Source organism: Leptopilina boulardi, unplaced genomic scaffold, assembly GCF_019393585.1.
Source record: "Leptopilina boulardi isolate dan_hultmark-lab unplaced genomic scaffold, ZJU_Lbou_2.1 LbouV2_310, whole genome shotgun sequence".
NCBI classification, from domain to species: domain Eukaryota; kingdom Metazoa; phylum Arthropoda; class Insecta; order Hymenoptera; family Figitidae; genus Leptopilina; species Leptopilina boulardi.
In genome coordinates, this window is record NW_026137875.1 from 3,324,809 (window position 1) to 3,598,375 (window position 273,567).

Genomic DNA, 273,567 nt, shown 5'->3' on the forward strand with positions numbered 1-273,567 from the left:
GAACTTATTGTTTGATTTCAATACTTTTCAATACATATACTCATCAAAAATTTTAACTTTCTGGTTCATTTCTATATTTTTTAAAAAATTTAATTACTAGAATTATTGTGGCAAAAAAAATGTTATTCATTGAAAAACCTTTATTGAAAATTCCTAATATTTATTTATTTTTACAAACGAAACAGAATTATCGATTTTTCACCATAAATTATAATTTTTTCAAAACAGAAATTTTTTTTAAAAATTTCTTTTATTCTAATATAGGTACTTTTTATCTTCTTAAATCTTTTTATTGTTAAAAATTTTCGTTTTTAAAGCAATTTTCAAATTTTCAATTTTTTCGCAATTTCTCCTTTTATTTAGAAAATTTATAAAATTCTCGTTTTTCACTTCTTTCACACTATGTATATTGCTTTCATTTTTCTAAAATTCTCATTTTTTTTAAAAAAAATTTTCGATTTTTATTCTAATTTTTTGAAAAATCAAAAATTTATTTATTTAATATTAAAAACTGTTCCAAAATTCTAAATTTTCTTGAACAATAGACTTTTTATTTTGTGAATTTCTAAAATTCTCGTTTTTTGTTTCAAAGATTTTCTTAAATTTTCTATTTTTCTTTCTTAAATTGACCTATTTTTTTTCTTTCTCAATGTTTTCCTCAAACTATTCGTGTTTAAAATTTTTCCTTCAAATTCTCCTTTTATTTTAAGAATTTTAAAAATTTATTTATCATTTAATTTTTCTATTCTTAAACTGTTTAAGCATGTTTAAAAATATATAAAACTTTTAGTAATAATCAATTTTTTATTATTAATAATTAAAGTAAAGTTAGAAAAACGCTTAATATATAAATCAGGGAAAAGAAACAAAGTTTACTTTATCATCAGGCCTCGGAATATACAAATTTTTCGACTTTTTTTGACTTATTTTAATAAAATGCGACTTTTTCGACTTTTTTTTTACAAAATTTTTAAATAAAATACGTCTTTTTTTAGTATACAATGCAGATCTTCTTCAGATCTTCTTTATTTCACCTTTCTGAGACCATTTTTCACTTAAAAAATTTTTAAATTATTATATTTTTGTCTGCAATTATTTTTCTAATAAATTTTTTAGTAACAGGATTCAACAAAAAATTTTAAATTAAAAATCACTTGAAGTTCAATTAATTTCAAAAATCTAAATTGTAAATCTTGGAAAATTTAATTACTTTTAAAAAATGTTATCTAAAATTATTTGATAAATTATTTTTAGTTCTGTAAAATTTAATTACTGTCTGAAAATTAACAAAATCTTTTGAAATTCAATTATTTCTCAAAATTTCAACTTTAACTCTTCCAAAATTATTATTATTTAAAAAAAAAAATTTTATTTAAAAATCGTTAAAACTTGATTAAGTATTGCCTCAAATTTTTTTAACCATCAAAATTGAGAACTATGACAAAATTTTAAATTCAAATAAATTGCTTAAATCAGACTTGAAAAAATTATAAAAATGTAACTTTAAGAATTTTTTTTTAGAAATTTGTTCTACTTAAAAAAAATTTTGAAAATTTGTCTTAACAATTAGTTCGACTCTGAAATATATTCGAAATAAATTTTCTTGATAATATTTTTATTAGAATTATTCTCATTACAGAATTAATAAAATGAATTTAATATCTAATAACATTAGTTACATATTTAAAGTAAAATATTTATTAAACAATTAAATTTTGTTAAAATAAAAAAAATCGACTAAAACGACTTTTTTGTGCTTTAAAGTTGATCCGAGGCCTGTATTATAATTAAAAAATATTTTCAAAGTTTCTACGCCAAAAAGTGGAACTTAAAAAAAAATTATTTTGGATCTTGAAAAGTCCTTGAATTTTTTTTTTAATTTGCTGAACATCCTGTACTTGAAAATACTAAATATTGAAATTAGTGGAAAATAAAAAGAGTTAATTAGAAGAATAATATAAAACATGAAAGTGAAGAAAATTATTTTGAAATTCTTTTTTTTTAGTATTGTTTTTATTTGAAGATTTTTTTCCTCTTAATTTCCTCATAATTTCAAAGATATGTGACATTTATAAATGCAATAATGCATTTACAAGCTTGTGGTGTGTCTATTCGTTTTTCCCATTTGGTTTTGGTGGGTAATGAGCCGCGCACGCAGTTATCCCCTCATAGTCTATGTGTGCAAAAAGTTTAATCTCCTTTCACCCCGCATATCTAGCACCCTTATTTCCTGTAATTGGACAGAAATCCGCCAACAATAGGCTCTTATTATTTTTTTTTTTTCGTTCCTTGTAAAACTCGATATCTTTGTTCTCGTTATTCCCCTTTGCCGCGTTTATATACATAAAAATAACGATTTTCTTCTGTAGACAATGGGGTTTCATCGTTCAAGATATTGAGCACCCTATTTATCATCGTTTCACAAGTCGAAGGTGAAAGATTCATAGGAAAATTTCACGCTATTTTGGTTGGGAAATTCTTATTTTATTTTTTTTTTTTATAAAATACGAATGTTATTTTTATCAAATAATAAAAAAATAGTTTTACAAACCGAAAAATTATTAATTTTTTTATTTCAGAATTTCAAAAAAAAAAAAAAAAAAAAAAAAAAATGATTAATAAAATAACAATTTTCGAGTGGAGCAAAAAAATTTTATTTAATTTCCTCAAAATTGTTTACCAGAGTTAAAAATTAGAATTGATTTTTATTTTTCGGAGTATTTTTTCAATTGAATAAAAATAATATTAATCTGAAAATGCTTTTAAATTGATTGTAAATAGATTATATGGAATCTGGTATTGAACGGCAAAGTTGGCTAACAATAAATTATCGACTGCAAAATTGAACTTGGCAAACGGTCCATTGCAAGATGCCACGTAAGCAGTAGCAAAATCGTACGGATTTTCTTTACCCAAACCATTTTTCTGGTATCTCTATTTTTCACCGAACCCCCGAGGAGTCAAGGTGTGATTGCCCTCTGCAAATTTATCATCCTGTCAATGGATACGGAAAATAGCAAGCGGATCGTCCTTTTACACTTTTATGCCTCCAATATACTCTCGCTGATAAAGGTCACTTCCTGCAAAAAATTCTTTCCGCATTTCTCATACCTACGGAATGTTTTTTTTTTTTTTTTTTTTTTTTTAAATCAAGAGTTTCGGATATTTGAAAAAAAATGTTTACAATATATTCATTTAGTATTTTATTTTCTTTTATTACATTTTAGTATTTATTTATTATCTTATTTAAAAATTATTTTATTTTCATATTTCAAAAAAAATATTTTGTATTAATACAGAATATTTTTTTTTTGAATTTATTTCATTTTTTTAGTATTTATTTTTATATATATTTAAAATTGATTTATAATTTTATATTTTGATAATAATATTGAAAAAAATATTTTTACAATATTAATTAATTTTTTTTTTTTTATTTTATTTTAGTACTATCAATTGGGGAAATTATGGAACAAGAAATGAGATTTTTTTCAGTTTTTTCTTCGTCAAAATTGACAAAAAAATTTTTTTTTTTATTGAATTCGAAAAAATTCATGGATTTTCGCACTTCTTTAAAATAATCTTTTTACTTTTTTGAAGTTTGACAATTTTCTTTTTCACATTGATAATGAAAATAAAATTTTGAGTTACTTTGTAGGCAAAATATTAAACTATTATTTAAAACAAGTACCAAATTGGAACAAATTAAAAAGTTGAACCTAAAAAAGAATTAAGCGTTCCATATTTACCTCTGATGTTCTATAATTACTACCTGTCGACAGTATTTATTTATTTTCATATTTAAAATTTATTTATAATTTTATATTGAAAATTATTATTAAAAAAATAGTATTTTTACAATATTAATTTATTATTTTTTATCTATTTTGTAATTTTCATTTATTTAACAATATTTAAAATTTATTTATTATTTTGATAATAGCGATTTCATAAAATGGGAGTTTGTAATAATTTTAAATAATGTAAATTTTTAAAAATTCAAAATTACAAATATAAAGTTTAAAAAATGAAATTTAGGTAAATTGCATTGTTTATGAAGCGAAACATTAAAAGAAAAGAGTATTGGATGCATTTTCTTTCGGTTATAGTTTTTTTAGCTTTAAAACCACGATAATACTGGACCAATTGTACTCATTTACCGTACTTCTATATATATATATATATATATATATATAGTTAAACGATCCTTTGTTCAAAGTGCACCTGCTCACATAAGGAATAGCAGTAGGTATATCAGAGGAAGAATGAAACTCGTGGCAATGAAACAAACTGAGCGATAAAAGTAAATTGAACGGAGAAAAAGTGAGTAAACCCAGTCACTGATAAAAAAAAAAATTGTGAAAATATCAGCAAATAAATCGAAAGATGAAAAGTACTTTTCAAGATGGAAATTCAGATAAAAAAAAATTCGGTTATTGTTCAGAATTTTTTTTTATAAAAAAAAATTTTTTTGTAGGTTCTTGAAATTTTTTCTGTTACTCTTTGTCAATTAGTTTATGTTTTAATAAAGATTCCATGATTTTTAATGAAAAGAAAATTTTTTTATTTTTTTTTGTAAGTTATTAAAAGGCAAATTTTTGAAAAATTTTGTGCTTATTCTTTTATTTATTTAATTTATACTTTATAACTTTATCGGAATATAAGAATGATATTTTTTTACATTTTTGACTAATTTTCTAAAAAATTGATTGATTCACATAAATTTGTTTGGAAATATTTTCAAAATTTTCAAATGATACATTTTTTAATTTGAAATATCCTTCAACTTGAGGAGCGTTCAATTTAATAATCCTAGAATATTCCTCGAAAACTTTTTGTTTCTCAATATTTTCTGCTTTTTTATCATTAGAAATTAATTCATCTTGTCGTCGCTTTTCTTCAATTTTCATCAAATTCTTCCTCGCTATCTCAGCTTTCAAATATTCTCCATAACGAAGATCTAAATATAATCATATAATAGTAAATTATGATTTTTTTTTCAATTTTTATATTTTTATTTTTTTTTTTATTAAACAATTTTTATATTTTCAGAACTCGGATCGACTTTAAGGTGCAAAAAAAGTCGTTTTAGTCGATTTACATTCGCAAAAAAAGTCGAATTTTTATTTTAATTAAATTTAATTATATAGTTAATAAATATTTTAATTTAAATAACTAATGTTACTAGATATTAATTCCTTAATAAGAATATTACCAAGAAAATTTATTTCGAATATTTTAGAATCGAACAAAGAAAAATTTTCAAAATTTTAATTAAGTTTAATTTTAATTCATATTTATTTTAATTTTAAATTCCAAATAAAATATTCTTAAAGTTCAATTTTGTTAATTTTTTGAAGTCATATATTTAAGCAATTTATTCGAATTAAAAGTTTTGTCATAGTTTTTAGTTTTAATGATCAAACAAATTTCGAACAATAATTAAATTTTACAGAATTGAAACTTATGTAAAATATTTTTAAAATATTTTTCAATAAATTAGATGGAAATTATATTTAGAAATAATTAAATTTTAAAATGTTTTAAATTAAAATTTTTGAAAATAATTCAATTTCAAGTGATTTTGATTTGAAATTTTTGGTAATTTTAATTGATGTTTTTTTTAAATTTTAAACAATTATTGAATTTTCATAAAATTTTCAAATTGAAAAATATTTTATGTTAATTGAATTTGTGAGGAATTTAATTAAAATTATTAAAAATAATTATTTTACAGAAGAATTTTAGTTAAAAATTTGTTAAATAATTGAAATAAAAAATATCTGAAGAAGATCTGTATTCGAAAATCCGTGGCCTATATTTTAGTTTAGTTTTTTTTTTATTATTATAATATTTGAGAGAAAATTAATTTTATTGTTTTTTTTTAAATTAGTATTTTTTAAATTCGTTAAAAAAAATTAATTTTAATTTTTAAAAAATTATTTTTTTTATTTATTTTTATTTTACTTTATTTGCAAAAAATTAGCCCACGGTTTTAAAAAATGTATTTTTCAAATTAATTTAATTTTTTTTTGGAAATTAATTTCCTCTATAGAAAGACAAATTTTTTATATATTTTATATTGAAGAAAAAAGAATGTTAAAGATAAACCTTGTAGACGTCTGTCTTGGATTTTATCTTTTTCTTGTTTGACGCCTATTTGATTTTGTTCAACGATATATTGAGTAAAATCGTTGTCAACGGCAACATCGTGTGCTTTACGTTCATCCTTTATTTTCTTCTGTCTCAGCATGTCCTCCAATAACTCTTTAGCTAGCCGTTCCTTCTCCAGGGACTGTTTTCTCAATTTTGCTTGCATAGTGATTTTCTCTTCCTCATCGTGCAACGTATTGATAATATACTCACGCTCCATTCTCTTCTTTTCATCGTCCAATATTTTTGAGGCTATTCTTTCTCTCATTATCTCTTTTGCTGCCAATTTTTCTTTCTATATAAAAGTCTATTTATTATAATTAAATCGAAAATACACTTCTTTTTTTAATTAATAACTTTTCTGAAATAATAAAATTGCAGAAAAAAAATTTATAAAATAATTTTCAAAAAATTTTTACTATAACTTTTTTTTTTTACCTTTATTTCATTAGCTTTTTTCACTAGAATTTCGTTTTCTGCAATTATACGTTGGATCCGATTATGTTCATTGAGAAGAAATTTTTTTTCTTCACATTTTGCAATTTCTTTAGCTCGAAGAAATAATTCTTCCTCGGCTTTGAGTTTAATTATCATTTCTTTTTTTCGCCTTATTTTTTTTGCCTCGTCTTCTCTATGAAGTTGAATGATTTCATCATTCAATTTACAATCGTTTTGATTGTCGGTGAATTTTCGATTTTTCTTGAGTTGACAATTAATTATTAATTGTTTTTGCAAATCGTGACGATAACGTTCTCGCTTCTCATAAGCTTGAACACGATTATCTTGCTCCAAATGATCATTTTGATACCAGCCCTTAATCGCTTTATCCTGTTGCAATTCCCGGCATCTGGTGTTCGCTCGAATTGCCTCTCTCTCATTGAGTTGAATTTGCAAAGATTTAGCGTTGTAGGCGTTTCTCAGTTGCTTCTCCAATTGTCGAAGTTCGAGGGAAGTCGATCCTAATAGCTGACGTTGTTTCAACTGTAGCGTTTCTTCATCTAAAGGTACAGTTAATTATATATACGTCCAGCAAAATTCTAACAAAAAAAAAAAAAAAATGAAAACCTTTTCATGACTAGACAAGAAAATTTTCCGATGAAAAACATCAGTGCAAGAGAATTTTAACTTTCGTTCCATAAAAAAAATAAAAAAATTTGAATTATAGCAGGAAATAATTTAAAAAGTTTATGTAGATCTCTACGAAGTTTGGGGAAGACTAAAAAGAAAATGTAGAAAACCTCAACAGAATTTTTTTTAAAGCGTAAAATACTCCGAGACGTTAGAAAATGATTTAAAAAAAAAGAAATGTTCATTTTTTTTCCTCTACTGGTAATATAAAGTTTTTGCGAGGAGAAATTTAAACTTTCAAATTGAGTAAAGCTTTACTACTTCATTTGTATTATTAATTATTACGAGATAATTAACGGCCCGCGAAGTTGCTCGCTTTTCATAACAAGAAAGTCACTTTCAATATCGTGGAAATCAGCTGGCATAATATAATCAAGTTTACAAATTATATTATGTTTTTTTTATGTTTATATATATATATCTACTTTTAAGACGGGAAACTTCCTCGGCAAGTTTTCGAGTCCATTCACGATCCAAATGAGCTTGTTGAATGACTTTTTTTTTATGAGTCAAATTTTCTTCAAACGCAATTTCCTCTCGTGCAGTAGACAAAATCCTTTGATAGTCACACTCTTCACCTCTACATATTACATTCAATCGTTTTTCTTCCAGTAATTTTTCAGTGGCTCTTGCTTCACAAATTGTTTCATTTTTCGCACGAATTTTTTCTATTTCTTTTCTTTTTAGCCATTCTGCAGTCATTTTGTGTGTGTGTTTTTTTTTTTAAAATAAATTCTAATTTTTTCATTTAGTATAAAAATTTAAATTTGAAACAAAAATTGAAAATTATTTTCATTTATAAATTTTTATAACTTTAACCTCTCATGACTTTTTTCTATTTACAATTTTAAATTGCCTGTTTTTTGTTTATGCCTTTAAATGAGTCGTGTAACCCGGTAGGTAAGAAGGAGTGGATTAAAATGAATAAAATTGAATTCAAATTATTATGAAATTAAACACACTTTAATCCAAACGAATGTCGTTTTTGTCCAGTTACATTTGAATTTATTTTCTGGTAAAACGACTGTTTTCATTTCTATACAATTTAATTCTTTGAAAATTTAGTCTAGAAAATGTTTACACTTGAATTGTTATCCCAACAACGTAAACTGAAATCAGTTTAAAACCATTGAATTCTGAAAAATTACTACAAAAGTTGAAATCATTTTAATTCTTGTGGTCAGAATACGAATTGTAGCAAATAAATCCAATTTAATATTGAAATCAATTTTATGACATCCCTGCAATAGAAAATGTAATAAAATTAATCGCATTAAAATTGAATTTGTTTTAATTCCTTTAAGAGAAATAAGATTGAAAAAAAAACAAATCCTGTTAAATCCCGTTGGCAGGTTAATGCAATTCAAAAAATAGAAAATCAGCTTCACTGTAAAAAAATCTTTTTGGTTATGTTACTACATTAAAAAAAGCACTTTTACCATTTTCTGTAAATTTACTATACTTTCAAAGTGGGTAATAGGTGACGGATGCAACAACTAAGTATGTTTCACCTATTACCCACTTTGAAAGTAGTAAATTTACAGAAAATGGTAAACGTGTTTTTTTTAATGTAGTAACATAACCTTATTGAATATAGTAATTTTACAAATTTTAACACAAATACAAATTGTGAATGTACAATCTCCAAAAAGATTTTTTACAGTGAAGTTTTTTTTCGGTATATATGATGAAGATACCAATAATATTATAAATACATAGGGATAAAATATGATAAATAATAAATATAAATAATATGTAACAAATAAAAAGTAATAAATATAATAATAATTAATGCATATACATAATTATATTTTTTTAAGAAGTAATGGTAACTTTTAAGAAATTTTGATATGCAAATTTACATATGGGTGATTCTCCGTAAAGTGGGTAATTTCATGTCTTTGAATTATATATATATCTTCTAAACATCTTAACATTTAATTATCAACATTGAACGAAAATATTGTTTAAACATCTCTTAACTATTATACCTTATAAAATACTATATTTTTGTACATAAATTTTGAGTAAAACAATATTTAATAGGTGGAAAACAGTAATTCAGTATGTCCTAACCTCTGAGTACCAAACTTTAAAATGCTATAACTCATAAAAACCGTACTATCTTTAATTATTCAATTAATATTCTTAAAGTTTAACTCAAAAGGTTTAATTTTTATAAATACAATTTTTCATTACATCAATTTAATTATACTGATAATTATTGGAATAAAAGTGTCTTTGAAAATCTTCATTCCAGCACGACAAAGGATAAACGTGTAAAAATATACTACAAGACTTGCACTTTTTGCCTCAAAATTATATGGAAATCGAAAAAAAACATGTCACTTCTCAAATCCTTAAGAGAAATTAGAAAATGAACTATATTTATATATAGTATTATATACACTCAGAGAAATGGTATATTTGTCTCCGAGCCTATTAACTCATTTATTTGTTGCAAATATATTTTATTTCATTGAAATAAAAAATTTATTTGAGCCAAAGAAAAATTTATTTCTGACAAATAAAATTTTTATTTACGCCAAATAAATAAGTTAGTAGGCTCTGAGACAAATATACGTTTATTTAATTCAAATATATTTTATTTGGTTCAAATAAATCATTTCTCTGGGTGTATAAAAGGAATTCTTTTTAATAATTTCTTTGTCATGCCATGTCAGAACTTCCGTATTTATATATATATATATATTAATAAAAAACCGATGAAAACTTAAAGCTTAATACGATAAAACTTTATGCCAAGCCATTTTTTATTTGCAATTGTTTAAAAAGTGTACAAATGGATTTTGTAAAAATTTCCTTTGTCGTGCGAAGACATTTTCATGCAGTAGGTGTGAAGCAAGCAAAAAATGTACCCGTGCCTGAAAATGTACTTAAAACAAGTAATAAACTTTAAATTTTCCCACACGGAGAGAAAAATCTGCCTTTTATAGTATGAAATAGATTGCTGCTATTTTTCTTTAAACTTTTCATACTAATAGAGCAAAGATTTGAGAATTTTTAGGATAGTATTTGTCCGTACTAAAAAAGCATAGTATATATGCTTCTATAGTACAAAACATGTAGTTTAATAGCATCAACGCCATGCGAAGATCGCACATAACATCATCCTACTATTTTTGCATAAGTTCTATGCTTTTTCGGGGATAGACTCTTGCAACTGGCGATTAGGGCAGTTCCAATTAAGTAAAGGTGGGCGTGGCCTAATCGCCAGTTGCAAGAGTCTATCCCCGAAAAAGCATAGAACTTATGCAAACATAGTAGGATGATGTTATGTGCGATCTTCGCATGGCGCCGTTGGATTAAAAGTATAATAAGTATGTAATAAGAGGCTATATGACAAACTTTATTAGCATAGACAAGTTTCATGCTAAAAAGACATACGATTGTACTATAATTACTCAAATTTCATGCCTATATAGCATAGAAAATTTCTGTGCATTAAATGTAAACCTTTCTATACTATAAAAGGCAGATTTTTCTCTCCGTGCACGGTTTATACATTTAATTAAATACAATAAAAATAAACCAGTTAACTTATAATTTATAGTAAAAGATATAAATTTCAGTGCCCCTCGTTGATACGCCCTTGAATTGTGTTTGAGGTTAGTTTTCTCGTTTATTTTTTACATGTCATTTCTGTTCTTTATTTTATTCCATTTTATAGAATAAGTTGTTACTGGTCTTAGAACTGATTTGATAATTAAAAATTTTTATAATATATTAGAAATATATTATACAGAATATAATGAAAAATACTTTCAGAGAATGAATAAAATAGTGTAAAAATGTGTTAGAATTTTCAAAGTTATTTACGTTTTCCTGAAGTTTTTGATTTTTTTATTGTTTAAGTTTTTCAAATTTATTTATTAAAAATGTACAAACTGTGGTTAATTGTAAACAATCTTATTATCCTTAATCTGAGCCATTTTTAAAAAAAATTTCCATTTTTTTTCCTTTATTCATGAAGAACTCCAAAATAACACTAATATAAAAAATGCGTTTTATTAAAAGTCTCCCCAATGCCTTTAAAATAATTTTGTAGCTTAATCACTTGACATATAACTTGTTTTGATCCCAATAAATAGAAATTAATAAAAAAAAATCGAACTTCTAATCACTTTTTAAAAAAATGTTTAAGTCCTCGAAAGTGACCGGTTTTTGGAGAATCACCCATATGTAAATACTATCTTTATTTAAAATTTATTCTTATTTATATTTTATTATAATTTAAAAATGTGTAAACTAGTTAATTCTAATTAATTAATCCTGCTATCTCTTCATTCGGAATTCATCTGTTTGTGGACAAAAACGACATTAAATTAGATAAAAGAGTTTCTATCCTTTTCAATCCACCTTCTTACCGGAAACATAACCTCAAACTAAAAAATGGTTTTTAAAACGAAAACAAAAATATTAGAAAAGTTAATAATTAATTTTGGAAGATATAGTTATACACTTTTCAGAAAAATTATCTAAAACAGGAGTTTTTATTATCGTCAAAAAAAAAATTAAATTATTAAATACTCCTCACCACACGTGCGGTCGGGTTCAAAAGGCTATGTGAATTCATGTATTATAAAATTTATTAAAAAGTTTGTCAGGCGCCAGTAAATTTATTATAATTGAAATATTAATTTATCATAGAAATTTAATTTTTAATCTTAATCTCAAGGAGGGTGAAATTGGACGAACCCAAGAACAATGAGCGTCTAATTATTAATAATTTTATTACAGAATCTACTTACATTTTTTGTCGACATCTTTAATTTTTCGTTAATTTACTCTTTTATTTCCAATATAATTCTCAATATTTGTGCGACTCATTGTTTGAAATAAATATGACGATTATTATTAATAATAATAATAAATCAAGTAGAAGTTGTTTTCTACTATTTACTCTCTCTAAAAGAAATTTTTTCTAAAATAATTTAGGGGAAAATTGAAAAAAAATCTGTTTAGAAAATATATATTGTTAAATTTGAATTCGATATTCGCATTGTTATATATACATATATGGGCGTTATGCTGCTATATAGTATATGCAAAGTGTGTTGGAAGAAAATTTCCATAAAGCGTAGCGGGATTCTGCGAATGGGAGGATTTATAGTGAGCTCTTAGCTGTCGGAAGGAAAGTAAACAGGTTGATGTCGGTGTTATTTACTACGTTGTTGCATAACCGCATTTCGTCTACGCGTCCTCCAGTTGAATCCTCCCTGGATCTGGGGATGCTGTATCACAAGAACCTATCGTCTAAAAGTCCGTGCGTTTTGCAGGATTTCAAGATGAGTGAGTACGGGAAAACACGTTCCAAGGGATTTATATTATATGAGATAAACACTCAGACAATGTCACGTACAATATAGAAAATTTACACGTATGAAAATGTACACATTATCTGCAAAAATAAGGATTCCACGTTCGAAAATCGTTAGATAAGACCCCAGTAAAAAAAAAAGTAATTGGGAGTAAAAGAAAAGAATAGGTGGTAATAACTTGCTGAATTCGGTTTGGCGAAAAAACCGAATTACGCTTACTCTCAATTACTTTTTTTTTTACTTTTTTTTTTTTTTTCTAGTTAAATAAATTGAACATTGGAATGTAATATAATACAGTTTATTTACAAATGTATAATAATTATACTCCAGTGTGCAATTTAATCCAGCTACGATAAAACAATGTTTCGATATAGAGACCTGGTGAAAATCTTTCAGCGCATCCTCTACCCCAAGACGTTATTCCAATGAGTATTTTGTCATCGTTTACTAATGGACCACCTGAGTCGCCCTGAGACATCACAATTTTTTTTATTTAAGGTTATGTGATTATTGTGATTTCACATGTAAATATTCTCCGCAGGTTTTCTCGCAAAATATTTATAGCTAAAATTTTGCGAAGAATTCTAAAATAATATTATGACGAATCGCTATGTTATGTGCCAGAGTATTAATATTTAATAGTAAGGTCAGTTGGGGTAAATGGGGACAAAATCGCTATTTTTCACAAATTACGTAACTTTCTTCCTTTAAAACGTAATATTCGCGGGTTTATTTTTTTTTAAAGTTGTTATTTACGTTCCCAGGATTAATTTTATGCAGCAGAAAAAAATTTAGATAAGCTTTAAACGCACGAAACTGACTGTCTCTATTTACCCCAAAATTTAGAAAATTTCATAAAATTTGGGGTAAATGGGGACAGCATAGTTTATAAGAAAGTTTTAAGAAAAAAGTTTCCTTAAGTATATTACTATATTAAGGGATGAAAAAACTTGAAAAAAAATTTGTAGTAGATATATAATAGTTGAACTAATTGAAATTTTTTTATTTTTTTTTTATTTCAGTATTTTGTCTCGCATTTGAAAAAAACAGACTTAAAAATTTTTAAGTCAAATTTTTTTCTTATTCCTTATGACTCCCATAACAGAAATTCACTTGAATTTTTGATTTTTGTTAATTTGGTTAATAATGACAAACTGTCCCTATTTACCCAAAAAATTTGAAAACTCAGGGTAAATGGGGACAGCTTGTCATTATTGACCAAATTGACAAAAATGAAAAATTCAAGTGAATTTCTGTTATAGGAGTCATAAGGAATAAGAAAAAAATTTGGTATGATTTTTAAGTCTGTTTTCTTTGAAATGCGAGACAAAATACTGAAACAGTTTGACTTTGATTTTCAAGTTTTTATGCATTGAGCGATAACTTTTTTTATCTTGCTGCCAATTGTCAAGATAAAAGCTTGGCAATACTCAAAACCTCTTGCAGGTGATCTGAGGTTAAAATATTGACGTTGAACTTCATTTTAAAACTATAAATTAAGCTCCAAAACCTCTTGTCCCCATTTACCCCAATTATTGTCTTCTTACAGATTGTTTCTGATAATGATGCAGAATACTGTATCGAAACGCGTCAAATTTTGATGTAATTGAATAAATATAAGCCAAGAGGTCACAAAATTTAAAAGACATCTCTCTATTAATATTTAATGAAAAAATTTATTTTTAAATACCTACTTGAGGAAAATTCTATATGGAGACAATAGATTTTAGTCATTTTAAATAAATATGCAATTTTTTAAGAATAAATTTTTTGTCAAAATATTAATATACTCTGGCACATGACAATGATTTCTTACACTGTTTTTTAGTTGTGCACAAAATTTTAGCTCAATCTATAAAATAATTTGCGAGAAAACTTGCGGAAATCACAACAATCACATGACCTTAAGAAGAAGAACAAGATAAAAATATAAATATTATTTAACAATAAAAAAAATACGAATCATCTCATATAAGAAGGTTTTAGAAAACTTAAAAAATATATTTCGACCAAAGTTACTCTGTAAAAATATATATGTAATATATATAAAAAATTTGTATATAAAACTATAAAAATTATTTGTAAAAAATTAAGAAATTTTTGTAAATTATCTAATTTAGCGTGTTTATAACTTTCTCTGATGTACTATTGATTTATTGTTCAATATATTTTTTTTGGTTATTTAAAAAATAATATAATTACTTACCCGGCAACTGTCTTTTCCACCTTGCCTGAAACCATAACAGACATCACCTGGATGAACTTTGAAGAGTCCTTTGTAATCTTCAAGGCATTCCTCCATACTCACTTTTGGTATCCTTAAATATTGTAATTGTCTAGCCACCACAGGATTATCCGCCTGAATGTATTGTTATTTTCAATTAAAATCTTGTTCCTTTTTCTTAATACATATTTTTTTGTCTTTTGATAAAATTGTTCTATTATACCATAAAATAACCCCATCCTGTAACAACTCCCCATTCTTGTTGAAAAGAAACTCCTTTTACGGGTAAATTCACAGGTTGAGTCACTGCACTAAATGTAAAAAGTGGTCTCACTTTAAATACCGCTATATCATCATGATTATCAATAGTTTCATATTTTTCATGCCATATAATTTTTGTAATCTTATGAATCACTCCACCCTCATCAACTAATGAGCTTCCACTTCGAATTGTCACTTCTTTCAAGGGATCCCGTCGATATCTATTTAAAAATTAATATATGATAAAATAATATATATATTAATTGAAAAATCATGTATGATGTTAAGGGTTGTCCATAAATCACGTGATTCAAAGAAGGGGGGGGGTCATAGAAAATATCACGGTTGATCACTTGGGAGGTAGGGGGTTTTCCAACTGACCACGTGATATTATAAACGACAAATGTTTAATGAAAGCTTAATTTAAGGTATTGTCAGTTCTTTATTTTCAGGATCTTAAAGGGCTATACCAGTGTGACACTTTCAAAAAATCGATTTTTTTCCTTATTCGATAGTTTATACTTTCAAAAATATCCTGTGAAAACGGCAACGTCGTATCTTGAATAGTTTTTAAATGGCAGCATTCTAAGGAGCCGTCCATGAACTACGTTACCAATTTTTCAATCTTTTTAGACCCCCTCCCCCCTCGTTATCATTGTGTTATATGCATTTTTTAAGACTTTTTGACCCCCTTCCCCCCCTAAAATAAGTAACGTAGTTTATGGACAAAGTGCGACCGCTCGCAGGTATAAACCGCTCCACCTGACTATAGACGAACTTTAAACGCGTTTTTCTCGAAACAACATTTTTCAAAATTGCTGACATCATATCTCAACGAGAAATTGACCGATCGACTTCAAATTGAAACTGAGTATTCCTGAATATATTTACTATACAATGACCTACGATCTTTTTGATTGGTTGAAAATTGTCAATTTGGCATTAAACAAACGACCATTGTTTTACCCCTAAAAACAACAGTTTTTTCAGAACTACGCCATTTTGTTAATTTTTGATATTTTTCAAAAATCGTAGGTCATTGTATAGGAAATACCTTCAACTTTAAGAACCTTTTTAATTTTCTTTTTGTTTCAGCTACTCATTCGGCCGGAATCATGTCAGCAGTTAGGGAACATTTTTTTTTTGGCACCTCCGAAGACAGCATATAACTCCGTTATTTTTCATTATTTTTGTAAAAAAAATCTTAAAATATATAAAAATATACCTTATTATGTCCAAAAGACTTCAAATCATGCTATCGAGTACTTTCTTTTAAAAAAAATTCCCCAAAAATCGCCTAATTTTTCATGGATTACACTGGTATAGCCCCTTAATTACTCATATATTTGCTGAAATCGATCACTATATCGATTTTTTTTTCAAATGATATTACAGTGTGACATCGCACTCTGCTCGTTTTCCGAAAATCTCCCTTCCACCTTACCTCGCTAACTCTCACATCTCCCACCACTCTCTATCCCTTGCACCTCAGCAACATACAAATCGAAGGGATCAGAATAGGGCGACTTTTATCATGTTTTAATTTCACGTCAAAAATTTAATTTTTAAATTAAGAAAATTTAATAAATATTTTTGGTTTTTTTAAATGAATATTTTATATTGAATATTTGAAAAATAAAAAATCGATCACTTCGGTTTTAAGAAAAGTCACTTTTTAGGTTTATTTTCAATTTTTTTTTACGTATTTACTAATAAATTAAAATGAAATGAAATTGAAATATTCAGATATTAAAAATACTTTTATTATGAATTTTAAGAAAGAGAGAAGCGAAAACTTATAAATTGCGAGCAATTAAATAAGAAAAAATTTATATCGAAATAAAATGAAATACACTAACCTTTATTTATGTTTATCACATAAGATTTAAGTTAAGTTCACAATCACAACACTTGAAAATTTTTAATTTTTTTTTGTGGTTCAAATAATTATCAATAATTTATTTATTATAAATGAACAAAATTTAAGTAATGCACGCTTGATAAATATTTCTAATGCGTTGTCAATTAATGCAATTAATAATTTCCTATTACACAATATCATAATCGACATATATGACATTTGGAAACAAACAGGGTTGAGAAACAGGAGCCCAAAATATGTTCGTCCAAAGCAGAGTTGGGTAGGATTGAAATTCGCTGTGGACGAACATATTTTGGGCTCTTGTTTCTCAACCCTGTTTGTTTACAAATGTCATATACGTCGATTATGATATTGTGTAATAGGAAATTATTAATTGCATTAATTGACAACGCATTAGAAATATTTATCAAGCGTGCATTACTTAAATTTTGTTCATTTATAATAAATAAATTATTGATAATTATTTGTACCACAAAAATAATTAAAAATTTTCAAGTGTTTTTAGTACCCAAATGATACAATAAGAAATACATATAACATCGTGAGAACGTTGAAATTTAAAGGGGTCAAAATAAAGGTAATGCTTCCCCTTAAAGTAAAATAGAACTATTTGAAATGAAATTGAAATATTTTCAATGTCCCGAAGTTATGAAGATGTATTTTAAAATATATTTTATTGAGTTTTGAACGTTTTGGCGGTAAATTAAAAAATTACTTACGCTGTTGCACAATGTGCTGCTGTAATTCCCCATTCTTTACTAATCACAGAAGCTCCGCAAACGTGTCTGCCGTTCAACATGTAAGAGAGCTGTAAAATAAGTACTTGATAAAAAAAAAGTTTTTTTTCACATTAACTGCATGCATTATTGAGAAGAAATTTCCGAAACAAAAATATTACCATATATGGTACCAAAGATATATCAATATCCTCTCCACCAATTATTCTCCTTTGACAAACAACATTATGCAATTGTACTGAAATAAATATTTTTTTTTATAATAATAAAAAAATAAACAATTATAACTAGACAAAAATTTTTTAAAAGAAACTTCAACGTAATAGAAAGAATTGTTTTCATTTGTATCCTTAAAAATTTTCTTCGTGGTTGTTCCATTGTTGGTAAATTTTTATTATTTCATGAAAAATCTTTATTTTCATTAAATGTACACAAACCCGTGACTAAATTATTCATAAGTTCAAATTTCATATAGATTTGCACCTATACAATTTTAATTAAATTAAATATCGATTTTTGTAAAATTTTTGCACATTTTGTTTACATTATATATATAGGAAAAGTTTAAAGTTATGCATTAGTCTGATAATAATCACTCTTATCAAACTATAAATAAATAAATAGTATAAAAAGTGCAACTTTCAATTAGTTATAATAAAAGGTATTTAAAATTTTTTTTTTTTTTTTAATTTTTGAAACAATTTTTAATTTTAATATTAAACATCGCACAGGTTACGTATTGTAATTATTTTAAAATGTTAAATTTAAAGAAAAAATCAATTAAATATGTTTTAATATAACAGGAAAATAATGCTAAAACTCAAGAACAATAATTTAAATATATAGTAGTGACGATCACTAATTTTATACTCACGTGTTAATATTGCAATAAAAACTAAAATATTTGGCATTTTTTTTGTGGGTTTTTTTTTTTTAAATGACTTATTATATATACATATATGTACATACGTTGCTTACACTAGATTCGTTAAAACTGTAATAAAAAAAGAATTCAATATTTTTCAAGCTTTCAACATTATATACAACGTATATTGTTGTTCCGGTTTCTTTTCTAAACGATAACGAAGTAAAATTACAAGTTTTTAATTCTTCCCACTTTATATCCTTATCAGTAAACATGTTATCAACAAAATTTGATAAGAAGACTTTTTTCAAAAAAAAAAAAAAAATTGAAATTTGCTGATGAAGGAGCATTGATAATAATTGCCAAAATTGTTTAAGGAAAGATCAATACCGAAGAAGGAAGTATTTTCTCCCAACGTGCAGTGAACATAAGATTGTTTATTTTTTATTATTATTTTTATTATTGTATTTATTATTATTATAATAATTATTATTATATATTATAATATATATATTATATTACATATTATTAATTTTTAATCACATTTAATTTGTACATTTTAAGCTGATTTATTTTTTATTTAAATAGAAAATAATATAAATTCTGTTCATTAATTTTAAAACTATTTCAAGTAAAATAATTCTCATTTCGTGTTATTTTAATTATTAACTGCGGATATTGATATTTCAAAGTATTTCGTTTTATGCTATAAATATTAAATTATAAAAATTTTATTTTCCGCCAGTAATTAAAAAAAAAATAACTTGCATTGATAAAATTTCTGGTAAATTAAATATATAATGTTAAATAAAAAAAAAAATTGTAAATAAATGAAATTGCTTATGTAAATTAAATCAGAATCTTCTCAACTATTATACATATATGTACAATATATATACATGTAGAATGTAGCTATATATAATCTTCCAGAAAATAAAGAGACTCTGACCTGTAATAAAGCTTCTAGCCCGAGGGTCGACTGGGAGACATAAACTTTAACACACATACCAAAATGTAAATGTATGAATTGTGAATTTATAGAGTTAAGTACGAAAAAGGTCCTGGGGTTATATATATATATATATTAAACTCACTTATTTCTTCTTAAGAAAATAAGAAAGAAAAAAAATAAGTAATTTTCATATCTAACGAAATATTCCTAAGTGTATTATATTTTTTAACGAGATATAATTATTACAGTCTTAGTTTAAAAAAAAAATAATAGTATCCATTTTATTACATTATTTCTTATTGAATTAATTAGATAAAATGGATATGAAGCGTTCTCTAAGGAAAAAACCATCGAAAATTTAAAATGATTGGATTGGCTTGTACTTATAATACTTTAGTACACTGAAAAAAAATTTATTTATTTCAAATAATTGGTTACTTGACTATTATCAAATAAATATTTACTTGAATCAAATAATTTTTTATTTCAATTAAATAAATTCTATTTGAAACAATAATAATATCAATAATAATCGATTTGTAAGAAAATGTAAAAAAACACTCGAAATCTGAATCAGTGAAAATTTCACTGAATTCAAATCAGTGGCTCTCAGTTTAATTTAATTCACCAGTTGAATTTCACTGGGAATCAGTAAAAATCACTGATACTCAGTGAAATTTAACTGGCGAATTAAAGAAAACTGAGCCACTGATTTGAATTCAGTGAAATTTTCACTGATTCTGATTGTGAACACTCATTTTTTCCCCTGTTTTTCAACAATAATGCGCATTATTATTTTTATATTTCATGGTTGGAAAAAACTCAGATTTTCAATAAAAATAACAAAAAATATATTAAAGAGGGGCAATGGGGTAAAATATTAAAAATAAAAGATAATTTTTAAAAAATAGGGTTAAATTTTTTTTTTTTTTTGCTTTTTTTATGAATAAAAACAAATTTTGCACCATAAATAGCCTAGCAATTGGGGTTATTATTAATTTGAGTTTATATAATTCATTAAAAAAAAAAAAAAAAATTTCTAATAAAATGTACAAAAAAACTGCAAATGTCAACAACATCAATAGTTTAAAACATTTTTCTATAAAGTTTATAAAATTTTAGTTAAGCATGGAACAAAAAAATTGCGATTTTCGTACCGCATAATAGCCTCGATTGACGGCATGTAAATATATAAAAATTGAACAACAATGGACTTGCGAGAAAATGTAAAAATAAAACCAATTTTTTTGCCCTATTTTTTCACATTTTCTTGCAAACGCATTGTTGTCCTATTTTTATATTTACATAGTTTGTTGGAAAAAAGATCACATAGCTTTTCAATAAAAATATAACAAAAAAAAATTTCAACGGAGAGAAATGGGATTAAAAATGAAAAAGGATTAATTTTGAAAAAAAAGTAAAAGAATTTTTTTTTGAAATTGAAAATCATTCAAAATTCCCTAATTACAAATTAAAATCCATAAAAATTTGTCATATTAATTATAGTACACGTATTTAAAAATAAATTACCATTTTTCAAACATACGAAATAATTATTTAATAATCGGACAAATATCTCTTTTTTTTCTTAGAAAGATGTCTTTAAATAAATTTTGTTTCTATAATAAAAATTGACAAATTTTCGAAAATAAATTCCAAAATTAAAAAATAAATTAATTGCGAATAGCAAATTTTATATTTATTTTTTGGGATAAAAATGCTGAACAAAACATATTAGATTAAAATTTTTTTTCAGCTTTTAAGCTTATTATTATTATGTAGTAATTTTAATGCGTGTATATAAATCAACGCCGTATGATATTTTAAGTGGAGATTTATGTCATATTATATTGATATAAATTATTATTTTCGCGTCTCATACATATTCAATGTAGGATTAACAATAATATTTTATGAAATGTTGTACATCTCCCCCCATAAATGAGAAATTTGTCTCAAGTAAAGGAGCAAATATTATGTATGTGTATGTGTGTGTGTGTGTTTGTCATTAACAGTATAGGGCAAGTAGAATAGGAGAAGCTTAAGAAGAGACGGAAAAGGGACGAAGGGTGGGTCAGTATGCATTATTCATGCCTTTAGCTGTAGCTATATAGCTGGTCGATAACACGATAGAATTTGCATTTCAAGACGTATCGAAAGCAGCATCCAAATCAGCAATGGTCGTCCTCTTCCGGTTTTCAAGTCGACTTACAAATTTCACAGCTTTAAAAAATAATTTCAATTCCATTTAAAGCCATGAAATTTGTAATAAAAATAATTTATATGGACACCTAATTTCAATGACATCTAACTCTAAAAGTATTAAATTTAGGAATTATCACCAAGATACAAAAAAGTTTTAGTTTTTCATCGACTTTCTAAATATGTTAACGAAAAAAACAATTTTTAATTTTTTTTTTAGAAAAAACAGCGATTTTTTATAAACAAATTAAATTTTGTTTACATTTGGCAGGAATTAAAATTTTTTTTTTTATTTTTACACACATAAAAATAATATGAAAATTTTGTAATAAGTTTTGGAGTGGGCCTGATGATACTTATGTTTATATAATTTGTATAAAAAAAAATGTTTAGGTTGTACTTTTTTTCTTTTTTTTTTTTTTTTTGAAATGAAAAGAGTTTTGGGCACCAGGATGTTTTAGTAAACTCAGAAAAGCAAATTAAAATACATTTTATTTTGAAAAATAAAAACAATAACGAAAAAAGAGTAAACCTTTTTTTTAAACAAATTATATAAACAAAAGTATCATAAGGCCCACTCCAAAACTTATTACAAAATTTTCATATTATTTTTATGTGTGTAACAAATTTTTTAAATCGCGCCCAAATTTAAAAAAATTTAATTTGTTTATAAAAAATCACTGTTTTTTATAAACAAATTAAAAATTGTTTTTTTCGTTAACATATTTTGAAAGTCGATGAAATACCGAAACTTTTTTGTATCTTGGTGATGAATCCTAAATTTAATATACTTTTAGAGTTATAGATGTCATATTGAAATTTAGGTGTATTTTTAAAAAACTCGAAAAAACCAGATTTTTAAAAATTTATAACTCGAAAATTTGTGCCCATATATAATTTAAATAATATGTTATTTGATTTTTATATTAAAAAAATATATCGGTAATGATCACAAAGTTTATGATCAATGATTTGAAAAGAAAAATTTTTTTTTCTAATACAAATTTTAATTTTTTGTCCAAAAAAAAATTTGTATAGACCGAATGTATTTCAAATCAGGCAGACTAAACATCGTCGGAGCTGAAAATAAATTTTTTTCTCCAAAATGTTTTTTTTCAAAGCTTTTTAAACAATACGTATTTTTTTGTTAAGTTGGAAAAATATTTTTACGAAGCTATAACGAATTTAATTGAACCTTCTAATTCGATATCTCGTTCGATGCTTGGCTGCTCGCCGTAATACCAGTAAATCTTGCAAAAAAAGTAAAAAAAAAAATATTGAAATTCGAATTTTTGATTTTTCAAAACCACTATACCTTATATAAAAATTTAACTAGCAAAAATATACTGTTACCATTCAAATTGAATTTTGCGAAATGTCAAAAATAAAGCGAGATAGAGAAAAAAAAAATTGGGAAAATGAAAAAAATTAAAAATCTGTAATTTAAAACAATTTTTTGTAAGAATTAATTATTTAAGGTATTTAATATAATTTTCACGAGGAAGAATATATAATATTATAAGATCCATATAAGTGGTAAAGTTTCGGAAAATTAAGAAGTTCAACACAAAAAAAAAGGAAGGGACAAAGGACTTTTTTTTTGAAATATTTACTCGCGCAGTAAAGGAAGATAAAACTCGACAAGAGGATACAAATTTTTTTTACAATAAAAAAGAATTATATCAAAGAGAAAAGTCTTTGAACGAAAAACTGAACGGTAAAAAAATTATGAGCGGAATGAATTTTAATAAGATGGAATATCAATTAATTATTATTTTTTTTTTTCATAAGTTATGGACTTACTATTTTTATATTAATATAAAACTTGCGCCGACTGAAAACTGGGCCACGTAATAATTGAGTTGAATATATATAGTATGTTTAATAGGCAAATATTGTGCTTTCAAGTTCATAATTGCAATATATTAAACTCTGAGAGAAATTGAATTACACATTTTCTACAATTTCTTGTCATTTTCATTAAATGATATAAATATGAATATTACGGCAAGATTTTGTAGTAATAATAATTATTCAACAAAAAAATTTTTTTTTAGAAAATAATGAATTTTAATTTTACAAACTAATGTATTTATGTTAATTAAAAATGTAAAATGCAATTTTCATCTAATTTGAATTACAAATTCCTTTCATGGAAAAATTTCCAAAATAAACGTTTTTCCAAAATGCAATTCAAATATAAAGTTGATTAATTTTGATAACGATTCTTGGTACATACTCTTAATGTTTGTTTTTTCCTTTCGATATATGTAGCTGTTTTCTGAAAAAAAAATTGTTTTTCTTTTAAATTATGAGGAAATAAAAGTAATTTTAAGACAAACTTTTCGAGATTATTCTAAAGTTTATTAGTACATATATTTACAGTACACGAATTATACAGCCATTATTATTATTTACACAAAGTTCGTGTAAAAATACATGAATTTTTATTATCTAATAGTTCGACGTACGCGATAAATGTTTCAGGCGTTTAAAAAAAAAAAAAAAAAAGTAAAATACTCTTTTTCTTCTGTTTTTAATTAAAAATGAGACTCGCTTTTCCCTTTAATTTCTTCGATTATGAAAAAAGAATTTTTTAATATTTATTGATCTGTTCAAACCTATACAAAAATCGTGGATTTATATTTGTGTCTTAATTTATTTACGTTTTTTTTTTTTCGTAAATCTCAACTACCATCGTTGCTTTTTCAGGCACAACGAGAAATATGTACTACTTTTTCTGATTTACTGTAACGAGTAGATGACCAAACTCTATTTCATCCTCGCATTATTGTACCCTTGCAACCGTTCTGTTCACTAAATCACAGGTTTAGACCTTCAAAGATACTTTTTTATATTTTCCACAAAAACTTTATCTCTTGGATCAAATTTTCCCTTCTTTTTTTGGCTTTTCCCTTTTTTCGACCCTTTTTTTATTGAATGAAACCGTGAATTTAATAGAATACAGAAGATTCAGATAATAATCAACAATTTACTCAAAAATGAAAAATAGATAAATTATTCATTAAGATATTTAGCAATTTTTTTTTTTTTTGCAAAAGATTTAAATTTCTTTTTTTAATTTAAATTATTGTTCATCATTATTTATATTCAATTGATAAAATCAGTTAATAAATATTTAATGAGACATGTTTTTTAATTTTTTTTTTTACCAACGACAAACTACGTTAGCGAAAAAAGCAAATAAGCAGTTGAGATTTAAAAACAAAACGTCAAGAAATTTCGTTGAAGACTTTCTTTTCTTATCAACAGCAAAAGTACGGTGTTATAATTCTAATAATAAAATTTGTTTACAAATGAATGAAAATACGATTCTGAATAAGAAATTAAGTGTTAAAAATAAAAAAATTCAATAATTAAATAAAATATTGTTCTATATAGTAAAATAAAAACTTATAGAACAGTTTCGGTGACATTAATGGCTTCGAATATATAATTAACGAAGTGGAAGACGTTTAATATTATTCATAGTTATGCATCAATTAATTATTTACTATAGGTTTATTCAATAATAACTATGCATTCAGTTATGAATCGATTATATGTACATAAAATTAAATGAATCAATAATTTTCTAACAAGTGGATGATAATTTAATTGATGAATTTTCGATTATTTCCAATCGCTCTCAAATTTAAAGAATACAACACATTAATAAAGTACTTTTTATAAAAAATTGTTTTTGTCATATTTTCTCTCTATATATTATATGTGTGTGGTAAATTCGAACTAGCTATATAATCAACAAATTTATTCGCAATTATATCGGAGAAAAGCGAATAATAAATTTATTACAATTCAGTTGTATATATAACAACTTTATAAAATATAATCACATTGTTTCGGGAAAAACGAGAAAATTTATATATCTACAATTATTGTATTTATCGACTCATTGAAATATGAAAACGCAAATTTATAAAGTAATGGCATTAAATAAAAATATAAATACATTAAATGTAACAAAAATTCAGATAAGAATTGAAATTTTTTTTTAAATAATAATCATTTATTTAAAAATTTAATATCTTACAAAATTATTTTTATTTTACTACCATCAACCGGGGGGTTATTATGAATATTGAAATTTTAAAAAAATTTATATCTGACAATGAGTCATTTCTTTTTGCTCATAAAATAAAAAAAAATTTTCTTCGAATTAAATTGTATAAAAACTTTTAACTACATATTCTGGAAATAATTTTTGAAAATTAATTAAATTAAATAATTATAATTAAACTTAAAAGCTCAAAAGAAAATTTTATTATTATTTTTTTTATCAATTTCAAAAGTTGTATACCATAATTGCCGCAGTTGACGGTATTTATTTTTAAAAATTATTTCATTTTATTTTTTTTTAAATTTAGATTAAAATTAAACTAAAATTTTTAATTTAGTTTATTTTGTAAAAAAAAAATTACAACATACAAATAAATGATCATTTTGACGAACATTGTATGCAAGCTTAAAATTTTTAAACAATCATTTAATAATCATAACTTATATAATTAAAGAACCATTACTGAAAATATATATATACATATTCTGTTCTTCAATCAAATAAATATAATTATAATATAAATATGGAAGTGGAATGCTTAAGTTTTCATTTCGGTTTTCGGTAAGTTTCTTTAAAATAAAAATAAAACAATATATTTACAAGATCACAAAAATATAATTATTATTAATTAACATGATGACAGTATCATCATGTAATTTTTACATTATTACTATAGTCTTATGATTTTCTAATTGCACGTTTAAATTATTTTATAATTATAAGCATTTCTAATTAGCATCATGGAACAAAATTCAATGAATAATTTTCAAAGGAAAATCGAGTCCAATTTTAGAGAATAATAATTGTTAATTAAAAATTGGACGGACAGACTGTTTGAATGATGGTCATCACTTTAATATAGGTTCTTTTTTTTTGTTTTCTTTACTCTCTAAATCTAAATTAGTGAAAAATTTACAATACATTGCCTAATATCTCCCGATTTGAATCAGAGAATTAAATTAAATGATAATTTTCAAATTTTATTGTACTATTAAAAATCTCTAATTTATGTTTTAAATCAATTTTTCATTGATTTGGATTTAGAGAATGAAATTCATAAAAATATTTTCATAAATATTGTAAAAATGTGAAATAGCTTTGCATTATTTTTTGGATTATAAAATCTGTTTTTGATAAAAATTATTATGTTCAATTCTTTTCTTTTGGTTTTTGTTTTCGAAAAATGAAATTTTCATTTTGAAGGGGCAGTGCGCGGTGGTTTATGGTTTATTATGTATTGGCACATATCACATTACGGTGAAATAGCTGACGTATATTATGGCAATGTTCTGTTAGCTCTAACATTATCAGCGACACATGAAATAATTATAATTTTAACAATGCCTAATAATCGTTATAGGCAAACCAGAGAATCAATAATCGTGCAACATTTACATTTGGTCCAAAGTTCATCGACTCTAATAATATTGACTAATTATTATTATTATTATTAATATTACACACGTTCGAAATATATTTTATTCCGTCAAGTAAAATATTTGTTTCCCCATAGTTATGTTTACATGACTAGGTTCAGGTAGTTAAATTTAACGACTATGCCAAAAAAAAATTAAAACATGGAAATTGAAAAAAATTTTCATATATCCAAATTTAAATTACTTTTCTTTTGTAGAATTAATAAATTTGAATCATTATTTTAAAAAAACGATTGATTTAATTTTATTTTTCACGATTTTTTGATTGAAATAAAAAATGTAAAATTCCAAGTGGAATTTTTGGCAACGTTTGTCATTGAAAGAACTACCTTAAATATATATTTTAACGGCTTCATGATGGAATATAAATAAATTTCAAAATCGCATTCGTTCATTTTTTTTAAATTAATCGCAATTTTAGTTTGCAATTAAAATTAAATTGTGACAATTTCCGTAAATTGTAAACAATTTTTTTATATATATATATATAGTTCGTTCCATTCAAAAGCACACGTAGAAAATTCATATACATTTCAAAGTGTGCATACGTTTCGCTTTTTAAAATCGAACTACATTTATGTTTTAAGCACACTGGTTAAGTCATTTTTTATTTACTTATTTATTTATTTACACGACCCATCGCACTTAAATGAATCATTGCGAGAATCGTGACTAGCAGTTTAAGTACAAGAATTTTTACCATCGTATCAATAAAGAAAACTTTCTGTCAACGATGAGAAAAGTAAATCACAGTGAAAAAGTTTTTATTTACATAGGTACCTCTCATTTATCAGCGATTTTTTTTTTTTTTTTTTTTTTTATTAAGAACCAGTTTAATCAACTCTGCTTCTCAATTTTGTATTTTTTTTTTTCTTAAAAGCTTTGCGAGAGGTTGTTAGCTCCTCTTCTTCGGTAAATTAGATTACAATTATTTCCCTTCTAGGCGAGGAAATTATATTTTCCCCGTGGATGTCGTTGAAAATATTGCCTGAAATTAATGTAACCCAGTTAATGCTGTCAAAGAAAAATGATTTTAGAATATTTTATCTATTTTATTTTATAATATAAGTTATTACTTTGGTGTCAGCAAATTTTTTTAATTATAATTAATTAGAATTCGGGTATTCTATCTGAAATTAATTTTATTTAAAAGAATTTTTTTATTTTAGTCAAATTTTTAAAATAATTCACGAGTTAGAAAAATTCATAAAAATTTGAACTTATGAATTTTAAAACAAAAAAGGTTAATTTAAAAATAAATAAATGAAAAAAAATTATTTAAAATTAAATTTTTTTCTTTTATATAAAAGTAGAACAAAAATCTGCTTTTTCATTTAAAAAAAAAAAAAAAAAAAAAAACTATAATTGTACAAACATCAATCAATTTTTGTTCAACAATCACTCAAATGATTTAGCAAAAAAATCAAATTCTCTTGGGTTCTTTGCAATGAGACTTTTATGGGAAACGATTTTTGGTACTCTATATTTAAATTTAAAATAAAATAATACTATTATAGAACTTCAAAAAAAAAAGTCGATTAGTTTTATTTTACACCATATAAAATTCGAAATAAAAATTTATTAATAAAATTCAATGTTCTTCTCTCAATTTTGTTGAAAAAAATTAAAAAATTTTATATATCAAAATATAAATTTTCAATTTTAAAGAAATTTTAAAATTAAATTTTCAATTAAATCTTTCAAATTGAAAATATAATCCTATTATTATTATTATTTTAAATTGACCAAATTTATTTTTCAAAAATCTTTTAATGTCAAAATAAATTAAAAGTTTAGGATGATTTAAAAAATCGGAATGTTATTCTCGGAAAATGAATGATTTTTAAAAATCCGAGATTTTAGAGAAAAATCAAGGTAAATTCATGTTTTTTTTTTCAAGGCATAACTAAATTCACGTCGTTTTTCCAGCTTTCAAGGTTGGATGGCCACTCTGGTGAAATAAAAATTGATATTTTAAAATTTGCCTAAATAAAAATGCTGTTAAATAAAATTTCTGATAAATGAAAACTCTTTTAAATAAAAATTCCGTTCAATGTAAAATCGGTTAATATAAAAAATTATGTTAAGTAAAAATTCGAATTAACAAAAATTCTGATAATTAAATGTTCCATTTTATGAAGTATTTAAAAAATTTTGTTAAATAAAAATTGAGAAAAATTAGAGAAGTTACCATAAAAAAATTTATTTATAAATAGAAATTCTAATAAATAAAATTTCGTTTGAATAAAAATTCTATATAATTCTATTTAATATTAATTCTATTTTACTAAATTTGTCTCTATATAAAATTATATCAACGAGAAATTTGAATTAAGGAAAGTCACACTTATTTTAACCCTTTTTTTTTAGAATCTTTCATATGGATTTTCAAACATTCTAATTTAAAAAAACAGAATGAAAAAAATAAGTTGAAATTTCAGTAATCTTTCCTTTTAAATATTTAACTACTTTTACAATTTTTACTATTTTCCATCGCCAATTTTTATACACGCTTTTTTTTTAATAATTCATCAGAATCTCACGTATGGATTTTTAAAAAACACAAATTCTTAAAGGATCAAAAATTAAGATTTTCTTTTTTTTTTATCCTTTATGTTTTTAGGACCAAAATGATGCAATAGATGCAAAATTTCTAAAGTGATTCAATTAAAAGAATTTTCTTATATTGGACTGCAATTTGCATAAAATTTAATATTATTGGTAAGTATACTTTACCAAGGGAATGATTATCCTATAAAAATCATAAATTAGAATTTTCATTTTAAAGAATATTTTTTAAAAATAATTATTTTGTTGATGAATTTTCATTTTTCAAATTTAGCATTTGACAGAATTTCTTTTTATACAAATTTTTACTTAATAAAAATTTTTAACTACCGAAGTTTTATTTGGCAGAATTTTTATTTTACAGTCATTTTCTTTACATAACTTTTTATTTTAAATAATTATAATTTAATGGAATTTTAATTTAACACAATTCTCATTCAATCAAATTTTATTTGATTCGAATTTTTAAATGACAAAAATTCCAATTCACTGAATTTTTAAGACACCGAATTTTCATTTGTCCGAAATTACAAATGCCCGAATAATCGACAGAAAGATCTTTCTGTCGATTGTTTATTCGGTCATTTGTAATTTCGGACAAATCGTAATTTCTGTTATATAAAAATTCGAATCAAATAAAATTCGATTGAATGAGAATTGTATTAAATTAAAATTCTGTAGAGGGGGAAAAAGATTAAAATTTTGGTCAAATGCGAACATATTGGATTTTTAAAAATCATAAACTTGAGAAAAAAAGTAATCTTTTTGCGAAAAAAAAATGGTAAAATTTTAATTTTTGATAAAGAAAAAATATATTTGAAAGTACAAAAATTTTCTCTCACCTGACAATGTTTATCGTCATCTCGACAAAGAATCGTATATCGTAAATTGTGGTCGTGAACGAATCCCCTGGGATCACGCATCCGAGAAAAGAAATTCGCTCTCAGAAAGAAGAACCTCAAGGTCAGAGGGCACAGTATGAAGATCCGATGTCGGTGGTTCAGGAATGCATGCATTAATAGTTTTATTTGGAGCATGAATTTGTTTTGTTTGTGCAATTCGTGTTTTATCTCGTTTCGTTCTAACAAGCACTCCCGTTCTTGGTCCCGCATTTCTTGTTGGTCCATGTACGCCAGGTGTTTGTCCAACTTTATCGGCTTTACGAAGTTTCACACTGAATTTAAATGGTGGCTTATAAACAACTTGTAGCCTCACACGATCCGTTTTATTATTATTATCATTATTATTTTTCGCGAGTGATCCTAAACTTCGTGATTTTGGATCAGTCAGTCTTCTTAATGTCACGTGTTTCACTCGTCCTGGATTGGGCCTTGAATTAACATTCGCAGGCGTTGTAAGACCAACTGGAGTCGATTTACTTTTTGATAAAGCAGAAGTTGGTGGATCAACACGACATTGTGACGCCAAGAGCCATGATCGCACTTTACTCTTTGGATCAGCATTGTCAGTTACACCTCCACTTCCGGCACCAACTGCACCACCAACGCCAACTGTTCCATTATTTTCATTCTCAGTTTGCGTTGCCGAATAATCGATCACCTCTTTTTTCTTGCGTTTTTTCTTGTTTCCATTGCCACCACCACCACCAACGCCGCCACCGCCACTTTCCGTCGGTTGCTTGTCTTTTGTGACCTTCTTTTGCTTTACTTCCGGCGCGGTAACTGCCTCGGCCAATCTTTTACGAGCTGGCTCCTCTGTAGTGGCGGGCGCCACCCTCTTCTTCTTGGCCTTTTCGTGACAAGAGTGAAGAAACGCCGTGGAAAGGAAGCCATCAAGGAGGTATAATGGAAAATAAAAAGTATCCGTTTAGTTGACAGAATTATGAGAGGGAAAGAAAAAAAAAAAATTCTAACATCTCTACAAAAAGTAGTTTAAATGATAAAATTATATCTCCAGGGTTGCTACAGAAGTCTGTTTTTAAATTTCCATGATAATTATACAGGCTTGATACTTTGATAAATTATTGTCCTATATAAAAGTAACAAAAAATCTCAAAATATAAATTTATTTTTTAAAAAATTATAAATAATAATTAAAAAAATAATAAATTATAAATAATATTTTCTAATCCGTATAATTTCCTACAAAACTTTATATGGATTATAATTTATCATCAAGATTTTTTGTTCAGTTTTTCATATAATTTTCAAATAAAAAGTTTTTTTTCAAAAAAAATTTTTAACCATATTTTTTTAAAATTATTCCTTATTTTTCATTTTTAATCATTTGCGGCACAGTGGTAACCCAGATTACCATCTATTTTATTTACAACTTTTCTTACTGTATTTAAAGTTTTTTAAGCAATATTCATTAATTTTTTTTTGAAAGTGAATGAGAACATATTATTGAATGAAACGAAAATAAAAGTAACAATATTTACGCAAAATTATAAAAAATTATAAATAAATAATTGTCAAAAAACTCATTATTTTTGGAAAAAAAATTCATTACCGAAAATTTAGGCAAAAAGGGAACCAATATTTTGTACTCGGAGGTTTTTGGGGTCGCTGATTAGGAATCTGAAGTCTGTTTTTAAAAATTCAAAATGGCGGACAATTTTTTAAAACTTGCTTGGATTCGCTTGAAACTCGTTACTCGGGAGTTTTTGGTGTCGCTGATTACGATTCTGAAGTTAGTTTTTAAAAATTCAAAATGGCGGATACAATATGGCGGCCGACTTTTTCAAATCTTAATGCAATTCGCTTCAAAATTGTTACTCGGGGGTTTTTGGGGTCGCTGATTACGAATCTGAAATCAGTTTTTAAAAATTCAAAATGGCGGATCCAATATGGCGGATGACTTTTTGAAAATCTAATGCAATTCGTTTGAAACTTGTTACTCGGGGGTTTTTAGGGTCTTTGATTACGAATTTGAAGTCAGTTTTTGAAAATTCAAAATGTCGGATCCAATATGGCGACCGAAAAATTTTAAAAATCCACGAAATTTGCTTAAAACTTGTTACTCGGGGGATTTCGGGTCGCTGATTACGAATCCAATGTTAGTTTTTCAAAATTTAAAATGTGGATCCAATATGTGCTCATTGTAGTACAAAAGCTGACCAAAAGCGACAACAGTAACAAGTTTCAAGCAAATTGCATTAGATTTTAAAAATCGATCGCCATATTGGATCAGACATTTTGAATTTTCAAAAATTGATTTCAGATTCGCAATCACCGACCCCAAAAACCCCCGAGAACAAGTTTCAAGCGAATTGCATTAAGTTTTCAAAAAGTCATCCGCCATTTTGGATCCGCCATTTTGAATTTTTAAAAACTGACTTTAGATTCGTAATCAGCGACCACAAAAATCCTTATAGGTGTGATCATCTGTATTTTTGAATGGAATGAAAAATGTGTGCCGCAAAGGGTTAACTTCTTTTCTTCCCTTAAAAAATTTTTTTATTATTTTTATTTGAAAGTCGAAATTTTTCCCAATAAAACAGTATAAATAGGACAACATTGTTTTGGCGAGAAAATTTAAAAAAAATAGTTTTTTTTTTACATTTTCTCTTAAACCCAATGTTGTTCCATTTTTATATTTATACAGTTTTGTTGAAAAAAAATCTTATCTTTCAAATAAAAATAACAATAAAATTTTTTAAGATGAGAAAAGGGGTTAAAAAATTAAGGTTAGTTTTAAAAAAAACTTTTTAGTCATTTAAAAGTACATGAAAAACTGAACAAAAAACCCTCATGATAAAGTAAAATCCATAAAGTTTTGTAGAAATTTATACGGATTAGAAAATAACTGTGTTACCTGAAAATTCAAAATTTTAATCACCTCTACTTTTTATAATTTAAAAAAAAATAAGTTTATATTTTGAGATTTTGTTACATTCATATAGAAAAAAAAATTTACCAAAATATCAAGCCATTTTTTAAAGAAAAAATTTTTTCTAAATACTATTAAGTGGAATATAATTCCAGGGATTTTTTCAAATTTCCATGACTTTTCCAGGTTTTCCAAACTTTTTTTTTAAAATCCCTGACTATTCAAGGTTTTCCAGCTCCTGTATAGCAACCCTGGATTGAATCCCATTAATATTTTATCAAGTAAATTATAATTATATTTTTTGCAATTTCTAAAAGAGCTTATAAAAAAAAGCAATGTAATTTTCAAGAGCAAGGCATTTTAGATCCTGAATTATGTCAGAAAATGAATTGGCACCCTTGAGAAGCGTAAATTTTGTTGGCTTGAAATTTCACTCGTTCTCTGCCCCTTAAATTTATTGCTTTTCATTAAAGATTCTGTTTGATAGAAGAAACTTTATTCCCCTTTTAAAAAAAAATAAATTTGAAGACAAACATTATGTAAAAAATAATTTCGTCTAATCTTTACGAACTAGTTCAAAAAATTAATAATTTTTTAAACACAAATTTGTCCCAAATGATTAATACTTATTGGGAACGCATGAATATTCCCCCATACTAAATTTGTTCGAATTTCTATGATTTCAAAATTAATAAGCTCAATTTTCTATGTTACGGAATTTTTATTTAATATAATTTCTATTTAACCGAATTTTTATTTTGCAAAATTTGCATAATACAAAGTTTTAATTTAACAGAATAAGTTTTAAAAATCAATTTTTAGAATTTTCATTTAATAGAATTTCATCTGATATAATATTTACATTTAGCCGAATTTTATTTGTTCGAATTATTATTTTGCAGAATTTTTCATTAAAATGATTTTCTTTATTACAGAATTTTATATATAACCGAGAATTCACTTCACAGAATTTTTATTTATTCGAATTTTCACTCGTCAGAATTTTTATTTCATTTGTACCAATTATCATTTGTGAGAATTATTAAAACACCAAATTTACATTTGACCGAAATTATAAATGTCCGAACAAATATTCAACAGAAAATTTTTGGCGCGAACTTTAAAATGAATCAATAAAAAATAATCAAGAAAATTGTGATTAATTAATTTTAAAATTTCTAGACAAAATTTTTCTGTCGGATATTTTGTTTGGCTTTTTACAATTTCGTTGAAATAAAAATTCGGCGTTTTCAAAATTTTTATCAAATGCCAATTGGTACAAATAAAAATTCTGTTAAATGGAAATTTGATTGAATTGAAATTCTTTTAAATGAAAATTCAGTTAAATAAAAATTATATTAAATAAAAATTCTTTTATATTTTAATTCAGTTAAATAAAAATTCCGTTAAGTGAAATGAAAATTAGATTAAAGAACAATTATGTTAATTAAAAATTCTATATTATGAAAATTTTGCAGAATAAAAATTCGGTTGACTATAGAAAAATAAAAGTTCGACTAAATAAAAATTCCTTTTATTATGAATTCAGTTAAATAAAAATTCTTAAATATGAAATTTCAATTTAATACATATTCTATATTAGAAAATTCGGCAACAAAGAAATTCGAGCTTATTAATTTCGATATAAATTACAACAAATTCATTGTGCGGAATATTCATGCGTCCCACTTATTGCTTAGAGAATTTTTTTTTTTACATCCAAAGAAAAATCTGATATTTCTTTTTTTTTTCATTTAAACTTCTTCAATCAAATATATTCAAAAGTCAAGATGAAATATATGCAAAATATTTAAACTTTTTTAGTTAAAACGCAAATATTAAACGAGTGACTTTCTTTTTTTTTTGTCATCAGGGTTCCAGTTTGAATGATTGAAGTATTAAATAGTTTGAAAGAGAAATTGGAGAACTTTTGACAGGAATGGTTATTATAGTCTAAAGGGATTTACAGGTATCATTCGTTTTGAAGCGTGCAAAAAGTTTACCTTTGAAGACTTTTCGTTTGCAGTATTTGCGGATGGGTTGGCATCCTTATGCTTTCGACGATGTCTCTTCTCCCTCACCTTCCTGCTTAGAGGTAGTTTCGCACGAACCGCTGGCGGATGTACAGTTACTCCCTCCGTTCCTTCCGGTGGAAGTCGTACAGTCTCCGTCGTTGAGCTGTGGATTATTGTAATCGATTTCAGTTTTTGGTCCGGACGTTTTCCCAATAATCTCGTGCTCGCCACCTGCACATAAACAAATTATTCCTTATATGTAAAGATTATTATTTCATATATATATATATATAAATAATAAATAAATTTATACATAATTAATAATTTATTAGCAAATAATCAAATTTTAAAATGGGTATTTCGTGAAAATTTTCATTCAATTTTTTTTTTTAATGTTTATAAAAAATAAGAAAATGGGTATTTTTTGATTTGAAAAAAATTATGGAAGTAATGATTTTTTAAAATTTAACGTTGTCAGAAGTAGATTATTTTTGAAATACAATTTTCTCTGTCCTACTAACAGATAAAAGATAATCTTATATAGGAAATTTTTTATTCTTCTTTAATATTCTAAATATGTAATAAACAATAACATAATTAGAAGAAAAGCATCTAAAAAATTGAAATTAATTCTAAAAAATGAATTGAAAAAAAAAATTTCAAAATCGACTACTTCGGTTTTGAGAAAAGTCACTTTTTATAATTAATTTCTTTTTTTTTGGATGCTCCCATTATAGTCCAGTTATTTTTTTTTATTAGATATTTAAAATATTAAAGAAAAATCGAAAAAATTTCAAATTTAATATTTTTTTTCTGTTAGTAGGGCAGAGAAAATCGTATTTAAAAAAAAAATCGGCTTCTGACGACGTTAAATTTAAAAAAATAACTTCCATTATTTTTATCAAATAAAGAAATAAAACAATACGTAAATAATAAAATAATAAATAAATAAAAAACATTTCGATAAATATATCCCAGTAAAAAAAAATTTTGAATAAAAATCTCACATAAAATGCCTCAAAAATAAAGATTCAAATTAAAAATAATTAATTATTATATATGATGTAGTGTATCCTAAAGCATAAAGCATGGAAAAGTTTTTAAAAAATTAATAAAGAATAAAATTTGACACATTTATTAAAAAAAAAAAAAAAAATTAGTAACCTTTTGTATCATTAAATAAAATATTTTTGCTAAATTACTTAATTACTTTTTTTTTCTTTTCTAAATTAAATAGTACAAATTATACGAAAGGGCAGTTTAATTTTGTGTAAGCCTTTTTATTACTGTAAATAAATAAAATAAATAAATTTAAATATTGCATTATTATTATTGTTATTATAAATGTTGATTGTAATGCGAATGACATAATGAGACTAGCTACTACTAACTAAACAAATGTTTATTGAAATTTATACCAAAATTTCATGAATTTTTTTTTCTTTAAATGAACCTAGCAAAAACACCTCTTTATATTGAACTTACAATTTTCACAATCAATTTTCTTCTTCTTCTTCCTCATTCGAGTCTTTATAAAAATAGTGTGACGAAAAAAATATAAAAAGATTAAAATTAATATGAAGAAAAGTATCAAAATAAACTTTTGAAATAATCGCCAAAATAGAACAAAATATATATATATATAAGTAGATTTATTTTTATGAGGTGGAAAAGTTAAAAAGTTGTAAAATACGTACCAGTAGAGAAATGACTCCCAGGACTATTAGAGCCACAGCATACCAGTGTTCGGCCATCCATCGTTTGAAAGTGGCCAGACTTTCGTCTGATAGTAAAAGTTTTCTTAATGTTGCTAAAGGTCCACTGGGATCCACCTACGCAGAAAATTTTCAACAACATTAAAAAATATACACAATCTTTTTTTTTAACTCTGTTTGTTTTTATTTTTCAATAATTAAATTTATTTTTTGTTCCATTTAATAATTTTTATAATAAAATTCTAATAAATGGCAAATTTTTTTTAATATACAAATTTTTCATTTAAACTTCAAATTATTTCATAAATAATTCGATTTTTTTTTTATTGGAAAACTATTATCGTTATAAAAAATATTTTTAATTTTAATTCAATTTTACTATAATATATTTTTCATTCTAAATAATTGTTCATTGGGTTTTTTTTTCAATGGAAATAATAAAGACCATTTTTTTTATATATATACGAAATACATTTGTTTTCTAGAGCAAGTGAAATAAAGAGGAATAAAACAATCGATTTAAATGTTTGTTTTAGCGGGAGGTGAAAAAAATAAATGGTAAAAAGTGAAAGGTGAAAATACACAAACTCCAAAAAGCTTTTCTTGTAAAGCTTAAAATTGTTTTTCAAACAAAAACAAAGAAAAAAAAGATAAAAAGGATAATATTTGTGTTGCACTACCTTCCTTCGATCGTGCAATTTTCCAGCTAGCGAGAAACGAGTTTTTTCTTTCATTATTTTCGAACAACGAATCTTCGAGCTGTGATTACAATTTTTTTTTATATTTTAAATTTTTCCTCGACAATTTAAATATTATATTAAAAAAAATATATATTTACAAAATTACAATTTGAAAAGAAGTTTTTATATTACATATTGATAGATTTTTTTCTGCTTTAAAATATAAATTAAATATACTCGTATACATGGAGATTATAATAAATGAAAATAAAATAAAATTTACCTCTCTACATTTTTGAAAAACATCACAGTATCCATTGTATTCATTGCATGGAGTGCCGGGTTTCGAAAACATATCAGGAATATCGTAGGGTGGCGAATTCCAGTCGAAAGAAGATCTGAAAGAAGAATTTGAAAAATTTATGAATATTTTTATTCAAGGTGTGTAAAAGATCAAAATTCGATTCTATTAATAATAATTACAGGCCTCGGATCGACTTAAAGGTACAAAAAAAGTCATTTTAATCGATTTATATTCCAAAAAAAGTCGATTTTTTTTATTTTCACAAAATTTAATTGGTTAATTAATATATATTATTTTAAATAACTCATGTTATTAGATATTAATTTCATTTTATTAATTCTGAAATGAGAATAATTTTATAAAAATATTATCAAGAAAATTTATTTCAAATATTTCAGACTCGAACTAAGAAGACAAGACTTGTAAGACAAATTTTCAAAATTTTATTTAAGTAGAACAAATTTCTAAAAAAAATTTTAAACCTCCATTTTTATAATTTTTTCAAGTCTAATTTAAGCAATTTATTCGAATTTAAAATTTTGTCATGGTTTAAAAGTAATTGAATTTTCAAAGTTTTACAATTTAGATTTTTGAAATTAATTGAACTTCAAGTGATTTTTAATTTTTAATTTTTAATGATTTTTGTTACTAAAAAATTTTTTAGAAATTGCAGACAAAAATACAATAATTTGAAAACTTTTTAAGTGAAAAATGGTTTCAAATAGTTGAATTTTCGAAGAATATTATAAAAATAATTAAAAATAAATGAATTACAGGAGAGTTATAATATTGAAACTATGAAATGGAAAATTTTAGAAACTTTTAAATTGAAATTTTTGAAAATAATTGAATTTCAAAAGATTTTGTTAAATTACAGACAATAATTATAATAAGAGAAATTTTTAGTGATTTTCAAAGAATGTTATAAAAATCAATAAAAATAATTGAAATTTTTGCAAAATTTTTTTTTTTAAATTATAAACAATTATTAGATTTCATAAAAATTTTAATTGAAAAATAGTTTAAGATCATTGAATTTGTGAAGAATTTCATTAAAATTACTAAAAAAAATTAAAATTGAATTATTTAATTATCTCTAATTTTTATAGAAATTATTAATTTAGAATAATTCTTTTTTTTTTATTTGAAACAAAATATTGAGCCCACAGAATAAAATTTAAATAAAAAAATTTACATTAAAACCAGTCAAAATTCGAAGAAAATATTTAAAAATTCTAAATTTTACTGTATATTTCTATTTACCTTTAATTTTCCCCAAAAAATTGATTATTTAAATTTTTCAATTGAAAAAAAAAAATATAATATTTTATAAATATACACAACAGGTTTATCATAAACATATTTCCTAGCATTTTTTTTTATATATAGTAAGAAATACACTCGAGAGAAGAACATCAGCAACAAGTTCATTTCAAACATATTGGAAAAAGTTTTGTCTTCTTTAGCAACTTTGTTTTATTTACATTTCATGGGAAATTTGATCTACAACAATAAGAAATTCAATTTCCTATACTATACTTTCTTTTTTATCCCCTTCTATATTGAACATAAACTTATTGCAGTTATCATTGTCAAAGACTTGAAAAGAAAATTTAATAAATATAAAGTTTAGAGATGAAAAAAAAAATAATAATAATAATTTTCTTTTCAAACTTACAAACAAGGTTGATTTTCTCCAGGTAAACGGCAGCACAATTCGCAAGCCTTCGTTGCAGGATCGTTTGGTCCTGGTATGCACTGACAGGATTCCAAGCCATAAGCTAGACAAATACTGCCCGTGCACTCCTGAAAATATAAAAGATGCCCATTCTTTACAGTCAACTCACGAGAAACGAGAAGATCGTTTCAATATAAAAAAAAAAAGTTATGATCAATTTTCCCAATGCTTTTTCACACAATAGAAATATTATATATACCAATATTTTTATATTTTATATTCTTTGCTTCTTATTACATATTGAATATTTATTCTATTTTATTCAATCGAGGAAAATGTTTTAAAAGGTTTCATTTTTTCTTTATAAAAAAAAATTTAATTTTCACAAAACCGGTAACAATGGAGAGATTTAATTAAAAATTTTTTACTTCCATTTTTTTTTTTTTTTTAAATGACTTTTAATATCTTAAATATTTTAATAAAATTCTTTGCTTTTTATTCTTTGACATTTTTTCCCTAAATCGTAAAATTTAATAATTAATTTCCATTGCTGCTTTTAACTAATAATAACGTTTATGATCAACGATTTAGAAGAAAAATTATTTTTCTATGCAAATTATTATAATTTTTTGTTTAAAAAATTTTTTTTATAGCTTTTATCATTCACGAATTTTTTAAAAGAAAATAATTTTTAGGCGAATAATTTTATTATTTTCCAGATGAAAAATATTCCTCTTTTGTCGATCAATAATCATAAATGTTATGAACTTCAACAATATTGATAATAAATATGAAAATGGTGAAAATGTTTCTTAAACAACAATTTTTTAACAATAATCGTTTTAACAGTATAAATTTTATTAAGCCGAATTTTCATATAGAAAAAATTTTTATTTAACCTAAATCTTATTTAACTGAGTTTTTATTAAACTAAACTTTTATTTATCAAATTCTTTAGTTTGGTGAATTTTTATTTAACATAAAGTTTCTTTTTTACATAATTTTATGTATGACATAATTTCCACAGAATAGAATTTTCATTTAACAGAATTTTTAATAAGCCAAATTTTGTTTAAACATAATTTTAATATCACTAAATTTTTATTTAGTACAATTATCATTTAAAATAATTTCTGATTAAAGAAATTTTTTCGCTGAATCAAAATTTAGTTAAATTACAAAAGAAAGTTCGTTTACATAATCCTGTTAAGTAAAAAAGATTATTAATTTAACTTAATAAAAAGTAATTTTTCTCTATGAAAAATTGTGTTAAAAATCTAAATTCCATCAAATGAAAATTCAACAAGTTTATTTCTCTCATTTATTTACAAATATATATATTAAAGAATTCAGAAAGCAATGAAAGTTTTTTTATTCTCTCAACAAAAAGGGAAATTAAATTCAATGAATTGAAATTGAAGTAATTTTAGATAATCTAATTCAAGTGATATACATTTTATGGATTATTCAAGACACTTTAGCGGTCCCAGATTTTACGTGTATTTCAAACTCACCCCCATAAAGCAAACGAGCTCTTGATTGCAGATGGTTTTGTTCGGCTTGTTAATGGATGGGGGACAATAGGGTGCTCTTCCGTCGCAAAAACTGGCATCTCTACATCCGTTGTCATCTCTACATTTATCAGAAAATCTCAGCATGCAATTCGTCGTACAGCATGGACCCTGTGAAAATAAAATAAAGTTCTCTTTCTCTAAATTGCTTCATTTATCACTTTCCATTTATATAAACAAGAAAAAGAGGTGTTTCAACTTTATTACGCCGAAGAGTTATTATACTTCACTTTTACCTTTTATTTTTCAATAACTGAACATTTTTATATATGGGAATATAAAAAAGGAAATGAAATATATTTTACTCTCGATATATTTTTACTACCGTCAACTGGGGCTATTATGGTTTCACGCTAGTTTTCAATTTAGAAAACATTTATTTCGAAGTTTTTTAATTTTACATCTAGTAGTGTGATATTTCAATAAAGTAAATATAATGTTATATATTAGTAAATTTGTTATTAGAAATGAAAAAAAAAAATTATGACGAAAAAATTTGGAAGATTTATGAGAAAATATACATTAATTATAAAATTCACGAAATCCAGTGTCAAAAATATTAAAGGTACAAAATTGAAAATAACGATTTATACGAAAATTAATTGATAAGTAAAAAAAACTTCTGTGCTTTGATTTTATACATTCTTCTCATTTTTTGTCTCAAAAAATTGAAAATAAGTCAATTCTAATTTTACAAGATACAAATTATTTACATTTTCGTTGTTACTAGACTAAAAATTTTTTTCCTGACCTTATTTAGGATCTAAAAATTTTTTACGTTATCAAAATTAACAAAAAAAATATTTTTGACAATTTTAAAAATTTTATTTTTTGAAAAAATTAAAAAAAATATTAAAATCCATACAATTGATTGTGCAAAATATCACAAGAAAAGTGTAAAAAAAAGTGTCGATAAAAATATTAAAAATTATATGGAACAAAGTTCAATTTTAAAAGAATTGCCAGTTAATTTTCAATTAATCAAAATTTACATTATATAGGTTTGTCAATTTTTTTTTTTTACTTCTTTTCGAACCTAGAATCATAAATTCTATTATGGAGAATTGGAAAAAAATAATTTAAAGCACAAAAGAACAATATTCTCGAAAAATTAAAATTTTCCCAAAATAATTCAATTTTTGAATTAAAAAAAAAAAATAATTTTTCTCAGATTTATTGAAAAATGATTATTTGTCAAAAAATAAATTTTGTGCTGAATTCTACGAGTTCAATAAAAAAGAATACAATTAAAACATTTACGAAAAATTAAAAATTTTCAAAATAATTCAATTTTTAAATTCAAATAAGCATTTTTTTACTCATAAATATTTAAAAACTATTATTTTTCAAAAACAAATTTTATGCTGAATTTTGTAAGTTCATCAGAATAATAAATAATTATAACATTTACGAAAAATTAAAAAGTTTTCAAAACAATTTACTTTTTAAATTCAAAAAAAAAAAAATTTATCCAGAAAATTTAAAAATCAAATTATTTTGAAAATTTTTAATTTTCCTTAAATGTTATTTCTTTTTGTGATCGACTAGCACAATTTTTTTTTTATATAAATTTCAATTATTTTAAATAATTTATTATTAAAGATTTTTAAAATTATTATAAGAATTTTTGAGTTTCATAATGGTTTTTAAAATTTTGTGTCCTAATTATTTTTTCAAAAAAAATTTTCCAGCTCAAATTAATACAAAATTTGCATAAATATTACAGTTTTGAAAAAAATAGTGTTGTTAACTTGTACGTTCTATATGATTAGTACGATTAGTTTTTTATTTAAAAAATTAGTTCGAATAAAACAATATTCTCCAATAAAAATTTTGTTAAGTAAGAATTTTCTTAAATAAAAATTATGTTAAATGTGAATTCAGTTACTGAAAATATAGTCAAGTGAATATTTAAATAAATAGGAATTCAATAAAAGAACAATTCAATAAAATAAAAATTATTTTTTTTATCAAAATTTTGCCAGGTTTAAATTTTGTCTATAAATAAAAATACGATAATTTTTAATTCAACACGACAAAAAATTTCGACAGGTCTAATATTCATGTGTTCCGATAGTGCGATTTATTTTTGAAAATAAATATGTCAAAATGACGTGGACTGAAGCACTGTTGCATTTATCGTTCGTATTTTAATCTAATTGAAAATAATTGGGAAAAAAAATTTAACAAAAAAAAGAAATAATTTAAAAAAAAATTGTCAAAATTTTAAAGATTTTTTCTAAATTTTTAATTCTTATAGATAAGCTTATTAATAATATTTTAAATATTTTAATAGATGAGAATTACCTGACTAGGACTGCAAATTGAACCAGGAGTTAATGTACATGGTGTTTCATCAGTCGGTGGATATCGACGTTGAGGAAAGCAACACGAGTCCTTGCAATCTTCTTCCCATCCACAATCGCACTCCTCTCCATCCTCGACAACTCCATTTCCACATAACGATGCCTGGGGCTCTAAAATTCACAAAAGAAAGCCGATTTTCAATTAAATTCTTTTTCACGTCCATCAACTCTTTTCCCCATTATAACAGAGGACTCATATCCTCTTGTGTCAAAAACAAGTGTTTCATTCAATTCAATATTTATTATACAATTCTAAAGAAAATCTCTGAAAAAGTATAACTATTGTTTAAATGCATTTTTAAATAAATGTTCATTTAATAATTAACTCTTAATTTTTTTTTGTTTTTAATAAAACAATTTAATTATAATTATAATAATTTATAATGAATTATAAAAAATTTGCAAAAAACTTTAAAGAAAAATTCTTGACCAAGTGACGTCACGAGGACGACAAATTAAACATTTTAATATAATAGGAGATTGTAATTCTGAATTTTCAACTATTTGAAACACATGATTATATCATAAAAATCATTAGTTACAATTTTTATTTTGAATAATTCTATTATATATAATTTTTTTTTGACGAATTTTCACTTTTCGAATAATTAGCATTTGACAAAATATTACAACAAATTTTGTTTTCAAAAATTCACCCCAAATTTTTACTTTACAGAATTTGTTGGTAACAAATTTTTATTTGGTAGAATTTTACAAAATTTCTCTTTTCACAACTTTTTATTTAAAAGAATTAGGTATAATTTAATCGAATTTGAATTTTTGTAGTATTTTAAATGCTTCGAATTTTTAAATGCTTGAATTTCCAATTCAACTAATTTTTATTTGTCCAAATTTTTATTTGTACGAAGTATTATTTGATAAAATTCTTAAAACGCCGAATTTTCATTTATCCGAAATAAATAATAATCCACAGAAAGATTTCGATGCTGTTTTTAAAATTTATCAATCACAATTTTCTTGATAATTTCTAATTGGTCTATATTTTAAAAAACGCGCCGAAATCTTTCTGTTCATTCTATATTCAGATATTTTCAATTTCGGACAAAAATGAAGATTCGTCGTTTTAAGAATTACATCAAATATAAGAATTCATGTAAATAAAAATTCGAACAAATGAATATACGGAGAATTAGAAAACTTAAAATTCTATTGAATGATAATTATGTTAAATTAAAATTCGATTAAATTATAATTTTTTTAAATAAAAAGTTGAGTAAAAAAATTATGTGAAATAAAAATTCTGACGAATAAAAGTTCGTTACCTGAAAAATTTTGTTAACTAAAAATTAGTTTGAAAATAAATTCTGTTAAAGGCGAATGTGAAAAATGAAAATTCGTTTAAAAAATAATTATATATCTAATAAAATAGTTTAAATTAAAAATTTTATGTAATTATTTTTATGGAATAATCATGCGGCAAAAATATTTCTAATTTTAGTCTAAGTATAGTAAAAGTCAGTTTAAGTCAGACAGAAAACTAAAAATTGTAGTATAATATTAATTTTAGAGTGAAACAGAAATTCTCAACATTTTTAGTACAGTCAATGTCAGTCTACGTCATATATAACTTTTCAAATATTTTTAATTATAATTCAAGTACGTAGTATTTAATATTAGTTCGAAATCACAAAGATGTGTTAGATTTAGATAACAGTTTGAGATTTAATGTTTGAAGAAAGTGTCTCAGAGGACGAATCTTTGACAAGTATATCATATTAAATGTCAAATGGATTTTGGTTAAGCTGGCGGACGAGCGTTAAAGCCAAGTTAACAAGCCAATGGACAACTATTATCCTCGGCTTTGCATAGAGGCGACATTCTCTGTTCTCCAATTCCCTTACAACCTTTGCATATACATATATAAATATATATATATATGTGTACTGCCAGTACATGGGGTGCACAGGTTGTAAATATATGTCATACACCTAGACCATCACTCAACTAAAGCAGAATCGATCTGTTGCTGGGCTCTTGTAGCTTTCGCAAAATAGATGACATTATCGAACACAGCACATTAATCGTTCGACTCAACCACCGTATATAATATATATACAAAATTTCATACAATTGTAAATTACACGATAACTTTATATCAAACAAATTTATGTTTAAAAAGATAATTTTACATGATGATAAAATCCGTAACATTTATGATCAACTATTAAAAAGCAAAATTTTTTAACATGGAAAATTAGAAAAAATTTTACCTAAGAAAAATGTTTTTTTTTTATAATTTGTTGATAACTAAACATTACAAGAAATATCCTTGTAAGGCAACACCATCTATATCGAAACTAAAATTTCCAAACATTTTTTACACTATTTACTTGAAAAAAAGAAAATAAAATGCATTGTCCTTTATGATAATTGATTATTGTTAAGAAATACACCAGCTAAAACTTTTTTTAAGTTAAAATTATGCTAAAGGCCAAAGCATTTTATTTTCTTGTTTTCAAGTAAATATACTGTAAAAAATTTTCCGAAATTTTAATTGCCTTATAGACGGTGCTGTCTTACTACACAGAAAAAAACTGAATTCAGAATGAGCCGTGTAGGCGGCTCATTTTGATTTGCAACAAAAATGAGACTAGGTTTTTTCTGTGATAGAACCTACCCTTAACCTTCAAACTGATAAGAATCAAAAAATTACCCTTAGTGCTTTTCACGGTCTGTCAGACTTCTTTTCCTTTTTTTGTTTATTTTTTTAGTAATTTTAACTTATGTAATGATAACTTTCGTATATATTTAAAAAAATTTTTTTTACATGAAAAAGTCTATTTTATTATCTTATTTATAAATAACTGAAGTATTTAAATGTTTAAAGAATTACGAAAACGTCAAAACAATGATTGCAGCTTATGATAACTGACAGAACTAGTTACGCAAGAAGATGCGCAGAAGTTTCCTATGTAAAAAAAAAGATTAAAAATTGTTGACCATAAACGTTGTTTAAAATTAAAGTACGTGCTAATATCTTTTTTTTTTTTTAGTGAAATTCCCCAATTCAAAATGAAAATGTCCAAGAAGATAACACAATTCTCTTAGATAATTCTCGATTTTTTTTTTCTTTTTTTGCAAAGTGAAAAAACCTTAAAGAAACAAAAGAAAACGTGTAGCATTGTAAACTTGGGAAAGCCGCAAAGGTTCATTATTTTGTTGAGTGGTCAAACTTGAATAGAGTTTCAGTATAGTGAACAAGGGTTGCCACTCAAGATGGGTTTTGTTGAAATGGACAACTGTGATTTACTTGATGCAGGATAAACTAACTACGAGAATTTAAAGAAAAGTCACCTCTATTTTGTTAAATGAAACTATTTTCCCATATATCGCGCGAAAGAAAGCAGAGAAATAAAATTAAATTAAATAGTAATTAAAACTGTAATTATAAAGTAGAAAATGTTCAAAATTTATGTTCAACTAATCTCTAAAACAAAAGAGAAAAAAACTAGTTTTAATAATAATTTAATATATTGAAATTATCTCTAAAGATAAAGAAATATTGAAAATAATTTTTTTTGAATATAAGTTTTGTTAGACAATCGCAAATAATTAATTTTTTAGAATTAAAAATGCAATTTGACGATTTTATATACAAATTCAATTATTTAACTGTTTTTTTAAATATAAAGAAACGCCTTGTTTACATTACTGGAAAATCCATCAATCACAGCAAACTCAATCTCACCAAAATAATGGACAAGTTGAAAAAAATGTGATTTAATGTAAAAAAAAAGTTTAAATCAAATTAAACTGAAAAGAAACTTTTTTATACAATATATTAAGGACCAACTTCTGTATAAACATTATTGAATAATTTAAAGTTATCGAATTTAGTCCAAATTTTGCCAAAAGGTTTTTATAGTCATTGAAAGTCTAAATATCAAATTTTATAAAATTTTATAAAATATTTTTTAAATTTTTTACTAAAAGAAAAAAAAAGTTTTCAAAAAATCGAAGATGTAAATGCAAAGTGGTGTCTGATTTGGCGTGGAATACCTCATATAGAATGGGCGCATGATTATCCCATAAAAATCATTATTTAAAATTTTCATTTTAAAGAATTTTATTAGATATAATTATTTTTTAGATGAATTTTCATTTTTCGCATTAACATTTGTCAGAATTTCTGTTTTAAATAATTTTTAACTGTACAGAATTCTTGAAACGCCGAATTTTTATTTATCCGAAATTGTAAATGTCTGAACAAACAATCGACAGAAAGATTTCGGCGCGATGTTTAAAATTCACCAATCAAATGTTGTCAAGAAAATCGTGATTAATGAATTTTAAAAATCGCGCCAAAATCTTTCTGTCGATAGTTTGTTCGGCCATTTGCAATTTCGGACAAATAAAAATTTGGTGTCTAAAAATCCTGTTAATTAAAAATTTTTTAAAAAAGAAATTCAAACAAATGTTAATTCGAAAAATGAAAATTCGTCCAAACAAATAGTTACATCTAATGCAATTGTTGAAAATTCTAACTAATTACTTTTGTGGGATAATCATGCGTCCCATATAGGAAATAAAAAATAATACAGAAACTACTTAATAAAGTATCTTTCTCGTATAGTAGAATGTTGTAAAAGTGTCACAATTTAATATAAATATAAACTTACCAGTAAAGCATCCTTTATGAGAACGAGCTTTCGTGTTCAGAACAGGATTGATGGCATTAAGACTACAAGGACTGAAACGATTATTGTTTCGCTTGTCACCGCTGGTAGCGCGAGCGAACATTATAAAATTGCCATCCTCTCCACCAGGTGTGCATTGCTCGGGATCGTGCTGAAATGATAAAAAAAAAATATAATTATATAGATTTTTTTTATATTTACTTATTTTTATAATTTTCTTACTTGATTGAAAAAATGTTACATAGGTTAAGGTCAGGTGAGATGCACATCATTTTAAAAATACCATAATTATTAATATTTTCAAGTCGCTAGATGATTTTTATTTTATTTTTTAAAACTATTTTCTATTTTTAATTTCTGAATTAAAAACAAAATGATTAAAAATGCTTATTCAATTTAATTATTTATTTATTTATTATTATTATCATTCAACAAATAAAAAAAGTAAATAAAAAAAAATATTTATAATAAAATAAATAAAAAATTATAAAACTATAATATTAGTTTGAGCTTTGAGTTAGCGACAGTGATATAATCAAAAATATCAAAGAAGCAAAGAAAAAACTTTATTTAGTCGAATTACATTATAGAATACATTTTTGTAAGTAGTAAAAATCTATTCAGTCAGACCGAGAGAAGCAGTAAGATAAGTGAGTAGTAAAAGCTTTTTGAGTCAGACGGGAAAGTAAATACATACATACTGCAGACGCTTTTAAGTAGTAATAAAATTCCATATAGTCAGACAATCCGAATGGCCTACAAATTTATATGTCTAAATAAAAACTAAGGCCTAAACAGTTATATACATCAATAAAAAAGTATATAAAAATTTATTTTTAATATTATAACATAATTAAAATAAATACTTAGATTTTAAATTTACACTGAAAAAAACATTTATTTGATTCAAATACATTGACTATTATCAAACATGAACAAAAAATCAGAAAAATTTTTCGAACAATTTTAATGATTCAAATTTTTTTATGATATTTTTTCCTTAAAAAAAGAATATATTTAATTTATAAATAAAAAAAATTATTTTTTAAAATAAGAAATTATTATAGGTATGCTATGTTTGCAATTGAATTTCAAGATGAAAAAAATATCCACTATTCTTTGAGAAGTTCTGAGTAATATTCCTTTGAGAAAAAAAATGACACAGATTTAACAACCGCAATAAGAGTGATAACAGATTTATAAAAATAGAATATTTAAAAAAAATACCATTAAAAACTTTGAATCAAAACAAAGAGAATGGCGTTTAAATCATTAAAATATGTCAATAAATTTTAATAAAATTAATTTTTTTTTTTAAAGAATAATCTAAAAATTTTAATGGTTAATAACAAAACAATTGTTTTTAAATCCTTTTGGTACAGGGATTATTTATATAAAATACTACCAGAAAAGCCACATTTTAAAGATAAATAAAATAATTTAATTTTGGGTGGCACGTTTCAGAAATTATAACGCTATACACTGCAAAAACGGGTGTCATATTTTTTTTTTTTTTTTTTGAGACACTTTTGTAGTCACTTTTAAGACGTTTTGTAGGTGTCTTCAAATGAGACATTATAAATGCCTTATTTGAGACCAGTGATGGGTTGTGACGCATAACTCGGAGTTTTTGACGTAATATACGTAAAAAATGTATGCAACTATACAAAAATTTGAACAAAAGCTGTATCCAAATGTTCAATTTGTTTGAAAATTTTACAAAATACTATAGCTATAATCGTCTTCTGTTACAGCAGTGTAAACATTGTTATTAATATTTTTATTATTATTTCATTTATGTACATAATTCTATTGCTTTTATGTATAAGGGTCATTCCACTGGCTTTCGTCTAATAGTGGTTGCGACCAAATTTTAAAAAAAATCTAGTTTTAATATATGTGAAACTCGATGATTCCCTGAGTTCATTAACCATAATATTATGCTAAAAATTTTATTCTTTTTAAAAATATTAAATATCAAAAGTAGGAGGTTCACAATGTGATTTTGTAACCTTAAATTTTTCAATTTTTTTAAAAACGCTATTATTAAAAAACTATTAAAAATTAGATTTTGGAACTCACCAAAAACATAAATCACTTTATTCTGCACAGAGGAACGAAAGAATTATTGCAAAAATTTATTATTTTTGGATGATATACGATTTTAAAAAAAATTTTATTTAAATATTCTCAAGATTTTTATTTACTTATAACTTTTTTGTCGGTGCTCCGAAAAAATTGAGGTTTTGCACAAAGATTTTTTATAATATTCTTTACCTTCTATTAAAATCTTACGAAGGTGTTTTGCTTCGTATTGGAGATATTAATTATCAAAATTTTTTATTTAAAAAGGTTAATTAAAATACTTGAAGTTAACTGACCAAATTCAAACTGCTCCATTTTTTATAAAAATATATTAAAATGTAGCGATTTGAAATTGGTCAGTTAACTTCAAGTCTTTTAATTAACATTTTTAAATAAAAAATTTTGATAATTAATATCTCCAAAACGAAGCAAAACACCTTCGTAAGATTTTAATAGAAGGTAAAGAATATTATAAAAATTCTTTGTGCAAAACCTCAATTTTTTCGGAGCACCGACAAAAAAGTTATAAGTAAATAAAAATCTTGAGAATATTTAAATAAAATTTTTTTTAAAATCGTATATCATCCAAAAATAATAAATTTTTGCAATAATTCCTTCGTTCCTCTGTGCAGAATAAAGTGATTTATGTTTTTGGTGAGTTCCAATATCTAATTTTTAATAGTTTTTTAATAATAGCGTTTTTAAAAAAATTGAAAAATTTAAGGTTACAAAATCACATTGTGAACCTCCTACTTTTGATATTTAATATTTTTAAAGGGAATAAAATTTTTACCATAATATTATGGTTAATGAACTCAGGGAATCATCGAGTTTCACATATATTAAAACTAGATTTTTTAAAAATTTGGTCGCAACCACTATTAGACGAAAGTTAGTGGACTGACCCTTATACATAAAATAATGATATTTATTTTTTGTTTACAATATTTGACTAAAATTTTTTTTTAGAAATTAATGTTTGTAAAATGACTTTAAGCAGTAATAATGTGGACATTGTTGACATTACAGTCAGTGAAAACGAGAGTAATAATTCTGGAAGATTATTCAAAAAACGTAAAGTAAAGGCGCTCTCACACATTTTTGGCTGCCTGCAGGTTACCATGGCAACGCATGAGAGTGAGTGCGACAGAAAATTTAAAAAGTTGAATATTCAAATTTTCTGTCTCACTCACACTCGTGCGTTGCCATGGTAACCTGCAGGCAGGCAGGCAGCCAAAAAAGGTGTGAGTGCGCCATAAGTTTAATTGTCAGAATTGTATTTTTCAATTTTTTAAAAAAGATTATTATATTCAGTACTTTAGTAATTAGAAATTAATAAATTATTTTCTATGTAAACATGTTATTTATCATAGTTACCTTATATATTTTAAATGAATTATTAAATAGTATTATTTATAATCGCTTTTATTTTATATCATCACATCAGGAAACACTAAAAGAGGTTATGTTTACATTCACGATGACCGCTTTAAATCGTTGCCATATTGAAAAGGTATATTACGTTTTGTAGAAAACTAGAGACGTATATTACGTACGTAAAATACGTACAAAATGTAATGTAATTTACTTGAGGTATATTACGTGCGCAACCCTAATATTCTATGTGACTTGTCACTAAAACGTCTCAAACGAACTAAAACATCTTAAATGAAGACACTATTCGCGTCTTCTTTTTATGTCTCACATAAAACGCAGAAAGTGGGCTCGAAATTTAGGCTCGATAGACACAAACAATGTCTTAAATTTCTATAATGTCTTTAAATAAGACGTTTTAAAAACATCCTTTTTTGCAGTGTATCTATAAACAATAATGTTTAAAGGAAAATTTAAAAAATTAGTTTTTTTTCTCAATTTTTTTTAATACTCCAGTCTTGAAATTTTTATTGTTTCTTACAAGCAAGAGAAAATTAACCACGAAGGCTGTGTCTAAAGAAAGTAAAAACTTTAAACTACACTTACCGGTGAGCCAAAGTTGTGACCAATCTCGTGGGCCAAAGTCACGTGAGAAACTGCGGGAGGGACGTGCTTCCCATAATTCAACAAGGTCACTATACCCGTATTTAAGGATTTCATGCTTCCACGATAATGCTGCAAACCATAAATTGTTAATAAATTTTATTTATTTCTTTTTTTTTTTTAAAGAAAATATAATCAGAAATAAAAGATCTTTTAGATATTATTGTTATATTGTTAATTTTATTTTATTATATGTAACGTGCTCTAAATAAAGAAACCTAAGAATTAAACACATATTATAGGTTATGTTTACGACAGTTTTATCTTGATCAAAAGTTTCTTTTTAATTATGTAAAATCAATGTTAGTTTTTAATGAATATTTTGTATGTTGTGAAGATTCAATTATTTATATTGAAAGTTGATCGCTTTTGTGTACTTCAATTCCAATATCCATTTTTTCCTTCTTGGTGGTTTCTTTCTTCAGAGCGCATCACATATTTAGTTGTACTTTTATTTAACATTTCTAGAAAAGGATTTAATATAAAAATTCCACAACTCTATATTTTATGTAATACAAAACCGTACAACAATCCGTGGTATTTCGTAACAAAACTTAATACACTTTAGACTATTTTAAATCGATATTCCAATAGATAGCATTTACTTGACAAAGATACAACTACATAGTATTGCTCTAGTCTTGAATTCAACTACACACATATTTTTCATTTTTTATTTATTAACACCTCAAAACTTGAAGGATAAGTATGTTATTTTTTCATATACTATTTTATGAAGTCAGTCAATTTTGCCAAAATACTGGGCCAGGTTGACATTTAATAAAAAATTAACGAGCGATATTATAGTAAAAATCAATTTTTAAATCCTTTTTAACTGTATCAGTTGAATTGTAACTAACTAAAAGTAAATTATTGAAATTACTACCGTTTTAAAACTAAAATTCACAGAACCTAAGGCTGCTTCCACAACAGCTAAATCGCATCGTCTTAAGGCGCTCTCACACCTTTTTGGCTGCCTGCAGGTTACCATGGCAATGCATGAGAGTGAGTGCGACAGAAAATTGAAAAATTTGAATATTCAGATTTTCTGTCTCACTTACACTCGTGCGTTGCCATGGTAACCTGCAGGCAGGCAGCCAAAAAGGTGTGAGTGCGCCATTATGAACGATTTTTTGGACAATAGGATGCGCGCGCATCCATTGCCAACTGTTGACAATTTTATTTTACATGTTTCATTATTCCTATAATTTCAGCTTTTATTAATATTATTGATTAAAAAAATTGTTTTATATTAAAGAAAATAAAAATCTTATATCCTCCCAGATAAAATATTTTTAAAGATTTTTAGTTCACATGAAATAATTTTCATCTTCAAGACGATTCGGTTAATCTATTGTAGAACTAGTCTTAAGCCTTAAGCAGACGCGAAAGCTCTAATATAACCTCAAAACTGAAAAATGGTTTTTAATAGGCCTAAGCAGAATGAAATCTCTAATCGTAAATCTTAAGCTTTTACATGAGAGAGAAAAGAATAGAAATATCTTTTGTCCTTTTCTCTCTCATATAAAAATTTAAGATTTACGATTAGAGATTTCATTCTGCTTAGGCCTAACGCAAAAAAACATGTAATAAAAATTAATTTCAATTAATTTTTGAAGATTTGGTTATACCATTTTTGGAAAAAATTATGTTAAATATAGTTTTACTTTTTTTAAGCTTAGACAAAAATCGAAGATCATAAATTAAATGTGTAGCTTTTTTATATTAATTATATTTCTGCAATATCGCTTGTTTTTGTCTATAAATTTTTTTTTCCATGTGGGAATGTGTTCATAAAATAAAAAAAAATGTTATATAAATTTAACAGTATCTTCAATGTTTCAATCAGCGACTTGACATACGAAGCACGTGTGTATTTATAAGTCTTTCTTATACATTCCTGGTACTATTGAAAAGGTTCTTTGCGTTTATCTATGCGTTTGAACTTTAAATAAAAGAGAGAATGGTATACGTGAAAACAATTTTTATAGTAACCAAGAAGTGTTTATCGACACGCGATATTCTAAATTGTTACTTTTTAATAAATATTTACACACTGTTTATACCATATAATTTTTATTTTATAAAAATTTATATTTTATAAAAATACTATTGAAAACAATGTTTATATGCAAATAATCGATTATTTATGATTATTATCAAATAATTATATTTACCTAAACTAAAAAAATTTTATTTTAATTAATTTGAACCAATCGTTAAAAAAAAATAAAATAAAAAATTCAAGAGTTTCAGTTTAATAAAAAAAAAAGATAAACACACAAAGATAGAAAAATTAGATTTAAGTGTAATTTTTTTTTATTATATACTGGATACTTTATGTCTCTTCCACTAAAAGAGAATTTTATGACAAATTTATATTTATTTTATGTTTCAAACTTTATCGATGGACATAGTTCATGAAAATATTATATTCTCTTTAAAAGCTAAATTTTCTATTCAAAAAGTTATAAAAGTTTTCATTTCTTTTTTTTTTCATTAAATTTTAACTATTTTTTATTGTTAAAAAATATAGAGTTCTTAATTTTTTTTTTTATTATTTTTCAATTTCATTTTAAATTTGCTGCAATAAACAATTTTTTAAAAATACATTTCAAATTGCAGTACAGGTAATTAAGTTAAACTTTTTTTTTTAAATTAAAAAAATTTATATACCAATTTTTTAATTGAAAATAATAGAAAAAACACACTTTTTTTACCGAAAGTTGATTAAAATCGATTTTAACTTACCCCATTTTTCTCACACACTCCGCCTGCATTTTTTAGGTCGCCTGTCCAAGCCAAACCCAAAGTACCCATTTCAAAATCGCGATAGGTGAACATATAAGCCAGACAGAATGCGTCATAATCTTCCTCTGAAAATAAACAATAAATTAAAATTAGTAAACTGATATAGAAGTTCTATATATAAATATTTTTATATGTACATATTGTTTGAACGTGATACTTTTCATCAAAAACAGTATCTTCAAATATTGAATAATTATTATTAACGCATCAGTTGATTCATCAATTAAATGATTAATATTTTAATTGTAATGAATGTGTTATTTAGTAATAATATATTTGTAATTACAGGTGCTAAATTTAATAAAATTATGTTCTTTATTATGTAATAATAATTAAATTGAAAACATATCATGTACAGATAGCGTATTTAATGATATAATAATAATACTAAAAATAATAATATATATATATATATATTTTGTATATAGTCCAAAAAATAATAAAACACAAACTGCGTCAAGGAATAACGTTTTATTATAAAAATAATTTTAACTATAAATAATACTTGACAGGCTTTTGTGAGAAAAAGAGTCAAAAAGGCAAAAGCTAAGTTTAGCAGAAAATGGCTTTCAACTTTTTTGAAATAAACCATCGATTTAAGTCAAGAGTACATTTAAGCTCGAAACAAGAAACAAACCTTAATGCGACATGTGAAGACGAAGCTTTCCTTTCTACAAACTTAGTGACTTTAAATATATACGTATTCTTAAAAGCGATTTTTCTTCCCTTCAACTAGGACCTCAAAATTCACATATTATCATAAGAAGTTATAAAGTGTATATACTTTTCATTTAAAAGGTGAATTTTTTTTTTTTTTTAAAGAAAACTCAAGAAATCAAATAATATATATATTCTTTCTGTCGCTTATAGATTTCTTAGTCGTCAAAAAAAAAAATTGCACTGAAGAAACTACAGATATCACTGTAAACTTGATGGTATCATTTTGGAATGCAACGTTTTGATTCGATATAAGGTATAAAATTGATCCAAATATTTGGATCATTTTCAAGAAATGATCCAGAATATGGGATCATTTTTTGATACCTGAATTGGTATCAAAGTATAACTGTCATGGCTGGCATGCTCTTATTGACAAGTTTATTAATTAATTTATTCACTGCACTGAATATTCAGATATTAAAAATACTTTTATTATGAATTTTAAGAAAGAGAGAAGCGAAAACTTATAAATTGCGAACAATTAAATAAAAAAAAATTTATTTCGAAATAAAATGAAATACACTAACCTTTATTTATGTTTATCACATAAGATTTAAGTTAAGTTCACAATCACAACACTTGAAAATTTTTAATTATTTTTGTGGTTCAAATAATTATCAATAATTTATTTATTATAAATGAACAAAATTTAAGTAATGCACGCTTGATAAATATTTCTAATGCGTTGTCAATTAATGCAATTAATAATTTCCTATTACACAATATCATAATCGACATATATGACATTTGCAAAACAAACAGGGTTGGTATACAAGAGCCCAAAATATGTTCGTCCAAAGCAGAGTTGGGTAGAATTGAAATTATGTCCAACAATAATTTTCAGAAAGTGTATGCATTTTCCAAATTCTCGCTATGAGCGCTCAGTTATCACAAAAAGGTTCTCAACCTGTTTATAAAAGTATAGTTAAGTTTCATTGATTGAAACATTAAATTTAAATTAACATTTAACATTTAATTTTAACATTAAACATTAAATTTCATTAGTTAAAACATTGCAATTAAGAGGTAAACGTGAAACAGATTATAGTTTTTCATGTTTTCGATCAAGACAACGTTCCACACTCTTATCAGAATTTCTAATTAATAGAATTTTCATTTGTCTGAACAAAGATAGCAACATTTGAATTTTTTTCATTATTTTTACAGTTAAAATTATTTTTAACAAAACTATTAAAAAATAATTATTCAGTTTTTCCCTATTTCAAAATTACATGTGCGTCAACCTTAAACGTGAAACAGAATCCTACCCAACTCTGCTTTGGACGAACATATTTTGGGCTCTTGTTTCCCAACCCTGTTTGTTTACAAATGTCATATATGTCGATTATGATATTGTGTAATAGGAAATTATTAATTGCATTAATTGACAACGCATTAGAAATATTTATCAAGCGTGCATTACTTAAATTTTGTTCATTTATAATAAATAAATTATTGATAATTATTTGAACCACAAAAATAATTAAAAATTTTCAAGTGTTGTGATTGTGAACTTAACTTAAATCTTATGTGATAAACATAAATAAAGGTTAGTGTATTTCATTTTATTTCGAAATAAATTTTTTCTTATTTAATTGCTCGCAATTTATAAGTTTTCGCTTCTCTCTTTCTTAAAATTCATAATAAAAGTATTTTTAATATCTGAATATTCAGTGCAGTGAATAAATTAATTAATAAACTTGTCAATAAGAGCATGCCAGCCATGACAGTTATACTTTGATACCAATTCAGGTATCAAAAAATGATCCCATATTCTGGATCATTTCTTAAAAATGATCCAAATATTTGGATCAATTTGATACCTTATATCGAATCAAAACGTTGCATAAGTTGATCTTAATTCTTGTATCAATTTGATACACACAAGAAAACTGTGATATGATAAATTTGGTAATATTTAAAAGTTGTTTTTATGATAATTTATATGAAAAAAATTCGTCGAAATTTTCAACAAGAATTTTCAGTGTGTTTCCCGAGAACTTTTTTACGTACTGGGATAATTCAATTACAATATTTTTAACTATTAATATATAATGCAGCAATTACAAGAAAAGATGATTTATTTAAGCCAGGAAGTAAATTAAATTTTGTATCCACAAACATTAATAATGTATAATCATGAAATGTGTACAGTATAAATGGCATACGTTGAATGTTTCATGCATTAATATATTTACTATACAAAGAGGACTCATTACTGTACTCCGCTATTACTGGTACCGTCACTATGAAAGCCATCTCTAATTGGTTTCAGTCTCAGAGTATCGAAATAATTAAATTCCTAAGTTAAAATGTCTTTACACAATTGCGCTGAATACCATTGGAACGTAAACAAATATATATGACGTAATAGTTTATATATACATACAGTTCGTCGCAATAATACAACTTCAATGATAAAGATATATTTATATATACTAAAAAAGGTGTGGCCATTCGTTGAGAAATTTTATGCACCGATTTAATTATTTTAATGCACCGGAACTAATTAAACACCACCTGAATGTGGAATCCTTCTAATAAAACGCGAAACTTGCTCTCTCTCTGTAATGGACTACATAATCTTTTTTTTGGGGAATTTCGTTAAATTAAATTGTATAAATTTTTATTAATTATTCCATTATCATCAATAAGAATTTTATTGCATATTCTACAATACACAAAATATTAATATAATTATTAATTTTATACAGATTGAAAAACATATTCTTTCAAAATTGAAGAAATCTAAAAAAAAATCTAATCTATCTCTATCTATCTAATCTAATCTAAAAATTGGATTAAATAATTTTTTTTCAGTTTATACAATTTTAATCCAATTTTAATAGAGGAATTTGAGAGTAATACTTTAATGACTCTTATATTATGTATTTGTGGAAAAATTATCCTCAAAATATTTGAAGAATAAAATAATGTTTCTAAATATAAAAAAATAGTTTTGAACTCTTTTGAATTTTTTTTTCATTATTACATTAGGCTGAAAAAAAAGTTTTCCTTGGTGAATGCGATTACTTCAATTCCAAGGGATTACTCGTTACGAGAGTAACCCGTTGAGATTGTAATAACAGAACTTTACGACCGAACATAAAGGAAACAGTCTGACTCTTGAAGGAGAATGGAAAAATAAGTCACAGTTTTCATCAACTTGCTGGAAAAATATAAAAATGAAAAATAAAAGAATATCGCGCAAGATTCAAAAATTTTCGATGCGAATACAAGTACAATCAAACGGAATAATATATTACACATTGAAATTTTAATGTAAAAATGAAAGTAAAAGTTATTATTTAAGCCGCATTATTAAATGATATTTGTTTCAAATACAGAAATTATTGGTTGACACTAAAATTTAGAGTTACGTCTGATTAAAATATTAATAATGCAGAATTATCTGAAAACGATATTAGAAATCCCAAAATCCATTATATGAAACATACAGATTTGAGTATGACCTATTTATAGGTTAGGTTCTAAAGATGCTGTCAAATATCTGAAGTCAAAAGACTTGAAATTCCCCAAAATCCCCTAGGTATCACACTGGGTATGTAGGAGATAGATGTATATAGAGGAAAATGTTATCCTTCAAGAATTTAGATGTATTTCTATTTTTTCCACATTGAGAATTTTATTTCAAGTTCAGTCATTAATTTTTTTCCGTGCATAATTCACAATTATGAGAAAACTCATTATACAATTAAGTGGTTTATTAACAAAGTGTCTTAATATAATCTATGATTTAATTGTGTTCTTGAAAAGAAAGCACGGTATTGTATAGACGCTACAAGTGCTTTGGCATTTAGCCACTGAATCAAGTAATTAAATTTAGGTGTAACATGGTTACTGGAGAGTGGACTATTAATTTTGAAAGAGGAGGAGAAGATAAGAGAAAAACAGAAACCACTGAAATGATTAAGGGATCTGCTTTTGTTTTTCATGATAACAACCCAAAAGTCACAAGTGTATATATATAAATAAAGTAATCTGTCAATTTACAATATTTGATCGATGAAATTTTGATTGTATTCTCTTTTGATTTTCTTAATAATTGTAGTATTCTATGTTTTAAGAAACTATATTTTTAATTGGGGCAATCTGTTATTTCTTGAAATCTAAAGAAGTTTTTATTTTTTAAACATAGTCTTCAAAATCAAATTAAGAATACTTTTGAAATGCGTTCTTCTTATTACTGTATAGTAGATGAAAAATAAAAATGGTACAGTTTTGTTCAACTTTCGTAAATTGTATACTATAAATAAAATTTAACAGAAACTGAACAAATTGACCTGATATAGTAATGTACCAGAAAAAAACTTCCACAATTTAGATCAAATAACTTTTCAACTTATATTATATAAAAAACAAATATTTTCCATATTTGAAAATATTCGTTTTCGAAAATATTTGCCGTACAAATATTATCAAGAAACTGAGATTTCGCTTAAATAATCCGAACATTTTCTATGCGTTTATACATATACATATCTGTTTACAATAACCGCAGCGAACCATAAGAATGCAAATATCGATGACCTATATAACTTTTTGAAATCTCGAAATATTTGCTATTCGATATTTTGCATGGATTTGCATCTATCATCAGGAAATGAAAATGTTCAGCAAATCCTTCAATTTAGGGGTGTACTGAAGTTTTGAGGGCTATATACATGGGAAATGGAATGAGGAGGAAGGTAAACGCGATACTGGCTGCTACAAAGAAAGAAACTTATTCCATTCGGAAGTTTTGTGAGCGCCATAATACCCGACGACCGGGTCAGCCGTCAATAATGAGAAATGTTTGCCACTGGGGATTCGACCGTGAACGGCGAAACTGGCTACTCTCTATTTCAGCTACAAGGGAATTCCCATCACGTTCATAATACAAGCACACACAAGTCTCTTTTCCCATTGAGGACTGTGCGCCTCTACCATTCGCCTACTCTTTATATATATAAAACATAGTTGAGAGGCTCAAGTGGATCCCAAAAGCTTTTCAAAGCCTTACCTCGGCGAACTTCACACTTTTTCAGTCAGTCAATTTGTACAAGAGAAAACACGAGCGACTTCGACCCCAAAATTCTTTGCGCTAATGCTATTTTTCAAAGGGGATAAAAAAGCATCCTTTCCCACTAAAGACCCGCATCCACTCAATAAATGAAATGCGATTGTATATATACAAATGTAAATTATATGTATATTAGGGGTTTCACGACATTACACAATGGGCCAGAATCTCTATTTTTGTCCAAAAAGGTCATTTTTAAACTTGCTTTTAATTAGATCAGATGTATATTACATGTTCCCACATATAGTACGACAATTTTCACCAAGTTTGCTGCAAACTTGCACCATGTAAGTAAATGTCCTCTCCTACAAGTTTGCCACCAACCTGGTTTATTTTTGTTGCACATCAAAATGAGCCGCCTACACGATTCATTCTGAGTTCAGTTTTTTTCTGTGTTGCTTCATAATATTCTATTCTATTACCGAAAAATTACTGTATTAAGCTCTATTACAGTTATACTAATTCCCAGATAACACCGAACTTTACAGGAAGTTAACGGCGATAAGTTTGAAATTTAACGCTGTTAACTTCCCAAAAGTTTAAAATATCCTCAGAGTTTAAGTTAACATTGTTAACTTGTTGAAAGTTAGAAAAGTAAATTTGCTGAAAGTTTTCCTTTGTAATTTTACACAAAATTTTTATGGTAAACTTAAAAATCTATTTTCATGCGCAGATGTTTTATTCTATGGCAGCTAGGGCTGCGTAATACTTTTTAATTTCATTTCCCTTTAGAAAAGCTATAGATGTAATAATTATACATACATTTTGAAATATTTTTTTTTAATTTTGAATTTATCAGAAAAAACTTCTTGCAAAATTTATGAAAATTTACTAAAAAAAAAACTTTCGGCAAATTTAGCTTTATAAATTTCAGCAAGTTAACAGTGTTAACTTAAACTCTGAGGATATTTAAAACTTCTGGGAAGTTAACGGGAAGATAACAGTGTTAATTTCCTAACTTATGATCGTTAACTTACTGTTAAGTTCCTGCAAAATTTCTTCTAATTTATTTCAGCAAGTTTACCATAGAAATTTTCAATAAAATTACTATGCAAATTTTGGGCAATTTTCTTATGTAAACTTACAGTAAGTAAGCATGTTTAACTTTCTGCAACTTTTCATGGCAAGCTTGTAGTAGATAGGACATTTATATACATGGTGCAAGTTTGCAGCAAATTTGCAATGCAACGTTTGTAAGTTTGCTATGCAAACTTGCTGAAAAATGTCGTGCTATGTGGCGATTTCTGTACATTTTTGTACGTAGAATATTTTTGTGCTCGTTAATTAGAGATTTTAATGAACGTTTGGATTCTCCACTATAATATATAAAATCTCAATAACAGGGTTAATGTGATTTTTATGTATACATAAATACATAAAATTTTTTAATAAATAATTGCAGCTTCTTAATTAATTTTTAACTGAAGTTACACGTGATTAAATAAAAAGGGTTCCATGATTTTTTTGCTCAAATTTTTGAAAAATTCACTTAAAAATGCAATATTAAAAAAAAAATTTAATTGATACATTTTTAAGACAATTTAGTGCATTCAAGAAGAAAAAATCTTTAAAAGCCTAAAATTTTTAATAATTAATGGGATACAAATCCATAAAATAATTGATATTATTAATGTTCTGAGCGCCTATCCACAGGATGTCGACATATTTATAATAAAAATTAATAAATAAAAATATATAATTTACTCGGCAAGCAAAAGAAATCTCGAAAGAAGATTAAAATGGGTGAACCTCTTTTAAATTATTCAAAAGAGTGTTGATTGAGAGATTTATTACAAAAATCTACTCACAGTTTTGTCGTTTAATTATAAATATCCACTTCGAACAATTAAGAAATTTGTTTTGCCAGTCCACATTAATTGTACGTCGATTTTACACAAAAATTTCGTTCTCATACACAATAATAATTTACAATCGTCGACGAATGATCCAAAAGTGATCATATATCGACCAGTTGCGCGATTGTAAAATGAAAAGTATGAAAGTAATATAAAGATAGCTTTATTACGTTCTGCAGCCGTCAGGTGGCAGCTAAGCATGCAGCGAGCACAACGTCACAGCTGTCATTATAATTATTACTTTCCTACTTTTTATTTTACAATCGCGTTTTTGTATAGATTTGTACAATCTTTCGGATTTAAGAAATTAATAAGATAAGGATTCTTGGTATTTTGGCCAATTTTGAAAAAAGTGTCCGTGTTTCGAGAAAAAAGTATTTTAAAATCAATGTTTATTATTTTCACGTTCAGTGCCGTTTTTATAGGGCGATATAATTAAATGTGAAAGAATTTCAGAGACTGTAAAAAAAATATATAATTAGAAATATTCTAAAAATTTCCACTTATATATGAGAAATGTTGCAATTTCTCATTTTCATATAGATATTGAAACAAAAATTCCTAATAAAAATATTAAAAATATTTGAAAAATTTATTTTTAAAGTTATATTTATTAAATTGAAACCAGAAATTTTTTTTCAAAAAATATAAAATTGATTTAACATAAAATAGTTGGAAAAGTTTTTCCAAATTTAAGCTCATTTGAATCTGACTTCTTACTTTAAAGAAGTAAAAATAGAGTTTCAAAACGAAAGTCGGCTTAAAGTTTAAAGCACTAAAGCAATTTCCGCTTTCCGGCGACGTACATGACACAGCACGCAGTAATTTAAAGCACCCTTTAACTTTGTGAAACATGGTATCAAAAGTTTTAAAGTGGCCGTTGCTATTATGGTCCTTTTGTCAAACTAGATGTAGTTTATATTTCAAATTTTTTTTCAAATCTAAAGTTTTTAGAAAATTTCAAAAAATTATATAATAAATAAATCTTTATTATAGGTATAGGCATTATTATATATATATGAAATTTGATTTTTATACATATATTTTTTCTCTCAAAAAAGTGTAATTCAAAATTTGAATTTCATATATTTTGACGAAAAAAGAAAAATAATGTTTATTATTTAAATTTATTTTTAGAAACAAAGTAAAGTCTTTGATGAAAATATTTTATATTTTTCGATTTGGCTAATATTTAAAAAAATTTTTTGTACCCTATGAAAAAGGGTTTCATCATTTTTTCGAAATTTTTTAACACTTCGTTTACGAAATATAAATTTTTTAAAATTTTAGATTTTTAAAGATATTTTTTGAATGCTTATAACTTTCTTTAAAAAATGCATCAATTATAAAAGTTTTTTTTTCTGAAATTGCGTGTGTTTTTGGTGAATTTTTCGAAAATTTGATTAAAAAAATAACCGAAAAATAATTTACTAGAGTTTTTGCAATTTAAAGATTAAAATCCTACTTTTGAAACTTTGTATCATTCGAGTTTTTTTGAAAATTTTTCAAAAATACTACTTTCTATTATAAAAATTTTGGGCCGGGTCCCATCGTAAGAAAATAATATTTTTAATTTTTCGAAAGTTTTAAAAAATTTTTGAAGTTTTGCATTTTTTTAAATATACTTCCGAGTTTTTTAATACTACGTATGTATATTTATGTATTTTGATGTATTAATTACGAAAATAATAGTAAAATAACCGCAAATTTAATTTTCTTATTCTTTTTTTAATTTCCTATATAAAAAAAAATATTGTTTTTGAATACAAATACATTTTTTAACAATTGAATAATATATAAAATATTAAAATGTTAAGCAAATGTAAATTCTTTAATTAAAGTAATAAAATTTGAAACCATATATATATATATTATTCTCGGTAAAGGTTAATTCAATATTATAATGCACTGTAAATGAAAATTTACATTATCACAAAATTAGCGGTCTATTTATGACCCGACAAAGTTTGAAGAACAAAGGGAGGATTTGAATTTTAGCTGCTTGTTTCGCTCTGAATACTGAAAGCCTTTGAATTCCATTCTCTTTATATTTTATATATATATATATAGGCTTTTTAGTAGTTAATTAATTTAAATAATCAACTATTTCAATTACACAATGCAAAAGGTTAATATTATTTTATAAATGAAGAATTTGACTAACCGGAAAACAATTCCAAGTATTTCTCAACGCCATAGTTTCCTGGAAATCTGTAATTTGGGTCTTTCAAAGCATCTCCACTGTGAACTTTCACCCTTTTGATCATGAAACTGATATTGTCGGGCCTTCCATCCTGATTGAAATCTGAAATTGAGAATTTTAATTAATAAACAATTTATTGATATTTTTTATCTTTTATATTAATATTTTTACATTTTTGTTTATTTTTTCTTAAGTGTTTTTTTTACTCAATTAATGTTGTCAATATTTTGTTTATATTTTTATTTGTATTATAATTTTATATAAAAAAAATATATCAAAAAATTCATACTTATTAATATTTTCTTATTAAATGTTGCTTACAGTCAGTGTTTGACATTTTTAAATGCAATCATATTCTGAACGAGGATATACAGCGAGAATTAAATGCTTTGTTGACTGATATAATAAATTAATTACTGGATGCTTTCAATAGAATTATTAAAATAATTGGAAAATCGATAAACTAATTAGTGCTTTTATTAAATTGAAGATCCCTTTTTATTATTATTATATTAGTAGATTATTAAATTTTTAATTTTGAGAATAAAAAATCAATAAATTAAATACTAATTATTGAATTTAAAAACTAATTTATATATGAAACTTTCTAATAATATATTTGTTTGTATATTTATTTTATCACAAGTATACTTTAGTGATTTATAAAATAATCATATTTAATGTAATAATATAATAAACATAAAAATATATAAATTTTTTTTGTTTCCTCTAAAAAAGACAATGTTTAAATAACACATTTTTTGGCATAAAAAATAATAAGATTTTCTGTCTACACAATTAACATTTGAATTGTTTACATATAATGTGGAAAATTATCTTAGAAATAATCTGTTAAACGTCTCGAGAACAATCTCAAATGTTAGATTTTATTCGGACGAAGTTAAAGACATTATCCTATAATGTCTTGACATTTCCATTTTGCCATCTATAACCTTATCATTTTATTATGTCTCTATACTTTCTTATAAGCCTGCAGGCAATTTACAATAAAAATTTTTAAGAGAATGACAAATGTTCCTTTGTCTTATATGTGAATAAAAATCTGTATTTGTATATTTTCATATCTCCTAAAATTTATTTCGTTATCTTTATTAAGGGGCCATATACTTCAATTATACATAACGATTTTAAGAACTATTTCATTATACATAGAAGTACCTAGTTTGACATTTTTTTTTTTTTAGAAAATTAAATCTTTGAAAACTGAAAAATTTTATACACTTTTAACTATTTACACTAAAAAAAAAATTATTTGGATCAATTAAAAAATATCTGGATGACATAAAAATTATTTAAACCAAATAAACAATTTACTTGTCTATTATCCATTAAATATTTATTTGAACCTAATAAATACCTAAATATTTTATTTTATCGTATCTAATAAATAGTAATTTGGATCAAATTTAAATTACATCAAATAAATATAATAATTGTATCAAATAAATAATGCTTTAAATTAAAAAATTTTGAAAATTATTTTATTCAATACTTAATGTGTTTCTTAATTCAAATAAATATTTATTTGAATACAATTATTATTTTGAAATAATTAAAAAAATTTCTTTAACCAAGTATTTGATTATTCAAAATGAGTAGCTCAAAGACAAAATTTATTTGTATTAAAGAAAAGATTTTTTTGATTCAAATAAATCTATATTTGACTTGAATAAAAATTACTTTATTCAATTAAACGTCTTTCAATTCATTTAAAATGTCACGAAAAAATTTATTATTATTAATTAAATATTTTAGTGAAATTAATTAAAAACTGTTGGAAATAATAATAATTGTTAAAATCAATAATTTAATTGATCTAAATATTTTTTATTTTTTGTCATGAAATAATTTAGTTTACTTGAATCAATAAAATAAAATTATTGTGTCAAATAATTTTTAATTGCATCAAATAACAAATATTTCAGTGAATTAAAATTTATTTATAGTATAAATAAGCGTAATGCAAATAATTGAAGTCATTTCAATCACAATCAAATATATATTTTTTAAGATGAAAATAAAAAATATTTAATTCAAGTAAATATTTTTCAAATAATTTAAATTAATTGAACTAAATAATAATTTGTTTTTTCAGTGTAGCTTTTTAATATTCAAAAAACTAAAATTTAAATTATTACTCGTTATTATTTAAACACGTATAATTTATGTATACCTCGGTCACTAATTGACTTGTTTCAACTTTCGTCATTAATGGCGCGTTTGTAGATCATCATGAGTCGGCGAATTTTTTTTTTTTTTTTTTTTTTTTTTTTTTCTCTATCAAAAACCCTAAGAATTGAGAGAAATATGGAGCCTTAAAGAAATCTCGAAACTTTTGGAAGAAGGCACTTAATCATCGTGTTTGTAGGAACAGAAATGTTAGAAAACTTTTAAACATTTGAAAAGAGCTTTAAATGTTAGTGAGGGAAAACTTTTGTAAGGGAAGAAGGAGAAAGTGAAGAAGGGACAGAATTGAAAGCGCGCGACGCATTAAACTCGTTAGTTGGATGTTTCCCCTCATGTCTACTAATCAAAAAATATGTCATTTCTCTTTTGAAAAAAGAGCTTATTTCACTAATTGCTTCGTTCGATTTCCATATCGTTCGTCGACACTTTCAACGCGAACTAGGTGTACTATATGTTTGCGCCCTTAGAAAAAGTTGATTGATCTATATAAATGCGAATATTTCTCGTTACTTACGCAATCATCGCGAGATATGAACTTTTCTCCCCATATTTATATGAGAGGAAAAAGTTGTTAATTAACCCCGCGTGAAAATTATACACTCATATATTTTAAACTCTTAAATATAAAACTTTATAAAAAAAATGTATATCCTGAAATTGAACATTTATTCTCAGCCTCTACTTCAAAAATTCGATCTTATAAATTAAGTTTTTAAATACAATTCAACATTTTAAATAAATCTTTAGGAAATCTTTTTTAAAAAGTTTCGGTACTGTGGAGGTTATTTTACTCATTTTCAGTGAAACATTTTCTATAGTCGTAAACTTTATTCAATTTTTTTTAAGTAATACCTATTAGTAATTAATAATTAATTAAATAATTTTCTTTCATTTAAATAACTTTATTATGATTATTGTGTGAAATGCAATCAGAATAAAATTCAAATTTCAATAAGTGAGGCATTTCATATGAGAATACGGGGTCATGTCTCGGATTTTTCTCAAAATTCGGTAAATTGTAGTGATAGTGGTGCTAAATAAGTGTACAAATTTTGAATTTGAAATTTTTTAAATTTTTCGAGATATTTATAATAACAAATTTGAGCAATATTTTTTTGCTTTACTTATAACTTTTTTCCTATTAAAAATAGAGAAAAATGTTGTAAATGTTTTTTACGCGAAAGATCTTAAACTTTTAGAAAAAAATTACTTTTTTAAAAAAATATTAATTTTTAAACAATTTGTTTAAAAAATAAAATTTGTTTATAACTTTTAAACCTGTTCTCTCTCATTTAGTAGCGCGAAAAAAACCATGAATATTGTTTAAGTCATAATAAATTGATGGTTACATTTTTGAGATGGCATTATTTTTTGTTTTCGAGATATTAATTAATTAATTAACAAAAGTTAATAAAAAATGAAATATTATACGAACGAATAAAATTAGAGTAATTTGAAAAACACCATTAGAATGCTTATCAAAATCCGCATCCAACGAGCCCTATATGAACTATTTCTAATCAACGGGTGTTAAATTAATAATTCCAAAATAGTTCATATAGGGCTCGTTGGATGCGGATTTTGATAAGCATTCTAATGGCGTTTTTAAAATTACTCTAATTTTATTTGTTCGTAAAATATTTCATTTTTTATTAACTTTTGTTAGTTAATTAATTAATATCTCGAAAACAAAAAATAATGCCATCTCAAAAATTTAACCATCAATTTATTATGACTTAAACAATATTCATGATTTTTTTCGCGCTACTAAATGAGAGAGAACATGTTTAAAAGTTAGAAACAAATTTTATTTTTTAAACAAATTGTTTAAAATTTAATATTTTTTTAAAAAAATAATTTTTTTCTAAAAGTTTAAGATCTTCCGCGTAAAAAACATTTACAACATTTTTCTCTATTTTTAATAGGAAAAAAGTTATAAGTAAAGCAAAAAAATATTGCTCAAATTTGTTATTGTAAATATCTCGAAAAATATTAAAAATTTCAAATTCAAAATTTGTACACTTATTTAGCACCACTATTACTACAATTTACCGAATTTTGAGAAAAATCTGAGACATGACCCCGTATTCTCATATGAAATGCCTCAAGTAGATGATAAGTCTATTTATATGCCATTATTTAAAATTTAACGGTAATTATAAATAGATTTGTCGTCATTGGATTTAATTTTGACTACAAATCGAAATCAAAATTCGAATGTTAGCGTTAACAAGAATATTTTTCTATAGGTACTTTTGTTTAATTTTGCAAACGAAAATGTAAATTACATATGGTATGACTTTATCAATGGGCTCTAATTCTTTTGACTGAAAATCCGGTTATTTTTGTGTTGAATAATTAATTAACTGTCTCCAACGTGCATTAAAATTAAATTATATTATAATGACGTATTATAATACTGAAAAAATTTATTTGATACAAATGATTGATTTTACTTGACTATTGCGTCAAATAAATGTATTAAAATGAAATAAAGTTTTAGTGTTGAACATTACAAATATTATAACAAATATTAAATTTATTACAAATTATAAAATCATTTAAATAATGAAATCATTATATTTTTTAAGAATTCATGTTTGCTTTAAATTGATCATTTGGTTAACATATTGTATTTATATTTTTTATGATTCTAAAGCCTATAAAATTGGTACTAAATATATTTTTATTTATAACTATTTTCCCCATAGCAATAGAGAAAAAGAATTATGTAATTTTTTTTCCTGCAAAAACTGTTAAACTTTTAAAAAAAGCATATTGTGGAAAAAATATAAATTTTTAATTCATTTATTTCAGTAGATAATAAAAAATTAAGCCTCCATTGAAAAGTACGCTATAAATTTATTATAATTTAAATATTTATTTATGATTTGTTTCCAAGTTAAAAACAGTGAAAATGCGTTGAAAAATTAAAAACAAAAAATTTATTATTCAAATTAATTAAAAAATTTATAACATTTTTGCATAAAAAATATTTATAACTTCTTTTCCAGTTGGTAAAAAGAAAAAAAAGTTTACAATAAATTTTTTTTTATTTTGTAAGGTAATTTCGAAAGTCGTTGAATAACTGAAACTTTTTTTTCCCTTGTCAAAAAGTCCTAAATTCAATAATTTTAGAGTTAAATGTCATTGAAATTTTTTTTCAAAGAACGAAAATAAATACATTTATCCGAATTTAAAATGTCATAGGTAAATTTCACGTGGAATTGTCCATATATGTATAATTGTATATATATATATATATGGGTGATTCTCCGTGTAGCGCACGATTTGGTGTCTGAAACTTTAAAAATATTTTTTTATCGAAATGATAAATATCAATACATATTTTTGAAGATAAAGTGTCAAGAAATAAATATCCATGGTGGGCCGGAAAAATTTTGTATAATTTTTTAATTTTTTTTAAACAAATTAAAAAAAAATTCTTTGCTTGTTGAATTCTATAAAATAGTTGAAATTTGATTTAAAATGTTAATGGGAATTTTTGGGGTAATTCATAAAAATATATATAGCGCGAACGACAATTAAAAATTTTTATTTCGGTAATTTACGGAAATTTTCGAGGTAATTTATGGAAATTTATGCGGTAATTTATAGAAATTTTGTCTAAAATTCATAAAAATATGTAAAGCATAAATCACAATTAAAAACTATTATTTCTGTAATTTACGGAAATTTCCGCGGTAATTTACAAAAACATATATAGCGCGAACGACAATTAAAAATTTTATTTCAGTAATTTATGGAAATTTATATGGTAATTTATAGAAATTTTGGCTATAATTCATAAAAATATGTAAACCATAAATCGCAATTAAAGATTTTAATTTCGGTAATTTATGAAAAATTTCGTGGTAATTTACAAAAATATATTTAGCGCGAACGACAATTTATTTGGTAAGTTATAGTAAACTTACCGGAGCTATGATAGTTTATAATAAATATTTTTAATTTCGTTTGTTTCATTGTGTATTAAACTTGGACTAGTGACGGTCGAAATTTTGTGACGGGTGGAGACGCTGGGGTCGGTCGAACCGGTGGAACTGATGTTAATAATTTTTTTTTTTTTTTTTTTTGAGAAAATTATCATTTATTTTTAATCGGTTTCATATGTTTCACATATATATAGACTAAAATAATATAACTACACTTTATTTAACCTTTATTATTTAATTATATTCTATTTTTTTAAATAATATTGAAGGGTCGGTGGACGCCGGTGGAGACGATTTTGTGATGCCCTGTACAAATTTGAATCTTAAAAAGTGTAAAAAAGGATAAGTCAATTAGAAAATTGATTACTTCCTTCATGGATCAACTTAAAGAATATAACTTTTGCTGTTACTGAAGTAGAACTATATTAACATTTGACTTTTATTTAAATAATTCAATGTTTAATAATAAAACGCAGAATAACACACAAAAGTGCAGTCAAGTATAAATAGTAAAAAAAAAGGAAAATAATTTTTTTTTTGATCAAAAGTTTTTTTTATTCAATTCCATTACAATATACAATACTAAAATAGCAATAGAAATTGTATTTATTAGTGCACATTGCTAAAAATATTAACTTTTTTGTTTAAACATCCTGTGGGGACAGGTGAAATTTTGACGTTTTCAGCCTTAAAAACCACTTTTCACGAAAAATTATAATGTTAAATACAAAAATAACTATTGGCTTTTGTTTGTAGTCACAGAAATTACCTTTTTACATTAGAATCGAAATATTATGTGAATATTTTTTTGTGATTTTTCTTTCACAACATGAAAAAAAGCAAGTTGTTCGCTACGTGGAGAATCACCCATATATTTATAAAATTTGAATGAAAAACAATCTCTGACAGTTTTAGATTATGTCGTTCATGAGTTTTTGTGATTAAATTAAACTATAGTTATTTCAGAGAAGGGACAATTGAATTGGAAAAAAATCGATGGTCATCATCGTCAGATATTTTCAGTAAATCCTATTAGCTAGAGCGAACGAAGTGAACCGTGTTGATTGAACTTGAAACTCGATTAAACGCCGTAGCACGACAGGTTGTATTTTGTTAGTTAGCCTTCCTTGGGAATGGAAAATACCTCGACTCACTGTTCAGTGCTCACACAGTGTCGCTATTTTCGAAGGACTTAAATTCAAGCGTCGAAGTCAATTTGATCGAGTGTAAAAAGCAGTGATAGAAGTTTAAAGAAGCGCGCGTTGTGAGAAAAGGGATTCAAATGCAAACCAGAGTAAAAAAGAGAAAAAAAAAAAAAGATGAGAAAAGGGAGGGCGAAAAGTGCAAATGTCATTATAGCCATTTCTGCTTTCTATTTCCTACTCTCCTTTCTTGTCAACTCGAAAATTCATGAACGCGTCCACGTTCTTTATATACATATATTTCTTTGTTTCAGACATAAATGCAAACAATCCAACAAAACTTCATAAACACAAAAAAAATAAGTAAACTTAAACAGAAAGATCTGACATTTTGTCAAAAAAGAAAAAGGTTTTTAATGTTTGTATAACACAGAAAAAATTAGATATGAAATTTAAGCATTGAACTAAATTTTTATTAATATAAAACGACAAAAAAACATTTTTTAAAACGTGATTTTCTAAAAACCTTTTTTTTTCTCAAAAAGAAACACAAACGACTTTATTATAACAAATGACATGGAAAATATGAAAAATACATACGCTCTAAAAATTATTTTTAACGGATTTGCCGGAAGACTCTTTTCAAGTGTTTCATTATGCAAAAAAGTAAAGCTTAATGCTGCACTCGCGTCGTCATACATATAGTGCGAAGCACAGATTAAAATTTCATCGCAATTTTCATTTTTTTCACAAACAAATATAAAGTCGATTTAAAGAACTTTTCGTATATTATTATGTATAAAGTTTTTCACCATTTTTTTTTTTTTTTTAATTCGCAAAGTTTTTCTTTTTAATCAACTTTATAGGTAAAAAATTTGTCTGATTTTTTTTTTAAAAGAGTTTTAAAAAAATAATAACTATATAACGTTTTATATGATTAAAAAAAAATCTCTTTCGCATATAAATTATCGCGCGAGAACAATAAATTTTATTATGGTGGACAGAGTCATTAAACGCATTTAATGTTTGTCACATAAAGAGCTTACCTGTGTGTTTGTAAATCGAGTTGACCCTCTGCACGTGCCTAGTCATAACTTCAATGCAAGCTTCCTCCGTGCCATATCGAGCGAAGAACTGATGATCAGCTTGCAGATAAAGCATACATGTAGTTTTCCGTGGATCCACTGTTGCACGTTTGTTCAAATGTCTGACAAATCTCTCTCTGTCTAATCTATATAAATTTAAACAACAATAATAAAGCGTTTTTCAAAATAAGACATAAAAAAAAAATTAAATTAAATACTATTAACCCATAAAATATCAAGCATAAATTGGTCATTAATTAATTAACTATCAAAATCATTAACGCCCGAGTAGAATATACATATATTAGAATACGTTAAATAACAAAACGATAAAATTCGGACAAATGGATTTTAATAACATTTTTTCCAACGTTTCGAAATTACACTGATTTTCTCTTCAGTGAATTTGACGAATAAATAAAATTATAAAAATTAATAAAAACAACAAACAAAAATACAAAGAAATTAAATTAATATACGAGACGAAAATTAACAAGAAAAAATAAATTAACATTGAAACAATATAAATAAATTAAAATAAAGACAAATTTAAAGAATATAATAAAAAATATAAATTAGAACAAGAATAAAAACAAAATTTTAAAAACGAAAATACAAAAGTAAATTAGCAAAATAGATAAAAAAAAAAGTACAAAAATTATACAAAGGACACAATGTACAAAAATAATTAAAATAAATAAAAAACAATTTACCAAATACCTAATGCCCATATAAATAAAAATAAAATAAAAAATATAAGAATTATAAACTATTATTAGATGTAAAATTTTTTAAAACCATCAGGGTTTTCAGCGATTCTTGAAAAAAAATTCAAAGTTTTTAGGGTTCCGTTCACGCAGTAAACCGAAATGGAACCCTTATGGTTTCACTCATGTTCGTCCACAAAATCCTGCCCCCCCCCCTCTAAAATCTAGCCATTTCAACCGATTGGGCTCAAACTTCGTATACATGCATACGTATATTTGCGAGTAGATTAAAGGAAAATTATAGCGAACCCGATTGGAATTGAATTTAATATAGTTATAGTCCAAAAACTCGAAATTTCGGAAAAAAGTGTGCCACACCCCTTAAGTTTCACAGTTTTGGAGCTATGATTAGTTTTTATGATAGAAGATGCCTTAAAGCCAGGTCCAAGTGAGGCAGCGCCATCTACATTGATACTAAAATTTTGGAAAATTTTCAACAGCCTTTTCTTGAAAACAAGATGGTAAAATGCTTTTTCCGTTATGGATAATTGATTATTGGCAAGATATACACCAGCTAAAACTTTTTTTGAGTTAAAATAATAAAAAAAATTTCATGTCAATAAATTAAATATGAGCACTTTTTTCACAAAAACTGTAACAGTACTTTCTCAGAAATTACAATCAAAAATGCAATTTCCATTTGGAAAATTAATAAACGCTAAAAAATACACGACCTAAGATTTACAAATCACGAAAATAACAAAAAAAAATTTTATTAAATATTTAACATATTGATACTGCTTTACTGATTGTGACAGCCCTTTGGTAGATTATGTATTTCAGGTGGTTAGCAACAGCGCCAATCTCCTCCTTTCGGCAAAACTGCGAAACGTCTGGTGACATATATAACCTGCCAAACGGCTGTCATAATGAGTAAAATATGTTATGTTAAAATACTTTTTTTCGTTATTTTCGTGATTGGTAAATCTTAGGTCGTGTATTTTTTAGCGTTTATTAATTTTCCAAATGGAAATTGCATTTTTGATTGTAATTTTTGAGAAAGTACTGTTACAGTTTTTGTGAAAAAAGTGCTCATATTTAATTTATTGACATGAAATTTTTTTTATTATTTTAACTCAAAAAAAGTTTTAGCTGGTGTATATCTTGCCAATAATCAAAATTATCCATAAAGGAAAAAGCATTTTACCTTCTTGTTTTCAAGAAAAAGCTGTTGAAAATTTTCCAAAATTTTAGTATCAATGTAGATGGCGCTGCCTCACTTGGACCTGGCCTTAAAGGTGGCAATACGGGTCTTCCCCTACTTAAATCGCGGTGTCAATTTTTTTCTACACTTTTAAATGTATTTTGTGCAAGAATTTGCAATGAAATTGTCTGTCTAAGAAAAATTGAATTTTTTGGGAATTCTTTTATGATAGAAGTTGCCTTAAGGATTCTCCAGGGGGTGGTGCGGAGTTAGGGGATAGTTTCTATTCTTCCCGTGTGAAGGCTCACAAGTTTGCAACCTTAGAACAAATAAATTTTTATTTGATAAGTAAGGTTCTTGTCCTTATTGATAGGAGAATTGTTTAGAAAAAGGTGTATAAATTAATAATAAGCTTTCCTCGTTACTAAAATATTAGAAATTCTATTTAATTAAATTTTTTAAAAAGTGCTTGAAATCAGGGCAACGTAGCATTCTCGTCGCTAACCTCAAATTTTTTGTTATATGTTATTATTTAATTGTTGAACTTCCATAAAACACTTAAAATTGAAATGAAAATAAGATTATTTACTTATAAGAAATTTGTAATATAATAAGTCGTTCACCTCAAAATTTGAAAATATAATGGAAAATATAAATAGTTTATTTATTATACTTTATTTCAATTTACATGATAATTAGTAAAGAAATATCCAATTAAATAAAACTGTGATTGTAGTAGTTTTGAACTATATTTTATTTTGACAAAAATATTTAATTATAATTTGAGGTTATGTACGTGTATTTTTATCACTCTTTTTGTTTTCCAATAATTAATCAGAATTAAATTTATATAATATATTAAATTGCAGTTTAATCCATTATTTTCTAAAAATAATATAAATAAATATCTATCAATTTGTCGACTTGCATTTGAAATTCGCGGCGAGTTGCTGCGCAAACGTGCCAAACACGTGTTGTGACGTTGCCACGTTTTCATGTCTGCTACTACACTTACTATTATTATTATGACAAAAAATCAAACTTTATTATTTATTTACTCAAAAACTATGTGGTAAACTTTCTTTATATTGTGCAGTTAATAAATTTATCATATTTTCTTCCTGTATACCAACTTTCAGATTTTTGTTTCATTTCCATCACACTTTTTTCCTATGGTTTATACACGTTCCCATAAGAGCCCATGTTAAATTGGTCATATATTTTATTTTTTTTCTAAAAAACTACGTGGTAAAAAATTCTGAAAAAAATCATAACTTCCTAAATCAATCTAATGAACAAACTGTCAAAATTTTGGTAAGTCTGTGTCATTTCCTTATATTGCCAGGGAGAATCCATAAGGGTGGTAATAGGAATCTTCCCCTACTTGTATTGGAGGGTCAATTTTTTTCTACACTTTTAATTGTATTTTGTGCCAGAATTTGTAATTAAATTGTCTGTCTAAGAAAAATTGAGTTTGTTGCTAATTTTTAGGTTTCTATTCAAAATTATTGCGAACCCGATTGGAATTGAATTTAATATAGTTTTGTAATAAAAATTCGAAATTTCGGAAAAAACGTATCCTTCCCCGCTTCAATTTTTACAGTTTTGGAGCTAAGAAGCTGAAACTTGGTACATATATTTAATTTTATGTGTAGACTTCACGAAAAATATAGCTAACCCTTTTGAAATATTAATATTTAAATATTAAAATTTTAATAATCGTGAACGGAACCCTAGGTAAGCGAGTGTAACTTGTACTTGACCAATTTTTTAAGGTCTAAAATAATTTTTTTCAATAAAATTCAAGGTTTTGTTATAAAATTCAAGGATTTTCAAGAACCAAAAAAGTTATTGTTATTTATTCTGTTTTTGCTATATTTTCAAAATTGAAAAATTAAGTCTCACTAAAATGGTTTTCACTAATTGGTTTGAAAACAATTAACTTAATTAACTATTAATTTTGTTTGGGAAACTGATTTTGAATATTTGTATAAAAAGAATTGCTTCAAATTAAAAAATTTCTATTTGAACTAAACTAAAGTAAAATTGACTGAATTTTAAATAACTTGATCTGACTAGACTGTCTTCTATACATATAATATTGTTATAAATTATTGTCGTTGAAATAAAAAATTTAAATCTTAATGGAAATTTAGTTCTCTCTCAATTTTTTCTTTTTTTTTTGTGTAAAACTTTTAAATCTATATACAATGAATATTTTAGTTACCTGTCCATGTATTTTAAGTCGTAATTCTCCTCTGTTTTCACGGTTTTCAATTTTTCTTCCTTTGAATAAAACCCTCCATTCAATCGAATTTCATTATCTAATAAATGTTCATAGTATGGCTGTGATGCTTCATTGGTAACATTTAATGCCCTGAAACGAACATTAAATCTCAACTATTAAACTGTTTTATTGCCTCCATTGCGCACATTTAATTGACATTGAACGTAACGACACAATTGTTTTAACTCAAGTAAACAATATTATTTATATATTTAAAGAAATTTATAAAAATATAATTATTATTAAAATTCAGTTAAAATATTTAACAAGAACAGTTAATTAAATAATTAATTGCAAAAGAATTTATAAATTAAAAAAATTATATATTAAAATATGTTTGTTTGAAAAAATTAAAAATTTTTAAAATCAATCTTATGATTGGTTATTCAGAACTATGAAAAAAAAGGAAGTCGATGAATCCAAATCTTTGGTCGAAAATAAAAAATTCAAAATGGCGGCTTCAAAATGGCGACTAAAAAAATTATAAGATAACGAATCTGGATAAAAATGGATACTTGGAGGTTTTTGGGGTCTCTGAATCCGAATTTTTGGTCGAAAATAAAAAATTCAAAGTGTCAGCTATAAAATGGCGACCAAAAAATTAATAATTTTCAGCTAGATTCGTTAACTTTTAAATTTTTTTGGTCGACATTTTGTAGCCACAATTTTGAATTTCATTTTCGACCAAAAATTCGGATTCAGCAACCCTAAAAACATACAATATAATGTTTTTTTTTTTTTAATTTTTTTGAAAATTTATGGCACGAAAACTTTATTTTCACTGGACTGTGAAGGGGTTAATAGTAAAGTAAATTCTTTTAATAATTAAAGGATATAATTTAAAGGACTTTCCTTTTATCATCAAATGTAATCCTCTTAAACAAACATTAAATGGAAAATCTGTTTAAGATAAAAGGATTCCTTAAAAAAAAAAAGTTATGTAAAATTCACTGAACTAATTTTTTCTGTTAAAATTAAATTACATTTTTTAAATTATTAAAACTACAATCTGATAAAAAAATAGAAAATAATGATTAAAATTTTTTAAAAAATGCGTTAATCTTTCTAAAAAATTTTGATACATTTGTGGCTGAGAAATGGCTTTGTGGCTCTTCTGCAAGAAGAGGTAATAATTATTAAATTTTATAAAAGTATAATTTTAAGTCGCAGAAAATATATAGTAAAAAAGCGAAATTTTTATTTTGAAATAATTCTAAACTTTAGAAAAACTTATATAAACTTAATAATACAGGATTTAATAAAGTTTAGTATATCATTTATTCATGATTCGACTACTAACGTTTTACCAAATTTAAATATAACTATTGTAAATTTTCTTATAAGTTTTTTAAAGACTAATATTTCTTGCACAATATCAAAATTTCGCTTTTTTACAAAATTTTTTTGCGACTTAAAAATATTTTTATAAAATATGATATTTATTTTCTTTCCGTGAGTGATATATAAATTTTTTTTTTGACAAGTATTTAGAAATATATTAATTTTTCTTCTTTTTCTATTAATTAAATATTCAATATGTAATTAAAAAATAATAGATCGATAATTGGAGATTGAGAAAAGAAGAAGGAAATGCTTGTAACTGACTTTTTCCGTATCTATTATAATAAAAAAGAGAGGGAAAATATAGTTTACCGATCTAAGGACTCGCTTAGGATGCCTTGATGTAGATCGTGACTGGCACAAGGAAGTGGATGTGATGGCGTCATAACGTCGGAAGCACGATATGCTATGGTGTGGTAAGGGGGTGATGTGTCGTCATCTCCGGACAAATATCGGCTTGTTGGTTCGATATAGTACTCTTCGAAACCTGTCACTATCGTACCGTCAAAAAGCCCGTCATCTGTCACAAGTCCTTGCACCACAGCATTTTCATCATCTGCAAGGAAAAAAAGTGGGTCAAATAATTTATAATCGATTAAGAAATAATTTAATTTTGGGCCAAAATTTTAAATTTCTAGGTTAGCATCATTTGCAAAGTGATTTTGAATTACAATTATTTTTTTTAATACTTTTAAAAAGATTTTCTTTTAACATTACGAATATACTTTTAATAATTTTTTATGTAAAAAATATTAATTATTATTTATTGACATAATTAATTATTTTATATTTATAAATTTATTAAAATAATAATTAATTTCATAAGTTTTTAAATTTAGCGCTATTATTTAAGTTGGCAGTACCGTTCCTGCTTTCAAGACACATGTTTTCATTTTTCTAACCTAAAAACATGTTTCACGTGATTACAAGTAAAGTTTTCAATCAAATACATTAAGTTAAAAGTTTAGCATGTTATTTACGTCTGGTAATTGTTATATTTTACCCCTTTGTGCAAAATTATTCGTTATTTCACAATATTTTCCCCTTTTTCTTATTTACAAAATAAAAATTGCGTCTGTTCCATTTTGATAACACTGAAAAAAAGTTTCGAATTAAATTTTAATCAGTTTTAATAAGTATTATTCCGAGTCATTCCGAAATTTGTTTCCGAGCTACTCAGTTTCTATTGGAATTTAAATTTTAATGTAACTTAGATAAAATGGCGTTTGTTCGAAAAGTCATTTATCCGAAATTTCAAATGTCAGAAAGTTTCAGAATTTTTTAAAGGCATTTCTGCAATAATAGAATATGATGGATAAAAGAAAAGATGGAACAGTGGTTAAATTCTTTGAAAATTCTATTTGTTGTACGAATAATTTGTATTGATCTATATTGATTTTAATTATATAATAATAAATTAAATACTAAAATATTTTAAAAAATTCAAAATAAGTATGAAATTGACAAATCTAAAAATTCCAGAAATAACTTTTCACCACAATTTCTTTTTAGAGTATGATTTTCTCAAACAGTGCTTTAATCTTATATTTGAGCAATTCCATGGGATGTGATAACAAGAATTTTTGATGATTGGAGCAATTTTATTGAAATCTTGTGAATATGTTCCTTTATGTGTACAGAATGAAAATTTTTTTTTTGCAAAATCGTTTTAGGAAGTGATTGTGGATATAAAATACTATAAGAAAAATAACATTTCAACAAAAAATAATTTTTTTTCAGTTTTAGATGGCAGGTTTCAGAAATTTTTACTCCTATTTGAATTCAATAATTTTTTTCTCCTGTCACAAAGAAAATTTATACAATATTTTTTGATGTATTCTTAATTTTTATATTTCCATAAAAATTTAAATAAAAAAAAATTATTATTTTTCTTCATTGTTTCACTTACAACTATTATAATTTAATAACATAATTAGAAATATTACATATATATATTTTTTCAAGATCACTATAAGAAATTTTATCTACAAAGCTATAAAGTCTTTATTTTCTCTATACAACAAGAAATAGAACTGTTGAAAATACAACACGAAGCATCACGTGTACATGACAAATTCTAATTACGACGAGAGAGAAATTCCCGCGTAAAACCAACAGTTGCTCAAATGCTCATAAACAATGTCTCTTCGCACAACTGGCAAAACATTTCCTCAAGTTTATACATGATTTTACGTTTACCTTTGTTGTCGCAAAATAAAAGGATATATACAATTTCAAGAAGGTATGAAAAATATCTTAAAATTTCCATATATTTCACATCAAAATTCCAAAAGAAAATCCATATAACATTTTTTCATACAGTCTCATCATATAAGTTAGGTGAAAAACATTTTTTTTTTTCTGTAAAAATGCAAGATTTACGATAGTAGATGGGAATTCTAAAACCTGCCCCATTAAAAGGAGTGACGCAATTTTATTTTGTCATAAAATTGCTCTTTATATTGCACACGTAACTGAAAACAATAAAAAAAATCCGGAAACTGTTAAATTGACGGAAGAATTTATAGATACGTGAAATTCGAGTTTTAATAGGGAAAAAAAAAATTTTTCTTATTAAAAAAATTCTACATGAAAAAAAAATTAATCTCTAAATTAAATATTTAATGTGAAATTTAAGAATGAAATCAAATTTCATATGAGACATATAATAGATGTTTGAGGATAACTTTTTTTATAGATTAGGTTCTCAAGAAATAGAAGAATTTTATTTCAAGTTTTATCTGTAAATCAGGGGATGAAATATATTTTAAATTTTATTTTGCCAAATAGATATTAATATAAATTCATAAGCCATATTATATTGAAAAATTTTATTTCAATAAATTATTAGCAGCAGTAAAATTTTCAGCAGTTATATAAAATAATCGCGGAAAAAAGAAAAAAAGAAAAGAATTTTTTTTTAAGTAAAATAAGACCAGTTATAAAGTAAAAAAAAATATATAATTTTGATTAAAAACCATTATAACTAAACATGGAAATAATAACACAATGTTATCTTTTAAATTACTCGCAGAAACTTACAATAGAAATAGCGGTCTGACAGACCGGGAATAGCACTAAGCGTAATTTTTTAACATCTAGCAATTTAAAAACTATGTGAGCATATGGCTGATGAATTTTCTGATTATGTCTAATTTATAGACGTATTTCTTTTTCTCTTCTCTTAAGAATAAATTTATTTCAAGTTTAGTTTTATTAATTTTTTTCCACGTACATATTTCAATAAAAAAAAAACACACACATTAATTAAATTGTACTCGAAAACTTAAAATTGAACAAGTTTTGCAGAAACAAAACGGCAATTTTTGAATCACTTCATATTATAGCCAAGAGAGTGGATAAGATATTTTGGACAAAGTTAATATAAAGTTCACAAAAGGAACAACTTAATGCTTCCGGGTAAAGAGTACAAGTGGTAAAGTTGGCGAGAACGGTCGATTGATCCCAGCGGAAAATCTTATCTTTTCTCAAAAGGTGGTATGCTGCTGCTTCTTCTACTACTACTACAACTATACTGGGGGTTTGATCATCGTCCATAGTTCCTATTAATAGGTGTATATTCAGGCACACTGAACCCCAAGTCCCAAAGTCAATATCAAAAGCAGCCAGAGAACTTTTATTTGAATTCCGATACTTTCCTTAGACTTTCTTCTTTTATCCCTTCTATACGCTATATATATATATATACACTATGGTATTCTCTTTTCAATCTTTTGTTATCGCGTCTTTGGCGAAAAAGTTTCCGTCGAAGAAGACGCGCAACCGGTCTAGAGGAAAAGAGAGATAAGGAAAACTGAGAAGTGAAACTCATGATGGGAAGTCGAAAGAAGAGTGGTTCGCCAAACAGTAAGTCACTTAAAACTGCATGAGATTACTATCAACTAAGCAAATAACTTTTCAAAACCAAAAAGATTTCAGGGTGTCTATACTAGTCCTGGAAGTCCTGGAAATGTCCTGGAAAAATAAGAAATTTGTCCTAGAAAAGTTCTGGAATTTTAATTCAGATTTTTAGTAGACACCCTGGATTTAGGCTACGATTTTCAATTAAATCAAACTTTTCATCACAATACATACGTATATTGTAGAAAACATGGCTTTATACAAAACGAACTATTCTTTATGCATTGGATTTTATAATTCTTCATTTAAATTATAATTCAATTAATATGCATATTAATACTTTCAGAGTTTAGACAAAATGTTTTCAAAATTTATTTTCTCTTTTTAGATGAGCTACCCTGAAAAATTTCTAGACAGTTTTAGTTAAATAATTCTGGTAAGATCAGCTAGAATTCAGTATGTAAATAAATATTCACAAAAATTTTATAACTAAAAAATTCTGGTTTGTTTAACAAAAATTTATTGTTAAATTGACCAGAATCAAATATTTTTTCTTTTTATTTATTATTTATTTATTAGAATAAATTCTAAATTTTTATAATTACAAAGCGAGTGCACATTAGAAAACATATATTTTATCACATAATTAAAAATTATTGGGAGATATAGTCAATTTCAACATAAAAATATTAATTAAAATTTTTATTTTAAAGTTATTTATTAGAAATAATTAGTTTTTAGATGAATTTTCAATTTTAGAATTAAAATTTGACAGGTTTTCATTTTATACGAATTTTTACATAAAATTTTTAGTTATACATTCAATGCAATTTTTTAAATGACAGAAATTTCAATTCACGAATTTTAATTTGTCCGAATTTTTAAGACGACGAATTTTCATTTGTCCGAAATTACAAATGGTCAAACAAACAATCGACAGAATGATTTTGGCGCAATTTTTAAAATTAACGAATTAGAAATTATGAAGAAAAAATTGTAATTGGTTAATTTTTAAAATTGCGCCGAAATCTTTCTGTCGATTGTTTGTTCGGCCATTTGTAATTTTGGACAAATGAAAATTTGGCGTTTTAAAAATTCTATCAATTAAAAATTCGGACAAATTAAAATTCGGTGAATTGGAATTTTTATCATTTGAAAATTCGCATCACGTAAAAATTCTATTGAATGAGAATTATGTTGAATTGAAATTCGATTAAATTAAAATTATCTTCAATAAAAAGTCATGAAAATTAAATGACTATATAGAGTAAAAATTTTGTGACAAACAAAAATTTGGTAGCTAAAAATTTAGTTAAGTTAAACTTTGTATAAAAAGTAATTCTTGCAAATGCTAATTTGACCAATGAAAATTCGTCAAAAAAAAAAAAAAAAAATTCTAATAAAATTTTTTGAAATAAAAATTTTAATTAACTCCTCAAATTCCTGGCCTTACGGAGTGATTTGCGCAGAGTAATTGAATTTTATTTAATTATCCACATCGAGTTATTGAATTGCTGGATTAAGGTATTTTGTTTACAGCTGCTGTTTGTAAATTTAACATTTTATTATAGTTAAACTAACCAGAATTCTAGTTATTTTAACCAGATATTGTTTCAATGTATCACTGCGGGAAAAATAATACTTCATTCTGTTATATTGATCCAATTCTAATTAAATTCATTTTTAAAAAATATTTTACTAATTGTTTTATATAAAAAATAAATGAACGGAAATTCAAAATAAAAGTATTTTTCTATATATAAATAAAAAAAAATCGGACAAGTGCGAGTTACACTCGCACTGAAATCGAGGGTTCCGTACTCGAAGCGAACTTATTTGGTATAAAAACAAATGTTTAAAAAATATGTGTTGTATGACAACTAATATAAGTGATACGAAGAGGAACAATTTTGTAAAATTCAAGAAAATTGTTCCTCTTCGTATCACTTATATTAGTTGTCATACAACACATATTTTTTAAACATTTGTTTTTATACCAAATAAGTTCGCTTCGAGTACGAAACCCTCGATTTCAGTGCGAGTGTAACTCGCACTTGTCCGATTTTTTTTATTTTAGAGTTGTAACGACTGAAGAAATGAACTCAATCATGTTTATTAAATTATTTCTATAATCTACACATAAAAATACGTAAAAATAGAAAATTTGAAGCCCTTTAGAAAAAATTTGTTCCGTTATTGGGAGAAAATTCATGATTTTTTCTAAAATTATCAGTTTTTTCTTGACAGACCCAGAAAAATCAACTCCAATCATCCTCGCTATATTTTTTTTGTAATCTACAAGTAAAAATACGTTAAAATATATAAATTTAATTTCCTTTAAATCAGGGACTGTCTCGAAATATTTGTGTCGTGTCCGTGTAGTGTCGCGACTCGACACGTTTGAAAACAATTAAAAGTATCGTGGCGAGACCCGACACTTTTAAAAATTTTCAAACGTATCGTGGCACGACCCGACACAGTTAAGAAATTCATAATTGTATCGTGGCGAAGCACGATACGTTTAGAAATTTGTAATCGTATCGTGGCAGGACTGGACACGTTTACGAATTTCCAAAAGTATCGTGGCGCGACTAGACACAATAAAAATTTGAGAATCGTATCGTGGGGCTGAACTACACGACACAATACCAAAATAATTATGAATTTCGTGTCGCATACAATGAAACTTGTTGATCAACATCTTGACAGTTTATTAATCCTTCAATAACATTTCAAGAAATAAAATTAAAATAAAATAGATATAGATTGAATATATATCAAATGTAAATTATTAAATTTATATTATATTATATTATATTATATTATATTATATTATATTATATTATATTATATTATATTATATTATATTATATTATATTATATTATATTATATTATATTATATTATATTATATTATATTATATTATATTATATTATATTATATTATATTATATTATATTATATTATATTATATTATATTATATTATATTATATTATATTATATTATATTATATTATATTATATTATATTATATTATATTATATTATATTATATTATATTATATTATATTATATTATATTATTTCCACGAATTTCTGTTTTCATCCTATACTGTTTATTTTCATGTATTTCTTTTTGTATTATCAACAACTTATTGTCTAGTATGTAAACAAACCACACTTAAAATTAAAAATAATTTTGTTCAATAAAATTAATAGATTAATTTAATTTATTAACATTTTAATATTATTATGATTTAAAGAATTGAAAAAAATGTAAGACTTGATTACGAATTCAATATCAGTTTTTTAAAATTCAAAATGGCGGATCCAATATACCGAATCAAAATAACTAAAAATGGGCAAATTCGTCTAAACCATGTTACCCAGGGGTTTTCGGGGTCGCTGATTACGAATCTGACATTAGTTTTTCAAAATTCAAAATGTCCCAAAAAACGCTCGAGTAACAAGTTTCAAAAGATCCGATCCTTTTTAAAAAATTGTTCAGCATATTAGATCCGCCATTTCGAATATTAAAAAACTGATGTTACATTCGTAATCAGCGACCCTGAAAACCCCTCAGTTACTTGTTTCAATCCAATCCGATTAATTTTTTATTTTGTCGTCCGCCATATTGGATCCGCCATTTTGAATTTTAAAAAACTTTTGTCACAATTCGTAATCAATGACCCTGAAAACCCCCGAGTAATAGGATTTAATACAATCCGATTAATTTTTTATTTTGTCTTCCGCCATATTGGATCCGCCATTTTGAACCTCGAAAAACTGATGTCAGATTCGTAATCAGCGACCCCGAAAATCCCTGGGTAACATGGTTTAGACGAATTTGCCCATTTTTAGTTATTTTGATTCGGTATATTGGATCCGCCATTTTGAATTTTAAAAAACTGATATTGAATTCGTAATCAAGTCTTACATTTTTTTCAATTCTTTAAATCATAATAATATTAAAATGTTAATAAATTAAATTAATCTATTAATTTTATTGAACAAAATTATTTTTAATTTTAAGTGTGGTTTGTTTACATACTAGACAATAAGTTGTTGATAATACAAAAAGAAATTCGTGGAAATAATATAATATAATATAATATAATATAATATAATATAATATAATATAATATAATATAATATAATATAATATAATATAATATAATATAATATAATATAATATAATATAATATAATATAATATAATATAATATAATATAATATAATATAATATAATATAATATAATATAATATAATATAATATAATATAATATAATATAATATAATATAATATAATATAATATAATATAATATAATATAATATAATATAATATAATATAATATAATATAATATAATATAATATAATATAATATAATATAATATAATATAATATAATATAATATAATATAATATAATATAATATAATATAATATAATATAATATAATATAATATAATATAATATAATATAATATAATATAATATATTATATTATTGTATATTATTATTAGTATTATTATTATTCCATATATACTATATTATAATAGATAATACATAATAGATAAGTTTAAATTAATTGAACAATTTTTTTTCATGCGACACGACATATTTATGCAGAATTATCGTGTCGTGGCAAGTCATGATACGATACGATTCTCAAATTGTTAATGTGTCTAGTCGCGCCACGATACTTTTGGAAATTCGTAAACGTGTCCAGTCCTGCCACGATACGATTACAAATTTCTAAACGTATCGTGCTTCGCCACGATACAATTATGAATTTCTTGACTATGTCGGGTCGTGCCACGATACGTTTGAAAATTTTTAAAAGTGTCGGGTCTCGCCACGATACTTTTAATTGTTTTCAAACGTGTCGAGTCGCGACACTACACGGACACTTTCTTAAAATTCAACAACATTTCGTGTCCGAGACAGTCCCTGCTTTAAATAAAATTTTGTTCGTTTTTGCTGGAAAAATACATTTTTTTCCTAAAATTGTCATTTTTTCTTGAAAAACTTGATAAAAAGTTAATCATCAACTCTAATCGTGACCGCTTTTTTCCCCTGTATTTTTCCCGTAAAAATACATTTGTATACTAAATATGAACTGTCTGTGTTGAATATTGTGTGCGCTAGGGAGAATAAATCATTTTTTTCGAAATTTTTGATTTTTCCTTGACAACGCTATGTAAATTGATCGGAATCAAGTTCGCTATATTTTTCCTGTAATTTTCACGTAAAAATACGTAAGTGTACCAAATTTGAGCTTTTTATGTCAAAAGATGTGGCCTCTAGGGGGGGGTACATAGTCATTTTTCGTAAAAATTTATGGTTTTTCCTTGACAACGCTATGATAATCAATTCCAATCAAGTTCGCTATATTTTTCCTGTAATCTACACGCGAAAATACATATGTGTACTAATTTTCAGCTCTCTAGATAAATTTGTGTGGCCGCTAGGGGGGGGGGGGGTACACGATTTCAAAAAAACCGATATTAATAGGGTTCCGAACCGAGTACGGAACCCTAAAAACAATTTTTTCAGTTTATAAACTTTTTTAAATCATTAAAAGTTGGATAAAAATGAAAAAATTTTAAGAATCAGAAACTAAATATTACTGACAAATATAATTTTTATTCAAACTTTCCCAAGTAGAAATATCCGTAGCTCGCCGTAATTAAACACCGGCATGGTACTGATCCAATACTGGCTGTCGGTATTGACTTTCAGTACTGGCAGTGTACTGACTAATACACCGAATCAGTACTATGTCGGAGGTAAAAAAATATTAAAACCAGTACTGGCAGTACACTGTCATTCACACCGAATCAGTACTATGTCGGTGATATAAAACATTAAATGAAAAAGTCTTTAAATTATTTCACTAGGTAGAAAACGATGATTTTTTATTTAAAAAAATGTATATTAATTTCTTTCGAATACTTTCCCTCAAAATTTTGGATGTAATTGTAATGTATTATTATATACCTATATAAAATATATTTATGTTTTTTTAGTTATTTTAGTACTCATTGAAATATGTGCATTAAGTTATTTATCATGCATGCAATAACAATAAGTTGAGAATTTTTTTCTAATAGTTTTAAAAATAAAGCAAATGTAATTTTTTCACTGTAATTTTTAAATATTATTAATAATTAAATATTAAATTTAAAAAATTTTTTACCATTCATATTTTACAGTCGTCTTTTATTAACTTATTTTTAATTATGTAATTCATCAATCATTTTTGTCTGTTTTAATATTATTTACGGTAAAAATAATTTATTAAAAATATTTAACTGAAATTGATATCCAGTTTTATTTCATTAAATCTTTGTAAAAATTGAAAAAATTTTGTGAGTTTAAAAAATTTAAGAATAAATTCATTTTATTTTCGTGATCAATAGATAATACAAACTTTGAAATCAAAACTTTTGTATTAGGTGAACTACTTCAAGTCAGCACTTCAAGCCAGCGCGGCTGTGCGGTATGCGTATCTGACTTGCGTTCTAAGGGTTTAGGGTTCGATCCCCCATGCGTGCGAGATTTTTCGTTCTTAGTTTTAAGTGTTATAAGTACAATATTTGTTTATGTGTAATATCAATTATTAAATAATTATTAAATTAAGTATAAGTGCAAAGTAAAAAAAATTAAATATTATGAATTTAAAAAAATAAAAAAATTTACAACACAAATTATTTTTTGTAAAATAATTTATTAAAAATAAAATAATTTAATTAATATAAATGATAATTATTATTTTAATTATTTATTGTTAATAATATTTTATATATTCTAAATAACATTAACTATTATTGGCTTCACATTACCTGTTCGTGGTAAAAATGGGAGTAATAAGCTAATAAGGATGAAATTTGCATTGGAAAGCGTGTTTTAGCATTTTGTAAAAAAGTGAGATTTTAAGTCCGGATGAGTACTTTGCCAGTATTATGCCAGTATTATTCTAGTACTACGTTAGTACTGGTGAGCGGGACAAAATCAGTACTGGACAGCGTTACCAGACAGGGTTGGTCCACTACTGGCCCAGTACGGCAGTCAGTACTATTATACTGACTGGCAGTGTTGGGTCAGTACTATGCCAGTGGCACATTTCTACTTGGGTTTAATAATTCAAAATGTTACTTTAATTTAAATGTATATATCTGAAAAGGAAATTATCTTGTGTTTTATTTTCCAAAACCAAGAACCTTGTCGGGAATTATACAAATTTTAACGCTTCTATCTGCAAATTTATTTGGGTTGGAAAAATCCAAAGAATATTAAGTATTCGGTTGTAAACAACTCATTTTTCGTAAATAAAATATTATAGATGTACCAGAACCGGAGATTGGTCTACATCATCTCCGGTATTTGTGAATCAAACATATATATATATGATCAAAGTTTCCCCGCGCTGTAACGAAAATTCTCTCTACCATCGAATTCGATGAACATTGCATGATTGCTTTCCACTCTAATCGATTCGAATTAGTGTCATTTTGAAGCTAAACTAAATCATTAATTTCAATTTCATTGTACTGAAAAATAAATTAATTATAAATTAATTATATAAATCATTTAGATGTCAAAGGAATTAAATTGTATTCGTTTTCATTAATTCATTTTCATGTGATTGTTGTGATTTCTCATGTAAATATTCTCCATTGGTTTTCTCGCAAATTACTTGATAAGTTGAGCTAAAATTTTGTAAAGAACTTAAAAATAATATAAGAATTATAGTTATCATGTGTCAGAGTATATTAATATTTGGTTATTGTTAAAAAATTGCAATTTTCGAGAAATGACTAAAAACGTACTGCCGCCATATTGAATTTTCTCAAAATATACAATTTTTTAAGATACGTTTTTTGACAAAATACTTACATATGAAAACGAATCCTTATACTATTTTTGAGTTCTGCACAAAATTTTAGCTTAATTTGTCAAAATTTTTTACGAGAAAATTTACGAAAAACAATTAAACATGGAATTACAACAATCACGCATGACCTTAATACTTTGGTAAATTGTTGCTCTATATAAGAGTTGTAAGTTTCAATCCCAAAAAACATTTTTTCAAAAACAAAAAAATTGTTAACTATCCATTTTTCTTTTATATTAAACTCATATTTTTTAATTTTAATTTCTTTTACACGGAAAGAAATTTAGTAGCAATATTTGATAAATCTGATTGGAAATTTTAGTATTCTCTTTTTCAAACGCGGAACATTTGGGTTTGATAACGAAAATCGGTATATTTTTACCAATAGTCTTTTTAGTAAATATATTCCAGAAATTGAAATTATTATTTCGTAAATTGATAAATTTATACGAAAAACCAGAAGTAAGTTAAATCGACGCGCACTTCGTTATTTACTAAATTTATATGAAAATTTGGAAAGATTATTTCGAAATTTGTTAAAACTATACTAAAAATTCGAAGTGGTTCAGTCGTGACAGATGACGACAGAAACACCAATAGATTCTACGCCTAAGTTTTATCTCTTTCTCATCTCGAGGATAGACGAGGATATGAACTTTTAAATGCACACACACACACACATACACCGCATTGTTTTACATCGATTGGCTTATTTTTATTCCTAACCTATACTAACGATAATACGTATAACATTCGCAGAATAACGCTTCATATACAAATTTACGCTCATGTGAAAAACTGATGTGACCATTCTTATATACTAACCAGACATATTTTTCACCGCTTATGAGAAAGGTGAAATTATATTAAAACATGTTTAAAAATATAAATAAAAATCATTATTTATTGGGAAATAATTAAATATTTTATTATTTTTTGAAGAACAATTTTTTTTACTGATTTATTGTAAAATCTTCGAAATTAATTATATAAAAGAAATTCAGGTCCTGTATCAAGATAATAGTAAAAAGGGGCTTGTCTAAAGAGCTTCGTCAGTCTTCGTTACCACTCGGTGAGGATCGGGCAATTCCGAACGTTCAACTTCGGCAAATTTCGTCGAATCTCGTTAACTTTGATATTTCTTTTTCAATTTTCATATCAAATATATCAAAATCTAAAATAATTATATCATTTTATACAATTCTAATTACGAAATTTGAAATATTTGGTTAGAAAAATTGATAAAGAGCTTATTAAAATTTGACATTTTTGTGTTTCAATAAAAAGATTTCAGATTTCGTAAATATTATATCAAATTTTCATTCCAACTATATTAAATATTCTTATTTTAATCTCAATCATTCTTAAAAATAGTATCGAAAATCGTTATCATGCCAAAATGTTCCGCAATTGTAACCAAATATACTAAAAAGTAACACCATAATATCAAATATTGCTACAAACTTTCTTTCCGTGTACCACATTGACAATTTTTGTTATTGTTTTAATTGAAAATCTAAGGTTTTTTCCAAAAAACTTTGTAAATATAAAAATAGAACAGTAGATTTGCGAAAAAATGTAAAATAAAAAACAATTTTTTTGCCTTTCATATTTTCTCACAAATACATTGTTGTTCCATTTTTATATTTACAAAGTTTATTGGAAAAAATCTCAGCTTTTCAATACAAATTACAAAAAAAAAATATTTGAAGAAAGGCAATTGGATCATAAATAAAAAATAATGTGTAAATTTTGAAAAAATGGAGTTAAAAATTTCTTTTGGAAAAAGTTTTGTTGGTATTGAAAAGTATACAAAAAAAACACCTATTCACAAATACATAAATTTATGTTAAAGATATATAGGTCTGAATATGACTGTGACCACTTCAAATGCTTATTAATTACTTGTCATATTCAGACCTATATATCTTTAACATAAATTTATGGATCCTAATTTATGAATAGGGTTTTTTTTTTGAGGAATTTTTCATACACTTTTCAATGACAAAAAATGTTTTAAAAAAATTTACCTCAAAAATTAACCTTTTTTTGGGGGAAATTAAAAATATTTTGTCGATACTTTATCCCAAAATCGAATTTTTTAAAATTAAATAATGTTTTTTTTATAAAGTTTAAATTAAACAAATAAAGTTAGCGTAATTCTGAACTTACCAATTAAAAGCTTATGAAATTTCGCATTAAACAACCCCTATATATGAAGTACTTTGGATAAGTTCAGAATTACGCTAATTTTATTTGTTTGAAATTATTTTATCTTTTATTAATTAGTTAATATCTTGAAAACAAATAAAGGACATCTTCAAATTTTTTTGTAGGAGAGACCGGGGTTACTTGGCGCACTTTTTACTCTTTGTTGTGTAACTCACTCATTTTTGCTTTTTTTTAAAAAGTTAATGGATAAAAAACTTGTTGCAACATATCAGCTTTAATTGAAAAAAAAGAAAGTTGAAATATATTTAATACTTTTATTTTTATACCACTTTATTTGAAGCTGTGCAAAGCGCGCCAAGCAACTTCATTTTATTAATATTTAACGAAATTTTCAGATAACCGCGCCACCTAACCCCGAATGTACTTTTGAAATATTTATTAATTTTTTATAAAAACTGTTAATATAAATCAAAAATTTTTTTTTGTTTCTTAATAACAAATGTATAGAGCTCAAAACTTAATATTTGAGCTCTTCTAAAATTAATTTTTTAAAGAGATATCACAAAAAATGAAGAAGTTAAAAAATTACTTTGGAGTGCCAAAATCAGTTATTTTAATCTATACTCCACAATAAGTAATAAATATTAATGAAATTTTGTACAAACTTGCAGTTCATCAAGTACTTTAAGCAGAATAAAGTGAAAAATTAATGTAACTTAACACTTTTGAATAAACTCAAGTGAGCCAAGCAACCCCTGCGCCAAACAGCCCCGGTCTCCCCTACTGAAAGTGCACATTTTAAACTTCATAAAATTTTTTTTTTCTAATTTGAATTAATAATTAAAATTTTTTTTTTAAAATAATATTATTTTTTATTTTAAAAATAATATTATTTTTTATTTTAAAAATAATATTAATTTCCTGTTGATGAAAAAAAAATATTTCCATAGATATATCAATTGGGCCTGACACACAGAACAAATTTTTATTTCACATCACATGAGTTTTATGAAAATTTGCACGTTCTGCCTGAAGCGTCCTACCTATGTCTGGTTCGCCCTAAAAAAAATGAACTGTAATATTCACGAAACGTCAGATACCTGAATGTAAATCCCTGTATTGTAAAAGTTTAGAATTTACTTTTTCTAGATGGGGTAAATTTAAAAAAGTGAGCACAAAATTTAAAATACCGTATATTATTATATTGCATTTTCAGCGTTTTATATGTATGTATATATATATCAGAAAAGGCAATTTTTCGTTCATTTAATTTCATGCTTTTGCATCATGAAGCGTGAAACATACTTAAAATGTCTCATTTGTACGTATAAAATTTATGTAAAATTCAAAATTTTGATTTTTTATTTTTTCAGGTTTTTGAACGTTTGACTGGCGTTAGAGCGATCGGCCAAGCGCTCGGCGAGTTATTGCAGGCAGCTACTCAATTGGTAGTACTGCAGAATCTTGTAAATTATATGAAATAAATATTAAAGTAAATTTTATTTAGAGAATATTTATGCGTTTGGTTGGTTGTCATGGTCCCCACTCTCCATTTGTTATAATTCTCGTCAACTACCGCACCCTGCTCTAGCAAAAATTTAGTAGCTTTACCGTTAAAATTAAAACGTACTATAAAGTCACTAAATTTTCACTAGAGCAGGGTGCGGCAGTTAACGAGAATTATGTCGATTGAAGACGATTGCAAACAACCATTTTTAAACAAATAGGGTTGGGAAGGAAGAGCCCAAAATATGTTCATCCAAAGCAAGGTTGGGTAGAATTGAAATTTTGCCCAACAATAATTGGTTGGTTTCCATTGTCCCTACTCGCCATTTGTCATAATTCTTGTCAACTATCGCACCCTGCTCTAGCAAAAATTTAGTAACTTTATTGTTCAAATTAAAAGGTACTATAACGTTACAAAATTTTTTTTAGAGCAGTGTGTAGTAGTTGACGAGAATTATGACAAATGGCAAGTGGGGACAATGGAAACCAACCAATTATTGTTGGGCATAATTTCAATCCTACCCAACCTTGCTTTGGACGAACATATTTTGGGCTCTTGCTTCTCAACCCTATTTGTTTTTCAAATGTCTCATCTGTCAATTAAGATATTGTGTGACAAAAAATTATTAATTGCATTAATTGACAACACATGAAAAATATCCATCAAGTGCAATGTTTCAATTTTGTTTATTTATAATAGAGAGAAGATGTCTTCTGTTTATTTATAATTAAATTATTAAATCGATTAGTGTCATTTAAACACATAAATACTTATAACAGGTTTCTTAAAAATATTACAGAAGCGAACCTGCATTAACTAAGTATAGCTCTAACTATATTTACTTTGTAGTTCTATTATTGAGTTTTATCTTTTCTTAAATAAATAAATAGTCACAATATATATGCGAAGAGAACGATTGCTCACAGAACACTTTACAAATTGGTATACTGGAAATTCAGCAGCACTTTCCGAAAATATCATCCATTTTTCTGTTTATTTGTGTTATTACTTTTCCTGATATAAAAGAGTCTCGAGAATGCAACCTATAACCTAAAGTCTCAGCGGAGTGGCACGGCGTTCTAAAGAAAAATGGACTTGAATCGCAGACACAGCGGGATGTATATACATATAGCAATGCAATACACATATACAGTAATGCAATATAAACCCCATGAAATCTGCAAGGTTTAAATTGTAACTCAGCTGATGGCGAGAAGCTTTGGTGGGCAGTCCCATAAAATAGAGTAGTGCATATATGTACGCGACCATCGGACTGCAGAGAGAGAGAGAGAGAGAGAGAGAGAGAGAGAGAGAGAGAGAGAGAGAGAGAGGAAGATGGGGTGGAAATGAAAGAGGAGTGAAAGAGGGTTGGGAAACAGCCAGAGGGTAACTGCGAGAGTAGGTAAAGAACGCCACGTACCTCTTTCCTGTATACTATCTCAACTATGGCTACGCTATTAAAGACGCTGTTAACCGCGAGATTTATTACTGGCTCAACAACCACCCTCTCGCATCCACTATCCCTATGCATCTTAATTTTACCAAACTGTCATCTGCCGTACTTTACATACCTGCGTCGTAAGTACTAGATGCCTAGGGTTTGAAAACAAATATTTGTCGAGAGAGATGAAAACCACGTCAAAGCAGTTGTTAACAACAAATTTTAAAGGTAAAATGACAAATTTCAGAAATTCCAAAATTTTCTACTATGAGGCCATTTTCAGCGTGTGGATAAATTTAATCCTCCGAGAGGTTAAAAGCAGTATATATATATATTCTGTGTCTGCGCAGAATGTTTATAATACAGCTTCTGCGCAGACGCAGAATATATCTACTGCTTTTAACCTCTTGGTGGATTAAATTTTTCCACACGGTGAAAACAGCTTCTATATAATTTTAACTATGTATAACCTCCTAGATAGTACGGAAGCTTACAGCAAGCTTGCCTAAAATAGCAAAATGTCCCACCCATAGCAAGCTTTCCGTGAAAGGTTGTTGTAAGCTTGCCATGAAAGATTGTTGCAAACTTAATGCGAATGATTTCGAAAAGCTTGTCGTAAAAGTTTGCAGCAATTTTTCCTTGAAATCTTGTAGCAATCTCTCATGGCAAAATTGCAGGAATCTTTTATGGCAAGCTTACAACAACCTTTCATGGAAAGCTTGCTATGGATGGGACATTTTGCTATTTTAGGCAACCTCCCAAACTCTAAATTATAGTCAAAAATCTATATAACCCTAAAATTTATGAAAACTTTTTCACAAAATCAAGAGAAAAGCGGGCAGGCACGTTTATTATAAAACCGACAGCAAATATTTAGAATAGACCATAATGTTATAAATGTATTATAAGCGTTACATAACATAATAATGTTAATGTTTTCCCTATAGATATAAAGTTAATTAGATTCTTCGGCATACATCTATTCTTCCTAAAAGAGAAGAGAAAGTATATATATATATATTAGAGAGATTTAATTAAACTTCAATTAGGGAGAGTACCGTAAATGCCTGCGAAATTTCATGTTTGATCCATTTCCAACAGTTTCTCATTTCAACGCAATTATAACCTAAATGTCAGTGCACCTTTCCATTTCGAAAAAAGTTACAATTATTTTCCATTTGTAAACTATAAATATCATATATACATTTTTTCTGTATTCCACGCATTAAATACAACATGGGAATTTTTATCGATTTTAATTATAGAATTAAATGAAATTCTACATACAGTCAACCGGGGCTATTATGCTATGAAAATTGCAATTTTTTTTTTGCTCTATACTGTAAAAACGCGTGTCTTCTAAATGTCTTATTATCAGACATTAGACATTTTAAAAACATCTTGTTCAGGAAAAATGTCTAACTCATCTGTCTTGAATACAAAGTGTCTAAAAATTGGAGACATTATTTGTGTCTAGCGAATATCACAGAAAAAAAGGGAGGGTAAAAAGTTGTAAAGATAGAGGATAAAAGTCGTTAGGATACAGGGTAAAGGATAAATTTGTGATGGATAAAAATGTTACTAAAATATTACTAGAAAAATGGATGTCATATTTGAGTAAACTGTCTAATTTTAATAAAAATATTAGTAATTTTACATTTAACTTATTAAATCTACAAATTTTATATAAATAAGTAATTGCACGTGGAAATATTTTGCCTGTAATTATTGTCTATTAATAAAAATATCTTTGACTAATACAACTGACAGCTGACGACAGTACGTAAATAATCAGAACTGGGATATTACAACTCAACGTCTGTATTGTTGCACGAAATCAGAGTTGGGTAGTAACAGAATTTTTTGTGCATATTAGGATTTGTCACTTGTGACATCAGAGTCGATTCTAGGTGTGACGTCAGAAGCCTGGAGGAACAACAAACCAAAAATTTTGAATCTCATCTGATTCACTTGAAACTAGTTACTCGTGGATTTTTGGGGTCGCTGAATTCAAATTCGATGTCTAATTTGACGATAACAAATTTTAAATTTGATCGAATTCGATCGAATCTGACATCAAATTTGAATTCAGTGACCCCAAAAACCCCCGAGTGACAAGTTTTAAGCAAATCCGATGAAATTTAAAATTTTAGTCGCCATATTGGATTCGACATTTTAAAATTTGACTGCAGATTCATAATCAGCGACAATTTTTTATTTCATTGAAATGTTAAAAGTTCCAAAGATAAACCTATATTAATTAAAAAGGGATTTTTGTATTTTTTATTTAAAATAATTCTTTGATTTACGATTATTTACTTGTTGACGTGATATTTAATTTTAATAAGTAGCAAGATGTTGAGTTGGAAAATTATACTTTAGAAGACTCTTTAGAAGTACACAGTAACCTACAAAGTTCTGCAACAGTTTCTCTAATTACTCTAAAACCTGATACCTACTCATTTCGGAATATTAATATCTTGAGTGTCCGTTGCAGAAAATTAATTATTAGATACCTATATATTACATCTGGCAATATATAAATATATATGATCAGGGCCGAATTTAGGATTGTGGAGGCCCTGGGGCCAGAGTCAGGTGGAGGCCCTATGAGTGCAAATTTTTTTTCAATATGAAACAAAACATAAAAATAATAATTCTTTTTTAGCAAATAATATAAGCTTTTATTTTTTCAATATTAAAAATACATACATTTAATAAAATATTAAAGTTTTCCGGAAACTTTTTTTAACTTATAATATTAAATCTGAGTTTTGCGTGATTTTGCATTTGCAAAGTCATTTATGATACCATCAAAACTTAAGTTGCGAAGAATATCATTTTCTAAGCTGAGAAGCGTTAAATTTTCCAAACGATTTTGTCCCATGCTAGTTCGAAATCTATTTTTTACTATTTTCATCTTAGAAAATGATCTTTCTCCACTACAATTAGTTACCATTAAAGTAAAATATATTCGAAGAGCTATTTCTGCATTGCAAAATGTTGATTTCAAATTGTTTTCTAAAATCAAGCGATAGAAAAAAAATTCTACAGACTCGTTTTCTCTTTTTTCGTATTGTTTAGAAAAAGCCACAAGGTGTAAAAGTTCGTTTGCTAGATTCCCATCTAGATCTTCAGGATAGACATCTACAAGATTATTTGCTTTTCTTTCTAACTCGGCAGATTCTATAGTACTCAATTCGGCTAAAAACCCAAATCTTTCATAGATAACCTCATAAGCTGCTATTCGTTCAGTTAATGACGAGACTAATTGATCAAAAACCGGAAGAAAACTCTCTGTTCGAAATTTATCTCTAGGCAATAATTGAACCGAAGGTGCTTGTACACAGTCAAGAGGTCTGCGAGTCACATTTGGTCTCCTTACACGTACAATTTCATACTCTTGAACATTAGATAATTCTTTGCCCGCAACTTCATACGTTTCAAATGCGTCTCTTTTCGATTCAACAAATGTTTTTAATGACTTGAGGCAGTTAACAGCTGTGCAAAGAATCATTGTGGAACTTTGTAAAATTTCATTTGTTGAATTGAACCTTTCAAGCATGTCATGCCAAAATTTAGTATAAATTGCAGTTTCTAGTTTAGCCATTTTTTGTAAAAGACCAAAAGCTTCGTTTCTCACAATACTTTTTTGTTCAACGTCGTTGTAAATTTCATCTAATGCATCTTGAATAGGTTTGTACCCATGAACCAGAGCTTTAGTGGCATCTGCGCGATACGACCAACGAGTATCGCTTAGCTTTTTTAAAGTATAGAAGTTTCCTCTTGGTGTCGCGGCAGATAATTTTTCAATTAAGATTTTATATCTCGCTGTTGAATTAGTAAAAAATACACAAAGTTCTTGGACAAAGTCAAAGAAATGAACGGCAGCAGGACATGCATTGGCAGCTGATTTTCCTATTAAATTCGTTGAGTGCCCAAAGCATGGAAGATGTTCAGCCAAAGGATTTTCCTCTTTTATCAAAGCCTGCATACCTTTGTATTTGCCACTCATATTTGGTGCATTATCATAAGACTGACTTCGACAATCCATTATGTCTAAATCATATTTACTTAAAAATCCAAGAAGAGCTTGGGCCATATCTTTGCCTTGGTGGCCAACATTCGGAATAAAGGTTAAAAACCGTTCTACTGGATTCAAATTTTCCATGTATCTTATGACCACAGTCAACTGATCAATGTGTCCTTCATCAACCGTAGAATCAACTGATACAGAATAGTATTTCGCTTTTTTTATGCGGGAAACTATTTCGCGCAATACTTCTTTTCCCATAAGAAAAATTAGTTCTTCTACTACTGTTGACGACAAATAACTTGTGTGACCACTTCCCTTGTTTCCATATTTTTCCATATGAGTCGCAAGAAAAGGATCAATTTGAGCGATTGAACTCCATAATTCCCAGAAAATTTCCATTGTTTGGCGAGCCAATAATTTCATCGAGACCTCGAAAAGCTAGTCCACGTTCAACAAGAAATTTAACGGTGCCTACAACTCTTTTAAGAACTTCTCTCCAATATCGAGCTACTTCAGTGGCCTAAATCAAATTATTGTTATTAGTAACTTAAAATATTTCACGAAAAAAAATGGTATTTTAATACAGAACTAAAAATATTAATTTCTTATTGTTTCCGAATTTCTGATTATTTAGATTTTCATGTCAATACGCTTATACAAGTATTATATTTAAATAATAATTCAAATTTGTAATGAAAACAAGCAGATTATAGTCAATAAATAAAAAGCCTGTACACTTAATTTTTTTAAATTAAAACTTACCTGTTCTTTTATTTTGCTATCAATGCAAGTTGTTTCATTGTAACGTGATGAAAAAGCTGTAACCGAGTTCAAATGATTCTTCGATATTTCATGTTGACATACACGTTCTGATGCATGTTTCCAATCGCAGTACCCTTCTTGACTTAGTGCTACATTCGGTGAAGTTGCTAACAATTTACACAAAAAACAATATATTTTTCCAGTAGATGGTGAAAAACATAACCAAAACCGATTGACTACTTCTTTGTTTTGATTGATTCGATGAAAAAGGCTTGGTGTGCACTTTCTTGTACTCTCACTCACATTTTGCCTTATCTGAGTAGAAGAAAATTTAGAGAGGATTTTTTCGTCGCTGTTTTGTAATTCAGTTGGACCTTTTTTTATCCAGAAGTCGATCATATCATCGGAGTAAGGTTGTACCCAAAGTCCGATATCAGTCAGAAAATTAGGATTTTCTAATGTCTCCTCTAAATGCACTGCGGTGTCGGTTTTCGATTCAACTTCACCAAATTCTAAAATATCTGATGAAGAAATATTTGGTTTTTCATTACATACAGCTTCTGAATTAACGCAGGCAATGTCAATGGCAGAAATTTTTGATTCACATTCAGCAAATTCTGAAATGGCTAAACTTGAAGGACTAACTGGTTGTTCGGTTTTTATAGCTTCAGAGTTTTGATAAGAAATAAAATAATTGCTTATTTTCGGAGTTTTAGAAAGTGAATGCTCAAAATTTTTTTCTTTTTCAGCAGCAATTTTTCTTTTTTGAGCGCCACTTGGAAAACTTCGCGGAGTTCTATGGCGATCTTCATTTCGATTGAACATTTTAATTTGTTCTATAAATTATAGAAAGAATAAATTTAAATATAGCAATTAAAAACTAACTGATAATCATTGACATTTTAGTTTATGTACAATACTTACTGTGTTTTCTCTACAAAAATAATTAAAATTCAAACACCTGCAAATACTGCAAGCTTTTCACTTACAATCACTCTGCATCGAGAAATTCTCTCACAATTAAAATAACATTTTAAAAACCGAATGTAAATCTCATTAAAAAGAAAATACCTTGAGATAATATTATAATGTCAGTCTGTAACTTTGTTTATAAATAGTCAGGTCTAGAAACTGTAGTGGTGGGAGTAGGGTTTGATTTCGAATAAACATATGATGCCAAAAATGACCACCGTGAGCGCGACGATCGAAGGTTGACGAATTTCAGAAACAGTAATTTCTCAAAATGTAAATGAAGTCATGACTTTTGAGTAAAAAATATTCTACAAACAGAGAAAAAATAAATTTAAATTTTGAAAGTATTTGATTTGGTGGAGGCCCTAAATGGTGGAGGCCCTGGGGCCATGGCCCCGCTGGCCCCGTGGTAAATCCGGCCCTGTATATGATATATATATATATAGATAAATATGCCGTGTAAGTCGAATTCGCGTAAATCGGGGTTTAAGTTTTCATATAAAATAAATACAATAATTTAGAATTTATAAGAAATATGTTAAATAAAATATCAAGTAATAAAACTATTTATATTTTCATGAATAAAAACAACGTAAAAAACAATAATAAATTATTTATTAATTAATTACGAGTTAATTCGCGCGGCCATAAAAAAACGCGTATCTCCGAATTCGCGTAAAACGGGGTAGCGTAAGTCGGGGTTTTACTGTATTTAAAAAAATAAAAATTTATTTATCTCAATTATTTCTCTGTATGTCTGAAGTTTTAAATTACCAATATTGAAATTGTATTTATTTCCAGTAATTAGAATATAATTAATTAAATGTTTTATTTATTCGTAGGAAATTGAATAATAATTATAAGTAATATTTAATAATTCAATAATCCAAATATATTTAAAAGTTATTAACTCCCATTGGCATACCAATATATTTTATATATGAGAGGTTCCATGCCTAACCAACATATATCGTCGACTTTGACCACTTCGATTTGGTTCAAATCTTTTTACCGCTTTGTACCCTTCAAAAAAGAGCTTCATGATTTTTTTCAAATTTTTTAATCAAGCTATTTACGAGAATTTGAAAAGTATTTTTTTTCAAAATTTGTATTTTTAACTGAACTTTTCAATCATGCGAAAAATTATAAAATTAAAATTTACTATATTCTTTGTGATTATTTTAAAACTGAATCTTTCGATTTTTTTTAAATTTTCAAAAAAACTACTTCCTTTTACAAAAATTTTAAGCCTAGTCCAGCCGTGGAAAACGAATTTTTCAATATTTTCAGAATTTTTTAAAATTTTCGAAATTTTGAATTTTCTAAAAATATCCGTTTCAGTTAAAAACACGCATTTTGAAGAAAAAAAACTTATAAAATTGATGCATTTTTAAGAAAGTTATGAGCATTTAAAAATAAAAAATTATTAAAATTCTGAAATTTTGAAAAAATTATATCTCATAAACAGTTTGATGAAAAAATTTGAAAAAAATCATAAAGCTCTTTTTTAAACGGTACAAAACGGTAAAAAATTTTGAGCCAAATCGAAGAGGTATTTTATCAACGATATTTTGGTTTAGTATAAGGAACCCTTCGTATATTATATTGACGTTTATTTATATTTAATTAATTTTTACTCATATTCTTATTTGCAATTAAATAATAAATCAAAGAGTCAATATTTCGTTGATTAACGATAAATTAATGATTGTACATAACAAAAAGAATTGTTGAATTATAAATTGATACATCAATTATTATTGTTAATTCTATAATAATTAAAAATATATTTCAAAGAAAGAAATTAATTTCATTATTTTATAATTTTATTCTTTCTTAGAATTTATCAAATTCTCAAATTCTTTATTTAAATATGAGTTATGAAAAAAATTATAATTTTTATAAAAACATCAATGAGTATATTATATTTGCAGAGGCATAACAAGTATTACGTGACTAATTTCTTTTCAGTGATTTTCTAAAGATTCTTTGTTGCACATAATTTTATCCTTGAAAGTTTGTTTTATACATTTAGCGCTAATTGAAGAAAAAAATTTTTTTATTCTTTAAATGAACGATCAAAGAAATTATTTTTTAATTAACAGAAATTCTCGTTGTTGTGTAAAATAAATGATATTTGCATAAGAAAATTCTATTTAAAATTATCTATAAAATATAAAAAACTCCTTAAATAAAAAAATCATGTATTTTTCGAATGAAAAAAAAAAAATTATTACAATATATTTTTATTTCTTGTGTAAATAATGTGTGTATTTTTCGATTATCTTAAAAATATTATATCATATTAATTTTTGATGTAAAATAATTAATAATAATAATTATTATATTAATTATACAGTCATTAAAATAATTATAAGAAATTAATTGAAATAAATGTAATATCATATTAATTTTGACGTAAAATAATTAATAACCTAATAATAATTATTATTAATTCTACTGTTATTAAAATAATTATAGGAAATTAATTGAAATAAATGTCAGACAGAAATCTCTAATTTATACTTTATATATATATATAGACGATTAGAATCTTGTTAGCTATTGTTAATAGAACCAGGAAGGAATTGATTAAATGATGTGGGAAACCAGCGTGTGGGGTAAACTTTGAGGATATATATTCCATCCAATTCATTAGTGAATCCAAGCGTCATTAAATAAATTGGAAGTAACCCAACAAAACTCTCCGATGGATTGACGCATCTATTTTCAATGATTGTTCCACTTTATTCATATATATGAAAGGTCATTGAAGTTGACTTTCAAGATTTTGGGAGAAGAGAGGAATAGGGTATAAAACGATTCTGCCTCAGGAATTGGGATCAAGATAGGCCAACGTGGCTTGAATACGAAATTTCACATTAAATTCATGTAACTCTACGTGGACTTCACTCTCTGTAAATTCAAGCACGTTAAAAATCACGTACACAAAAATTCAGATGTTTTTCAAGAATAAGAAAATTTTTTAAAAAAAAAACTATACTCCGAAAATAGTAAAATTTACTACGAATATAGTAATGTTTACTCCTGAAATAGTAAAAATTATTCCGGAAATAGTAAATTTTACTATTTTCGGAGTAAAAATTACCAGAAATGCGCAGAAACTCCGGATAGTTCAGGTTTTACTTTCAAAGTAGTAAAAGTTACTTTATTCGTTTTTCCATATTTTTCTCTGTATTTATATTATTGTTCCACATATATTTTTCGCACAATTTACTTTACTGCATTATACACTTGCAAAGTATTTATTTATTGTTACATAAATGTTTTTAGCTGTCATATGAATCAGAAACGAACATAACCTATATTGAATTAAAATCACCTGCACCTGATTGGTCCAGGCTAAAATAGCGCGCGCTTATTTGAAATAATGAAATTTATTAAATTTAATAAAATAATTGTAATAAATTGTGAAATATAAATTTGAAAACTGAATTGAATTTCAATTTCGAATTTTTTCGGCCAAAGGCCGTCGGAGACGTGGTTATAATGTTCAGAATTTTTTTGCAAATTTTGAAAAATGATTTAGTTTTGTATTTGAAAAGTATTTATCAAATCACGACTTTTTTTATTGGTAAATTTTAAAAATCGCTTGAAAATCTTTCAATCGATTTTTTATTCAGTCATTTGTAATTTCGGACAAATAAAAATTTGCCCTTTTAAGAATTCTATTAAAATTTATGCAAAAAAAAAAAAATTCCAACAAATAAAGGTTCGGTGAATTGGAATTTGATATTTAAAAATTCGAATCGCTTAAAATTCTGCTAATTAAAAATGCGGTACCTAATAATTCTGTAAAAAAAAGTATAAGCAAAAAATTCATTTAAACAAAAATTATGTTCAAATGCTAATTAGAAAAATAAAAATTAGTCTAAAAAATAAATATATGTATCTAATGAAAATATTTTACAGTAAAATTAATTTTTTAAATACGAAAAGAAAAAAGAGAAATTAATTTCTAAAGAGCAAAGTGCAAAAAATCAATCTCAAATATCTAATTAAAAACTTTGAATCATCAGTGAAAAATTTACTTTTATACACTTCTTTTTACTAAATAAAATTCCTTTTCCCAGAAAAAAATATTCACGAAAATGAGCACTCAATAAACTTTTATTTTTTTATTTTTTGCATTAAAAAAGCATCCAAGAGAAAATATAACTTCTATAAATTTTTTTTTAAAGGCTAATTAGATTTAATTTTACGTAATCTTATCTCTTCAGGAATATTAGTTGTAAAAATATCAAAAACCATAAAACTATAAGAAAAATTTCACAAAACCATATATCATTTTTATATAGATTTCTTTTATATGTAAATCTGCTTTTTATTTGAATTATATATATATAAAAAAAAGCTGTCAAAAAAAGAGTCTTGTAATTTAGTACAAAGATCGAAAACTGAATCTGGTTATTGAGTTTCAGAAGATGATTTATATGCATCTCTCGAGGGTGCATGCGACCGATGTTCTCGAATATCAGAAACCTGATAATTTTTGTTCCCTTTTTTATATAAAAAATTATATATTTTTTCACAAAGTATTAATCAATCGCTTATTTCTTATAAAAACTTTCATTTATAACTTATTCCTATATAACAGTGTATGTATATATGTCGAATAAAAGTCGCATCTTTTGAATAATATATATTTTCCTTTAAAGTTTTCATATAACGGAATATAAGTTTATAGATAAGAAGGAAATTAAATTTTTTATCTATATAATATCATTTCCGTCGGTAAATTGAATTTTTTTCAATTACAAGAAATTTTCTTTAAAATTATTTCTTGTAAAAATTTATTTTTATTTGAATACAATTATGATTTTAATTTGAAGTACTATATTTCGATGTTATACAATATAATATAATAATACAATTATTCTAATAAACCCACAATTTTATAGGATTTTTTATTTTTGTTTCTGAATTTAATTAAGTTTTAATAGAGACAAAAGTGTCTTGTTTCAAATCTTGTGAAACTTTAATAAAATTTCGATATTCAATATTAAATTAAATTTTCCTAAAATTACTTTCTATCAAGATTAAAGAAAATTGACTATGTGATTATTAAAAATAATGACATGAATAGTGTGACTTTTTGATGTTTCGTTGGCTTTGTGCGGATATTGACTTTTCCTTATACATGAGAAGTTTGAATTTTTTATATAAATAAAACAAAAATTGCAGAGGAAAACCTATACATCAGAGTACAATAATATATATATATATAAATCTTTACTCAGAAGGTTCTTATTTCACTTGAAGTATTCTAGAAAAACCGATAGGATTGCTCTCGAACCGATCTAGGAGCAAATACGAAAACGTTTCGATTACCTCTTCTTGAAACTCACATGACGAGCCAATAACCATTCGATAAAAACGTAAAAATAACAAGCTTTCCATTTTTGAAAATTTCAACAAAATTGGAAAAAAAATCGTTCAAAATAAAAAAAACACACAGTTTTCCTAAAAGTATCAAATTGAGACCAAAAATTGCATAAAATCTTTGCAACGTTTTGATGCACATAAGTTATATCAAAAAGAGATCGTTTTGTGTATCATTTTTAGAAATGATACACGAAACGGTCTCAGTTTTTGATGCAAAAAATTTAATCAATTTATATCAATCATGGCCGAATTGAATCGACTCAAAATTAAACGAATTTTTTTCAGATATTTTGGTAATAGTACAATTGCGGAGACCATTTCACTATTTAATTTGAAAATGAAAATAACAGAAAATCAAAGACAATGTGCAATTCGATAATTAAAAAGTGACAGCTTATAAACATAACCTAAAATGCATGAGAAAAAATTTGTCGATAAAATCAATATAGCCGAGCTTTTTAGAAGGTAGATGGCAGCACTCATCTATTTTCTTTCTTTAAATTTTTTCTGAATCGTTTTTATAAAAAGCAAAACTGCCATCTACCTTCTAAAAAGCTCGGCTATATTGATTTTATCGACAAATTTTTTCTCATGCATTTTAGGTTATGTTTATAAGCTGTCACTTTTTAATTATCGAATTGCACATTGTCTTTGATTTTCTGTTATTTTCATTTTCAAATTAAATAGTGAAATGGTCTCCGCAATTGTACTATTACCAAAATATCTGAAAAAAATTCGTTTAATTTTGAGTCGATTCAATTCGGCCATGATTCATATAAATTGATTAAATTTTTTGCATCAAAAAATGAGACCGTTTCGTGTATCATTTCTAAAAATGATACACAAAACGATCTCTTTTTGATATAACTTATGTGCATCAAAACGTTGCAATAGAAAAAGATACAACCAAGTTTACTCTGGCAAAAAAAACAGTTCAAAGCTGAGAAAAATAAACTGATGATTCGCTTAATTTATTTCAATTAGTTTTGGTTAAGTATTATTCAGAGACATTCCAAAATTTGTTTCCGAGACAATAAGTTTTTATCCGAATCTAAATTTCTACGTAAATTCCAACAAAAAATTCTTTCCGGATATAATTCCGAATCAATCCGATTCATTCCTAAGCCTAGTTTTAATCATTTTAAATCCTAAAATTTTATTCCGAATCAATCAGAAGCTACAAAATCTGTCTAAATTATGAAATTTCATTCTGAATAAATCGGAGTTAATTTATTTCCAAGCCAATAGGATTGATTCGGAATAAAATTTCAGAATTTAAAAAGATTAAAATTTAATTTAGGAATGAAACAAATTGATTCGGAAAGAAAGATCAGAATTGAAAAGAATTAAAATTTAGCTTCAGAATGAAATGGATTGATACGGAAAGAATATTTTATTATACATTAAAGTTAAATTAAAATTTAGATTAGAATAAAAACTGATTGACTCGGAAACAAATTTCAGAATGCTTCGGAATAATTTTTATTAAAACTGATTGAAATTTAGTCCGAAACTTTCGTCAGGGCTATATAAGAATAACAAATTCCTAAGATAGTAACTAATTTAAAAGAAATTATTAAAGTAAAAAAAAAATTTTAATTGGGTATAAGGTGTTAAAAATGAAAAATAAGGATTTATTTTGAAAAAATGGGGTTTCATAATTCTTTATCATATATAGTGCGAGTTCATAATTTCTCCTATATGGAAAAAAGTTCGCTATATAATAACAATAAAAATTTATTTTTCCATCTATATGTATATAAAATTCTTTTGATCATGTACAGTTATGATTGAAAAAGTTTTTGTTTTTTTTTAATCTCCCAAAAGCAATTTTAGTTCTTAATAAAAGTTGAAGGAAAGAATCGACAAACATCGCACATCCAATCGACATTCGAAATATTTCAGTTTGCGTGTCTCTCATGTAGTACACCTTCCTTGCCTGGAGACACGCAAACTCTTTTTAAAGTTGGATGTGGCACACCACATCATAGTTCATATATGTATATATACTATAAAAACTAAAAGAGACAAGCCAAACTATTATTTCGAACGAAATCAAAAGAAGAAACATAATAATAATAATTATACTAGGCCAAACTATCAAAACATTTCAGAATTCACTAATAATTTCTAATTTGTACACCAATTTCTATAAAATTGATTAATTAATTAAATTCTAATCCTTATTTGAAAGAAATAATAAAAAATTATTATCTAGATATATTAGATAATGAAGATTAAAAACTATTCTTTGTTTTCTATGATGTCAAGTACTCTCTAAATCTGAATTAGTAAAAATGTTTACTAATTTAAATCAGTTACTCACTTTTTGCTTTAGAATTAGTTAAATTTTACTAATTGTTAGTAAGAGTTACTCATAATTAGTAAAATTTTACTAATTCAGAAGCAAAAAGTGAGTCACTAATTCAAATTAATAAACATTTTTATTAATGCAAATTTAGAGAGTAATAATAATCCTAGTTGTGTGGTTGTGTGTGACACCGTCTATGTGAATTAGCATTGGTTTAAATTACGTGCAACAAAATTTATCCATTATTTTTTCTATTTTTTCTAATAAAATTTACAGAAAATCTACGTAAGGATGTCCACAACAAGATTAAATAGTTTAAAACATTTATCTAAAAATTTTGAGAATTTTTGTTAAGCATAGAACAAAAAAAAAATCGCAATTTTCGTTCCACAATAATTCCAGTTGATGGTATAAAATTGAAACCAAATGTAAAAAATGATTACCCTATAAGGGTGACCCAGAAAAATAAAAATTTCGATTTTCCTTACACCCGAATTTTGTTTTATGGCGAAAAATATGAGATACATATTTTTTTTATGAAATCACATATTTTTCACCAAACTTTTTATTTTTCTGGACCATAATAGTCCTCTATAAATATAGTCGATTTTCCAAAAAGAGGTCATTTTTATGCCTTAGTGTTATATTATCTAAACAATCTTATCATTGAATTATTTTCTTTTAGACAAAAAGATCATTTAAAGATCCCTTAATTATGATTTATAATTAAACATAACCTAACGTTCATTTAACATAATTGTCATTTGTCATAAACTTTATATGGCCTAAATTTAATTTGGCCTAATCTTTATTAATTCTTTTTTTTCCTAATCAGTATTAAAACAATAATTCTCATTCAATATAATTGTCATTTGACATAATTCTTATTTGTGGTAATGTTTAGTTGCTATAAATACTTTTTTGTTCTAAATGTAATTTTACCTAAAAACACAAACACAAACTTGAAACTGTCTAAATAAAACACTCTAAAAAATAAAACTAGTAAAAAAAAGTCCCCTATAATTTTAGACCAAACAATATTTAGAACAAAAAAGTATTTATCCCAACTAAACATTTTAGCACAAATCAGAATTTTGTCAAATGACAATTATATTAAATAAAAATTAGTTTAAATAATTATTAGGACAAACAAGAATTATAATAAAGATTAGACCAAATTAAAATTAGTTCAAATGAAATTTAGACCACATAAATTTTATGACAAATAACAACTAAGTTAAATGAATATTAGGTCACATAATATTTAGAACAAATAAATATTAGGCTAAATAAAAATTGTATTACATAAAGATTATAGATCAAAGAAAAATGTGGCCGCATAAAAAGTATGTTATATAAAAATTATATACTGAATAAGAATTATGCCATATGATAATAAGTTTAAATAAAAATTAAGTCAAATGTCGATTAAGCCAAATGATAATTATGTCAAATGATGATAAGGCCATAAAAAAATAAGGACAAATATAGTTTAGGCAAAAAAAGAATTAGGTTACATAAAGATTAGACCAAATGAAAATTAGCTCAATTGCCGATTGAACTAAATCAGAATTATATAAAATTCAGATTAGTTCACATAAGAATTAGGTCAAATAATGATTAGTCCGAATAAGAATTTGGATATATTACGTTTGTGATAATTAAATTTAGGCAATTTAAAATTTAGAGAATATTCATACACCTCCTCAAATTGATCTTTGATGGTTCTTTCAGTCTATACAGATCCATTTTAATGGAAATAATTGTATTCATCTTTAATAGTAAAATTCATGAAAAGCTCAAAATTCATTGAACCGCATAATAACGAATATAATCGATCATTTATTGTAATTACTATATATATATATCATAAAATTGATTAATTATATTTTATTAATTTAAATATATATGATTGCTCGATTGAATATGTGAAACATGTTTATTTGGAAGCTGATATTCATTGTGGATATGAAAGGAGATTACGTCAATAGACACCACGAATCTGTTTTTGATGCATTAATCATCGTTTTTGTTGCATTTATCCATTGTTTGATAAAATTAATGGTCAACCAATGCAAAATGCGATTGGCATGAAATATATACAGAATGTTGTGTGTGTCATTCCTTGATAGAACAGTATGGAAACGCACTAAATTCATATATATATATATTAGTATTTATAAAGTATATCCTATATTTTCATTCCAACATTCAGAATCCAAATGAAAACAATTTATAACAATCTATTTTCTCTCTTTTTCCTCTCATATATAACGAATGGATTTATGAGTTGTATTACTGCATAAAATACACACAATAGAATGTTTGAACAATTTTTTTTGCAAATAAATCAAATTTACCAATTGAATTTACACTGGAAATAATTTATTTTCAAATTAAGAGGCTGCAGTCGATTTTAGATGTTTAAAATAACACGAAAAAAACTTGTTATTAATTCAATATACTTAACTCAAAATGAGTTACAACAAAAATGAATTCAATTTTTTTTTCTTTGAAGTGATTAAAATTTCAAAACATTTGAAATAATAGAGAATATATATACTTCAAAATGGAATGTACTATGAAAATCTGTTGAATTGATTTTGATTCAAAATTTTAATATGAATAAAAATTATTACTTTAGAAATGGTATATAACTGTTATATATATATATGAATTATATATTTATAGAGTGACAATGTTTAGTGGAAAGTAAAAGATTAAAAATTTAGTGATTTGAATTAGTGATTATTGAATATTTCAGAGAATATCTATATGAAACAATATATGAAATATACAAGTTCTATATGCCATTATTTTTTCACTTCAACTGGTCGAAATAACGAGGCCAGTTTAGCATAACGTAAATTCTGTGCTCGCAACTTCGATCAGCTGTGCGACAAACGATAAAGGCAAATAATACAAACGATCCCTGGAACTAGAAACCAACTCGTACGACCTATGCGACAAGCCACTCTACTAGATTGACAATCTCGTTAGAAAATAAAGTCTCACTTCGCCAACCAAGTTTTATAATAGGTTCTGATAACATATATACTTTTTAATTATTCTTTTTATTTTACACATATATAGCTTTACATTGAAAATATATTTTCTATATTTGTTTTATTTATTCATTTGTTTCATTTTAATAAAAAAAAAAGATCCATCCTTCAATTATATATATATACAAATTTTATTTACTGCTCGACTGGGAGTTTATTCGTTTATGTCGAAATAAAACAATTAACGAGTTGCTCTAATTGTTAATTTAAAGTTTTAATTTTAATCTCATATAAATAAAGCCGAACTCGAGAGGTCTTTCTGTGAAAAAAAATGTTTCCTCTTCTCTAATTAAATATTGGATGTTGGTAAAAACCGTTTTTATTATTACACAAAATAATTATAAAAAAAAAACAAATTTTTATTTATTCTAAACTGGAACTAAATTTACGATTTTCACAATATTTTATTAAATCTTTCGCAACGAAATTAATTTCAACATTTATTTTTAACTACAAATTTTTTTATAATTCAAATTTTTTTTTAGAAAAATTAGTTCGAAAAACTAAAACAAGAATTATATTTATAAAACCGTTATTTTTCAAGGAATTTCTATATTTCAGAAATTATCCTTAAAAATAAATAATTCTTCTTTTTTATTTGAGATTTAATGAAAAAATTCTACATAAATTTTCTTTATTCTTAGAAAATTATTCATTTCCCTTTACAATAAAAAATACAATTTTATTTTTCACTATAACAAGGGAATAAATGGTAATGCATTTCAGTTATAGAATAAGCAGTTAATGGTCATGAAATGGATAACAGTATTGGGGTAAAACCAATACAAACTAATGTAATTGCTTCGTAATCAACATTAATTGTTTGATATATTATGTATAGTATACTAAATTTAAAAATTCTCAAAATTAAAAAATTTAAGAATTTTTAAACAAAATTAAATTTTTTTTACATTAAATCAACAAACTAAGAGGCCTTGAAACCAATATAGAAATAAATAACATTTACATAATCGAAAATAATTTTTCTTTTTTTTTTTATTTAGAAAGGAAAAGAAAAATAACTGCAATGGATAAGACGTTGATAAAGAAATGGAGATGGAGAATGTGAAATCCTTTGGCTCAAAAGATGAAAAACCAACCGTATTCTCGACATTGAGATCTTACTCTCAAAGGTATTCAACAAATCTACATAACATGAAATGGAATCTTTGGTCTGACCCATCTCCTCTTTTTCTTGACATGAAATGCAATTTTTTTTTTTACCTTTACACAACTCTTCATATCTATTATCTATCGATTTTCAATAACTGCAATTTTATTAACCCAAGTAGATATACCTAAACTTGTAATTTTATTAACAATATATAAATCTGTAATTTTATATTGCCTCTGCTCGAGAGTAAATTATATATAATTTCAGAATGAATCTCAAAGAAAATAAATTTCAAGATGAATCAGAAGGAAATATTTTCCATTTTTTCGATTTATATACAAAGACTGTAATTACTTCACCGTCCGAAAAAATTCAACTTTTTTTTTGACCCACAAAAAAATCCAACATTTTTGGAAACTAGGACCCAAAAAAAAAATACTCGTGTCTGATCGTTTTGCTAGATCAAGTCATTTGTGGTTTTTAAGGGTGAAAACAGCTCCTAAATAAAAAGTGACAAGATATCTTTTAAAAATTATTAATATTTTATAAAATATGGTATCTGAGGGTTTTCGGGGTCGCTGATTATTAATCTGATGTCAGATTTTCAAAATTCAAAATGACGGATTTAATATGGCGGTCAAAATTTCAAAAAGTTACTAAATTTTTTTTACACCTTGATATCTAGAGGTTTTTTGGGTCGCTGATGACGAATCTGATGTTAAATTGTCAAAATTCAAAATGGCGGATATAAAATAAAAAATTAATAACTTTTTAAAAATTGGATCGCCATATTGGATCCGCCATTTTAAATTTTGAAAATCTGATATCAGATTAATAATCAGTGACCCCGAAAACCCCCAGATACCAAGTTTTATAAAATATTAATAATTTTTAAAAAATATCTTATCACTTTTTATTTAGGGGTTGTTTTCACTCCTAAAAACCACAAACGACTTGATCTAGCAAAACGGCCAGATACGGGTATTTTTTTTTTTGGGTCCTAGTTTCCGAAAATGTTAAATTTTTTTGTGGGTCAAAAATTGTGTCGGACGGTGCTTTATTTGTTTAAAAAAAATTTTCATTTAATTAAAAATGTTATAAAATAAAAGTGTTTTCAAAAGAAAAACCCTTAACAAAAAATTAATAAGCTATAGGTTAAAGATATTTTTTTTTCCCCCAAGATGAAGGAATTGACCGGATACATTTTGAAAAGCAGGAAGTAATGAAGCATGCATTTAATATAGATATATTTTAGACAATAATTTCTCTGCAAAGGTAAGGTCTTATCTCTACTCTAAAGCCGCAGTTATGAATGTCGAGACGAAAGCTGGCTGCTAGCCAGGAGGACTTACTATATGGCTCTGAAAGCATTTCAGACCTCTAAAGCTAACAATGTTCTTCTGAAATTTCTAAGATCACTGCCTATCAAACATTACCTACTTCAATGTCTACGCTCTCTTTTTCAAAAATCGAAATCAAATGTTTCACTGAATTTCAAACTAATTTAAGGGATGCATGAATATTCATTGGATTACACTTGTTAAAATTTTAAGATTCATGAATAAGCTCTAAAATTAATTTGTTAGAATTTTCATTTGACAGAATTTCATTATCTACTCTCTAAATCTGAATAAATTAAAATTTTTAACCAATTTGAATTTGTAACTCACTTTTTGCTTATAAATTAGTAAAAAATTAATTCAAAAACATCGAATTTTCAAAAGTTATAATTTCCATTAAAACTTTTATTAAAGAAAATTTCTAATTGAACTAATTTTTAATTAAAAGAATTGTCATTTAATAGAAATTCTACTTAGCTGAATATTTTAAAGTGAGAGAATTTATATTTGACCGAAATTTCATTTGATCAAATTTTTACTTGTCCAAATTGTCATTTGATAAAACTGTTAATTTACATTTGATAGAAGCGTTGCCAAAAGTATACATTTAAATTATATTAGAAAATAATCAAAGACTGTTTTGGAATATGTGATATTTAATTATTTCACACGGAGAAAATTTGTTCCGAGAGTTTTACTGAACTTAGTTCGGTAAAATTGGAATATAATAGCAAAACGGTAATTTTTTAAGAATTAGTACAGTAAAATGAATTTCATAAAACTGTAATGCAAAAGGCATAAAATATTATATCAAAATATTTTCAATACCATAGTTATTAAAAAAAAATAAAAAAAATAAAGAAAAATTTTGAAATGAATAGGTAATTATAAAGCAAGAAAAAAAACCTCCTTTCAAAGACAGAATTTTTGCAAAAAAATTTCATTGAAATTATTATTTCATTCAGTAAAGATCATGAAATTCCATACAATGACTATAGAAATTCCTTTCTCATCTGGGAAATTAGGTGACACTATTCGAGTATATCTGAACAAAGGGGAGATGTAATGAAAGTAAAATTTAATTGGCGAAAGATGAGAATCGATTTTCCTCCAAGGGATTCCGCTGCTCCTTCATGCACATTTTTACTTTATATACCTAAATTATATGGGGGATTATTCCTCAATCGCCCCAGTCAGAAATTAAAAGTTCTTAGATCGGCTTGATACATTGGTATAAAAAATCCCTAAAATATTAATTCAAATCAAATCAGTATAACTACAACAATACTTAATGGATTTTAATTTTTAAATAGAACTTTTTAAAGGATTTTTCCTGGAGTTTTCAATGACAAAAAAATTTAACCCCATTTTCCTCAAAATCAACCCTTATTATTATTTAATTTTGATCCATTTTGGTATTTAAAAAATAAAATTTATTTTTATTCGAAAGATCAAATTCTTTATTAATTTTGACAAAAATTATCTCTTTCTACAAAGTTTTTTTTTTGGAATTCATTAATATTTCAGGGATTTTTCATTTTCATATATGTATACACTGAAAAAAAGTATCATTGATTCAAGAAAATCATTTAATTGTCCGTATTTGATTCACTAATTTTTTTAATTCAAGAAAATTTACTTCAAACTTAGTAAAATTTTCTTGGTTTAAGAAAATATTGAATCAAATACAGACAAGTAAATGGATTTTCTTGATTCAATACTGTTTTTTTTTCAGTGCAGGACAAAAATTTATCAAAGTATCAAGTTAAACCAAAAACTTTTAATTTCCGACTGGGGTGATTGAGGAATAATTCTCCATATATACGCATATATATGTATAATATAAAAAATGAAAAAAGTGAATGTAAAAAAATCGTCTACAAATGCTTTCATAAGAAAGCTCTTTTCTTGCATTTATATTCTTTTGCCTCGCAAAAAGAAAGATATTAATAATATAGTGAATTAAATAATTGCAATAGAAACGAAAAACGCTGCGGAAAAAGCGAATGGAGCTATATCTAGGTACTTTAATTAAAGGAAAAAACTATTAAAGTAAAAAGTCCTGTGCAATGTAATAATATCTTTATAAAATGTCTGGAAAAACAAGCGTAAAAAAATAAAGTCAAAATAAAAACTCAAGGAGGGAATTTATATCCTATAATTCAAAAATTGTTTTAGTATCATCAGATTATTTATATTTTTATATCGAATGAACTTGGTAAGTGATTAGTTTTCGACAATGGCTTTCAGAAAGTATATATATATATACATTCTGCATAGTGAAGCGGAGAATTAGCTTTGCTAAAGCATTGATCGTTTCCGCGTTCTATACACACCCGATAAGCCAAATAAATTGAGCACTATCTCCCGGAATAAGTTACATCGTTTCTCAATTATACAATGTCGACCTTTGAAATTCCGAATTATATTTCAATGCCTTTGAGAAATAAATTAACAATTCAGTGTGATTTTTTCCGTAACTAAACTAAATATTGAGACAGGCAGATTTCTTATTTCAATAAAACATATAAAAATTAAATAAATAAGATCTACACTCACTTGACGCAGCCGGGTTCAAAGCCGCCAAGGGTCAAGAGTTAATAATTTAATAAAAATTACCGCGGGCGCCAGTCGACTGAAGGTCGCCAAAAATATATAATATCAAATTATTAGATTTTACGTTAATTACCTTCAACTAGAGCAAGAGAAATATAATTACAGAGTGGGTAAAATGGGAGAACCCAAAAGAATAAAATGAGCGAGTTCAATCAGTCGATTTAATCAATATAATAGATGATCTACTTACAATTAACGTCTATAATAGATTAATTTTCCATAATTTGTCAAGTAAATCTTCCTAAGTCGACACAATATGAACACTCACTCACATACAAGTTAAATTTTCAAATATAATTTTATACGTCTATTGACATTAACGATCGATCCAAGAGTGCCATGTGCCCAACAAGCACGCAGTTTTACGGCGTCCCGTGAAACGCATGCGTTCCATTTCTCATAGATCTCCAGGATCGAATCGATAACGAAAGGACCCTAAATATCAACCTTATTCAAAATTTGAGTGTTATGTTTCAATAAAATGATATTGTCACATCACCGTAACATTTTTTTATATTTATTTATGTAAAATTAATTTTTTTAAAATACATTTGTAAATAAATAATTGTTTTTAAATAAACAAATATTTGTAAACTAATATTTGTAAATAAACAATTATTTATAAATAAACAAAGGCAGTCCCAAATTATACGCACAAAGTTCATCGTATCGAGTGTCAAATACAGTTCTAAAATATATACATCGAAGTGTCATCATTGATAACAAGTTAAAATATTACATATTCAGAAGTTTTCGTCAGTTACGGTCCTGCCTAAAAAATATCAGTGTCAATGCGGTAATAAAAATTTTACAACTTAGAAAATATAATCTTAGGAGACCCGGTGTTCGAAAAAGGGAAAAACTAATAGAAGAATCTTCACAGATTATTTAAAGGTAAAATATGAACCTTTTAAAAACAAGGATTTATTTGATTGTATAACACTAATTGTTAAGAACATTTAAAATTTTTTAAATAAATAATTTTTATATTATATTTCTATTCATTCATTTAATAAACCTCTTCCCAACTTAGTTAATTTAACTAAGTTAAATTGAGGAAATTAGAATAGGGAACAATTATAAGTTCAGATTAGTTAAAATTAATATTTATTTAAAATATGACATAACAATATAATATCCTGTCACAATATATTTTATACACATTGCAAATTTTTTTAAAAAAATATTTCACGTATGGTCAACAACTCCTTTCTCTCGCGTTTATTATCGAAATTTTCTTATGATTTAAAATTTATTACACACAGTCGATAATCCTTCTCTATTTTCACTCTTTGTCACTGACATTAATAATTATTATTTCCATTTTCATTAAACTATAGAATAATGTTCGCGCTCATTGAGAACAGGAAAAAAAAGCTTTCCCAATAATTGCAATATATTATTAAATTGCTATTCAATATTATTAATTAGATTAATAAAATTACTAATCTATAAATGAAATTATTAAAATTAATATTTAAAATTTCAGTATTTAAAAAAATTTGTTTAAAATTTCCATGACATTATTATTGTTAAATAATTTTTTTTTTTAATTAATTATTATTTTAAATTACAAGCAATGAGAGTTATACGTCAAAGTGTATAGTATTGTGTCTTATTCTCCTTTTCCTGAGTTAACACTCCCCTTTCTTGAACGTTTCTATATGGACTTTTAGAGTTCTGTTTGGATTCATTACAAAGAGTACCTGCAACGAGTTTCCGTTGGTTCTGGAAAGTAATTCCGGCAATAAAGACGCCTTTTAAGAGTACTACGTGCCAGCTTTTAAAATTAATGTTCTGAACGGGGCATATAATAAGTTTCGAAAAACGCCTGATCACTGAAATACGAATTAGAGTTTAAGAAAAATCTATATCATATTAACCGAAGTACAATACTTCTAATAAAAAAAAATCAATATTGCAATACGAGCAAAGTAATATTTCATATAATACTTGAAATATAATTGTGCTCAAGTTTTTAAAGAATCCTTATAGAAAATTAGCAATTTAAGAAAAATTTACATAAAAACGATTTTCTATTTTACCGAATCTTCATATTTTTGTATGTAAAAATTTTTATTCGACAAAATTCTTAATTAGAATTTTTATTTGATAGAACTTTCATTTGTCCGAACAAACATCAAAAGGAAATGTATATATTATATATATTTCATCGTAAATTTCAAACTTTACCAATCACAAGTTTCTTGATAATATTTCTGATTGCGTTTATTTTTAAATTCAAGTCAAAGTACTTTCTGACAAAAGTTTGTTCTGACAAATATATAGATAGATTCGATGAAATATATATTTTACTACATATTAAATAAAATTCAAATAAACAGAAACTCTGTTTATCCATATATCCGATCATACACCCGGTCGAAACATTTCAGCGGGAGTTTAATAAAAATTTATAATAATTTTTATATTTAATTAATATATAAATAAAATAATCATAATTTTGTTATAGAAATTCTGTTAAATAGGAATTTAGTTAATGATAATATTGTTACGGAAGTATTCAGATAAATGGAAATTCGATAAAAGAACAATTATAATAATAAAAATTATTCTTTCGTTTAAAAATAATATTAATTGAAATTACAGACTCACGAAACTAAATAACATTTATTATTTTAATAATTGTACGAAAAGAACATTAATTACAAATTATAATATAAACGGATCAACGACGATCAATTGACAGTGAAAACGGGGATTATAATCCAATTGGTATAAAACAAAACGTCTAAAAAGTAAAAGACCCTTCGTCGACTCTGTAAAACACAAAAGTGCCGCTCTGTATCTGAACGACCGATATTTATATCCCCAAAGCGTGAACAACGATCTGGTCTGGAGGGGGAAACTGTATGCGCAGAGCCACATTCAATTAGAGTAGACGATGCGCACCCCAGTGGCGAGGGAAACACGGTCTTTCTACACCGTCCGTGCGTTTGCCTGTGGTCTTAGAGCGTGATATGATTATTTTCGATCATGCGCATTTGGAAATCATAATTTATTTTGACAATAAGATATTCACATTCTTTATACATTATAAAGTATATTTTATAAAATTCTCCTAAATAAAAATTCAATAATTTTCAATTTATTATTAACTTAAAGGTAGTAAATTGATTTCATAAAGCGGATAAAAACGTTGCATCTCAAGAATTTTATACGCATTTTGGTATCAATTTTATAACCTTTAAGTTATCTTTGTTATCACAAAAATTCCGACGAGCGAAATGTGGAGAATATTCATACGTTCCAGATATTCATCTTAAAATAATTATTTTAATAAATAAATATAATAATAAATTTATAAGATAACGAAACTTCAAATAAAAATTTAATCCACTAGGAATTTGAACTAATGAGTTTTGAGGAAATATTAATGAGTCTCAATGCTGCAGTATAATAGTCCTTAAACATTTTTTTTCCACAAAATAGAGTTTCGATCTTGTGAATGTTTCTATATATATATATAATAGCAGTAGCGACTTCATTACTTTTGTGAGAGTTTAAAGGAAATTCAAGATTTTGTCTTGCGTATATAAGATCCAAAAGGCTTCTAAGTAAATCTCAGACTTAATGTTCCTTATTTATAAACAAGAAGAAGAGACCCTCTAATTTGCGCCATTGTGCGCACATTTATGGCATCTTCCTTCAAGTTTCCGGTGAGAATGTCTGAAGGATTTCCACCTTTATATATATATACGGCAACCTTCACACTTTATCTTGGATTTGGCGGGCTTCCAACTTTGCAACCCCACACACTTATTTATATCAAGTGCCGGTAAATAAGAACCATTCACGCTTGTTATTTGTTACAAGTTATATATATATATATACTAGGGGGGCTTCGCCCCCCTGCGCGCTTCGCGCGCCAACCCCCTATTTTTTATTTTTTATTGGTTTTGTAGATGTTTGAGTTAATGTTTAAATAATTTCTGGAATTTAAAACTATTATTAATATTTTATTATTTATTTCTTCAAATGTTATTTACGATTTTTATTAACAATAATTTTTATTATTTTTAATTTTTAAAACAAAATTTATCTAATTTTTTAAATTTTCCTTCAAAGTTTGACCTACATTTTGAAGTTATGTTTGTTTCTTTGTCTTTTTGCACCAAATTTTCGCCTAAATTTTGAGGTTATGTTTGTTTCTTGGTCGTTTCCCGACAAAATAACTTAACCTTAAAATTTATATCAATTTCGGCGGAAAATCCACCTCTCCTTTAACGTAAGGAAGGAGGGGGGGCTTGCGTCTATATTCACAGTCTTGAATATAGACTTGAATATATAGTCTTCAGGTCATTTTTGGCAGGAAATCTACCTCCACTTGCTATATTTAGAGGCTTGAAACGAACATAACTTCAAAATTTAGGTGATTTTTGGTGGGAAATACGGAGAGAGGGTAAGGGAGGGGGGAGGACCTGCGGCCCTATTCAGAGTCTTGTAACGAACGTAACCTTAAAATTTAGGTCATTTTTTGCGCGGAAGGGGGAGGAGAGGGGGGGGGACTTGCAGCTATATTCAGATGGGTCATTCCATATCAAATGTAACCAAATATTGTACTATCCATGTAAAAAACATGGGTTGGCTCACCCTTACCTAACCTTGTCAAAAACATGTGTTGGGTACACTTGACACGGAATGACCCATCCTTGTCAACATTTCTGAAACAGCGGCGGCGGCGAAATTTTTTTATAATATGGGTCATTCTACATGAAGTGTAACCAACCCATGTTTTTGATATGGTTAGTAGTTTTTGGCGGAGGAGGGGAAATGAGAGGAGGGAGGGGGGACTTGGGCTATATTTAGAGCCTCGAAACGAACATAACCTCAAAATTTAGGTCATTTCTGGCGGGGGAGGGGACAAAATTTCAAAATTTTAGGTCAAAATTTGCTGAAACAGCGGCGGCGGCGAAATCTTTTTATAATATAGTAATGATATATATATTTAAGTATAAACAACCTATCCCACTATTATCGAATGTTCACTCTTTCATAATATATATATATTTTTTTTTGCATAATACAAATCGAACACTGAATTTTTCTCGATACTTTCCCTTATTGTCAGTCGCACACTTGACATCCTCGTGTACAGAGCGAGAAGGGTGAGAAAACAGAAATCGATAATGGGACAAGAATTTATAAACATTTTTCACATCTGACATTCACTATACAAGAAAGTTGTATTTTCCATGACAAGACGACAAATCTGTCACAATAAAATTGAAATATATATTTTATATTATAATATTATTATTATTATTATTTAAATAAAAAATTAATGTAAGAAATACGAGAGAAGAAATAATCGCATTTGTAATAAAACTAATTTTCTTTCCCCGTGCCTTTGATCATGGACCAAATATTTTCTCTCCCTTTCTGTATGAAAATCTCTTGGGCTATTATATTTTCTCCATTCTATTCTGAAAAGCCAAATTTTTCCTTCGAAAATTAATCCACTCTGTTGATTACATAATTTAAAATTGAAAGTACACGAGGCTGTTTCCCTCATCTCACATTTTTTTTTTTTTTTTTTTGTATAACTAATTTTATTCGCTCGTTATTTATTTAAAGCTGACCTGTTTTTCAAGATGAATAAGTTTGATCTTGGTACATATTTTTGAAATATCGAAAAAAATTCATCAATATGAGAATAGAAGAAATGATTGTAAATTTATTTTAACAATGATAATTAATTAATTTTATGAATTTATTTTATAATAGTTAAAGAACAAAAAAAAATTTTTTCATTGGCTGCAGTGTTCATAAGTGAAATACAACTAAAATAATCTCTATCAGAAAATTAAATCTTTATTCTGCTATATTAAAAGTTTGGAAAAAATCCATCTCTAACAATTTTTTATAATAGGTTCGGAATTTCTCAAAAAGGATTACATAAAACTTTCAAAAAGTAATTAATTTTCAATATTAAATTTTTCTTAAAAAATGAAAAAATTTTTTTTCCCTTCTACCAGAATCGGGCACAAGTTAAATTCTTATAAAAAATATTTTTCACGGTGAAAACAATCCACAAAAAACTTTTGAGCATAAAAAAGTGGGGTTTTTGAGTAATTTCAATTTTTTTTTAAATGGCCGCCATTTTGTTATTTTTGAACATTTTTTAATTTTTCCAACGGATTTTGAAAGAAAAATTAAAGCTCTTTTAAATGCAAAAAGAAAAAATGAGATAGTATCTAAATTACTTATAATAAACTCAAGAGGCAGAAACAAGAAATATAAACACAAAACAAACAATAAAAATAAATAAATAATATTAATAATAAAAATAAAAAAAATTCAAAAACTAATCATAAAAATAAATAAATATTAATAATAAAAATCAAAAGGAAGAATAAAAAAATTTCTATTCCACTATATATGCTTTTGCAATGAACCTCTTTTTACTTTTCTAGGAAAATTGTAAAAAGTGTCAAACTATTTCACAAATTCCATTTCAATGTATATGTTTCTCATTTGTAGTAAAACAGTTTCAGGGGAGAATGTGAAAAGTCCTATACGAAGCCAACTGGAAACTCTCCAATAACTTTAAAGTTTAGATCCTTCCTAACTGGACGAAAGTGAAATTCGTGTATATGTAGATATGTAGAAAACTATACCAAACGATCATGCATAAATGTCCCATGAACTTTCAATGTGTATATTTAAACTTTTAAATTATATTATTTATCACCAAAGAAGTATAAAGAACTCCTTTTCAACTTTAATATTACTTTTAAGCTCAAGTAACTTTGAAATTCACCCTTGTAATTGCGACTTTTATTACCGTTATCAGCCAACCTGCTGCACATGTTAAAAAGAAAAATTACATTTCATTTAGACATGTATTTTTCATATCAAATTGAAAATTGCTTCCATATAATTGCGGATGTATCTATATGTATATATCATTTTTCTGATTATGAAAATTATAATTTTTAAAAATTATATATTTTTTATTTACTAAAAAATAAAAGGAGGTGCATGAATATTTTACAAATCTGATTTTAGTTCAAAATTTTCATTGGCAATCGAATATTAAACTGAATTTTTTTTGAACCGAATTTTTTATCACAAATTAATTAAGAATTTATTTTTTAATTTAAACTGATTTACAAAAAATTTCTGATAAAAATTTATATTTAAGTATATTAAAGTAAAAATCTGTATTGATCCTACTATTTAAATTATACTCGATAAAATCGACTTTATGTATTTCGATTAAAAAATCAAACTAATGATTTTTACATAAAATATTCGTACGTTCAATTAATTAAATTATTTACCTATTCATTGAACAGAAAATATAAATTTACGCTCTCAATAATCAGAGATCAATATATGTAAGAAAAAGATTAAAAAAGTCTCTTTTTCAGCATAATAGTTTTTTTTTAAATTTAGAACATTTATACATGACCAATTAACAATTGGAAAAAAAAAATTTTAATTTTTAAAAATTATTTATTTAAGTCCATATACATTTTGCATATGATCAATAAAATTTGTTCCTATTAAAATATTTTAAAACTGAACAGATTTAACAGACCTTGATGGTTTATTTTCTTCAAAAAATAATTCGTACCATCAGCATCGCTGGGATTTTTAAACAAGTACACCGTTTTTTAAATATGGTTATTTTGTTTAAAAAATAATTTTCACTTTTTTAAAACAAATAACCATTAAAAACAGTGCACTTGTTTAAAAATCCCAGCGATGCTGATGGTACAAATTATTTTCTAAAGAAAATCTCTGTTATAAATCTGATCATTTTTACAAAATTTTAAGGAAAGCGATATGAAAAATATTTTAATCATATATGCAAAATGTATAAATAAATAATTTTTGTAAAGACATTTGTACATCTCACAAATTTTGAGTATACTCAGAATTTTTCAAAAATTTTACTAATTTTGATTCGATTTGCTCATAGGGAATTTTCAAATGATTGGAAGAATTTTTGAAATTCTTTATGAACAAAGCCAATCAAAATTAGTGAAACCTCTGACAAATTCCAGGTATACTGAGAATTTGTGAGATGTACCTTAAGTTTCAAATTTCTTTTTCTTAAAAATTTATATCTGTTCTTTCAGCGAATATTACTATAATAAATTTTTGAAGGTCAATTAAATATTTTTATCTTGAGGTTTGCATTCTTGGGTTTAAACATTTTTTAAATGCAATACCTCTAATTAAATATTTTAAGGGAACTTGCTTCTATAACGAACAATTCTGAAATGATGCTTCAACTCATTGGACGATGCGGTATATGAAATGAGGTTGACGTTACATTACAACACAGCTCTATAATTCCGGGCAAATGAAGCGACCCGAGCTAAATATCGCAAAAGCCTTGTTTTCCACCCTCTCAGAGTTGCAACCTCAGCTGCCACTTTACAATAAAGATACACAAGTTACCCTACAGGGATCATTTAACCCCCCCCCCCCCCCCAGTCTCAGACATATCGCTATTCTGTGCAAATAAAGTGCTTTTTCTGCAAAACTTCTTAAAGAAATCCACTACACACTCGAGTACACTTTCTAAGAATACTTTTTATTTGCGCATGTACATTTGTTTAGTAATTCGTGACACAGAAAAAACATCGTATCAATTTTAGTTTTTGTACAGTTCTTAATTTGAAAAGCTTCAGAAATGAAATTCTTCATTTGGAATTACGCTAAAAGAACACCGCACCATTTACATGAGAATTTGGGGTCCGGTGAAATTTTCTGCAACTTTGAACTTTTGTAGTTTTTGACCTCCTGAACAAAAAATGTAAATGGCAAAATTCCAAAAAATGGACAGATTTTTTAAAAATTGAGGTTTAAGTTTAAAAAATAATGTTAAAAGCGAAAAAAAATTCAAAAATGAGTAAAACCAAAACAACTAAACAAACTTTCTTAAAACTCGTTAAAAAAATAATTTTTAAACCTTTTTTCGCCAGTCTGCATCCGGTATTTTGAATTTTAAAAAACTATCATTGAATTCGTAATTAGCGACCCCGAAAACCCCCGAGTAACAAGATTTAAGGGAATTCAATGTATTTAAAAAATCTTCGGCCATTTTGGATCCGCCATTTTGGATTTTCAAAAATTGACATCGAATTCGTAATGAGCGACCCCAAAAACCCTTGAGTAGCGAATTTTAAGACAGTTTGTTTACTTCTTTTGGTTTTACTCATTTTTGAATTTTTTTCGCTTGTAACACTATTTTTTAAACTTAAACCTCAATTTTTAAAAAATCTGTCCATTTTGAATTTTGCCATTTACATTTTTTGTTCAGGAGGTCAAAAACTACAAACTTATAAAGTTGCAGAAAATTTCACCGGACCCCAAATTCCCATGTAAATGGTGCGGGGTTCTTTATCAAAATGAAACAGGAAAGATTCATTTTGACGTTTGAGAATAAGAAAACCCAGATAGCACGTAAGCTTGCAGCAAGCTTGCCGCGCAATATTGCCAACCTTGCACGGAAAACTTGCCGCAAGCTTCAAATTTCCCACTTGACCCAAGCTTACATGGTAAGCTTATCAAAAGATTGCAGTGTAAGGTTACTGCAAGATTGCACAATAAGCTTACTGAGCAATCTTGCGATAATCTTATTGTGCAATCTTGCAGTAATCTTACACTGCAATCTTTTGGTAAGCTTACCATGCAAGCTTGGGTCAGGTGGGTAATTTGAAGCTTGCGGCGAGTTTGCCGTGCAAGGTTGGCAATATTGCGCGGCAAGCTTGCTGCAAACTTACGTGCTATCTGAGAAAGGGGAAAATTTTGTCAACGAATAATTTTGCAAAAATACGCAAAATATAATAATTACCTGCCGTAAATAACATACTAGACTTAATTTATTTTATTGAAAACTGCTTGTAATTGCGTAATAAAGTGAAATATGTTTTGAGGTTAGAAAAATGAAAACATTTGTTTTGCACAACGGAAACGTTACTGCCAACTTAAATAATGGCACTAAATTGCAAAACTTATAAAATCTAATTACTATTTAAATGAATAATCACAACATATTGACGGTGCGTTTACAATTCACATATTTTTAATTATTTAAAATTATTTTTTTATCCAAATAATTATTGAAACCACAATCAATCACAAAATAATTATACAATTGAAATAACAATGACGTACAAAAATAATAGATATTAAACTGCAGACGACAAAAAACTGATAACAGTTACCAGAGTTCGAAATGTAAATTACTATGTGCAATTTATAGTAAAACGTCCAAAATGTGACATCTTTTTCGGGTAAGTTTTTTTTAAAGGCGTTTACACACCTTACTAGTTTTTGATGAACAAAAAAAAAAAAAATAAATGTAATTTTTTGTCTACAGTTTAATATCTATTATTTCTGTACATCATTATTTCAAATGCATAATTATTTTATGATTGATGGTGATTTTAATAATCGTTTGGATTAAAAAAATAATTTTAAATATTCAAAAATATCCAAATTGTAAACTCACCTTTAATAGATTGTGAAAACCACCAAAACATATTATTATCAAAATGTTGCATAATATTATCCAAATTTTAGAATCAAATTAATACCTTTAGGAAAACTGTGTTAATTAATGTAAAATTGTGTTGCATGAAAATAAAAGAAAAATTTTAATTTACTCACCCTGAATGGTACCACTGTAGGAATGTGTAGAGTCAAATTTTATTGGTCCATTAGTACCTTCAAAAACAGCATCCTTCGCGAAAAGATCTGAATCGCGAGTCAATCTCATTGTCCATTGTCTGTAATAAGAAGTTAAAAAAAAAAATTATTTAAAAGTAATGTACTAAAAAAAAACAAATATTCACAAAGTAAAAAAAATTATTTTCTTTTTCTCAATAATTGTCTCGATATATTGATTAAACAATCATTTTAACAAGATAAAAAGCGTTATTGAACTTTTCGAAATTTCCACTAGAATTATATATACTCGGTTAAGGAAAGGAAACCTTAGAAAAATAAAAGAGAGGCATAAATGGCTTCGGCCATGGACACGTGGAAGAATTTCTTGCATTCGTAAGCTCTAAGAGCTTATACGCAAAGCTTTTATACTTGTTTCTCCAGTATCTTTCCGTCCCGTGAGAAACTATCCCTTTTCCGGTTTATCCCTCATCCACGCCGGAAGAAGTTAAAGGTAAAATATTCCACCTGGGTCTCATGTTGGAATCTGTTCTCATATATTAATAAAATACATATTCCTCCATCCAGTTTAATTTCATGAAAATTCAAGACGTGAAACTAAATTATTATTAATTTAAATTAATTATTTATATAATTGAATATAATTTATCTTTATATTTCACTAAAAAAAAAAAAAAAATGTCAAAAAGAGAAATTAAACCATTTTCTCTATGACACTTTACAAAGTAACCATTAAAAAATAATTACGCACCAACTCTAAATTTTTCATCTTAAATTTCTCTTTTAAATTCTAAAGATAAAACAATGAATAATTTACATTCCCCTTATACACACTACTTCAAGTTAAGCCGTGTCAAATGGTTTCTCGTCCTCTTTTGCACCTTTAATCACATTCTCAAGTGTCTTGACACTTAACACTTTAGATGTCTCAAGTTAAATAAAAAAAAAAAAAAAAAAATAAGACAATTTTTTTTTATTGTAAAATTTACGCGCAATCAATTTTCTTTTATGAACAATTGTTAAATTTTCCCAGGGAATTTTTGATTAAATTAGCCGCGTGATCTGGATTGATTTTCTTGAAAGAGAGAGAGATATAGAGGGAGTGAGAAATTCTCAACGTTCAACTTATTCTAGGAAGTACAAAGCATTAATCACTTTAACACCCCTACAAGTGAACTTAGATAATTCACTTGTAGAGAGATAATAAATTAAACGCTCAACACTCAGTCAACTATTTATTTTTAAGAACAATTTTTATTTCAATCATGCACGAGATATTAATAATAAAGATAATGAAGAAAAATGGATCTATCATATATGTGATTTGTACGCGAATCACAACGATAATTTTTGGAAAAAACAATTATAACTTTTATCATCGCAAAACAAATCAACTTAGGGAAAAAAAAAGTAACGCAATTAAATATCCTAAAGTGATGGACGTTGTAAAGCAAATTAACCAGATAAGCCTCCAATGTCACAATTTTTATTCTATTAGTGTTTTAAAGCCACTGAATTGAATCATTGAAAAGTGAGTCTAGGTTATGTGAAAACTTACCTATAATTCGAAACTAATTTAAAAAGTCATTTAGCTACTTAATTTTTTAATAACAATAACAATTTAAAGTATTTTTTTCCCTCTAAATTTTAGATAAACGACGTTTCAGCCTGCCTGATTTGAAATATTCTTTTAAAAAAGTTATAAATAAAAATTATATTTATTATTAAAATTAAAAAAAAAATAGTAATGATTTTTTTTTTAACTTTTTTTGGACGATTTTACATTTTTAACGTTTAAGAATGTGCTTGTTGTATAATCTGTAAGTCTGATCAAAAGCAGAATTTAACAAGTGAAATCTTAGAGCGCGTGAAGACAATTAACAATGCACTCATGCTAAGTAAATTCATGTTAGACGAAAGTACGACGAAATCGAGTTAGTATACTTAGAACATATAAGGCAAACATATAACATCCGACAGCTCCACTTTGACCTTTTTGCTCTTTAAAGTTTACAACTTCTTGAAAGTGCGCTTACAATTTCTACTCTCCTCTTATTTTTATTACATCTATTTAGCTTTGACAATTTTCCAGCTCCTATATATATATAAATTTATATTATCGTATACAGACAAATGTTTTTTTGCGAAAAACATAGCATGCAAAAGACCGATATCACCGAAATAACATTAGGCTCAGTTTTCCGTGCACTATACACAGACACGATTTTTAATTTTTCAAAAAAAAAAAAATAATTTCCTTTTTTTTCTTCTTTTTTCAAAACAAAAATTTTATGTAAAAAATAATGCTAAAATCCGTAACGATTAGAAAACAAATTATTTTTTAAAACAGGAAATTTTTTATCTAAAAAATGTATTTTTTTACCGTCATATAATGGTTATAATTATTGAATAAAAAATTCCCTGGAAATGGCCACTGAAAATTGTTACGGAAATTTCGATAAACTTTTTTCATATAATTTAGCAGAAAAAGTCGGTATTTCAATAGAACTGAATTAAAATTATTGTCTTTATTACTTAAGAGTGTCAAACGGTCTCTGAAATTCTTAGGCATTTAATTATCGTCCTATAAAAATATTTTTTCAAAATCGGACAAAATACAAAGGATCCTTATGTTAAGAACTTCCTAAATTCGAAAGATTGTGTTAATCCATACAGATTTTATAAAAAGGAATTCAAATTTATATATTTTTACGTGTAGATTACAAAAAAAATATAGCGAGGACGATTAGAGTTGATGGTCCTGGTGCTGTCAGGAAAGAACTGAAAAAATCATGAATTTTCTCCCAAAAACGAAGAAAATTTTATCTAAAGGGCTTCAAATTTATTCATTTTTACGAATTTTTGTGTGTATATTATAGAAATAATTTTAAAAATTTTCAAAATTCAAAATGGCGGATCCAATATGGCGGACAATTTTTTTTAAATTGATCATATCCGCTCGAAACTGGTTACTCAGGGGTTTTCGGGGTCGCTGATTACGAATCCAATGCCAGTTTTTCAAAATTCAAAATGGCGGATCCAATATAGCGGACAATTTTGTTAAAATTGATCAAATTGATCACAGACACACACACACACACACACACAAAAGCGCCATTTTGAATTATAAAAATCCAAAGTCATATTCATAAACAGCGACATCAAAAACACCGTAGTAACAAGTTTCAAGCAAATCCGAACAATTTTTTATTTTGTCATCCGCCATTTTGAATTTTGAAAGTCCAACGTCATATTCGTAATCAGCGACCTCAAAAACCCCCAAATAACAAGTTTTAAGCAAATCCGATCAATTTTTCATTTTGTCATCCGCCATATTGGATCCGCCATTTTGAATTTTGATAATCCAACATCATATTCGTAACGAGCGACTCAAAAACCCCCCGAGTAACAAGTTTCAAGCCATTCCTATAAATTTTTCATTTTCTTATCCGCCATTTTGAATTTTTCATTTTCTTATCCGCCATATTGGATCCGCCATTTTGAATTTTTCATTTTCTTATCCGCCATATTGGATCCGCCATTTTGAATTTTGAAAATCTAACGTCATATTCGTAATCAGCGCCTCCAAAAACCCACGAGTTACAAGTTTCAAGGAAATCCGATCAATTTTTCATTTTGTCATCCGCCAATTTGAATGTTGAAAATCTGATGCCAGATTCGTAATCAGCGACCCCGAAAACTTTATAGACATTATTGTTAGGTTATTTCCTATTGTTGTTTAGTCACAATTACATTTATTGTAAAAAAAATGCTATTTTTAAACTTAATTTGTTTACAACATTTATTTTATTTATAAAAAACACTTTTTTATTGTAGTTATATTGTAATAGATATTCTAAAATACATTTTAAATACATTTTGTTACTGAAATGTGTAAAATAGTGGCTGAAGTATTCAAAAAAGTGCAAGAAAAAAGGTGACACTCAGGAGTGTCATTATGCCGCAAAGGGTTAAAAGGACTTTTTTCTGTAAAAATTATATGCATTAATTTTTATTAAAAAACATTATAATTAAATATATTAAAAATAATAAATTTAACGCTTATAATTTTTTTTACTGTTTTCTAAACATTTTCTTATAATAATGCATTTTAAATGAAAGCGCCTTTTTCTACCAATGAGAGAGTAGTAGTAGCGCAAGCGCAGTTGCGTTTGGTAACGGTTATTGATAATTAAACAGATTCCTAACCTAAAAGTTTTGTTTGTTTACTTTTATAAATAGTACAAATAAAACGACTGTAAGTAATAAACAGAATAATTTTAATTCAGTTAAGCTATGAAAAACTGAGTTTTTATGCTAAGTTATATGGAAAAAAATTCTTGTTGATATTTCCAACAGAAATTTCCGCAATAGTTTCCAGTGGTTAATTCTCGAAAACTTTTTCACGTGAAATAGGGTAAAAGGTACAGTGACCGACACCCTGACAGTGAACGACACCTGCTATTAAAAATGATAATAACTATATAGAAATAATAATATTTAATTAAATATCACTAGTAAATTAATTAATATACAATATTTAGAAACTGATACAGTTGTCACAAAATTTTATATGTTTATATTTTCCTTAATATTTTACTTTCTAGAAAACTAATCTCAAAAAATTTGCTTTATTTATTACAAATTTTATAAATATGAAGAAATTTTTAAATAATTATATTTAAAAAGCAACTTCTTTTGTACATTAAGTCTGAATAATAAAATTTGTGATATTATTAATAAATATCATGTTACTTAAATAGTAGTTTAAGGGCCAGTTTCACCAACTCCGGTTAAAAGTTAATCAGCGATTAAATATACCTAATCGACCAATCATGAACGGTTAAATTGGCTTTAATCGTTGATTAACTTTTAATCGGAGTTGCGGTGAAACTGGCCCTAAATATTTTTCATTTTATTGATGGATGTCGTTCACTGTTTTCATACCATACATTTTTAAATTAATATTATAAACTCTTATCAAAATATTTTTTAATTTTAAACTTATGTACTATAAATTTTAACCCAAATCTTTTATTTGAAATTTATTTTATAACTAAATCTTTAATAAATTTTGATAAAATGTCATTTAAAGTTGAAAGTTTGCCCAGGGTGACGGTCACTGTACTCGTTACCCTATCTTTAAAGATAAAACTTCAAAGAATTTTTCATTAAAAAAAAAAAATAAATTTCTCTAAAATTCGTTGATCATAAACGTTGTGATCTTCAGTATTCTTGTGAAATAAAAATTGTACCAAAAAATGTTGTACTTGAAATAAATATATCGAATTCGATAGAGTGAGGCATTTTTTCCAGACACCATACAAGTTCTTCTTCAGTGGTGCTAAAGATAATTAGATGAAAAATTACAGGTGTATCAAGTAACTGAATATTCAACACAAATGAGATTAGAGAGGCGGGTAATTTTTCACTGTCAGTGTCAGTGTATAAAGCTCGAGAGAAATAAAACATGAAACAGACAAAAAAAAAGAGAAAAGAGAGATAGAGAGTGAAAAAAAAGAGAAATATATTGGTGTGAAATTGCGATGAATCAGTGGGGAATATATAGAATTTTTGTATTATATATACGAATCAGATAAAAAAAGAAAATCAAGCAGTGGGTCGACAGATGCAATTTCATATATATATATATATATATATATATATATATATATATATATATGATGGGACCAAAACTGAAACTTCCTGCATCCATACGGACATTTATTCCAATTTGCAATTTTCTCGTATGGTAGCAATTTTGTTCGAACGATAGAGATCTAACAGCATTGAATCTATTTTCCTACGATCGTCAGAGTAAATATGCAGGTTCTATATAGTAAAACTTAACGATCCCGGACGTTACAACTTTAGTATGAGCAACGCGGGCAAACAGTTTTCCTATATAACAGACGATCCAGTTCGTGACACGATATAATTTCAGGTCTCGAATATAACCTGGATTTTGAGAATAAAGTGGTTCAGAGAAAATCTATGAGCGTCATTTATATTTACATTGAGGATGCTGAAGAATACGTAACATTTAAAAAAAAAAAAAAAAAACCTTTTAAATTTGGATAAATATATTTTTTTCGTTCTTTAAACAAAATGATATACGTATTTTTTTAAAAAAAATTTAAAGTGCCTAAATTCTCGAATTATGAATTTTTTTAAATTTGGGTTTTTCGTCTTTTAAAAGTAGCCATATTTTTAATTGCATTTAGGAATTTTTGTCCAGAGAAAAAAAATTTCGGGTTTTCTTTAACTTTCGAAATATGTTAACGAAATTTTTTTTTTTATTTTTATATAAAAAATAACAATTATTATATAAACAAATTAATTTTTCTTTCTTTAAATTTAGACTCTATTTTTTTTCTTTGCTTTTTTTACTTACCTGAAAGTACTAAAAAGATTTTGCAAAAAGTTTTAAAATGGTCCTGACAATCTTTTTTGTTTAAATAATTTGTTTAAATTTTTTTTTTTTTATTTGTTGTCTTATTTTTCGAAACAAAAATTGTAGTTTGCTTTTCTATAAGTAAATTGAAGGATATCATAGCGGACAAAAAAAAATTCTAATTTAAAATATAAAAAAAAGGAAAAAATTATTTCTTAAACAAATTATTTAAACAAAAAGGATCATCAGGATCACTAAAACTTTTTGCAAAATCTTCTCACTACTTACAGGTATGTAAAAATAAAAAGAACATTGGGTCCAAAATTAAAATTAAATTAATTTGTTTATAACAAATTACGTCGATGAATTTCACAACTTAAAAAATAATAACTAGTTTTTTGTCTACAAATTTTATTTTTCAAAAAATTATTGATCAAAAAAGTTGCAAAAAATTTTTTTAGATTAAAAATAATAATAATAATAATTAGCATAGAAAAATATTTTTTCTTCTCACTCGTTGATCATCATAAACGTTTTGAACTTTACCGACGTAAAAAATTGCATTTTTTAAATTAAATGTATTAATTTTTTCTTTTGAAATTAAAAATGCATCCTTGGAAAAAATATATATTACATTTTTTTTAAATATAATAAACTTCTTTTATATGTTAGGTTATAAATTATCTATTAGCATATTATATTTTATGCTAGTTTCCATTTCTGTCAGAAAATCCCCTCAAATTATTATTATCTTATCAAATTTGAAATGCGGGCTTTGAGCAATTAAACTACACCAAGCTCGCGTCTTGGATGCATGCCAAATGTATTTTTAAATATTGTGCAATATACGCTACAATAATTAAAATAATTGTTTCAAAAGTAATATTTTTAATTTAAAAAAAATTTTTAAATTAAAACCCTATACGAGAGTGTTAAATATATTTAAAATTTACTGCGCTTAATTATTGTGTATTATATTTTAATAATTATTTTTCTTTTTATTTTCTTATAATGTATATGTAGTCCAAAAAAACTGCGGGGAAAGTTATAAAATATTTATAATAAATTTAGTAAATGTCAATTATACTAAACATTACTATTCAGTAGACAGTGACTAATTTCTTTAAAGTGTCTTATCTAATTATAATAATTACCACTTGTCTTTATCTTCTAAAAGATCTAAAACCCAGTAAATGGATAAATGAAAAAAAAAAAATACTTTCTTGTTTGGGAAAGTTACTCTCAAAAAGATATAAAGGAGTATAAACTTTTTTTAATATTACTTAATAATAGAGAATAGTTTAGAAAAATTTTTTTTTATAACTTTCAACCATAATAAAATTCAAGTTTGGTTACAGTAAACAAAAAAAAAAAAAAGGTATTAATCGTCAATTTCAACTAAAAAGGAAATAAGGAAATGGAACCACTTTTCATGTCGTAGACCTTCATATTCAAGTATAAAGGCTTTGTTTTTAGGAAGAAAAAAACAATGACATAAAAGAAGTACCCTCATATATGCACATATGATGAAGTCGACCTTTTTAAACGTAACCTTGTATCTACCCGCGTATGAGAAATGTTACTGAGTTATTTTATATACAAAGAATATAAAATATACACAGTAATCATCATCCATAAAAAGTCAAGTACATATATGTAAATTAGAAAAAGAAAAACGGCTCATTGAACTTAAAAGTGTGATTGGTCATGAAGTTTAACATTTTAATGTGACGCGCCAAAGTCATAAGGGTGTTGTAAACGTGGGTGGTTATAACACGTTTTAACTTTGTTTTTGTCAGCTTTACATCCAAATGACTAAAGCTGTTGGCATTGAAATTCCCAACCTGTAGACGCATAGTTCAAGGAGCGCCACATATATTGCGAATATAATTTGTTGAACAGAAGAAAGAAAATGAGAAAAAAAGAAAAAAAAATAATTTTCTCAAATAGCTGTATATAATTTTAAAATTAGGGTCATAATTTCTCAAACGGATCACCTAAAATTAACGAAAAATTTTCAATATTAAATGGCTTTTTTTCCTCCTACTCACAGTTTTCTTGTGTGTATCAAATTGATACAAGAATTAAGATCAACTCATGCCACGTTTTCAATCAATATAAGGTATCAAATTGATCCAAATATTTGGATCATTTTCAAGAAATGATCCAGAATATGGGATCATTTTTTGATACCTGAATTGGTATCAAAGTATAACTGTCATGGCTGGCATGCTCTTATTGACAAGTTTATTAATTAATTTATTCACTGCACTGAATATTCAGATATTAAAAATACTTTTATTATGAATATTAAGAAAGAGAGAAGCGAAAACTTATAAATTGCGAGCAATTAAATAAGAAAAAATTTATTTCGAAATAAAATGAAATACACTAACCTTTATTTATGTTTATCACATAAGATTAAAGTTAAGTTCACAATCACAACACTTGAAAATTTTTAATTATTTTTATGGTTCAAATAATTATTATCAATAATTTATTTATTATAAATGAACAAAATTTAAGCAAAGCACGCTTGATAAATATTTCTAATGCGTTGTCAATTAATGCAATTAATAATTTCCTATTACACAATATCATAATCGACATATATGACATTTGTAATCAAACAGGGTTAGGAAACAAGAGCCCAAAATATGTTCGTCCAAAGCAGAGTTGGGTAGGATTCTGTTTCACGTTTAAGGTTGACGCACATGTAATTTTGAAATAGGGAAAAACTGAATAATTATTTTTTAATAGTTTTGTTAAAAATAATTTGAACTGTAAAAATAATGAAAAAAATTCAAATTTTGCGATCTTTGTTCAGACAAATGAAAATTCTATTAATTAGAAATTCTGATAAGAGTGTCGAACGTTGTCTTGATCAAAAACATGAAAAACTATAGTCTGTTTCACGTTCACCTCTTAATTGCAATGTTTTAACTAATGAAATTTAATGTTAAAATGTTAAAATTAAATGTTTAATGTTAATTTAAATTTAATGTTTCAATCAATGAAACTAAACTATACTTTTATAAACAGGTTGAGAACCTTTTCGTGATAACTGAGCGCTCATAGCTAGAATTTGGAAAATGCATAACACTTTCTGAAAATTATTGTTGGACATAATTTCAATCCTACCCAACTCTGCTTTGGACGAACATATTTTGGGCTCTTGTTTCCCAACCCTGTTTGTTTAAAAATGTCATATATGTCGATTATGATATTGTGTAATAGGAAATTATTAATTGCATTAATTGACAACGCATTAGAAATATTTATCAAGCGTGCTTTGCTTAAATTTTGTTCATTTATAATAAATAAATTATTGATAATTATTTGAACCATAAAAATAATTAAAAATTTTGAAGTGTTGTGATTGTGAACTTAACTTAAATCTTATGTGATAAACATAAATAAAGGTTAGTGTATTTCATTTTATTTCGAAATAAATTTTTTTCTTATTTAATTGCTCGCAATTTATAAGTTTTCGCTTCTCTCTTTCTTAAAATTCACAATAAAAGTATTTTTAATATCTGAATATTCAGTGCAGTGAATAAATTAATTAATAAACTTGTCAATAAGAGCATGCCAGCCATGACAGTTATACTTTGATACCAATTCAGGTATCAAAAAATGATCCCATATTCTGGATCATTTCTTGAAAATGATTCAAATATTTGGATCAATTTGATACCTTATATCGAATCAAAACGTTGCATTCCAAAATGATACCATCAAGTTTACAGTGCTGTGATTAAAAAAGTTTCTGAAAATATAAGAATAAAAAGAAGTTGTTTATTAAGTAGGACGCATAATTATACTATAAAAATCACTATATAGTTAGAAATTTAATTTGTATGATATGAATTTCATTTAACAGAATTTTTTTTAGACGAATTTTTAGCCGACCTGTGTTCTTTGAATAAAAATAAAAAAAATTTCAATGTAATAGTCCCGGTTGACGGTATATTACAAATCAAAAAAAGGATGAACAAAAAAAAATTGTGTAATGTATTTAAATATTAAAAATTTAATAAAATTCATCAAGAAAAAAAAATAATGAATTTCCTTGTTTTTTAGAGAATTTTTTTTATTTTGCCAATTAATTAAAATCAATGCAAAACACACTAACGAGCTTATATATATACATTTGTTTGTGAGGTTCAATTATTGACAACAGTTTGGATTTAATTAACGTTTACTTGCTTTTTAACGCACGTATAACTCTTTCGTTCAATTGATAGCAAACGAAGTATAATAAAATAAAAAAAAAAAATTTAACAAGTAGTTTCCTGTACTTCTTTTACCAATTATTTTTTTCTACATTTACAATATATAACAAAAATTTTAAAAAAAACTATTTTTAAGAAAACAAAACTCCACTCACATATTTTTGTAATCAAATTTTTGAAAACAATTTTTTTCGATAATTTTTTTAGATTAAATAAATACCATATAATGAGATATACTATATGAAAAGCAATTATCGAAAAAAATACAATGATTATATAAATTATAAATAGAAAATAATTTTTGATATTACGATTTTTAAAAAATTTGAGAAACACTAAATTGAGTACATATGCATGTTATATGTTAATAGTTGTTGTAAACAAAAACAGTTTAGAAAGTAAATAACTTTCAATTTGTATCTCTATACAATTATAAATTACCGCGGTTTAAATATAAAATATATATACCGAAAGTATATACTAATTATTATTATTATTATTATTATTATTATTATGTGCGTTTGTCAGTTTATTTGGACTACTGACCAAAAGCAACCGTATATAACTACTTGTGCAATTTACAGGCGTCACAGATAATTATGTTAAACATTTCATCAAGTATTGTTCTAAACCATGGTTAATTAACATAGCTTCAATACACAACAGATCATCAGAGTCACGGATTGCCAATGTAGTACAATTTAAGTATTTAAATTTTAACATTAAAACCAAGAAAATTAAATAATTACAAACAATTCATTGCACGTGAGTTGAAATAATTATTGCTATTTGAATTCACTGGAAATCAAATTTAAAGTTAAATATTCAAATATTTTCGTTTTATATGACAGAATTTAATTTTAATTTAGAAATTATTGTGAAAATAATATTTTATCTCGTTTTTTTGTCAATTTTCAGATTCAAGGACTTTTTTTTTAAATTTGTCAACTGGATCTCGAGAAATCTCTTTTTTTAAGAAAGCTAAAAATTTCAATTATTTATAACTTTAGCAAACAATTTTTTTTGTTCTAATATTTTCAGAAACTTATATTTTGATCACAGTAGAAGAAAAATGAAGCATTTGACACTGAAAATTCACATGCAAAAAAATCTTCACCTGGAACAGCGATATATGTTTCAGTAAAACAGGGAAATATTTCGCTATTCTAGAGAAATATATCGCTGTTCCAGGTGAAAATTTTTTTGCATACACTGTAAAAAGAAAAGCATCAATTTAATACCGATTTTGGGTACTAAAAATTGACATTTTGTTCTATTTTATATTTTTTCTATTTTATTTTATTTCTTTTATTTAGGTATGTACCTAAATTAAGTTCTAATTTGGCACTTTATTTATATATTTTTTAATTTTAGCTGATCCGTTTGAAAAAATTTTGATCCAATAAAAACAGTACTGCATATAACTATAGTTTTCATTTTTCAAAAATAATTTATATTTTATCTGACTTTTAATATTTTCATGTTAAAAATTTTCCCTCAATCAATAATTGAATTAGGAAGATTAAAAAAAAAAACATTTTTCTATTTCCCCGACTCTATACTCTCTGTTTCGTTTAGAAAACCAATTTCTCGTTTATCGTTTTGAAAAGCAGTAAATCTCTATCCGGATTAAACACAATACTATATACCTAAAATCGAAAAGAGAAAACAGACACTATCAATTCTAAAATATCTCGTTTGAAATAATGCAATGTTATACATATATGAAGAATATTTGATTAAATATAAAATTTTTCGTTAATTTAAAATATTTCCCTTTTATAGAGAGACGATGTTTTTTAAATTTTGTGGCCTATTGGCATGCATGTGAACTTAGCCTTTCACTGATTTTTACAAAAAACCTTAATACATTTTTTTCCTAAACTCAGTGGGGGGCAAACAGAACTCTCATCAGATCTCTTGGAACTCGAAAGGTGTCATACAGAACTCCCATAAGAACTCTTGGAACTCAATTTAAGTGAAATAATTTTTTTTTAAACTTTAAAGTTCTGTATTTTCATTAATTTTGAGTTTTGAAAAAAAATTTATTAGTTTTTTTTGTAGAACTCTGTGGGGGGCAAACAGAACTCTCATCAGAACTCTTTGAGTTTAGAAAAAAAATGTATTAAGGTTTGTTTTCTGATGAGGATGCAGAATACTATATCGAAACGCGTCAAAATTTTGATGTAATTAAATAAATATATGCCAATAGGCCACAAAATTTAAAAAACATCTTCTCTCTCTATTATAAATGGCTTAAAATAAAGAAGTATTTTACTTCATATACTATTTTCCTTTTATATTTGAAATATTTTACAGCTAAAATGAGGGGAAAAAAAGTACACAAAAAAAATAGTAGAATAAGAAATTTCCACTTAAAATGAAGGTATTGAAAACCTTAACCGAGGTCTGAATAGACGGCTTTTCGATATCGATATACAAAGAGGCGGGAAGAAAGCGAATTTCTCAAATAGAGAAGGCGTTTGCTTTTGTGTGAAGAAACAAAATAAAAACACAGAAACTAAAAATAATGTTCGTTCGTTTGTCAACATATAGATATATATATATATATATATACTTTGTATTGTAAGAGAAGATGTGCAATGGTGCAAAAGAGTTCGTCGTTCGTCGGAAAAAGGTGCTGCTTTACATTTTATTGGCTGCCGTTGGATTTGCCTAATTTAAATACAAAGACAAGGCGGACGGAACGCGCAAAGTCAAAACGAAAAGGTGCGGCAAGGAATTTTCTATATCCAAATGCGAATACCTCCATTTTTCTATTTCTATTCACCGGAATAAGTAAACTCGAAAACTATTTGTCGCATTACTATGCTGTATTTTAAAACGACAATGAATTTTGTTCTCAACCTATTTTATATATATCTACATGCAGGATAAATAATGTACATTGTGTATTTCAATGTCCCGTGGGACGAGTTGTGACTGATATACACGGAAAAATATTTTTCCCAAAAATGGAAATAAGAAAAGATGAAATATACTAGGAAATAAATCCTTCATAAAGACACAAAAACAAGTCATATATGCGAATAACATGTTTTTTGAATTGAAATACTTAATTCGTTCATTGATAATTTAGAATCGCCTTTTTTCAACTATTACCATTTGTAAACCCCAATTATTACGTAAAAATCTAAAATTAAAGGCTCAAGAAGTTTTTTATTTTACAGAGAAAGAGAGGAGAGAAAAATTGTTTGTCTGACTATTACTATCTTCTACTACTATTATATTACTATACTGCTACCTAAGTGTTTTTTAACGGAAAGAAAAGTATTAGAAAAATTAATTTAAACTATTTTCTGGTTGTTGATCAACAATTGCGAAAACTACTGGTAGTTTAAAAGGATAAAATCTTATTAAATATTTCACTGTAAAAAGAAAGTACTAAAATAGTACTGATTTGTCAAAATAGAACCAAATGACAATTTGGTTCCTATAGTCGGTATTAAATTAATGCCTTTGATTTTACAGCGTTTCTTTGATCATTATTTAAAATTTTTTTAATTAAGACTATCAAAAATGTAAAGGCTTTTTCCATCATAATAAGTACAAATACAATGACCATATTTATAAGAATCACTAAAGAGTATTTGAATGTGCTGCTTATTTTTCTCATTTGAAACTATCAATATCAAGTGTTTGTAAAAACAAAGTATTTTGCATAGAAGAATGTATCCATGAGTGGACCACTTTTTTATTTACTTAAATAATTTTGTTCAGTGTGAAGGAAATTTAAAAACTATAATACACCGTTGGTGTATACGTATATGGTATTATCAACAAAAAATTTTATTGTCCCAACTAAATTCTTTAATTGAAATGAAAGCAACAAAATCGTTTAGTTGATGCTAACAAATTTTTTTAAAATTCTTTGCAATGTAGACGAAATTGTTAATATAGAAGCAACACTAAAAAAAGAATTTCATTTTGACAACAAAACATCCCAACCAAACTTTAGTTGTAACAATAAAAATCATTTTTTTTTTCTAATTGTGGTTGTGTCAACCAAACTTTAATGTAGAGAATCAAAATTTTGTTGAGACAATAAAAAAATTTTGGTTGCTTAAAATACCAACCAAACTCAATTGTTGAGACAACAAAACAACTTTGTTACAACAATCAATTGGATTTGTTAGCTCTATATTAAAAATCCGATAGTAAGCATAACAAACCCTTTTTCTCTGTGTATAGATAAAAATCTTATTAGATGTCTGAGGTTAAAAAAAGTTATGTATTACTAAACTGTCTTTTACTATTTATTTCTTATTCAAATTAATATTTAATCTACCTTAGACAGTCCTCTTTCTTTTAGTATTTCGTTTTATTATATATAATAAATATTCAAAATAACTATTATAACGAACTTCCGTTCGTTAAAATTGAGTATATTTATTATTTATAAATACTACTTCAATTGTAGATATTTTAATGAAGTCAATATTGATTTATTTCAAGATTTCAAACATCCCATTTACGATATAACAATTCCGTTATAGTCATTATTATATATTCTCGAGTTGTGAATATTATCTGATTTTCCCACAAGGTATATGTATGTATATAGTTTAACTTCTTAACTGACCATGCGGAGGACCAGTGTGGGGTTTCCTATGGTAGGTATTCGCTTAACTCAGTAACCACTCGGCAAAGTGTCTCTCAGTAACTGGGGACAGGTTAGCGCCTATCTCCGAAACTTCAGGGACTTCTATCCTTTGTCAACTCTGAAAGTCTCAGGAAACTTAAACACGTACTACTACACCCATGCAAAACTAAACCAGCAGTGGCATTGACAAGCTTCTGTATGCGCACTCTAAATTGCTGTAGTACTTCAACCATGTAAATTCGTCGAAGGATCGTTAACGATATCACACACAAAATAAAAAAATATATATATAACGCTTCTATAAACAAGTTTATTTAGCTTTTCCAGTGCACTAGACCAATCAATTCATGAATTTAACATTTGTGAATCATCGTCTTTCCATTTACTTCGTTATATATTCAATTAAAAAGGGATCAAAGAGTATGAATTCAAATTTGTAATTCATTTCTTATTTTATTTTTTTTTTCTGTAGAAATTGAGATTAGCTATAAGGAAAACGTTTTTTCCACACAATAAATTGGGGGAGGTATTATTTTAATATCAAAATGAATTACAATCACTGTAAACTTGATGGAATCATTTTGGAATGCAACGTTTTGATTCGATATAAGGTATCAAATTATTCCAAATATTTGGATCATTTTCAAGAAATGATCCAGAATATGGGATCATTTTTTGATACCTGAATTGGTATCAAAGTATAACTGTCATGGCTGGCATGCTCTTATTGACATGTTTATTAATTAATTTATTCACTACACTGAATATATTCAGATATTAAAAATACTTTTATTGTGAATTTTAAGAAAGAGAGAAGCGAAAACTTATAAATTGCAAGCAATTAAATAAGAAAAAATTTATTTCGAAATAAAATGAAATACACTAACCTTTATTTATGTTTATCACATAAGATTTAAGTTAAGTTCACAATCACAACACTTGAAAATTTTTAATTATTTTTATGGTTCAAATAATAATTATCAATAATTTATTTATTATAAATGAACAAAATTTAAGCAATGCACGCTTGATAAATATTTCTAATGCGTTGTCAATTAATGCAATTAATAATTTCCTATTACACAATATCATAATCGACATATATGACATTTGCAAAACAAACAGGGTTGGTATACAAGAGCCCAAAATATGTTCGTCCAAAGCAGAGTTGGGTAGAATTGAAATTATGTCCAACAATAATTTTCAGAAAGTGTATGCATTTTCCAAATTCTCGCTATGAGCGCTCAGTTATCACGAAAAGGCTCTCAACCTGTTTATAAAAGTATAGTTTAGTTTCATTGATTGAAACATTAAATTTAAATTAACATTAAACATTTAATTTTAACATTTTAACATTAAATTTCATTAGTTAAAACATTGCAATTAAGAGGTGAACGTGAAACAGACTATAGTTTTTCATGTTTTTGATCAAGACAACGTTCGACACTCTTATCAGAATTTCTAATTAATAGAATTTTCATTTGTCTGAACAAAGATCGCAACATTTGAATTTTTTTCATTATTTTTACAGTTCAAATTATTTTTTACAAAACTATTAAAAAATAATTATTCATCTGGTTTTTCCCTATTTCAAAATTACATGTGCGTTAACCTTAAACGTGAAACAGAATCCTACCCAACTCTGCTTTGAACGAACATATTTTGGGCTCTTGTTTCCCAACCCTGTTTGTTTACAAATGTCATATATGTCGATTATGATATTGTGTAATAGGAAATTATTAATTGCATTAATTGACAACGCATTAGACATATTTATCAAGCGTGCATTGCTTAAATTTTGTTCATTTATAATAAATAAATTATTGATAATAATTATTTGAACCATAAAAATAATTAAAAATTTTCAAGTGTTGTGATTGTGAACTTAAGTTAAATCTTATGTGATAAACATAAATAAAGGTTAGTGTATTTCATTTTATTTCGAAATAAATTTTTTCTTATTTAATTTTTCGCAATTTATAAGTTTTCGCTTCTCTCTTTCTTAAAATTCATAATAAAAGTATTTTTAATATCTGAATATATTCAGTGTAGTACACAAAAAAAATTTCTAGCCTCGGGTACAGACCATGTTTATTATACGTTTTTGTGGTTACTGAATGCGAATCAGCTGTACATTTAGCCCCATCACGTTACAATTTTCACATAACCTCAAAAATCTTGACAAAATAGAGTAAAATGAACAGCAGATTTAGTTTCAACGACCCTAAAAAAGTATAATATGGTTGAATTATTTTTCTATTTCTTCACGTGCCTGTAAAGGTTTTTAAGGTTAAGTCAAAAATCAAACGTTATGGAGTAAAATAAACAGCGGATTAGGTTTAAGCGACCCCAAAAACATATAATAATCACGGTCTGTACTCCAAATTAAAACTTTATTATATTTTTGTGTGGCTGTGTAAAAAAATAAACAAATAAATTATTTCATCATTTATGGTATTTATTAATTTAATCTGCAACGCTTTTCAATACCTCATACTTTACTCTGGTATGAATAGAAAGAAGATGCAATAGAAAATTTGGTCAAAATGAACTTATGAAAATGAAAAAAAAAAAAAAATTATAAATATATTTACAGGTACAATAAAAAGTTGATGATAAAAATTTTAATAGAATCTTTTATTTTCTTATTTTTTCTGAATAAAGAAAAATGAAAGAATTTCAACAAAAAAGAAAAATGCACATTTAAAAGATGACTTGTCACAAAAGTCGCTTCTTGTTTCTGGTCTCACCACACAAGGAAGCAAAATGTACTTTGTGCAACTCCCATGCAATTTCATAGATACGTGTGTCCTACAAGTTTTTGCATTGTATGGAAACGTTTACAACAACTCAAGAATATCCGGTATACGATACGGTGGAACGTAAATTACAACTTTATATTTCTTTTGAAGAATCAAGTCGTCCCGTACCGCCCAAAGGAAATGTTAAAGTATCTTTGAGCTCTTGCGATCTACTAACAATCTCGATTCTCTTAATCTTCTTTCCCTGTCTCTATAACCTTTATATATATACAAGATTTACATAATCATTCTTTGTACAAAACGAGCCCGATCGCACGCTTTAGTGCACGTATTTACTTGCACATTATTATTTAATAATATTTATTTATTCATTTATTGAAAATATACGGGCAAAGCCCATTCGTACAGAGTACTATAAAGATACATTATATGTGGTTTATATTAATTGCCTGCGTTGTTATTAATGTCGTTGAAAATCAAAAGGCGCAAATTTCTAATGAAAGTTGTGAGTGAATTACAAAAAAAAAAAAAATCAATGCTGTTGTTAAACTTATTTGCCTCATTGCTTAGTCTGTTGATCACTGAATTGGTTATATAGTTTTTTTTAATGAAAGGTAATTTAAATAATGGTGGGTTTCTAGCCACAGTAAAAACCTGGGTTTATTTTTGCTGCGTATCATTCTGAGTTCCGGATCAAAATGATTCATTGGCAAACTTCAAGTGAATCAAAATGATCCCGGTAGCCGGATCATTTTGATCCCAGGTTTTTACTGTGAGGTGACCTTTGATAATAAAAAGAAAAAAAATTATATTTTTGAGTTTTTGAAATAAGATGATAGACCCTCGGAAATATTTTCAAAGTCTTATACCGAAAGTTCTAAACAAAAAATGGACGAACAGCCTTTGAACTACACTTGCTCAAAGTTTAAAGCAAATTTTTGATTTTTTAAAATTATAAGATACGCCCTCGGGAATATTTTCAATGTTGGGAATTCCAAAGTAAACATAAAAAATGTATGGCAAAGTTTTTGATAGGACTTCTATCAATATTATTATTAACTATTAGTTAAATTTCACTAATTTTAAAGAAAAAAGTGAATCACTAGTTCGTTAAAATTTGTACTGTTTCAGATTTGGAGAGTAAAAATAATAAAATGTAATTTAAAATAAAAAATAAAAATTTTTTTTTATTAAAAATATGGATAACATATTATAACTTCATTGAATATTTTACAACATAAACTTTTTACCCCGTAAATTTAAGGTCGATAAATTCTAATTCTCCAATAACTTTGCCGAAAGGAACTCAATAGCAGTCTAAAGGAGATCGACATATATAAGTTCTAACTTCCTTTTCCTCTTCAAAGAACAAAATTCAGATATGAGCTTAAATTCAAGAGAATATTTTACAAAGTAAAATGAAAATAAGAGCAGATTTCATTGCAAAGTCCCAAGTTACGAGAAAAAGAAGTTAATTCCAAATTAATTATGTAAAATATCAAACGTGCACATTTTGATTTGACAAAATAAATGGAGATTTATTTCCATATAAAAATTGTTAAAAATTATATACCAACTAATATTTTTCATTTATTTTGTCAAAATTGTGTACACAATTGATCTGATTTCTATTCTAGGTGAGGATATATACAATGATTATTATACTTTATATTTGATAAATTTCAATAGAGATGTCATTGTTTGTCATGAGATAACAGTCTATGCTCCATAATCACACGTCTAAAAGCACCGCAATATCTATAATATCAACAATAATCTTTTTTCCATTTACTCACATTCAGTAAATATAAATTATTTGCTAAGCGAAATATGTTTACCGTATTTTATTACCTATATATATTTTTCACAAAATTTTGTTATTTATTTGATTCCAAAATATAACCTTTTCACACTCACGTTGAGCACGTCTAAACAGGTCAATACACGATTTGCAACTGATTGAATTATCTTGATATTTTCATGACCTTCGCGTAGGACTTAAGGTAGCCTTTGTACTTCACTGTAAACATACAACTCGGAACGCAGGTATATAATAATAATAATAATAATTTTACGATTTCATTTAATTTAAATGAAATTTTCTAATTTTTAAATTGAAAATAATTTTATTGTAAAATTACAGTACAAGACTTATTTTGTTAAGTCTTATATTATTTAAACTTTAAATCATATAATTTAATTTTAATTTTACTCCTGCGCCATGCAACCTCGGGCCGGGGTTGCTTGGCGCGCTTTGCACAGCTTCAAATAAAGTGGTATAAAAATAAAAGTCGAGAAAAGTATTAAATAAATTTCAACTTTCTTTTTTTTTAATTCAAGCTGATATGTTACAACAAGTTTTCTATACATTAAATTTTTAAAAAAAGCAAAAATAAGTGAGTTACACAACAAAGAATAAAAAGTGCGCCAAGTAACCCCGGTCTCCCCTAGAGAAAAATTTGTTTCCGACACTTTGAAAATTTTTACAAAACTTCCTCCACGAGGAAGCAAGAAATATTTATTTGATTCAAATAGGTCAGACTTCGAACCGTTTTCGACATTAAAAATTACATATACTTTACGTACCAAAAAAAAAAAATTAATGTACAATTTACGTATCGAAATTTCACCTCCAGGAAGTAATTTTGAATTTTTAAAAACTGACACCGGATTTGTAATCAGCGACCCCAAAAACCCCCGAGTAACGAGTTTTAAGTCAATTTTATTCTTTTTGATTAGGAAAAATGTTGTATTTTGATAATGGGCCAAAAAAAACAAAATGTCGATTATTTTTTAAAAATTTGACCCGATCTTAAAAAACGGCTAACGCCATTTAATCGCTGATTACAAATCCGGTGTCAGTTTTTAAAAATTCAAAATGGCGGATATTTTTTAAAAAATCATTCGGATTCCATCCGCCATTTTGAATTTTGAAAAAGTGACACCAGATTTGTAATCATCGACCCCAAAAACCCCCGGGTAACGAGTTTTATGTGAATTTTATTCTTTTTGATTAGGAAAAATGTTGTATTTTGATAATGGGCCAAAAAAACCAAACGGCGATTATTTCGAAAATTTTACCCGATCTTAAAAAAACGGCTAACGCCATTGAAAATATCAATCATTTTTAAAATGGTTTTGTATCCACATAATACTTTGAAAATTATTTCTCAAGGCATTATTTGGTTCGAAAATCTTAAAAAAAATAATTTTACATTTTTGGTCCTGTGAAAAAACAATTTTCGTCGCTGAGCGTCGATGCAAACTTCATGGAGGTGAATTTTGGGTCCAAAGAAATGTTTCCTCTTGGATTTTTCTAAAATATGAGTGCCTAAATGTAGCTTTAGACTTCATGTCAAAATTTTGTAAATCTCTGCATTAAAGGGTAAAATAAAAAAAACTATTTATGTGAACCTAGATAATTGTTATTTAAATCTCTACAAATAAATTGCCCTCAAATGATTTTTCTATTCTTGAAACAAATATCACTTATATAATTGACTCAAATATAATAATAATTACCCAACAAAAAAATAAAATGAAAAAAAATAAATATTTGATTAAAAAAGTAACCAAATATTATTTGAATCGAATAAATTCTCTTTCACTTCATATGTATCGTAATTATTCAATTTCAAAGAAAATAAATAAATTGTACTTTAAATTGAATGTTTAAAAGGATATATAGAATTTATAGAAATTTTCAATAGCTCTCTACTCGACTTGTTATTTTCGTGATCTATAGGTATAGTAGTATATATGTATATATATATATGAGATGAAATGAAAACGTGACAATTTTATCTGTGGGATTTATCGTTTTCCGGATTCTCGGGTGAACTTACTTTCGCCTCTTCAGTGATCGATTTGAAACGATGAAAACGTTCACGTGCTCGTTCACGTAATACGTGACGTACGGGGCCAGAGATTTCCATTATCTGCCTCCAGCTTGTATCCGATGCACCGATGCGATGGTCCGCCTATCTGGCGTAACCGTTGTAATGCATGCCTCGATGCACTAAATGCCCCAGTGTTACACTGTCCAACCATCGCGTACTGGTCGAGCACGTTCCATAGAACAAGTAGGCAATTATCCTGGAGAGATTTCCGATATACCATTTGCTGCCATAGTCACATGGATTCAATCTACTTTTTCTTCAACACAAAATTCAACCTTTTTCTCTTCATTTTTATATTAAAGTGCCCATTAAAATTTCATTTATATTCGGTGACTCTTGAAATTTTTTTTTTTTTTTTACTTTTTTTATATATATACCCTACTCTAAATTATGTTCAGTTATCGCGAGCAATGCGGTACTATAATCACATCAACGATCAATAACAGAAAATTTAAATGAGAAAAAATTATAATTTCTCGTTAATAATATTGAGATGACAATATTGAGAAATTCCTCTTCCTTTTTGTGAAGAATTTTTTTTTTCTAATGATATTCAGAGATGCCTATTCTATGTGAGAAATTGTTCTTTTTTTTTTGGTTTTAAGGGAAAAGTTTTCGGCCACTTAATGAACGAATTAAAGTAACTAAACTTTCCTGATTGATGAACGTCAGAATCATTTATCTACTTCATAAGGTGAATGAACATAAATCTCTCAACCAATGAGAGAATTAAGAAATATTATTTTTACGGATTCGTACTTTTCACAGTAAAATATAAGGTATTTAAAAGCATTGCAGATTAAATTAATATCATATAAAAGATTAAAATAATCCATTTTTCGAATTACATTACGAAGCTGAAGTACGCAACGTTTATATAAATGATTTTTAAAGAAATAATTTTTTAAAATGAAAAATTCTATAATTTTTTGCCTAAAAAATATTTTTTTATAATTTGTTGATTAATGAAAACTACAAGAAATATTTTTTATGCAAAAAATTATAGAATTTTTCATTTTAAAAAATTATTTCTTTAAAAATCGTTTATATAAAAGTTGCGTACTTCAGCTTCGTATTACATTTTCTGTATAACCGATTTTTTATTCTACAGAATTTATACTTAAGCGAAAAATTATTTATCAGAATTTCTAATTGATAGAATTTTCATTTATCCGAAACTGCAAATGGACGAATAAATAATTGTCAGAAAGATTTTGGCGCAATTTTTAAAAGTAACAAATCACAATTTTATGGATAAATTTTAATTGGTTGATTTTAAAAATCGTAAAGAAATTCTATTTAATTAAAAATTTGTTAAAATAGCGCAATTACACCGTCCGACACGATTTTTGACCCACAAAAAAATCAAACATTTTCGAAAACTAGGACCAACAAAAAATTACCCGTGTCTGGTGTCGTTTTTGATGAATCAAGTCGTTTGTGGTTTTTAGGGTTGAAAACAACTCCTAAATGAAAAGTGACAACACAGAAAATTAAAAGGCATTAAAATAAGCTGCAACGCTTCTTATTTTAATCCAATTTTGCTTATTTTAATATCAAAATGGATTAAACTAAGCAAAATTGGATTAAAATAATAAGCGTTGCAGCTTATTTTAATGCCTTTTAATTTTCTGTGAAGATATCTTTCAAAAATTATTAATATTTTATAAAAACTTGGTATCTGGGGGTTTTCGGAGTAGCTGATTATTAAACTGATGTCAGATTTTCAAAATTCAAAATGGCGGATCCAATATGGTGGTCAAAATTTAAAAAGGTATTAATTTTTTATAAAACTTGGTATCTAGGGGTTTTTGGGGTCGCTGATGACGAATCTGATGTTTCTTTCACTTTCAGTTACCAAGTTTTATAAAATATTAATAAAAAAAAAAAAAAAAAAAACGGCCAGACGCACGGGTATTGTTTTTTTGGTCCTACTTTCCGAAAATGTTTGACTTTTTTGTAGGTAAAAAAAAGTTGAATTTTGTCGGAAAAATTAATTAATTTTTAAGAAAATTATGAGAATCAAAAAAAAAAAAAATCTTTAAAGATTTTAAATTTTGAAATTTAGGGGCCATTCATTAATTACGTAAGGACGATTTTGGCTAATTTTGACCCCCCCTATCCCCATGTAAGGATACATAAGATTTTTCGGACCCCCCCTCCCCCTTCTTACGTAAGTTTTTAACAATATTAATGTAATTAAAAAATTAATTACATCATAATACAAATGGAAAATACTTGGCAAAATCTTACGTAAGATTAGCTTCTACCCCCCACCCCCCCACGTAAGACCATGTAGAGATTTTATAAACCCCCCCTCCCCCTAAGGACCCTTACGTAATTAATGAATGGCCCCTTATCCAAATATCCAAATTTTTGTAAAGTTTTTCTTTCACTACTAAAAGACAAGGTAAATATTTTTTTTTTTTTGTCATTAAATAAGAAAGGGTTTAAAAAATAATTAGTTACTTTATACTCTCTTTCTCAGAAACATTTCGAATCGAATTTGTCCGCAATAAATTTTTATGTTTCTTTTATTGTTTAGGAGTTAAATAATTTTTTTTTTCTTGGTGACTCACCTGTCGAGAACGTGAACACGCAAGATTAACGGTTGATCCCTGATGGAGTCGGGAGCGTCGCGACGCACCCTCTCTTGATGTCGTTGCAAAGCAGTCGTATCGTACCAGGCAGGTTCATAATGTCTGATGTACGTCCTACGCGTAATCCCTAAAACACACAAGCATCTATATATGTACAATATATATATATATATACAATGGATCGATATCACTGGTCAGTTATCTAGGATTTTTCTTTATATAAAAACGACAAGCGAAGAATTCCAATTATAGACATACTTTTCCTATAATAATATATATACTGCACCTTTCAAGTTTATCTCAATTTTCTTTTATCTCGTGAAAGCACCAATTCTATTATATACAGAAAAAAATTTCCTAAGAAATTCACAGAAACTCCTGCGCCATCTATACTGACGGAGGTTATGTAGTTTCTATAAACTATTTATTGGAGTATTGACACTTATCTTGTAGATATCGTAAAAATTGTCACTGACCAGCATACGAAATTTACATAAAAACTACATATTTTACATTTCTGGGATTCTTTAAGTTGGCGTTCTTGGCTGCATGGGTTAAAATCGAACATAACCTCAAAACTCAAGGTCAAATGTCAAAAACATAGGTTAAAACGAACATAACCTCAAAAATCAAGGTCATATCTTCTTTTTATTATAAAAAGATTTCGTCGCTGTATGGGTCAAGTGTAACCAACCATTGTTGGGTTGGTTACACTTAATATGAAATGACCTATATATACCGATATTAGTATTTTAGTTCTGATTTTAACCTTAAACCCATACACGAATTAACGTGAAACGACCCATATATCTACCTATATTAGTATTAAAACGAACATAACTTCAAAATCATGGATCAAACATAACCTTAAAATTCAAAGGCATAGTTTCCAAGATTCAAGGTCAGAGATACCTCAAAATTCTAGGGCATAGGTTTCCAGGATTCAAGGCCTCAGTTCAAACATAACCTCAAAACTCAAAGTCAAATGTTAAAAACATAGGTTAAAGCGAACATAACCTCAAAAATAAAAGTCATATGTCAAAAACATTAATTAAAGACAAAAAAATATATATATTATTTATTTGTAATGTTATAATTATTTTCTTAAAACTGAAATATTGAACTAAATTGAGAAAAAAATAATTATGATTGTACCTCGATAATAAATGCACTCATATTTGAATTATCTCAACTAATGCAATTGAACGCGTCGATTTATCCACTCGTCTGACTAAACACGGTTGCATTCACTGTGAAATTAGCACATATCTATATATATGGGGCATTCTTTGTTAAACGTTGTATACGAAAAATAAAAAAGTTTTTGTCATTGGCATGAAACTTTAAAAAAAAATGTTTTTCTTTTTGAAACATTATATTTGATAATTGACTAAAGAAATTATCTCGTTATTAAAATAAATCTCCTTCAATTATTTATCTTTATCATTATAGATGAAATATACTATATGATTTATTTCAAAAAATATTTCTCTCGACATTTAAGTAATTTCACTTAGAATCATATTATATCAGAATGAAAATCAGCTTATATTTATTATTGAAGGATTCCGCATGTGAAAATTTGCGAATTTATAAGCTTCACATTTGAAGGATAATCTCTCTCATTATTTTGCATTTTGGAGTTTCAAAATTCAAAACATGTATATATTATTTAACGAGTGGCAAATGTAGTGTTTTTCTCTATACCGTATTAAAAATAGACATTTTACGGTTCATTAGGTCTTATTACTGCGGGAACACTGTAATTCCAGGATTTGAGGGATTAGTTATTTCTTGAGCGCTACAAAGCAGTAAATTTAAATACTATTGTTACGTTTATCCTCGTCATGCTATTATTGCTATTGCGTAAAACAGTTAAAATCATTACGCGCCTTCCTAGTGTAGAAAGTTATTCTCCACGTTGTATATGTATATATAGTCTGTGACTAGTTACATACACAAATATAATAATTTCCACTTTTCTTATGGTTGTTATGTCTGAGTTCAAGAACGTATAAATATACTTTTTTTTAATGTTACATGCAGAAGAACAAAGGCACTACAAATTTTGTCTTTTAATTCGTATTTGCTTTTAAATTTTTTTATAAACGTTCCGATTAAGTTTAATTTTTAATTAAATTAATTTGTCAATTTCACTGTAAACTTGATGGTATCATTTTGGAATGCAACGTTTTGATTCGATATAAGGTATCAAATTGATCCAAAGATTTGGATCATTTTCAAGAAATGATCCAGAATATGGGATCATTTTTTGATACCTGAATTGGTATCAAAGTATAACTGTCATGGCTGGCATGCTCTTATTGACAAGTTTATTAATTCATTTATTCACTGCACTGAATATTCAGATATTAAAAATACTTTTATTGTGAATTTTAAGAAAGAGAGAAGCGAAAACTTATAAATTGCGAGCAATTATATAAGAAAAAATTTATTTCGAAATAAAATGAAATACACTAACCTTTATTTATGTTTATCACATAAGATTTAAGTTAAGTTCACAATCACAACACTTGAAAATTTTTAATTATTTTTATGGTGCAAATAATTATTATCAATAATTTATTTATTATAAATGAACAAAATTTAAGCAATGCACGCTTGATAAATATTTCTAATGCGTTGTCAATTAATTTTCCAAATTCTCGCTATGAGCGCTCAGTTATCACGAAAAGGTTCTCAACCTGTTTATAAAAGTAAAGATTAGTTTCATTGATTGAAACATTAAATTTAAATTAACATTAAACATTTAATTTTAACATTAAACATTAAATTTCATTAGTTAAAACATTGCAATTAAGAGGTGAACGTGAAACAGACTTTAGTTTTTCATGTATTTGATCAAAACAACGTCCGACACTCTTATCAGAATTTCTAATTAATAGAATTTTCATTTGTCTGAACAAAGATCGCAACATTTGAATTTTTTTCATTATTTTTACAGTTCAAATTATTTTTAACAAAACTATTAAAAAATAATTATTCAGTTTTTCCCTATTTCAAAATTACATGTGCGTTAACCTTAAACGTGAAACAGAATCCTACCCAACTCTGCTTTGGACGAACATATTTTCGGCTCTTGTTTCCCAACCCTGTTTGTTTACAAATGTCATATATGTCGATTATGATATTGTGTAATAGGAAATTATTAATTGCATTAATTGACAACGCATTAGAAATATTTATCAAGCGTGCTTTGCTTAAATTTTGTTTATTTATAATAAATAAATTATTGATAATTATTTGAACCATAAAAATAATTAAAAATTTTCAAGTGTTGTGATTGTGAACTTAACTTAAATCTTATGTGATAAACATAAATAAAGGTTAGTGTATTTCATTTTATTTCGAAATAAATTTTTTCTTATTTAATTGCTCGCAATTTATAAGTTTTCGCTTCTCTCTTTCTTAAAATTCATAATAAAAGTATTTTTAATATCTGAATATTCAGTGCAGTGAATAAATTAATTAATAAACTTGTCAATAAGAGCATGCCAGACATGACAGTTATACTTTGATACCAATTCAGGTATCAAAAAATGATCCCATATTCTGGATCATTTCTTGGAAATGATCCAAATATTTGGATCAATTTGATACCTTATATTGATTGAATACGTGGCATGAGTTGATCTTAATTCTTGTATCAATTTGATACACACAAGAAAACTGTGTTGTCGTACAACAAATTCGTATTAGAAAAAACTTGGACTCATTTTTGTTGCGACTTATTTTGATTTGGGTATCGAAGTGATAAAAAATTCAAATTAATTTTAACATTTTTCTGATATTAAATTTAAATTTATAATAACGAATTCTGATTGAATCCAGTCAATTAAAAAATTTTCCGCTTTACTGGATCTGCTATTTTGAATTTTTTTAAATTCTGATTCCCTTTTGGGCCCAAAAACGATGTTTTATTATTATTATTTTTTTCTAATATTTCAATAATACCAGAAGGATTTTGTTTGCATGAATATTTAATAATTTTTAAGTAATAGGTATTTTTATTATAATAGGTATTATAATAGGTATAATTTAAGTAATAAGTCTTATTTTGGCCTAAATCTCAAAAGATCGAATTTCATAAAATCGAATAATACTTTTTTATCGAATTGTTATAAAAGTTCGAATTACCAAAAGATAGAATTTCTAAAAGTATAGCCCCCTTTGCTTATATTCCCAAAATAAATATTTTGTTTTATTTTGATACATTTTAACGTAGTTTCAAAATTAAAACGAGGAATTTAATTTTTGATGCGTTTCAAATTGATTATTATATATAGCCTACTTACGCCACTTGAATTGTTCCCACGTTTTTTCTGTGCAAACATCAGATACATGGTATGGTGTATATATGTAGGTTTATAGTCGGTTTTCATATGCGTCTCGTGAGTATAATACATGTATTAGGCTTTAATGCTATTGAGTTCGATCTTGAATCGATTAATCGATCAAAGCCAGATGGAAAATGGTGTGGAATAACGGGCATTGTGTCACTGCCATACCGTAATGGTCGTTAACTACAGGAAATTACCCGCGTTGTTAACTCTCAGTCATTAGGCGGTAATGTAAACCGATTCAGCAAACCATTTCGGAACTGCGCTCTTGTACGAGCGTCTGGACGTTAGTGTTGCATTTTCCACCAATTTCGATGCACTTCCACAAGTCAAGATTCAATTTTCATGGATAGAATCTAATAATACTTGTGTCCTGAGAGTAAAATGCATTCACATAAAAAACATTGACTCTAAATTTTTAGAAAATCAATCGTTTGGTAATTCGTACTTTTAGATATTCGATTTTTCGGTAATTCGAACTATTAAACATTCAATCTTTTGATAATTCAGAAACTTAGTTGAATATTACTTATTTTTGTATAAAAGAAATTAAATAACAATTTTTAATTTGCATTATTATAATTATTTTCAAACTACTATCCTTTTTTCAGTAATTAACAATTGAATTTAAAAAAAAAAGCCACATTCTCATCACGCGCTTCGCGCGTAGGAGCTCGCTTCGCTCGCATAATTGAGCGCGCCTCGGGGCGCGCGTAGAACGATCGTCCCGCTTCGCGGTCCGATATTGATGCGCGCTTCGCGCGCATTTTCTTACGTTGCGCTACACGCTCCGTTTGTCTTTTACAATTAAATAACCTATTATCATTAATTACTTTTTATCTAAATTGTATAGTTCCAAAATTCATGAATTTCATTTAAAACTTGTATTAATTATTCTATCAGAAAGTACTTGAATGACCCAAGAATCAGTTTGGTAGAATGAGATTTTGTAGTAGTTTCAGATTTTTTAGTTCATTTAACTAAATATTGAAGTGATACCTGTAATAGAAAGAAATTTTTTTTATTAATTTTATTAAAAAGAGTAAATTTAATTACACGCTGAGTTTAAATAAGTACAAAAGTAGTTACTTTAAGGTGGAAGCTTTATGTAAATGACCTGTTTTGTATAATTTATTAGGAAGAACTAGTATTATATATTAAAATGCGCTGAATTAAATTATACAAATAGGTAAGGTTTAAAGGTATTAGAATAAATTTTTTATCGAGAAAAAAAAAGGGCGGCACTGCAGCTGTTCAGACTTAGTTCGTTAATTTTGCGCCGTTGATTGACCAGTTCTTTGTAATTAACGAAATCAACAAACCCAGATTATTTATTAAAATAAGTTATTCCTCTTCAAATTAATTTCTATTGAGTAAACGAATAAATTAATTGAAAATATTAAAAAAATAACTTTATAGTAAATCAATTTTTAAAGCAACAACAAAATTTAATTTTATAGGAGGTATCGCCCTTTTTTTAATTCCTAAAAAATTTGTGTACAATGGATGTAAGTGAAATTTTTTAAACATTTAATTTTCTTAAAGTACTTTGACTTTAAGGATAACATTCTCATCACGGCACTCGCGTTTCACGCTCGAAAATTAGAAAAAAGCGATAGCAAAACTTGCAGATTTAGAGGAATTATTAAAGAAAATTCAAAATAGCATAAATCTAATCTTAAAGAGAAAAAAAATTCTTGATAATGCTGTTATCATGTCGAAATTTTTGGGGTGCATGAGGCCAATGGTGTTTGCCAATATTGCACCATTATAATAACATTAATCTAAATTTTCTTCATTAAAATACCAATCTTTTATTTACGACGTGCACAATATTAAACAAAAAAGGTTCAAAAAAATAGTTATATCGATATACACCTTCACTTTACATACAATATAACTGAGCTACCTATGATAGTTAAAATGTTGTACATAGAATTTTAATCCGAAAATTTTGATATATTTTAACGAAATTTGGATAATTTTATTGTTTTTTTGACGAAATCACCTGGCCATCGAACTCAGGCGACATTTTGGTACACTTAAAGTATATACCAAATTTGAAGTCGATTCATTAAAATTTATTCAAGTTATCGTCGAACCAAATTTTGTCTACAGACAGACATTTTTTTAGGACCCATTTTTTCGGCATCAGAAAGTCTCAAAACGTCAAGATTTACTGGAATTAGAGAATGCTTAAAATCGCCCAAATGTAATACTTTCTCATTATGATAAGAATGTAAAAACAAATTTTTCATTAAAATTTAAAAAAATAAAAATTCCGTATTTTATGAGTAAGTTACTGTAATATACGTTAATTTAAGGTGATTCAAACAGAAATAATACATAGTTGAACATAGTTTTTCAAAATAAAGTAATTTTGCTCTGCATTTTACCCATTTTTCAACCGTTTTTGTCATTTTTTTGTCTTTTTTTAAAAAAAGTGGTATAACTTTTTTGTTTTAATCGCTATTAAAAATTGTCAGATGAAAAAAGTGTTTATTTTTACTCGTAATTTTCGAAAAAAAAATTTCTTTTTTGAAAAATGCGAATTTTGGAAATTTTTAAAAACTAAAAATTTGAATAATTTTGTTGTTTTTCGATGAAATCATCTGGCCAACGAACTCAGGCGACATTTTGGTACTCTTAAAGTGTATACCAAATTGGAGGTCGATAAATTAAAATTTGCTCAAGTTATCGTCGAACAAACTTTTTGTCTACAGACATTCATGCGTACATGACAAAGACAAAGACAAAGATTTTGGTATTGTGAATTTATTTTTTTAGGATTCTAGAAGTCTCAAAACGTGAAGATTCACTGGAATTATAGAAGGCTCAAAAGCGAGCAATTATAATAGGTGAGAGTGGGGAGTTGTGCTTCAGGTTTTGTTTTTCCATCAAAATGATTATATAAATTTTTTTTAATCTATTATATGAAACTTTTAGTAAATGTACAAACAACTTTTAGCATGATCGATTAATTAAAATTTAAAACGGAAATTTGCTTGTTTTCAAAAATACTGGTTTTTTTATTTTTCAAAAACAGTGGAAGATGACCTCCACCGTTAAAATTTGAAGAAAAAAACATTTTTTTAGAATATTCTTTATTTAAATTATGAAATGTGAAAAAGTAAAATAACTTACATAGAATAAAGTAATAGATAGGATAATAAAAGATTAATTTTAGATAATTTAGATAAAGTTAAATTATTTTAAAAATAATTTAATTTAACTGGGTAATTAATTACATTTACAGTGAATACTGTTGTAAAAAGTCTCATTTTACTAAAAAACAATATTTAAATTGCATAAAACATTCTAATTATTCATAAATAATTTGAAATAAAAAAAATTTCCTCCATATTGGTTTGCAATTTTGAATTTTTTAAATTTTACCTTAAATTTGGATTCAGCGACTCCAAAAACTCCCGAGTACAAAATTTTAAACGAAACACATCAATTTGAAATTGTTCTGACATATTGGGTCCGCCATTTTGAAATATTTAATTTGAACACAAATTCCGATTCAGCGAGTTAGTAATCGAAAACATAAGAAATTTTGGTATAAGCAACGCAATGTAAACTATTTTGGAATAGAGGATTTTTTAAAAAACAATTGCAATGTTTGGAAATGGATAACAATGGTTGGACTTATAAAAAAAAAACAAAAAAAACAAAAAATTCGGTTTTTTATGAGTAAGTTACTTTAATTTATGTTAATTTAAGGTGGTTTAAAGAGAAATAATACATAGTTGCTCATATTTTCTCAAAATAAAGTAATTTTGCCCTGCATTTTACCCATTTTTCATCCGTTTTTGTCATTTTTTGTCTTTTTTTAAAAAAGTGGTATAACTTTTTTGTTTTAATCGCTATTAAAAATTGTCAAAAGAAAAAAGTGTTTATTTTTAGTCGTAATTTTCGAAAAAAAATTGAAAAAAATTTTTTTTTGAAAAATGCGAATTTTAGAACTTTTTAAAAACTAAAAATTTGAATTATTTTGTTGTTTTTCAACAAAATCATTTGGCCAACGAACTCAGGCGAGATTTTGGTACACTTAAGGTGTATACCAAATTTGAAGTCGATTCATTAAAATTTGTTCGAGTTATCGTCGGACCAAATTTTGTCTACAGACATACATACAGACAGACATTTTTTTAAGACCCATTTTTTCGGCATCAGAAAGTCTCAAAACGTCGAGATTTACTAAAATTAGAGAATGCTCAAAATCGCCCAAATGTAATACCTTCTCATTATGATGAGAATGTAAAAATAAATTTTTATTAAAAATTTAAAAAAAAACAAAAAATTCGGTTTTTTATGAGTAAGTTACTTTAATTTATGTTAATTTAAGATGGTTTAAAGAGAAATAATACATAGTTGCTCATATTTTCTCAAAATAAAGTAATTTTGCCCTGCATTTTACCCATTTTTCATCCGTTTTTGTCATTTTTTGTCTTTTTTTAAAAAAGTGGTATAACTTTTTTGTTTTAATCGCTATTAAAAATTGTCAAAAGAAAAAAGTGTTTATTTTTAGTCGTAATTTTCGAAAAAAAATTGAAAAAAATTTTTTTTTGAAAAATGTGAATTTTAGAACTTTTTAAAAACTAAAAATTTGAATTATTTTGTTGTTTTTCAACAAAATCATTTGGCCAACGAACTCAGGCGAGATTTTGGTACACTTAAGGTGTATTCCAAATTTGAAGTCGATTCATTAAAATTTGTTCGAGTTATCGTCGGACCAAATTTTGTCTACAGACATACATACAGACAGACATTTTTTTAAGACCCATTTTTTCGGCATCAGAAAGTCTCAAAACGTCGAGATTTACTAAAATTAGAGAATGCTCAAAATCGCCCAAATGTAATACCTTCTCATTATGATGAGAATGTAAAAATTCAAAAAAAGTCAAAAATATTTAAATGTTTTGAAAATTATGAATAAGTTACTTTAATTTATGTTAATTAAAGGTGGTTTAAAAAGAAATAATACATATTTGAACACATTTTTTCAAAATAAAGTAATTTTGCTCTGCATTTTACTCATTTTTCATCCGTTTTTGTCATTTTTTGTCTTTTTTTAAAGAAGTGCTATAACTTTTTTGTTTTAATCGCTATTAAAAATTGTCAAAGGAAAAAAGTGTTTATTTTTAGTCGTAATTTTCGAAAAAAAATTAAAACAATTTTTTTTTTGAAAAATGCGAATTTTTGAAATTTTTAAAAACTCAAAATTTGAATAATTTTGTTGATTTTTGACGAAATCATCTGGCCAACGAACTCAGGCGAGATTTTGGTACACTTAAAGTGTATACCAAATTTGAGGTCGATTAATTAAAATTTACTCAAGTTATCGTCGAGACAACTTTTTTGTCTACAGACATACAGACATACATACATACATACATACATACAGACAAACATTTGTTTAAAACCTATTTTTTTGGCATCAGGATGTCTTGAAACGTGGAGATTCACAAGAATTAGATATTGGTCAAAATCGGGCAAATGTAATACTTTCTCATTATGATGAGAATGTAAAAAAAGTAAAATAATTTTGTTCCATTTGAATGTGTTCAGAACCTTTTCAAGAAAATGAAATGAAACTTTTGCAAGGCACTGAAATTTTATTCTAATGAAACTTTTCTTTAGTTAGAATCAAATGAAAAATTGAAAGCGTTTTCAAAGGACTTCCGTATTTTCTGTTACTATACGATATTCGAGGTGCTGTGCAAGTTGCAAGGATATGAATAATTTAAGATAAGACATCCGGAGACCTCACAAGCTTACCCGCTCTATCCCGAGGCTTTTCTTTAAATTAAGTACTTGAACCATTGAAGAAAACAGTACTTTTCCATTTTTAAATATATTTTAATTGAATTTGTAAAAGTTTATAATACTGAAATTTAAAAATAAAATAGACTAAAATACCGAGATGTATGAATATATGTTCTAAAAATCATTAGCTAGAATTTTCATTTTATGGAATTTCATTTGTCATAATTATTTTTGAGACAAATTTTTATTTGTTCGAATTAGTAGTAAGCAGAATTTTCATTAAACCGATTTTCTATATTACAGAATTTTTATATAACCGAAAATTCACTTCACAGAATTTTTATTTGTGCGAATTTTTAATTAACATAATAGGCATTTTAAAGAATTTTTATTGGGTAGAATTTCATTGCATAAAATTTTCTTTCAGATGAATTTTCATTTGCTTGGATTATTATTTGATCTAATTTCCATATAAACGATTTTTCATACTAAAGAATTTTTACTTAACCGAAAAATCATTTAACGGAATTTCTAATTGATAGAATTATTAATTTGTCCAAAATTGCAAATGGCCGAACAAACAATCGATTTTAGCGCTATTTTAAAACTCAACCAATCAAAAATTATCCAGAAAATTGTGATTGGTTGATTTTAAAAATCGCGCCAAAATCGATTGTTTGTTCGGCCATTTGTAATTTCGGATAAATGAAAATTCTATCAATTAGAAATTTTGGTAAATGATTTTTCGGTTAAGTAAAAATTCTGTAGTATGAAAAATTGATTATATGGAAATTATATGAAATAATAATTCGAACAAATGAAAATTCATCTCAAACAAAATTACTACTAATTCGAACAAATAAAAATTTGGCTCAAAAATAATTATAACAAATGAAATTCCATAAAATGAAAATTCTAACAAATGATTTTTAAAACTTATTCATCCGTCCCAAAATACCTATACATGTACAGTATATCTATATATAATTTACATATTGACGGAATCGGGAAACCGCCATAAAATCAAAACACATAATTGGATCATAAAACAAAAATATCGAGATATTAATTATTTCATATATTTACAATCTCAGATGTCAATTACACCGTCCGACAAAATTTAACTTTTTTTTCACACACGAAAAAATCAATGATTTTCAGAAACTGGGACCAAAAAAAAGATACCCGTGTCTGGCCGTTTTGCTAGATCAGGTCATTTTTTACTTTTAGGAGTAAAAACAACCCTTAAATGAAAGGTGATAGGAAATCTTGTACAAATTAATAATTTTTTATCAAACCTGGTATCTCGGGGTTTTCCGGGTCGCTGATTACGAATTTGATGTCAGATTTTCAAAATTCAAAATGGCGGATCCAATATGGCGGTCGAAATTTATAAAAATTCACCAATTCATTTGAAAGTTGTTACTTAGGGGTTTTTGGGGTCGCTGATTACGAATATGATGTCAGATTTTCAAAATTCAAAATGACGGATTCAATATGGCGGTCGAAATTTATAAAAGTTCATCGAATTCACTTGAAACTTGTTACTTGAAGGTTTTTGGGGTTGCTGATTACAAATTTGATGTCGGGTTTTTAAAATTCAAAATGGCGAATCCAATATGGTAGTCGAATCTTTTAATCGTAAAAATAAGCGTCTAAAATTTACACAAACGTAATACAAGAGTTGTTATGAAATATTTCTATTAATTTTATTTTATTGCATTATATTTGTTTAATAAATTTTGATTATAAGCTTTTGAATTTATTGATTCTAATAGAAACTTAGTTAATAAATATATAAATTTTCAGATTAAAAATCACTTAAAATAAAAATTTTAAAATGTTGGCTTGCAAATTTTAACAAAAAATTGATCGAACATTTAAATTTTCCAAATTATTTTTCAGATTTGTGATCTTCACCTTTATTAGATTTATCGTTTTTATTATTCTTATCTGACATCATTTTCGTACTCAGAGACGCCGAAAGCCCTTAGATACCAAGTTTTATAAAAAATTAACAATTTTTATAAATTTCAACCGTCATATTGAGACTGCCATATTGAATTTTAAAAATGTACAATCAGATTCGTACTCAGCTACCCCAAAAACCCAGAGATACGAAGTTTTATTAAAAAACTAATAACATTTATAAATTTCGACCACCATATTCGATCTGCCATTTTGAATTTTAAAAATCTGGCTTCAGATTCGTACTCAGCGAACCCAAAAACCCCTAGATACCAAGTTTTACAAAAAATAATTAATATTTATAAATTTCGACCGCCATATTGGACCCGACATTTTGGATTTTGAAAATCTGACATCATATTCGTAATCAGCGACCCCAAAAACCCCTAAGTAACAACTTTCAAATGAATTGGTGAATTTTTATAAATTTCGACCGCCATATTGGATCCGCCATTTTGTATTTTGAAAATCTGACATCAAATTCGTAATCAGCGACCCGGAAAACCCCGAGATACCAGGTTTGATAAAAAATTATTAATTTGTACAAGATTTCCTATCACCTTTCAATTACGCGTTGTTTTTACCCCTAAATGCAAAAAATGACCTGATCTAGCAAAACGGCCAGACACGGGTATCTTTTTTTTGGTCCTAGTTTCTGAAAATCATTGATTTTTTCGTGTGTGAAAAAACGTGTCGGACGGTGTTATCAATGAAAATGACATCTATACGATATAATTTATCAATTAAAATGAACAAAAATAAACTCGTATCGGTAAATTACTTTTTAAATGCGGCTATATTTATATTTAAGAAAAAATGTATCCATAATAATATATATAAATATATATAATATTTCAAAGTGATGTGGAGTTCACATGCAAATATATAAATCATATAAAAATGACAAATAATTTTACATTGAAATTACTATATTCTTGATATGCAGTTAAATATATAAAGTAATACACTGCAAAAAGAAGTATCTTATTATAAGACACATTGAAAGCAAGTTACCAAAAGTATCTTCCTATCTATCATATATCTTAAGAAACTAATGCATTTTAAGATGTTTTTGATAACTTAGAAGCAAGTTGTAAAAACATCTTAAAAAGGCGACCAAAACATCTTAAAATAAGATACTTCTTTTTACAGTGTACAGTAAATTTAATACATACAGAATAAACTTGAACTTAAAATGATCTCTGAATGATATACGAAAAATAATTTTTTAGGTTAAGAATCATGTCAAAATCTTATTGACAATAATAATATATAAAATATAATCAGTAAAACACCCGAATTGTAACACTTTGCAGGGAATGGTAGCTATTATTCGATACAGGGCGGGGAACTAGAATATAAAAAAGGAGGGTGAGGCAGGTGTCAAAAATATAAGGATATGTCATATTTCGAACGTTCTTTTGGATTTTCAGCGGTAATTTACATATGCACCCATTCTAAACTAACCCTTAAATTTAAATCAAACATATTATAATTTTCATTGATAGAAATAATATTTTCAAATGAAAGTGATAGATATTTTCCATATATTAAATTATAATTCTTACAAACTGTGTTAAAATTAAACAAAAATCATTGAAATAGATCTCAATATATTTAAATTCAGAATTATTTTTTCTAAATCTAATTGAAAAGTTTATATCAGGAAAATGGCAATCGAATACGTCAGACATTGAGAAATAATATTATCGTAATTTACTATATAGTGTCGTGTTACTTTCGAGTTTTATGCCACTGGAAACGCTTATAGTGCGCTAATGTCACCGCGCTCACCGTCTCATGCAATATACCATTACTCAAGAACGAATGACACCGTAAAAACGTATCATGCAGAAAATTTGTGTTCACCTTCGCCCAAGCATTTTAGGCAATTTTGCAGATAACTCAAAATATGCCCTATATAATAATTATTATCTCGCATCTGTAAATTATTACTTTTTACACATGCTTTCTAATAAAATTGCATGTTTTATTCATTTTTTTTTCACTTCACTTTACGAATTTATGTATACGAATATAAAATTCAAGTGTATATATTTTATATTTTTCTGCATTTCATATATATATATATGTGATTCTTCAGAAATAGGTCGCACTTTCGAGGGACGATTTTTTTTTCTAGTGACTAGAAGTGAAAATACACAAAAAGAATCAAGTCTTAATACAAAATATTTATGTTATTTAATACAATATATGTGTGTAGTCAAAACTATACAAGAATTTTCATAAAAAAGTTATATTGTACAAAACATAAAAATTGTTATTTTTTTAATGTTGTTTTTTATTTTTTGTTAATTTTAACTTTCTTTGTAAATGAAAATTTTTTTTTAATTTGTTATTTTGTACATTGAAATTTTTTTTGTTTTTTCATGACAAAATATTTGTATTAACGAATTGACATTTGATATAATTTTTATATTTTTCTTAATTTACTTTTAATTAAAGTATTTATAAAACGGAATTAATAAATAATATAAATTAATTTGAATTCAATTCTAAATTAATGCAATATGCTTTAAATAAAAAGAAAATTTGTCATAATTTAAATAATATTGCATTAATTTAGAATTGGACGCAAAAAAAATTTATATCATTTATTAATTCCGTTTTATACACAAAAAAAAAGGAATTGCTTACAGATGCTAACTGATATTTGCTATTAGATCTATCACAATTAGTAACCACAGCTAAATTTTTTGCTATGACAACGAAAATGTTTGCTGTGATAAACAATATCAGTCTTAATTTATAAAAATTTACTGTCACAGGAAACTTTTTTGACCCCACAGCATATTTGTTTGCTGTCCCTATATTAGCTAACGTAATTTAATGTGACAGCAAATAATTCGCTGTCACAGCAAACTTTTTCTATCCGTGTGTTAGGTAAAACATCTGTAATACCCTAATCTAAAAACAAGATTATTTAGATAAAAAGAATTAAAATTGTGGAATTGTACACAGAAAAAAAGGTGGGTAAAAAGTTGTAAAGATAGAGGATAAAAGTCGTTAGGATACAGGGTAAAGGATAAATTTGTGATGGATAAAAATGTTACTAAAATATTACTAGAAAAATGGATGTCATATTTGAGTAAACTGTCTAATTTTAATAAAAATATTAGTAATTTTACACTTAACTTATTAAATTCATAAATTTTATATAAATAAGTAATTGCACGTGGAAATATTTTGCCTATAATTATTGTCTGTTAATAAAAATATCTTTGACTAATATAACTGACAGCTGACGACAGTGTGTAAATAATCAGAACTGGGAAATTACAACTCAACGTCTGTATTGTTGCACGAAAGCAGAGTTGGGTAGTAACTGAATTTTTTGTGCATATTAGGCTCTGTCACTTGTGACGTCAGAGTCGATTCTAGGTGTGACGTCAGAAGCCTGGAGGGACAACAAACAGACGACACAATGTTATTCTTATGGGGAAGAAAATTAGTTTCCACTTTCATCAATTTTATTCATACTTTGAACATGGAAAACGCTTGTTGACATCTAATAAAATTAAAATGTGTGTTGATAATTAATTTTGTTATATATTTGATTCAATTGCATTTATAGATTCTTTGAATTCGTGAGAAAATATAAATTTTGAGGTTAGTGGTGTTTGTTTACTAACTTGAAATCTTTTACTGCTGCAGTAATTCCCACTTAAAATATATTTTTTATATCTTTTTTAATAACATGCATACTGGATATTGTTTAATAATGTTAAAATGTAAAATGTGATTAGTAAACAAACTTTTCTAACCTCAATATTTATATTTTATCGCGAATTCAGAGAATCTATCAATGCAAATGAATCAAATATATAACAAAATTAATTATCAACACACATTTTAATTTTATTATATGTCAACAAGCGTTTTCCATGTTTAAAGTATGAATAAAATTGATGAAAGTGGAAACAAATTTTCTTCCCCGTAAGAATAACATTGTGTCGTCTGTTTGTTGTCCCTCCAGACCTCTGACGTCATATCTTGAACTCGAAATATCTCGATGAACTGACACAGCCTAATATGCACAAAAAATTCAGTTACTACCCAACTCTGCTTTCGTGCAACAATACAGACGTTGAGTTGTAATTTCCCAGTTCTGATTATTTACGTACTGTCGTCAGCTGTCAGTTGTATTAGTCAAAGATATTTTTATTAATAGACAATAATTATAGGAAAAATATTTCCACGTGCAATTACTTATTTATATAAAATTTGTGGATTTAATAAGTTAAGTGTAAAATTACTAATATTTTTATTAAAATTAGACAGTTTACTCAAATATGACATCCATTTTTCTAGTAATGTTTTAGTAACATTTTTATCCATCACAAATTTATCCTTTACCCTGTATCCTAACGACTTTTATCCTCTATCTTTACAAATTTTTACCCACCTTTTTTTCTGTGATAACCAGATTTGTAAAATCAAATCCATGATAAGATTGTGTAGTTACAGTCGATGTTGATAACAATCGATGATGTAGTTTCAATATATGAGCTTCAATCTATTGCAGCTCAATATATATCCTAGTTTCAATTGATAGTAATTTTAATCGATTGGACCTGTAGTTAGATTTATAACGAAGTAGGTACCTCATCACCAGACAAGAGAGATATAAACGCACGAACATAAAACACATCCTTGACATCTGCTTCTCCTATATACATATATATATATATATATATATATATATATATATATATATATATATATATATATATATATATATATATATATACACCCCAACAATTCTCAGCAGCAGGTCGATATAATTAAATCTCGTTCAACGTTTTCGTACACGAAATAATTAAAAATAACTGCCAGGACGCACTGATTAAAAAACAGACAAGGACATAAGCTACTCGGTTATATGAAGTTTGAAATATGATCTACTTATTTCTGGTGCTTCTCTCATTTTCCTATATATGAGAACATGTACATGTAATAAAATGTTTGAAAACTTTTTTTTTTTTTTTTTATTGCAAATGGACTACGTGAATCGCAGAATATGCAAATACAAGTTAAATATATTCAGAGTTAATAAATATAAGTTGAAACGGGTATAAAAGTTCATTTTCAATTTTTTCCTTCTCATAAAATAGTGAAATTATGTTGAAATACAAAAAAAAAGAAAAAGTAAAATAGATGAATTTTTAAATTTGACACCAAATTGTTAATAAAAGCTCGCCTATATTGAAACTCAATATGGTTTTGGATATCGAAATGAGGTCATAAATTGTTACATATAATGAACTCTCTCATAATGCAGAACTAGGCAAATCGTGTCGCGATCGCCGAAGGTAGAAAATTGGTGTGAGATAATACCCCTAGTGAGCCATAATTTGACAACAATATTGATTGTATGATCGAAAATAATTTCATATAAATAAAATATTAAACAAAGCAAATTAATGAAACAAATTTTCACTTCTTTTTCCAAGAAAATGAAAAAAAAGTATATTCTAAATCCTAATTTAAAATTGAACTGCATAAAATGAATCAATTAGAAAAATTATATATACTTATATTTCCAAAGTAGTATGTATAGTCTGGAGAATATTCAATTTTGTTTGAAACAAAAAAAAAAAGTTCCAGAAAAATTATCTTTTTTTAAAGTCTATATAATTTTAAAACGAGCTAAATATTTCCAAACTTTTGTAAAATGGAAAACTTTGCACTTTTATAAAGAGCAAGAAGAATACTTATTCATTGTTTCAATATTCGAAACTTCATCATTAATCCTAAGTTGAAACTATATAGTTTTAAGACTTTTAGAGTAAATATATAGTAAAACGAAAAGTACAGACAATTAAATATTTAGAAGTAAAAAGTATTAACAAATAATCTATTATTCTAAATTTAAAAAAAAATTAAATGGCATTTTTAATGACGCTCGAGTCTTGATAAAAATGTTTCCATTAAAATTTAGCGAAAATCCTACAGAAACCCTACGAGAATCTAAATTTTAATAACATTGTTGTAAAAAATATAGGTAATAATTTTAACTTACTGTACACGGAAAAAAAATTTACCTGCGGAACAGCGAAACGTTTTACTCTAGTAGCAAAAGTTTTACTTGTTTCAGTTAAATCTTTCGTTATTTTAGAGAAAACTTTCGCTAGTTCAAGTAAATCTTTTTTTCCGTGTATAAATTAAATTTATATTTTGTCAATTTTTTTTTAATTATCTTCTTATATTTAGAATTGAAATAAAATTTTTTAATTAGATTGGAAAAATTTTGTAAATATAATTTTAAATTCTTAAGGACAATGAAGGCCTTAACATATCCTCAAAACTGAAAAATGGTTTTTAACACAAACAAAACTTTTAAAAAAATTAATTTTAAACAATTTTAGATGATTTAGTTATTTATTTAATTCTAATTTACGGACAATGCCTTTTTAATACACATTTTGGAATATATTATTTTGAATTAAAATCTTTTTGTTAAAGAATTATTATTCTTTTAACATTTCAACTTTTTTTCAGAACAGACAACAATCGGTATTTCTATCCAATTTTTATAGACAATAGCTTATATTTTAATTAGTGAAACATTCTCTGCAATCGAAAATGTTTTTCAGTTATTAAAAGTATATTTTGTTGAAAAATTATTTAATTAATAAAACTTGTATTGTTGATAATTATTTAACAACATACTTTCAACAATTGAAAAAAGTTTATGATATCGTAGAGAATGTTTCACTAAATAAAATAATCTATTATTGTTTATATAAAAATTGCGATTTTTGTCTGTTTTTATTATTTCAGTTTTGAGATTATGATATCCAATCATTTTTAAATAGGTTTTGGGTTCATATAATAACTTGAAAAGTATTTCTCAAGGCATTATTTGAACCGAAAATCTTAAAAAAATAATTTCACATTTTTGATTCTGTGAAAAACAATTTTCGGCGCTGTGCGTCGACGGCAACTTCATGGAGGTGAATTTTTTTAATTAAAAAAAAAAAATTTGAAGTGAGCTCTCTTAATTTGAATCAGTGAAATTTCACTGGTGAAATAGCTAGAATTCGGTTACTGAAATTTTCACTGAAAATCAGTCATATATCACTGATTTCCAGTGAAAATTTTACTAAATGAATCAGTCAATCTGTATTATCGGTAATGGGTAAAACAGATTGACTGATTCATTTAGTAAAATTTTCACTGGAAATCAGTGATATATGACTGATTTTCAGTGAAAATTTCACTAAATGATTCAGTAACCGACTTCTAGCTATTTCACCAGTGAAATTTCACTGATTCAAATTAAGAGAGAGAATAATAAAAAATTTTATTTAATAATGAAAATGTTAATTAGAACATTTCTATGTTATATTAATAAATTAATATCAATCAATTAAATGATGGTATATATTCCACAATGCAGGAAGATGATTTACACACTGTTGAACATTAGGGCTATATCTGTATAATAAGGGTGCATATTATAGCTTACCCAGCACTTAGTACTGTTTACCTTTCACTCTGAAATCATTTCTATCTCTACACCACACCCCCTCTCAATACTACATGATAAGTAAGAATCATGCTTAATCAATTTATCCGATATAGCTAATATCATTGAACTTTCATTAACCGATAAATTTAGATGAATTTACTTCAAATATCCATTTATTTCTTTTACCCTTATTCATATATTTGTTAAATATCATTATTTAAAATTCAATAATAAGCCAACTTCTATATAAAGTTTAACATTTGGACGATAATCTTACATTATATATATTGATTAAAACAAGATTTTAATATATTTACCATTAATTTAAATATAAATTTTAATTTTTCCTTATTTTCTATATAGAGAAACAAGAGAAATATTCATGAATACCAGGAAGCGAAAATCTTTAACCTGAGATTAAAGATTAATGACCTCATATATATATGTGGGTTTCACACATCATCCCACGTTATAAAGCGAATGAACTTTCAAAATTAGATTGTGGTTCAAATCAGAAAATAAAATTCAAATCAACATTTTTCACACGTGAAATCTATAACTAAAACTACCTGATGAATAAAAAAAAAAAAATTTATTCATCAACAAAAAAAAAAACTCATAGTAAAAAGAATTTATCACACAACAATAAAACAAAATGTATCTGTGATTCCCATGAGCCAAAAGTTCTGAACGTTCAAATGAACGAAATATTTTTTTCAATCTATATAAATTATTAAAAATTATGATGGCAATTTAAAATAAAACAGTAAATTAAACAATTATTATATTAATAACTTCTTTTTTAGATAATTAAACAATATTTTTTAATAAAATTCTAACTTATAGAAGTTGAAAAAAAAATTTCATTCATTTGAACGTTCAAAACTTTTGGCTCATATTCCCAAATTAAGAGCACAATGGAAAATAATAAAAATCGAAATACTGAAAAAATTCAATTTTTTTTTAAAATAATTGACAGCTTTTACAAATTTTTATTTCTAACTCATATTTTGAGACTCAAGACATTGGATCCGTAGCCAAATTTAAGGACCCATATTTAAACTTTTTTTTGTTGTGGGTTGATACATTGGACCCCGGACCCTAAGCAACTTTTGTTTTAATAATTTTTTTCAAAATTACATACTTTTCGTGATATTTGACCGTTTTAATACTTTTCAAACACTCTGTATAGAACACTTGATTTTGAAAAATCTCGCACGCATGGGGAATCGAACCCAGGACTCTTAAGACGCTAGCCATGTACTCTAACCATACAGCCACTTTGAATCTTTTTACCTACCACTACGCCTTGAATATATTAAAACTGTACTACCTTCCGTTTATGATAAAAAAAAACTAATTACATTATTTTTAAACTTTTACATAAAAAAAAAAGAAAATATTTTTCTAAATAATTATAGTTAAATAAAAATTATTTTTCTTTATACAGTTATACGTTGGCTGCTTAACATATAATTTTGTGCCATCTGGACTCTGTTTGTGCATTTCATGCGTACAAATTTCATGTAATTGCACCGCAATGCTTTCAATGGCTATTATAATGCAAGGCGATGATCACCACGTTACAAGAGCGCATTCGTCAACATATAGCTGCAATTCTATGGTCACTCATTTCCTACAGCTTCAGTGGTTAAAAGCTAAATCCTGTCACCACCACAAAAGCGCTATGAAGCGTAATTTAATTATTTTTCTAACTCGTCTGCGTGTGCATATTTTACTTTTATCATATATATACAGTGACATAGACCGTAATTTATTTTCTCTAATAAAATACTGCACGTATACATAAAGAAAATTAATTCACTTACTTTATATATGTATTATATACTCGTGATAATATATATATATATATGCATACAAAAGTATTTTAATACGCACTGCAATGTTACACTCAAGTTTTCACTCTTTAACATTCTGCATTTTAATTTTTATTCTTCAAATTCTGTATATGCGTTATATTTTTTAGATTAAAAAAATGTAAAGAAAATTAAAAGAAAATATAATAACTTGTAGAAAATTATAGTAACGCTATTTTGTTTTTTTAAAAAAATAAATTTTCTGATTATTTGTGCTAAATGGTGCAAAAATTTTTTTGAAAAAATTATAATTATAGGATTAGAATTTCAAAAAAACATTATTAAGCTCAACAAAGTTACATGTAATTAAAAAGAACAATTGTTCAAGGCCAGAAGAAAAAGAAATTCTGACAACAATTTTAAAAATCTTAAATAATAGATTATTCAAATTAAGTTAATTTTAAAATTAAATTTTTTATCCAGAAATATTAAATTAAGTTAATTAACAAAAATTATTATTTTTTTGAAAAAACAAAATGGCGTTGTCCGATATGAAAATTCGGTTCATTATAAAATCTACTTTATAAAATTGTGCTTAATAAAAATTCCGAAAAAAATTCGATAATTTTTAATTCGAAATCACAAAAATTCTAACACGTCTTATGTGGAGAATATTCATGCAATCCTGCGCATTGTACAAATCCAATTGAAAACTATTGTCCATTTAAATAAAATTTTTAATAAAATTTTTTAGAAAAAATTTAATATTTTCTGTAAAATTTGTAAACGCATTTAAAATAGTAAAATATTATTTTCTAAAAAAAAACTTGTCTCAATAATATCTGAGAAATGAAAATACAGAATTTATTTATTCTAACAAGTGTATCTATTACTTAACAACTAATAACTTCAATCTCGGGTATAGTTAAGAAAATTTTATGTAAACAGAACAATTTTTTTTCACGTTTATAATTACTTTGGCATTTTAGTTATAATTATGGATATATCGTGCTCACGTAATAATTTCCAAAAATGATTTGCAATTTCTTATTAATTTATTATGTTACTGAAAATTTTCTAATAAAAATATTTTCTTTTTAAAATTTTTTTTAATAAGAGTTGTTAAAATAAGGATTGTTACATTGACAATCGAATTGTTAGTATAGAAAATAATAAAACTGGATTATGTCAATTTTTCAGTTTCCCCGAAACAATTCCCAAAAAATTATGAATAAAATTAAAAAATAGAATAAAAAATCTATTTCAACAGCAAACCAAATTTGTTGTAGTTAAACAAATCTGGTTTTAAAACTGTTTTTCCAATGTAAAAATTCATTTTTCTCTATGATATTTTTTTCCCTTTAAAAAAAAGTGCAAAATGCGTTAAGAAACAAAACAGAAGCAATAAAACATAATCAGCAGTTATATACACCTAAGAGTTATAAAACTAAAATTTTTTTTTAAATATGGGTCAAACCTAACAAAAGAATGACGCTATATATACGAATAAAAGAAACTGTTGAAAGAATAATTTCCTCATTTTTTTAAAAAAATTTTAATGTTGCATATTGCAAGAGGGAATATGAACTTTTTTCATTTTTTTCTCACGATATGTTTTCAAAACTAACATTTAACTTTTTTTTGATTCTAAAAGTGTTAAAATTGTTGTAGAATGCTTGTGAACAACTATTTACTATTGTTTGTTTGTCCAATGGACGGAGTTCTGTGCAGGCATTTTTTTTCTTTCTTTTTTTTTTTAATGGTGAACGTCATTTTATTCTTTTGCCTTTACCGTCTTTTGCACGGATCACCACATCTGGTGCCGACTGTGCCACTTTCTGTTTTCCCACTTCAAACGTCTTTTGCTGCTTCGAACACAACGAAATTCTATTACGTGATTGATTTCCTTAGATATACAATCACAGAGTTAAAGCAGAAATCGATTTCCGTATAAATTAGATGTACTTTTATCTTCTGTTCATTTCAAGTTAATGACTTCTTCTATTTTCAATGTAATACCTTCTTTTCTTTTATAATACCAGTGAAAAAAATATTTACTTGATTCTAATAATCGGTTACTTGACTATTATTATCAAATAAATATTTACTTGAACCAAATATAAATTTTTTTTCAGTGATGTTCTACAAGAGAAAGGACTAATTTTTAAATAAAATAATTTTTTTAAAATAAATCTTGTTCGAATTTAGAAAAAATATCATTCTTTTGAGTGTTTAAAACTATTTTTTTTAGAGAGTAAATAATTATTCTTCAAAAAATAGATATTAAAGTTTTTAAGGAAAAAAAGAAGTATAAAAGCTTCCTACACACACAAAAAAATGAGAGTTCTCCATTTTTCGTTTACTATACACTTTCATTTTTAAATTTAGCTAATACACCTACACGAGACCATCAAATCAAAAGTTGTCGTAGAAACACGTGCATGATGACATTCAGTACTTTCATCGTCTATACCGTCTGGCTCTTTTCACTTTTTTTTTTCCTTTCAACTTCATTCTCTTTTTATTCTTTTAGTCTCTATCTCTCTCACAATTTTCCAACCTTATGCAATTTTGGCAGAATTCCATTCTTTTGCCGACCCTATACAAATAAAAATTCTCTGATACCAAACTGTCTGGTAAATTCAATCATTTCTTGTTCAATTTTTTTTTTGTTCTTCTTTGTAACAGACATTTTTATGATTATTAATAAAAATATTATTTTTCTCTATATTATATAAAAAAAAATTTAACAATGAAAAATGGAAATATATGATTCATTAAATGCAACCTAAAAATACCTTTTACAATGAAATTCTTACGTTACAAGATATTATATGGATATCAGTATCGATGTTTCTTTTTTGTCGATTACAACATCTTTTACATATGGTCTGAAAATATCTAAAAATCGTAATTTTTTGACAAAATAACGCTGCCGAAAATTCAAATTTGAAAAGGGTAAGCGGTACAGTTGTTACCCCCCTCACAGTGATTGCCACCATTACATTACAAACAGAAATAATAACGAAATTTACATATAATATTTTGTTTTATTTATTTATACAAATTCTACAGAATATTCTGCTAATAGTGTAAAAAGATTTTTATTCTTCGACTCACTATTATGAAAATAATAGCGCTTTTCGAGAACAGTATCCTTAGCTCTTTGAAATTTTGTCAATTTAGTTGTAAATTTGCAAGGTTAGTGGTGATACTTTCTTTGACTTTTTAACGAAAAAATTATACATATCATTATTATTTTTTAATTATATGCATGAAAATAAGTTTAATAATAAGTAAAAAAATTTGTTTTAACGTAATTTGACTCGATTTACTGAAAATTATAGAGAACAACTACTATCTTGCAATTAATAACAAATAACAGTCATTGCCCTACCCGGGCAATGTTTAATTTTTGGTTATTATGTCATTTTTCAGTGATTAACCGTTTATTTTCAAGACTTTTTTGAGATAAGTATTTTTAATGTTTGGACGTTTTTTCATATTTGGTGAATTAACTTTTTAAAATAAAGATGTAATTAGAGCCGCAGCATGTATTAGAATGATTTGTAATATTTTATTAACGATTTTTTAATATGAAGTATGATTTTAGGCTATCGAAAAAATGCCGAAGGTAAAAAAAGGTGTTTCGTATATGCTTCTTTAAGCAATGAAAAACTTCAAAATCATGTAATCATTATATCAAATCAAAATAGCCAAAAATAATTTTTATTTTTACAATTGAGTCAGATTTGACAATTTTCCCAATTTTTTAGGTTAATAGTATTATTTACACTTAAAAGTCATATTTAATGAATCTTATTATTGTTAATAAAAGAAAATTATTTTAAAAATTACTTGTTCTTTATTAATTTCAAATTATATTCATTCTTTAATAAATTATGCAAAATTTATAATTTACATTACTATTTTATGTCTAGTGGGCAATCATTGTAAAATTGATGGTCAATCACTGTAAAAATAATGACAATCACTATTTTTTCTGTCATGTGAAAATTTTTTTATTTTTTTTTTAAATTTATACTAATATTAAATAAACAATTCATTATTATTTTCAGATTAATGGAATATTTTAATTCCTTTACAAATGGTTTCATTTCTCATTTCGATAATTAAACATTTGTAATTTGTATAAATATATCCCCTTTTTGCTTATACTGGCAATCACTGTACCGTTTACCCCTATTTTTTTTTAAATCCTTAGTTCAATTATTATTACTAACAAAAAATATTTGGTTTCTTTGATTTCAGATGAAGCAGCCATAAGATATAATATAATGACCATAGGCTTAATTTTCATTGATTCTAAACGAAAATTTTTGTAAATTATTACTTTTTTTACACGAAGCTGAAGTACGCAACGTTTATGATAAACGATTTTTTAAGAAATAATTTTTTAAAATAAAAATTCTATAATTTTTTGCCTAAAAAATAATTCTTATAGTTTCGTATATGAAATTCCAATTTGAAATATTAAACTCCTTAATATCTCAAAACACCCCCTCGTCGATTTTCATCAAAATTATATGAAAATAAAGCTTAACTTTTCTACTTTCATTTCCGTATGAGATATTATGGACATTTAATGGGATCAATAGAAAAAAATTGTTTAAGGACATCCGGGAGAAAATAATGGTTTTGTAGATTTTTCTTCTCATTTGAAAAAAATAGAATATTTTAGATTGTAATTTTTTGGAAATAATAGAGGAAGGTACCCTGCCGTGGGCTCTTCTCGGAATTTTGCATAATCTTGATAAATAATTATTGAAAAAAATGTTTAAACATTGACAAAAAGTGGATTCGTAAATTTCTTCTCATCTTTAAAGGATAAAGTATTTCGAGTTGGCATTTGGAGGAATAATAAAGAAAGGGTCACTGAGTTCATCACTCTTCTCCATTTTTGCAATAATATTGTGAGGAAATTATTTTATTAAAGATTTAAAGTGGAGTAATTTGGGGTAAGTTAGTTCAGCAGCGGCCACTAGCTAGAAATGGCGCCACCTTCTAGGCCATACTGACACATAGATTCAATGTCTGTCCCCACTTCTGTCAAAAATCCAACTTTTATAACCACGATTTTCAATACTTTTCTACAAAATTACTTGTCAAAATGGAGATGATTCTTAATCAGCTCGCCCTTATCTAATTAATCCGACAAATCCGAACAAGATATTTCAAGTTATTTACGAGTAATATCTCGCAAGGGAAAACACTTTTAGGTTAGGGATTTTTCTCGGATGGCCTTAATAAAATATGTGTTTTTAAAAAATTTGACAAATGGTACGAAGTTGAATCCTAACCCATTCAACGTATGTGATAATCGAATTTCATTATTATTATTATTATTATTATTATTATATATATATTATTCTTACACTGAAAAAAGGTTTGTTATTGACAACCAAACGTTTGGTTGCTTTGATACCAACCAAACGTTTGGTTGTCAATACCAAACCCTTTTTTCAGTGTATAGTCATCACTGAAAAAAAAATTCTGGTTAGGCTATATTTAACATTACTTTCTAGTTAAATTAACCAGAATTCTAGTTGCATTAACTAGAATTCTCGTTAAAATAACCAGAATTCTGGTTAACCTAACTAGAATCAAAATGTTAAATATACCCTAACCAGAATTCTAGTTGGAATAACCAGAATTCTGGTTATTTTAACTAGAATTTTTTTTCAGTGATGGAAAAAGTACTCTCTAAATCTGATAATTAGTAAAAATATTTACTAATTTAAATCAGTTACTCACTTTTTGCTTTAGAATTAGTTAAATTTTATTAATTGTTAGTTAAAGTTACTAATAATTAGTAAAATTTTACTAATTCAGAAGCAAAAAGTAAGTCACTAATTCAAATTAGTAAACATTTTCACTAATTCAGATTTAGAGAGTACCTATCACGGAAAAAAATAGTTCGTGAAACTTTCATAAACTAGTTGTTCACTTTTGGACGGGCCCAAAGTTTGGAAATCTTTCATTAACTTTTTTCAAGATTCCACAAACTTAATTTTGTACGCGTGCGGAGACATTGATTGTCATGAATGAGAGTGATGAACGTTTGTAAAATCTTGGAAAAAGTTAATGAAAGATTTCCAAACTTTGGGACCGCGTCCAAAAGTGAAAAACTAGTTTACTAAAGTTTCGCGAACTATTTTTTTCCGTCTAGAAGAAATATTTTTAGAAATGTTATTACTAAAATTAATAAATAATAAATATTGTAATGTAATAGAAGGTCGTAATTTTTAAAAATTTAATTTTTTGTGCCTATTTCATAAAAAATTTTAGATTCCCATAGGAGTTCATGAGCCAAAAGTTTTGAACGTTCAAATGAACGAAATTTTTTTTACAACTTCTTTAAGTATGAATTTTATTATATAAAATATTGTTTTAAATATCTAAAAAGAAGTTATTAATTTAACGATTTATTTTACATAGCCATCATAATTTTTAATAATTTATAGATTGAAAAAAATATTTCGTTCATTTGAACGTTCAGAACTTTTGGCTCATTTCAAAGTACATTACAAATTTAGGTACTTAATTTTTACCCCACAATGAAGGGTTTAAGAAAAAAAAAATAAAAAATTGCGCTCCTAAAATAAAACATTTAAAAATGCTAACTTGACTGGACTATGATACAAGAAACAATTTCCCCCGTACTATTTTCGCGCAACTAGACAAAGAGGTGTTTTTTTTTTTCATCGTAAGAAAAGAGATCATATAAGGAGACAGTGACTCACCTTTGTGTGGTGGTACCGGTTGGAGAGGCCAGGCATTGGTGAACGTCAACCACATGACCAGCAGAATAACCAGGTGCAATGCTCGGGCCCATCGGCCTTCTCGTGGGGACATTACGGGCCCCCTGGTCACGTGGGCCCAGGCCAGTGGCGTAGCATGCATTGACCTTCACGCATACACCACTAATGCTATCTACAATCCAAAGAACCAGTCATCTCACTTGGTACAGCACTGTTAGAACGCATCACTGCTTCCGACACTTTTTTTTCCCGTGGCTCAATAACACGACTTCCAAATTTATACACTTTTTTTTTTTTTTTTTTTTTTTAACTTTTTGTCATCTCGTTCTACATGAAATCCCCAATGAGTATATATGATTCCTTGGATCCTCTTCTATAATACTTGACGCTTCAATTTTTCCTTGTTCCAATGCACCTTTGTATATACACCCGCTCAAATCTTCATATTATTATCTTTGGACAGGTTCGAAAAACCGGCTTTATGCTTCTCTGTGTTGCTACAATATACTGCTATGCTGCAAACAAACAATGATAGGTCCTGTTAGTCAATTCTCACAAAGCGAGGTCGATGGATTTTATCGCCTCACCAATGTATTGTATATATATATATATATACAATTCAACAATACTAATTATGGGAAACGCTCATTACTCTATATATGTGAAATTTATTACTATCCACTAGTAACATATATTATGACAAATAATAATGTCCTTTATAATTTATAGAAATTAATCGATTGATGATTAATTTTATCACTAATATACTCTATAATTATATACGTAATTTTATACTCAAACTTTACTTGAATAATTTTAAATTATCACAAATGATTTATTTTTAAACAACAAATGCCAAAAGTAAAGATGCTGAAGTCTATAACGTTTATGATCAACAATTAGAAAACAAATTATATTTTAAGACAAAAATTTACAACGTTTTATGTACAAAAATTCTTTTTTTTATAATTTTCTCATCAATAAACATTGTAAAAAAAAAATTTCACTCGAAAATTCAAAGAATTTTTCATTCAAAATATACATATTTTCTTTAAAAATCGTTTATCATAAGCGTTGTGAACTTCAGCACTCGTTTCAACATGGTCAAAAATACGAAGATGAAGTACCTACTTCAGTTACGTTCAAAAATTGGTTTTGTCGTAAACAAAAAAAAATCTACATTAATAATTTGTTTGAAGATAAATAAAAATACACTAACCATTATTACTAGATTTAAAATAAGTTCATAAACTTGAAAATTTGTAATTATTTTTATGGTTCAAATGACTATCAACAATTTAATAATTTAATTATAAATGAAGAAAATTTAAACATTGCACTTGATAAATATTTTTTATGCATTGTTAATTAATTTAATGCAATTAATAGGGTAAATATGTACCAGTGAATGAACACTTAGTGACTTTCTTAACTTTCGACTATTTCTTATTTTTAAATAGTAATTTATTGATAATATGTGACGCTCCACGAGAGAAGGGACCTATCCCCGAAATAACATTAGGCTTAGTTTTCATGTACGGTGCACGGAAAACTGAGCCTAATGTTATTTCGGGGATAGGTCCCTTCTCTCGAGGAGCGTCACATATTTTTCTTTTTTTAAATAAAATATCCAAAAATTAATATTTAATAAAAAAATAAAATATTGACGAAAACACCAGTGAATGAACAAGTTGTACCAGTGAATGAACACTTATTATTTTTAAGCAGTTTATTTATTATAAATATACTAAAAATTTGAAATGGAAGTATTAATTAATAAAGTTAATTGTTAAAATCTTGAAATTAGTCTTGCATATAAAAATATTAAATATAATCTGAAAATATTGTTGACACAAAGATTGCTAACATTAGAGTTACTCTGACAGCTGTTTTCGATATATTTTAATATGAATATTTTTTTGTAAAAAATTTTCATAAAACTTTGAAGTTTACAAAATTTATTGGTAACATATTTTGCACATTTTATTAAAAAACTAGCAACTTTGTCGTCCGCAAGCGGCCGACTACGTTGCTAGTGTGCATTAACCATATTTTTTATTCATTTTTTTTTCAAAAAAATTTAATATTAGAAATGTAAAAAAAATTTCTTTATATTGGATCTACCACCCAAGTAGCAAGGAATATTGCTCGAATGTCAAGCTGATATCAAGCGGCAATATTTTTGTGACATTCAGGCGATATCATAATGTCCTCTTCACGGGGACATTCCTCGGTGATGTATCTATATGATCTATGTGACGGCCTTTCACACAAAAAATGTAACGCATTACAAAACTTACATTCTACATTTATTAAACCTAAATAATTCTGTGGAACTTTACTTTCATTGAAATCTTTAAAAGACATTATTGCAACTCCTGCAGTTTTTTTATTCCAATATTCCTACATGCCAAATTTTAATCCTTGCGTATTTTCTTTTCATCTTCAGTTTTTATAGATAATTTCTTTTTTTTTGCATGTCAATTTTTTTTTTGCGCTCTTTCTTTTTTATATCTGTTTTATTACGATTACGTTTTCTCAATCTCTCATTCTCCTGTCTTATTATTTTCTACTCATATGTAACTTCGCGCCTTGCCTCCCTTTTTCTTCCCTTCTCTTTAATTGCTCGAATTATCTTTTTATCATTTTCTTTACTCAGAAAATTCTTCATTTTTAAATATTCATGTGGTGAAATTTTTTTCACATTATTATCAGTTGTACGAATTATTTTCATTTCACTAGTGTCATTTAGAGAATGTTTAATTTTTAAATATTGTGTTAATAGAACTCTGTTAATATTATTACTGTTCAAAGTATTAAAAACAGAACAAGAGTTTAAAATATAATTTTTATGTTCCTAAGTTCAATTTATGAAAAGACGGTTCTAATTATTCTCTATTATCGAATTCCTATTGTGAGACGTTCTTACTGCCAGAAAATGATTTAAGCGATTATTTTCAAACATTGACTTAAAATGGTTTCTCATTTTGTTATTATCAGTTTCATAATTTACACGGTTTGGCATTACGTTAAATAATACAGATGTTGCAAATGCTATTGCATATACTCCACACTAAACACTACCAAAAAGTTGTTGATTAACAGCTTCAAAAACTACTGTTGGTTTAAAAGGGAACAATCTAATTAAACATTTTATTTGATGCACATTTAAACACTTCTCATTAAGGCTATCAAAAATATAAAGCCTTACTCTATCGTAATAAACATAAATTCAGTGACCATAATTGTTATTACCGCTAAAAAGTATTTGAATATGTTTAACACCTTCTCTAATTGGGACAATAAAATCAAGCATTTGTACATACAAAGTACTTTGCACATTGAAAAATGAATTGGAATCTTTTCTTAATAATTCTTCAAATTTGTACATATGCATGTAATTTAACAATTTATTTCTATTTTCAATAATTTTTAAATCTTTATCACTTAAAATAACATACTCTTTTATGTTGGCCATAGTATACTTCGTTTAATTTTATTTTTGATTGATGAAAATCTAAATATCTTTAACCCTTTTGCTCACTCTCTCTAATATAACCAATTTTGTCTTTAATTCAATACAACCAATTTTACCTTTTATTAAAAATAACCAATTTTGTCTTTAATTCAATACAACCAATTTTACCTTTTATTAAAAATAAGCAATTTTTCCTTTAATTCAATACAATTAATTTTACCTTTTACTAAATATAACCAATTTTGCCTTTAATCCAATATAACCAATTTTGCCTTTTATCCATTAAAACTACCAAATATCCAAAAGAATGAGAGAACTATGAGTAACTATGAATCAGTAACTACTGATCAGCCAATAAGTGCAAAAAGGACACTCTTATATGAGTAATCAGTAGTTCATTACAAATAACATATATACGTATTTATACCTGTATTAAAACCCCGGAACAAATACCACAAAAAAACCAACCATTGGACAATAGAACCTTTGTTAATGGGGATTAACTCTGAGGACCCAGGTAATAATTTCTTTTTTCACATTTATTATATAGAAAAATAAAGATGTACCAACCCTTGGCCAATAGAACCTTTGTTAATGAAGATTAACTCTGAGTACATAATGAAATGTACAGTAGGTTTACATTGACATCGGCACGTCCGACGTCTCGAAATTTTTTCCGTGTATTATCACAAGGAAATGTAAAGATAAAAGTCAAAAACTGAAGAGGTAATGTATATCTTTCTTTCTCACATCAAGGAATATAACATATAATTTTCATTTAATATTGCATTTCTCTATCCAGAGGATTCAAAATAACATAAGAATATCTTCGCCTAAAAATCTTACTCTTCTTTCTTTCTGTTTTCAAAATAAAAAAAATATGTATATACCAGTATTAGACTCTCAGAACAATTACCACAAACAATACCAATCCTTGGACAATAGAGCCTTTGTTAATGAAGATTAATTCTGAGGGGCCAGGTAATAATTTTTAAATTTTTTTATTAAAATTTTCTGGGGCTCTAATACAGGTAGGGGAGAGTGATAAACAGTGGGACAGTTTAAACAGTAGGTCACTTTAATTTTCTGAAAAACTACTAAAGAAACTCGACCAAAATTTAAATGTAAACCATGTTTATGACAACACACTATCTATACGCATGCGCATTTATACTTACACAGCGACTAAAAATGTGATTTTTTATGCTAAAAAACATTAAAAAATTCAAAATTTATAATTATTACAATTATTGTTCGGCAACATTTGAAAAATAACACTTGATAAGAGAACGACTATTCAAATTTTCCTCCAAATTGTTTTTATGTTATGACGAAATTATGACGTATGATCAGCAGTACTGTAAACGTAAAAAAAAATAATAACAATTTTTTATATGAAACTTGACATCGTATTATAAAAATGTAAAATATTATTAAAATATAAGTGTTTTGCAACATTTGTTAACGTTATTTAATGCAAAACATATATATTTATAAAGTATGAAGCAGAATATTATTATTGAAACAAATATTCATTATTTAATAATAGGTGTCCCACTGTTTAACACAAACCTTGAAAACAAGAAAAATGTATCAAGTTCCAAAAACTTGAAATTTTTCTATTTAATCACAATATAATTTAAATAGAATATATGCATTATGTGGAAAAGAGTTCAAACTTTATGGTAATACCAAAAAGTGGACAAAAATATATAAAATTGAAAAAAAGTGATCTTATGCCATTTTGAATTGTCTAGATAGAGAAACGTAATGTTAAACGAAGAAGTACTTATGTTATATTCCTTGGTGTAAGAAAGAAAGGTATGCGTTACCTATTCAGTTTTAGACTTTCTTTATAGTTTTTTCACGTAATAAAGGGAGAAAGAAATTATTACCTGGGTCCTCAGAGTTATTAATTAATCCTCTTTAAAAGATTGCAGGTCAAGCGAACCCTCATTTTTTGCAAAATAAAGATATATCTTTCTCTCTCCATAACTTGTTCCTTTCTCTGTCACCGAAAATCCAGCAGGGGTCCGGACGGAATGAATGAATGAATGAATGATTACCAAGATTATTATAGTTAATTCTATTTAAAATACATGTTTCAAATTTGAATGTGCTTTCTACAGTGTAACTAGAATTTATCTTCTATAGACCAGCAAAAACGGGTATCTTTTTAAAATTTATATTATTGACAAATTATTTTAAATTAACTTTTCATAATTTCTATATAATTTAATAAAAGAAACCTTTTAAATGATTAATTTAGAATTTTTATATGAAATAATAATTTTTAGCCTTATTTATAATACTTTTTTTGCCAAGTGTTCATTCACTGGTGACATTTGTAATGAAACAGGTATGGGAAGTAAGAGTCCAAAATATGTTCGTCCAAAGCAAAGTTGGGTAGGATGTTTTATATTGTGAACACAGCCTAAATAGTTAGGGTACGGCCACATATCAGCTACCTAAGTAAGTTCGTCAAGGTAACGTATAAGAATGAGAGAAATAAAGAACATTCAATATTTCTCTCACTCTTATACGTTACCATGACGACCCTACTTAGATAGCTAAGTTGTGACCGTCAACTACCGCACCCTGTTATAGTGAAAATTTAGTGACTTTATTGTTAAAATTAATAGTTACAATAAAGTTACTATATTTTCACAAGAGCAGAGTGCGGTAGTTGACGAGAATTATGATAAATAAATGGCGAGTAGGAACAATGGCAGCCAACCACATTTCGAAAATTTTATTGGACCAAATTTAATCCTACCCAACTTTGCTTTGAAAAGATATTTTAATTTCATTTGAACCATGAAAATAATTAAAAAATTTTAAGTATTGTGATTATGAACTTCCCTTAAAACTGCTGTGACGATCATAAATAAAGATTAGTGTATTTTTATTTATTTTCAAACAAATTTTTTCTGATTCAACTGATCAGTATAAATAATTTTTGCTTCTCTCTTTCTTAAAATTCATAATAAAATCAAAGGTACGGCCACACTATCTCATGCATGCAGAAACATTTGGCCGTTCACACTTCGATGAAATCTAGTGAATGTTTAGTAACTTTCTAGTAATTTTCCAAAAATTTCGGTTGTAACTAGAAAGTTATTAAACATTCACTAGATTTCATTAAAGTGTGAACGGCCAAATGTTTCTGCATGCATGAGATAGTGTGACCGTATCCTCAAAAAATGATTATTGAATCAAAACGTTGCATTCCAAAATGATACCTTGAAATACTATTCGATTCAACTCTATATAAGAGGATTATGCAAAGATCGATGATAGAAAAAACCTATAACGATTCCGTTTTAATTTTTATCAAATTGATATAGTGTATTTTTTCCACTTTAAAAAACTTTTGTGGTATATATCAATAAAACTTTAAATCATAGCATTTTGCATAAACAGATAAAAAATACAGTAAATTTAATACACATAGAATAAACTTGAACTTAAAATCATCTCCGAACGATACACGAAAAATAATTTTTTAGGTTAAGAAGCTTTTTGGTTGATTTCCATTGTCCCCATTTGTCATAATTCTCAACAACTACTGCACCCTGCTCTAGTAAAAATTTAGTAACTTTTAATTTTAGCAATAAAGTCACTACATTTTTACTAGAGCAGGGTACGGTAGTAGACGAGAATTATAATAAATGGCGAGGGAGGATTTTGGCAAGTAGGAACAATGGAAACCAACCTTTTTCAATACAGGGCGGGGAACTAGATTAGAGAAAAGCAGGGTGAGGCAGGTGTCAAAAATATAAAGATATGGCATATTTCGGACATTTTATTAGAATTTCAGTGGAAATTTTCATGCGCCTATTTTAAACTAACCCTTAAGTTTACATGAAACATATTATAATTTTCATTCAAACAAATAAAATTTTTAAATGAAAGTGATAGACATTTTCCATATATTAAAATAAAACTTACAAACTGTGTTAAATAATTTAATTCTGTTTTTGTTTAATTATTAAACAAAATCGTTTAAACAGATCTCTATATTTAAATTAAAAATTCTTTTTTCTATAAGTGTAGTGAACGATTTCTTTGTAATTCAAATTTAGAGAGCAATGTTTCGTAGGGGATTTCAACCCTCAAAACCCGCCCTGTGTACACCCCTAACTAAAAATATTTACTTTTATTTGATCAATATACATATATATATAACTGTCACAGATGAAAAACGAACCTTAAAATCACAACGACAAATATCATTTTCTACTGGAAATTGATGGCATATAGCCCTGAAGTTATTTACGGAGGATAATAAAAAGGATTGTTGATAAAAACAGGAAATGCCGCTGTTTGTAGAAACTGAGCGGTAAAAAAACATTATTTTCACACACACACACGCACCAAGATTAATTCATTGTTATGAAAGAAATAAGGCCGCAGAATATATTTAACGCGAGAGATGATGTATCGGAGGGCAAATATGCACGCGAGAATAAGACAATCATTATTCTCATTTCTCGACCCAATATTTGATACTAGAAAAGATGATTTGAACTACTTATTATTATATCAAAACCAGTACTCTAACGGTTCTATATTCTTAAAATGCTTTCAAGCAACTCATTTCTTCATGTGTAATGTATGAACTTTCATTTTCAAGAGTGAAATTTAAATTGTGATAAGATTCAGTAACCGTAACCTTCACTCCATATTTATTTAACTGATGGAAAATGATTGCTGTATAGAATTAGTGACACATTGTTAAAAATCAGACAAATCTATATTCAAATTAAGTTTTAAATAAAGACTGATTTTTTTAAATCTCCTTACTAGTATATAATATAGATTTCAAAACATAGCAAATTGAAAACTCCCGTTACTATCTATCTTATACATAATAAATGTTATACAACAATGTTCTACACATATGCATATGAGGAACAATCGTGAAACAGAGCCGACCAAGAAAAGTATAAAATTTCCAACAATGACGAAGAGAAATAAAAATACTAGTTATATTTTAATATTTCTTCATGTAGATTTCAATAAAATGTGTTTATTTAAATATAATTAATTTCACAAAACAAGTTTAACAGGTTCCAATTTAAAATAAAAAGCAGTGGAATAAAATTGCAATAAAGAGAACTTTTTTTAGAATCTACCGTTTATATTTATATTGAAATATTTGAATAATTTTTTTTATTTTAAATTGTAATATTTCGTTCAATATTGATTAAAATTTTAACATTGTTATAAATACTTATTAGTAATAGTTTAATGAAAAAAATATATACCATCAACCGTGGCTAATATGGTATAGGATACACTTAGAAACAAAAATTCTTAATTTAAATAGATTTATTTTAATATATTGTAAAATATCTATCACTTTCATTTAAAAATATTATTTGTTTCAATAGGGATCTGAAAGGTAGGTTTCCATTGTCCCCACTCGCCAAAATCCCCTTTCGACATTTGTCATAATTCTCGTCAACTACCGCACTCTGCTCTAGTAAAAATTTAGTAACTAACATAAGCAAAACTAAAGGCCTAAGCACAATAGAGACGTAACCGGAATCGTAATCGCAAACGGGAGAATTAGTAAGAGAAGAGCAACAATATATGACTATCCTTCTCTAACTCATTCTTCCGTTTACGATTGCGATTACGTTTCTATTCTGCTCAGGCCTTTATGTCAACATATAACTTAAATTTCTGCTTTAATTCTACCAAATTAAATAATTATTCTCATATAAATATTCAGAAAGTTGACCTTTTAAAACAATAATTTTAAATATAACATGCATAAACATCGAATATTAAAATGATTCATTAGTTTTCAACACGAATTGCAATGGTAATGAAAAATAAGTAAACATAACCTATAAATTAGAATATTAATTGTTTTTATATTGTCGAAACCCACATAGCACAACTTCTTGCTGTGAGGTTAGTGTAAGGATATCTGTAGGGTTTGTAAGGTTACCGTGTAAGCCTACAGTAAACTTGTGGTCATCTTAAAACTTCCGCCATGACAGTAAGCTTACACAGTAAAGCTAAGGTAAGCTTACACAGTAAGGTCGTGGTAAGTTTATATGGTAAGGTTGTGGTAAGCTTGCACCGTAAGGTTGTTGTAAGTTTCCCGTAAGGTTACTGTAAGGTTGCTATAAGTTTACTGTAAATATAGAATGTTATTAATAAATAAATTTTATTAATATTTATACGCAGTAGTTTTCTATGGCACATACGGTCGCGCAGTAATTTTTATTTAACAAACCCTATTGGGGTTCATGAAGTACTTTACCAAATATATAATTTTTTACACAAAAAAATTATTATATAATATATATTATAATATAATTATTTTTAATATATTTTCATATTACTCTATGTTTACAGTAACCTTACAGTAAAATTACGGAAAGATTACAACAACCTTACCGTGTAAGCTTACCACAACCTTACTATGTAAACTTACCACGACCTTACTGTGTAAGCTAACCTTAGCTTTACTGTGTAAGCTTACTGTCATGGCGGAAGTTTTAAGATGACCTCAAGTTTACTGTAGGCTTACGCGGTAACCTTACAAACCCTACAGATATCCTTACACTAACCTCACAGCAAGAAGTCGTGCTATGTGGGAAAGAAAAGAAAATTAAAAAATAATATTTACAATATTGCCCTCGTTAATTTCATCTATTATTTCATCTGGGTTTTCTCGAATTCCCGAAGATTTCAAACAAAAAGTGATTATATTTACATTATTTGGATCAAACAAGGAATTTGCCGGTTATGATTTCTTTCCACAATATATGACATGTTTTGCGCGTAAAACCTTTTCTCCTTCGGTAAAATTTCTACACGAAAATGTAGAATTACACTGAAACGACATATTTCAGCTATGCTGATCATTTTCTTTTTCCGTTATCAAACAATTTTTTGAAATTTACTGTGATTTCACACATGTGTTTGACACAAACTGACCACGTTGTCGACGGCCATATTGTTTTGTGACGTCATGATTTCAGATCCCTAATGAAAATTATATTTCATTTAAACTTAAAGGTTAATTCAGACTGGGCGGATGTAAATTTCCACTGGAATTCAAGTAGAACGTCCGAAATATGCCATATCTTTATATTTTTGACACCTGCTTCACCCTGCATTTTTCTATTCTAGTTCCCCGCCATGCATCGAAAAAAAGCTACCATTCCCTGCAAAAGTGCCATAATTCAGATGTTCCACTTATTATTTTATTATTGCCAATAAGATTTTGATATGATTCTTAACCTAAAATATATATTGACAACAAAAATGTATTATTGAATTAAATTTATATATAAGTTTGTCTGTATATGGTTGAACTAAAAAAATCGTTTTCTCTGTATAGTTTTTAATTTGTAAAATATTCATTTTGAAATGGTAAGATTTGTCACCTAGCCGTAATTATAATGTGAGATTTTAGCAAAGTTACTATAATGATATTAGTAAATCATTTTAAGAAATATCAGAAAAAAATTTATAAAGACGAAAAAATTTGGTTAAAAATTTTAAGGATCTGTGAAAATCTACATATCAATTGTAAAATTCATGAAAGGTAGTGTCAAAAATATTTAATATAATATGTACATGTTTAAAATTTAGCTATGACAATAATATACTCGACTGTTTAACTTTTTACAGTTTTGCCACTAGAATAAATTTTTCAATATTTCTCTGATATTAAAAAACTTGTTATTAAAAATTGAAATTCGAATAATTTTAAACCTAAATCAATTAAAATTCTTTAATTTTGAGTTTCGATTGATTAAATTTTGCATTTGATATAAATTTTCGGTAATATTATTATAATATTCTGCAATATTACTAAATTTTCATTAATAAATTTCTTTTGACCATTAAAAATTAGAATTGATTGAATGTTGAATTGAAAAAATTACAATTTAGATTTGAATTATTAAAATTTGAATCGAAAAATTTTTTAGATCAATTTAGAGAATGATTTGAAAATATATATAAAATTAATTTTCTATATTCAGTGAAAATGAACTAAAAAGCAAAATTAGAATTCGTTTAATTCATTTACATACGAAAATTTCAAATTTTCGCACAATTTCCCTAAGTATATATATAGTAAAATGCTTTTATAAAATTTGAAATTCATTTTATTTCAATGTAGAACTACTTATTGAAGAAATATTAGCATAAAAGAAAGAACATTATAAAAGTCGCGTTTATATTCAAAATATAAACTTGATTTTACATTTTATTTAATTTCTTTAAAAAAAAAAAATAAAAGGAAAATTCATCAAAGGCAAAATACTATTCAGAGTTTTAAGAATAAAAGCCGAACTGAACAATCAAAAGCAATTTTTGATGACGTTATTTTTAATTGAAATTTTTTTTTATCCCGTGGTTAATTGCTACTATTTTATACTATATATATAAAACAAAAACTTGTCTCTTTTCGCGATGAGAAGTAATTTCCCGTTAGAATGTTGGAAGCTCGCGCATTACGATTGGATCTCAAAAGAAAGGCATTTTCCCGTTGCTTCAAATTTCTTTCTTTTTTGTCCAATAATTGCAAATTTTCAATTTATTTTTTAATTTAGAAAAAAAAATTAAATCACCAATATTCATTTAATAATAGTGTATAATTGAAAATTGATAAGAATATAATTTTGAAATATTTTCAAATAAAACGATCATTATAAAAATGTTTTATTATTATATAATTATCTAAAAAATATAAAATTTTCATTTGTAATTGAATAAATCTAGAACAAATTCTCAGGTATAATAAAAAAAAAAAATATGTCTCTTATATTTTTATCTATCCAGGTAGACCTTGTTTATAACACGTGTGTAGGATTATTGAACGTAATCAACACTGCCTTTCCTTTTATTTTATATATATATATTATATCCACAGAAATGAAGAAATGAGTCCTTGAGTGAAATCATATTCTCAAATATATAAAAAAAAGAATTTAAAAAAGTACAATATTTCAAATGTAATAACAATTTTTTATTTTAATCTAAACATCCGTAAGAAAAATTTTCCTAAATTATCCTGTATTAGTATTTTTGAAACAATTTTTTTTTACTGTCCCAACAAAATGTTTGCTTGATAATTTGCAATTTATGTCTTTTTTTATTTTGAGTTTAAAATTAAATTTTATATTTATCTAACCCAAAAAAAAATTGCTGTTATCTTCTAAAAAAAATCAATATTTAAAGTTTTTATGATTTTAAAAATTCTCTATTTTTCTTAATTAGTCATTTTACTGCAAAGATTAAATTTACGATACTGAAGTTCACAACGATCATCAACGATTTTAAAAAAAAAATTATATATTTTTTTAAGCTAAACTTCTATGAATTTTCGTCTGGAAGATATTTCTTTTAATGCTTACAATTATTAATAAACATATTATAGAAAAACGTTTTTTTTTTAACTAAATTTTTTTTTATAATTTTTCATTTTAAAAAAAATTATTTTCTAACCATTAATCATAAACGTTGTGGATTTTAGCAATGTAAATTTTAATTTATTAAACACTTGCGTCAAATTTAAGGTGTTTATAATTCTTTATATTTGTGATATTTATATTACAGATTATGGTAAAAAATTTTTATTAAAGGGTCAGTCCACTGCTTTCGTCTAATAGTGGTTGCGACCAAATTTTTAAAAAATCTAGTTTTAATATATGTGAAACTCGATGATTCCCTGAGTTCATTAACCATAATATTATGGTAAAAATTTTATTCCCTTTAAAAATATTAAATATCAAAAGTAGGAGGTTCACAATGTGATTTTGTAACCTTAAATTTTTCAATTTTTTTAAAAACGCTATTATTAAAAATCTATTAAAAATTAAATGTTGGAACTCACCAAAAACATAAATCACTTTATTCTGCACAGAGGAACGAAAGAATTATTGCAAAAATTTATTATTTTTAGATGATATACGATTTTAAAAAAAAATTTATTTAAATATTCTCAAGATTTTTATTTACTTATAACTTTTTTGTCGGTGCTCCGAAAAAATTGAGGTTTTGCACAAAGATTTTTTATTATATTCTTTACCTTCTATTAAAATTTTACGCAGGTGTTTTGCTTCTTTTTGGAGATATTAATTTTCAAAATTTTTTATTTAAAAATGTTAATTAAAAGACTTGAAGTTAACTGACCAATTTCAAATCGCTACATTTTTTATAAAAATATATTAAATCACATATATTAAAACTAGATTTTTTTAAAATTTGGTCGCAACCACTATTAGACGAAAGTCAGTGGACTAATAAAGTTTTCTTCAATTTTTATCAATTTAAAAAAAAAAAATTTTTTTAAAGACAAAAATAAAGCACTGATTAAGAACTCGCAAATTGAGGTTAAAAATCTGAATTAGTATTTTGTGTATGATCCTGAAGTTCTGAACGTTTAAATAAACGAAATAATTCTTTTGGTCTATACATTTTTTTAAAAAATTACTATTTATATAGCAATGAAAAATGAAAAAATACATTATTTTATTAAATTATTAATTTGGGCTGATAAAAATCATAATTTAAAAAAAACCTATCTTTCTCTTTATAAATTTCAATTAGTGAAAATTGAGCTACTAATTCACATTAGTAAGAATTTTTACTAATTTTTAGTAAAATTTTACTATTTGATTTAGTAGTTTTTAATTTTTTTTTTTACTAAAGTTTTAGTAAAAAGTGACTAAAAATCAGTGAAAATTCTTACTAATTTAAATTAGTAGCTCACTTTTCACTAATTCAGATTTAGAGAGTTTAAATTTTAATCTGACTTTTTTGATTTAAATTAAATTTATTTCACTTAATTAACGTAACATTTTTCAAAATGAAAAAAAAATTTATATAAAAATTTTAAACTAAAATTATCCAGAAAGAAATTTTTGATTTTTCTAACATCAATAATTTTAATAATTTATAGTACACTGAAAAAAAAAATTTATTTGAACCAAATAATTTTTATTTGAATTAAATAAATTGTATTTGAACCAATAATTTCTGTACTTGAGAAACAAATACCATTTAATTGACTCAAATAATAATTATTTGATACAAATAAATATTTATTTTTGATAATAGTCAAGTAATCGAGTATTTAAATCAAATAATTTTTTTTTCAGTGTAAAATTTTTCAAATCAATCAATACGTTTTTAAATATTCGCTTTTAAGTTAAGATATATTTGACATAAAGATTTTTTAATAAATACTTCAAAGTCATGTTTAAAAAAAAAAAAAAATTTTTTTTAAATGTAAACTGACTTTGGTTAAAATGTCAGTAGAGTATTCGTCAATAACTTTAAAAGATGAATTTTTAAATTATATACAAAATTGAATGTAAAAAATATATTAATATATGTTTAAAAAATTTTAACAATTACGACTTTTTTAATTTAAATCATGATTTAATATTTAATTTAATTAAAATTTAATAATTAAATTATTATCTAAATCATTGCAGCCCTTATTTTTGAATAAAGAAATAAATATTTTACAATAAAATTTGAAACTAAAAAAATAGTAAACAAATCATTTGAATTATTTGTCTATTCATTTAAACGTTCAGAAGTTGAGGCACATTTCTGTATAATATGCAGTTTGTTTTGTTTTCTCATTGTTGCCAACATAAATTTTGTTCTAAAAGTACATAAAAATAAACAAAAAGAACAGAAGAAAAAAAAACCAAATTGGTAAATATATTAATAATATATTATTTTGGTGAATACCATATGAAAAAATAAATAAATTTCCAATACATATTCAAAAATGCCCATTTTTCAGAGACAATTAGCCCAAATACATATAATTGACTTGCACTACTTAATCAACAGGGTAAAAAAAAAGTCGCTAGGAAGTGATTTTCAAACGTTTCCGTCAGACTCAATCATCCTGAAGCTGAGAGCACACCTGGATCATAATTCCTTTAATGACTTTCAGCTGAGGATGACCATGCAACAGGACATAAATAATGATTCATCAATGTAACCGGTAAAGGTAGATCTGGCATCGCTGTTTCGTCTGACTTACATTCTCTTTGAGATGAAGTAAGACGCAAAGATCTTTCTCTTCGTCTCGTCGATCCAAGACTATATATATATATTCCTAATCCAAGATTGCAAGGCTCAACGTCCAATGTAAAGGATACATTTCACTTCTTCTATATAAATATAAACAACAATTTTTGAATATTTGAAGCACTGTATTTTAATTTTTTTTTTCTATTTTTTATAATTGTAACATAATAATTTTCACATAATGTTGCTTCAATGGAATTGAAAAAAGATCATTTTTCAAATGGCGTCACGTGGCGGAAACGACGCCAACGTGATACCGGAAACGAAGAAATCACCTCTACAAAGACCCGACTAACAACGCGCTCCGCGCCACACTGAGCATGCTGAAACTGTTGGTTGCTCACGAACACCGACTCCGAGGACAACGACTCCCTCCTCTGAACAGTATAGCTACTTTGATCCAGGTGCGTATTATGTCATGGGGGTTTTCTATGAGATTTTATACAACTGATAACAATAGAAGAATTTGATTTTCTATGAAAGAAAAAATCCTCAAAAAAAAAAAAAGGGCGCATGATTATCCCATAAAAGTCATTAGTTACAATTAACTAAGAATTAATTAAAGTGAAAATTAATTATATTATAAAATAAAATTAATTAATTTAATTTATAAACAAATTTTTATTCCACAGTATTTTTATTTGACGTAGATTTCTTATATTATTACAGAATTTATTATCCTTATCCCCAACTATTTATTGCTTCCTCGTGGAGGAAGCTTTGTAGTCGCTTTCGTTTATAAAAATTTTCAAAGTGGCGGAAACAAATTTTTTTCTATATAGAAACATGTTATATGAGATCCTGATCAATTGTCCGGATGTATGTATGTGTGTTTTTGGATTCCTTTTTTGTTTAGACGATAACTTTAACAGGTTTTAATGGATTTAGATAAAATTTGGTAGGCTCATTTATCATATTAATATCTCAAATCTGACAAAAGGATTTTAAAAAATACGCAAAAAAAAATTTTATCGTCTTTTTTCCAAAAAATTTTTTTTATCGAAAAAATTTTTAAATAGAAAAATTTAAGGTTATAAATAATAAAATCGTATTCCTTACGTCAAGACAAATCGATTGGTATATATAAAGTATAGTTTTAATTTAAATTTAAAGAATTAATGAAAGTTAAAAAATCAAAAATTCACATTTTGGCTATAAAATTTTGTGATTATTTAAATTTAAGTTTATAGATGAAATAATTGTATTCCTTGCATGAAAACGAATCGATTGGTATATATAAAGTTTTCACTTGAGGTAAATTTAATAAATTAATGATAGTTAAAAAAAAAAAATTCCAATTTTAGCTGAAAAATTTTATATTTATTTAAATTCAAGTTTAAATATAAAATAATTATCTTCCTTGCATTAAAACGAATCAATGTAATTGTAAATAATTATAAATTAATTTATTAATTAACTATATAAAAATAGTTTGCTTTTTTAAAAAATTTTCAATTTGATTTTAATTTTTAATTTAAGTTTAAAGTTTAAAACATTACAAAGTTTTTTTTAGGTTTTATTATTTCAAAATTTTTAAATATTTTTTAATTGCTTAATATATTTTAAAATATAATTAATAATTTTCAGTTAATTTAATTTTCTGTTTGATTACATAATTTTTTAATGTTTATTAATTATCAATTAATTAAATTTTTTGAAAAAAAACATAAATTTAAAATTTTCATTTGCAACGAAATATTTATAGAAAATGCAAAAAAATATTTAGCAAAACTAATTTTTTGTAATTTCAAAGATTATGAAAAATCATCGAATATTGACTTTATCAAAAATATTTATTTCTAAAATTTTAATATTTATATTTTAAAATTTTTACTTAAAAATCTTATTTTTTTACTTTTAATTCACAAAAAAATGATCTTACTCGTTAAATACATTCTGTCAATAAGTAAATCCATTCGTCAGTAATATCTTTTATCCCAACAATCTCTGTCTTTTCGTTTACAGTATACATAAGTGACAAAGAATATTTTAATTATAATTAACATAACATAATTAATTTTTCTCGGCATTTCAAGTGGCGGCGGTTATGTTGGCGATACTAGAATTGATTTATCAACATTTACACCGCCAATTGTAACAATTGGTTTTAATTTATGTTTTTCTTATCATCACTTTTTCGATAGGTTTTTTCTTGGGTTTTCATTGTTTTTACCGTCAACAATCGAACTAATAGTTTTACAAGTTTATTAAATTTAAAAATTAACTTAGCTAAATTATTTTTGCTGTATTAACTAATTATGAGCTGGCTTAACTATAAAAAATCACTATTTATATAACATCAAACTCATTTTTTTCTGTGTATAAATAAATGATAACGTGAAAATTAGAAATATACCTATTATTAATTTATTACTCCACTGATGCAGAATTATTATTAATATTATTATTATTTTAAAACAACCACTGCATTTAAAGCTGGACGCGCGCTTGCGCGCGTGTAATTTTGCTAGTTATATATTATTTTTCATTAATTTTTAGAAATTTCAGCTGAAATGTGAATTTTTGATTTTTTAACTTCCATTAATTCTTTAAATTTAACTCAAATCTATAGGTACTCAAATGTTTATATTATTATTATATTATTTTTGTATGTTTATTTTAATGTAAATGCATTCTCCACGAGGAAGCAAATTTTTTTTGCTGACCGTAAAGAGGAAGCAAAATGTTCATGTAATGAACATCTGAATTTACAACTTGTTTAAAAGAATTCTAATTTAATAGAATTTTAAGTGATTATTCGAATTTTTGAATGCATGAATTTTCAATTCAACGAATCTTCATTTGACCGAATATTTTATTTCCACAAATTGTTATTTGATTGGATTGGGGTACAAGAGTTTTAAAACAAAATTTCCAAAGTTAAAATATCAAAAATTTATTTCTACAAAGTAAATACAAAATTTCCAAAAGTAAAATTGTCCTATAAAGTATATAAAATTTTCAAAATAAAAATTTTTAACTGTTAAAGAAGTTAAAAGTACAAAAGTTGTTTATAAAAAAAATAAGATTAAAAATGTAAGTTGTGATCGATGGCTTTTAAATATCCAAAAATTTGTTTCACTGATTATTGTTCTTCGCATCTGAATGTTTATAACACAAAAATACATTATATAATATTTTCGGAGAAATGAAAATTGGAAATTCTAGCATTTAAAAATTAAAATTCGGTTAAATTAGAATTCCATTATCTAAAATAAATAATTAGGATAGAGTAAATTCTGTAAAAATGGAAAATCTGTTAAATAAAAATTCGGTATACCTTAAAATTCTGTTGAGTGAAAATTTCTTTAAAAAGAAATTCTATCAAATGCTAATTCGAAAAATAAAAATTCGTCTAAAAAATAATTATATCCAATAAAATTCTTTAAATTGAAAATTCTAACTAATGAGATTTTATAGGATTATCATGCAGTCATTTTAAAATCATTGACATTGTTCATTGATCATGATAATTCTAAGAGTGGAAAAGTTAAAGAGAAATGTTTTTTGATTCTATATAAGAAATATAAAAAAACCAGAAGAAATATTTCAAAATTTAAAGCGAGATACAAAGACGAAGAAAAATATTAAATCTTAAAACAAGAGCGGGGTTGTTCTTTTTACATATATTATATATATATGAAAGCAAACTATATTAGATTCATTTCACGAAAATTTTGCTTCTTATTCATAGAAAATGTTTATTTCAAAAAAGAATAACAGAAAATTGTCTTCATATTTTTCTTCTTTTAGTTTTATTTTCCTTTATATGTTTGAATTATTGAAAAAATAACCAAGAAAAAAAAATATTACTTAAAAATTGTAAAAATTATACCGTAAAATAACAAATTCTTATATGATAAAATTCACATAGTTACAAAAGGAAAAAATTACTCCAAAAAAGAAGACTATCACAGAAAAAATATTATTTATTCATTTAAAAAATTTGAGGGGGTCCAAACCATTCCAACATACCTATTGTTTCGAGATTTTTTCAATATTTTTTATCAAGCTATTTACAAGATATAAATTTTTCAAAATTTTTCTTTGAATGTTCATAACTTTCTTAAAAATGTATCAAATTTTAAAAACTTTTTTTTGTTGCAAAAAATGCACGAGCAAAAAAATTGTGAAAATACTCGCTAATTTGATTTTCTTCGTAAAAACCATTTTTAAAAAACACCAAAATTTCATAGTTCTTTTGCGATTTTTGATTAATGTGTTCAAAATTATAAAAAAAAGGATTTTACAAAAGTTTTAGATCTCATTGAAATAGAATTTTTTCATCTTTGGCATTTGCCATCTGTCCCAGACACCTATGGCCATCTTATTTGTGCATTTCAGGAGAGATGGCCAATTGCAGTATTTTAAGAAACATTAATTTTCAAATTGTTATCATTGCAATATTTTAAATATTCTTTCAAAATTTGAATAGTCGTTCTCTTATCAAGTGTTACGTTTTTTAAATGTTGTCGAACAATAATTGTAATAATTATTAATTATAAATTTTGAATTTTTTATTGTTTTTTAGCATAAAAATATCACATTTTTAGTCGCTGTGTAAGTATAAATGCGCATGCGTATAGCTGACACAATGTATAATTAGTGTTGCCAAAATCCACGTCTCATAAATTTAAATTTTTGCCTGTCCCAGTGTTTTGTCCCACTGTTTAAATTGAGCAATCGCAAGAAATTATTTAAATAAAAATTGTTTGTGAAATTTTAATATATTTTAAATTATTGGATATTATACTTAAAAACATGAGTAAACGAAGTAATAATTACACTTTTTTTTAAAACTGTCCTATCTATATAAAAATCAGCAACACCTCTAAAGTTAAGTACCTATTCTGAGGAATTCCAAATCTCTATTAGAATAATTTCGATTGTATAGAATTAAATAAATCAATCGAAGATCAGGAAAAATATCATTAAGTAGGAGTGTATAAATTTAAAAGTAAAGTTCGCTTTTTAATTTTGTGGTTTTGTATGGTCTAAAACAATCCTTATATTATGTGAGAGAAATTTCGGTGCGTAAAGTAATATTTCAGTGCGTAAAGTGAATCACTTTACACACCCTTTTAAAAAAGGTTCTTTACACACACTTTTCGGTGTGTAAAATTTAACTTTAGAGGTTAGTGTTGCAAAAACAGTTTTTTTCAATTTTCTTTGTAAATAATGAATCAATGTGGCTAAAATTTTTGGGGATATTGTGTTGTCATAAACATGGTTTACATTTAAATTTTAGTCGAGTTTCTTTAAGTAGTTTTTCAGAAAATTAAAGTGTCCTACTGTTTAAATTGTCCCACTGTTTGTCACTCTCCCCTACCCTACTTCCGTTGTTATTATTATCATTTATATAAAATATATAACTGTATATTCAATAAAATTATAATTAAAGCTTGCAAGGAACTGAACAATTAAAACATATTAAGAATCGAATTATTTTTAATGCTATAAAGCATTTTATTTTTTTTGATAGAAGAATTGAAATTTAAAATAAGAATATGATTTTATAAAAAGAAATTTATATTTTAAACTCCGCATATCGATGAATATTTTATGAAATGCTACATGCTTTTTATAAGTTGAATTCACTATATTCAAAAAGCTATAGATTTCTTCTATTGGAAACGCTCTGAATAAATTCTCTTTTAAATTCCTTCTTTTGAGCTTGTTCCCTTTTGTTCATTATTATAATGTCTATATTAAAGAAAATAAATTTTTTATAGTCAAAAGAAAATAAAAAAAATAACTAATAATAATAAAAATATAATACAATAATTTCTGACTTCAGTTCAGCATTTAGAACTTTATGATGATTTTATAAAAAAAATTTATTCTCTTAAATTTTACTCATTCACACACGGAGAGAAATTTATGCTACTGGGTAACATAATGATGTTAAGGGCAACCATATTTAGTGCTAAATATACAGACAGCGATATATATTGTAGTATTTACTATCAGATTATTATAGAAATTTGATTGTACAATTTACAATCTTTGATGTTAAAAATGTTATACGATCAGAGATAGCTATCAGTACTATCAAAGATATACACTATTAATATAATGATTTTAACAAAACTAAAATGTAAATTGTGAGATTTAAATTTTTTAATTAATACGCTTTTTTAGGAAATGGCAAATCATTTAAATAATATTAAAATGAATAAAAAATTAATAAGTTAAAAAAAAAATTAAAATTAATTAAAAAGAGTATTTTTATTTTTTCACTCCGTCTATAAAAAGGACTTGCTTAAACATAAATATATTTATCAAACGGTATATTTTTTTCAGAGAGTCAATTGAATTTGTATCATTTTACTAATTTTTAAGTTTAAAAAAAGTAAGAAAAAATATGAAAAAGTTTTTTTTACAAAAAAAAATTTCAATAAACACATGTACATTTATATACAAACGAAAAAAAAACTTACTTGATTTTTGTAATCTTTAAATTTTTTAAAAAATTTTAAGCGAGGTCCTGGTTTTGGTACAATGAGTGATATTGTATCATTGTCCAGTAAGTAAAACGATTCTTCATCAATTTCACCGTATAAACAACGCAAAATTGTTTTGAGGTTATAAACACGTTCACACTTCAGTCTTCGCTAATTCAATCAAAATAATAAACCCACCTCCAAAAGATGGAATCAAAGATTCTATATTCCACAACATTAATAAATTTTTAACAAACTCGTCCATTTTTTATTCACAACTTTTTTCACTATATATAAACACGTGCGTGAAAACACAAGGACCGCAATTGAATAGGCGAAGTATACACCACAATCAGCGCATGCGCTCACATTTAATTTTTACAATTTTTGATAGTAGTGACTACAATCCACAAGCTAACATATTTTACGTCTTTGGGTAACATCTTGGATAGTAAAATGTTGATAGTAGATTCTCGTCAGTAACACAATGATGGTACCTTGTACAATCTTTCTTTTTACTATCAAATTCTTACTATCCATTTCTCTCAGTGCAGTAATGACAAAGAGAAACAGTACAAAATGTCAGTTTTGATATAATCAACTTAAAAATGTTGCAATTAAAAATAAGATTATTTGCTTACATTAACGGCATGTGGGAGAAACCCACGTGACCTAGTATGGGAAAATGTGTTTTGCAATATTCTAACTTTCTCTAAAATGAAAAAAGATTTTAGGCTAAAATTTTGAGGGTTGATAGATTTGGGTACAATGCATCGCGCGGTTCTCCTGAAAAAAATTAATTTTGCGTTAAATTATTTAAAAACTAATTTTAAAAAGTGACATTTTTAAACGAAAATGACAACAAAGATGGCGGCGCATACACAGACGTTGCTTGAGTGTGTCAGTGCTCCAGTAAACAGCGCCAATTCGAGCTAGTGGACGCTGAATGAACTATGATTAAATACACATTATTTTACTATTTATTGCTTTATTTTTATTATTTTTGCGTTAAGTTATGGTAAATGAGTAGAACAGCGAGATTCCTTGTACCAAACAAAATCTTTTCTCCAAAATTTTAACCCGAAATCATTATTTATTTCAGAGAAAGTTGGAATTCACAAAAAAACGTCCATTGCCCACATGGCCTTAATATAAAGTTCGCTTATTTACTCTATTGTATTAAAAATTCAATTATTATTATTACTCAACTCATTCTTCAGTTACTTGAATTTAGATTAAAATTAAAAGTGTAATTCTTACAGACCTCGGATCAACTTTAAGGTGTAAAAATAGATTGTTTTAATCGATTTACTTCAAAAGAAAAATCAAAAAAGTTGATTTTTTATTTTTAATAAATTTAGTTAGTTAATAAATATTTAAAAATTAATATTATTGTTATAAAATTTTTTTGTGTCTGATTTATGAAAATTATTCAAAACAAGAATTTCGGCAAAATTTTCAGTTTGAATATGGTCAAAAAAAATTTTCAGCCACTTTTTAAAACTGTTGTCTAAGGTCAATATTTGGAAAATTGTTGAGTTCATTAAGGCCAGGTCCAAGTGAGGCAGCGCCATCTACATTGATACTAAAATTTTGGGAAATTTTCAACAGCCTTTTCTTGAAAACAAGATGGTAAAATGCTTTTTCCTTTATGGATAATTGATTATTGGCAAGATATACACCAGCTAAAACTTTTTTTGAGTTAAAATAATAAAAAAAATTTCATGTCAATAAATTAAATATGAGCACTTTTTTCACAAAAACTGTAACACTACTTTCTCAGAAATTGCAATCAAAAATGCAATTTCCATTTGGAAAATTAATAAACGCTAAAAAATACACGACCTAAGATTTACCAATCACGAAAATAACAAAAAAAATTTTATTAAATATTTAACATATTGATACTGCTTTACTGATTGTGACAGCCCTTTGGTAGATTATGTATTTCAGGTGGTTAGCAACAGCGCCAATCTCCTCCTTTCGGCAAAACTGCGAAACGTCTGGTGACATATATAACCCGCCAAACGGCTGTCATAATGAGTAAAATGTGTTATGTTAAAATACTTTTTTTTTGTTATTTTCGTGATTGGTATATCTTAGGTCGTGTATTTTTTAGCGTTTTTTAATTTTCCAAATGGAAATTGCATTTTTGATTGTAATTTCTGAGAAATTACTGTTACAGTTTTTGTGAAAAAAGTGCTTATATTTAATTTATTGACATGAAATTTTTTTTATTATTTTAACTCAAAAAAAGTTTTAGCTGGTGTATATCTTGCCAATAATCAATTATCCATAAAGGAAAAAGCATTTTACCATCTTGTTTTCAAGAAAAGGCTGTTGAAAATTTCCCAAAATTTTAGTATCAATGTAGATGGCGCTGCCCCACTTGGACCTGGCCTTAAGATAAAGTTCTGCGAGTTAGATAAATTCTCAATATTTTAATTCATAAAAATTTCAAAACGGAGTTTTATAACTAAAAACTAAATTTTCAATATTTAATTTTTTTTTTGTTCTAATGAATGGTAATTTCAAATGTTTAGCACAAAAGCCTGTTTATTCCAAATGATTTAACAAAAAAATTAAGATACTTTATTGGAAACGATTTTTTTTATTTTTAAATAAAAATATCAGTGTTGGGTAAGTTACTTTTTTTAGTAACTAGTTGCAGTTACAGTTACTTTTATAAAAAAAGAAAGTAACGAAATAACTTAAAATTAAAAGTTACTATTAAAATAGTAACTAAGTTACGTTATAAGTTACAAGTAACGTAACTTTTTTAGTATCTTAGTTACTACCCAACACTGAAAAATATACTACTAGAATTTAAAAATATATTGATTAGTCATGAAAAGTCAAAATAAGTAACATTTTATACTAAGAAAAATCGTATTTTCTTAGAATAAGTCAATAAAAAGTCGAAGAAGTCGTAAAATCCGAGGCCTGTAATTGAGCTGCCGGATCAAAGAAGGGCACATAACCCATTAGTTATGTGCCCTTCTTTGATCCGGCAGCTCAATTATAGAATGATGTGAAATTTTTTCATACTTGATTTGTTATCAGTAATTAATTAAAAAAAAGAATAAAATCACTCTCCAAATGAATATATAAGGAGTTTTTGTATACTGAAAGTAACATTAAATTGAAAATTGAAAATTATTTATTCGATACAAAAATGAAGAAAAAATTTGCCATAATTACAAAAAAAAAAATTATTCCATGAAAATTTAATGAATTAAATTCATTAAGACAAATTTTTTTTTCCCCTTTGTGTTCAATTGAAGGTAAATTATCAAAGGAACTGGCTAACGGAAGATTTTAGAACTCACGAGACAAAATTATTGAAGATCACAAAAAACTTACAGTTAAGATCAATTCTACTGCGGTCAAAAAGAGAACTTCTTTACCTCTTAAAATTGAATACTGGAAATCTCATCTATCTTCAAATAATACAGAGAATTTATACAACTCATGCACCATTGAATTACAATTTTTTTTATGCTGTATAAAAAAAAATTAACATAGAGTTACTATGATTATTTTTTTTTAAATTTAATACATTGGAAAAATTTTAATAAGAATTAAAAACGATATTTTTTTAATGAAAACATTAAATGATTTATGATCTCATTTGTTAATATATCATTAATTATTACTTAATATGATTATGCCAATAATAAACAGAATACTTGTGCTTAGATTACAATCTAAAAATATTCATAGATGATTCCATACGATCACAGTATTTATTGTTAAAACAGGTAAAAAAAAGAGACGCATGAATAATGCCTAAAATTGATTTTTTTGAATTTTTATTTGATAGAATTACATTAGATAAAATTTTCTTTTACTCGACTTTATATTTGTTTGAATTACTGTTTTTGACAGAAATTTCATTAAACCGATTCTTTATATTACAAAAATTTTAAATACAACCGAAAATTCATTTCACAGAATTTCTATTTCTTCAAATTTTCATTTATCAGAATTTTTATTTATTCCAATGTTTTTTTAGACGAATTTAAAGTTAAATTTTTTTTTTTTAATAGAATTTCCAATAAATCAATTTTTATATAACACCAAAAATACACTTAGCAAAATTTTTATTTGTTCAAATTTTCATTTAACATAATATAAGAGCCAATTTTTCATATTACAAAATTTTTAATTTTTTACTTAACCGAAAATTTATTTAACATAATTTCTATTTGATTGAATTTCCATGTATTCGAATTAACTTCAGTCAAAAAAATTTTTGATATTAATTTTAAAATTAACCAATCAGAAATTATATTCAGAAAATTTTTATTGGTTAATTTCAAAAATCACATCGAAATTTTTATACCAAATGTTTAATCGAACAAATGAAAGTTCTGTTAAATAAAAATTTGTCTAAAATAAAATTCTATCTAATGAAATTCTATTGAATAAAAATTTGAACAAATTAATTTTGGGCATTATTCATGTATCTCAAAAAAAAAAAAAAAAAAAATGATGGATTTGTATGTACACACAAATATACCTATAACTCGAATGTAAAACACCAGAGAAAATTTAATTTACAGACATTTATAAATCACAAGTTGATATGATTTAACATGTTCCACATGAAATAACTCTAATAGTGCAACATAAGCAATTCAATAGCCAGATAGTATTGCTTTTATGCATGAAATATTATAACGTATGGTTCTCAATTTTCATTATATAATCGTTCATTGAAAATATCGTACATATGCATCTAACAAACTTTTGTTTATTATATTTATATTCCGTATTACAATTTTAGAAAGCTCACAATTTTTAGTTTTATCTAAAGAAAGTTTTCCCTCTTATATAATTTGTTATTGAAAGTAACGATAGTTATTTAATGAAATTTTATATATACTTTTAAATATTGTTTGTGAAAATTTTTAAATTTATAATATTATATATAACGTGAAATTTGTATATCTTATAATTAAAATAAGAACGAAAATTTTAAATAATTAAAGACCGAAGAGTGCACTGAAAAAAAATTTATTTGATTCAAATAATCGATTACTTGACTATTTATTAAATAAATAATTTTATTTGTATTAAATAATTATTTGAGTTAATTAAATGATATTTAATATTTCAAATCTAGAAATTATTGATTTAAGTACTGTTTGTTTAATTCAAAAAAAAAATTATTGGGTTCAAGTAAATTTTTTGTATTTGATAATAGTCAAGTAACCGATTATTTGGATTTTTTTAATAAATAAATAAATTTTAAATACATTTTTTTTCAGTGTGACGATACTCTATATTGCGTTTGAAAACTTTATATTAAATTAATTAATTTTCCAATATAATAGATATACCTACGATGAAAATTGAAAAAAAAAATGCAAACAAAATTTTATTGAAAAATTCTTACCTTACTAATTCCGAGCAGCGTATTTATAAGACTATATTTTTATTCTATACAGCGATCCGCAAGTGACTGTTAACAGAAATAAATTATAGAAAATTCATTATTAAATTATAAACTTTTTAACATAAATAAATAAATATATACTAAAACAAAATTAGCGAAAATATAAATATACCAAATTTTTTTAAATTTCGTAAAATACAAAAAAGTAATAGAATCAAAATTTATTTTTTAACAAAAAATAATTATTTAACGCAAGATTTTGACTCAACATGATTTTTTTTCTTATCTAAATCTTTCAAAATTTATTGAAATTAATTTTTTAAAAACTTTTTTTCTGCGATAAAAACCAATTTTTTGTTTGAGGCCATAATCTCGAGAAATTGGTACACAAATCTCGATAAATGGTGATTTTACTCGATTGACATTTAAATAAAAATTTTATAAAACAATTTTTTTTTGATGAAAATAAATTTAAATATTAAATATTATTACATTTTTCTATAATTCAAAATTTGAAGTACATTTATTCCAGAGAAAAAAAAATACCAAAGTTGATGATTTAAAACATCGACAATATTGATGCAGTTACCCTATATCAGAAATTTTGTTTTCTATAAAAAAAAAATAAAAAAGGGGGGTTATTTATCTAGACTGAAAATTATCGTGTGAAATAATAAATTTATTGAAATGGATGAGATTACATTATTTAGATTTCTTATCAATAACATCTAATGTAATAAAGAGAATACTTTTTTTTTTTTATAAAGTAGATACTGTGCGCACGCAAAGTAGAAAACTACTCTTATAATATAATTATTTACAAGAAGTAACAAATACGTAGTTCTCAAAATAAATTCATAAATCAACTTGCTTGAATTTTTAAAATAAAAATAAAAAAAACTATATTTCAATAATATATTGAAAAAAAAAAAATGGAAAACAAAGAAATAAAATAAAAAGTCCCAATTTGTAACTAAGATTGATATAATCTGCAATACTAAATTCTATATTTGCAGTAAAAGTCTATCCAATAATTATTTAGTCAATTATCATATTATCTTAAATTCTAAAAATTCAAATCTAAAAATCTGATTCTAAAATTCAGAAAAAATTTTTAATCCAAATTTTTTTTTTTGGATTTTTCTTAAACGCTTATTACATAATTGTACGGCAAAATTGATTTTAATACTTATTATTATTACTACTAATAATATTAATATTTGCATGTTCATTAGAGCCGATTTATCTACTTGTTTAGATATCACTAATTTATAAACATTTGCATAATGTTTCTCTATATTGCTAAATAGTGTTAAAAACCTACAATAAGTAATAATTGTCACTAATTATAGTAAATAATTAACGAATCTAAAATCAGGACAAACGTAGCCTATAGAGATTCGTTGAAAGTGCTTGAAAGTTTAATTATCTAACAACTATTGTTTGAAATTAAACGTTACCCGTTATTTCGAGAGCGCATCTAAATGGATTACGTAATATTCGATAACATTACAAGCAATTTTTTTTTTTTTTTTTTTTTTTTTTCTTCTTATATCCTAGAAATAATGTCTCTATTAAAATTAATCTAATTTGTAATTAAAAACTTCCTCATAAATCACTCAAGATTCATTGATCTTGTCGAAAGTTTAATGTCACTCGCAACACATTTATTTAGATGCACAAAATAGTATTAATCTGAAAATAAAAGAATTTATTAAATATATATGGAATTAGTGAAATGTTATAAAATTCTTTTATTTGATTGTTTTTATAATTACCGAAAACTTATTGTTTTTGCAGCAAGTAATCTATTACATTCAGCTGTATCTGGTAATGGTAGAGGCAAATAAGGACTCTCATTATCAGAGTCCGAAAAGTCATGTTTATGAATTCTCGGATTGACTTTCATATCGCCAAAAGGCCCTTTCAATATCAGATAATGAATTGGCATTGGGCAAGTTGTTTTCGATTTTAAAATAAGCTGCAAATATAATTAAATTATGATATTTTATATAATTATTATTACTAATTAACAAATTAATATACAATAATTATTAATTTATATTTGTATATTCGTTAAAAACAGTTGAATATTTCAATCAGGATTTCTTATTATTTTCAGTTTCGCTAAATTCACATTCACATCCTTAAACAATACAGAACATCATGAAAACAAGATTGTATTGCTAATACAATTTTTAATAAACACAAACAGGAACTTTATGCTTTTCAGAAAGATGTTTTATGCTCACAAAAAAGTTTCAGTTATGCTTCAATTATGCTTTCAAATAATGTCAATAACAGGATTCACAGCATAAAATTTGCTAAAAAAAAGGGGGAATAGGGGAAATTTTGTTCGAAAAAAGGGTAAAATCTAAATGTATATTTTTCTTAACCAAAATGCTTTAAAGTTATTTTAAATTACATTACCGGTGGAAATTTTGAGACCACCCATTTTCTTGATAAATAAAAAATATCATGAGCCAAACATTTTGAACGTTCAAATGAACAAAATTTTTTTTTCCAATCTATAAATTATTAAAAATTATAATGTCAATGTTAAATAAAACAGTAAATTAAACTAATATTAAATTAATAACTTCTTTTTAGATATTTAAAACAATATTTTGTAATAAAATTCGTATTTAAAGAAGTTACAAAAAACATTTTGTTCATTTGAACGTTTGAAAACTTTTGGCTCATAAAATATCTTAAAACATAGAAAGTATAGAAACCAACATTTTTTTTCCAAATTTTTTTAAAAATGATAAATTTATAAAGAAAAGTGAGATTTAAATATGAGAGATTTTCCCAGTATAGTAGTTAATTTTTTTTTTAATGTCATTTTCAATGTTTTATAAAAATTTGAATTGCATACATCTAATAAATAAACGCTTATTATTTTTAAAATTTATTTTAACATTAATTTTCCACAAAATGATAATTACTTCTAAACTAATTTTTTTCTTGTAAAATGCAAGTAATTTTTTTATTTTATAAAATCGAAAACTGCCTTGTAAAATATACAAAACTTGATTTTATTCAATTTTTTAAAGAAACTGAAATCTTTAATTTATTTAAATTAAATTGGTTTAAATTAAATTTTTTAAAAATTTAAAAAATGAATGAAGTCGTTTTAGTCGATTTTCATTACAACAAAAAAGTCACATTTTATAAAAATAAATCGAAATAGTTGTATTCATTGAAAAAAGTCAAAAAAGTCGTTTAATCCGAGGCTTGTAATTTTTTTGGTTCAAATTTGGATTTTTATTAAATATCCCATTATTCGAATTTCAACATAAAATAGTGGAAAAAAAGGGTAAAAAAGGAGAGTTTTTTAAAATAGAGAAAAAATAGGGTAATAGGGGAAACACTGTGAAGCCTGCAATTATGCTATTATTGTGCTTTTAAAAGTTTGGTTTATACTTCGCTAATGCTTTACATCTGAGAAATTTTTATTTATAAGCTCAAAATTATTAAATATATCTAATAAATTTAAAATTGAATTATTGAAAGGAAAAAATATTTAAAATTTCAACTATAATTAAATCTATTAAGAAAAAGAATAAAAATAAGGGTCAGCAACTTTTGAAAAAAAAAATTCAATTCCTTTTTAAAGTTTTAAGTACCTATATATTTTCAAAAATTTTAACGAAATTCTTTAAAAAGTTTAATTATTTAAAAAATCTGCAATTAAATTTTATAAAACTTCAATTACAGGGTGTCCAGTGATTTCTTGAAAAAAATTTCAGGACATTTCAAGATTTTTAAATGTCTAAAATCATTTTTTTAAAGGTCTACTTTCAGGGTAGAAATTATGAAAAAATTTGTTTTATTTAGGAGGATAAATCAATCATAAAGCACAAACATGTGATTGCAATGAAAAATTGTATTAAAAAAAGTATAATTTCAAAAAAATTTTAGATTATAAATTCAAAATTGGTAAAATATTAATGTTTTCTATTGTTGATTACTATATATTTGTTTTTTTAGGACCTAAATTTTAATAATAGTCAAAGTTTTGTTATAAAATTCAAAGAACTTAAGGATTTTTAAGGTCCGAAAAAAATTCAAGGACTTTTCAAGGATCTCAAGGACACCCTGAATTATTTAACATTCTTGTAATTAAATATATTCGAAAATTATATTATTTTCAAAATTGTAAGTTTAAAATAAAATAATTCTAAATAAATTCTTCGAAAATTGAATTACTTTTGAAATTTTTAATTTAAAATCATTTAAACTAATGTCAAAACTGCAAACTTGCAACTATTTCAAAATTGAATTATTTATATTGTATCCAACTAATTAGATTATTTATAAATCTTTTTAACCAAAACTCTTTGCAAAATTGCATTTTTTCGAAATATCAAATCATTTTCAAAAATTTTTTTTTATATATTTATATAAAGTTTTTCCTGCATTCAAATATTAAAATTTTCAAGTGAACATCCAAATTTTTTTTTTCTATACTACTATTAAATACATTAAAAAAATAATTTTTTTTATTCAAATAATCGGTTATTTGACTATTATCAAGAAAATATTTATTTAATAATAAAAATAACCGATTATTTTAATCAAAATAAAATTTTTTTTTGCAGTGAACTAAGTTCTTATGTACAAGAAATTTTTATATTTGTAAGCACGTACATGATGATTGAATAAATAAATAATTTCTAATCAAACAAAAATCATTACCTGGTAAGTCATGTCACGCTCGGAACTTTGGGTGGGATCACGTTGATTATTGTTGATTCTCGCCTTTACAACCCATTGATGATTAAAAGCGGTAAATCGTGAAGTTTCATAGAAAATTTTGTGAACAAACTCATCTGTACGATATGGTTTCATTTGCAAGTCTTTAAGAAAAAAAGAAAAATACAATTATTACAAAATTCTACTATCTAATTAAATTGAAAGTAACAGTGTTACAAAAAATGAAAAATTAAAATTACTTTGAATCGGACCTACCCTAACTTGTTCGTCTTGAAAAACTGAAAACAATGATGTATATTAAATCTCTCAAACACCCCCAAAATTTAATTTTAGAACAAAAAAACCGTTTTTTTGTAGTTTTTGTATAAAATAGCTAAAGAAAAGAGTTTTTCAACCTTAACAAGTGTTTTTTGTTATTATTAAAAATAAGGACGAAAAATTTAAAAAAAGATCAAAAATTGTAAATTTTTAAGTAATTTTTCAACTTAAACACTAATTTACGGTCATAATTTCATTTAGAATAATTTTTTTCTGTTTATGCTTTTAAAGAGTATTTAATTCTGCGTCGAATAAGATTTACTTGAACACGATTCGTTAAAAATTAGCTGAGTTATTACAGTTTTTATTTTCATAGTCACACTATTAGGTTTAATCTAGAATTAAATTCTCTTAATTTCTGCTTTTAATTATTATAGGTGTAATTTTTATTTATTTTCAAAGACTTTTCCGTTATGTGAACTTTTCTTTTAAAAGACGAAGCAGCTGAAGTACGCAACGTTTATATAAACGATTTTTAAAGAAAAAATTTTTTAAAATGAAAAATTCTATAATTTTTTTTGTCTAAAAAATATTTCTTGTAGTTTTTATTAATCAACAAATTATAAAAATTCTTTAAAAATCGTTTATATAAACGTTGCGTACTTCAGCTTCGTTTTAAAAGTTCAGTAAAAGTTTTCATTAAAAAAAATATACAAAAATCATTTCACGTAAAATATTAGTTTTCATTTAGGTTTATATTTAAATTTAAATTCCTTAATTTTAGACTTTTAGAAAAAATTTTAAAATTAATCTTACTAATAAAAAATAAAGACCAAAGTTAAAAGAAATTACTTTTAACAATTCAATATATTCGGTTTTCTAAAAAGAATTAAATTTTAACAAGTTTTTAAAAATAAAATAAATTTAAATAATAAACATATGAAGTTAAGGGGTTACACCACTTTGACCCGAACAAAAAATACGCTTTTTTAACCATTTTTATTGAAGAATAGAAATTTTTTTAAGAATATTAAAATATAGTAGAGTATTTATACCACTCTGAAACTGAAAAAAAAAATTTATTTTTTTTCAAAAATGTCAGTCTGACAGATGATATGGCGGAGTGCTTCAAAAATGTATCGCCGTGCGGTGTGCACTATAACTTGGTCCAGATTTGAGTTAGATCAAAATAAAAAAAGCATTAGTTTCTGCAGCTCAAAATCTAGTAAAATACGTATCCGGTTTAAAAAAATGCATTTCGCAAAATGGCATCGATTTAAAGGAAAAAGTGCTTATTTTTGCCTAAATTTCGTTACTTAAGGCCAGGTCCAAGTCGTGTCAGCTGTTCCATTGAAACTTCAAAGGAACAGCTGACTCGACTTGGACCTGGCCTTAAAGTTGTCTAGAAAATTTAAATTTTAATATTTTAAAAAATCCGTACATATTTCGCTAGATAATTATATCACAAACAAAATAAAAAAAAAACTAAGAAATAATTCACTTCATAGCTAAAATACAAAAAAAGTCACTGAAAATAAATAAAAATTACACCTGTAATAATTAAAAGCAGAAAATAAGAGAATTTAATTCTAGATTAAACCTAATAGTGTGACTATGAAAATAAAAACTGTAATAACTCAGCTAATTTTTAACGAATCCTGTTCAACAAAATCTTATCCGACGCAGAATTAAATACTCTTTAAAAGCATAAACAGAAAAAAATGATTCTAAATGAAATTGTGACCGTAAATTAGTGTTTAAGTTGAAAAATTACTTAAAAATTTACAATTTTTCATCTTTTTGCTTCCTCGTAGAGGAAGCTTTGTAGTCCTTTCGTTTATAAAAATTTTCAAAGTGGCGGAAACAAATTTTTCTCTATATAGAAACATGTTATATAAGATCCTGATCAATTGTCCGGATGTATGTATGTGTGTGTGGATCTCTTTTTTGTTTAGAAGATAACCTTTAACAGGTTTTAATGGATTTAGATAAAATTTGGTAGGCTTAATTATCATATTAATATCTCAAAACTGACCAAAGGATTTTAAAAAATACCCAAAAAAAATTTTATCGTCTTTTTGGGACGCATGATTATGTTCTAAAAATCATTAGTCATAATTTACATTTTATCGAATTTTACTTGTCCTAATTAGTTTTGAGCCGAATTTTTATTTGTTCGAAATAGCATTTTGTATAATTTTCATCAATCCGATTTTCTATATTACAGAATTTTTATATAACCGAAAATTCACTCCACAGAATTTTTATTTCTTCGAATTATTATTTGATATAAATTCCATTTCGAACAAATAAAAATTCGGCTCAAAACTAATTAGGACAAATAAAATTCGATAAAATGTAAATTATGACTAATGATTTTTAGATTAGATTACTACAAAAAAACGGTTTTTTGCTCTAAAATTAAATTTTGGGAGTGTTAGAGATTTAATATACACCATTCTTTTCAGTTTTTCAGAACGAATAAGTTAGGGAAGGTCTGATTCAAAGTAATTTTTCACTGTAACACTGTGTAATTTTGTACTTTTCTTGATACATTACCATTAAATGTAATTTTCTCATATGACAAAAGTTCAAAGACATTGTCATATAATCTGCGAGCTTCCAATGTTTTTGTGTCAATGTCAGTTAATGCTTCCATGACATCGGCACCTGTACGATGAGGATGTACACAATGTGCTTCATGTTCTGGTGATTCATGATTGGGTCCTCTCCAAGGACAGCCAATTCTGCTGTACTTGCAGCTTGTTATTCTATCAATAAAAATCAAGTCATCAATTTTTATACATTACAAATTTAAATCACTAATAATAGGAGGAAAAAAAAGAAGTTTTTTTATTGTCAAATCCTTTTTTTGTTCGATGATTGAATGATAAATAAAATAATATTATACTTTATAGCTTTAAAATAATTATTTTATTTAGTTCGAATTTTCAACTTACAAATGACGACTATATTCACAATTTTGTTTGATATCAAATTCTTTTGTAATACTTGTTTACACTGTGAAAACAAAGTACTAATGGGTGAAAAATTTTCACTTCAATTTAACCTGTTTTAATGGAATAAATTGAGATTTATTTACAACAAATTTTTAAATTTCTCTCAATGAATCAAAATTCAATATTTTGAAATTTTTATCAATAGAATTATTTTTTGTTTCAATTTATACAGATTTAATTCTCTAAATTTGAATTAGTGAGAATGCGTTTTCTAATTTTTAAATTACTGTGAAAATTTCTATTCATTTTTAAGTCATTTTTTTAATAAAAATTTAGTAAAAAAAATATTACTAAATCGAATAGTAATATTTTACTAAAAATTAGTGAAAATTTATACTAATTTATTATAAATTTTAAATAAATTAAAAAGTAAAAAAAGGGAACGAATTCAAAACTCTCTTTCTTGTTCAATAACTAATGTGAAAAGTTTTAGTATTTTTACAGAGTGCCCAGCAATTTTTAAAAAAAAAATTCAAGGCCCAAAATAATTTTTTTCAAAGTCCACTTTCTGCGTAGAAACTATGACAATAGTTTTTATTTCTAATAAAGTAAACTTTGTTTCTTAGTTTTTCTCAATAAATATTTTTCTTAGTTCGAGCTGTAATTTGCATAACATTTAGTACTATAGGTAAGTACTTCACCCATAAATTATTATTAATTTTTATTAAAAACTGTAGAGGGGGAAGAGTATTAAAATTTTGGTAAAATAAGCACAGTGGATTTTTTTGACAAATCATAATTATTGTATAACAGGGTGAAAAAAATTTTGATCTATATAATTTCGAAAGGTTTTTTCCTGCTCTTTCGTATGGTACAAAATTAATTAATGAATTAATATTTCGAAAACAAAAAAAAACGACACTTTAGATTTTTTGGTATTAAAAGTATATATCTTAAGCTTCATTTGGAGGGTAAAAAAAAAGAAAAAAAAGGCAAAAATATTTTTAATTTTCAATAAAAAGGGGTAAATTTCGAATTTAAAAAAAAAATTGTTTTTGCACCATTGAAAGAGCAAGAAAAAACCTTTCGAAATCATGTACAGGTCAAAATTTTTTTCACCCTGTTATACAATAATTATGATTTTTCAAAAAATGCAATGCTCACATTTTGGCAATTGGATTACTTCAGGAATTTCGCCCCGCGTGTATATTTTCTTATTTGTTGTATTCATGGTTTCCTGGACAAAATAGAAAGAATCTAATCTAATTAAAATTTAAAGAGAATATTATACCTTTCTTCACAAAGTGAATCTTCATGTCGTTCCAAAGAATTTCGTGAAAATTCTTTAGCGCAATATTGACATTCAGCTGGTAATTCAGAAACAGCTTTTTCAACGGCTAAATTTCTTGATGCCGATGTCTTGCTGATCTCGATTCGACAATTCGGACATGTTGCTAATTCGTCACGAAGCCTGGCATCAGCCAGGACATGAGTGAAGCATCCAGCGCACATCAAGTGGCCATTGGTGCACTGTGAACACCAATTTATTATATATTTTGTATATTATTATCTGCAAATTTGCTCAAATAGCATTGCAAAGAACATCATTTTTTTTTTAATAATATTTAATTGAAAACAATACATGCAAACAATTAAAACCATTTGTTCGCGTGTATTTTTCAATAACAATTATTGTGAAGTTCATTTTTTTTTTTTTTTTTTTTTTTTTCAAAAAAAACATCCCCTTCAACAAATATATGTAATCTACATGAAATATTATAACTAAACTATATTATACTCGTTACCATTAATTTGATGTTTTAAAACCTGAAACACAAAATCGTATGGGCGTCATTAATATATTTAGCGAGAAGTAATGCGTCTATCAAAATTTAATGACAACAAAATTTATTTATAATTTATTGTTGAAATATCAAAAACATTTTGAATTAGTGAAAATTAAAAAAATGGAAATGGAAAAAGGAGATACTACAAACTATATAATAAGGATAATATCGGGATAATATATACTAAGGGTAAATTCAAAATAACTGACTAATGACCTTTAATTTTTTCGTTTATTATTTTCAAAATACTTCAAGCTGTATACATATAATACAAAAATGGCTTAGAGTTTTGATTTCTCTCTCACTCTCACTCTCTCGTTGATAAACATAAATCTTGACATTATTAATTTTTTTCTCGTAGATTCTGAACATTCCTTCCAAAGAAACTATACATTAGTATAATTAGTTTCTTTTTTTTTCTCCTCGTCACGTAAATTTAAGTTATTTAATAGCTAATCGAGTCGTGTGATAATAAATAATTAAAAACATTTTTATTAAAATTTCTCACAATTTTTTTAATTTTGTTAATAAGGCAAATTTAATTCTAAAATTTCGCACTTTAAGTCTCTTTTTTTTTACATCTATTATTATTAGCTAACGCCAACTCGCAACTACTCTAAATGAAAAATTATAAAAATAAATAATTTTTTTTTTTTAAACTTTTCAAAGATTAATATATTCTAAAAATATGTATACAGTGGAACTTTATTTTTTTTTAACCTAGACATTTCAATACAAATTATAAAAAAAAAACCTATCCTGATATTGCAAAATTTTTTTTATATATCTTCGTAGAAAAATATTTATAAAAATATCTATATAAAATTATTTCGAGTAATGAAATTTTTAATTTCTCAATAAAGGGAAAATCTATTTTTTTTCTAATAATAATAATAATAATTCCTAAACCACGTGAAAAATAATTATATTATTCGTAAAAATATTATTCTCAAAATTTATATTTAAAACTATTGTTTAAAACAATTATTTTTAAAATAGTTATTTTTTTCAAAAAATAGTTATAAATTTATAAAACTGAACATGTAAGAATAAGTTCTAGGACGCAAAATAATTTAAAATTTATCAAAAATGTTGCTTTTATAAAAATTTTGAAAAATGAAATTTTTTCAATTAATTATTTTTAAGAAAAAAAGTGTACCGTCCATTAAAAAAAAAACACATGCAGTACCTACCTTTAATACTTTTTAACAAATATCATAATTAATTTTAAAAAATCGTAATTTATCTTACCTTTCTCTTAATAAGTTTACTTTAAATTTGATTTTTATCTTCTTAGAGAATAAAAATGTTATTTCACAATTTTCATTTTTTTTTTTTATTGATATTTTAAACACGAACTTTTTGAAAATTATAAATTGAAAAAAAACAAATTTTTATATAAAAAAAAAATATGTTTAAACACTATTGAAGATTTGTCTTTCTTTTTTAAATGTATTTTAAAACTTACAAATAGGAGAATATTAGCAGGAAATGGGAAATGGAGTATTTTTGAAGTTACAAAAATATAACTGAGTGAGAGAGAAAAAAAGGTTTAACCTACTGTGAAGCATTTAACTGCTAATTAATAATAAAAATTTGGGAGAAATTATGAAAATATGTCCTTTTTAAAAAAGTAAAACGCAAAAACTTCTCTTAATTTTTTTTTTTTCATAAAAAATTAATAGATTGTGTAACAGGTTAAAAATTACGACTATAAAATCATTTTCTCCTTCTATTTTAGATATAAAAAAACAAATGAAAATAAACTTTAATATATAGAAAAATGAACTTTTTTTTTTACCATTAATAAATTTAATTTAAAAATAATTAAAATTATTTTAATAAAATGAAAATGTTAATATGTATTCATGTCATTAATTCGTAAGAAATTCTAGAGAAAAAAAAAAAGAAAAAAAATGGTTCAAAAATCATATTACGCAACATATTTCCTAACAATGGAACAAAGTAGATTCTCTCTCAGCACGTAACTTCCCATGTCAACAAAGATCAGCTGTTTTTTGATGTTCATCGTGAAAGTGATTTAAAAAGGTAAATATTGAAAAAAAAGCACATGTTAAACATGATTATTGTAAATGAAAATAAAAGAACAATAAAATGTTGACGGTGAATAAAAAAAAAATTATTCAAATAGAAATGATTAAGATATTTGGAAAAAAAAAGAATGGCGGCGTTCCATTCTCGATATGTCCTGTAGTCGATACTTTATGTCAAAGAAATTTTCAGGTCAATAACGAAAAAAAAAAAAAAAAAAACGAATTAAAAAAATTGTCTTCTCGCGATTTCACTTATCGAGTTAGTATATTAAAATTATTCGAAAAAGAAATCTAATTAAGTTTCACACATACCTGATAAACAGCTGCCCTGGGTAGATCGAGGCAGACAGCACAGCACAAAATGCCACCCAGTCTATGTTCCAATTTTTGTTCCATTTTTCCTTCAGCCCGAAGGACTTTACGTCGTTTTGCATCGGGCTCAAGAAAATCTTCGCTTTTTTCAACATCTTCGCGAATTTGCGGAGCTGGAACAACTTGTTCTGAAATTCCACTCGATGAGGCAACCTCGTTACTTGGATCTGCCATCTTGAGTGTTTTGATTTTTCCTGGACGAGAGAGTGAGAGAGAGAGAGACAGAGAAAGAGACGTGCGAGAACTGCGCAGATGTCAAGTACGCAGTTAATAATTTCCTTTTTTCTTTTCTGGGTGCAAATGCAATTACACAAAAATTGTGAATGTTTATAATAATCATGTCTTACGATTATTTACAAATATTACACACGTGTCAAAAACAAAAACAAAAAAAAAGCAATTGAAAAAACGTCATTTTAAAAACTCAATTTTAATTTTTTTTTTTTATAATATAAGCAATAGAGTATGTAATGATTAACAGAGTGCATTGCCCAGATGACCTCGCTAGGAATGTCAAACGAGTTAGCGTCCATGCAATCACTCCTTATATTATTATAATTATATCATCACTAACGCAATGTCAATTACATAAAAAAATACTATTCAAATATTCATTTAATTTTCTTCACTTTAGAACAAAAATTTTTCTATATAATTTAGTTTATTTTATAAAAAAATCAACAATATTGAATGCAAAAACATTTTGTGACGTCACCACAAGGTTTAGGGTTATATTATAACTGCGTAGATGAAAATTGCGTCACAATTTATTATTTAACAGATAAAGATAAATAAAGAAAAAATTGTTTATTTCACTTACCTTTGATTTAAGTTGTATCTTGGCCTAGTGATTAAATGTGAAATGTCAGAGTAGATTTATACACAACAAACCATAATAACAGCTGATACATACAATGCACTTTTACACTGACTTCAACACACTGAACTCTTGACTCATTCTTCTTTTTGCTGTAATGTTATTGCCCTTCAGATATATAGAAGTATGCTATTATGCGGCTATTATTTCCAGTCACGATCGGTATTTTACCCAAGAATCATCGGAAATTTACCTGTGTACACTGATTATACAATAGAGAACACATGAAAAATCGATCTACGTCACAATAAATATAGTGATATTTCATTGGTGAAAATTCTTGCATATATTGGGATTTAAAAAGTAGCGCGCTTTTTTTAACCAATGAGTTTACATTATTTTATTGAATAATATTTTTTTTTTTATAAATTGACGTGTAAAATTATTATTTGTCTTTTAATTTTTATAATTTGAAAATTTATATTATAAAATGATCGCCTCGTGACCGACGTGACTGCATGTATGTTCCTCAACTGTCAGGGGTAATTTGGGGGCGCTGACAATTAAAAAAATTTACAAAACTACGAGAAATATTAATTTTATTTCAATTTTTTAAAAAAATAATATTGTGAACCAATTTATCAAGATTCCCATTGGTAGAAATTGAGCGCGTAAATTTAAAAAACTTTTCCAAACATTTATTAATAATTCTATTAAAAATTGATATTTTTCCAGTTATTTACATAAAAAAAAAATAGTAAAAATAGAAAAATAAATATAAATAAAGAAAATAATAAAAATAATAATTGAATGGGATAAAAAAAGAGAATATTAAGTAAAAAAATAAATTTCCAAATAAGTCGTTATATAAATAACATAAAAAATAAATATTGTCTTTTAATAAAAATTAAATAATAAGTCAATTGAAATAAAATAAATAAAATATTAATGAATTAATATTATTAATAATATTATTATTAATAATAAATATTAATAGAATTTTCAACTTGAAATTATTATTTCGTACATGTTAATAAAAAAAAAAAAAAAATTATTTCGTAAATAAAATATTTAAAAGCTTTGAAATTCTTTTTTCAGGTAAGTACATACATTCGTAAATTTTTATTTATAAAAATAAATACTTACAGAAAACTAAAAATCAAAACCTTCATTTATTTATTTTATATTATTTTATTTATTATTATTATTATTTATTATTATTATTGTTAATTATTATTATTTATTATTATTATTATTTTATTTTTATATAAAAAAATTTTTTTTTTTATATTTAAATAATTTATTATTTATAAATGATAATTAAAAAATTATATAAAACGAATAATTAATTGATTTATTTATGTTTCTTGATTGAGATAAAATTATATGAACTCAAGAAGTAGTCATACTCCTTAAGAAAAAAAAAATTGTACAAATAAAAATTATGTGAGAGAGATTATATTAGCATACGACAAAATTGCCGAATCTACTCAATGTCAGCTACTTAATAAAAGCGGAGGCTGTATTTCATTCAGTTGATTCCCTTCATCTCGAGGTGATGGAAGGAAACTTCAAAAAGTCCTTTGACTAATATAATTTTATATTGTAACTATTTTTTTTTTTTTAATTTTTTAATAAACAATATATAAAAAAAAATTATTAACAAGTCTGAGAAAAACGAAACAAAAAATAAAATTTAATAGAAATTTTTTATAAATCAATATATATTTTTTTTTAAAAAAAAGTGTATATCCAATAAAATAAAAAATTCAGAAATTTTTTTTTTAAATTATTGACTAAATAAATTTTCAATAAATTGTGGCTTTAAAATAAAATAGATAAAAAAAAAATAAGTAATCATGCATCTATATTTATTTTTAAAATAAGTATAATCGAAAAAATAATTGAATAAATAAATAATTAATTCCTTTGAAATAATCAACGTATTTAGAAGCGCCTGTCATTAGTTTACCAGTTTTACACCAACGTGTAGAAAAACAGTTGAATATTTAAATACTTTTTTTTTCTACAAATGGATCATGAAAAATTTTTCAAAAACGTATTTGAATGAAAAAAAAGTGAAAATATTAGTGTTAAAAAATTTTTAAGGAAAAAAAAAAAAAATATTGGGTGCGCAACAAAAAATTAACAAAGAATTAAAAATGGCTGTTGGCATTAGGTAAATTTCTATAATTGTTTTTGTAATCGGTAATGAGCAATTATGGTCAATTGTCTTGTGAGGAATGATAAAAAATAATACTGAAAATAGGGAAGATTTTTAAATGAAATAATTCTTTTTTCCCCCTATTTTCTATTAACAAAAAAAAGTAAATTTATTCATTTTTCATTTTAATAAGTAAAAAATTCTACTTAGACAAATAATGGATCAAAAATTATTTAAAATTTTTTCTCACTGTTAGTGTCAATTTTTGGTAAAAAAAAAAATTAAAAAATCTTTAAATTCTAGAAAAAATTGAAAAAAAAATATTGTTTAACATCAATTATATACAATATTGTAATAATTTCAACTTTGACATATTTGTTGACATTGAGATTGTCATTGTTGACAGAGTGTAATAAATTCTACTTTGATAATATATAATCTTTAGCTTGGAATATTTGTACATAATAATGAATGTAATTAATTCATGATAAACTTGTAATTCTTAATTTGTCTTATTATGATAAATATAGTAAAGCTGAAAAGCAATTTGAATTCAGTGTTACTTTGAAGAATGCGAAAGTAACACGATAAAAGTGTGATACAGTGAAATTTTCAAAAATGGATAACAGTGATAAAACTTCTCTTTTGTTAAAGTTCGTGATTTTAAATTATAAAAATAGAGCAATGAAAAAAAATATTTATTTAATTTTATTTTTATTTATTATTTTATTTAAATTTTAATAATTTTTATCAATGAATTTCATTGAATTATTAATTTTTTTGTCCTTGGAATAGATATTATTTTATTAAAATTTTATTGAAATAAAATATAATGATTAATTTTCATATTCAAAGTTGAATTTATTTCTTCTAAAAATTAATTTCGTTAATTTTTATTATTATATATATGTATATATTTTACAATTTTATACATTATTTTTTGTAATTAAAGGGAAATTTCTTTTTGTTTCCAGTGACGAAAATCAATCAGTTTTGAATTATAGAACTAGTTATCCTACTTTACAAATTAAATCGAAAGATTTAAAAAGTTCAATAGAGAACAATAATAATTATGACTATTCCACTATTGTTAGACGATATTCTTCAAATTCAAAGGGTGTTATGGCACAGGTAAATTTATATTTTCGAAAAAGAACAAAACAAATAGAATTACAATATACTTGATTATTATTGTAAATAATTTAATTTTTTTCAGTGCTTGGTGACAGGTGCAGTATTTATTTTAATGGCAGGTTGTGGCATGCCAATTGGTTATAGTGCAATTCTTTTACCCCAATTATTAGAAAGTAATGGAACTCTTCATATTGACACTGAAACAGGATCATGGATAGGTAAGTACAAAATTTTTTCAATTTTTCTTATATTTTGTTAATTGCGAGTTTTAGTCAGCAAATTACAATTTTTTTTTTTCATAAATATTGTTTAATTATTTTTATTTAAAAAAAAAAAAATTTTCAATCAACAAATTTTATTTGTTTTTATAAATATTAAAGAAAAAGAAATTCAATAAAAAATATTTATTTATTTCATTTTTTATTTAAAGTTGAAAATTAATTTAAAAAAATATTGCTAACTGAAAAATATTTTTTCCGTTTTATTATATTATATATATATGACCTGGACAGTTAAAAGGGACCTTTTGTCCGAAAAAATTAATTTTTTATTGATTGGTGATTCTGATAGAAAAAAGTTTTCTCTATCAGAACCACCAATCAATAAAAAATCGATTTTTTCGGACAAAAGGTCCCTTTTAACTGTCCAGGTCACATATATGAAATAAATATTTGGCTTCTGATTTGGTTAAATTTTTATGTGCCTGAAGTTCTGAACGTTCAAAAGAAAAAAAAAAAATTTTTTTACAACTTTTTTAATTTCAAATTTTATTACAAAATTTTTTTTTCTGTAACTAAAAATAAATTAATAATTTATTAAAATGTTTAATGTAGTTTTTTTATTTTTCATTTGGTATAGACCGAAAAAATGATTTCGTTCATTTGAATATTCAGAACATTCGAAAAAATAGGAACATTAAATTTTTTTATTCATTTTAATTATGTGAATTTTTCGAAAAGATGAAAAAAAAATGATAGAGAAATTATTAACTAGATTTTTTGCAATTTTCATATTAACATTTTATTTTTAAAACTGTTGGTATCTTTCAATTTTTTTTTTTTTTTGAAAATTTTTCAACAAAATTAGGTACATTGAAATTTTGAATTTTTTAAAAAATACCTCCGATTTTTATGATGCTACGTATATTATTGATGTATTTTGATGCGCTGATTATGAAAATCATAGTAAAAATAGCTTCAAATTTAATTTTTATTGTGAAAACCATAAAAAAAGTCTCAAAAATCATAATGATTTTCTGCGTTTTTTTTTTTTGGGGTAAAATATGCAACATTTTCAAAAAGTGTATCGAAAATATAAATGTAAAAATTGGAATTTAGAATAAAATACAACATTTTGAAAAAATTGAAAAAATCCTTTACCAACAACGTGTTTAGGCTGAAAATTTTTAAATTACGTAGTTTTTTTTTTTTTGTTAATTTATTGGAAAAAGAAAACGAAGGTTACAAACAATTTTAGAGATACACTGAAAGACTTTTTGTTTCAAAAATTAATATAATTTGTTTCAAAAATTAATATAATTTGTTTCAAAATGAGGATAACTGTATTTTTGTACTATTTAGTCGTATGAAAGTACTAGTTTCTAACCAAATAATATCAAAAATTAGTATGGTCCATACTAATTTTTAGTTTTTTCTAGTCAGAAACTAGTACGTTCACACGACTAAATAGTACAAAAATACAGTTATCCTCATTTTGAAACAAATTATATCAATTTTTGAAACAAAAAGTCTTTCAGTGTAAGATAAGAATAACAAAAAAAAGTAAAAAAGAAACTAAAATAATAATACAACGATTGAAACTAGTTTTCAGTAACATTTAACTGTAGGTACATTAAAAATTTAATCATTAAATTGCAAAAAATCTAGCAAATTATTTTTCAGTCATTTTTTTGCACCTTTTCGAAAAGTTCACGTAAAAACATACAATCCAAAAAGAAATTTTCAAAACTCATGCAATTTTACAAATTTATTATAGCATTCAAAAAAATTTTTTTTTTTTAATTTCACAAGTCATAAACGTGTTGGTGAAAAAAAAATTAGAAAAAAATAATTTAAAAGTAATTAATTTAGCCAAATTAAATGTGACAAAGTTATTGATATGTTGGAATAATAATTAATTAATAAAGAAAAAAATGTTATAGAAATTACTTTTTCTCGATACTTTTATAGAACAAATTTTTATTTAATTTTTCTTTTGTAATATTTATAATGAACGCGGTTAAATTGTGATCTTGATGTTGAATGTAAACCCTTTATAACATTGATACGTTTAAAGATCATGGATCAAGATACAGGTTCAAGGTGGGAAAGGAGTATTTTGACCCTCGCGAGATGAAATTATTACGAGAATAGTTCATAACTGCGACATATAGCACTGACCTACATTTGATTTGATTGAATAATTTTATCTGTCTCAAAGTCATATGTTATAGACCTGTCAGAAATTATTATTATTTTTATACATTATTAAAAAAATTGACAAATAATCGGTGCAAACTGAAATTTACATATTATTATTATTATTAATAATTGAACTTTCAATATTTATTATAATAACCGATTTGCATTAGAATATTATTTTATCTTAAAAAATCTCTATTTCAACAATTTAGAAGAAAAAAAATTTTTCTATACCCTAATAACACAAGATATCTTGGGATATATTGATAATATCCCGCAGATATCCTAGGGATGTCCTATGGATATCAAAAGGATCTCTTAAGGATATCCAAAAAATCGGCGGTTTGGATATCCTTTGGATATCCCATAGATATCTGAGGATATCCACAGGATATCTTCTGGATATCTCTATATACTTTCATAAATGTCCTCCAGATATCCCATAGATATCGTCAGGATATCCCACAGATATCATCAGGATATCCCATAGATATCATCAGGATATCCCATAGATATCGTCAGGATATCCCACAGATATTTTCACGATATTCTCAGTATATCTTCTGAATGTCAAGAAGATATTCTCAGGATAATGTTTTTAAAGTCATTATGAGACTACGAGTGAGAATATTCTGTGAATTAAATTTTATATAAATAAAATAAAATGCAACTTGTTTTTCGAGAAAGTTGTTTAATTTGAAAAATTATTAACTAATTTTTTTCTCATTCGTGATTCATTCCTTGATTCATATGCTTAATATTGTCAGAAAATAAATTGGCTTTAAACAATATAAATTCTTCCCCGCAAATAACGAATAACTATTAATATTAATTATACATTAAGTGCATGAGTTTATTTAAAAACTTTGAAAAATGCGTTTCAAATCTTCATTTAAAATAAATTAGAAGCTCATAAGATTTTTGTTTTTATTATATTATTATTCATTATATTAGCTTAACAATTTTAACCTTTAAAAATATATGTTGAGATATTAAATATCCCGTGAATATCCTAAGAATATCCCAGACATCCTGAGGATATCCCATGGATATCCTGCGATATAATATCCAATAGATATTTTGTGGATGTCTTAGGGATATCCTGTGGATATCCTATGGATGTCCTGTTGATGTCCCACAGACCGGCGGTTTGGATATCCTATGGATATTCCAAGATATCCTGGGGACCATTTAACAAAAAATTATAAGGAGAGGGACCACTGGAAATTTTAACCTATTTAACTTTTCGTTGTAGTTATAGGCAAAAATGTTTTTTCACATTATTTAAGATCTAAAAATGTTTTATGTTATAAAAATAAAAAAATATATATTTTTGACCATTTTAAAAATTTCAATTTTTAAAAAATAAATAACTTTAAATTTCATAAGATTGATTAGTCAAAATCATAATATAAAAGTGTATAACAAAATTGGCGATGAAAAAATTTTAAAAATAATGGAAGAAGTTCAATTTTAAAACAATTATACCAATGAAATTTCAATTAACCAAAAAATCATATTCCATTACGGAAAATTGAAGAAAAATAATTTTTGTCTGTTTTATATTAAATTTTTGTTTTAATTTTAGGTTTTGAAAAATTTTAATTTTTTACATTTTTTGACTTTTTACTATAACTTTATTTCTGCCTTTTTGGGACAAAAATATGGTTACTAACATATTTAACAATAAATTAATATCTAATGATAGTAAAAAATCGTGATGAAAACTATTTAAATAGATTAAAAAAAATTTTTAATTCACAAAAAATTTTAATTTTTGTATAAATTTATAGAAATTTCCTTGACTTTGAATGAAATTCTCTGACATTTCCTGACATCCCTGACCGTTAAACACTCTTGTTCTATTATAAAAATTGATATTAATTTTTTTTCCAAATTTTCATGACTTGTACCTCCCCTTAAAATAATTAAACAGAAAAAATTTCTCAGTGCATTTCTTTTTTATAGATTTTTTAATTTTATACTTTTGACACTTTATTTTTCACAATACTAACACAGTAAATTGTGGTGTATTATTTTATTATCAAAATGGATATAAAATAATCCATCCAAAAATTTAAATTACAAACTTTCAAAAAAATAAACCTAAAAACGTGTTTTATAATATTGAAAAAAAAATTTAGTCCTAAAACTGGATTATTTTACTCTTTTGTGGTATTTTAATCTATATAATTCGTTTTAATACCTCATTGATTAAAAATTATTTTAATGTCAATAGAAAAAATTTTCGATTTAAATTTCTTGTAAAGCATAAAAGAAGATAGTGAAATTATTTCAAGCTCTATGTATAGGAATGAATTTCTTTTTTGACTTCTTCTTTTTTTAATAGCGGCTCATGTGAGATAACTGGTATTAAGTAATATATTTTAGTGAAGATGTAAATAAGTTGGCGTAAAAGTATATGATATAATTTAAAATGCATTAGGAAGGTCCTATATTAACTCAATCCTCACCTTGACAAAATTGGACCCTGACCCACTAAAGCTAAAGTTTCCGCAGATAATTCGCCATTAAACACTTCCGTGGATCACGCTTATATTCTGTCGAATTAAGCCTATTTATTTTTATGCGTCCATCAAACGAATACGCCTTATAAATTTATTTTTAAGGACGTGATGCGGACTTGTGGATAAATATTTTGTAATCTGTGTCAAGGACTCGTTCGGTCATCTATTATTTAATTTTTTTTTGTTTGCATCCACTAAACAAAACTCAACTTTGGAATATATAAATGACTAATTTTTTTTTTGAACAGTCAAAATCAGCGAAAAATTTCACATATCAACCGTGTTATATGACAAAAACCAACTTTGATTATAATTTTAATAAATACATTAAAATTATAACAATGTAAAATAATTGTTTTTCATTGAATAAATGTTTATTTTATGAAATTCTTCCATTCTAATTGATCACTGATAAGATGTGGAAAATTCTGTTCGAGCCTTCCTTGAGAGAATGCAATGAACTTTTAACTAGAAGTGATAATAATTATTATAATGCACCAAGTTATTTCACAATCACAAAATATTATATTTAAGAATATTGCAAATTTACGATTTTAATAAAATGTTTTGTATATTCAATAAAGTAAAAAAAAAAAAAAAGAAAGAAGAGGATAGAATAAAAATATTATTGAGAAATTACCTGTCAAAATACTTCAACAATATTGTAAATTTGAAAAAAAAAAATTTTCAGCTTCAGTGCATAGTTTAGCTACACCAATTGGAGCATTAGTTTCTGGGCCCTTAATGGATTTTATTGGAAGAAGAGGATCACTTCAGCTGGCAGCAATTCCCCTTTGTTCTGGATGGATAATTATGGCTTTCGCTAAATATGTCCATCATTTCTTCTTAGGGAGAATTCTATCCGGATTTGCTGTTGGATTAACCGCAGTTCCCTCTCAGGTAGCTGTAAAATTATAATTAATTAAAAAAAAATTCGGTATTTTTCTCCCGAAATATTCCTTTTACATGATTTTCTAAATAATTAAAATTTTTCATGAAAAAAATCCTGCAAAAAAAAAAAAATGGTTAGAGTAACGGTACATTTTTTGAAAACATACCCTTTACTTAAATACAATGAACAATATTTAAATTACTATTTAAGTATGTAACATGATATTTATTAGGTAATATTATCACAAATTTTATTATTCAGATTTAGTGTTTAAAGAAAATTTGCGTTTAAAATTTAATTATTTAACAGTTTCTTTATATTTATAAAATTTATTTTAAGTTAAGTTTTCTAAAAAGTAAAATATTGAGGAAAATATAAAGAAATAAAATTTCAGTATTGGTGCATGATTGCGCCTGTTGTCAATATCGGCATTAGACAGAAATTTTTGCTTGGGTTCTTATAGAAAAATATGTGCTCTTTTCAATGCAACAAACCGCGCATCTCCAGCTTCATTAATCTTCTTACAAATACGCTTTAAAAATGGACACAAATGGATTAAAAAAAAATCGTAAAAAATTTAAGTAGAAAATAGGTGAATAAAAATTAATCAAATTAGTTTGAAACTCTTTACTAGGGGGTTTATGGGGTCGCTGATTACTAATCTGGCATTAGATTTTCAAAATTTAAAATGGCGGATCCAATATGGCAGACAAAATTTTTTAAAATTGATCGGATTTTCTTGAAACACGTTACTTTGGGGTTTTTGAAGTCGCTGATAACGAATTAGGTTTTAAAAAAACAAAATGGTGGATCACAAAATTAAAAATTACTTGAATTTGCTTAAAACTTGTTACTCGGGGGATTTTTCAGGTCGTTGATTACGAATTTGACATCAGATTTTTGAACGAGTTTTAAGCAAATCCGATCAATTTAAAAAGTTTTTTTTCGTTATATTGGATCCGCCATTTTGAATTTTTGAAAACTGATGGCAAATTCGTAATCAGTCACCTCAATAACCCCCCGAGTAACAAGTTCCAAGCAAACCCAACTAATTTTTATTTTTGTCATTCGCGTGTTGTCATGGCAACAAGTGCGTTAGAAAAAGACAAAAAGTGTAGGCATATCTGGCCACGAGTGTATCTCAGATGCAAACGAATTATAGGTTATGTTTACGACAGTTTTACCTTGATTAAAAGTTCTTTTTATTTATATATGAAAATCGAAATAAGTTTGTATTGAATATTTTCAATGTAACAAATACACTTTAATATTAATGATTGAAAGTAGTAGTTGATCTGCTTTGAGAATTTTCACATAAAAATTTCAAAACATAACCTAAAATTTTTTTCTTAAGTATGTTAATTAGAAAATATAAACTATATTATTAATAATAAATAATTAAAATAATTATTATAATTTTTATTATTTGCTTTTAGTTAGGATTATAATTTATATTATTCATAAGTTTCTTTTTAGAATTAATTTAACAAAAAAAAATTCGAATTGTAATTTTTTTAATTGAATTTTTTTTTGTTTTTAGGTAATATTAGGAGAAATGGCAGATCCAGGACTTCGAGGAATGTTAGTGGGTGGCACAATAGCAGCATATTCTGCAGGAATTCTTTTCGTTTATGCTTTAGGTGCAATTTTAAGATGGGATTTTGTAGCCATTTATGGAACAATTCCATCAATATTGGGATTTATGACTCTTTGTATGGTTCATGAAAGTCCTGCCTGGCTAATCAGGCAAAATCGAGTAGAAGCTGCAAAAAAGGCACTTCTATGGCTCAGAGGCGGTGATAAGGCTCAGGTATTTTATATATATTGATAAATTATTTTCAGACGAATTTTCATTCTTTGAATTAGTATTTTACAGAATTTCTTTTTATACGAATTTTTACTTAACAAAATTTTATAACTTAAGTTTTGTTTAGCAGAATTTTTATTTTACAGTCATTTCCTTGAGATGACTTTTTATTTAAAAGAATTTTAATTTAACAGAATTTTCATACAATCAAATTTTATGTGATTCGAATTTTTAAAAGACAGAAATTTCAATTTTAGCGAATTTTAATTTATCTGAATTTTTAAATGACTGAAATTTCAATTCACCTAAATTTTAATTGATAGAATTTTTAAGACGCCAAATTTTAATTTGTCCGAAATTAAAAATGGCCGAACAATCGACAGAAAGATTTAGGCGCAATTTTCTAAACTAACTAATTTGTAATTTGGGACAAATGAAAATTCGGCGTCTTAAAAATTCTATCAATTAAAATTCGCTTAAATTAAAATTCTTTTATATAAAAAGGCGCATGTAAAGAAAATAACTGAAAAATAAAAATTCTGTCGAATAAAAATTCGATAGCTAAAAATTTTGTATTTTGTAAAGTAAAAATTCGTATAAAAAGTAAAATGTTAATTCGTAAAATGAAAATTTGTCTAAAAAATAATTATTTCTAATAAAATACTTTAAAATAAAAATTCTATTTAAGGGTATGTGGGAACCTCCCACGTGACCTAGTATGGGAAAATGTGTTTTGGTAGTATACATTTCACTCTAAAATGAGAAAAGATTTTTGTCTAAAATTTTGAGGGATGATACATTAGGGTACAAGGAATCTCGCTGATCTCCGAAAAATACATAATTTTGAGTTAAATTATTAAAAAATGATGTTTAAAAAGACGGCATTTTTAAACGAAAATGACAAAAAACATGGCGGCGCATACATAGATGTTGCTTGAGTTTGTCAGTGTTCCAGTAAACAGCGCCAATTCGAGCGAGTGGCCGCTGAATGAACTATGATAAAATACCCCACACAGCACAACATCTTACACCAGGCCTACAGCAGGCTTACATGTAAGGTTTGTAAGGTAACATCGTAAGCCCATAGTAGACTTACAGTAAACCTAAAATGTCCGCCTTACAGTAAGCTTACATGGTAGGGTCGAGGTAAGCTTACATGGTAGGGTCGAGGTAAGCTTACATGGTAGGGTCGAGGTAAGCTTACACGGTGAGGTCGAGGTAAGCTTACACGGTAAGGTCGAGGTAAGCTTACATGGTAGGGTCGAGGTAAGCTTACATGGTAGGGTCGAGGTAAGCTTACATGGTAGGGTCGAGGTAAGCTTACACGGTAAGGTCGAGGTAAGCTTATGAGTAAAGGCTGTGGTAAGGTTATTATTAAGTTGTAAGGTTGAGGTAAGGTTGTGGTAAGCTTACAAGGTAAGGCAAGTTATATTCAAATAATAATATTAATAATAAATAAATATTCAATAAAAAAATTTTTCTTTTGCCTTATTCTATTTTGGGAACCTATCATTTCGCAGAAAGTTTTGAAAACAAATTTGGGAGGAGTAGGATTCGAACCCGGGACCGAAGTATATACCTAACAACCTAACCAACTGAGCTAAACGGGGAACTGACAATGAGAAAAGTAATCTTACTTTTAAAGTGGAACCAAGAAGATAATCAACTCCTTAAAAGCAAGATTACTTTTCTCATTGTCAGTTCCCCGTTTAGCTCAGTTGGTTAGGTTGTTAGGTATATACTTCGGTCCCGGGTTCGAATCCTACTCCTCCCAAATTTGTTTTCAAAACTTTCTGCGAAATGATAGGTTCCCAAAATAGAATAAGGCAAAAGAAAAATTTTTTTATTGAATATTTATTTATTATTAATATTATTATTTGAATATAACTTGCCTTACCTTGTAAGCTTACCACAACCTTACCTCAACCTTACAACTTAATAATAACCTTACCACAGCCTTTACTCATAAGCTTACCTCGACCTTACCGTGTAAGCTTACCTCGACCCTACCATGTAAGCTTACCTCGACCCTACCATGTAAGCTTACCTCGACCTTACCGTGTAAGCTTACCTCGACCCTACCATGTAAGCTTACCTCGACCTTACCGTGTAAGCTTACCTCGACCTTACCGTGTAAGCTTACCTCGACCCAACCATGTAAGCTTACCTCGACCTTACCGTGTAAGCTTACCTCGACCTTACCGTGTAAGCTTACCTCGACCCTACCATGTAAGCTTACCTCGACCTTACCGTGTAAGCTTACCTCGACCTTACCGTGTAAGCTTACCTCGACCCAACCATGTAAGCTTACCTCGACCTTACCGTGTAAGCTTACCTCGACCTTACCGTGTAAGCTTACCTCGACCCTACCATGTAAGCTTACCTCGACCCTACCATGTAAGCTTACCTCGACCTTACCGTGTAAGCTTACCTCGACCCTACCATGTAAGCTTACCTCGACCTTACCGTGTAAGCTTACCTCGACCCTACCATGTAAGCTTACCTCGACCTTACCGTGTAAGCTTACCTCGACCTTACCGTGTAAGCTTACCTCGACCCAACCATGTAAGCTTACCTCGACCTTACCGTGTAAGCTTACCTCGACCTTACCGTGTAAGCTTACCTCGACCCTACCATGTAAGCTTACCTCGACCTTACCGTGTAAGCTTACCTCGACCTTACCGTGTAAGCTTACCTCGACCCAACCATGTAAGCTTACCTCGACCTTACCGTGTAAGCTTACCTCGACCTTACCGTGTAAGCTTACCTCGACCTTACCGTGTAAGCTTACCTCGACCCAACCATGTAAGCTTACCTCGACCCTACCATGTAAGCTTACCTCGACCTTACCGTGTAAGCTTACCTCGACCCTACCATGTAAGCTTACCTCGACCTTACCGTGTAAGCTTACCTCGACCTTACCGTGTAAGCTTACCTCGACCCAACCATGTAAGCTTACCTCGACCTTACCGTGTAAGCTTACCTCGACCTTACCGTGTAAGCTTACCTCGACCCTACCATGTAAGCTTACCTCGACCCTACCATGTAAGCTTACTGTAAGGCGGACATTTTTGGTTTACTGTAAGTCTACTATGGGCTTACGATGTTACCTTACAAACCTTACATGTAACCCTGCTGTAGGCCTGGTGTAAGATGTTGTGCTGTGTGGGACATTATTTTACTATTTATTGATTTATTTTTATTATTTTGGCGTTAAGTTATGGTAAATTAGTAGAACAGTGAGATTCCTTGTACCAAACACAATCTTTTCTCCAAAATTTTAACCCGAAATCATTTTTTATTTCAGAGAAAGTTTCAAACCACAAAAAAACGTCCTTTGCCCACATACCCTTAATGATTTTTATGAGATAATCATGCGTTCTCTTTCGCTCTTAAAAAAATTTTCTAATAAACATTAAAGAAATTAAATTGAAATTTAATTACTATAATATTTTGCAGGTAATAATTGAAGCTTCCATTTTAGAGGCAAGAGCAAATGCTGATCTTGTCAGGAAGTCAATTAATCCTTCTTTAAGAGAAAAAGCTTTATCAGTATTTTCAACAATCTTCAATCCAGGCGTCATTAAACCACTGATTATAATTAATGTCTTTAATGTTCTTCAACTCCTCAGTGGGACTTATGTCATTATTTTTTATGGAGTTGACCTCATGAAACATATAGGTATAGTTTTAAAAATTATTTTACAAAATAATAACACAGTTGTAAAATTTTCAAAAATTTCTCTAAAATTAAAATAAATTCTCACCATAATTTAAATATCATTTGATTGTTAATATTCAATTTTATTTTTTGCGAAAAACGAAATCTTAATTTACGATCACTCTGAAAATAATGATTATTTTTTAAAATAATTTTATATATATTCTAATTTTTTTTTTCAAATTATACTCACACACTTGTTTTGCAGGCGTAAATAGTTTGGATAATTATTTATGGGCAGCTTTATTGGCTGTTATGAGATTAATATTTTCTATTTGTGCTTGCTTCCTATTGTTGAAAATGGGCAGAAGAACATTGGCTCTTCTCTCTGGTATTGGAACAGGATCATCGGCCTTAATTTTGGCGAGTTACTTATTACTTCAAAAAGGAGTCTCCTCTTATGATGTACGAATTTTTTTAAATTCCTAAAATCAAATCTGAAAATTTTAATAATATATTACTATTTTCTTTTTTTTTTTTATTAAATTACATTGTTCGAGGTGTGAATTTTTATTTTAACAGATTTACGTCCTTGGTTCATGTCTTTTGATCTATGTGGCTGCAAATACCATTGGATTTTTGAGCTTACCAGGAATTATGGTGGGTGAATTGCTTCCTCAAAGAGCTAGAGGTTTAGCAGGTGGTTTCATTTTTTCATTGTTTCACCTAACACTTTTTGGCGTTACAAAATACTTTCCTCAGGTGAGATTTTCATTTATATAATTCTATATAACTTTATAAATTTTTTTTGGTCATTTTCTCTGTCAGCTGCTTTAGAAATAAAATAATGTTTTAAAAATCTTTTTTGTTAAATATTTCTCAAAAAAATATTCTTAACGAAGCATGTTAAGGAGGTTATAGCGGAAATAGAATTAACATATTAGTAATTTAATGAAACTTAGTCCGCTATTAGATAAATGTTTGAAAATTATGTAGCTAAATTTTTCAGACCTCTAGGTTCTTGTGAAAAAAGTTATAAGCGTTTTTGTTTTTTAACAATTAACATTGTGTCTCATGGGAATTAAGTACTTTTCATATATATTTATTCACCACAAAATAATTAACATTAGGAAATTAATGAAACTGTTTTTAATACAAAACAGATATTTAATGATTAAATATCTGTTTAAAAAAGTGTTATTAGATTCTTGTGGGAGCTGCAATAAATTAATTTATAAAAATTGAACAGCTGTCAGAACGTCTGGCAACGTTGCACCCTTGATCATGCATATTATACGTTAATTTTGCGCGCTAAATTTTAAAATTTTGATTCTGATAGCACGCATAAAATACGTTATATTTAAAAAGAAAATAAAAGTTAATAAATAAAATTGATTATACATTTTTTAAAATTAAATTAAAGTTAATTAAATAGTGGGATAATTGTTTTATTAAAGTAAACAAGTCATATAGCAACCATTTGCAACTCGACTGACGTAATGTGGTGTTGCCAGTAGACGTTTCACAGTACCAAGAAAGTCAAATCATAAAATAATGGTTTCTGTTTTGATTAGTTCAGTCAATCCCTATAACCTTCTTAATACACTGAAAAAAATTTATTTGATTCAAATAATTGGTTACTTGGGGGTTATCCATAAAGCATGTGATACATTTTTTCGAAATTTTAACACCCCCCCCCTACCCCTTGTGATACTTTTATTAGTCAAGTAGTGGATTATTTGAATCAAATTTGGAATTTTTGTAGTGTCGGATTAAAAATTATCAAATTTTTATTTAGCAGAATTTTATAAAGTGGATTTTATAATCAGCTGAATCTTGTGTCTGACAGTGTTGACTTTTTTTCTAACTCACTTTCTAAGTTTAAGTCAGAATTAAGCACTTTTTCATTTGTTAATATTACTGATGATAACAATAACTCAGCCTAATTTTTCTTTTGATTCATTTTTATTGTATTCAAATTTTGTTTTTTTAATTAGTAAGTTTGAGTGCTTTGTACTTTGTACGTAAGGGTTTTGTTAACTCGTTTAATAAATAAATAAATTTTCATATCGAAGAATTTATATTTAACGAAAATGTGATTTATTAAAATTTCTTTTTAACTGAACTTTTGTATAAGTAGCAGATTTTTTAATATATCAAATTTTTAAATAATACAATTTCCATTTAACAGAATTTGTGTCTAGAAAAATTTTATTTAATAATAATAATTAATTGTTAATGAAACATTGTTAAGTGAATATTTGAATAAATAGAAATTCGATAAAAGAACAATTCTGATGAATAAAAATTCTTTTTATGAAAATTTTGCTAGTCATAAATTCTGTTAAGGCCAGGTCCAAGTGAGGCAGCGCCATCTACATTGATACTAAAATTTTGGAAAATTTTCAACAGCCTTTTCTTGAAAACAAGATGGTAAAATGCTTTTTCCTTTATGGATAATTGATTATTGGCAAGATATACACCAGCTAAAACTTTTTTTGAGTTAAAATAATAAAAAAAATTTCATGTCAATAAATTAAATATGAGCACTTTTTTCACAAAAACTGTAACAGTACATTCTCAGAAATTACAATCAAAAATACAATTTCCATTTGGAAAATTAATAAACGCTAAAAAATACACGACCTAAGATTTACCAATCACGAAAATAACAAAAAAAAAGTATTTTAACATAACATATTTTACTCATTGTGACAGCCGTTTGGCAGGTTATATATGTCATCAGACGTTTCGCAGATTTGCCGAAAGGAGGAGATTGGCGCTGTTGCTAACCACCTGAAATACATAATCTACTAAAAGGCTGTCACAATCAGTAAAGCAGTATCAATATGTTAAATATTTAATAAAATTTTTTTTTGTTATTTTCGTGATTGGTAAATCTTAGGTCGTGTATTTTTTATCGTTTATTAATTTTCCAAATGGAAATTATTGCATTTTTGATTGTAATTTCTGAGAAAGTACTGTTACAGTTTTTGTGAAAAAAGTGCTCATATTTAATTTATTGACATGAAATTTTTTTTATTATTTTAACTCAAAAAAAGTTTTAGCTGGTGTATATCTTGCCAATAATCAATTATCCATAAAGGAAAAAGCATTTTACCATCTTGTTTTCAAGAAAAGGATGTTGAAAATTTTCCAAAATTTTAGTATCAATGTAGATGGCGCTGCCTCACTTGGACCTGGCCTTAAATAGAAATTGTATGTGGTAATAATTATTATATAAATAATAAGAATTTTTTACGCCATTTTTTTTAACACAGTTTATTTATTTTTATAAATAAATTAACTTAATATAAAATAAATAAATTTATAAATATTTATAAATTTTTTATAAAATGAAATAAATTATAATTTTTTAGTGTACTATTTATGTAAACTTGATAAGGATATAACGTCAGCTACCAAAACGTCGTATATTTGATAATATAAAATATAAATTAAAAAAAAAAAACTGTGATGAAGAAAAAAATTGTTCTAAAAAATTCTTATTAAAAATTATATTATTTGAAAATTCGATGCATTATCAAATATTTTTATTATGATTATAATATTTAATTCGATAAATTTCCAGATGACAGAATCAATTGGTATGCCTGGTATATTTTTAATCTTTGCCAATTTTGCATTTATGAATGTTGTCTTTACCTATTTCATTTTGCCCGAGACTAAAGATCGTACTCTTCAGGAAATTGAAGATTATTTTCAGGTAAATCTTCAACATGTAAATTTAATTAATTCAATTTTAAAAAAAAATGTTTATATAAAATAAAAATTAATACAAAATTTATATATAAAAAAAATACATACAATTTAATTTATAATTATTTTTCACAGGAAGGAAATCTTTTCTGGATCACAAAAAAAGAAGAACGAAAACAAACTGAACCATTAATTTAATGACATGCAATGATCATATAAACGATAATTAAGTCCACAAAGTTTATGATAAATGATTAAAAAACAAATTTTTTGTAACATGGAAATTTATAACATGTTTTAGCTGTAAAAATGTTTCTCATAATTTATTGATAAATAAACACTGCAAGAAATATTTTTAAGACAAAAATTCGTAGAATTTGTCAAAAAAAAAAAATATATATATTTCTTTAAAAATCGTTGATTATAAACTTTGTGAACTTCAGCAATGATCATTACATAAGTAAAAAATAAATCTACTGCCAAAAAAAAACGCTGTTTGAAGATTTAAATATTGTACTTTTGTGATTATTATTTTTTTAATGTATAGAATCGCAAATTAGAAACAAATCATAATTTATTATTTTCGACTTATTATTTATTTCATTGAAATTAAAAATTCTTCATATAGATTTTTAAAATATTGCAAATAAGTTTTTTGCATTTTTTTTTTTTTTTGCACTTTTATTAATTAGAATTATAAATTCTTTATATTTAAGTGTTTTATATATGTGTAGTTTAATTACATAAAATATTGTCGAGTTTAATTTCATCAACGTTATTTTTTTACGACTATATTAATTTACTTTGAATGTGTAATATTCATAATATTGTAAAAAAAAAATTAGTGTTATTATTAAATATAACTATTTTAATAATTGTGAAATAAAATAATGAAGTTGAATTTAAAAAATTTTTATGATTAATATTCACTATTCTGTTATGAAAAATATATTCAAAATACTATTTAAATTATTTAAAAATTATTTTATTTTTTTTTCAATAACATATTATTTTTTTTTATTTAATCAATCAACGGGACAAGACATTTTATTTAATAGTGTAGAAAAGTTTTTTCTTTTCAATTTTTCAGTGGCATAATTAATTTATATTAATTTTAATTATCAAGAATCTGAGAAAAAAAATTCTATTAATTACTGTTAATTAAAATTAAATTTTTTTTTGTAATTTTTAGTAATTTAATAAAAAAAAAATTTTTTTTTAAATAAAAAACAAATTAAATTAACATTTTATTTTAAAAATTAATGTTCATCAAGTTTTAACAACTTAGTTAATTTAATTAAATTATATTATATATTAATATAATATATTGCTATTTTTAATAGATCTTTAATATAGGCTCATGAGAAGAATATTGTCTCAAATTACAAAGTAGAAAGTAGTTGATTGACATTAAACGCAAAGGACTTCAAGTATGTTTCTCATAAACATATTAAATATTCAGAGAAAAAGCTTTCTTCGATTCGAAGCTATAAATTGCCAGGAAATGAAAACCAATTGTTATCTATATTATCTTCTGCTTCTTTTCCCACGCACTGAGAATAATTTTCAATATGCAAAATAATAAATTTTTCCATTTATAATTCACATGATATATGTGTATGCATATCAATAAATTAAAAAGAAGTCCACAAAATTAGATTAATATTATATATAAATAAATTATTATTATTATTATTATTATTGGGTCAATCCATTATATTTCGAATGAAGTCGTCGCTGACTAATTTTTAAAAATTATAATACTTTGCAGGAATGATTTTGAAGTTATCAAGATCACGAAATGAAAAGAATTTTATTAAAATTTTAATTATTTATTGCAAAATATGAATTTAAAGTATATGAGGTGCTGAAAACTGTCAATTTTTTAGCCATTAGAAAATATGCAAAAATACGTAGAATTTACCATAAAAATAAAAATTTTTTTTTGTAATTTACTAAGAATGAATAAATTTATCATTATCAATTGATGTAATTATTTAAATATGTGAAATAATATATAAAATATGATTTTCAAGTTCGCCTGTCAAATAACCTAAATTTGAAAATTTCCTTTATTAAATGTGAGAAAGAGAAGTCATTAAATTGAAAAAAACCTTACCAAATATAAAGTACCTGTGACTAACTTTTAGTTTTTCTTAGCACTTTTTTCCTTTTTTCTTCATAAATGTGAAATAAAAAGCAATAAAAATTGGCACTTTGCTTATTTTCACTATTTTCAAATGTAAATAACTTTCTTGGAGAAAACTGAAAAATTACAAAACTTGGGCAATATCTAATTGATCACTATTTACACACACTGGAAAAAAATTCGCTTTGGTCCCGAAGATACTTTTTGAGATAATTATGTTTAAATTTTTCACAATTTTTATCAGGTTAATGCATGTGATTTTTATAAAATTGAAGTTAGTTCAAAATGTTTAACCAATAAAATCTAACTTCGTCCTTAAAAAACTACATGTATTAACCTGATAAAAATTGTGAAAAGTTTAAACTTAATTATCTCAAAAAGTATCTTCGGGACCAAAGCGAATTTTTTTCCAGTGTGTGTAAATAGTGATCAATTAGATATTGCCCAAGTTTTGTAATTTTTCAGTTTTCTCCAAGAAAGTTATTTACATTTGAAAATAGTGAAAATAAGCAAAGTGTCAATTTTTATTGCTTTTTATTTCACATTTATGAAGAAAAAAGGAAAAAAGTTCTAAGAAAAACTAAAAGTTAGTCACAGGTACTTTATATTTGGTAAGGTTTTTTTCAATTTAATGACTTCTCTTTCTCACATTTAATAGAGGAAATTTTCAAATTTAGGTTATTTGACAGGCGAACTTGAAAATCATATTTTATATATTATTTCACATATTTAAATAATTACATCAATTGATAATGATAAATTTATTCATTCTTAGTAAATTACAAAAAAAAATTTTATTTTTATGGTAAATTCTACGTATTTTTGCATATTTTCTAATGGCTAAAAAATTGACAGTTTTTAGCACCTCATATACTTTAAATTCATATTTTGCAATAAATAATTAAAATTTTAATAAAATTCTTTTCATTTCGTGATCTTGATAACTTCAAAATCATTCCTGCAAAGTATTATAATTTTTAAAAATTAGTCAGCGACGACTTCAGTCGAAATATAATGGATTGACCCTATTACAATTACATAATTAAGTAACTAAATAAAGTGAATTTGTAAAATTAAAATCATTTATTTTTAAAAATTTTGCTTTATTTTAAAATTGTATATTTTCATATTGTTTGTCTTTACAAAGACCAATGAATTTAAAATTATTTCTCAAATTTAAGATAAAAATAATAATGACAATAATAATGTTATCAATTATTAAATTATTGGTTATTTAAATTTACGGAGACATAATTTAAGCATGTAATTTATCGAAAAAAATCATGGCAGCAGTAAAGTCAAATCTCGACTCGACTTAGAAACACATTGTTTACTATTTACAGGTTTACTCTTATATTATTTTTGCATTATATAGGGTGTTTTCGGCAAATACTGCGATTTACTGCTAGCAGTACTAAGTGGAGCTCAAATGCTGAAAAATGATATACTTTTTTGTCGTTTAAGGCCAGGACCAAGTGAGGCAGTTAAAATAATCAAAAAAATTTCATGTCAATAAATTGAATATGAGCACTTTTTTCACAAAAACTGTAACAGTACTTTCTCAGAAATTACAATCAAAAATGAAATTTCCATTTGGAAAATTAATAAACGCTAAAAAATACACGACCTAAGATTTACTAATCACGAAAATAACAAAAAAAAAGTATTTTAACATAACATATTTTACTCATTATGACAGCCGTTTGGCAGGTTATATATGTCACCAGACGTTTCGCAGATTTGCCGAAAGGAGGAGATTGGCGCTGTTGCTAACCACCTGAAATACATAATCTACCAAAGGGCTGTCACAATCAGTAAAGCAGTATCAATATGTTAAATATTTAATAAAATTTTTTTTTGTTATTTTCGTGATTGGTAAATCTTAGGTCGTGTATTTTTTAGCGTTTATTAATTTTCCAAATGGAAATTGCATTTTTGATTGTAATTTCTGAGAAAGTACTGTTACAGTTTTTGTGAAAAAAGTGCTCATATTTAATTTATTGACAAGAAATTTTTTTTATTATTTTAACTCAAAAAAAGTTTTAGCTGGTGTATATCTTGCCAATAATCAATTATCCATAAAGGAAAAAGCATTTTACCATTTTGTTTTCAAGAAAAGGCTGTTGAAAATTTTCCAAAATGTTAGTATCAATGTAGATGGCGCTGCCTCACTTGGACCTGGCCTTAACACAATTGGCTGTTTTTATGAGCACCACTTAGTACTGCTATAGCAGTAAATCGCAGTAGTTGCCGAAAACACCTACTATAGTAAATGAGTAGAAGATCAAATAAAATAAAACTTAAGAGTGTTGAACGATCTCTGAAATTCTTTGGCAAAGAGGGACCTTTAATTATCGCTCTATAAAAACGGCGCACTAAACTTGAAAATGATAAACATTGATCATTTTAAAACACTTTTCTCTCGAAACACAGACACTTTTTATAAAATTGGTCAACGTATAACTAACAATAAGAATTTTTATCTTATAAATTTCCTAAAGCCGAAAGATTTTTCGTATCCATACAAAAACACGATCGGAAAATTAGAAATAGGAAAGTAAGATTGACAGCTGCTGCTGTTAGATGGCAGAAGCATACAGGGAGTACAAAGTTGCAGCTGTCATTATATTACTGCGGTTTTCCCATTTCCAATTTTGCAGAATTTGCAATCGCGTTTTTGCGTGGTTTCAAAAAAGAATTCTTGGTACGTTGGCCGATTTTATAAAAAGTGTTTGTGTTTCAAGAAAAAAGTGTTTTAAAATCAATGTTTATCATTTTCACGTTCTTCAGAGTGCCGTTTTTAAAGGGCGATAATTATAAGGGTCCCTCTTTGCCAAAGAATATTAGAGACCATTGAACTTTCTTAATAATAAATTTAAATATATTATAACAAGATATTATACAAGAAAATGTACATGTTCTTGTACATATTTTTTTGTGCAGGTTTCATGTAAATTTTCTTGCGCTAGATGTGGAACATGTTCTTGTACATGTTCTTACACGAACACCTTTATGTTCTGTTAAAAATTTAATATTAAGAATTAAATATTTTCAAAAGAAATATAATGACGATTGTCAGTCTAGCCTTCGAGGCGACAATCAGTCTAGCCTTAATGAGCCTTTTATGGCACTATTGTAATACCTCTATTTCTTCTTACCTGAGCATCGAATCTTCGTTAAGTTATATAGTTTAGTTTATATTTTGACTTCGTACTGTAAGGTTGTATAAAATTTGATTAAATAAATTCTATGTTCAAATATCAAAAATATTAAATGTTGTGTTTTCTTTTACCATAACCTATTAGATAATTTTAAATTAAAATAATAAAAGGTTATGGGCCCAGTGTCGTGTGTGAATAAATATGGAGAATAAAAATAAAAGAAATATCCTTCCTTTTAACGGCGAAAGGTATGGAGTGTGGAAGTTCCGCATTAAATCATTACTTGCTGAATTAAATATATTAAATGTCGTTGAAGATGAGATTCCCGAAGAACCGCATAATACTTGGAAGAAAAATAATTTGCAGGCAAAAGGTATTATAATCGATTACTTAAGTGACTCTTTTCTAATTTTTGCAAAAGAGAAGTCAACTGCTAAAGAAATTATTCAAAACCTGGATAATATTTATGAAAGAAAAAGCTTAGCAACACAGTTAGCTTTAAGAAAAAGACTTTTAAACTTGAAATTTTCTGGTGACAAATCTCTATTGCAACACTTTACGGACTTCGATGATCTCGTTACGGAATTACTTGCTGCAGGAGCTAAATTGGACGAGATGGACAAAATTTCACATTTGTTACTCACATTACCTAATAGCTATGATGGTGTGATTACCGCTTTAGAAACATTAGCCGAAGATAATTTAAACTTATCATTCGTTAAAACTAGACTTTTAGATCATGAGACAAAATTAAATGAAGATAACAAAACAAGTGCTCTAAAAGTCCTTCAAGCAACTAATACTTTTCAAAAGAGAAAAGCAACTGATATAAATGATCAGTCAAAACCCAAACCAGATAAAAAGAAATTTAAACAAAATTTTCACCAAAATAAAAATAAATTTTATAAAAAGAGAAATACATCGATGCAGCAAATGAGAAATAATGATAAACGATGTGATCACTGTGGAAGAAAAAATCATTTGTTAAAAGACTGTTATTTTCATAAAAGGATGACTGAAAAACACGGTGTAATTCAAACTGCTTTCGCAAACTCTACATCAAGTGACGCATCAGGATTCGCATTTATGATGAGGAATGATCATTCAGATGTGATCTCAAATAAAGAGAAAGTGTCTTTTCTTCTAGACTCCGGAGCTACGGACCACATAGTGAATTCTGAAAGCCTTTTTACTGAAATTTATAACTTAACTACACCTACGAAAATTGAAGTAGCAAAAAGGGGTATCACTGTCACAGCAACGAAAGCAGGATCAATTAACGTCATTTCGGATGCAGGAGTAAAATTACGGATGGAAAATGTCCTTCTTATACCTGAAGTACCACACAACATTATATCTGTATCACGGATGCAAAAGAAAGGGATGTCAGTCACTTTCGATCAAGATGGCGTATGGATCATGAAAGAAAATAATATTATTGCAACAGGTAAGCCCATAAATGGTTTAATTTGTATTACTTTTACAATAACAAAAGACTATGGGTATATTAGAAATATAAATATGATTAACACGAATAACTACCAGATTTGGCATGAACGTCTAGGTCATGCAAATAAACAATCTTTTCAAAAATTAAAAAATCATAAAATGGTAGAAGATGTTAATCTCATTGAAAATGTTAATCCTGAAAACAATATTTGTGAACCTTGTGTACTTGGAAAACAAACCAGTTTGCCTTTTTCGAAATCAAAAAATAAATCTCATGTAATACGTCCTTTATATATAGTTCATTCTGATGTTTGTGGTCCAATTACACCTCCCACCATTGACAACAAAAATTATTTTGTAACTTTTATAGATGAGTTTACACATTATACAGTAACATATTTATTAGAGTTTAAATCCGAAGTTTTTAATGCCTTTAAAGATTTTCAAGCAAAAAGCGAAGTACACTTTAATTGTAAAATTGAATATCTATATTGTGACAATGGTGGAGAGTATCTATCAAATGATTTCAAAAAATATTGTATTCAGAAAGGCATTACTTTCCATTTAACTGTACCACATACACCTCAACAAAATGGTGTAGCTGAACGGATGAACCGTACCATAACTGAAAAAGCGCGTACGATGATAATTACATCCGGGTTGGCAAAAAATTTTTGGGGTGAAGCTGTTTTAACAGCAACATATTTAACAAATATTTTGCCAACCACAGCTCTAAGTGTAAATAAAACACCATATGAATGTTGGCACAACAAAAAACCAAAATTGGAAAACTTAAAAATATTTGGTTCGACTGTATATATTCAAATTAAAACTAAAAGAAATAAATTTGATGAAAAATCTTTTAAAGGGATTCTAATGGGTTACGCTCCAAATGGATATAAGGTGTGGAATGTTGAAAAAGAAAATTTTATAATTGCCCGAGATGTAGTTATCGATGAAACTAATTATAAAAACACAAGATCTATTAACGATCATAATGAAAGTGTTTCAAAACCAAAAATTAGAAAAATCGACTCTAACCCTCATATTTTAATAAATCCTGAACCAAAATTGATTCAACCCGATTTGCAAGAATCAAGTAATTCAGGTGAATTAAGTGAATCAAATTTGTCAGACGAAACAAATCTTCCTGTTTTTAGGAGAAGCGATCGAACAAAAAATTATCCTAGGCCTAATTACACTGATGATCTTGATCACGATATAGATAATGATATTTATAACAATCTTCTTTGTTTAAAAACCATTGAATCTATACCGAACACTTTTAGTGAAATAAAATCAAGAGAAGATAAAAATCAGTGGGAACAAGCCATTAAGGATGAAATTGATTCACTTAATTTAAATAAAACTTGGACAATAGTTGACAAACCAAGTAATAAAAATATTATTACAAATAAATGGGTTTTCACAATTAAAATTGACGAACATGGAAATCCCACAAAACATAAAGCAAGGTTAGTAGCTAGAGGTTTTGATCAAAAGTATCTCAGTGATTATGATGAGACTTTTGCACCTGTTGTGCGTATATCAACTTTTAGATTCCTCCTGGCTTTTTCAAATCAGTTTAATTTATTAGTCGACCACATGGACGTGAAAACCGCATTTTTACATGGAGTTTTACAGGAGGAAATCTATATGTCAATTCCTGAGGGGATAAAAACAGATACGAATAATTCAGATACAAATAAAGTGTGCAAACTGCATAAAGCTATTTATGGCCTGAAACAATCTTCTAGATGTTGGTACGAGCATTTCGATAAAACGATTAAAAAAATTGGTTTTAACAGTTCCACGGTTGATCCTTGCTTATATTTTTTGGATAAGGGAGACTTAAATAAAAATATATATATTATCCTTTATGTTGATGATCTTCTAATTTGTACAAGAGACAAAGTTGCAATGATAAATCTCAAAAATTATTTAAAAGAGAATTTTAAAATGACCGATCTAGAAGATGTAAAGTTTTTCTTGGGTATTCGAATTCAAAGAACAAAAAACGAAATAACATTAGATCAAAGTCTATACTTGAAAAAGGTTTTGAACAAGTTTAATATGTATGATTGTAAAAGTATAAGTACTCCCCTTGAAAATAAATTAAATTACATAGAATTAAACAGTAATGAGATCACGAATGCCCCTTGTAGAAATTTAATAGGATGCCTCATGTATGCAATGTTGTGTAGTCGTCCAGATCTGTGCGTAGCTATAAATATTTTAAGTAGATTCCAAAATAAATCAAATAAAGAACTTTGGACTTGCTTAAAAAGAGTTTTACGTTACATCAAAGGTTCCCTAAATCTGAAACTCACATATACACGAAATGATAATTATAAAAATATAATTGAGGGTTATGTAGATTCCGATTGGGGAAATGATGTAATAGATAGAAAAAGCACAACAGGTTATTTATTTAAAGTTTTTGAAAATTGTTCAATTTCCTGGAACACAAAAAGACAAACCTCTGTAGCCGCATCTTCAACCGAAGCAGAATATATGGCTCTTTTCGAATGTGTAAAAGAGGCTATATGGTTGAAGAGCTTATTATCAAGTATAAATATTGATATGTCAAAACCGATCTTGCTTTATGAGGATAACAATAGTTGTATAAGCATAGCTAAGAACCCAATAAACCATAAGAGAACAAAACACATAGATATAAAATATCACTTCACACGTGACCATGTGTTAAAGAAAAATGTGTTAATTAAATATGTTTCCACAGCTGAACAATTGGCGGATGCCTTCACGAAGCCACTACCAGCGATGAAGTTCTCCTACATAAAATCAAATATTGGATTGAAATAATATTTTTTTTTATTTTTCTTTTGAGTGGGAATGTTAAAAATTTAATATTAAGAATTAAATATTTTCAAAAGAAATATAATGACGATTGTCAGTCTAGCCTTCGAGGCGACAATCAGTCTAGCCTTAATGAGCCTTTTATGGCACTATTGTAATACCTCTATTTCTTCTTACCTGAGCATCGAATCTTCGTTAAGTTATATAGTTTAGTTTATATTTTGACTTCGTACTGTAAGGTTGTATAAAATTTGATTAAATAAATTCTATGTTCAAATATCAAAAATATTAAATGTTGTGTTTTCTTTTACCATAACCTATTAGATAATTTTAAATTAAAATAATAAAATGTTCTTGTACAAGAACATTTGTTTAAAAATGTTTTTGAAGAAAATTTAAAATTTTAATAAGTTATAATTATTAAGATTCTTCACTTATGCATGCTAAAAATTATTGCGCAGCTGTAAAGGCTTAAGAAAACTACTGCGCAGCCTTTAAAGTTTTTAATTTTTTATTTAAAAGACATAAATGCTCACATAGCACCGAAGATTTAATAAATATTGAGTGTAAGCTTTAAATTAAATATTCGTTAAAGGTTCAGCTCGAACCTTGATTGAAGCTTGAAAAAAATATTCGTTAAATGTTCGTCCAGATATAGCTGGATTTTAAAATTATCTAATCATAAAGTATTAATTGTATTAATAATAATAATATAATTAAAATAATTATATCTTTAATTTGAATCAGTTTAATGAATAAATTGATTTAAGAAATTTTAGTTTTTAAAAATGAAAAAAAATAATAATTTCTTAAATTTAGGGACTCATATTTGATTAAGCAATTTTTTAGAGACTTTAAATAACGAAATTAATTTTCAAAATAAATTTGGGGGACCGGGGATCGAACACGGGTTCGACGAACGCAAACGCAATACACCTAACCAACCGAGCTATACGAGCAACTATGATTGGAAAAAAAAATCTTGCATTTCGACACTTATTTAGACAACTTACGCTTTTAATTTACGAGAATACACTTTTTGACATAGGACCATTAACATTTTTTTTTATTTTTTAAAATTAAAAGATATGTCATTTTGGAAATATTAAGGTCATGTAATTCACAACAATCACATGACCTTAATTTTTTAACGTTACGTTCTACAGCTCAATTTGATACGATACTGAAGTACGCAACGTTTATGATTAACAATAAGAAATCAATTTTTATTTAATACGGAAAACTATAAAATTTTTTACCTAAAAAAATATTTGTTTATAATTTGTTGATTAAGGGTATGTGGGCAAAGGACGTTTTTTTATGGTTTGAAACTTTCTCTGAAATAAAAAATAATTTCCGGTTAAAAATTTGGAGAAATGATTTTGTTTGGTAGAAGAAAACTCGCTGTTTTACTCATTTACTATAACTTAACGCAAAAATAATAAAAATAAGACAATAAATAATATAAAAATAATATATTTTATCATAATTCATTCAACGGCTACTTGCTCGAATTGGAGCTGACTCCTGGAGCACTGACACACTCACGCAACGTCTGTGTATGCGCCGCCATGTTTTTATTTTCGTTTCAAAGTGTCACTTTTTAAACCTTAATGAAGTTGCGGCGTCGACGTTCAGCGCCGAAATTTGTTTTTCACAGGACCAAAAATGTTAAATTATTTTTTTTTTTAATTTTTGGTCAAAATAATGCCTTGAGAAATACTTTTCAAGGTATTATGCGAACCCAAAACTTTTTTAAAAATAATTTGATATTCTTGGTCCCGTAAAAAATAATTTTTAGACGCTGAGCGTCGACGCCGACTTCATGGAGGTCTTTTTAAACTTCATTTTTTAATAATTTAACGCAAAATTATGTATTTTTTAGAGAACAGCGAGATTCCTTGTACCCAAATCTATCATATCTCAAAATTTTAGATAAAAATCTTTTCTCATTTTAGAGTAAGATGTATACTACCAAAACACATTTTCCCATACTAGGTCACGTGGGAAATTTTTACATACCCTTAATAAAAACTACAAGAAATATTTTTCAGGCAAAAAATTATAAAATTTTTCATTCTAAAATATTATTTATTTAAATATAGTTTATCATAAATGTTGCGTACTTCAGCATCGTAATTTGATTTTCTAAAAATTTGAAATTTACAAAGAAAAGATTTTTCTTCTTCTTTTTACAAGAATTTTTAATTATTGTTATAAACATATATATATATATATAAATGCATAACTAAAGTATAATAGTGTTTAAATTGCAATAGCATAATTTTATTTAATAATAATATAACAATAACTTGCGATATCATAATTAGAACAATATGTATTAATTTTCTATTTAGTTATCATTGCTCTTAGAACTGACAAAAACGACATATTTACTTTGACAATCTAGAAGAAGAGAAAAAAATAAAATCTTTTTCATTTAATTAACAATTGATCGTACCTTTATCAAAAATCGCGAATTCAAAAGTTAGATTTGTACTTACTGCTGTAAAATTTTGTAATGTCATATCATAAAATCCTCCTGCTGAAATCATCATAGGATGATGTGTTCTTAATATTATCATAAAAATACTTTTCGTCGACTTTACTGGTAAATTAGTCCAAAATGATTGATAAGCGGCCATTCCAATTTCTAAGGCCTATAATAAATAAATATAGTACTTAAAAATTTTCAAAATAGAGATTACCTATTCAAAATTTTTTAGTACCTGATCCATCAGTTCTTGGCCCGGCCAACAGAATAAAAGAATCTGAATAAAACTTGCGACTACAAAAGCAGCATACGAAATAAAATCAAACCAATTGACTGAAGTTTCATCTAAAGTCTATGATAATAAAAATATAAGACACTATATTTTATTAAATACATAATTTGCATTTGCAATAATAATTAAATAAATATTAATAATTAAATAAGATATTATTTGAGATTTGGAAAACTTACAACAATCATTAGAAATGCTCCAAGACAATTACCAATTAAACTTGTTCCCAATTGGTAAAAACAAAGTGTACTGAAGAGTTGATTTAATTTTTTAACATTCCTTTAAAAAACAGTAAATTAGAAAACGTAATTTACGTTTTGTACAAATTCATTGAAATATTAATTGAAGTATGTAAACCTGATTTGATAATTGTGATTTTCAATTAGTTCCTCTATTAATTTTTGTGAAGTATGTTCTGTACAGCCTACTTTTCTTAATTGATCTTGTAGAATACGTAACTGAGCACAAGAATGCCAAATTGCAACAAATACAAAAGTATCCATTCCCAAATTATAACTCACACCTAAACCTAGCCCGACGATTACCTGTACATTAAAAAAATATATTTTTTACTAATCTATTCACTTCTTGAAAAAAACCTTCCAGTTACCTGATTAAGGTAAGCAATAACGTAAAAGAAATCTGAGTTTTGATCCCAATAATACCAGGCACGAATTGGATAACGTTTCTTACGGACTGGATCACTATCAGCTCCAAATATTAAAGGCATACAAAATATCATAATTTCAAAGTAATAAATACAAAAGAGAAAAATTTTTGTCACAAGCCTTCCGAAACGAGCATATTTAAGCATTACTTCTTTTTCTTCATCTGACGCTGTATGACATAATGAATTATCAAAATTATGTTTCATCATTTGTAACAATTCCTGTGAAGTAACAAAAAAGGGGTAATTGATTACAGCGTTTCCTTTAAAAATAATTATTGAGACATACAATACAATAAATTGATCAATGTAAGAACCTTAAAAACAGTCTGATTTATGGCAACGTGAGTAAATTTTAGACTTAAAGAAAGTAAGTGAATTGTCATAAACAAATTCTGAATAAGGGCATAACTGTTACCCCAAACAATGTAAATATCTAATATTGCAGGTAATAACAGTAACATCCAAAAGCAGAGAGTAAATGTAAATAAATGAAATTTATGAAAATAAATTTTCCAAAGTGCATCATTGTCCTGAATTGGCCATAACCCAATGAATATTAGATAAAATTTATTAATGTAAATGTAATCTTCAAATTTTTCATTTGCCATATCTACGAAATTTTGATCTTATTTTTTTTAAATAGACTAAATTTTAACTATAAGTCTAATTATAATTTTTATTTTTAATCAAAACTGGAGGAAAATAAAATTCACTTTTAAATATTCTCTATAAAAATACTTTTTTAAACAATATTTTACAAATATTTTGAATTGTTATTTTAAAAATATACTCTCTTGAAAAAAATTTATAACTAATGTACATTTTAAAAAATTTAAATATGCGCGTACGAGACTTAATATCTGCAAGCAATAAAATATAATTATATGATTGATATTTTAAACGAAGACAATACTTAAGTTTCCGGCCAATTTCTTAAATATTCAGTAGCAGAAATGCCTTTCATGATGATAAAAGAGGGAAATTTTAAATTGTCATTAAACGACAAACCCATTATTATCTATAGTCTTTTCATGTTTCTCTATACATAGTATAGAAATATTCTAATTATATAGGGATTTCTTCTGTACGAACATCAATACAATTTATTTAATATGACTTTCTTAAATATTCATTAAATATACGTGGACACATTTCTCTGGGCGAAAATAAGATACATATTCAAGGATGGAAAATATCATATCTCTGTGTTGTATGGAAATTTTTGTCTCTAAATAAGAATAATAAGTTAGTATCTTGCAGACAAACCATGTATAGTAAAATGTTAGTTAATTGAAAGTTTTTATAATACAAAGTATTTACGTTGACTAATTTTATACATTATCTCGTACATGTAAAAAACAGACATTTTTTCTAAAAATCCAAAGGTTGCTGAAGTTCACATCCATTACGATCATCGAAATTTTAAAACCCAAGATACTGCATAAACACATCAAAAAATTACAAAAAACATTATACTTAACAAAAAAAATTAAGTTCAACCCCAAATTCATTAGAAAAACACCCCTAGTATAATCCCATACATTGACATGTTACAAAAAAAAATTAAAATTTAATTATACACACAATTTTATTGCAAATCCTCGCACAAAGTACAACTAATGGTTAAGAAAAAAATTGACACGCCGATACAAGTACGATAAAGACTCTTACTACCAACCTTGAATCAACCCCTAGGATAAAAAAATTGAAATTTTCTTAGGCAGACGATTTTAATGCATTTTTTTGCACAAAATACACATAAAAGTGTAGAAAAAAATTGACAGCCAAATATGAGTAGAGGAAGACACCTATTACCACCTAAAAGTCATCCAACCCATAAATCCAAAATTATGAAAAACTTCCCAAAAAAATTTAATTTTTTTTTAGGCAGACGATTTTATTGCATCCTCTTGCACAAAATACACCTAAAAGTGTAGAAAAAAATTGACAGCCAAATACGAGTTGAGGAAGACACCTATTACCACCTAAAAGTCATCCAACCCATAAATCCAAAATTAAAAAAAAGTACCCAAAAAAATTTAATTTTTCTTAGGCAGACGATTTTAATGCATTTTCTTGCACAAAAAACACCTAAAAGTGTAGAAAAAAATTGACAGCCCGATCCAAGTAGAGGAAGACACCTATTACCACCAAAAAGTCATCCAACCCATAAATCCAAAATTATGAAAAACTTCCCAAAAAAATTTAATTTTTTTTTAGGCAGACGATTTTATTGCATTCTTTTGCACAAAATACTCCAAAAAGTGTAGAAAAAAATTGACAGCTCAATACGAGTAGAGGAAGACACCTATTACCACCAAAAAGTCATCCAACCCATAAATCCAAAATTACAAAAAAGTTCCCCAAAAAATTTAATTTTTCTTAGACAGACGATTTTAATGCATTTTCTTGCACAAAATACACATAAAAGTGTAGAAAAAAATTGACAGCCCGATCCGAGTAGAGGAACACACCTATTACCACCGAAAAGTCATCCAACCCATAAATCCAAAATTATAAAAAAGTTACCAAAAAAATTTAATTTTTCTTAGGCAGACGATTTTAATGCATTTTCTTGAACAAAATACACCTAAAAGTGTAGAAAAAAATTGACAGCCCGATCCGAGTAGAGGAAGACACCTATTACCACCAAAAAGTTATCCAACCCATAAATCCAAAATTATAAAAAAGTTCCCAAAAAAATTTAATTTTTCTTAGGCAGACGATTTTAATGCATTAACGTGCACAAAATACACATAAAAGTGTAGAAAAAAATTGACAGCCCGATCCAAGTAGAGGAAGACACCTAATACCACCAAAAAGTCAACCAACCCATAAATCCAAAATTACAAAAAAGTTCCCAAAAAAATTTAATTTTTCTTAGGCAGACGATTTTAATGCATTTTCTTGCACAAAATACACCTAAAAGTGTAGAAAAAAATTGACAGCCTGGTCCGAGTAGAGGAAGACACCTATTACATCCTAAAATTTATCAAACCCATAAATCCAAAATTATAAAAAAGTTCCCAAAAAAATTTAATTTTTCTTAGGCAGACGATTTTATTGCATTTTCGTGCACAAAATACACATAAAAGTGTAGAAAAAAATTGATAGCTCGATCTGAGTAGAGGAAGATACCTATTACAAGCTAAAACTCATAGAACCCATTAATACAAAATTATGAGAAACTTCCCAAAAAAATTTAATTTTTTTTTAGGCAGACGATTTTATTGCATTTTCATGCACAAAATTCACATAAAAGTGTAGAAAAAAATTGACAGTCCGATCCGAGTAGAGGAACACACCTATTACCACCTAAAAGTCATCCAACCCATAAATCCAAAATTAAAAAAAAGTACCCAAAAAAATTTAATTTTTCTTAGGCAGACGATTTTAATGCATTTTCTTGCACAAAAAACACCTAAAAGTGTAGAAAAAAATTGACAGCCCGATCCAAGTAGAGGAAGACACCTATTACCACCAAAAAGTCATCCAACCCATAAATCCAAAATTATGAAAAACTTCCCAAAAAAATTTAATTTTTTTTTAGGCATTTGATTTTATTGCATTCTCTTGCACAAAATACTCCAAAAAGTGTAGAAAAAAATTGACAGCCCAATACGAGTAGAGGAAGACACCTATTACCACCAAAAAGTCATCCAACCCATAAATCCAAAATTACAAAAAAGTTCCCAAAAAAATTTAATTTTTCTTAGACAGACGATTTTAATGCATTTTCTTGCACAAAATACACATAAAAGTGTAGAAAAAAATTGACAGCCCGATCCGAGTAGAGGAACACACCTATTACCACCGAAAAGTCATCCAACCCATAAATCCAAAATTATAAAAAAGTTCCCAAAAAAATTTAAATTTTCTTAGGCAGACGATTTTATTGCATTTTCTTGCACAAAATACACCTAAAAGTGTAGAAAAAAATTGACAGCCAAATACGAGTAGAGGAAGACACCTATTACCACCAAAAAGTCATCCAACCCATAAATCCAAAATTAAAAAAAAGTTCTGAAAAAAATTTAATTATTCTTAGGCAGACGATTTTAATGCATTTTCTTGCACAAAATACACCTAAAAGTGTAGAAAAAAATTGACAGCCTGGTCCGAGTAGAGGAAGACACCTATTACAACCTAAAAGTCATCCAACCCATAAATCCAAAATTACAAAAAAGTTCCCAAAAAAATTTAATTTTTCTTAGGCAGACGATTTTAATGCATTTTCTTGCACAAAATACACCTAAAAGTGTAGAAAAAAATTGACAGACTGGTCCGAGTAGAGGAAGACACCTATTACAACCTAAAAGTCATCCAACCCATAAATCCAAAATTACAAAAAAGTTCCCAAAAAAATTTAATTTTTTTTAGGCTGACGATTTTAATGCATTTTCATGCACAAAATACACATAAAAGTGTAGAAAAAAATTGACAGCCCGATCCGAGTAGAGGAACACACCTATTACCACCTAAAAGTCATCCAACCCATAAATCAAAAATTATAAAAAAGTACCCAAAAAAATTTAATTTTTCTTAGGCTGACGATTTTATTGCATTTTCGTGCACAAAATACACATAAAAGTGTAGAAAAAAATTGATAGCCACATACGAGTAGAGGAAGACACCTATTGCCACCTAAAAGTCATCCAACTCATAAATCCAAAATTATAAAAAAGTTCGCAAAAAAATTTAATTTTTCTTAGGCAGACGAATTTATTGCATTTTCATGCACAAAATTCACATAAAAGTGTAGAAAAAAATTGACAGCCCGATCCAAGTAGAGGAACACACCTATTACCACCTAAAAGTCATCCAACCCAAAAATCCAAAATTATAAAAAAGTACCCAAAAAAATTTAATTTTTCTTAGGCTGACGATTTTATTGCATTTTCGTGCACAAAATACACATAAAAGTGTAGAAAAAAATTGATAGCCACATACGAGTAGAGGAAGACACCTATTGCCACCTAAAAGTCATCCAACCCATAAATCCAAAATTATAAAAAAGTTCCCAAGTTTAAATTTTCTTCGGCAGACGATTTTAATACAAATTCTGCACAAAATACTCCAAAAAGTGTAGAAAAAAATTGACAGCCCAATACCAGTAGAGGAAGACACCTATTACCACCAAAAAGTCATCCAACCCATAAATCCAAAATTATAAAAAAGTACCCAAAAAAATTTAATTTTTCTTAGGCAGACGATTTTAATGCATTTTCTTGCACAAAATACACCTAAAAGTGTAGAAAAAAATTGACAGCCCGATCCGAGTAGAGGAACACACCTATTACCACCGAAAAGTCATCCAACCCATAAATCCAAAATTATAAAAAAGTTCCCAAAAAAATTTAAATTTTCTTAGGCAGACGATTTTAATGCATTTTCTTGCACAAAATACACCTAAAAGTGTAGAAAAAAATTGACAGCCAAATACGAGTAGAGGAAGACACCTATTACCACCAAAAAGTCATCCAACCCATAAATCCAAAATTATAAAAAAGTACCCAAAAAAATTTAATTTTTCTTAGGCAGACGATTTTAATGCATTTTCTTGCACAAAATACACCTAAAAGTGTAGAAAAAAATTGACAGCCCGATCCAAGTAGAGGAAGACACCTATTACCACCAAAAAGTCATCCAACCCATAAATCCAAAATTACAAAAAAGTTCCCAAAAAAATTTAATTTTTCTTAGGCAGACGATTTTAATGCATTTTCTTGCACAAAATACACCTAAAAGTGTAGAAAAAAATTGACAGCCTGGTCCGAGTAGAGGAAGACACCTATTACCACCAAAAAGTCATCCAACCCATAAATCCAAAATTAAAAAAAAGTTCTGAAAAAAATTTAATTATTCTTAGGCAGACGATTTTAATGCATTTTCTTGCACAAAATACAACTAAAAGTGTAGAAAAAAATTGACAGCCTGGTCCGAGTAGAGGAACACACCTATTACCACCTAAAAGTCATCCAACCCATAAATCCAAAATTACAAAAAAGTTCTGAAAAAAATTTAATTATTCTTAGGCAGACGATTTTAATGCATTTTCTTGCACAAAATACACCTAAAAGTGTAGAAAAAAATTGACAGCCAAATACGAGTAGAGGAAGACACCTATTACCACCAAAAAGTCATCCAACCCATAAATCCAAAATTACAAAAAAGTTCTGAAAAAAATTTAATTTTTCTTAGGCAGACGATTTTAATGCATTTTCTTGCACAAAATACACCTAAAAGTGTAGAAAAAAATTGACAGCCTGGTCCGAGTAGAGGAAGACACCTATTACCACCTAAAAGTCATCCAACCCATAAATCCAAAATTACAAAAAAGTTCCCAAAAAAATTTAATTTTTCTTAGGCAGACGATTTTAATGCATTTTCTTGCACAAAATACACATAAAAGTGTAGAAAAAAATTGACAGCCTGGTCCGAGTAGAGGAAGACACCTATTACAACCTAAAAGTCATCCAACCCATAAATCCAAAATTACAAAAAAGTTCCCAAAAAAATTTAATTTTTCTTAGGCAGACGATTTTAATGCATTTTCATGCACAAAATACACATAAAAGTGTAGAAAAAAATTGACAGCCCGATCCGAGTAGAGGAACACACCTATTACCACCTAAAAGTCATCCAACCCATAAATCCAAAATTATAAAAAAGTTCCCAAAAAAATTTAATTTTTCTTAGGCAGACGATTTTAATGCATTTTCGTGCACAAAATACACATAAAAGTGTAGAAAAAAATTGACAGCCAAATACGAGTAGAGGAAGACACCTATTACCACCTAAAAGTCATCCAACCCATAAATCCAAAATTATAAAAAAGTTCGCAAAAAAATTTAATTTTTCTTAGGCAGACGATTTTAATGCATTTTCATGCACAAAATACACATAAAAGTGTAGAAAAAAATTGACAGCCCGATCCGAGTAGAGGAACACACCTATTACCACCTAAAAGTCATCCAACCCATAAATCCAAAATTATAAAAAAGTACCCAAAAAAATTTAATTTTTCTTAGGCAGACGATTTTAATGCATTTTCTTGCACAAAATACACCTAAAAGTGTAGAAAAAAATTGACAGCCTGGTCCGAATAGAGGAAGACACCTATTACCACCTAAAAGTCATCCAACCCATAAATCCAAAATTATAAAAAAGTTCCCAAAAAAATTTAATTTTTCTTAGGCAGACGATTTTAATGCATTTTCTTGCACAAAATACACCAAAAAGTGTAGAAAAAAATTGACAGCCCAATACGAGTAGAGGAAGACACCTATTACCACCAAAAAGTCATCCAACCCATAAATCCAAAATTATAAAAAAGTTTCCAAAAAAATTTAAATTTTCTTAGGCAGACGATTTTAATGCATTTTTGTGCACAAAATACACATAAAGGTGTAGAAAAAAATTGATAGCTCTATACGAGTAGAGGAAGACACCTATTACAACCTAAAAGTCATTCAACCCATAAATCCAAAATTATAAAAAAGTTTCCAAAAAAATTTAATTTTTCTTAGGCAGACGATTTTAATGCATTTTCTTGCACAAAATACACCTAAAAGTGTAGAAAAAAATTGACAGCCCGATCCGAGTAGAGGAAGACACCTATTACCACCAAAAAGTCATCCAACCCATAAATCCAAAATTATAAAAAAGTTCCCAAAAAAATTTAATTTTTCTTAGGCAGACGATTTTAATGCATTTTCTTGCACAAAATACACATAAAAGTGTAGAAAAAAATTGACAGCCCGATCCAAGTAGAGGAAGACACCTATTACCACCAAAAAGTCATCCAACCCATAAATCCAAAATTACAAAAAAGTTCCCAAAAAAATTTAATTTTTCTTAGGCAGACGATTTTAATGCATTTTCTTGCACAAAATACACATAAAAGTGTAGAAAAAAATTGACAGCCTGATCCGAGTAGAGGAACACACCTATTACCACCTAAAAGTCATCCAACCCATAAATCCAAAATTACAAAAAAGTTCTGAAAAAAATTTAATTTTTCTTAGGCAGACGATTTTAATGCATTTTCTTGCACAAAATACACATAAAAGTGTAGAAAAAAATTGACAGCCAGATCCGAGTAGAGGAAGACACCTATTACCACCAAAAAGTCATCCAACCCATAAATCCAAAATTACAAAAAAGTTCTGAAAAAAATTTAATTTTTCTTAGGCAGACGATTTTAATGCATTTTCTTGCACAAAATACACCTAAAAGTGTAGAAAAAAATTGACAGCCTGGTCCGAGTAGAGGAAGACACCTATTACAACCTAAAAGTCATCCAACCCATAAATCCAAAATTACAAAAAAGTTCCCAAAAAAATTTAATTTTTCTTAGGCAGACGATTTTAATGCATTTTCATGCACAAAATACACATAAAAGTGTAGAAAAAAATTGACAGCCCGATCCGAGTAGAGGAACACACCTATTACCACCTAAAAGTCATCCAACCCATAAATCCAAAATTATAAAAAAGTTCCCAAAAAAATTTAATTTTTCTTAGGCAGACGATTTTAATGCATTTTCTTGCACAAAATACACATAAAAGTGTAGAAAAAAATTGACAGCCAAATACGAGTAGAGGAAGACACCTATTACCACCAAAAAGTCATCCAACCCATAAATCCAAAATTATAAAAAAGTTCCCAAAAAAATTTAATTTTTCTTAGGCAGACGATTTTAATGCATTTTCTTGCACAAAATACACATAAAAGTGTAGAAAAAAATTGACAGCTCGATCCGAGTAGAGGAAGACACCTATTACCACCTAAAAGTCATCCAACCCATAAATCCAAAATTACAAAAAAGTTCTGAAAAAAATTTAATTATTCTTAGGCAGACGATTTTAATGCATTTTCTGGCACAAAATAGACATAAAAGTGTAGAAAAAAATTGACAGCCCGATCCGAGTAGAGGAACACACCTATTACCACCTAAAAGTCATCCAACCCATAAATCCAAAATTACAAAAAAGTTCTAAAAAAAATTTAATTTTTCTTAGGCAGACGATTTTAATGCATTTTCTTGCACAAAATACACCTAAAAGTGTAGAAAAAAATTGACAGCCAAATCCGAGTAGAGGAAGACACCTATTACCACCAAAAAGTCATCCAACCCATAAATCCAAAATTATAAAAAAGTACCCAAAAAAATTTAATTTTTCTTAGGCAGACGATTTTAATGCATTTTCTGGCACAAAATACACATAAAAGTGTAGAAAAAAATTGACAGCCGATCCGAGTAGAGGAAGACACCTATTACCACCTAAAAGTCATCCAACCCATAAATCCAAAATTATAAAAAAGTTCCCAAAAAAATTTAATTTTTCTTAGGCAGACGATTTTAATGCATTTTCTTGCACAAAATACACATAAAAGTGTAGAAAAAAATTGACAGCCAAATACGAGTAGAGGAAGACACCTATTACCACCAAAAAGTCATCCAACCCATAAATCCAAAATTACAAAAAAGTTCTGAAAAAAATTTAATTTTTCTTAGGCAGACGATTTTAATGCATTTTCTTGCACAAAATACACATAAAAGTGTAGAAAAAAATTGACAGCCCGATCCAAGTAGAGGAAGACACCTATTACCACCAAAAAGTCATCCAACCCATAAATCCAAAATTATAAAAAAGTACCCAAAAAAATTTAATTTTTCTTAGGCAGACGATTTTAATGCATTTTCTTGCACAAAATACACATAAAAGTGTAGAAAAAAATTGACAGCCAAATACGAGTAGAGGAAGACACCTATTACCACCAAAAAGTCATCCAACCCATAAATCCAAAATTACAAAAAAGTTCTGAAAAAAATTTAATTTTTCTTAGGCAGACGATTTTAATGCATTTTCTTGCACAAAATACACCTAAAAGTGTAGAAAAAAATTGACAGCCTGATCCGAGTAGAGGAAGACACCTATTACCACCTAAAAGTCATCCAACCCATAAATCCAAAATTACAAAAAAGTTCCCAAAAAAATTTAATTTTTCTTAGGCAGACGATTTTAATGCATTTTCTTGCACAAAATACACCTAAAAGTGTAGAAAAAAATTGACAGCCCGATCCGAGTAGAGGAAGACACCTATTACCACCTAAAAGTCATCCAACCCATAAATCCAAAATTATAAAAAAGTTCCCAAAAAAATTTAATTTTTCTTAGGCAGACGATTTTAATGCATTTTCTTGCACAAAATACACATAAAAGTGTAGAAAAAAATTGACAGCCCGATCCGAGTAGAGGAAGACACCTATTACCACCAAAAAGTCATCCAACCCATAAATCCAAAATTACAAAAAAGTTCCAAAAAAATTTAATTTTTCTTAGGCAACGATAAGCACGCACAAAATCACAAAAGTGTAGAAAAAATGACAGCCGAGAGAGGGACACCTATTACCACCTAAAAGTCATCCAACCCATAAATCCAAAATTATAAAAAAGTTCCCAAAAAAATTTAATTTTTCTTAGGCTGACGATTTTAATGCATTTTCTTGCACAAAATACACCTAAAAGTGTAGAAAAAAATTAACAGCCAAATACGAGGAAGACACCTATTACCACCAAAAAGTCATCCAACCCATAAATCCAAAATTACAAAAAAGTTCCAAAAAAAATTTAATTTTTCTTATGCTGACGATTTTAATGCATTTTCTTGCACAAAATACACCTAAAAGTGTAGAAAAAAATTAACAGCCAAATACGAGGAACACACTTATTACCACCAAAAAGTCATCCAACCCATAAATCCAAAATTATAAAAAAGTTCGCAAAAAAATTTAATTTTTCTTAGGCAGACGATTTTAATGCATTTTCTTGCACAAAATACACCAAAAAGTGTAGAAAAAAATTGACAGCCCAATACGAGTAGAGGAAGACACCTATTACCACCAAAAAGTCATCCAACCCATAAATCCAAAATTATAAAAAAGTACCCAAAAAAATTTAATTTTTCTTAGGCAGACGATTTTAATGCATTTTCTTGCACAAAATACACCTAAAAGTGTAGAAAAAAATTGACAGACTGGTCCGAGTAGAGGAAGACACCTATTACCACCTAAAAGTCATCCAACCCATAAATCCAAAATTACAAAAAAGTTCCCAAAAAAATTTAATTTTTCTTAGGCAGACGATTTTAATGCATTTTCATGCACAAAATACACATAAAAGTGTAGAAAAAAATTGACAGCCCGATCCGAGTAGAGGAACACACCTATTACCACCTAAAAGTCATCCAACCCATAAATCCAAAATTACAAAAAAGTTCTGAAAAAAATTTAATTTTTCTTAGGCAGACGATTTTAATGCATTTTCTTGCACAAAATACACATAAAAGTGTAGAAAAAAATTGACAGCCCGATCCGAGTAGAGGAACACACCTATTACCACCTAAAAGTCATCCAACCCATAAATCCAAAATTACAAAAAAGTTCTGAAAAAAATTTAATTTTTCTTAGGCAGACGATTTTAATGCATTTTCTGGCACAAAATACACATAAAAGTGTAGAAAAAAATTGACAGCCCGATCCGAGTAGAGGAACACACCTATTACCACCTAAAAGTCATCCAACCCATAAATCCAAAATTACAAAAAAGTTCCCAAAAAAATTTAATTTTTCTTAGGCAGACGATTTTAATGCATTTTCATGCACAAAATACACATAAAAGTGTAGAAAAAAATTGACAGCCCGATCCGAGTAGAGGAACACACCTATTACCACCAAAAAGTCATCCAACCCATAAATCCAAAATTATAAAAAAGTTCCCAAAAAAATTTAATTTTTCTTAGGCAGACGATTTTATTGCATTTTCGTGCACAAAATACACATAAAAGTGTAGAAAAAAATTGATAGCTCGATCTGAGTAGAGGAAGATACCTATTACCACCTAAAAGTCATCCAACCCATAAATCCAAAATTACAAAAAAGTTCTAAAAAAAATTTAATTTTTCTTAGGCAGACGATTTTAATGCATTTTCTTGCACAAAATACACATAAAAGTGTAGAAAAAAATTGACAGCCAAATACGAGTAGAGGAAGACACCTATTACCACCAAAAAGTCATCCAACCCATAAATCCAAAATTACAAAAAAGTTCTGAAAAAAATTTAATTTTTCTTAGGCAGACGATTTTAATGCATTTTCTGGCACAAAATACACATAAAAGTGTAGAAAAAAATTGACAGCCCGATCCGAGTAGAGGAACACACCTATTACCACCTAAAAGTCATCCAACCCATAAATCCAAAATTACAAAAAAGTTCTGAAAAAAATTTAATTTTTCTTAGGCAGACGATTTTAATGCATTTTCTTGCACAAAATACACATAAAAGTGTAGAAAAAAATTGACAGCCCGATCCGAGTAGAGGAACACACCTATTACCACCTAAAAGTCATCCAACCCATAAATCCAAAATTACAAAAAAGTTCTAAAAAAAATTTAATTTTTCTTAGGCAGACGATTTTAATGCATTTTCTTGCACAAAATACACCTAAAAGTGTAGAAAAAAATTGACAGCCAAATACGAGTAGAGGAAGACACCTATTACCACCAAAAAGTCATCCAACCCATAAATCCAAAATTACAAAAAAGTTCTGAAAAAAATTTAATTTTTCTTAGGCAGACGATTTTAATGCATTTTCTTGCACAAAATACACATAAAAGTGTAGAAAAAAATTGACAGCCCGATCCGAGTAGAGGAAGACACCTATTACCACCTAAAAGTCATCCAACCCATAAATCCAAAATTACAAAAAAGTTCCCAAAAAAATTTAATTTTTTTTAGGCTGACGATTTTAATGCATTTTCATGCACAAAATACACATAAAAGTGTAGAAAAAAATTGACAGCCCGATCCGAGTAGAGGAAGACACCTATTACCACCTAAAAGTCATCCAACCCATAAATCCAAAATTACAAAAAAGTTCCGAAAAAAATTTAATTTTTCTTAGGCAGACGATTTTAATGCATTTTCTTGCACAAAATACACATAAAAGTGTAGAAAAAAATTGACAGCCAATCCGAGTAGAGGAAGACACCTATTACCACCAAAAAGTCATCCAACCCATAAATCCAAAATTACAAAAAAGTTCCAAAAAAATTTAATTTTTCTTAGGCAGACGATTTTAATGCATTTTCTTGCACAAAATACACATAAAAGTGTAGAAAAAAATTGACAGCCAATCGAGTAGAGGAACACACCTATTACCACCAAAAAGTCATCCAACCCATAAATCCAAAATTATAAAAAAGTTCCCAAAAAAATTTAATTTTTCTTAGGCAGACGATTTTAATGCATTTTCTTGCACAAAATACACATAAAAGTGTAGAAAAAAATTGACAGCCCGATCCGAGTAGAGGAAGACACCTATTACCACCAAAAAGTCATCCAACCCATAAATCCAAAATTATAAAAAAGTTCCCAAAAAAATTTAATTTTTCTTAGGCAGACGATTTTAATGCATTTTCTTGCACAAAATACACATAAAAGTGTAGAAAAAAATTGACAGCCGATCCGAGTAGAGGAACACACCTATTACCACCAAAAAGTCATCCAACCCATAAATCCAAAATTATAAAAAAGTTCGCAAAAAAATTTAATTTTTCTTAGGCAGACGATTTTAATGCATTTTCTTGCACAAAATACACATAAAAGTGTAGAAAAAAATTGACAGCCCAATCCGAGTAGAGGAAGACACCTATTACCACCAAAAAGTCATCCAACCCATAAATCCAAAATTATAAAAAAGTTCCCAAAAAAATTTAATTTTTCTTAGGCAGACGATTTTAATGCATTTTCTTGCACAAAATACACATAAAAGTGTAGAAAAAAATTGACAGCCGATCCGAGTAGAGGAAGACACCTATTACCACCTAAAAGTCATCCAACCCATAAATCCAAAATTACAAAAAAGTTCCCAAAAAAATTTAATTTTTCTTAGGCAGACGATTTTAATGCATTTTCATGCACAAAATACACATAAAAGTGTAGAAAAAAATTGACAGCCCGATCCGAGTAGAGGAACACACCTATTACCACCTAAAAGTCATCCAACCCATAAATCCAAAATTACAAAAAAGTTCTCAAAAAAATTTAATTTTTCTTAGGCAGACGATTTTAATGCATTTTCTTGCACAAAATACACATAAAAGTGTAGAAAAAAATTGACAGCCCGATCCGAGTAGAGGAACACACCTATTACCACCTAAAAGTCATCCAACCCATAAATCCAAAATTACAAAAAAGTTCTGAAAAAAATTTAATTTTTCTTAGGCAGACGATTTTAATGCATTTTCTTGCACAAAATACACATAAAAGTGTAGAAAAAAATTGACAGCCGATCCGAGTAGAGGAAGACACCTATTACCACCTAAAAGTCATCCAACCCATAAATCCAAAATTATAAAAAAGTTCCCAAAAAAATTTAATTTTTCTTAGGCAGACGATTTTAATGCATTTTCTTGCACAAAATACACATAAAAGTGTAGAAAAAAATTGACAGCCGATCCGAGTAGAGGAAGACACCTATTACCACCTAAAAGTCATCCAACCCATAAATCCAAAATTACAAAAAAGTTCCCAAAAAAATTTAATTTTTCTTAGGCAGACGATTTTAATGCATTTTCTTGCACAAAATACACATAAAAGTGTAGAAAAAAATTGACAGCCCGATCCGAGTAGAGGAACACACCTATTACCACCTAAAAGTCATCCAACCCATAAATCCAAAATTATAAAAAAGTTCCCAAAAAAATTTAATTTTTCTTAGGCAGACGATTTTAATGCATTTTCATGCACAAAATACACATAAAAGTGTAGAAAAAAATTGACAGCCCGATCCGAGTAGAGGAACACACCTATTACCACCTAAAAGTCATCCAACCCATAAATCCAAAATTACAAAAAAGTTCTGAAAAAAATTTAATTTTTCTTAGGCAGACGATTTTAATGCATTTTCTTGCACAAAATACACATAAAAGTGTAGAAAAAAATTGACAGCCCGATCCGAGTAGAGGAACACACCTATTACCACCAAAAAGTCATCCAACCCATAAATCCAAAATTATAAAAAAGTTCGCAAAAAAATTTAATTTTTCTTAGGCAGACGATTTTAATGCATTTTCTTGCACAAAATACACATAAAAGTGTAGAAAAAAATTGACAGCCAAATAAGAGTAGAGGAAGACACCTATTACCACCAAAAAGTCATCCAACCCATAAATCCAAAATTATAAAAAAGTTCCCAAAAAAATTTAATTTTTCTTAGGCAGACGATTTTAATGCATTTTCTTGCACAAAATACACATAAAAGTGTAGAAAAAAATTGACAGCCAAATACGAGTAGAGGAAGACACCTATTACCACCAAAAAGTCATCCAACCCATAAATCCAAAATTATAAAAAAGTTCCCAAAAAAATTTAATTTTTCTTAGGCAGACGATTTTATTGCATTTTCTTGCACAAAATACACATAAAAGTGTAGAAAAAAATTGACAGCCGATCCGAGTAGAGGAAGACACCTATTACCACCTAAAAGTCATCCAACCCATAAATCCAAAATTATAAAAAAGTTCCCAAAAAAATTTAATTTTTCTTAGGCAGACGATTTTAATGCATTTTCATGCACAAAATACACATAAAAGTGTAGAAAAAAATTGACAGCCCGATCCGAGTAGAGGAACACACCTATTACCACCAAAAAGTCATCCAACCCATAAATCCAAAATTATAAAAAAGTTCCCAAAAAAATTTAATTTTTCTTAGGCAGACGATTTTAATGCATTTTCTTGCACAAAATACACATAAAAGTGTAGAAAAAAATTGACAGCCCGATCCGAGTAGAGGAAGACACCTATTACCACCTAAAAGTCATCCAACCCATAAATCCAAAATTACAAAAAAGTTCCCAAAAAAATTTAATTTTTTTTAGGCAGACGATTTTAATGCATTTTCATGCACAAAATACACATAAAAGTGTAGAAAAAAATTGACAGCCCGATCCGAGTAGAGGAACACACCTATTACCACCAAAAAGTCATCCAACCCATAAATCCAAAATTATAAAAAAGTTCCAAAAAAATTTAATTTTTCTTAGGCAGACGATTTTAATGCATTTTCTTGCACAAAATACACATAAAAGTGTAGAAAAAAATTGACAGCCCGATCCGAGTAGAGGAAGACACCTATTACCACCTAAAAGTCATCCAACCCATAAATCCAAAATTACAAAAAAGTTCCGAAAAAAATTTAATTTTTCTTAGGCAGACGATTTTAATGCATTTTCTTGCACAAAATACACATAAAAGTGTAGAAAAAAATTGACAGCCCGATCCGAGTAGAGGAACACACCTATTACCACCTAAAAGTCATCCAACCCATAAATCCAAAATTACAAAAAAGTTCCAAAAAAATTTAATTTTTCTTAGGCAGACGATTTTAATGCATTTTCTTGCACAAAATACACATAAAAGTGTAGAAAAAAATTGACAGCCCGATCCGAGTAGAGGAACACACCTATTACCACCTAAAAGTCATCCAACCCATAAATCCAAAATTACAAAAAAGTTCTGAAAAAAATTTAATTTTTCTTAGGCAGACGATTTTAATGCATTTTCTTGCACAAAATACACATAAAAGTGTAGAAAAAAATTGACAGCCCGATCCGAGTAGAGGAAGACACCTATTACCACCAAAAAGTCATCCAACCCATAAATCCAAAATTACAAAAAAGTTCTGAAAAAAATTTAATTTTTCTTAGGCAGACGATTTTAATGCATTTTCTTGCACAAAATACACATAAAAGTGTAGAAAAAAATTGACAGCCCGATCCGAGTAGAGGAAGACACCTATTACCACCTAAAAGTCATCCAACCCATAAATCCAAAATTACAAAAAAGTTCTGAAAAAAATTTAATTTTTCTTAGGCAGACGATTTTAATGCATTTTCTTGCACAAAATACACATAAAAGTGTAGAAAAAAATTGACAGCCCGATCCGAGTAGAGGAACACACCTATTACCACCAAAAAGTCATCCAACCCATAAATCCAAAATTATAAAAAAGTTCCCAAAAAAATTTAATTTTTCTTAGGCAGACGATTTTAATGCATTTTCTTGCACAAAATACACATAAAAGTGTAGAAAAAAATTGACAGCCAAATACGAGTAGAGGAAGACACCTATTACCACCAAAAAGTCATCCAACCCATAAATCCAAAATTATAAAAAAGTTCCCAAAAAAATTTAATTTTTCTTAGGCAGACGATTTTAATGCATTTTCTTGCACAAAATACACATAAAAGTGTAGAAAAAAATTGACAGCCAGATCCGAGTAGAGGAAGACACCTATTACCACCAAAAAGTCATCCAACCCATAAATCCAAAATTATAAAAAAGTTCCCAAAAAAATTTAATTTTTCTTAGGCAGACGATTTTAATGCATTTTCTTGCACAAAATACACATAAAAGTGTAGAAAAAAATTGACAGCCCGATCCGAGTAGAGGAAGACACCTATTACCACCAAAAAGTCATCCAACCCATAAATCCAAAATTATAAAAAAGTTCCCAAAAAAATTTAATTTTTCTTAGGCAGACGATTTTAATGCATTTTCTTGCACAAAATACACATAAAAGTGTAGAAAAAAATTGACAGCCTGGTCCGAGTAGAGGAAGACACCTATTACAACCTAAAAGTCATCCAACCCATAAATCCAAAATTACAAAAAAGTTCCCAAAAAAATTTAATTTTTTTTAGGCTGACGATTTTAATGCATTTTCATGCACAAAATACACATAAAAGTGTAGAAAAAAATTGACAGCCCGATCCGAGTAGAGGAACACACCTATTACCACCTAAAAGTCATCCAACCCATAAATCCAAAATTATAAAAAAGTTCCCAAAAAAATTTAATTTTTCTTAGGCAGACGATTTTAATGCATTTTCTTGCACAAAATACACATAAAAGTGTAGAAAAAAATTGACAGCCCGATCCGAGTAGAGGAAGACACCTATTACCACCTAAAAGTCATCCAACCCATAAATCCAAAATTATAAAAAAGTTCCCAAAAAAATTTAATTTTTCTTAGGCAGACGATTTTAATGCATTTTCTTGCACAAAATACACATAAAAGTGTAGAAAAAAATTGACAGCCAATCGAGTAGAGGAAGACACCTATTACCACCAAAAAGTCATCCAACCCATAAATCCAAAATTACAAAAAAGTTCCAAAAAAATTTAATTTTTCTTAGGCAGACGATTTTAATGCATTTTCTTGCACAAAATACACATAAAAGTGTAGAAAAAAATTGACAGCTCGATCCGAGTAGAGGAAGACACCTATTACCACCAAAAAGTCATCCAACCCATAAATCCAAAATTATAAAAAAGTTCGCAAAAAAATTTAATTTTTCTTAGGCAGACGATTTTAATGCATTTTCTTGCACAAAATACACATAAAAGTGTAGAAAAAAATTGACAGCCCGATCCGAGTAGAGGAAGACACCTATTACCACCAAAAAGTCATCCAACCCATAAATCCAAAATTATAAAAAAGTTCCCAAAAAAATTTAATTTTTCTTAGGCAGACGATTTTAATGCATTTTCTTGCACAAAATACACATAAAAGTGTAGAAAAAAATTGACAGCCAAATACGAGTAGAGGAAGACACCTATTACCACCAAAAAGTCATCCAACCCATAAATCCAAAATTACAAAAAAGTTCCGAAAAAAATTTAATTTTTCTTAGGCAGACGATTTTAATGCATTTTCTTGCACAAAATACACATAAAAGTGTAGAAAAAAATTGACAGCCCGATCCGAGTAGAGGAAGACACCTATTACCACCAAAAAGTCATCCAACCCATAAATCCAAAATTATAAAAAAGTTCCCAAAAAAATTTAATTTTTCTTAGGCAGATGATTTTAATGCATTTTCTTGCACAAAATACACATAAAAGTGTAGAAAAAAATTGACAGCCAGATCCGAGTAGAGGAAGACACCTATTACCACCAAAAAGTCATCCAACCCATAAATCCAAAATTACAAAAAAGTTCTGAAAAAAATTTAATTTTTCTTAGGCAGACGATTTTAATGCATTTTCTTGCACAAAATACACATAAAAGTGTAGAAAAAAATTGACAGCCCGATCCGAGTAGAGGAAGACACCTATTACCACCTAAAAGTCATCCAACCCATAAATCCAAAATTACAAAAAAGTTCCCAAAAAAATTTAATTTTTCTTAGGCAGACGATTTTAATGCATTTTCTTGCACAAAATACACATAAAAGTGTAGAAAAAAATTGACAGCCCGATCCGAGTAGAGGAAGACACCTATTACCACCTAAAAGTCATCCAACCCATAAATCCAAAATTACAAAAAAGTTCCCAAAAAAATTTAATTTTTCTTAGGCAGACGATTTTAATGCATTTTCATGCACAAAATACACATAAAAGTGTAGAAAAAAATTGACAGCCCGATCCGAGTAGAGGAACACACCTATTACCACCTAAAAGTCATCCAACCCATAAATCCAAAATTATAAAAAAGTTCCCAAAAAAATTTAATTTTTCTTAGGCAGACGATTTTAATGCATTTTCATGCACAAAATACACATAAAAGTGTAGAAAAAAATTGACAGCCCGATCCGAGTAGAGGAACACACCTATTACCACCTAAAAGTCATCCAACCCATAAATCCAAAATTACAAAAAAGTTCTGAAAAAAATTTAATTTTTCTTAGGCAGACGATTTTAATGCATTTTCTGGCACAAAATACACATAAAAGTGTAGAAAAAAATTGACAGCCCGATCCGAGTAGAGGAACACACCTATTACCACCAAAAAGTCATCCAACCCATAAATCCAAAATTATAAAAAAGTTCGCAAAAAAATTTAATTTTTCTTAGGCCTACGATTTTATTGCATTTTCATGCACAAAATACACATAAAAGTGTAGAAAAAAATTGACAGCCAGATCCGAGTAGAGGAAGACACCTATTACCACCAAAAAGTCATCCAACCCATAAATCCAAAATTATAAAAAAGTACCCAAAAAAATTTAATTTTTCTTAGGCAGACGATTTTAATGCATTTTCTGGCACAAAATACACATAAAAGTGTAAAAAAAAATTGACAGCCAAATACGAGTAGAGGAAGACACCTATTACCACCAAAAAGTCATCCAACCCATAAATCCAAAATTACAAAAAAGTTCTGAAAAAAATTTAATTTTTCTTAGGCAGACGATTTTAATGCATTTTCTTGCACAAAATACACATAAAAGTGTAGAAAAAAATTGACAGCCCGATCCGAGTAGAGGAAGACACCTATTACCACCAAAAAGTCATCCAACCCATAAATCCAAAATTATAAAAAAGTTCCCAAAAAAATTTAATTTTTCTTAGGCAGACGATTTTAATGCATTTTCTTGCACAAAATACACATAAAAGTGTAGAAAAAAATTGACAGCCAAATACGAGTAGAGGAAGACACCTATTACCACCATAAAGTCATCCAACCCATAAATCCAAAATTA

General features: G+C 26.2%; 6 protein-coding genes across 12 annotated transcripts; 1 reads left to right on the forward strand and 5 right to left on the reverse strand.

Annotated features, from left to right (window-relative positions):
* Positions 1-4,630: 4,630 nt before the first annotated feature.
* LOC127283655 (meiosis-specific nuclear structural protein 1-like) lies at positions 4,631-8,196 on the reverse strand. The gene is made up of 4 exons (XM_051308661.1): positions 7,707-8,196; positions 6,592-7,151; positions 6,112-6,448; positions 4,631-4,960 (listed from the first exon to the last, which is right to left on the reverse strand). Exons 1-4 carry the CDS (start codon positions 7,981-7,983, stop codon positions 4,698-4,700), a joined length of 1,437 nt encoding a protein of 478 aa, XP_051164618.1. The 5' UTR covers positions 7,984-8,196; the 3' UTR covers positions 4,631-4,697.
* Positions 8,197-12,905: 4,709 nt separating this feature from the next.
* LOC127283678 (trypsin-1-like) lies at positions 12,906-18,754 on the reverse strand. The gene is made up of 6 exons (XM_051308696.1): positions 18,602-18,754; positions 17,889-17,965; positions 17,710-17,798; positions 15,071-15,329; positions 14,830-14,982; positions 12,906-13,092 (listed from the first exon to the last, which is right to left on the reverse strand). The coding sequence occupies exons 1-6, from the start codon at positions 18,636-18,638 to the stop codon at positions 12,943-12,945; spliced, it is 765 nt and encodes a 254-aa protein (XP_051164653.1). The 5' UTR covers positions 18,639-18,754; the 3' UTR covers positions 12,906-12,942.
* Positions 18,755-26,983: 8,229 nt separating this feature from the next.
* Positions 26,984-197,103, reverse strand: LOC127283644 (disintegrin and metalloproteinase domain-containing protein 10-like). Of its 3 annotated transcripts, none has more exons than XM_051308645.1 (19): positions 196,732-197,103; positions 181,193-181,725; positions 152,995-153,142; positions 128,484-128,602; positions 79,648-79,891; positions 77,935-78,084; positions 73,758-73,942; positions 65,367-65,507; positions 55,484-55,608; positions 52,676-52,804; positions 48,593-48,761; positions 43,894-44,063; positions 41,530-41,697; positions 40,016-40,143; positions 38,317-38,431; positions 37,336-37,470; positions 35,627-35,869; positions 30,674-31,580; positions 26,984-28,251 (listed from the first exon to the last, which is right to left on the reverse strand). In XM_051308645.1, exons 2-18 carry the CDS (start codon positions 181,350-181,352, stop codon positions 30,747-30,749), a joined length of 3,363 nt encoding a protein of 1,120 aa, XP_051164602.1. In that variant the 5' UTR covers positions 181,353-181,725; positions 196,732-197,103; the 3' UTR covers positions 26,984-28,251; positions 30,674-30,746. The 3 variants fall into 3 exon arrangements, with proteins under 3 accessions (XP_051164602.1, XP_051164603.1, XP_051164605.1); XM_051308648.1 differs by lacking the exon at positions 26,984-28,251 and adding an exon at positions 37,124-37,166 and having other exon boundaries at positions 31,443-31,580; XM_051308646.1 differs by lacking the exons at positions 128,484-128,602; positions 152,995-153,142; positions 181,193-181,725; positions 196,732-197,103 and adding an exon at positions 118,021-118,167.
* A 12,177-nt stretch (positions 197,104-209,280) lies between these two features.
* Positions 209,281-221,945, reverse strand: LOC127283670 (cysteine and histidine-rich protein 1 homolog). Of its 3 annotated transcripts, none has more exons than XM_051308684.1 (7): positions 221,653-221,945; positions 220,773-221,076; positions 217,851-218,089; positions 216,159-216,370; positions 213,324-213,484; positions 210,401-210,603; positions 209,281-210,317 (listed from the first exon to the last, which is right to left on the reverse strand). In XM_051308684.1, the coding sequence occupies exons 2-7, from the start codon at positions 221,004-221,006 to the stop codon at positions 210,290-210,292; spliced, it is 1,077 nt and encodes a 358-aa protein (XP_051164641.1). In that variant the 5' UTR covers positions 221,007-221,076; positions 221,653-221,945; the 3' UTR covers positions 209,281-210,289. The 3 variants fall into 3 exon arrangements, with proteins under 3 accessions (XP_051164641.1, XP_051164639.1, XP_051164640.1); XM_051308682.1 differs by having other exon boundaries at positions 220,773-221,122; XM_051308683.1 differs by lacking the exon at positions 221,653-221,945 and having other exon boundaries at positions 220,773-221,629.
* Positions 221,946-224,307: 2,362 nt separating this feature from the next.
* LOC127283654 (facilitated trehalose transporter Tret1-like) lies at positions 224,308-240,553 on the forward strand. Its single transcript, XM_051308660.1, has 10 exons — positions 224,308-224,466; positions 224,788-224,944; positions 225,030-225,165; positions 230,587-230,795; positions 232,328-232,597; positions 236,054-236,276; positions 236,524-236,720; positions 236,838-237,017; positions 239,848-239,982; positions 240,111-240,553. Exons 1-10 carry the CDS (start codon positions 224,432-224,434, stop codon positions 240,171-240,173), a joined length of 1,605 nt encoding a protein of 534 aa, XP_051164617.1. The 5' UTR covers positions 224,308-224,431; the 3' UTR covers positions 240,174-240,553.
* Positions 240,554-251,815: 11,262 nt separating this feature from the next.
* Positions 251,816-253,934, reverse strand: LOC127283665 (odorant receptor 49a-like). Of its 3 annotated transcripts, none has more exons than XM_051308676.1 (7): positions 253,859-253,934; positions 252,951-253,229; positions 252,698-252,885; positions 252,520-252,619; positions 252,284-252,400; positions 252,059-252,214; positions 251,816-251,960 (listed from the first exon to the last, which is right to left on the reverse strand). In XM_051308676.1, exons 2-7 carry the CDS (start codon positions 253,215-253,217, stop codon positions 251,904-251,906), a joined length of 885 nt encoding a protein of 294 aa, XP_051164633.1. In that variant the 5' UTR covers positions 253,218-253,229; positions 253,859-253,934; the 3' UTR covers positions 251,816-251,903. The 3 variants fall into 3 exon arrangements, with proteins under 3 accessions (XP_051164633.1, XP_051164631.1, XP_051164632.1); XM_051308674.1 differs by lacking the exon at positions 253,859-253,934 and adding an exon at positions 253,325-253,690; XM_051308675.1 differs by lacking the exons at positions 252,284-252,400; positions 253,859-253,934 and adding an exon at positions 253,325-253,690.
* Positions 253,935-273,567: the final 19,633 nt, after the last annotated feature.

Bases quoted from the DNA above. Each gene is read 5' to 3' on its own strand.
- LOC127283665 (XM_051308674.1), bottom strand. From the start codon at position 253,618: ATGGCAAATGAAAAATTTGAAGATTACATTTACATTAATAAATTTTAT. The intron at 252,620-252,697 runs GTTTACATACTT...TGTTTTTTAAAG, and splicing joins AATCACAATTATCAAATCAG to GAATGTTAAAAAATTAAATC. The intron at 252,215-252,283 runs GTACTAAAAAAT...TATTTATTATAG, and splicing joins GCCAAGAACTGATGGATCAG to GCCTTAGAAATTGGAATGGC.
- LOC127283644 (XM_051308645.1), bottom strand. From the start codon at position 181,352: ATGCATGCTACGCCACTGGCCTGGGCCCACGTGACCAGGGGGCCCGTA. The intron at 55,609-65,366 runs GTTAGTCAAATT...GTTTATTTTCAG, and splicing joins ATACTTGGAATTGTTTTCCG to AGGAAGATTATGACGCATTC. The intron at 38,432-40,015 runs GTAAGTTTGAAA...TTCTTCTTTCAG, and splicing joins GGAGAAAATCAACCTTGTTT to ATCTTCTTTCGACTGGAATT.
- LOC127283655 (XM_051308661.1), bottom strand. From the start codon at position 7,983: ATGACTGCAGAATGGCTAAAAAGAAAAGAAATAGAAAAAATTCGTGCG. The intron at 7,152-7,706 runs GTAGATATATAT...CTGTACCTTTAG, and splicing joins GGAAGTTTCCCGTCTTAAAA to ATGAAGAAACGCTACAGTTG. The intron at 6,449-6,591 runs GTAAAAAAAAAA...ACTTTTATATAG, and splicing joins AAAAAGCTAATGAAATAAAG to AAAGAAAAATTGGCAGCAAA.
- LOC127283654 (XM_051308660.1), top strand. From the start codon at position 224,432: ATGGATAACAGTGATAAAACTTCTCTTTTGTTAAA. The intron at 232,598-236,053 runs GTATTTTATATA...AATATTTTGCAG, and splicing joins GAGGCGGTGATAAGGCTCAG to GTAATAATTGAAGCTTCCAT. The intron at 239,983-240,110 runs GTAAATCTTCAA...TATTTTTCACAG, and splicing joins AAATTGAAGATTATTTTCAG to GAAGGAAATCTTTTCTGGAT.
- LOC127283670 (XM_051308684.1), bottom strand. From the start codon at position 221,006: ATGGCAGATCCAAGTAACGAGGTTGCCTCATCGAGTGGAATTTCAGAA. The intron at 213,485-216,158 runs GTAATGTATCAA...TTTTTCTTAAAG, and splicing joins TGAGAAAATTACATTTAATG to ACTTGCAAATGAAACCATAT. The intron at 210,318-210,400 runs GTAATTATAAAA...TTTTATTTTCAG, and splicing joins GCAAAAACAATAAGTTTTCG to ATTAATACTATTTTGTGCAT.
- LOC127283678 (XM_051308696.1), bottom strand. From the start codon at position 18,638: ATGCCAAATATTTTAGTTTTTATTGCAATATTAACAC. The intron at 17,799-17,888 runs GTAATATTTTTG...CTTATTTTACAG, and splicing joins TATCTTTGGTACCATATATG to CTCTCTTACATGTTGAACGG. The intron at 14,983-15,070 runs GTATAATAGAAC...CAATACATTCAG, and splicing joins CAGGATGGGGTTATTTTATG to GCGGATAATCCTGTGGTGGC.